Genomic DNA, 248,834 nt, shown 5'->3' with positions numbered 1-248,834 from the left:
GTTCAGTCTGAAATTCCCTAGTGGCTGAATGGCTTCGACTGGCAACACATGGATTTTGGAAAAAACACACCACAGGAGCCCGGAGGCCTAAAACAGCGTGCCATCAGTGCCCTGCTGTACTGCACTGGAGAAATGAAACAATTACACACTCACATGCAGGGTAAGAGACCGCCGTCCAACAGTCCTCAATATTCAGCTCATACTTATAATGTACCAGTACTTTTGAATAAAAAGTTAGGAGTTTATATTAGAATGACAGGCTATACAAAATATTGCTTTCTCTGAAAATAAAATGCATGATAAAATGCGCCCTTAAGAAAAGTACTGATTTCATGAATCATATATCATGCATAGCTATAAAAGCAATAGCTCAATCTGTCACATGCCTGTCCTGTCTTGTGTGCACATGTGGGTTTTGTCATGTCTCCGGTCTACTGTCAACCCCGCCCTTCTTGTTATCTGATTATTGGTTTATTTGTTATAAATAAATATATCATTTTCTGCACTTGAGTCCTCGCACCATTTTCACTTGTCTGTGACGTGACAGAAGGATCCAACCCTACAATGAAAACTCAGAACACTGAAGAAGTCCGGGTAAGACGGAGCAGTGAGAGAGGCTCTGTTGGCGACACGGGCAGGCTGTGAGCAGCTGTGACTCGGGAGATCGGTAGAGGTAATCCGGGAAGGGATCCAGCGTTTCATGGAAGGGGGAAACGACAACCAACACGGAGACACAAGGGGAAACATCCAACACAGACTGACAAACACAAGGAGATTATAAAGGGAACAAACAAGGCAGATAATGAGGGAGAACAGGTGGGGCAAATAAACCAATAATCAGATAACAAGAAGGGCGGGGTTGACAGTAGACCGGAGACATGACAAAACCCACATGTGCACACAAGACAGGACAGGCATGTGACACAATCAAAAAAAGAAAATTCATTCATTCATTAAAGGGATAGTTCAGCCAAAAATAAAAATTCTGTCATCATTTACTCATCCTCATGTTGTTCCAAACCTGCATGAGTTTATTTGTGCTGCTGAACACAAAAGAAGATATTTTGAAGAATGTTTGGGTAACACTTTACAATACGGGTGCACTAATATGCATGAATTCATGCTTAATTAATGCACAGATAATCATGAGTTAATGTATTACTAATGGTGAACATAATGATTACTGCATCAGCAACTAATTAAGATTCTACATGATTCATAGATTAAGTAATCATTACATTGTTATTAGTTAAATATGTCATGATGTAATAATTCCTTAATAACACATTATATTAACTAATAATGTAAATGAATGTGTTAATTACCACAAGGGGTCAAAGCCCGCATTTCAACTTCCCGTTGTCTGCTTTAATTAATCATTAGCTAATGATTTATAAAGGTATCATTATGTTATGACTTTACTTGTTGGGGCACATGACTATTAACTAATTGATTAAGTAATATGTAATTGTGGTTATGAGTTTTTAATTAATTTTGAATTAGTTAATAGTCATGTGCCCCAACAGGTAAAGTCATAACAATGATACCTTTATAAATCATTAGCTAATGATTAATTAAAGCAGACAACTGGAAGTTGAAATGCATGGCTTTGACCCGTTGTGGTAATTAACACATTCATTTACATTATTAGTTAATATAATATGTTATTAAGGAATTAATACATTATGATACCTGCACCTCCACCTGCTTGGTTGAACTTGGTTGATCTGTTTGGGTGAACTATCCCTGTACACACGCTTATATTTTTTGAAACCCGTACGATTTTTTTCTTCTCTGGGAACTAATCTAACCAATGAAAGTATGAAAGTGAATTTTCATGGCAAATTTTCAGAGAATAACAAAATCAGACAAAAATATTCACAAAATATAAACTTCTTTTTTTCTTTTTTTCTATAAAGTTATATAGGTTGGGGGGGGGGGGGCATTTTTATTTTTGGTTTAACTATCTCTCTAACTCTCCTTCCATATTTTCTTACATTACATCCCAGATAAATCCTTCCCGCTGCAGGTCTCTGAGTGGTGTTTACGTGGGATCTCACAGGTGATTTTGCTCAACAACCCCCTGAGTGGAGCTCTGATTCTGGCTGCTTTGCTGCTGGAGAGCCCCTGGCAGGCTCTGCTGGGGATGCTGGGCCTTTTAGCTTCCACCCTCACAGCTATAATCCTGGGACAGGACCGGTGAGGAATTACACACCCACACATGCACAAAAGCATACGCATAGACCAAAACATGCACAAATAAATACATGCTCGGGCAGCCAAGCATGAGCAAAGCACAAAAGTCATGCTTATAGCAAAAACAAATGAATAAAAAAAATGTATTTTACGCACAACAGAATGCACAAAAGCACAAGCAATTACAAGAATAAACAGATAGACACCTACAAAAACAAACCTCAGAGGAACAAACTACTTTTACAGCTGCAGATAATTCATGTTTTGACAACATTCTGTGGTGAACTCCCAGATAGCATTGTGACATTGTCAGATGCATCACTAGCAATTTTGGGCCCTATGAAAGAATATGAGCTTGGGCCCCCTATCCTACCAAACCTACAGACCAACCTATAGTGATCCAAAATCGGTGTCAGCCATTTAATTATACATAACTCAAACAAAAGTTTGAGAACGGTGTGATTTTTTAAATGTTTTTAAAGAAGTCTTCTGCTAACCAAGGCTGCATTTGTTATTAAAATACAAAAAAAGCTGTAATATTGTGACATATTATTCAAATGTAAAATAACTGTTCTCTATGTGAATATAAAGTAAAGTGTAATTTATTCCTGTGATCAAAGCTGAATCTATCATCATTACTCCAGTATTCAGTGTCACATGATCCTTCAGAAATGATGATTTGCTGCTCAAGAAACATTTATGATTATTATCAATGTTGAAAGTGTCACATCTGTTCAGTGTCTGGCACTCTGTGGGACTTTTATGTTGAAGGTATCTGTGCATTGTTCTGTGTCCTGTTTCCTGTGGAGTTTGTAGTTCTTGTAGTTTTTTATGTGGATTAGTTTTCCCAGGTGTTTCCCATTTACCACTCCCCTTGTTATCTTGTTAGCCTTGTTCCCTGGTGTGTATTTTTACCTCTGTGATTCAGTTGTTCTCTGTCGGTCATTGTTTGCTGTTATGCAGGTATTTCGCAGTTCTCTGTTCCCCGTGTTTTCTTTTCGTTTGCTCAGTGTTATTTTGTTCCTGATTTTTGATTGTTTTGGTTATTAAATTTCCCCTGCATTTGGATCCCGCTTCTCTGCCTGCCGTCTGTTTATTCCCCGTTCCGTGACAGAAAGCAGTTGTGTAAAACAATTTTTAGGATTATTTGATGAATAGAAAGTTCAAAAGAACAGCATTTTTTTTTCCAAATAGAAAGCTTTTGTAACATTTTACTACCGTTCAGAAGTTTTGGGTCAGAAATATTTTTTTTAAAATTATTTTTGAGAAAGAACTTAAATAAATGAATGCATTTATTCACAAAAAGGATGCATTAAATAGATCAAGTGACAGTATAGGCATTTATAATGTCGCAAAAGTTTTATATTTCAGATAAATGCTGTTCTTTTTAACTTTCTATTCATTAAATTATCCTGAGGGGAAAAAACAGTTTTCAACACTGATAATAATCTTACATGTTTGTTGATCATCAAATCCTCATATTAGAATGATTTCTGAAGGATTATGTGACTCTTGAGACTGGAGTAATGAGGATAAATTCAACTTTGATCACAGGATTAAAATATTTTTTAAATATATTCAAAGTTATTTAACATTATAAAAATATAACACAATCATACTCTTTTTGTTGTATTTTGGATTATGGTCCATTTTCTAAAAAAAGGTTTGTCCATTTCTTTCTAAAAAACACTCTAAAAAATGCTGGGTTAAAAACAACCCAAGTTGGGATGTTTTTAACCCCGCATTTTTTTAGAGTGTAGCTACGCCCCTGGTCAATGTTGAAATTCCATCTGAATCATCATTTTGGTTAAGGTTGAAATGTCAGTGCTAAGTAATATTGGATCAATGTTGAAAATTGGATACTAAAAAAATATTGGACCAATGTTAAAAATTAAATGCTAAATATTGGATCAATGTTGATTATTCCATGCTTTTTAGTGTTGAAAAGAAAATAATTGAATCAATGCTGATGTTTGGTCAGCTTAAAGGGTTATTTCACCCAAAAATGAAAATTCTGTCAATAATTATAATTACCCTCATGTCGTTCGACACCCGTAAGACCTCCATTCATCTTCAGAACACAAATGAAGATATTTTTGTTGAAATCCGATGGCTCAGAAACGCCTCCATTGACAACAATGTCATTTCCTCTCTCAAGACCCATAAAAGGCACTGAAGACATCGTTACAAAGCCCATCTCACTACAGTGGCTCTACAATAACTTTATGAAGCGACGAAAATAGTTTTTGTGCACAAAAAAAACCCTAAATAACGACTTATATAGTGATGGGCCGATTTCAAAACAAAGTGTCGAATCGTTATGAATCAGCGGTACGACACTTTATTTTGAAATCGGCCCATCACTATATAAGTCGTTATTACGTTTTTTTTGCAAAAACTCAAAAACTTGTTGCTTCATATGATTATTGTAGAGCCACTGTGAGATGGACTTTGTAACGACGTCTTTAGTGCCTTTTATGGGTCTTGAGAGAGGAAATGACATCAATTGAGAGTGTCAATGAAGGCCTGTCTGAGCCATCGGATTTCAACAAAAATATCTTCATTTGTGTTCTGAAGATGAACAAAGGTCTTACGGGTGTCGAACGACATGAGGGTAAGTAATTAATGACAGAATTACATTTTTGGGTGAACTAACCTTTTAGTTCTCCACTGATAAGGCTTACTGTCAATCTATCTGCCCCATCATTCAGTATGTTAAAGCAAATCCAGATAAATTAGGTAAATTTCTGTGAAATGTGAGCACATTCATTATCCTCAAAGGATGAATCTCCGACACTGCATGTTACTGATTCACTAAATAGAATGGCCCATAATAAGAGTCTTTCCTCCGGGAATCAGGTCACGGTACTGTTATTGATTCACTAAATAGAACCGGCTCATAAGAGTCATGCGGGTATCAGACTTCATTTTGTCATGTACACACACACACACACACACACACACACACACACACACACACACACACACACACACACACACACACACACACACACACACACACACACACACACACACACACACAAACACAAACACACACACACACACACACACACACACACACACACACACACACACACACACACACACACACACACACACACACACACACACACACACACACAAACACTCACACACACACACACACACACACACACACACACACACACACACACACACACACACACACACACACACACACACACACACACACACACACACACACACACACACACACACACACACACACACACACACACACACACACACACACACACACACACACACACACACACACACACACACACACACACAAACACACACACACACACAACAAAATTCTCCTAAACATTCACACACACACACAACAAAATTCTCCTAAACATTCACACTGCATCAACAAAATGCTCCTATAGTGTGTTAAAAAGCACATTTTATCCTTAGCTCACATGTGATCTTACCCTGTGTGTGTGTGTGTGTGTAGGGAGGAGGTTTCCAGTGGCCTTCATGGTTTTAATGGAATGCTGGTGGCTCTGCTGATGGGCGTTTTCAGCTCAGCTGGAGATTGGTACTGGTGGCTTCTGCTGCCTGTGTGTCTTGGTGGAGCTACAACGTAAGAGCAAATTAATTGATACCAAATAGACTATTCTTTCAGTCTTTTTCTGTCACATTCACATAAACAAATAATTACTGATTGTGCCAAATCCAAACAACCATTTTTCTCTTCCTTAGAACTTTTCTTTCCAGCAGTTTGGCTCAGGTTCTGGGCCGCTGGGATTTACCAGTTAGCGTCTTCCCCTTTAACACAGTCATTGTGTTGTATTTGGCCTGTACTGGCACTTCTAACCCCTATTTGCCAAACTATCCTGCCCTGCCACCAGGGGCGACAGAGAGCACTAACCACACCCAACTCCATGTTCCACAGGTGAGAGGATGAAACAGAATAATAGAAGCAAAAATTATATGATGATGACAGAGAAAAAAGCAGAGAGTGATGTGAAAAGGCAAAATCAAATGATTTGACATTCATGCTTTTAACATATCCTGATTAGGCTTTATATTCTGCCTCTCATTCCCTGTAGCACTGTGTTTTTTATTTGTCATCTTCCTGTTTTGCCTCTTTAACCTCCTTTATCTGCACACACACTCCAGATTCCTTCCTCCATCTATCTTCATCATCCTTCCATTTTGCATCTCTCCTGAGTGTGTGTGTGTGTGTGTGTGTTTAGATCTTTTATGTCATGATGATAATCGTATTTACTGCATTACTCTGGTTTGTTGCAATGGGCTGATCCGCTCTCTCTGACACACTATAGCCACTGACTATTATGGGCTGTTTATAGTTGATATATTGATGCAGTAATTGCATCTGGTGCTTTTATCACATCTCCATGGAGACCAGTGATCCAGTAATGACGCGTGCATAGGGCTGAAAGTCATTATGGGAAAAAACTTTTATATTCATTTTGTAGGCCTATCTGTTTTTATCTCTCAATGTCATGAATATTCAATGCAAAAAAGCAGCGTTAAAAGCCCATTAAAATTAGCTCCTATTATATCTAGCCAGAGTCAGAAAATGACTCTGAATATTATGAAAGGATTATAATGTGGGAGATACAGTATCAGTAAAAACAGAGATTTTTTTATGTATGCTTCCATAATTCCAAAAGGTTGACAAAACAACCTTTAGCAGGGATACACATTTAGGATTATTAAGATAATTACTATGAAGAATAGATGTCCTCCACAAACTGTTTAAGTAAGAAAATACAATAGAGCATGAAAGAAAAACATTTGATAGGGTCTTTAAGATAAAGAATTTAGTACCTTTCATGCAGTGTAATATAGCTGGTTATGTAAACGTTTACATATGTAACGTTTACAATATAAACGTTCTGTAAAGTTCTCTCAAAAGAAAGAATCAATCTGAACCATAAACGAGTAGTCAGTAGTTCGAATCCCACTGCGTGACTATGTCACTAGATAAGACATTTGCATAATGTCCGCCCGTTGTACGCATATACAGTAATAGACGTAGTGTTCGTCATCCGTAGGTTTCTGAAAAACATTTTTGAAGCCCAGAGTGAAGAAAGAGGTGGGACAACCCCCTACATGAAGTGCAAAATTAGCTATATAGAACAAAACCATATTTTTGTACCAGGCTGTAAACATATGAAGGGGGTCAATGGGATTAACTCCCTTTTGGAGCCTGTCTCTCTCTGTCTGTTTCATGTTGGATTTAAGAGAGCGATTGGAAGGTTGCCATATGGTTGTATGTTGTCAACCAACAACTTGACCAGCCCTCAAACGTCATTTTACTGATGTTTGAGTTCTCAAATTTTATAGTTCAACACAGGATTCGCAAAATGCTTGCTTTTAAAATATGGGTCAGTAAGTACCCAGTTTATTTGGACCAACTTAATGTAAGTATGATTCATTATTGCTGTACGGTGGCCCAGTAGTGCAGCCGTACTAAATTAAACCACAACACAACGAAATCACCACAACACAACGAAATCACCACAACACAACGAAATCACCACAACACAACGAAATCACCACAACACAACGAAATCACCACAACACAACTGAAACGAGCCACAACACAACGAAATCACCACAACACAACTGAAACGAGCCACAACACAACGAAATCACCACAACACAACGAAATCACCACAACACAACGAAATCACCACAACACAACGAAATCACCACAACACAACGAAATCACCACAACACAACGAAATCACCACAACACAACGAAATCTCTTCAACACAACGGAATCACCACAACACAACGAAATCACCACAACACAACTGAAACGAGCCACAACACAACGAAATCTCTTCAACACAACGGAATCACCACAACACAACGGAAATCTCTACAACACAACGAAATCACCACAACACAACGAAATCACCACAACACAACGGAAATCTCTACAACACAACGAAATCACCACAACACAACGAAATCACCACAACACAACTGAAACGAGCCACAACACAACGAAATCACCACAACACAACGAAATCACCACAACACAACGAAATCACCACAACACAACGAAGTCGCCACAACACAACAAAATCACCACAACACAACGAAATCACAACAACACAACGAAATCACCACAACACAACGAAATCACCACAACACAACGAAATCACCACAACACAACGAAATCACCACAACACAACTGAAACGAGCCACAACACAACGAAATCACCACAACACAACGAAATCACCACAACACAACGAAATCACCACAACACAACGAAATCGCCACAACACAACGAAGTCGCCACAACACAACGAAATCACCACAACACAACGAAATCACAACAACACAACGAAATCACCACAACACAACGAAATCACCACAACACAACGAAATCACCACAACACAACGAAATCACCACAACACAACAAAATCACCACAACACAACGAAATCACCACAACACAACGAAATCACCACAACACAACGAAATCACCACAACACAACAAAATCTCTTCAACACAACGAAATCACCACAACACAACTGAAACGAGCCACAACACAACGAAATCACCACAACACAACGAAATCGCCACAACACAACGAAATCTCTTCAACACAACGAAATCTCTTCAACACAACGGAATCACCACAACACAACGAAATCTCTTCAACACAACGGAATCACCACAACACAACGAAATCACCACAACACAACGAAATCACCACAACACAACGAAATCACCACAACACAACTGAAACGAGCCACAACAAAACGAAATCTCTTCAACACAACGGAATCACCACAACACAACGAAATCACCACAACACAACGAAATCACCACAACACAACGAAATCGCCACAACACAACGAAATCACCACAACACAATGAAATCACCACAACACAACGAAATCACCACAACACAACTGAAACGAGCCACAACACAACGAAATCGCCACAACACAACGAAATCGCCACAACACAACGAAATCACCACAACACAACGAAATCACCACAACACAACTGAAACGAGCCACAACACAACGAAATCGCCACAACACAATGAAATCGCCACAACACAACAGAAACGAGCCACAACACAACAAAATCACCACAACACAACGGAAACAAGCCACAACACAACAAAATCACCACAACACAACGGAAACAAGCCACAACACAACGGAAACAAGCCACAACACAACGAAATCGCCACAACACAACAAAATCGCCACAACACAACAAAATCGCCACAACACAACAGAAACGAGCCACAACACAACGAAATCTCTACAACACAACGAAATCACCACAACACAACGAAATCACCACAACACAACTGAAACGAGCCACAACACAACGAAATCTCTACAACACAACGAAATCACCACAACACAACGGAAACGAGCCACAACACAACGAAATCTCTACAACACAACGAAATCACCACAACACAACGGAAACGAGCCACAACACAACGAAATCTCTACAACACAACAAAAACACCACAACACAACAAAAACGCAACAACACAACGAAATCTCTACAACACAACAAAAACTCCACAACACAACGAAATCACCACAACAAAAACGCCACAACACAACGAAATCTCTACAACACAACGAAATCACCACAACACAACTGAAACGAACCACAACACAACGAAATCTCTACAACACAACAGAATCACCACAACACAACTGAAACGAGCCACAACTCAACGAAATCTCTACAACACAACGAAATCACCACAACACAAGTGAAACGAGCCACAACACAATGAAATCTCTTCAACACAACGGAATCACCACAACACAAGTGAAACGAGCCACAACACAACGAAATCTCTACAACACAACGGAATCACCACAACACAACTGAAACGAGCCACAACACAACGAAATCTCTACAACACAACGAAATCGCCACAACACAACGAAATCACCACAACACAATGAAATCGCCACAACACAACAAAATCGCCACAACACAACGAAATCGCCACAACACAATGAAATCGCCACAACACAACAAAATCGCCACAACACAACGAAATCTCTACAACACAACAGAAACGAGCCACAACACAACAAAATCTCTACAACACAACGAAATCACCACAACACAACTGAAACGAGCCACAACACAACGAAATCTCTACAACACAACGAAATCACCACAACACAACGGAAACGAGCCACAACACAACGAAATCTCTACAACACAACGGAATCACCACAACACAACTGAAACGAGCCACAACACAACGAAATCTCTACAACACAACGAAATCTCTACAACACAACGAAATCTCTACAACACAACGGAATCACCACAACACAACTGAAACGAGCCACAACACAACGAAATCTCTACAACACAACGAAATCGCCACAACACAACGAAATCACCACAACACAACGAAATCACCACAACACAACTGAAACGAGCCACAACACAACGAAATCGCCACAACACAACGAAATCGCCACAACACAACGAAATCACCACAACACAACGAAATCACCACAACACAACTGAAACGAGCCACAACACAACGAAATCACCACAACACAATGAAATCGCCACAACACAACGAAATCGCCACAACACAACAAAATCTCTACAACACAACAGAAACGAGCCACAACAAAACAAAATCACCACAACACAACGAAATCACCACAACACAACGGAAACAAGCCACAACACAACGAAATCACCACAACACAATGAAATCACCACAACACAACGAAATCGCCACAACACAACAAAATCTCTACAACACAACAGAAACGAGCCACAACACAACAAAATCGCCACAACACAACGAAATCTCTACAACACAACAGAAACGAGCCACAACACAACAAAATCTATACAACACAACGAAATCACCACAACACAACTGAAACGAGCCACAACACAACGAAATATCTACAACACAACGAAATCACCACAACACAACGAAATCACCACAACACAACTGAAACGAGCCACAACACAACGAAATCTCTACAACACAACGAAATCACCACAACACAACGGAAACGAGCCACAACACAACGAAATCTCTACAACACAACTAAATCACCACAACACTACTGAAACGAGCCACAACACAACGAAATCTCTACAACACAACGAAATCTCTACAACACAACGAAATCACCACAACACAACTGAAACAAGCCACAACACAACGAAATCTCTACAACACAACGAAATCGCCACAACACAACGAAATCACCACAACACAAAGAAATCACCACAACACAACTGAAACGAGCCACAACACAACGAAATCTCTTCAACACAACGGAATCACCACAACACAAGTGAAACGAGCCACAACACAATGAAATCTCTTCAACACAACGGAATCACCACAACACAAGTGAAACGAGCCACAACACAACGAAATCTCTACAACACAACGGAATCACCACAACACAACTGAAACGAGCCACAACACAACGAAATCTCTACAACACAACGAAATCGCCACAACACAACGAAATCACCACAACACAATGAAATCGCCACAACACAACAAAATCGCCACAACACAACGAAATCGCCACAACACAATGAAATCGCCACAACACAACAAAATCGCCACAACACAACGAAATCTCTACAACACAACAGAAACGAGCCACAACACAACAAAATCTCTACAACACAACGAAATCACCACAACACAACTGAAACGAGCCACAACACAACGAAATCTCTACAACACAACGAAATCACCACAACACAACGGAAACGAGCCACAACACAACGAAATCTCTACAACACAACGGAATCACCACAACACAACTGAAACGAGCCACAACACAACGAAATCTCTACAACACAACGAAATCTCTACAACACAACGAAATCTCTACAACACAACGGAATCACCACAACACAACTGAAACGAGCCACAACACAACGAAATCTCTACAACACAACGAAATCGCCACAACACAACGAAATCACCACAACACAACGAAATCACCACAACACAACTGAAACGAGCCACAACACAACGAAATCGCCACAACACAACGAAATCGCCACAACACAACGAAATCACCACAACACAACGAAATCACCACAACACAACTGAAACGAGCCACAACACAACGAAATCACCACAACACAATGAAATCGCCACAACACAACGAAATCGCCACAACACAACAAAATCTCTACAACACAACAGAAACGAGCCACAACAAAACAAAATCACCACAACACAACGAAATCACCACAACACAACGGAAACAAGCCACAACACAACGAAATCACCACAACACAATGAAATCACCACAACACAACGAAATCGCCACAACACAACAAAATCTCTACAACACAACAGAAACGAGCCACAACACAACAAAATCGCCACAACACAACGAAATCTCTACAACACAACAGAAACGAGCCACAACACAACAAAATCTATACAACACAACGAAATCACCACAACACAACTGAAACGAGCCACAACACAACGAAATATCTACAACACAACGAAATCACCACAACACAACGAAATCACCACAACACAACTGAAACGAGCCACAACACAACGAAATCTCTACAACACAACGAAATCACCACAACACAACGGAAACGAGCCACAACACAACGAAATCTCTACAACACAACTAAATCACCACAACACTACTGAAACGAGCCACAACACAACGAAATCTCTACAACACAACGAAATCTCTACAACACAACGAAATCACCACAACACAACTGAAACAAGCCACAACACAACGAAATCTCTACAACACAACGAAATCGCCACAACACAACGAAATCACCACAACACAAAGAAATCACCACAACACAACTGAAACGAGCCACAACACAACGAAATCTCTTCAACACAACGGAATCACCACAACACAACGAAATCTCTTCAACACAACGGAATCACCACAACACAACGAAATCACCACAACACAACTGAAACGAGCCACAACACAACGAAATCTCTTCAACACAACGGAATCACCACAACACAAGTGAAACGAGCCACAACACAACGAAATCTCTTCAACACAACGGAATCACCACAACACAAGTGAAACGAGCCACAACACAACGAAATCTCTACAACACAACGGAATCACCACAACTCAACTGAAACGAGCCACAACACAACAAAATCTCTACAACACAACGAAATCGCCACAACACAACGAAATCACCACAACACAACAGAATCACCACAAGACAACTGAAACGAGCCACAACACAACAAAATCTCTACAACACAACGAAATCGCCACAACACAACGAAATCACCACAACACAACGAAATCACCACAACACAACTGAAACGAGCCACAACACAACGAAATCTCTACAACACAACGGAATCACCACAACACCACTGAAACGAGCCACAACACAACGAAATCGCCACAACACAACGAAATCACCACAACACAACGAAATCACCACAACACAACTGAAACGAGCCACAACACAACGAAATCTCTACAACACAACGGAATCACCACAACACAACTGAAACGAGCCACAACACAACGAAATCGCCACAACACAACGAAATCGCCACAACACAACGAAATCACCACAACACAACGAAATCACCACAACACAACTGAAACGAGCCACAACACAACGAAATCTCTTCAACACAACGAAATCACCACAACACAACTGAAACGAGCCACAACACAACGAAATCTCTACAACACAACGGAATCACCACAACACAACTGAAACGAGCCACAACACAACGAAATCTCTTCAACACAACGGAATCACCACAATACAAGTGAAACGAGCCACAACACAACGAAATCTCTTCAACACAACGGAATCACCACAACACAAGTGAAACGAGCCACAACACAACGAAATCTCTACAACACAACGGAATCACCACAACACAACTGAAACGAGCCACAACACAACAAAATCTCTACAACACAACGAAATCGCCACAACACAACGAAATCACCACAACACAACGGAATCACCACAAGACAACTGAAACGAGCCACAACACAACAAAATCTCTACAACACAACGAAATCGCCACAACACATTGAAATCACCACAACACAACGAAATCACCACAACACAACTGAAACGAGCCACAACACAACGAAATCTCTACAACACAACGGAATCACCACAACACAACTGAAACGAGCCACAACACAACGAAATCGCCACAACACAACAAAATCACCACAACACAACGAAATCACCACAACACAACTGAAACGAGCCACAACACAACGAAATCTGTACAACACAACGGAATCACCACAACACAACGAAATCTCTTCAACACAACGGAATCACCACAACACAACGAAATCACCACAACACAACTGAAACGAGCCACAACACAACGAAATCTCTTCAACACAACGGAATCACCACAACACAAGTGAAACGAGCCACAACACAACGAAATCTCTTCAACACAACGGAATCACCACAACACAAGTGAAACGAGCCACAACACAACGAAATCTCTACAACACAACGGAATCACCACAACACAACTGAAACGAGTCACAACACAACAAAATCTCTACAACACAACGAAATCGCCACAACACAACGAAATCACCACAACACCACGGAATCACCACAAGACAACTGAAACGAGCCACAACACAACAAAATCTCTACAACACAACGAAATCGCCACAACACAACGAAATCACCACAACACAACGAAATCACCACAACACAACTGAAATGAGCCACAACACAACGAAATCTCTACAACACAACGGAATCACCACAACACAACTGAAACGAGCCACAACACAACGAAATCGCCACAACACAACGAAATCACCACAACACAACGAAATCACAACAACACAACTGAAACGAGCCACAACACAACGAAATCTCTACAACACAACGGAATCACCACAACACAACTGAAACGAGCCACAACACAACGAAATCGCCACAACACAACGAAATCGCCACAACACAACGAAATCACCACAACACAACTGAAACGAGCCACAACACAACGAAATCTCTTCAACACAACGAAATCACCACAACACAACTGAAACGAGCCACAACACAACGAAATCTCTACAACACAACGGAATCACCACAACACAACTGAAACGAGCCACAACACAACGAAATCTCTTCAACACAACGGAATCACCACAACACAAGTGAAACGAGCCACAACACAACGAAATCTCTTCAACACAACGGAATCACCACAACACAAGTGAAACGAGCCACAACACAACGAAATCTCTACAACACAACGGAATCACCACAACACAACTGAAACGAGCCACAACACAATGAAATCGCCACAACACAACGAAATCGCCACAACACAACGAAATCACCACAACACAACGGAATCACCACAAGACAACTGAAACGAGCCACAACACAACAAAATCTCTACAACACAACGAAATCACCACAACACAACAAAATCACCACAACACAACGAAATCACCACAACACAACTGAAACGAGCCACAACACAACGAAATCTCTACAACACAACGGAATCACCACAACACAACTGAAACGAGCCACAACACAACGAAATCGCCACAACACAACGAAATCACCACAACACAACGAAATCACCACAACACAACTGAAACGAGCCACAACACAACGAAATCTCTACAACACAACGGAATCACCACAACACAGCTGAAACGAGCCACAACACAACGAAATCGCCACAACACAATGAAATCACCACAACACAACGAAATCACCACAACACAACTGAAACGAGCCACAACACAACGAAATCTCTTCAACACAACGAAATCACCACAACACAACTGAAACGAGCCACAACACAATGAAATCGCCACAACACAACGAAATCACCACAACACAACGAAATCACCACAACACAACTGAAACGAGCCACAACACAACGAAATCTCTACAACACAACGGAATCACCACAACACAACTGAAACAAGCCACAACACAACGAAATCTCTACAACACAACGAAATCGCCACAACACAACGAAATCACCACAACACAACGAAATCACCACAACACAACTGAAACGAGCCACAACACAACGAAATCTCTACAACACAATGGAATCACCACAACACAACTGAAACGAGCCACAACACAACGAAATCTCTACAACACAACGAAATCGCCACAACACAACGAAATCACCACAACACAACTGAAACGAGCCACAACACAACGAAATCGCCACAACACAACGAAATCACCACAACACAACGAAATCACCACAAAACAACTGAAACGAGCCACAACACAACGAAATCACCACAACACAATGAAATCGCCACAACACAACGAAATCGCCACAACACAACGAAATCTCTACAACACAACAGAAACGAGCCACAACACAACAAAATCACCACAACACAACGAAATCACCACAACACAACGGAAACAAGCCACAACACAACGAAATCACCACAACACAACGAAATCACCACAACACAACGGAAACAAGCCACAACACAACGAAATCACCACAACACAATGAAATCGCCACAACACAACAAAATCGCCACAACACAACGAAATCTCTACAACACAACAGAAACGAGCCACAACACAACAAAATCTCTACAACACAACGAAATCACCACAACACAACTGAAACGAGCCACAACACAACGAAATCTCTACAACACAACGAAATCGCCACAACACAACGAAATCACCACAACACAACTGAAACGAGCCACAACACAACGAAATCGCCACAACACAACGAAATCACCACAACACAACGAAATCACCACAACACAACGAAATCACCACAACACAACTGAAACGAGCCACAACACAACGAAATCTCTACAACACAACGGAATCACCACAACACAACTGAAACGAGCCACAACACAACGAAATCTCTACAACACAACGAAATCGCCACAACACAACGAAATCTCTACAACACAACGGAATCACCACAACACAACTGAAACGAGCCACAACACAACGAAATCTCTACAACACAACGAAATCGCCACAACACAACTGAAATCACCACAACACAACGAAATCACCACAACACAACTGAAACGAGCCACAACACAACGAAATCGCCACAACACAACGAAATCGCCACAACACAACGAAATCACCACAACACAACGAAATCACCACAACACAACTGAAACGAGCCACAACACAACGAAATCACCACAACACAATGAAATCGCCACAACACAACGAAATCGCCACAACACAACAAAATCTCTACAACACAACAGAAACGAGCCACAACACAACAAAATCACCACAACACAACGAAATCACCACAACACAACGGAAACAAGCCACAACACAACGAAATCACCACAACACAACGAAATCACCACAACACAACGGAAACAAGCCACAACACAACGAAATCACCACAACACAATGAAATCGCCACAACACAACAAAATCGCCACAACACAACGAAATCGCCACAACACAATGAAATCGCCACAACACAACAAAATCGCCACAACACAACGAAATCTCTACAACACAACAGAAACGAGCCACAACACAACAAAATCTCTACAACACAACGAAATCACCACAACACAACTGAAACGAGCCACAACACAACGAAATCTCTACAACACAACGAAATCACCACAACACAACGGAAACGAGCCACAACACAACGAAATCTCTACAACACAACTAAATCACCACAACACTACTGAAACGAGCCACAACACAACGAAATCTCTACAACACAACGAAATCACCACAACACAACGAAATCTCTACAACACAACGAAATCACCACAACACAACTGAAACAAGCCACAACACAACGAAATCGCCACAACACAACGAAATCGCCACAACACAACGAAATCACCACAACACAACTGAAACGAGCCACAACACAACGAAATCGCCACAACACAACGAAATCACCACAACACAACGAAATCACCACAACACAACTGAAACGAGCCACAACACAACGAAATCTCTACAACACAACGGAATCACCACAACACAACTGAAACGAGCCACAACACAACGAAATCTCTACAACACAACGAAATCGCCACAACACAACGAAATCACCACAACACAACGAAATCACCACAACACAACTGAAACGAGCCACAACACAACGAAATCTCTACAACACAACGAAATCTCTACAACACAACGGAATCACCACAACACAACTGAAACGAGCCACAACACAACGAAATCTCTACAACACAACGAAATCGCCACAACACAACGAAATCACCACAACACAACGAAATCACCACAACACAACTGAAACGAGCCACAACACAACGAAATCGCCACAACACAACGAAATCGCCACAACACAACGAAATCACCACAACACAACGAAATCACCACAACACAACTGAAACGAGCCACAACACAACGAAATCACCACAACACAATGAAATCGCCACAACACAACGAAATCGCCACAACACAACAAAATCTCTACAACACAACAGAAACGAGCCACAACAAAACAAAATCACCACAACACAACGAAATCACCACAACACAACGGAAACAAGCCACAACACAACGAAATCACCACAACACAATGAAATCACCACAACACAACGAAATCGCCACAACACAACAAAATCTCTACAACACAACAGAAACGAGCCACAACACAACAAAATCGCCACAACACAACGAAATCTCTACAACACAACAGAAACGAGCCACAACACAACAAAATCTATACAACACAACGAAATCACCACAACACAACTGAAACGAGCCACAACACAACGAAATATCTACAACACAACGAAATCACCACAACACAACGAAATCACCACAACACAACTGAAACGAGCCACAACACAACGAAATCTCTACAACACAACGAAATCACCACAACACAACGGAAACGAGCCACAACACAACGAAATCTCTACAACACAACGAAATCTCTACAACACAACGAAATCACCACAACACAACTGAAACAAGCCACAACACAACGAAATCTCTACAACACAACGAAATCTCTACAACACAACGAAATCACCACAACACAACTGAAACAAGCCACAACACAACGAAATCTCTACAACACAACAGAAACGAGCCACAACACAACAAAATCTATACAACACAACGAAATCACCACAACACAACTGAAACGAGCCACAACACAACGAAATATCTACAACACAACGAAATCACCACAACACAACGAAATCACCACAACACAACTGAAACGAGCCACAACACAACGAAATCTCTACAACACAACGAAATCACCACAACACAACGGAAACGAGCCACAACACAACGAAATCTCTACAACACAACGAAATCTCTACAACACAACGAAATCACCACAACACAACTGAAACAAGCCACAACACAACGAAATCTCTACAACACAACGAAATCGCCACAACACAACGAAATCACCACAACACAAAGAAATCACCACAACACAACTGAAACGAGCCACAACACAACGAAATCTCTTCAACACAACGGAATCACCACAACACAAGTGAAACGAGCCACAACACAACGAAATCTCTACAACACAACGGAATCACCACAACTCAACTGAAACGAGCCACAACACAACAAAATCTCTACAACACAACGAAATCGCCACAACACAACGAAATCACCACAACACAACAGAATCACCACAAGACAACTGAAACGAGCCACAACACAACAAAATCTCTACAACACAACGAAATCACCACAACACAACGAAATCACCACAACACAACTGAAACGAGCCACAACACAACGAAATCTCTACAACACAACGAAATCACCACAACACAACGGAAACGAGCCACAACACAACGAAATCTCTACAACACAACGAAATCTCTACAACACAACGAAATCACCACAACACAACTGAAACAAGCCACAACACAACGAAATCTCTACAACACAACGAAATCGCCACAACACAACGAAATCACCACAACACAACTGAAACGAGCCACAACACAACGAAATCTCTTCAACACAACGGAATCACCACAACACAAGTGAAACGAGCCACAACACAACGAAATCTGTACAACACAACGGAATCACCACAACACAACGAAATCACCACAACACAACTGAAACGAGCCACAACACAACGAAATCTCTTCAACACAACGGAATCACCACAACACAAGTGAAACGAGCCACAACACAACGAAATCTCTTCAACACAACGGAATCACCACAACACAAGTGAAACGAGCCACAACACAACGAAATCTCTACAACACAACGGAATCACCACAACACAACTGAAACGAGTCACAACACAACAAAATCTCTACAACACAACGAAATCGCCACAACACAACGAAATCACCACAACACCACGGAATCACCACAAGACAACTGAAACGAGCCACAACACAACAAAATCTCTACAACACAACGAAATCGCCACAACACAACGAAATCACCACAACACAACGAAATCACCACAACACAACTGAAATGAGCCACAACACAACGAAATCTCTACAACACAACGGAATCACCACAACACAACTGAAACGAGCCACAACACAACGAAATCGCCACAACACAACGAAATCACCACAACACAACGAAATCACCACAACACAACTGAAACGAGCCACAACACAACGAAATCTCTACAACACAACGGAATCACCACAACACAACTGAAACCAGCCACAACACAACGAAATCGCCACAACACAACGAAATCGCCACAACACAACGAAATCACCACAACACAACTGAAACGAGCCACAACACAACGAAATCTCTTCAACACAACGAAATCACCACAACACAACTGAAACGAGCCACAACACAACGAAATCTCTACAACACAACGGAATCACCACAACACAACTGAAACGAGCCACAACACAACGAAATCTCTTCAACACAACGGAATCACCACAACACAAGTGAAACGAGCCACAACACAACGAAATCTCTTCAACACAACGGAATCACCACAACACAAGTGAAACGAGCCACAACACAACGAAATCTCTACAACACAACGGAATCACCACAACACAACTGAAACGAGCCACAACACAACAAAATCTCTACAACACAACGAAATCGCCACAACACAACGAAATCACCACAACACAACGGAATCACCACAAGACAACTGAAACGAGCCACAACACAACAAAATCTCTACAACACAACGAAATCACCACAACACAACGAAATCACCACAACACAACGAAATCACCACAACACAACTGAAACGAGCCACAACACAACGAAATCTCTACAACACAACGGAATCACCACAACACAACTGAAACGAGCCACAACACAACGAAATCGCCACAACACAACGAAATCACCACAACACAACGAAATCACCACAACACAACTGAAACGAGCCACAACACAACGAAATCTCTACAACACAACGGAATCACCACAACACAACTGAAACGAGCCACAACACAACGAAATCGCCACAACACAATGAAATCACCACAACACAACGAAATCACCACAACACAACTGAAACGAGCCACAACACAACGAAATCTCTTCAACACAACGAAATCACCACAACACAACTGAAATGAGCCACAACACAATGAAATCTCTACAACACAACGGAATCTCCACAACACAACTGAAACGAGCCACAACACAACGAAATCGCCACAACACAACGAAATCACCACAACACAAGTGAAACGAGCCACAACACGACAAAATCTCTACAACACAACGAAATCACCACAACACAACTGAAACGAGCCACAACACAACGAAATCGCCACAACACAACGAAATCGCCACAACACAACGAAAGCACCACAACACAACGAAATCACCACAACACAACTGAAACGAGCCACAACACAACGAAATCTCTACAACACAACGGAATCACCACAACACAACTGAAACGAGCCACAACACAACGAAATCGCCACAACACAACGAAATCACCACAACACAACGAAATCACCACAACACAACTGAAACGAGCCACAACACAACGAAATCTCTACAACACAACGGAATCACCACAACACAACTGAAACGAGCCACAACACAACGAAATCTCTACAACACAACAAAATCACCACAACACAACTGAAACGAGCCACAACACAACGAAATCTCTACAACACAATGGAAACGAGCCACAACACAACGAAATCTCTACAACACAACGAAAACACCACAACACAACGAAATCACCACAACACAACTGAATCACCACAACACAACGAAATCACCACAACACAACTGAAACGAGCCACAACACAACGAAATCACCACAACACAACAAAATCACCACAACACAACTGAAACGAGCCACAACACAACGAAATCTCTTCAACACAACGAAATTACCACAACACAACTGAAACGAGCCACAACACAACGAAATCTCTTCAACACAACGGAATCACCACAACACAACTGAAACGAGCCACAACACAACGAAATCTCTACAACACAACGGAATCACCACAACACAACTGAAACGAGCCACAACACAACGAAATCGCCACAACACAACGAAATCACCACAACACAACGAAATCACCACAACACAACTGAAACGAGCCACAACACAACGAAATCTCTACAACACAACGGAATCACCACAACACAACTGAAACGAGCCACAACACAACGAAATCTCTACAACACAACAAAATCACCACAACACAACTGAAACGAGCCACAACACAACGAAATCTCTACAACACAATGGAAACGAGCCACAACACAACGAAATCACCACAACACAACTGAAACGAGCCACAACACAACGAAATCTCTTCAACACAACGAAATCACCACAACACAACTGAAACGAGCCACAACACAACGAAATCTCTTCAACACAACGGAATCACCACAACACAACTGAAACGAGCCACAACACAACGAAATCTCTTCAACACAACGGAATCACCACAACACAACTGAAACTGAAACGCTTGATGCCTAAGGGAACGTCTGCCAATTCCATCATGCAGTTGAAACATATAATTTGTATGAATTAAAATTACTTTTAACATTTAAAAACAGACATGTTAAAATCCCACAACTTTGTGGTATTCTAAAAAATGGACTCAATGCATAACATTGGAATTTGAACATTTAAACAAAACAAAAGTAATTTTAATTAATAAAAGTATACGTTTCAACCACTTGGTGGAATTGGCAGACTTTCCCCTAGGCATCAAGCGCCGTGATTGTGAGTAAAAACGTTTTCGAGTATAAAAATGCAGCTATAATGCATGTAGGTGATTTTAAGTTGATATTTCATGTCGATATACAATGGTTACACACTTAAAACTAATCGTAGTGTTTATGTCTTTGTAAGACTGGCCAATCTTTAGATGGCAAGGAAAACTTGGCAAGGAAAACTAACTTTACTGCACTCCGAGAGCCCTCTCGTGGTCGGGAGCATTTACGTCATGTTGTGGCGATTTCGTTGTGTTGTGGTGATTTGTGCTTAATGGTAGGCAGTTAGCTTCCGATACACGCTGTTAGCGGTAGACCAATCGTAACAGATCTAGCCAATCAGAGCAGAGTAGCTCATGGAAAGGAGGGATTTAGAGACTGATTCATCCGACGAGTCATTTGTGAATCACTGAAAAATGTGATGTGCAGCAATGTATGTTATAAGAAAATGAAAGGGTTTTTGTCCTTTGATGCATGTAAATCTGTTGTAGGAGACCTGTACGTCTAATACAGTACCTTTTGTGCTCTCAGAGCAGACATCAGTAACCTAATGTGGAACAGGCTTCATCTGCAGGTGTGCTTTGCTGTTTCCCTCAGCTCCTGCAGGGGGTGGTGCTGGGCATAGGGCAGATCTTTGCGTGTGAGAGTCTGGGCCCATCTCTGCTTATCCTGGGTGCTGTTTTCCTCTTCTCACCCATTCTGGCCGTCCATGCCCTCCTGGGATCTGTCATTAGCACAGTGGCAGGTAAGTCAGGAAGAAATAATAAAACCCTGTTTTTGCAGGGTTATTATTTTGAAGGTCACAAATAATCTCTCAAGAGTTTCTGCTAGACAGCAATAAGACTGAATGAAGACCAAATCGAGATGTGATTTTTCAAGATAAGTCGGCAAGATCTAAATATTAAAACATTTTAATTAAAATTTACAAGACCATATTATCTGGAAAATGCTAAGAAATGATACTCAGACATAATTGAAAACACTTTTTAACTATGATAGAGGCACCTCCAAGCAATATAAATGCTCTGTCTGTACGTGTTTAAAAGGATTTGGAACAGAGATGCATGCAAGAACGGAACAAGATTTTGAACAAACATTTGTGGTTAAATCTCGTCTGGGGTTTTGTGCTGAATATTCTGGCTGTATAGCAGTGATTTACTCAGCCGAAGCAGGCTGCAAACAGATTTCCTCAAACGCCCACAATGCATAAGATGATCACTTGCGCCTGCTGCTTGATAATTAGCCAGTATTACTGCTGCGTTTGCCACCTCAAGACCATGAAGGTGTTTTTACTGTCACTCATTCTCTTTTTCATACACAGATACAGTCTCTCTTTCTCTTTTATATTTTATATACACAGCCGTACAGAGACATATGAGTCATAGCAGACACAAAGACACTATGGTGTGTGTGTTTGTGTGCGTGTGTGTGTGTGTGTGTGTGTGTGTGTGTGTGTGTGTGTGTGTGTGTGTGTGTGTGTGGAAGAGACTGATGTAAGATACCTCGTCTCCAGCATAGCACCCACTCACTGTTTCATTGCATCCCCTGTGTGATTCACACTCACAAACTTCAAAGCTCTCATGTAATATTCCATAAAGGAGCAGCAGAGAGTCATTGGTCTCTTTGGGGACTCTGCAGTGTATCCATGTGTAGCTGTTTTTCTCCAAAGTAGTGAGGAGGTTGATTTTAGAAAGGAAATGCCCCATTTCTGTCTCTTTCCTATTGTCTCTTACTCTGTCTGTGTGTCAGCAGAACATTGACATTTAGTTCGGAAATGGTTCAGAATGTGACGAAAGAACAAGAGAAAGCAATGCTGGATTGTTGGATTATAGATGGGGCCAGTGCCTCAATATGTCAGGGGCCTTTAAAGTCTCAGGATGCATTTCAAATAATGCATATAAATCAGCATACTATAATTATTTCTGAAGGGGGGAAGGGAGCAGTGGTGAATTGTATAGTGTAATGTATCTAATAGTGATGCATTTGAATTTTAGCCCAATAAATAATTAAATGGGTTAATGTGTATAAAATAAACATAGTAAAATAAACTAAAGCATAATCTTCAAACTCTTAAAGGGACAGTTCACCCAAAAATAAAAATTACCCCATGATCACCATCAAGCCATCCTAGGTGTATATGACATTCTTCTATCAGACAAATACAATCAGAGTCATATTTAAAACATGTCCTGGCTAATACAAGCATTATAATGGCAGTGAATGGCAGCCCAAAAATTGAAGACCAAAAACAAACGCATCGCTTCGCTTTAGAAGGCCTTTATTAACCCCCCCAGAGTCGTGTGGAGCACTTTTATAATGGATGGATGGATGCACTTTTTTAGGCTTCCATTAACTGCTGTCATAAAGCTTGGATTAGCCAGGACATTTTTTTATATAACTGATTGTATTGATCTGAAAGAAGAATCTCAGGTAAAGTAAACATTAGAGATGCTTTGCCACAAGCTGCAATTGTAGGAACTACACCAACTATGGTAATGTGGATCGTCTTCAGAGATGGTATTCCTTTGAGCATCCACCCTTCCGCATCATCAGCAGGGATCTCAGTGTCTCAGGTGTTTCGCCCCTTAACCTGAACACCTCGTCTGGACATGGTTAGTCTCTCTTCCCAGGGCACCCTGAGCTCAGCAATTATGATGGTTTTCGTGCTCTTAGATATCAGGACCATATCTGGATGGAGAGTGGTCATTACTACCTCCCGTGGGAAGACAAGGTTCCTCTTCAGGTCCACTCTCAACTCCCAGTCAGAAGCTCGTTGCAAAATAGAGGGTGGGTTCTTAGCCACCTTTCCGGACTTATGAGCCTTGTCTCCTTCTCTCACAAAAGTTATGGCTTCGGGCAGATGGGCCTGCTTGTTGTTATTTGCCTTGACTCACCGTGGTTCCACCTATTTTGCGATTTCCGTGAGGACCTTGTCGTGCCTCCATCTGTACCGCCCTTTTGCCAATGCCCTTGGACACCCGGTCAGGTTGTGGTTCAGTGTACAGGAGGCTGCTCCGCATTGGTTTCAAGATGGATCTTCCCCTCCGCCCCAGCTACTTATGTTTCTTGGAGTTGACAGCAGGTCAGTCACCAAGCGCAGGAGAAAGCTCAACTTCCCTTGGTTAGTCTGCCACAGTTCCTTTCATGACAGTGGTCGCTCCTGTGCCTGGTCCCACTACGTCCATCGACCTTGGATTGCAAGCTCGATCACTTTTACCTGGCACTCCTCTTCCGCTGCCTCCCGGATTCTTTGCATGACAAGACCTCTTCTGGCTCTGGCATCGGCCCTGCTCCACCTCTTCTCACTGTAGTGCCCCAGGCGTCCCTGACACAACACTCCCACAATTTCCTGATACTTCCAGTGGGATTGTGGGTGTCTCTGCTTTCGGGGGCCTCTGCACTGCATTCCTCCTGCCTTTAGAAACAAATTCATAGCTACTATAAAAAGGGCCACAGAAATTGTGCATCCTGCCATGATGCCATTCTCAAGCCTTTGCCATTTGGTAGTAACGCTTCCCACGGTGAACCTCATCTGCAGCGCATCTATGTGTGCCATTACTAGCTTAACTACCTCTGATGGAACACGGTAGTGATCCAATGCCTTTCGGATCAGCTGGTGTGGGACGCTTGGGTAGGCTTTAGGAAGGTCCTGCCAGACAAAAGAGAGTGTGTTGTTGTTACTCTTGGCTTCATTGATGAGCTGGCTAATCACTGCTGTGGACTCTAGGCAGCCAGAATATCCCGGTACTCCTACTTTTTGGACACTGGGATCGATTAACTCATTAGCGTGCAGGTATGTTGTTCGCATTTTGGTGATGATGGACCAGAAGATATTTCCCTCTACATCTAGCAGGGGAATCTCCCAAAACTGGTCTAGTCTCATGGAAATTAACTCTTTTGGCACAAAGCAGCCCTCAGCAAGAGTCCAGAGCACAGGTTCCAGCTTCTTCTTCCACAGTGTTTGTAGGAGAGCCTCTTCAGCAGCAGTGGGCAGCATTTGTAGATTTTATAGGTGGTGCCTGATTTTCCTGGTGCTGATCCCGCCTGCACTTTTGCTACCACTGCCCTCACTTCATCCATGATGAAATCTTCCATGTTAAAAGGAGTGTGTGGTGTAAGAATCGGTAGTTTGAAGGGACACTCACCCAGAGGAGCAGCCTACCTCTAGAAGAGTGTGAGTGTGCAGCCGCCATGCTGTTATCTCCTCCTTTGCACATGACAGAGTCCCACCCTTGGGCACTTCTCCTTCTGCTTCTCCTGTAAAGCTGGGTTAGCCTTTTCCGTGTCTCTGTGCTGATCTCATCGAGGGCTGCTCTTGCCTCGTTCCTTGCTTCCCGCCACCTTCTCTTAAGTGTTTTTAATTCTTCTTGCAGCTCTTTGATCTGCCGTTGTCTCCTGCTAGGTCCTGATTGTGGCCTGGGAGTCTTGACTTCTTTTGTACCAAAGGTGTTGTGGCACCCCTGGTACACAACTTCAACCATAATCCTTATCATCTTGGCTGCAACTCCTTTCAGAGTGTTTTCCAAGATGGTATTTAGATCGTCATCCAGTTGGGCCCATCTGCGGTCTGCTGCTGGTGGTAGGCTTAAGCGTGGCTTCCTCTCGAAGTCTTCCAGACTTTTAGGATCAACGACTCTTCCTGTGCTCTGAGTAGGTTGAGCTGGGAGGTCTGGGTCACTGTGGTTTGCCTCTGGTCCTGGTCCTGGACAAACACCCTTAACAAACTCAGAGAGGTTACTTTGCATAAACTCAGGTGCCCTGCATTGCTGACCCTGCTCTTTGCACTTGGATTTGCCTTGGTGGATTTTAACACCATGCTCATATACACACTCATATACACCTAGGGTGGCTTGAGGGTGATCATGGGGTAATTTTCATTTTTGGGTGAACTATGCCTTAAGAATTTAAAGATTATGCTTTAGTTTATTGTACTATGTTTATTTTATACACATTAACCTATTTAAGTATATGCTTATATGCACAAACAAATGTAGATTTAATTACATGTTATTTGTGCATATTTTCATATGCATATTATTGTTCCCTATCTAAGTTTGTAAATTGATTTTGTTCAATACATTTAAATAAATAAGGATATAAAAATAAGAAAACTATGGAAGCTTGTATCTGCCACAGGAAAAAAAAATACAAAAAGGTATTAGCAATTTTTTCTCTCACAATTCAGACTTTTTTCCCCTGCAGTTGCGAGATTACTTTTTTCTCCTCAGAATTGCGTGATATGAACTTGTTATCTTATAAAATGTTTTATTCCATGGTGGAAACATGCATCCATATTTTAAATTACAATTTAAATTTCACAATATTAATTTTGCAGATTTTTGCAGCTTTAGAATAATACAATTCTTTCACAAATATAAAAAATCGTAAATAGCCCAAACTTTTGAAAAGTGTACAGTGCAAGAATTATAATAGCCTATAAGACTACCAAAGACCAGTTATCTGGAGACTGTGTCTCACACACACTCTCTCTGAACACTCTCACCCTGTAATCAATATAACTCCCATCCCTCATCTACCATCCCATCTCCTCTTTTTTTATTGATTAATGGTTTACTCTTTTCTCCCTGGTGTAGAATTTCTCTCTTACTACAGTTTGAAATTACATCTGTATTTTACAAGACAAAAGCTACAGAGACAGACTCCCTTTACAATATTGAACTTTCAGAGTTCTTCACAATCAAGAACAAGAAAATGTGCTGCGTTTGCTGGTCTTATATCCTAAATAATGATGAACCTCTTGATCATCAACCTCATGAGCTGAAAATAAATATTATTCGAGCTGGGGTTTTTTAAATGGTTTATTTAAATTATGTTTATAATTGGTAACAGTGTTGCCAGAATTTGGGTCTAAATAAAGCTTAAATATACTTCTTTAATATTTTCTAGCAATAAACATAAAAAACTTTATATTAATTAAGTCACAATAAGATTAAAAGGAGGAACAGATCTTTTCCTCCATATTGTGATGTACATCATTTGGCTCTATCAAATTTGTGAGATGGGGCGTTGCAATTGAAAATGTATAGGCTTACAGTCGATTGAGGAGGAACCGGGTTTAAGCAGACAAAGGCAGACAAAATCATTTTCAACTAAAAACGGAAAACATTTTAATGCGTTTTGCTTTTGACTCACTATGGGCTTTTCCTTATTCTTCTCCCTTGACTTTATCGGGCTTTAAATGGACTGCATTTATATAGCGCTTTTATCCAAAGCGCTTTACATTTTTGCCTCACATTCACCCATTCATACACCGACGGCGATGTCAGCCATGTAAGGCGCCATCGGCTCGTCGGGAGCAGCTGGGGTTAGGTGTCTTGCTCATGGACACTTCGACACTTGGTCAGGTGGAACCGGGGATTGAACCACCAACCTTCTGGTTTGTAGACAACCTACATGAACCACTGAGCCACTGCTTTATGCATCTACATCCCCCCAACTGCCTCATATAGTAAAAGATTGCCTGCAAGCGTCTCCTCCTGTTTATACGGTCATTTCTCTACTGTGCAACAGAGTCGCATTGGTTATGATGCAATCATTAGCCTATTTTTACAAAAACAGCTTCTTCGGGGCGATAGTGTAAGATGCAAGGTAATGAAGCCTTTAATACATTGTTGTGTTTCTTTATAAATAAACAATGAACAAATGGAGAAATGACTTGGATGTAAAGTTATTCACTGTCAAAGTGACGCAAAAATGAATGGGAGTCAATGGGATGCTAATAGCAGGTGATGGCTTGGTTAGCAATATCCGTCCCTACGGGTGGAACGCTTTCTGAGTGCTAGATAATCCCCTTGGTATTCATTTCTACTGCTTTTGTTAAACCTTTGCGGGAACCACTCACAGACTGGCTTATCCACGTGACGCACTATTGGTGGGTTTAACACGATGGGTCGTTGCCTGTTGATCACGCCTCTAATGGTCTGATTGGTTGAAGGACTGTCCAACTGCATAGAGTCATTTGAATAATACTAGTTTATCACACTTCTTGTGCAGTAGAAAATACGGAGCAGACTTCCCAGACCAATGTTCAATCTTAAATTGAGCTTGGTCTGGTGACAGCCAGACAAGTTCACGACATCACCTGTCTATACAATACAGTGAGAATCGCATGGATCCGTGAAAAAGACCAAACACTGACTGCTGTCGGGCCAGTAGTTGCCGATGTCACACACCTATACTGACAAGTAAAACAGTTTTCACAAATTTGAGGAGATAATATATTTTTTTCTCCAAAATGTTGCACTTTGAAACCCGTTTGCATTTTGTGGCCCTTAAAACACTGCTGTTGTGTGAATTAATGGACAAAAATGCAACATTTTAAATTGAAAATGGTGCTGTGTAAAAAGCCCCTAAGAAGTTACTTTGGCTTTACAGAATAATATGAGCAGCAAAGCAAACCTTATTAGGAAATGATGTGGTGTGATTTATCATATGTGATTCACTTCCTTCCTACAATAAAGTCTAATCTATAGTTTACAGCAAATGAAGTTAATTGTCACAACCTTCTACACCAAAACATTTTTTTTTTATTGTAGTAGTGGTTTAGTTTCATTGCAGGAAGAGTCGTAAGAATGTATAATAGTACTAAAGGTAGTTTATATTTGTTTGTCTAAATCGAAGCATGGGGCCCCTAACCTTGTTACGCAGTATTCACTGAGATCTGGTGTTTAGCAGGCACAGGCAGGCTGTTCATGCTGTCCTCTACATGACTCATAGTATAAACCCACTAAAGTTAGCATGGGTTCACAACTGATGATCCCGCACACATTTATGCGCAAACAGGAGTTCGTAACCATGGTGATATGAAAAACAGGAATAAAATGAATCCATTCTGGGTCACAGATGTTGAATTTAGGTTATAGAATTGCTTATATATAGCACATATTAATGTATTGTAAGCATTATAACTGCATCAGATAGAGAGAGAGAGAGAGAGAGAGAGAGAGAGAGAGAGAGAGAGAGAGAGAGAGAGAGAGAGAGAGAGAGAGAGAGAGAGAGAGAGAGAGAGAGAGAGAGAGAGAGAGACAGAGACAGAGACAGAGACAGAGACAGAGAGAGTGTGTGTGTTATGGAAACACTAGGAAAAAAACATGCTTTGTGATTCATAGCATTCACTTTGGAAATGAATAACCCTGTGTGTGTGTGTGTGTGTGTGTGTGTGTGTGTGTGTGTGTGTGTGTGTGTGTGTGTGTGTGTGTGTGTGTGTGTGTGTGTGTGTGTGTGTGTGTGTGTGTGTGTGTGTGTGTGTGTGTGTGTGTGTGTGTGTGTGTGTGTGTGTGTGTGTGTGTGTGTGGGTGTGTGTGTGTGTGTGTGTGTGTGTGTGTGTCTTGCATCTATTCTTCAAATCTCAAACTATTTCAGTGACACAATAATCATGAAAAAATACAGAAAATAGAATTTTTGCACATAACATAGTATGTTTTACAATTAGTAAGTCATGTATGGATATTTACCAATTAGCAATGGCTTGAAATCTGGAAATCTGTCAACGGCCATGTGTGAGAATATATAACCATGCAAACTAATTTATACTACACATTATTTATGAAAGGAAACAAGTGTGTGTGTATGTCTGTGTGTGTGTGTGTGTGAGAGAGAGAGAGAGAGAGAGAGAGAGAGAGAGAGAGAGAGAGAGAGAGAGAGAGAGAGAGAGAGAGAGAGAGAGAGAGAGAGAGAGAGAGAGAGAGAGAGAGAGAGAGAGAGAGAGAGAGAGAGAGAGAGAGCAGACGGTATGACCCTCCTGGGTCACATTACTGTGCTGTTCAGACGGGAACGAGAAAGAGAGAATTCTGGGTGTGTCCTTCATGCTGCAGCTGATGCTAGGTTTTCCTCTCAGAGCTCTTTTATTGGCATCTTATACTGAGGAGTCCTTCACAAAACGAAACATAAAGAGTCCCAAAAGTGCAGTGAGAAAGATGAACTCACAGAGCTCATTTTCCTATCAGTGCCCCTAAACACATTAGTTGGTTATTTCTAATATTCTATTTTTTAAAATTATGATAAGGGAGTACTTAGCTTTATGAATGTTCCTCATTATCTGCCTCAGTGGTGTAGTGATGAGAAGAGTTGAGGATCTGTTAGAAAGCAGCCTTTATTCAAGACAAACTTTTTTAAACAGGAAGCCAGTGGCAATAATCCCAAAATGACGACATAGGGAAAAAAAGAGACCAAGAAACAGGTAACGGTGATTAGTTGTCATGCTGACTAACAAGGGTAGCTATAGAAACTAACTGAAGTTGAACCATAGGAACTGAACACAGGCATAGCAAGAATATCAAAAGAAAAGTCCAAAACTAAACACAGTGAATCATGACTTGAACCTCATGACTTGAACATTTTTTCCCCTGTTTATTTTATATACACTACAATTCAAATGTTTAGGGTCTGTAAGATTTTTAAAATGTTTTTAACTCTTTTGCTTGCACAGGTTGCTTGCATTTATTTGATCAATTGATGATTGTTGTTACAGTAAAAACAGTAATACTGTGAAATATTATATTTAAAATAACTCTAATGTAATTTATTCTTATGTATATTTTTTATATGACCCTTCAGAAATAATTTTGATTTACTGATTTGCTGCTCAAGAAACATTTCTTGTTATGATCAATGTGGAAAATAGTATGGAAAATATATATTTTTTTAAGAATAGAAAGTTTGATTGATGTTTGATCCTTGTTGGATAAAGGTATTAATTCTTTCTTTAATTTTTTTTTAAACATCTTACTGTCCCCACACTTTTGAAAGGTAATTTTGTAGCTAACTGCTGCGTAGATCTAAATTCAAAACCACGGTATTATTGCAATCATAAATCCAAGATAGTTGCTATAGTCAAACTGATTAAACATGAATAAACAGATAAACCATTCAAGATAGCCAAACAGACAGCCAGGCAGCCAGATAGGCCTACATATAGACATAGAGACAAACAGACAGACAGACAGACAGACAGACAGGCAGGAAATGTGCCAGTTCTGATATACAAACTAATTGTGATTTTGACATTTCTTTGTTTCCGAGAGAACAAGAGCTCCTGAGAGTCTACATTTTATGAAGGCAGCTGCACAAATAAAATGAAGGTAAACTGAGGAGAAGGTGAACACTGCTTTCGCTGAAGGTTAACTGTTGAATGACAGAGAACTTGTATTATTTTAATCTTCTAGGCTATGTATATTCCAAAGCCCTGTCTGTTTAAAAAGACAATAAATAAATAAATCAAATGTGATCATGTGACCATGCGAATAAAAATATTGTTAATACACTGTAAATAAGACCTAGACACGTTTTTGTATTTATCAAATAGATTCATGCTGTGGAAAAAAAACAGGAAAAGAGAAAACATTCGAGATGAGAAACAAAGAAAACAAAAAAAAGAAAGCTCTAGGGAATGGTGGGCGGTTAGTGAAGTCTAAGGTTTGGACAGCAACCATGGACTAAAAACTATATTCTTTAATGAATAAACACTGCCACCTTCAGATCACGAACAGAACTACAACCATGAACCCAATTCCACATATGCCTTAGTTTAGTCAAACAAGGGTTGCTTGACTACAGTGGTTCAGGCTGGCAGTTGTCAAAAGACTAAATAGGTAGCAAAAGACTAAATAGGTAGGACTTCAAAGTCAATACAGTATAGTGCATCATTTGTAATAGAAAGAATTTAATGACAAAATCTGGTTATGATTTCTTATAGTTACAAAATATATGCGTGAGATGATAAAAACTTTACAATTAAAGGGTTAGTTAACCCAAAAATGAAATTGATGTCATTAATGACTCACCCTAATGTTGTTCCACACCCGTAAGACCTCCGTTCATCTAAGGAACACAGTTAAGGATATTTTATATTTAGTCCGAGAGCATATGGAAGTGTACACTATACTGTCCATGTCCAGAAAGGGAATAAAAACTTAATCAAAGTAGTCCATATGTGACATCAGTTAGTCAAAGCTACACTGTGTAACTTTTTTAGTTTATTCTTAGCTAAAAACACTTAGTTCTTTCAAAAATATATGTGCTCATTAATGTATATTTACTTCTTTCAAGTAATAAAGTATTCTCGTAAGTTTATAATATGCCATTGAAAATACATACGGGTGAGGGGTTTGAATGCTGGTCGCCATGTTGCCCCTCCATCTTGAAAGTACATTAGCCAAAGAGGGACATACCCGTAAATTCAAGCTTCGCCTTTCGTGTTTTTACACTCGATGGCACCGTGTCGAATGTGAAGAGGGGGATTGCCATGCTAATCTTGGACTAAATCGGCGGGATAAACGGTTGTCTTTCAAACTCTCTCTGCACGCGATAGGATAGTGCTACAACCAACCAGAGCAACGAAGATGAAGCGGAGCTTGTTGATAGATTAAACATTCGCCGTATCCGGTCGGCAAAACTCCGAACACATCTTCCCTTTTTAAGTATGACTTCAGTGCCGTTATTTGTTCTTTTCTCAGAGAAAATCTTAACTCCAAGTCTTCCAGAGTCGCGGTCAGAGCTAATTAAGATTAATCAGATTAATTTTGCTGCCGCTAAGGTGCGTCTAGATTTCTAGGCTAGAAGAAAAATACATTTTTGTCCAAAAATAGCAAGAACTACAACTTTATTCAGCATTGTCTTCTCTTCTGTGTTGGTTTTCAATCCTCAAATAAGGATTTGAATGGTTATGAATCAGTGTATCGATTCATGATTCGGATCACCAATGTCACGTGATTTCAGCAGTTTGGCGGTTTGACACGCGATCCAAATTATGAAAACAGTGAAGCAATTGCCTTTGTTCAATTTCAAATATCAAAATTGAACGCATAGAATTGTGGGATATCAAAGGCAGTGAAGGATACATCTATGCTGCCTTCAAAACTCAATCAGATGATTGTCTCTCAGGAGACAGGAAGTGAAGCTAACATCATATTCGGACGTGCCTTGATGCTTTCCTATCTTGAAATGTTTTCATTGATATCTCGTGATTTTGGGGCAAGTAAGTCCATATGAAGTGCGCTTTTTGAGAAAGGGCCTTCTAAATTCATGGTCAATAACTGGACTGAAGTTCTCCCTCTTGTCCTCTGCAGGCATATCTATGTCAGTGCAGAACAGCTTTCTGTATTCAGGCCTCTCGGGGTTTAATGGCGCTCTGGGATGCATGGTCGTGGGGTCATTTTTCATATTTAGTTGGAGAACACATCTCTTATCCATTGCAAGTGGTGAGTAATGCACAGATACATCCTTTGTAGTGCTGTTTTAATTTTCTACAACTAAATGATTTATTCCCTCTGCAGCCTTTCTTTCAGCTTACACAGACATTGCCTTGAGCAACCTGCTAGGAATTGTGAGTACTCACACACACACACACACACACACATATGCACACTCCTCTGGGTTTCATATTCAGCCAGTGTTCATTTGTATCGCTGTCACCTGTGCAGGTGGGTCTCCCAGCAAGCAGTTGGGCTGCAACTTTGACAGGCACTCTCATGCTGTTGCTGACAGGGGAAAACTTAAAAGAATACAGAATCCCTACTGGAAAAGTAACCTCACCAGAACAGAACTTGCGCTCACATAAGCAATGGTCTGCGGCTAATACGAATGCAACTGATGTATAGTGTTTACATAAATTCATATATAATATAGAACTATAGGTGACACCATGTAATAAAAATCATTTTTTAAATTCCTTTTCCAGTTTTTTCCAATTGCTAAAACAACAAAAAATGATAGCACAGCACAATTATTTAAACTGCTTTACACACATTTTGCAATTCAAAATGGCACTTTTTAAATGCACTAAACACAGGTCTGTGCATAAGACACAACAATATGACATGGGTTTTTGTTTTTTTACTGTCATTTAAAATGACACTACATGAGCTAATTGGCCAACACACGTGCCGCCTGGCCAAACACCTCACTGGTTCATTGTTAACACTTCAATTAGGATGTAAGCACTATGAAAAGACCACATGAGCACTTTTTTTTTTACGACAATGGAAGACGTTGTAGAGAGGGGAAGAGGAAGTGGGAGGATGCAATTTTCTTTTTCAGTTTACAGTCTTTTGTGGGCATATTTTTGTTCAGTCCAATGTAACTATATCTGCTGTGCAAATGTTGCACTGACAAAAAAATGTTTCAACAGCATTTGTGCATGTGCAAAAATGTGTGTGCAATCTGAAAAATTTTCTACAATTTAAACTACATATTTTAGTACTATGGCAAAGCATACTAAAGATGAGTGCTTTTCATTATGCCTACAGTGTGTAGTTGGTTAGACAAAAATATGAATGATTGTGTAATTAATAATGTAGTTTTGATTGGTGTTTAATTTTGCAAGATATATGAGGTATTTCGCCGTTTGGGTGTGTGGTTTTGTGAATTGTGTTAAGTATTTTGATAAAAACCAGCCTAGTTTGCAAAACTGTTAGCCATTGAAAAAAACTGTATTCAGCAAGGCTGCGGTTTCTACAAATATTAAGCAGCTCAACTGTTTTCAACATTAAGGATGATATTAATAATAATCAATGTTTCTTTGGGAACAAATCAGCATATTATAATGATTTCTGAAGGATCATGTGCCACTGAAGTAATGACTAAATTCAGCTTTGCATCACAGGAATAAATTACATATTAATACATATTATAATATTGGTTCACAATGTTACTGTTTTATGCATTTGCATTTCAAGTGCATGTATCATTTTAACTTTTGAACCTGTGTGTGTGTGTGTGTGTGTGTGTGTGTGTGTGTGTGTATTATCATGTGCTGGGGCAGTACCCTAAGGTACAAAAGTGAAAAGGTACATCTTTGTACCTTACTCAACCCTAAATGGTACATATTAGTAGCTTAAAAGGTACATATAAGTACTTTAAGAGTCCTATATATATATATATATATATATATATATATATATATATATATATATATATATATATATGTATATATATATATATATATATGTATATATATATATATATATATATATATATATATGTATATATATATATATATATATATATATATATATGTATATATATATATATATATATATATATATATATATATATATACACTAAGGCAGTGAAATATCATGTAAATATAGAACATACACATAAACAAAAGATAGACATTCTGCCAGAAAGAAATGATTTTAATTATGCTGTAAACACTTTTTATTCCATTATTACAAAACCTGCAGTTGCACTGTACCACAATCCTTAAAAACATTAAATGCAAACAATTTAACATTAAATATTACTACCTAAACTTAGACCTTTCAGTGTAAATATCACAATTCCGACATTAAAACCTGCAGAAATAGTGAAGGTGCTCTAAAAATGAAAAACTGAATGCCTTAAAGTGTGCATGCACAATCAAGTGTCTTTTACCATAAATGTACAAAAAGACCAGAAACGATAGCAAAAAAATCTACAAGATTATATCAAACAATATCAAATAAATGGAGCAAAAACGTATTTAATTATTTTCTGATTGCCCATGGTGATTAAAGAAGGCTATTAAAGATCAGAAGGCATATTACTGAACTTGTGGAATGACGTGCATACAGTGAGTGAATAAGTGAGTGTGTGTATGCGTGAAAAAGGTCAAAGAGAGATGGCTAGTGCTAACAATAATTTTGCCTCTCAGGAGTGTGTGTGTGTGTGTGTGTGTGTGAGAGAGAGAGAGAGAGAGAGAGAGAGAGAGAGAGAGAGAGAGAGAGAGAGTGTTAAATACAAAAGAGAAATATTGTGCTTTTTTCTCCTACTACTGCCATCCACAGCTGCAACAGACACTTTCAATAAAAAATGGCAAGTTTTATTACCCTAAGAGTAGAGCCGAAGGTTTGTGCGAACCGATCAGAGATCTTCAGATGCATTGTGCAGTGAGAAAGCAAACAGAATGCTAATTAGTGAAGATTAAGCTGTAAACAAGTCATCACTATTCAATTCTCATTTTGTCCCTAATGTTTAATCACAGCCCCAGCCTTGGCCATGAAGCCTAAAGGCCTGTTCACACCAAGTCCAATGTGACAATATGTCAGAAAATAATCACATAAGTACCTACTGACAATTTCTGATAATTCCACAATTACTGTCAACTTCTTTTTAACTTCTTGTTAAACCACATACCTACATTTCACTGAATCCCTGTCATATTGTTCAGTCCATCTTTTCAGCGGTCTCTGTCTCCTTGTTTTGTTTGGTATGCACCAGGGTTCGAATGGCCGCATTCACATGTTCAAATGAACTGCACTAACAAAGCAATCGCACCAGGGGTCATTTTAATCCAACTAAACATGCCAAATGTGAACACACCCTTAGTCTCTGTCTTTGAAGCCTTTGGAAATTTCAGATCATCAAAGTATGGTATTTTTTTATCTGATTGTGGATTTGATTATGTCATGCAGAATGCATTGTTTCATTTTATTTCTCCCCACCAAAATTCAGACTTTCGAATAGACCTCAACACTTCACCAAAGCACTTTTTAAACCCAGATCTAAAAACATTTTTTTTCCTCTGGATCATGTGTGTTTTGGCTATTTGCTTATAACAGCCTCCCTAAAACGATGCCCTCTCTAGGCCGTGCTTCTCCACGGAGGATCTCCAGAAATCCCAACTTTGTCAGAAATTCCATCCGTAATCCATCTGTAGGCAGGACCTCGCAGAATACACCCTGTGAACCTGATGAAGAAATACTTGGTTATCAGGGCTAATATCTTGTATAAAAGGCTTCATATTACAATCAGTGTTAGCGCACCATTAGCTTTGAGGGCCGTTAGCAAGGCTGTTAGCAGACTACGACTGACACTACAGTCCACCAGTTCAGGAAGAGCCTCAAGCCTGAGCTGAGATGGGAAATGATATAGCAGGGAGTCTGGGTAGTCCTGTTCTTCATGGAAAAACAGCAGCGCCTCCTAAGATTCAAACCATTTCAGGATTAGATGGTTGCTACTGCCATTTTAAAGGTGCTACAGTATAATTGTGTCTAAAGTGTAGTTTTGTGTTAGGCTGTAACTGACCTTTGTTGCAGTATGCCCACTGGCTCCATGGGGGCGTGAAGGATATTTGTCCCTCATAGCAGGTAGCCAGGTGGCCTGACATCGTTTGGCAAAGGAGCGGACATCCAGAATGCCCACAGTGCATCCACATACACCTAGTTCATCCTCCAGAACTAAGCTATACTCTGGGCACAAGGCCAGAGACGCACCCAGGCACCTGAAACATAAACACAAAACAGACTGATATTTCTCCTATACCTCGACTGATTTTTTTTTAGGACTTAGAAAAAATAGATTAAGGTATTACATTTGGGTGCAAACTCCTTTTTCAGCTAGTTTATCGGTCTTCTCTAATATATATATATATATATATATATATATATATATATATATATATATATATATATATATATATAAAAGATTAGGATGATTTTTTTACTAAATGTTTTTTGAAAGAAGCCGTGTATGCTCACCAAGGCTGCATTTATTTGATCAAACATAGATGAAAACAGTTGATACTTATTTTTTTTACAGAGATACTAATTTTTCACCATAATTTGCAAATAAATTCTTTAAAAATCAGACAATGTGATTTTCTGGATTTTTTTCTCATTCTGTCTCTCATAGTTATAGTTGAAGTGTACCTATGATGAAAATTACAGGCCTCTCTCGTCTCATCTTTTTACAGTTTTTTCCAATTGCTAACACACTAAAATGACATGCACAGCACAATTATTTAAACTGACACACAGAGAGCAACACCTCAACTCAAGTCTAAAGCCTAAAGTCTAAACACATTTTCTGCTTTACACACATTTTACAATTTAAAATGGCTCTTTTCTAAATGCGCTGCACATGGTTTACTGAATAAGACACAACTATCTGACATAAAGTCACATGTTTGCCATTTCAAAACACTACCATTCATAATTACACTACATGAGCTAATTGGCCAGCACACGTGCCGCCTGGCCAAACACCAGGTGTGTGTGTGTATGTGTGTGTGTGTGTGTGTTTTCTTCAGTTTACATATTCTTCAGAGCATATTTTTGTTCAGTCCAATGTAAATATATCTGCTGTGCATATGTTACACTTACTTGTTTGGGGAAAATTTAAATAATAAATGTTTCAACAGCATGTGTATCTGCAAATATTTCTGTGCATGTGAACAATTTGAACAACATATTTTAGTATTATGGTAAAGCATACTAAAGATGAGAGTGCTTTTCATTATGCTCAACAGTGTGTATTTAGTTAGACAAAAATCTGGTAATATGAATGAAGTGTTAAAATTTCATGCAAAAGTTTGATTTTGATAATGCTATACGTAGGTTTGGTTGCAGCGTTTGATTTTGCAAGATATATGAGGTATTTTGCAGTTTGGGTGTGTGGTTTTGTGAATTGTGTTAAGTATTTTGATAAAACCAGCCTTGTTTAAAAATTGTGTGTTAGCAATTGGAAAAAACTGTAAGTAGGAGAACTTGCACAATTGGTGGCTGACTAGATACTTTTTTGCCCCACTGTATTTCATCACCACAAGTCATCTCTCTGCTCGCTCCAGAAAGGAGAAATTGTCCCAGGCCAGAGTCTCCCAAAATTTAACCCATGCCCAGAGTTAGAGGCAGCCAAAGAGTTTACCCCAAGAGCCAGAACAGGTCGCATCCAAAGTCCTGCCCACCCCATTCTCACCATCCTCTCTGCTGACTCTGTCTAATTTCTTAAGTACTAAGTAAGTTCTAAGTACTTACCTGCCCCACTGGTGTCTTATAGCTCCTTAGTTCCATTCTCGCTGCTGATTACCACCAACATTGCCTCGGGCTCCTTCACCACCAGCAGGGCTCTGTGAAGCGGATCCCCTGACTACACATCAGGCCTCTTGGGCCATTTCTCCACCTCAACCTATCAGCCCTTTCGGCTCCAACTGACTCCCAAACTTCACCCAGGAAGACGACCAGAGCTCCGCCCTGGCTCCTCTCTCCTCTGTCGTGGTATTCATGGGCTCATCCTGTCTTTTGCCCTTCTCCAGCTTCTCCTAGCCCTCATCCTAAACCCACTCCTTCTCTCCACCAATGACTTGGGCATATGGCACAAGGATGTGCCTTGTGGGAGGGGGGAGTACTGTCAGGATAATGTTTTGTTTAATTGTCTTTTCATTCCTACGTGGTTGTTTCTTGTGCTTCATTTCAGTTTAGCATTGATTGTTTCCAAGTTTGTCTCCTTGGTTACTTATTACATTCAGCTGTCGATCATTAGTTCCCTTGTTAAGTATGTGTATAATGTTTGGTTCAGTTCTTTGTCTGTGATTGTTAGTATTTAATGTGGTAAGCATTTGTATTTTAATCAATGTAGTGAGTCATAATTTTGATCATATATATATATATATATATATATACAGTCAGTGCTTTAAGCGGGCCGGTCTTGAGGGAAAAAAAACACCTTTTACGTTTTATAATTTTGAATAGAGGTTGATGGTATTTAATATCCCTTTAGTGTAGAAAATAAATATTCAGTAATTTGAGCATGGAGTCACATTATGCCTACTGGACTGAACCACATGGCCATTAAAATTAAGGGTACAAAAGAAAATTGTATTAAGAACGAGAATATAGAAGTATATTGAGATACAGTGGCATGAAAAAGTATCTGAGACCTTTGGAATTTCTCACATTTCTGCATAAAATCACCATCAGCTCTTCTCCACGTGGGAGAGCAAAAGGACAACGCCTCCTATTTTGCGTGTTCTTGTGGGCGGAGGGTTAGTCAACAAACGGTTCTAGTGACGTCATTACATCCCTGCATTTCCTGCTGTAGTCCAAACCAGCCGTTCGCTGTAGGCTTTGAAAGGGAACTTCTGTTAAATAAAATATCTCGCTTGGCATTGAACTTTGAGCTTTATAATTTTACAGGTATCATTTATGCTCCAACAGCAACATTTCAGTATGGGAAAAATATTGATGGCACTCAGACAGCAATGTTCAATTGTGTATCTAAAAGAAATGTATATAAAAAATAGATACATTTCTAGTTTATGTTTAGTTTAGTGCTTTTTCCCTTTTTTGAAATGTCACTGTTGGCTTATAATGCAACAAAGATTTCTAAAGTCAACAGATTTCACTAATAGACCTACTAATCTCTGTGTGAAAATAAAATAATGATGCCATCTTTCTAAAGTCATTTTTACACCCCTGTGAAAATTGTCATTCTGACCCCCACTACAAAATACTGAATTACTCAGTAAATATACATCCATCACATTAAAAAAATTTTTTTTCTTAATTTATTTAATTTATGACTTTCTTCAGAAACAAAATTAACAAAATCTGGGAATTTTTTGAAAATTTGGCAGATTTTGACACAGAATGACTCAAATGTGTTTGTCTGAGACCCGGCACACACTTAACTGCAGACAGTGAAATAACTACACTGCGTGGTACAGTACACATATTTTGAGTGTCCCTTATTATGTCCCTTATTTTCTTAAAGGGGGGGTGCAATGCTGTTTCATGCATACTGAGCTTTTTACACTGTTAAAGACTTGGATTCCCATCCTAAACATAGACAAAGTTTCAAAAACTAAGTTGGACGTTTGATGGAGTATTTCTGTGTCAAAAATACTCCTTCCGGTTTCTCACAAGTTTCAGAGAGTTTTTTTCGTTTATGGGTTGGCTTGACGTCGATAGAGCGGAAGGTCCTTGTATGGGCCGTACGGGCTCTTCTCCCTGAAGGGTGCGCGCGCGCGTGACTGAGGCGAAGGAGCAAATGCACACCCATAAACACTGCTCTCAGGTGCAGATCCACTCGTCCGTGCAACACTTCTGTCACACCGTGCTCCACTTTATTCCTATGGGTGACGTCAAACGACTTCAACGCTTCAGCACAGCATTCCGGGAAGGCAGCGCTGCATTTGAACTGATTTGAACGCAGAAATGACGGGAAGCTTCACAACATCGCTTCAGTCGTGTCGCAAAAGTGGATCTCCACGGTCACTGCTGTCACAGGACTTCACCAAACAGTTACCAAAGAAGTGTATTTTTGATGGAGCGGTGACGATAAAGGTTCACGGTCGTGCTTTGGAAACAGGCGGTGAGTAAAACTGCTTCAAATGTCTGTTGTTGGCTATCGTCGCGTAAGTAAACATCGGTAAACAACACGATCGTGTATAATGTTAGTTAATTTATCAATGGAGCATGCGATCTATGGTCTGTGTTTAAATACATTTGTTTAGCTGACCACTATAGGTGTTAGTTTGTTTATTGGAAAACCACCCAAACATAAACCTAACGTTCTCACAAAGCGTGCTTCGTCATTCAAATGCGCTAACGGTTACTCCATTGTTGTTCTATGTATAACGTTACACTAGTCTGATGTGAAAAAACGTTTTGCTTGCTACTGCTAAGGTTTAGTCACATACAATAGTCCATAAACCGAATCATGTCCTCATAAACTGTGAGTAAACACACACAAATGTTGACAGGCCACTAAATACAGTACATACCACAGAGACGGACGTCCTGCTGTTGTTGCTTCTCCTGTTCAATTTATTTCAGCCTCCGGATCTGATTGTGGATCATATATGTATTAGTTGAATCTGATTTAGGGTAGTGTTTTCTTCTCCACGCTTGAGGACATCACCGCTTTGGGTGTGCTCTTCATTCTTTAGCTCCGCCCCCACACGATACGCCTCCAGCTGCTCGTTTTTTTTCCGGAAAGACTCGGTACAGCCTATCTTTCTTTTATAAATATAATAATACTAAAGACTTTTCGGAGATATGAAGGATGCAATACTACTCTATAGATACTCAAGATTGGCATGAGATTGACTAAAACTGAGTGTTTCACCCCCCCTTTAAAGAAACACAATTGTCCCTTAAGTCTTTTCCAGAAGTTGGCAACCCTACGTATAAAACCCCTTCAATATAGTTGTTGTCAGGGGAGGAGAGGAGTCAGCAAAAATAATAATAATAATAATAATAATAGAGTACCAGCACATATTTTGGGCCACTTAAAGCCCTGTATATATATATATATATATATATATATATATATATATATATATATATATATATATATATATATATATATATATATATATATATATATATATATATATATATATATATACAGGACTTTGGTCTTTGGTCTAATTCAATTATTATATATTAAATGGCTTATTTGTGTATCATGATTTTTAATTAATTTCCAATTGGAAATTTGAAATGTTTTTTTTTTTTTATCTCAGGAATCCGTGACTGCAATTAATATATCTTCTTACTGAGATGGAGGTATCTATTGAACAATAAAGAAAACAGAACATTGAGATAGAGAGCAATTCTTGCCTGTCCCCAATGAAGTCTGGATGGGAGATGGCAGTGTCCTGGCTCCCTTTACCCCTCTGATGCAACTGATGCACCAATCTGTACAGTTCGACCTACATTTTTGTGAAGAAAACATCAACGATAAGAGTCATAAATGTATAATGAGGTGTGAGTCAGTAAGTTAATAATATGCTTGAGTCACCTTGTCTTTTTGCTGGAATGGCCGTATGTTGTAAAGCCGAGAGGTTGGGAACAGAGGGGGAGGGTGACTGAATAACTCACTGCTGGTCCCCACTGGCAGAAGCATCTGATTCACACCAACACCAGAGAAATAAATTAAAAAAACAAGAATGACACAGGAAAAGATCAAGTAGACTGTAAAAAAAACTACACCAAATTAATCTGGCAATTTATTTGTCTGGCTGTCACCAGACCAAGCTCAATTTAAGATTGAACATTGGTCTGGGGAGTCTGCTCTGTATTTTCTACTGCACAAGAGGCGTGATAAACGGGCATTATTTGAAAGACTCTGTATATAATTGGATAGTCCTTCAACCAATCAGACCGCAAAAGGCGTGATCAACGTACAACATACCCAAACCCTGCGTCCCAATTCGCATATTATCCATACTAAATAGTATTCGAAAATAAAATTAGTATGTCCCAAATCATAGTATGTTGAAAAGAGTACTCCAAAGATACCCGGATGGTTTACTATTTCCGTTCCGAATTCGAAGTGCAGATCGATGGGCACTCTAACGGCTGATATTGCCCACAACCCATTGTGAGTTGGACGAGGATTAGATTAGAACTACAAACGCGGATAAAAAGCGTTAAAAAATTACAAACATGATGGATGTGTAAGTCCGACGGTTAATTAGAGAAGTTTAGATAAAGGGGTTTGAGTGACCAACTATCAGTATTTAACCTGACAAAAATGTATTTATTCAGTGTTGTACACATTATATTTTACCTGCAGCAGCATTGTGAACTTTTGTAATGACACGTTTGGCCATTAACTTTTAAATGCATCATTATATATAAACTGTAACCACATGAGGAGAGTCTCTGCATTAAAGATGGCAGATCACCACAAATGGCAGATCAACGTGCGGCTACATTTCTCTCCCAAACGTTAGGAGATTAATCTGAATGTGGAGGATTTGAACTGTGACGAATCTGAGGATGACTTACAGTACAGGGCATATAAACGGTGCTGAAATGGTTAAAGATGGCAAAGTAGTATGTCCCGAAGCTTGCATACTCTTCTGCTACACACTCAAAAGTATATACTTTTTCTTCACAAAAAGAGTACATACTTTAAGAACGTAGTATAAGTAGGCGAATTGGAACGCAGCAATAGTTTCTCTATTTGTTATCTTGTTACACCTGCCAATAGCATACCAGGTGGATAAGCCAGTATGTGATTGGTTCCCACAAAAGTGTAACAGAAGCAGTAGATATGATTGTATAGGTTTCTAGTTGCTGGGAAAAATCATTTCACCGGCAAATCAGTCTGGGTTTACCCAGTCTAGCAATTTATCCTAATTTAATGAAATTCAGAATTGTTTTCATTATTGAATCATTAATTATATCATTCCCACCTGCACCTCTCCAGACAGCCCCCCTTTAAACACCCACGGCTCCGCCTCCACACCATGTAGCTCCGCCCCTGAGGAAGCTCCGCACCCTGTGAACAATCCCAGAGTGTTAATCTACTGCAAGAACACTTTTTTATGCATCTCATTTAAATACTACTGTTCATTAGTTTGAGGTTAGTCAAATTTTGTTAATGTTTTAAAATGAAGTCTCTTTGTGTTCCTTATAGAAAAGCTAGTATATTGCTTCAGAAAACTAAGCAGAAATGAATATGCTACAATATATAAAGTGCATGTTTGACACTCACAGTGGAAGCAGTTCTTCCAAGAGCCTAGTGGAGAACCTTCACTCAGTATACGACCCTCTGTGAAAGGAAATATGCTTGTGAAAAGATCGGAGATGAGGATGGGAAATTGGAGGAAAGGGCGATCTACAGGACACAATTTAATGGTAATTCACACTCAAAAGTCAAAGTTCATTTACGTTTTATTAATTCCATGGCAAAAAAATATCTACACAACAAGACAAGATCCTTTCTTATTAATCATCCATACAGTATCTCTCTCACCTAGCCAGCAGATGAAGGCCTTGGCCACCAGCATGGTGTTTCTCAGGTCCCAGATGTAAGGGTAAAGGTCATAAAGAACAGCCCTATTAATGCTGTTCACAACAGCACTGTGTAGTAATGCCACATCATCACACGCGGCCAGGAAACGGCCCGCACGGGCCCGCCAGTCCTCTACCTGAGAGAGCAAGAGAAACATTACAGTTTTTTCCGAATGCTAACACAATAAAATGACATGCACAGCACATTTATTTAAACTAAAACAAAATGAGCAAGACCTCTACTCAAATGTCTTTAAAAAAAAATTGGTGTGTGTGTGTGTGTTTGTGTACTTGTTTATATTACATTGTGTTACAGTGTTACAATGTCCCCACAATGTAATATAAACCTGAGATCACCTACATTGTGGGGACCAGCCAGCGGTAAATGGATTCATAAACATAGTAAGTTATGTTTTTTTGAAAATGTAAAACTGCAAAATGTTTCCTGTGATGGGCAGGTTTAGGGGGAGTGGCAGTGTAGGGGGATAGAATGTACAGTTTGTATGATATAAAATCCATTACGCCTATGGAAAGTCCCCACAATTCACAAAAAATGCAATGTGTGTGTGTGTGTGTTTTCTTCAGTCTACTGATTTTTGTGAGCATTTTTTTTTATCCAATGTAAATATATCTGCTGCACATATGTTGCAATGTATTGCACTGACTTGTTTGATGAACGTTTTAATAATAAATGTTTCAACAGCAGTGTGTGTATCTGCAAATAGTTCTGTGCATGTGAACAATCTGAAGAATTTTCTACAATTTGAACAACATATTTTAGTATCATGGCAAAGCATACTAAAGATGAGAGTGCTTTTCATTATGCTCAACAGTGTGTATATGGTTAGACAAAAATCTGGAAATATGAATGAATGAAGTGTTGAAATGTCATGCAAAAGTTTGATTTTGATAATGCTATATGTAGTTTTGGTTGCAGTGCGTCATTTTATAATATTAAAGATATTTGAGGAATTTTGCAGTTTGGGTTTGTGGTTTTGTGAAGTTGCCTAGTTTGCAAAATTGTGTGTTAGCAATTGGAAAAAAATGTAATGGGTTAGTTTACCCAAAAATTAAATTTATGTCATTAATGACTCTTAATGACCCTTATGTCATTCCACACCCGTAAGACCTCCGTTCATCTTCAGAACAGAGTTTAAGATATTTTATATTTAGTCCGAGAGCGTATGCAATTGTATGCACACCATATTGTCCATGTCCAGAAAGGGAATAAAAACATCATCAAAGTAGTCCAGTGGCCTGTTGCACAAAGCTGGTTTCAGTTGCTACCTAGGTAAGTTCAAGATTAGTTTGAACAAACTCTGTTTTTTCAGGCTCAAGAAGGTGGATTGGTTTTTATAAGTGTTCATCACCATGGTAACTTACACTACACGGCTAACCTGCTCTGGAGCAGGTTTTATTCTGAGTTAAAGATCGCAAACCTAAACTGGACCAATCAGCTGCCCGTAAAGATGCAATAAAGCCACACCCCCTGTATCTCTCGTTCCAAATTTGCAGTTTATAGTGAAAATACCTTTGGAGACAAAATTGCTCATTCTTTGGCGCTTATTATTTATTATATTTATATTGTATGAATTATAATTACTTTTAATTAATATAATATATTCATATAATTATTTTATTAATTGACAAGAAGACAAATATGAATATAAATATAAAACATGCATTCATAATTCTTTTAAACAATGTGTATTTATTTGAGCTCTTTATGAACCTATCATTATTAGGCATATTTCTTTGATTCACTTTATGCATTGATATACTAGTCAGAAAATCTTTCAGCTGCCTTCTCAAACTGTAGCTGCAGCAGCAGTGTTTATTCCTGTAAATGCATTTAATTTTATGATCATTTTCAAAACGTTTTGAAGAGAAGTGAATTGCTCTGTCTCTCTTCCATGAAGTTAATAACACAGACACTGTGATTGGCTGTTTGTTGCGCGTGTCACACTTTCAGGTGCACGCGCTTCAGAGTCAATCACTAACTCTGGATAAACCTGAGTTGACAGAGAATGTTTGTACTAAGCTTTGAGAAACAGTTGAACTTAATCTAAACCAGGTTGGATTTATCTGGATTTGTCAACTCTAAACCTTCTCTGAACCTCAGAGTTTGTTCAGCTAGCTTCATGCAACAGGCCTCATATGTGACATCAATTAGTTAATTAGAATTGATTCATGATTTGTATTGCCAATTTCACGTATTTTCAGCAGTTTGGCAGTTTGACATGTGATCCGAATCATGAATCAATCCACTGATTCATGACCGTTTGAATCTTTATAAGGATTGAAAACAAACACAGAAGAGAAGACAATGCTGAATAAAGTCGTAGTTTTTGTGATTTTTGGACCAAAATGTATTTCCGATGCTTCAAGAGATTCTAATTAACTAACTGATGTCACATATGGACTACTTTGATGATGTTTTTATTCCCTTTCTGGACATGGACAGTATAGTGCGCATACACTTGCATTCACTGTTGGACTAAATATAAAATATCTTAAACTGTGTTCTGAAGATGAACGGAGGTCTTACGGGTGTGGAACGACATTAGGGTGAGTCATAATGACATAAATTTCATTTTTGAGTGAACTAACCCATTAACAACAGAAAACAGAAAGTACAAAACGTACCATATTAAATACAAATATTTAAATAAATAATTGTGGTTGTCAAGCACATTAAACACATATTATGAGCTGTTGAATCACTTTTTATAATTTCAGTAGCATCCAAAAACAGACCGAAAGACATATGAATCAGTAGTAAATAGAAAATATTTAATAAAAAGTATGTTTCACCTTCTGTGGCGAGGCCTTCTTGCCATTGCCATTGGCACTGACGCAGTGACAATTGACTTTGAGCCACGTGAGATCCTGCAGCAGATTTTGAGCAGGAGGTCCGTGTTCATGTGGCAGGTAGTACAAGCCAACCAGCAGCCGGACCTGGGCTTCGCTGAGAGGAGCCCTCCCAGAACACAATCCCCTTCTAGAGTTCTTTTCATGGCTGGAGCTCCTAGAGACCTGGTTTTCCCCAGCTTTCAGATCCTGGCTCATAACCGGGTCTGCTGGGATTTCATCGCTAGCAAGAGCCCCTGTGCTCTGGGAAGTGGTTATGGGACATTTGGGCTGGGCTTCACGTTGATTGTCTGAGCTATCGGAGGACTTTGATTTAACAGAGAGCGTTGAGGGCTTGAGGTCTGTTGGCCTCACCTGGCGTCCTAAAAGGAATATTTCAGAAACTGGTGAGAAATAACTGGACTAAAAGACCAGGTTCATGTCAGAGATTCTTTGTGACCTGTGGAGGACTAGACATGCCACTTTAAAGCTACACTGTGTGATATTTTCCCCCATCTAGTGGTGAAAAGGTATATGACCATGCAGTGAATAATAGTTTCTGTTCCTCTCAATTCTGATTTCGTTTTAACTCCTACGGTGGCCGATTTAGTCCAAGATTAACATGGCAATCCCCCTCTTCACATTCGACACGGTGCCATTGAGTGTTAAAACGCGAAAGGCGAAGCTTAAATTTACGGGTATGTCCCTCTTTGGCTAATGTACTTTCAAGACGGAGGGGCAACATGGCGACCAGCATTCAAACCCCTCACCCGTATGTATCTCACACGTGTTTTCGAAGCTTTGATTATGTTTACAGTGTGCAATATAACTTGAGTTCATGTTTCGCATGTAAAAAAATGCAGTATTTTTCACACAATTTACTTATCTGTACAGCGCTGTTTTCTCTGTCCTAAAAACGGCCTGATGATTTCCTTGTTCTATGAAGTCCCTCCTTCAGAAATACGTAACGAGATCTGACTGGGCCAGTGCTTCCCGTGTTGTTATTGGACAGCAGCTTAGCGCACTTTGCCCGGAAAGGTCCCGCCTCTTACCATAACGGGGAGATGCAAGCGCTGAACGTTCCACCCATTGCTAACCAAGCCATCACCTGCTGTTAGCATCCCATTGACTCCCATTCATTTTTGAGTCACTTTGACAGTGAATAACTTTACATTTGAGGCGTTTAAAGACTCCATTTGTCCATTGTTTATTTATAAAGAAACACGACAATGCATTAAAGGCTCCATTACCTTGTATCTTACACTATCGCCCTGTAAAAGTTTTTTTTTGTCAAAATAGGCTAATGATTGCATCACAACCAACGCGACTCTGTCGCACAGTTTAGAAATTACCGTATAGACCTGAGGAGACGCTCAGAAACAATCTTTTACTGTATATGAGACAGTCAGGGGGGCGTGGAGACATAAAGTCTGATAAAGTCAAGGGAGAAGAATAGGGAGAAGCCGATAGTGCGCCAAAAGCAACGGGACAAAACATTTAAACAACGTGATTAAGATTTTACTTTCCACAACTACTAGAAGACCTACAACTGTCAGACAGGTGCTCACGTCACATCTCCGTCGTCAAGCTCAGTCTGAGCCTGCGCAGTACGCTCAGCCATCAGGAAGTGAGTGCTTCTAATTGGCCTCACTTTCCGCCGTTGAAGTCAATGGGATAGCTCTGTCCATTTCTTTTACTGTCTATGGCTCTTCTCCACGTGGGAGAGCAACAAGACCACGCCCCCTATTTTGCGTGTTCTTGTGGGCGGAGGGTTAGTCAACAAAAGGTGTGTTCAACATCGGCTGCGGCTGGATGCATGCGATCGACGAGAATAGCCTAGTGCAGGCAGGGAGGAGCTGCAAACAGAGACGTGAAGTCGGACACTTTCTGCTTCTAGTGGTGATGCTGGCACTGCGTTTGCAAACTTTATCACAGCTGAAGTTAAATAAATGCAATATTTCTCAAATACACAGATGCTTCAAATGATATTTTCATCCAATACTTTATGTGCTGTTTAATAAAGCGTCTATTTACACAAGATTAAAGTTCAACATATAAACATACACTATCAATAAAGTGTTCAACGGTTTTTATCAGTTTTAGTTTAATAAACATGACAATTTAACATCACGACTACATGAAAAGAGGTTTTACTGTTATAAATAAATGATTTATGAGCATTAGCGTAACGTAAGGTTTTAGAATAAACACGAAACGCACGTGATCGCTGTCATGCGGTAAATCGGCCAATCGTGGATCAGTGTGTCGTCATCAGAGCTCGAGCAGCCTGCTGCAGTCCCCCTTGAGAATCTGCACGGCTAGTCTTGAATCGCTCTCGCGGTACTTTGTTGACATACGTCACAGTCACATGCAGTCGGCGCTGTCTCAAGTCGGACAAAATTTCTAACCGGCATGCAGTGCTTCAAGTCAGCCGCTGATCGGTCGAACAAGCCTAAACTGTTCTAGTGACGTCATTCCTGCAGGAAGTGCAGGGGTGTAGTCCAAACCGGCCGTTCGCTGTAGGCTTTGAAAGGGAACTTCTGTTAAATAAAATATCTCGCTTGGCATTGAACTTTGAGCTTTATAATTTTACAGGTATTATTTATGCTCTAACAGCAACATTACACACTAACTAAAGTTTGAAAGATGGAATCGCAAAGAACGGGACCTTTAATAATCTTAACGGTAAAGTGTATTTTTTTCCAATGCCTAGACCAGTTGAATGTGCAGTGACATCTATCAACCATTTCTAGATTAATTTCCTCAAAGACTGTAAAAACTGTGTCAGGGTGGGATATTGTACCAGGCTGTAGAGGAAGGCTGAGTTCCTTCATCCAGTCTTGCAGGGCGGCTGACAGTGCTCTATCCACACTGTAGGCCTCTTCATCACCTGCAGAGGTCACACTGTGTCAGACTCAGCAAGGAGCAGAATATTCCTTTATACACTTTATTTTATATTTTTTACATTTATGCAGTTGACAGATGTTTTTATCCAAAACAACTTACATTGCATTTAAGATGTACATTTTAAAATGTATGCATTCCCTGGGAATCAATCTCAAAGCCTTGAGCTATACTCATACTATAATATCTGAGCTTCTCTCTGTTCTAACCCCCTATCCTCCTCTACTCTATATGTCCCATTCTGCTCTCACCTTTCCTCTCTTCCTTCACGTCTTTATACCAGCTTCCCAAGGTATGCAGAGGAATGAAGTTGGCTTCAAATTCGCAGTTTGGATTTAGCAGCAAACCCCTCAGGTGGGCCCTGAGTCCAGGGGGGCGGCCCTTGAAAGGCCCCAGGAAGACACGTCGGGAGTCATAATCATTAGCGTGGAGGTTGTCCCAAATGAGTGGTGGTCGTCGAAGCACCATCTGGACCTCTGCTAGTGATTCTGCACTCAGTTCCCTTGATATCACCTTATTTCCTACAGGAGAAAGAATGCCAAATAAGTAAATGTTATAAATGTGGTTACGTTTATTATGGCTACAGTTACATTAGCTATGTTTCCATCCACCTATTTTTATACAAATTTTGGGAAATTGCATTAAAAAAATAGATGAAAATGCAAAGATGTGCAACAGTTCAACAAAAAATATGCATTAAAACTCAATTAAGGTGAAATATAGTTTTATCCAATAAGAAGACATCCTCATGGGAACACATTCACTAAATAAATCCCTTAATGCGCAACATAAAACTTCCATGACTTTGCCTCAACAGAGGATGTTATTGGTTAACTGACTAACCAGTGGACCGATCTCATCGCACACTATCTCAAATGTTGGTTGGGTCATTCTGAAATGCCTTTCCACGGTGGCTTCCCTGATTATACTAGGTTCTATTTTCATTGCATATATTTTCTGACAATTTTGTTCTCTTAAACACATGGATGGAAACTTTATTATTTATGCTTTATTCACAAATTATTTACGCGATATTCCAGTTTTGTGCATAAGTTAATTTTGTAACTTTGGATGAAAACATGGCTACTGTGTGTGAATTCTTAAAGTACACTGCAAATGTCTCTCACCAGTCCAAATGACAGAAATGCCAGGGAGAAGATCCTCCCCAATCGTCAGCATGTAAGGAGACTTTGACACGCAAGGAGTGCACAGAGAACTACAGTACTCTAGAGAGAAACGAAAAAACAGCTCAGTACTGTTTTGGAGGAAAGAATGAGAGACAAATGTAACGAAAGACAGTGAATGTGGATGGGGTTTGGATCTTAAGAGCGGTATTTATTTTCTTTTAAGGTATCATTAAGTAAATGTTTTATTATGATAAATGTATTAAATTATATACATTTATGCATTAGCCTACCAGTGGGACAGAAAAGGAAGACAGCTGGGTCCCCCAGGAAACGGAAGATTTCATTGGCCACGGTGACCTGGGCGTGAGCGAATGAGGAAAAGGCCTCTGTATCTGACTGGCACATGGAGTGATCAATGTCATCAAATAGGAGGGCAAAAGCTTGACAGCCCAGGTCTGACACCTAGTGGTGAAATCAATGAAGAGAACAATGCATTCATGATCTTTAAAGGTGCCCTAGAAGGATTTGAAACAATATTTTAAATTGTTCTCTAATATCTACATAGAGGTTATTTGGCTTATTTAAGGGCAAAAATTGTCCAGATACAGTTTTACAGGTCCATTTACAACCTTAGAAATTGTCCCTAGGATGTAATGCTCTGTTTTTGCCTTATTTGGAAGTCATGAATATTAATGTTGAGCTCTGCTCCGATTGGCTTATTTCAGCAGCTCACAGCACAGAAGTTCAGCTGTTCATCTTGTTAGTCCTGACCGTCCTGACAGAACACAGACCGACCGAATGACACTTTAAGCAGAACATCTCAAATGGAGATTGCTAAAATGCAGCCTACTTGTTTATTTGGTGTTTTCAGATCATCTGTGCACGAGAAAGAGCTTGCGTGTTTGTGGTTGCCAGATTTCAGTAATTAAATCCCCTAAACAGAGCTTTTCTGTGAGAAAAAAAACTGTATACTATCCGGTGTTTTACCTAAACATGTCCAATCTGGCAACCATATGCACGCGAGCTCTCTCTCGTGCACGGATGATCTGAAAACACCAATAAACAAGTAAGCTGAATTTTAGCAATCTCCATTTGAGATGTTCTGCTTATAGTGTCATTCAGTCTACATTTTAGACTTGTCTTTTTTCGTCAACGATATTGCATGTTTATATAAAGTTAGTCACAATGTAGGCTAGCGTTACGCAGTGACTGTGATGTACCCTGAACAAGCATGCGAAAACATCATAGGCCTACTTCAGTCCTCAAAAATATAAATATATAACTTAATATTTTTACAAAATGAATAGCCAAACAGTCGTTTTAACTTATATGGTGAAAAAGGTGACGTTTGCTAGAAGGATCGAGTGAAGGATCTGTAAGCAACGTATCTAACGTTACGTTTGTATTTTGTAATACAAAATAATATTACCCTTTGTCATTAGACACACTATTTAGTTTTGTGTGGTACTTGGAGTTTCCTATTGTTACTGTACTAGCATCTTGCGTCATCTAGACAATGCTGTCTCTCTAAGAAACTTTCAATTTAATCAGAAATTGTTTAAACAGTGGATAAATCACTAGGCTACTTACTGCTTGCAGGAATACAGTTGCCCTTTTCTTCAGTTTAAGACGCTGAGCGAAGCTTGCTTGAAATGTGCCGAACAAACAAATGATTTTGAAATAAATTGTTGTGGTATCCGATTATAATAAACCTCAACCATGACTGTTGACATATGACAACAGTCCCCTGCACAACCTGAACATGACGTGTGAAGTCCCGATGATTCGGCTGCGTAATTTCCGCCTGACAATGAACAATTTCAATTAATCATAAAATGGCCCTGATATGTCACTAGACATTAAGAAATCATGTTAATTTTAAATACTTATATCACTGACAAAAGTAGTCCGGCCAGGATATTGTCATTTAAAAGTTGTTGTTGCAGCCCTCAACTGATGTTGATGTTGACATGTTGTGTTTTGGCCTGAAGCTCTGCCCTCCACCCATCTACCAATCACAATGTCAGTAGTTTTTGGGCATTTTGGGTTTTTTGCCAGCTCTGCTCTAGTTTACCACAGCTGCAGATACAAACATTCCTGCTGGATCCTGCAGCCAATCTGGCAACTTCGAGTCAGGGGGGAGGGGGACAGGGGATATATCTGCAGTATCAGTTTTGGCCACAATCTTACATACACTTCCTTTAAATTAGTCAAACAGCACAACAGCAGTGCAGATGCTAAAGTTGAAAAACATTTACATGAAATAAACTGGAAAAAATTGTCTTTGTACACAAGAAAGTGGGATGAAAATGAAAATATACAGAGGCAGAAACCAATTGTGTTTGTTTACCTGTCTGAGTTTGCGTTTGAGCAGTGTGAGGTCACAAGAGCTGGAGAAGACGATGTCCTGACCCGGAGAAAGAGCGTATACAAACGTCAGACCTCTTGACTCTGCCTCACATACCAGAGCTTTCAATTGAGCTGGAGACAGTGAGAGAAAGATGGAGAGAGAATGAGAAAGTGAAAGGTTTACAGGTGTGATATGGCCCTAAAAAACATTGACAGAAATGTACTGTCATGGTCATGGATAGCATGTCAAATACGACATCTTTATGATACTGGAGTCACACTATATTATTGCGATTATTCATTACAACAAACACCATCAAAAAATATATCAAGTTTTTTATCGTTTTTTTTTTTTAATAGATTTCATTATTATATAAATTTTATATTATATTATATATACTGTAAGCCCCCAAACTTCAACATACCCTCTTCCTCTGCTGAATAGACTTCCCTCCACAGTAACCTGTGCTTCAGATCATCTTTAGGACCATACAGATATGTGTTCAAACCCCACATCTGCATCCTGAAAGGGAGAAAATGCACAATAAGAAAAATAATTGTGTAAGGAAAGAGCAAGACACCGCTGGGAGAAAGAGAGAGAGAGAGAGAGAGAGAGAGAGAGAGAGAGAGAGAGAGAGAGAGAGAGAGAGAGAGAGAGAGAGAGAGAGAGAGAGGGGCAGACAGAAAATAGAGACATCCATTGATCTTGCATCATTAATAATATAAGGGGTCACATTTCCTGCAGAGAATGAGTTTAACAACAGCAAAGGGTCGATTCTTTTGCAGAGGGGGAAAAAAGTGAATGGTCTGTCCCTTTATGAATTTAAATCTTTATGTAAAGAAAAATAATTTATCTGCAGTGCGATATTTTATTGTTATTTTCAGTACAGTCATTTCAAGACCATGCCCATGACAAGATCATCTAAACAAATATTGTAGGAAGATCACGATTACTGCACATTCATCAATTTGAAGGTCACATTAAAACTGGGGAACTTCTTACCATGCCTTCGTTTATTTTTGTTATTTTTTATTTTATTATTTATACACAAATGTTAAAATGCAAAAATAATAAAATATTTAATTTGGAGAGAAAAAACTATGGCAATCTATAAAATGAATTGAACAATAAATAGTTTTCTGTTTTCCCTTTAAAAATAAATCCAAATGTTTGTTTGGTAACCAGCATGTCAGTGAAAAGCATACTTAAGATGAAAAATAAGATACTATATGTGAAGCAAATAAATATAATTTAAGGTTCATAATCTAAAATACTGAGGGGAAAAAAGCAGTTAAAATATCAATATTTTAATGATGTATCCTTTACAACCAAAATTATATATATATATATATATATATATATATATATATATATATATATATATATATATATATATATATATATATATATAATATCCACTTAGCGAACATAAAATGTCATTACATACATAAAATGCCATTACATAAAATTACAACAACAACAAAAATGCTAACTATAAATTAATCATTACATCTTCACTTCCATATTGAATGTGTCTGTTTGTTCTCTCATGAGAAAAGCAGACTCCCTAAATAGACGGAGGCTGAGTGATTTAGTGATTGTCTAAAATATTAAAGAACCTTCCCAAATGTTAACCTCAAGCAAACGTGTGTGCACAAATTCACACACGCACACACAAAGCTAATTTTGGGTCTCTCGCTCTCCAACCTATTTAAAATGCTAAAGCAGAGATAGAATCTATCATTCTCTCATTTCCCCCTCTTCCACCCCACTTCCTTTTCCCCCTCCTTCTATTCCTTCATCTACTGCATCAGCACAATCGCTCTGCTCTCACTCAAGCGTGTAAAAGTTCTCATCCCCCTTCTTTTGCCTGCACTATTAATCTTTTCATCCAGGGCTGAGTTTGGACCAATGCCTCTACTGTGTGTGTGTGTGTGTGTGTGTGTGTGTGTGTGTGTGTGTGTGTGTGTGTGTGTGTGTGTGTGTGTGTGTGTGTGTGTGTGTGTGTGTATACCCTCTTGCTTCTCTCCTTTCTTCCTGTTCAGATGGATTCCCATGCACTTTCCCATGAACTCTCAATTTCTGTCACTGATCAAGACACAGATACAAACAAACATATATGTACATGGGCCAGATTTGGGACATTTGATGGAACTGTCCCTTGCCCTAAATCAGTAATATTTTATGTAGTAAGCCATTGTTAAAAAAAGTGTTTCTATAAAGATGTCATGGAATTATATAGCTGTATTACCATAAAATATTCACATTCAGTTTAAGATATTAAAGGGATCCCATGGTGTTGAGACTTGTATGGCTTAATATAACATAAATGATGTCTCTTACTGAATTATGTGGTAGAAAACCCATGAAAGATCTACATTATTTAAAAAATCGATTTTATATTTGGACCATGGGCGGCGCCATTTTGTTTGCGTTCTAGGTTGATGACGTAGAGTGGTTGAACTCCTCAATCAGCTGGCGTTACCCGTAGCTATTTTTACCACAACGCAACTCGAAAATTGTTTCAGAGTTAAACAAAACCAATGAATTGCTTTGTAATTGTACTTAAAACACACTCAAACATACATGTGCACACAAACTCACCTACACAAGTCACAAACAGATCGGCGGGCGCGCACACACACACCTGACAGACTGCTCTGTCTCAATCGCATGCATCATCACCAAAACATCCTGCCTCTCTTCCTCACGTTACCTTATCCCAGCGTCCTACCTAGATATTTCCCTCTGCTAGTTACATTAGGCATTACAGTTAATCTACTATCAACCGTCTATCTAGGATATCAACACAGGGAATAGATTGAGGGTTATGTATGCGCGCACGCAGTGCGCGTGTGTGTGTGTGTGTGTGTGTGTGTGTTCGCGCCGATCTGTTGGGGTGTGTGTGAGTCTGTGTGAGAGAGTTTGTGTGCACATGTATGTTTGAGTGCGTGAAGTCGGACAGCTGTGTGTAAATCGGCTGTACACGTTATTGCGGTGCAACGTGAGACTGAATGACTGCACTCGAACATGTCCACTGGTGTCGGACACCACTACAAATGGCCGTCCCTTCAAATAATGCCCTATTTAAGGGTATAGGGTCGATTTCAGATTCAGCCCCTGTCGTGGAGACTGAGCAGCCCAACATCTCGATTGAAACAGAGCCTGTCGTGTGCCCGCCCGCCGATCTGTTTGTGACTTGTGTAGGTGAGTTTGTGTGCACATGTATGTTTGAGTGTGTTTTAAGTACAATTACAAAGGAATTCATTGGTTTTGTTTAACTCTGAAACAATTTTCGAGTTGCGTTGTGGTAAAAATAGCTACGGGTAATGCCAGCTGATTGAGGAGTTCAACCAATCTACGTCATCAACCTAGAACGCAAACAAAATGGCGCCGCCCATGGTCCAAATATAAAATCGATTTTTAAAATAACGTAGATCTTTCATGGGTTTTCTACTACATAATTCAGTAAGAGACATCATTTATGTTATATTAAGCCATACAAGTCTCAACACCAGGGGATCCCTTTAAGAAGCTCTGCTAAGCACAAAGGGAGGAGAACTTCAGTTCAGCTAATCAAACACAGATCTGCCAGTCCATACCAGCTCACTGGATAAAGTGTAAGTTTGTTCATTATGCTGCAGCATAGACAGAAAAACTGCTTTATGACTGAAGAGGTTCAGGGACACAGGTAAGCAACATACAGTATACCAGTTTTAGATGCTGGAGTGTTGGTGTCACCATCAGGCTTTTGAAGACCCAGGCTTCCTAGTTTTGCTGGCAAACATAATGGCCACCAGCTAGATTAGCACTAAACCAGATCCGAATAGGAAGGTCTTTACAGTAGGGATACCATTGAAAGGGCAATTCTGAAATCCACTGCCGCTTCAATATACCTGTGTAACATATATATCCTAATTCAATTCATAATCAAAACCTTAATCAATATTTATGTTCCTATATTATTATAATGATTCTTTCCAGTTATGATTTTGCTTTTAGTTTCTTGTTTTCTAAAGTGTATATTTGGTCTCTGAGGAGTGACTGAGGGTCTGGTAACAGCGTTTGCTCACTTAGCCCGGCATCCAGAGATGAAATATGGATTTGTCTTTCATTTAATATATTATATTTTATTCATTTTATATTTCCTTTTACTGAAACACTAAAGACTCAAGATGAATATTCCCTGTACTATTGTGTGTCCCTCTCACTGAAAGAAAGCACATGTTAATGTTATCAGTATGTTTTGGTTAGAACTGGTTAGAACTGGAGCTTAATCAGCTCCAACCTTGGAGAGACTGTGTATCTGTGTATGTGCGCAGTATTTTATGTTACAGATCAGTGTTGAGAATGGTGTACAATGGGCTCCCTAAGAGATGGGTGGACTTCTTCTTCTGGGCAAGCTGACGCCTGCTCCAGATCTGGAAGGTCACTACGGGCCTGATTCTGGGGTGAAAGCGTCAACAAGTGACACCTCTATAGAAACGTGCATCAGATTAACTGACATGTGTGGAAATTTACCATGACTGTGCATTGTCTCTGAGCCAGTCAGAACCGTCCACATTGCAGTAATGACTTGGATAAGACATTGAAAACAGTATAACTGTTGGGACAATTGTATGTATGATAGGGCGAGGCAACGAGACGGTGAGAGAGGGAGCGTGGCCTACAAACTCCTTGTGAGACTTAAAGCTGGGTTCTGCTTTTGAAACTATAAACTATTCTTAAGTAAATGTTTCTTTTCATTAATTGCAATCCTGACTCTTTGTCTTCATTTCTCCACTACTGGTCCTGGGTCATAAGCTGTTAACCCCTTACACCATCTCTCTGTTTACAATCTTTCATTTCTTTATCTTTCCTTCGACCACTGCATGACTATCCTATTACATGTTTACAATCTGTCATTTCTTTATCTTTCCTTCGACCACTGCATGACTATCCTATTACATCCAAGACTCACTGTATAACACAACAACAACAATAATTATGATACTAAATTATTATTAGCATCATCTTTATCATCATAAAATAATATATCAAATAACAAAGGAGAAAGTATGAATCAAGCACAAGCAATTATTAATATTTTTAAGTTTAAGAATATATCTAACAATAATATAATTTTCAAATAAATGTTATATTATTATTACCATTAGCATCTTATTTCTATTTTTTGCTCTTTTTCTACTTCACCCTTGCTCTGATTGAATGCTATAAGGGAAAATGTACTTGTTCCTTGCAATTGGTTTCATCGTGGAGCATAAAGATGTGTGAAACTGTGGCTTAGTGGAGTCATACTGGCACCAGCCAATGTCCAGCCATTAGTCATGAAAAGCCATTTGTCTCTCTGCCCACACGCCTTTACACCTCTGCAACACACCAGCTGCTCTGCGCGCCCCCCCGGGCAGCCTTACTGTACTGCTCTGATACCACCATGTTACCAACATGATCCAAATCAATATTGCGTATTACATTATATAACTCCAGTCCTGGCCTATAAAGTGTAACATTTTGTGTTCCTTTAGTAATACAAATGCACATGAAGAACAATCATCATCCCATTTAACTGTGTGTGTAGTCACTGACTCAATACTCACCATTGAAATAGTACCTTCCTTTGTTCCATTGACCAGGGTCTCCCATAGAAACCTAAGGAGTAGAGTATACAGATATATCACATAAAGACACACACTAGATTTTTCTCCATTAACACAAGGCAGCATTTCATCACCATAATAAAGCTTCAGTATTTCTGTTCTCTTCCACCTCCTCTTCACTGCAACCCACTCAGAACAGCCAGATTTTGGGCAGACTCTGAATTATGGGCTTGGCACATCCTTACCATACTGGGGCCATTATAAAACCAGCCAGTGTCATCGCCAAGAGGTGAAGCAGTGCAAAATTTTAAAAACAAACTAATTTTAGTTTGATCACAAGTTGTCTGATCACAAATATATACTCCAATACTTTTACAGTGTTTTCTGTACAACATGACACTTTTTGAATTTGTTGTGAACACTGTGCGGCTGGTAGTTTCACATGTTGATGAGGTGATCTCTGCACACCTCTCAATACCTTTACTGAGAGTAGCTGACTTTTGCACCTGACAGACAGGGTTTTGGACCACACATCATGTTGTTATAGCATTCTAGGATTAGATTTAGCTAGGAAAGACAGTAGCTGGTTATAATTTATTATTCATTTTGGCTGCCATGCTGATGGAAAAACATAACCAAAATATTTTCCTGCTTGATTTGCTTCAGAAACTACCGGTATGAATGTGACGTGACTGGCACTACTGCATTGTGAATAATACGGTATCTTAAAATCATGATGTTATTGTTTATAATATCTTACGCCTTGTAGTTGCATTTAACAGATTTGAGATGGGCGGTAATATTGTTAAAAAATTAAGAGGCTAGCTAGTGAGAGCTGTGCATGTAAAACCTCACTCCCCTGATCTCAAGAGGCACGCTGACTGAACAAAAAGGTTGAGTAAGAGTAGGACCGGTTACATTTGGTGCAGTTGACCCGGACGGCAGTGATGTTTAGACGAGGGATGAGCTAGTGAGAGCTGAACAGGTAAAACCTCACTTCCTAGTTCCCTGATCTCAAGAAGCATGCTGGAGGCTGCGGTCTTTAGCGTCCTTAATTGTTAGCATGCCCGCCTCCCATGCCGGAAACCCTGGTTCGAATAAAATAAACAATAACAAAGCCGAGATTTGCTATACAATAATATGCATCACTTTACGTAACTGTATGCAAGTTAAACTGGATTTACTTATAGTAGTTCATGTAAATTGTGACTCGCCTCTTCCCTGTTCCCTTAGAATATGTGTTCTAGCAACAGTTCTGATACTGGATATAAGTGGGTCAGTAAGAAAAAACTACAGGAATCCCACAGGGTGACATTTCCACTGGAGAGAATAGAGACAAATTTCCCACTGAGTCAATAATGTGATACTGAGCTACAAATAAGAGTATGGCCAATTAAAATATGTGCACAACATGCATGTGTGTGTGTGTGTGTGTGTGTGTGTGTGTGTGTGTGTGTGTGTGTGTGTGTGTGTGTGTGTGTGTGTGTGTGTGTGTGTGTGTGTGTGTGTGTGTGTGTGTGTGTGTGTTATGATTTCTGGCCAGCTGTTTCCTATCCTACGTATAAATATGGAAATAAATACCCAGGATGCACCACGGTGGCTTAATTAGAAGAATTGCATTGCACTACTAGCCCATTAATGAGAAATGGGTTATTTTAAAGGCTAATTATGTATGTCATTATAGTGTGGCGCTTTTTTCTTCCCGTAAACAATTGTAGTAAATAATTATTTTAAGAAAATCGCGCCAATTTACGTTAAACATACATTTTAAAGAATGCATCTTTATTTGGTAGTATTTGTGCCTCTCAGACAAGCATGTGTGGGTAAACTTACCCTCAACAACCCCGCATAAAAACTCGTGTCGTCCCTCCATCATCGCTATGATTGTCTATCAGGATGCTCAGGATGCGGATGCTTCATCCGGACTGAAGTCTTCAGCCGCGCATGATCCTCCCCTCCGACACACACAGGGCGCGTGAACTGAAACCACAAGCCATGTAAAGAGAAAATATTGCGTTTATGGCAGCAGTTGTGTTTTTTAATTAGTATTATTCAATACTCAAACACTGGTAAACTGTCAAATGTGGACGTTTCTTGAGTAAGCTATGCCAGATCGATTCTTCCTCCGTCTGTCCCTGCAGCACTCTACGCATTGTTGCCAGATCTTTCAAGATTAAAAAGCAACCTTTTTTAAATAGTGGTTTGATTAAGAAAGAAAGAAAGAAAGAAAGAAAGAAAGAAAGAAAGAAAGAAAGAAAGAAAGAAAGAAAGAAAGAAAGAAAGAGCTATTTACAATAATATTTTGGCCAAAATTAAAAATTCTGTCATAATTTATTACTCAAGTTTTTTCAAACCTGCATATATTTCTTTGTTCTGGCTGTGGGTGTTTTATTATTATTATTATTATTATTATTATTATTATTATTATTATTATTATTATTATTATTATTATTATTATTATTATTATTGTTCATCAGCTGAAATTGTTTTGAAGTGATTCCAACGACACTGTTCCATCGTCCTTGGTGCCAAATCACCTGTTTGGACTTTAGAGTAAGTCCAATAAACCTTAGGCTACAATAATTTTTTAGACTTCATGGGGGGAAAACAAGTCCAATGTTGGTTGCAATATGCGGACATGGCAACACTGATTATACCGGTAAAGCATTTTGCTCCACCAAGCGGTCAGTGTGTAATATCGACACACAGCAAATATCAAACACGGCTGCCTGTTCACAATATATCTCGGTCACAATCATATTTTCCAAAATAAAATTTATTTTCAATTAAACTATAACTGGGTATTGATATATAGGCCTACTGGATAGGTTAGTGGTAGAAATATGTCTCGAAATATGGGCTATTTGGATTTAAAGCGAATGTTATGTCTGGTTGTCTTGGTTACACAGGGCAACCAACAGTGGGAGTGAAAACGGCACATGAACTGGATTAAATACGTTAGAATTTCTTTTTTGTCGTTGCAAGTGTGCTGTATTCGAGTTAAAAACTTTTTTACCAAGTTAAAACCAAGTTTACTAAAAACTGTAAACTGTAGTTAACTTAGTTTAGAAACTACGTTAAAAACGTACTTTCAGGATGTCAACAAAGAAGAAAAGCGAGTCAAAACACCTACAGGACGCAAATATCTCGGATGAGAGAGCAGAATCAGAATCAGAGATGCTGTTGCAAAGGGAGTGAGTTGTCTGGACTTGATTAAAACAAAAAAAAAACAGTCAAAATCACTTTTGAGATAGACAGTTAATTAATCTAGTTAATATTGCTTTGCAACCCATAGATATGATAGTCTTACTGAGAACCTAAGCATACTGAAGAGGAGAGTTGAACAACTGTATCCTTTTGCACAAAGTAAACAAAAATTATTGCTGAATCGACCATACCTAACGTCTAAGATGTCTAAGATTTAAACAAATTTGCCTTGTCAATTGTTTGTTTTAGAGGAGTTTATAGTGCTTGTTTTCTGGTCGAACCAATTTGACAGGGCTGTGAGACCACTTCGACCAGTTAACTAATTGTAATATTGTAAATGCAAACACATATTTTTTTTTCTACCAACCATGTGTTTTCCATGTCGATTGACCAATAATATTAATGTAGCCAGTAGCTCAACCTGACAGATATTATGGGTCTGCATTTGTGTTAATGTTTGACATTTTAACAAACAATCAACTCCAGACGAAAAGAAAATGAGTTTCTTCAAAACGAGGTAGATCAGACCCGTAAAGAAAATGTAAGTTCTCACATAATTATAATTTATTATCTGAGACAAGTTGTAATAATAAATAATAATATCTGTTTTATATATAAAATAATCATCATTCTGTCCTTTTTTTTTAATCCTGTGCAGGTAGAGTACATATCATATCTTTCTAAGAAGGCAGAGAAGAGACAGAATGCTATAGTCACTCTGAGTGATCAGAGCCATCAGGAAGTTGAGGAGCTGCGGAGACAGAGACAGAACATGCAGGAGAAACATGAGGAGAAGACCAGTGGTAAGAAGACAAGTGTGTATGTGTCTGTACAAGAAATGAAGGCTAATCGTGTATAAGATTTTACTGTAAATGACTGAATATGTAGTTTGTAATGTCCATACATTATTACAAATGATTTTACCAACAATGGGTGTGATGAATTGCTCACTACAGTTAGATAGTCCTAAATAGTAGCTTGGTTAGATGATAACATCAAGTGTGTTGTATGTGTTTTCAGAGTTGCATAGAGAGATCCTGCAGACAGAAAATCAGCTGGCCAAGCTAAATATTGAAATCGCTGACCTAAAAGAGGTTAAGGTAGCAGGATCTCCTTTTTTATTATTCCTTTGTGTGAGTGTTTTACAGTGAAATTAACCAAATGAAATAAGAAATATTACTAAAAGTTTATTGTACTTAATAGAAAAAAGTTAGATGAACCCAATTACTGATTATATTAAAAGCAATGTAGGTGATTATTTCCAGAAACTAATCCAGGTCGAATATTCAATTAAAAAGGCACCCCTTCCATCACAAAAACTGTTGTCATGAACAACTCAATAGAACACGAGCATGACAGCCAACTAACGAACATACAACATTTATGACCAGATTAGAGTTATAGCGATCACAAAAACACAAACCATTCTTATGAACAACTCAATAGTACACAAGCACAATAGTGCAGCTAACAACATATTACAATTATGACCAGATTAGAGTTACAGCGATCACAAAAACACAAACCGTTCTCATGAACAACTTATAGAACACAAGCACGACAGTCCAGCTAACGACATATTACAATTATGACTGGATAAGGGTTATATAGATCATGAAAGAGTATAGTATCTTACTTGTCGGACACATTTTATAAACTGATGCTTGAAGCACACAGGGAGTAGATTTAGATGCTCCATATGGTGTGGAAATGAACGGGTCTTTATCATCGCTGTTGCGAGGCACAATATAATCGCAAATGGACAAACAAGCGAACATGACACACGAGCATAGTGAAGCAAAAGCCAGCATATATTAGGCTAGTTCTCGGCTAATGTCCGTCATGTGTGACTCGTGTGTTTTGAATAATGACGTGCATAGAGCGAGAGCGAGTGCTCTTCTCACCATAATAAGTAGACATGCCTCTTACCTGCTGATTGGCTACAAGTTTGTTATTCCACTCGGCCTGAGTCCTTTTTCTAAAACGGTTTTGAAATAACACTTACCCCACCTTTAAATGGGCTAAAATGTATTTATATGTATCATCTGTGGAAGGCGTAGGACCATTAAATGTTCGTCCAATTATTGCATATGGTCTCTCTCTGCCTGTCAACTAATTTATTTTCATACCTCCACGCACCCGGTTCGCATAGACATCTCACGTCATCAGCGCATTTCATGTTGTACATAGTTTTTACAGTTCCTCTTGAACCAAAACATACTTATATCCCATAACTACTGTCATTTGGAAGAGATGGAAACTTGTGACATTATACTCAGAGCAGTTTGTAACTCAGTCCATACAGGTCAGTGCTCTTTAAGTTGTGTTTGTTTGTTCTGTTACAGTAATTGTCAAAGTTAGCAATAATCAAAGAGTAAATATTTAGTTGGTAGTTTGTCTCTCCCTACCGGCTGTTCTAGGAATAATGCATTGTATGCTGTCATTATCATGTGACTGATCAGGACAAGAAACACTAACAAGGAAATTAGTGCCTTCCATGCGGCTAGTGGCCCTGTCCAAGATGACTCACTAAACCCTCACAGTCTTTCTCTGAGTCCGCATTGTCACAGCGTAATGCTACTTTGACTGCCGGGGAGAAGTCCTCTGTGTAGCTCGCAAACTTGCAGGCTCAGCTGAAGTGCACATCAAGGGCATATAGCAGCCGCAGTGCAACCTTCTTTAAGCTTAAATGACGAATGGGACATCCTACGGTCTTGTGAACTTCACGGACACGCACACGCATCGGCCACTGTAAGTTCGCAAGACCGTAAGTGCACATGAAGTGTGCCATTTGGGACAGGGCCATTCTATTCCTGAGTCAAGAAACAGCGAAGCAGTACCCATGTGTCCAATACCCTTTTTGGTAGCTTCGTCAATATTTTTTATTGTTATTGTTCATATTAAAATTGTATTTGATTATTTTGAAGTGCGTCTAAGATATAGATCATATGGGAGTTATTGATATGCTTAGTGTTTTCATTTGCCTGACAATTTTCATGTTTTTTCATCAAGTTAAATCTAGATTACAAAGATGTTTCTAAGAAGTATTTATTTACAGTCTTGTTCAAAATAATAGCAGTACAATGTGACTAACCAGAATAATCAAGGTTTTTAGTATATTTTTTATTGCTACGTGGCAAACAAGTTACCAGTAGGTTCAGTAGATTGTCAGAAAACAAATGAGACCCAGCATTCATGATATGCACGCTCTTAAGGCTGTGCAATTGGGCAATTAGTTGAAAGGGGTGTGTTTAAAAAAAATAGCAGTGTCTACGTTTGACTGTACAAACTCAAAACTATTTTGTACAAACATTTTTTTTTTCTGGGATTTAGCAATCCTGTGAATCACTAAACTAATATTTAGTTGTATGACCACAGTTTTTTAAAACTGCTTGACATCTGTGTGGCATGGAGTCAACCAACTTGTGGCACCTCTCAGCTGTTATTCCACTCCATGATTCTTTAACAACATTCCACAATTCATTCACATTTCTTGGTTTTGCTTCAGAAACAGCATTTTTGATATCACCCCACAAGTTCTCAATTGGCTTAAGGTCTGGAGATTGGGCTGGCCACTCCATAACATTAATTTTGTTGGTTTGGAACCAAGACTTTGCCCGTTTACTAGTGTGTTTTGGGTCATTGTCTTGTTGAAACAACCGTTTCAAGGGCATGTCCTCTTAGGGCAACATGACCTCTTCAAGTATTTTAACATATGCAAACTTATCCATGATCCCTGGTAAATAGGCCCAACACCATAGTAGGAGAAACATGCCCATATCATGATGCTTGCACCTCCATGCTTCACTGTCTTCACTGTTTACTGTGGCTTGAATTCAGAGTTTGGGGGTCGTCTCACAAACTGCCTGTGGCCCTTGAACCCAAAAAGAACAATTTTACTCTCATCAGTCCACAAAATGTTCCTCCATTTCTCTTTAGGCCAGTTGATGTGTTCTTTGGCAAATTGTAACCTCTTCTGCACATGCCTTTTTTTTAACAGAGGGACTTTGCGGGGGATTCTTGAAAATAGATTAGCTTCACACAGACGTCTTCTAACTGTCACAGTACTTACAGGTAACTCCAGACTGTCTTTGATCATCCTGGAGGTGATCATTGGCTGAGCCTTTGCCATTCTGGTTATTCTTCTATCCATTTTGATGGTTGTCTTCCGTTTTCTTCCACGTCTCTCTGGTTTTGCTCTCCATTTTAAGGCATTGGAGATCATTTTAGCTGAACAGCCTATCATTTTTTGCACCTCTTTATAGGTTTTCCCCTCTCTAATCAACTTTTTAATCAAAGTACGCTGTTCTTCTGAACAATGTCTTGAACGACCCATTTTCCTCAGCTTTCAAATGCATGTTCAACAAGTGTTGGCTTCATCCTTAAATAGGGACCACCTGATTCACACCTGTTTCTTCACAAAATTGATTACCTCAGTGATTGAATGCCACACTGCTATTTTTTTTAACACACCCCTTTCAACTAATTCAACTAATTGCCCAATTGCACAGCCTTAAGAGCGTGCATATCATGAATGCTGGGTCTCATTTGTTTTCTGAGAATCTACTGAACCTACTGGTAACTTGTTTGCCACGTAGCAATAAAAAATATACGAAAAACCTTGATTATTCTGGTTAGTCACATTGTACTGCTATTATTTTGAACAAGACTGTATATACACATGGTGGATGTAAATTCATATTGTTGTTTTCTTCTTATTTCATATTTTTACCCTACCCTTATTAAAATATGGAAAAGGACATTCTGTGTCTGTGAATTTGATGAGGGGGAGTTCAGCTTGCTGTTGAAGTATACAGAGGACTTATATGTAGAACAGTATAATGGTCATTATTATTGTAATTTTATGTGCTTTGAGACATGAGGTAGTTTAAAGCCTTTTTCGAGGCTCGTGAGTGGCACTTTTGTTTGCTCCCTGCTGTACACACGTTCATGTGTTTTGAAGGAAGCATGGCTTTGGAGCCGCTCTGAAGGGAGGTTGGGATCTTATGCTTTTAAAGCTAGCTCACTTTTGCTAGCTCCTCAAAAAACTGCCCACCCTACCTTTAAGCTGAATTTAAATGGAATGAGTATTAAAAAAAACAGTAGGCAAAAAGTCCCCGGATAACCTACTATCAAATCCACTGAAAGGGGGGGTGAAACACTCAGTTTCAGTCAATCTCATGTCAATCTTGAGTACCTATAGAGTAGTATTGCATCCTTCATATCTCCGAAAAGTCTTTAGTTTTATTATATTTATAAAAGAAATATAGGCTGTACCGAGTCTTTCAGGAAAAAACCGAGCGCCTGGAGGCGTATGGTGGGCGGAGCTAAAGAATGACGATCGCACACAAAGCGGTGACGTCCTCAAGCGTGGAGAAACCCATGGCTATCGATCAGATTCAGCTAATACAGATATAATCCAGAATCAGATCCGGAGGCTGAAATAAATTGACGTGCAGAACGGTTTTGCACGTCAGGCTAGTGCAACGTTATACATAGAACAACAATGGAGTAACCGTTAGCGCATTTGAATGACGAAGCATGCGATCGTGTCGTTTACTGATGTTTACTCACGCGACGATAGCCAACAGCACAGACATTTGAAGCAGTTTTACTCACCGGCTGCTTCCAAAGCAGGACCGAACCTTTATTGCTGGGACCGCTCCGTCAAAAACACACTTCTTTGGTATGATTTGATGAAGTCCTGACAGCAGTGAACGGTGGAGATCCGCGATGTTGTGAAGCTTCCCGTCATTTCAGCGTCCAAATCGGTTCAAATGCAGCGCTGCCTTCCCGGAATGCTGTGCTGAAGCGTTGAAGTCGCTTGATGTCACCCATAGGAATAAAGTGGAGCGTGGCGCGGACTATAACTACATAAGTGTTCATGGACAAGTGGATCTGCAGCTGAGAGTGTTTATGGGCGTGTGTTCCTCTCTCGCTCTAGTCACGCGCGCACATGCACCCTACCGGGAGAAATACAAGGAGAAGGTCCTTATAAAGGTAGGGTGCATGTGCGCTCTATCGACGTCAAGCCGACCCATACTCGAAAAAAACTCTCCGAAACTTGTGAGAAACCGGAAGGAGTATTTTTGACACAGAAATACTCCATCAAACGTCCAACATTAGTTTTTGAAACTTTGTCTATGTTTAGGATGGGAATCCAAGTCTTTAACAGTGTAAAAAGCTCAGTATGCATGAAACAGCATTTCACCCCCCCCCCCCCCCCCTAAGTAATTTTCAAAGCTCATTGGTTCTGAATCTGATATAACTAGTGTCAGCATTTTCACATTGCAGATGAGGATTACATAATTATCATAGTGCACTGAGATTAATGGCTTTTTATATACATATTTATGTACCTGTCTTTGTTTTTGACGTAGACTCTCCAACAGCAGCAGTTGTGTCATATTGCTGAGCTGGAGAGGGAGTTGACTGCTATGCAGTGTGATAAATCAAAGACTCTGGTTGCTCTCAAGGCTGATTTCATTAAAAAGAAGAATAACCAGGAGGGAAAGGCAAAAGACAAAATGCGATCTTTGACTATCTCAGCCAACAAGGTGAGTGAATACTGTTCAACTGCACATTAAAGGGGCTCCACTTCAGGTGAAAGTTTTTAGACAGCTTTCAAAATGGCTGCCAGACAGTGTGAATACATGAATACCCATATGGTATTAAATAATTATTATAAAATTGGTATATATATATATATATATATATATATATATATATATATATATAATAATCTGAGCTCAAAGATAGTGTGCTTAATGGGTACTTGAGGTTAATAAGTACGTTTACCCTAATTTTGTGGAACGCGAGGAGCTACAGTGGTTGTCAAAATTGTTGACAACCCTGGTAAATATGATCAAATATGGCTGTAAAAAATTAATTTGCATTGTTTATCCTTTTGATCTTTTATTTTTAAAAATCACAAAAATCCAACCTTTCATTGAAGTAAAATAATTGAAAATGGGGACTCGACTGGAAATTCAAAAGGGACTGTGCTGTGGTCAGATGAAACTATAAAAAGAGCTTTTTGGCAGCAAATCTACCAGAAGGGTTTGCTGCAAACAGAGTTAAAAAGTACCCCATGTCCACGGCTAAAAATACAGCTGGAACTTTAATGTTGAGGGCCTAGTTTTGAGGGCCTTTAATGTTGAGGGCCCTGGACATCTTGTGCAGACACATGAAATCATGGATTCTAGCAAATATCAGCAGATAAAAAATCAAAACCTGACAGCCTCTGCTAGAAATCTTATAATGGGCTGGGGTTGGATCTTCCATCAAGACAACAATCCAAAACAAACATCAAAATCAACAACGTGGCTGTCCCAGTTCCCTGACTTGAGCCTTATATAGAATGAGTGGCTGAACTGAAGAGAAGAAGCACCAACATGGATCTGTGAATCTGAAGGATCTGGAGAGATTCAGTATGGAGGAATGTTCTCTGATCTCTTGTCAGGTGTTTTCCAAACTCATCAGGCATTTTAGGAGAAGACTCAGAGCTGTTATCTTCGGAAAAGGATGTTGCAAAAAGTATTTAATAAAAGGGTGCCAACAATTGTAGCCAATGTGTTTCGGAGAAAAGCATTTATTTCATAATGTGATTTACCCCCCAAATTCAATTATTTTACTTCAATGAAAGGTTAGATGTTTGTGAATTTTTTTAATAAAAGATCAAAATTGCTTCCGAGATCAGACGAGATCGGGCATGCTCAGGGTGGTATGGCCATAAGTGAAAGCTGCTGCCAAATTTGGGCCATTTAAGGCATTCAAACCCTCTTCTTTTTTTTCTTTCTTTTTTTATTAAGCAAAAATGCTTACAGCACCTGGTATTCAGGCGCTCTCTCATCCAAGTACTAACCAGGCCCGACCCTGCTTAGCTTTCGAGATCAGACGAGATCGGGCGTGCTCAGGGTGGTATGGCCTTAAGCGAAAGTGTCTGCCAAATTTGGATAAACAATGCAGATTTATTTTTTTACAGCCATGTTTGATCGCATTTACCAGGGATGCGAACAATTTTGACCACCACTGTATTGTAATATTAGTAATGATTAGATGCAACAGTGTTTCTCAGTGAGTTTTGCATTGGAATAATGATAACTGCATTTACAACAACTTTGTGTTATTTGATTACTTTGTAATGAAAATAACATTGGAATAAAACTAATTAAACAATATTAAGAGGGTAATTTATTTCAAGAATTTGAGCATTATCTATATTTAGGAACAAAATGTATGCAGGGTTGAGGAGTGACTAGTTATGTGTAATAAAATTGTTATTAAATTAAAAAAATAATGTTATTACTGTAGTTACTAATCAAAATCAAAGGAAATTGCTTTGCATTGATGAAGTAATAATAATAATAATAGATTTAATTTATAATGCACTTTTCATTCCGAAGAATCTCAAAGTGCAACAAAGGGGGGAAAAAAACCCCAAAACAAAACAATGAATAATAAGTAAAAATGGATACTACACACAATCAACCAACAAAACAGAACAGAAACAGAGCTGATGGTGAACAGAAAACAGCTGATGGTGAACAGAAACAGAGCTGATGGTGGAAGTCTCTGTAAGCTCCGCAGCACACTGTGGTCCACTCCATGTTTTAAATTTCTCCCAGCGGCAGTGTCCCAATGATGTCGTCGAGGCATGACAGCTGAAGACCAGAGATGATGGGTCTTCATGACGATTCAAACGATGGGGATCGCCGCAGCACCATGCAGGAGGCAGAACATTTTTCCGGGCACTTCTGTGGACACACTGGGGTCGACGCAGAAGTCCAAGCCGCTCCACGGCCGCGATGCAAGAGTCGGAACAGCGGCGCAGCCGAGAAGCGGAGCATCCCAACATCATGCTGGACGCCGATGACGCTGGCCCGAATGACGCTAGCCCGGTGCAAACTTCAGACACCATGCAGCTCAAGCCTGAGGGAGACCACCAGTGAGCAGCCGCGGCGAGCAACATCAAATGTCCTTCAAACCAGAACCAACCGCAGCAATTCAAACAAAAACATCAGAGAAGCGGTGGAAAACGGCGAACGGTGAACAACGTCCTCTCAGTGGCTGCCAACAATCAGCATAAGTCCCAATTGTAGCTCTGACTGTTAGACTAGTCACAAACATAATAAAATAAAATCTAAATCTAATAGTACAGTAACATGATTTGTGGGTGGAGAAGCGGCGAACAGACAACGCCAGCGTCCTCTCCCCCACGTTGCCTAGCAACTCTCAAAAGTAATCCAAATAAAGTATTCCAAATCACATTTATTATGGGTAACAGTATAACAATAAGCTATTACATTTCATGAATGGATGGATGGATGGATGGATGGATGGGCATTTATATAGCGCTTTCATATGTACTACTGTACACCCAAAGCGCTTTACACTCATGACAGGGGTCTCTCCTGAACGACCACCTGTGTGCAGCATCCACTTGGATGATGCGACGGCAGCCACAGTACAACGGCACCAGTGCACTCACCACACACCAGGAGAGAGTGTGATAGAGCCATTTCAGTGGATGGGGTTTATTAGGAGGCCATGGATGGTAAGGGCCAATGGAGGGAATTTGGCCAGGACACCGGGGTTACACCCCTACTCTTTACGGGAAGTGCAATGGGATTTTTAATAACCACAGAAAGTTAGGACCTCGGTTTAACATCTCATCCGAATGTTAACCTTCCTAACGCTGAATGTATGTGAGATTCAACACATTCTTTCTGTTGTGTGATTGTGAGGAATTTCTTTGAATTCCACTTCCTGTCATTCAACTTCCTGTGGGGCAGGGTCAATTCAATTCAAATTCCAGTTCATGTTTTAATTGGAGGCCATTCTGAAATTCTGAATTTTGCACAAACCTGATCAAGCCTGATGGTTGTATGTCACATCACTATGAGAGCTACTGGTCAAGACGTTTTTTTCTCCCCTCTCCCTAGCAAGCATCTCACAATGTGATGTCCTATACAAATGAGGTGTTTCAGGAGCATCAAAACCTGAGTGAGGAGTTAAAAAACCTTCTCCAGAGAAATCAGGCTCTACTCAGTCAACAGGACGCTCTAGAGACTCATCGACGACAACTGCTGTTGGAGCGAGAGTATGTGCAGAAGCTTCGCGCCCAGCGTATTTCTTTATGCTCGAAATCCACAAAACCAGCAGGTGCGAACAACAAACAACATCCCCAGAGAAAGCACCAATAACTGGAGCCAATTCAATTACAACAAGGGTTAAAACATTGCACATCATTTTCCCCCAGTAGCTTTCAATAAACATGAATGCCATTGTAAGAAGGGATTTCTTGTATATACATTCCAAATAAGTTTGTGCACACAGTTTCTTCTTTTTCACTCATTAAGGTTTAAAATGCACTTTGCTGTGCTGCACTTATGTAAACAAAGATATATCAAATCTCCTGAAAAATCTCTCTTCTTTTGACCTTACAATGAAAGTCAGTGGGTTCCTATGTTTTTTTTATATGGACTAAAACAGTTGAAACATTATGTATTAACATTATGGTGAATAAATGATGATGGTTTTATTTGGGTGTATTATCCTTTTTAATGATTTAAATAAACCTGAACTTAAGATTAATACAAACACTCAGAAAATAAGTTTTGAGCAGCATGAAGATTTATCATAGCCTGACAAGCCAGACCCATATCAAGATGTTTGGTCTGGAAACTCACCATAGACAGGGCTCAATCTGAGGGGCGGGATAAACGGTTGTCTTTCAAACTCCCTCTGCACGCAATTGGATAGCGCTACAACCAACCAGAGCAAAGAAGGTGAAGGGGAGCTAGTTGACAGATTAAACTTTTAAAAGCTTAACTCCCAAGTCTTCCAGAGTCGCGGTCAAAACTGATACGAAAAGACCGCCGTTCGCCAGCTTCTGTGTTTACTAGTAGCACGCAAGCACAACTCGGCTGTCATTATGATAAGGCCTGCCAACTGACTCTATACATGATGTGATCGGCCTGACCAGAGTTTGGTTTTTACAGCTCAGACGTGTATTGAGAGTTGCTAGACGATACTCACGGCAGATTAGATTTGCTGCCGCTAGGGTGTGTCTAGATTTGTAAGCTAGAATTATCTATCATGCAGTAGCACATCAAACCAAAGCAATACTGATCTATTCACATTTACAAAGATCTAATCCCCAGTTAGTTAACAATAACAACACTGAAACCGACAAGTATAGGAATCAAGAGTGTTTGCTGAATGCCGTGTGTGTGCCTTTAAATCTGAGTGTTTGGATGTGTGATTTCTGGTTCTTCTGGTTTTTCTATAAAGGAAGTGATAGCAAGTTTTTCAAAGTTTGTGTTTACATAAGAGACAAATCAGGTGAGCATTTCGACTAAATCATTATTTGTACTTATTTAATGAATAGCAAGCATACTATTAAATAAATGCTGTTTATTTTCTCTTAACAATAGAGCAACTCTTGACAATAGAGCAACTTCAGGCATGAAGTTGGTTGGAGTGACTCTGATTTTTTGTGCACTTACAGATTTAACATCAGGTAATCATTCTTACCTTAAAGAAAAAACAGACAGCATTTCAAGATGCAGTGCTACCAGGTCTATTTAATGTGTTTAATAAAACCACAGTCGAGTTGTTCTGTGATCAGCGAGATCATCTCCATAAAAGAACTATGTCTTAACATGCTGAGCTGTACAGTCACTAATCCTTTACGACCAGTTCAGACATGGTTTTCTTTGTTTTAGAGCTGCATAATATTGTGGGACCTGCGGAACCTCTCTTTACTGTCGCTGGTGAAGATGTGATCCTGCCCTGTTATATCACATCCAACATCAGCGCTGTAGACATGAAAGTGGAATGGTTTAGACTTGACAGAGATGAAACAGTACATCTCTATGTAAATCATGAAAACAAAATCGCAGAGCAAAGTCCGTCCTACAGAGGGAGAACAGCACTGTTCCAAGATCAACTACAGAATGGAAATGCATCGCTCAAACTTTCAACAGTCCATGTCTCTGATGAGGGAGTTTACAAGTGTTTTATTGAGTCCAACTCCTGGTATGATGATATCACTGTTAAAGTTAATGTCGGAGGTGAGCAGACTACTGAAATTATAATTTTGATGATGTTTTATTTCCATTAAATTGATATTTTTGGTGCTTGGATGTTCTGCAACAAATTCACACAAAAAACAGAGGAAAATCTAGCTCAAATATTCTCTCAGACTAATAACGCTTTAAATTAACTCGAAAGGGCACACGATATATACAAATGAAGTTTCTTTGATCTCTGCAGCTGTAGGAACTTATCCACTGATCATTATAGATGGGTTTGACCATTCAGGAGGGCTTCGTCTGCTGTGTGCTTGTGAAGGCTGGAACCCTGAACCTGAGCTTCTGTGGCTGGACAGTAAAGGAGAAGTTGTGATTTCTGATGCTACAGAGACACGTAAAGATGCTAAGGGCTTCAGTGTGAAACACAGGATCACTGTGCATAACAGTGAGACCAAGTATCACTGCAGAGTCAAACTGAGACATCATATGCTTCAAACGGATATCAGCGTCTCAAGTAAGTATGATTTTGGTAATTTATCATGTAGAAAAAGTCTTCGCCTCTTTGCAAGAAATCTCTCAAGTCAAAAAGGTCCAGATGCCAAAGATTAGACTTTATTGGTCCAGTCAACAAATACGAAGCACTAGCTGATTATTTAACAAGCTCCCTCTGAACTTTCATTATTTTACTTTTTCTTCCAACCTGTTTAACCAATGAGCATATATTGGCTTCTCAATTTCACCTGCCAGTTTTAACAAACCTTCTAGCTTGTCTTTCATGCCGCCATGTTGTCTGTTTTTAAAAAGATCATCAATAGGCCATGTTATGACCATTTATCAAGAAAGTGTACATATCGGGTAAATCTCAGAGATCAACCTGTACCATTCAGTGACTGGTGGAGGCTTCCCCGCTCTGTAAAATGAAGTTGATGTGGTAAAACAGTATAATCACAGAGACTTGAGGCTTACCGAGCCTGGTTTTGTTAATACAGTATCCAGACTATTGTGCAAACATGTCTTATAAAAAATATACTACAATCATTTTCAGATTTTCAATGTATTTTGATGCAGTCATTAAAGGGGGGGTGAAACACTCAGTTTCAGTCAATCTCATGTCAATCTTGAGTACCTATAGAGTAGTATTGCATCCTTCATATCTCCGAAAAGTCTTTAGTTTTATCATATTTATAAAATAAATATGGGCTGTACCGAGTCTTTCCGGAAAAAACCGAGCGCCTGGAGGCGTATCGTGTGGGCGGAGCTAAAGAAGGACGAATGTGCACAAAGCGGTGATGTCCTCAAGCGTGGAGAAACCCATCGCTATCTCAGCTAATACAGATAATGATCCACAATCAAATCTGAGGCTGAAATAAATTGAACAGGAGAAACGGCAACATCAGGACGTCCGTCTCTGTGGTATGTACTGTATTTAGGGGCCTTTGTGTGCAGTTTATGAGGACATGATTCGGTTTATGGACTATTGTATGTGACTAGACCTTAGAGGTAGCAAGCAAAACGGTTTTGCACGTCAGAGTCAGAGTCAGACTAGTGTTATACAGAACAACAATGGAGTAACGTTAACCGTTAGCGCATTTGAATGACGAAGCACGCGATCGTATCGTTTACTGATGTTTACTCATGCGACGGTAGCCAACTCACCGGCTGCTTCCAAAGCAGGACCGAACCTTTATCGCTGGGACCGCTCCGTCAAAAACACACTTCTTTGGTATGATTTGATGAAGTCCTGTGACAGCAGTGACCGTGGAAATCCACTTTGCGACGCGACTGAAGCGATGCCTTGAAGCTTCCCGTCATTTCTGCGTTCAAATCGGTTCAAATGCAGCGCTGCCTTCCCGGAATGCTGTGCTGAAGCGTTGAAGTCGCTCGACGTCACCCATAGGAATAAAGTGGAGCGCGGCGCGTCATAAGTGTTCACGGAGGACTGGATCTGCACCTGAGAGACTGTTTACAGCGTGCATTTCCTCTCTCTCCCTCTAGTTACGCGTGCGCGCACCCTACCGGGAGAAGAGCCCGTACAGCCCATACAAGGACCTTCCGATCTATTTAACGTCAAGTAGACCCATACTCGAAAAAAACTCGCCGAAACTTGTGAAAAACCGGAAGGAGTATTTTTAACACAGAAATACTCCATCAAACGTCCAACATTAGTTTTTGAAACTTTGTCTATGTTTAGGATGGGAATCCAAGTCTTTAAAGGTGTAAAAAGCTCAGTATGCATGAAACAGCATTTCACCCCCCCTTTAACCACAGATTTGTAAATATATTATAAATGTTTAAGTAGAAAATCTACTGTTCATCCGGATGTTTGTCTATTTTTTACATAAAATGTCTACTCCTGTCTATGGTCTATTGCCATATGTCATGTTGTATGGTGTTTGTGTTACAGGTCAAATGTTTCACATTTGGAGAACATCAGTCATTTTTATTTCAATTACAGTTGTGTTTGGCATCATTACTACAGTTGCAATTGCTACTTTTGTTTACATAAGAAGAGGTGATGTATGCTATTCATTGATTCATTTTTTTTAAAGTCTTAATTTTGTAGTTGCATTTGAACGGAAAGCAATTGTTGTGCAATTATAATGATATAAGTGTGATTTAATAATTTCTCATATCAATATTTTTAAATTTCATCAGTTCGCTATTTGAGGAGGATTCAAAAAGGTGAGGTTATTTTTTAATGGGTCATCATTATTCCAAAAAAATCTATTAGGTCTTATATGTGTGGTGTATTCTTGGAATTTGTTAGGCTACATTAATTTTGGCAGAAATTCAGCTAAAATTACTAATTTCTTTATGAATGGAATGCAATGTAATCTTATGTGATTTGTGGAATTTCTGTGTTGGACTACATTCATTTGAAATACATTTAAAATATTTTCTATTTTTAGAGATTGCAAAGAAAAGAAAATATGCTGGTGCGTAGAAGCAAATCCATTTTACTTTTATTATTGTGGTGAAATGGCATTGGTGATGCATCAGTTTTCAATATGTACGTAATGTATGTGATGTTTACATATATTTTATAATTTTTATTAGTGGATGTGACGCTGGATCCAGATACAGCTCATGCATCGCTCATCTTGTCTGACGATGGGAAACAAGTGCGACATGGAGCAATACAGAATGTCCCAGACAATCCTAAGAGGTTTGATAAATGTGGTAATGTCCTGGGAAAGCAGGGATTCTCTTCTGGAAGGTTTTATTTTGACGTGCAGGTGAAGGGAAAAAAAGACTGGGATCTAGGAGTAGCCAAAGAATCCATTAACAGAAAGGGGAAGATCACACTGAGTCCTCAGAATGGATACTGGGCAGTGCGCTTGAGAAAGGGGAACCATTATAGTGCCTGTGCTGGAACCTCTGTCACGCTCTCACTAAAAGTGATTCCACAGAGGGTGGGTGTGTTTGTGGATTATGAGGAGGGTCTGGTCTCATTTTATGATGTGGAATCCAGATCTCATATCTACTCTTACACTGATCAATGGTTCACTGAGGAACTCTATCCATTCTTAAACCCATGCACAAATAGCAAAAGCAAATGCCCAGCCCCAATGATCATCTCACCTGTCAATGTCAGTGAATGAATGAACTCACTAATGAGTAAATATAAATTAAAAACAGCTGTATTAACATATTTTATCATTATTTGCCACCTTTTAATAAATATACATTTGGAAAACATTTTTGTCCATAGCAACATTGCATTCAACATGGGAATCAAACCCTTGATGTTACTATCATTACAAAGAATAGAAAAGTGTATGTAATAATATTGTATGATGTAGTGTGTAGTTATGGAACATTTGAAATAAATTTGTATTACTTTTTTTTTGGCAGCAATCGCTAATTGCCAACTCAGCATTGCCTCAAATAACATACAATTCACTGTTTTTGTCTCTATAAATGTGTCTCTAAAACTGAATATTTCTGTCCAGGTCAGAGTAAAATGTCACTATTGTGTTAATTTCAAACTAAACGTTATGTTTTTTATTTGTCAAAGGCACTGTGAGTTAGATCAAGATTAAGTTTCCGCATTTAACCTGCTAACATCATGGATTTTGAGAATGACTTTGCTTTAGTCTCATTTTTAGCTCCCCATATAACCAAGTCTTAAAAGCTTTCTAGTGTGAAACACTTTTTAAAAGCCTTGTCCACTTTAAAGAACCTTTTGTGCAGTGGTTTGTCTAAATTGACCTTAATATGTTAATGAATTCTGTAATGCTGTTCACTTTATTTAAGCAATTCATATTGATTTAACACCATTATATCAGGTTTCTGGTTCAAATGTGACTGTTTTATGTTAAACTGACTTAAAACCGTTATTCTTTGACATAACTTGATGTGTTTAATTTGAAATAACATGATTAAATCAAGTAAGCCGAACAAACAGGACTTTCACTTCCCATCATGCTTTGCAAATGGGCTGAATTTGGAGAGTAAATGTTTAATTAAAGTGCTATTTTATGCATTTCTAACGAGATGAGAAAATGGAGAGACTTTTTAGTGTTTAATGTTTTGTTGTTATTTAAAAGTTTGTGTTATATTCTTGTTTTTGGACGTTACCATTGTGGTGAAGTGTAGAGCATGTGCTGAGGGCTGTGGATCTGCTAATAAATATTAAAGTTGTTTTAATAATAAATAAACAACTACTTCGGCATGCCATGGATGTAACGAAACCATCTAGCCAATACAATCTTGTAATGTAAAAGGTTTTCTAAATGTTGTAAAAAAATAGCATTTCACTAAATAAAAATAATCAATTATACTGGATTACTTGTTTTGTTTTTTTATATTCATTTCAGAGTAATCAAATGTAATAGTTTTGGACAAAATTAAGAATGTTAACCTGATTTAACTTAACTTATCTGTTCATGTTAAATGAACACAGATATTTCAAGCTGGTTGAACATCATCCATTGTTGTTAAGATAATGTGGTGTAATCACGTGGAACCACTGTCCACGATTAAATCATGTTCAACCCATGTGCTATTTTTTTGAGTGCACCAGAGAATATACTCTGTTCATAATGCAATGCAAACTTTTAGAAGAAGCCAAACACATGCACTGATCAGGCATAACATTATATCCACTGACAGATGAAGTGAATAACACTGATTATCTCTTCACCATTAGAAGCAGGAAAAATTGACATTTTTCATAAGGATTTGAGCGAGTTTGACTAGGGACAAATTGTGATGGCTAGACATCATGTGCTGGCTCAGGGAATCTCCAAAACTGCAGCTCTTGTGGGGTTTTCCCAGTCTGCAGTGGTCAGTATCTATCAAAAGTGGTCCAAGGCTCATTCATGCATGTGGGGAGTGAAGGGTGGCTGGTGTGGTCCGTTCAAACAGATATGCTACTGTGTAGTTATATAATGCCAATAAAGAACCTTTATTGATGGTGAATTGGGTTCCTGAGGTACTGTAAACTGCCTTTAGAATTAATTATATTTCTGCCTTTCAACAAATAATTTATTTTAAACATAATAAATGATTTTAACATTGGTCATACCCCTTGTATACGTGGATATCTTCATATATGCAGAATGTGTTTTTTGTTTTAACAAATGTAATAAGATCTCTCTCTGTACTCTCTTTATATACACAGACCGAACTCTGATTTCTGTAAACAGTATTTTTATGATGCATGTTAATGTATTACTAATTAAATAATATTAGCTAAGATACATAGATGCTTATGACGGTTCATGTGTCATGTGCAACCTTTATTCTTTTACTGCTTCATGGACAACACATTTACTGATATAGCCACATTTTTTATTTCATCCTCCCATTTATTTAATCAATGACTTATTAGTGAGTCATGACTAATGTTTAACTTTATTAATATTTAAACAATTATATTTTATTTTCATTCCAATTGACTTTAACATTGACTATAACAGTCTTTATTACCAATTCAGTTCTTACTTCAAGTTCTCACTGATAATCATTATTGTTCTATTTTGATTTGCAACAAATACATCAAACGAAGAAAAGGTGTTTGACACAAAAAATATCACACACAATTGTTAAAATTTTCTTCAACTATATGCCTACACATCATCCTACAGTAGGCTAACACATTGTATAATGCAAGACAAAAATACCTCCCAGAATATTTCTGAATATATCATGTTAAAAAAAGAGATTCTTCATTCAGAAGGTGGATGATGATGAGTCCAGGATGGAAAAAAAATAAATAAGAGAGAACTAGGATTTAGTACGCATTCACATAAGAATATAATTAAATTTATACAAGTGCTGCCTTAGCTTTAAAAAAAACAAAAAAAACAAAAAAAAAAAAACATTACTGCATGAAAACATAACAAACATAAAATGAAGTATTAAAAACTCATAATAACATAACGATTAACAGAAATAGAAAATAAAAAACAATCAATTACAATGATGCTTTTGCCATTTTCATCTCATTGTTTGAGTACACAGAGTATTTCTGTATATGAATTGCCAGTTGCAAGGTATGGCTCATTTTGTCTCGTCTTTCTTCTGGTTTGTAGAGTAGAGGTTATGTTTTCTAAAGTAAAAAAGGGACAAAGTCTGTGGCTGTACATTTTTGTTTGGAGTTTGTACAGTAAAACACCTTTGGTTGGTTTGTTTCTGCTGTAAAAGTTTAGCTGCTGTAAAGTATAGTCCCAGGTCACTTCCATCTTCCACGGACTGTTGGCTTGGAATTCATGTGGCACTTTCTTTAAAGAAATGTGCTCTGGTTGCCAATGCGAGCTATGGCCGGAAGTTGCGTAATGACTTTTGGGAAACTTACCCCTTGATCTGCCTGCTGCTATAATGTAAATCAGATTGAATTCTCTTTTCTTCACATGAGTTTTCAAAAATAAAGAGACTATTATTCAGTTTCTTCAATCCGTATACCTCTGAATAATTCCTGTTGGTGGCTGAGGTATCACAAAGACCAATGGACCAGTCAAAATGTTCAGAGAGTTGGAGGAACCAACGCAAACTGCCTGTGTGAACATGTTGCAGGCAGCGAACAATATATTTCTCTGACAATTCTGTGGCAGAGGAGTTGAAGCACAGTGTTTTAAGATCTTTAGACAAAGTCATCCCGGGTCCTAGAGTACGAGGGTCAAAGGTCAGCTCTGAGACTGCGTTTACTTCAGTCTGTGCAAATGGGTGATATTCAGGGTCCGTAAAAGCAAGAAACTTTTGCTGGAGTTTATCCTCCTGCTCCTTAATAATTTGTCCATTCTTTTTTATATTTTTAATTAACTTAATGCGATCAGGTTCTGACTCCAATCCCTGTTTCAGATCCACAATGCAAGCGTCCATTATAGCTTTCTGTACACGTGCAAATTTCTGCAAGAAGCTGAAATGACTCTTTTCCTTTAGAGCTGAACTGATAGCTCGCTGGGCTGTCTGGAGAGTCCCCAGTCTGACTGATACTGAGAGGTCTGTAAACTTGTAAAGACCACATCCTTCAGGGCTAATTCAGTCTCCATCAGCTGACTAACACACTCCTCCAGAGTCTGCATTTGGTCTTTATGCCACCTTTGCAGCTCCTTTGCCTGGTTCTGCCTCTGAGCTCCAGATAAGCAGTCTGTAGCGTCTTCAGGTTATGCATCCGATGTCCTTCCTCAATGGCCCAAGACATGCACACCAATACGCGATCATCCAGGCAGTAGTATTCCACTAGCTTGCCATGAGCTGAGCATTTGACTAGAGGAACCTGATTCTACAGGGTTAGTCAGCGGATGGGTTTGCAGCAGCACTGGACTGGTCAGGTGGGTCTGTAGGTGCTGAGCACACATAGAGATTTCCCACTTCAAGCAGGTCTTCAGCGCCGGAGTTTTCACCTCCACACATAAACCACAGCTCACAAATAAGGGTTTCTCTGGAACTTTAAGCGTGGATGACATATTGCTGCTGATCTTCTTGTTTTCACTTCATAAATTCAGAACAGGATTTTGTTACAAATGTAGGCCTAAGATCTCTCTCTGTCTTCACTATGAGTCTGTAAGGTGAAACCCTCTAAGACTCTCTTTATATACACAGAAACTGACCTTGCGTTTCTGTTTACAGTATTTTTTTTTTATGGTGCATGTTAATATATTACAAATGATGGTTTATGTGACCTTTATTCTTTAACTTCTTGTGAACAACACATTTAGGCTACCAATTTAAAGCCTCTCACTGAGTAAGTTTACATGGACAACAATATTACAATATTAACCTGATTAAGACAATAGGCCTAATCTGATTAAGAAACTACCTTGTAAACAGCGATTTCTAAATACCTTAATCCAGCTAAAGTCATACTTAAAGTAAATGCAAATAGAATTAAGACGTGGAGTATTCCTAGTCCCATTATCGGAGTGCATTACAGACATGTATGCCCCTTAAACTAACTATTAATGTTGTGTGTTACAGGACACATACGCAAACGCAGTGGTCAACCATTTGACGGCAAACAAGAGAGCATGGTTTGACTTAAGCAACTCTTTCACACCAGTCCTTACTTTGAACTTTCATCCAGTAGCCTACCTCTCAGAGTTTGTTGCGGTGGTAGAGGAGGCCCGTTGCTGGAGAAATGGTATCTTCTGTCGTCTATATTTGCATGTGTAGTATAACAAATAAATGCACTTGAAGATTTTGTCAAATTTTAAAATTAAGCACCCAAAACTGTTTATGTTACCATAACGCAGATAAACTGTATGTTGATACGTGAAATTCTGGAGGGAACTTCAGACTGCATGGCATGGAGACGTAATGACGTGTGCCATTAATCGATCTTTAACATAAAATGGGAACATGAACGTAATATTCTAAAAGCAACTCATGTAAACACCTTTATCAGAATGTTGTCCTATTCATTCCTATTCAAAAGTAAGGGATTACTATTATTTTTTCTGTAATTTAATTAGTCACCTCTGATGTAATTGAACTAAATACTAAATATAATTATACATAATTCAATAGTGGACTTAACATCAACATTTAAAGTCTAACTTTAAAATGCATGTTTTTATGTATCCTTCTCACATTTTTAATACTTTGGTCAGTTAATAAGAGTAATTTATGTAGTTTTATAATGTGTATTTGAATGAATTTAAAGAGCAGTTTTTATGTCTAACCTTGAATCGCTTAACTCGAGGTTGATATAGGATTTAGAAAGTAATTCAAATGTAATTAGTAATAAGTAATTAAATACTTTTTGGCGGGAGTAATTTGTACAGTAATCTAATTACACTTTTGAAGATGTAATTAGTAACTAGTAATTAATTACTTTTTTTTTTTTTTAGAGTAACTTACCCAACACTGTTTGTAAATGAGGAAATCCCTGGAAGGTTTTGTCTTATAGGCTACTATGATTAGACATAACCTGTTCTTATTTTTATTATTTCGTTTTTAATTGTGTGTATGTGTGCAAATGTAGGCTACTGTTGATGTTTTTGGAATGTATGTTAAAGCTATTTTACCATCTCAATAAAGCTTTTTGAAACAAAAAAGAGAATACGTTAATGCACCGAAAGCTGGTCTGCCAACCGCCAATAAAGTAAGAAGAAGAAGAAGAAAAAGAAGAAGAAAACGCGGTTGTTAATGAACTTTTATTTTGAAGCCGTTCTGGCTTCACACTCGGAGGATGCGACAAACCAAACCTGTGACAGCTATCTGGACTACTGTGCGACCCAAAGGCGAGTGCGATTAGCTCGGAATGGCACTTTCAGTTGCCTTATTTTTTAAGTAACTACATCTAATGAAAGAAAGAAAACAATAAATAAACCAGTTTGCATCCGAGCTGGCTATTTTTACTTTTTGTATGCATCTGTGTGTGAAGCCAACACGACAAGCTCTTGTGTTAGCTCGCTGGCTAGCCAGCCTTTGTTCCATACTCAGACCAGTGTGGCCATAAATTCGGATTCAGCATTGAACTCTTGCATGTTGACCCCGTATACAGTTATATTATTCAAATGAAACCTGTTTCATCCTTTAGGTTACTGCGCACCGACTTTGTTGTAGGAGAAATTTAGCTGTCTGCTCGGTGTGTTCGCTTGTATGAATTGCGTCTTGGCTAGGTCGTGCATAGGTTGCCATGGAGCAGTGCGCAGCTCCGCAGCTCGAGAGCGCTAGCACGCGCTCTTCACCACCAGACCCAGCGGAAAAGTCTGGAGGAGATGCAGGGGAGTCAGTTAAGGATGCTTACGAGTGTCGGATTTGTGGTTATAAAGCTCAAGATGTTAAATGTCTCAGTCAGCACCTTCACGCCGCTCACCCTGTTACCAGCCTTTCGGACTCGTTAAGGAGCGAGAGGCGAGAGGAGCGGGTTGGTGATGTGGAGACACCCTGCTCTGATGGTGACCTGGGAAAGAGCTCTGTCAAGGATAAAGTAAGTCAAGTTTTGTGTCAGTATTTATTCGTGTGCTTAATTGTTTGCTAGTTATGTGGTCCATTAGAGATGCTGTTTAATAAAGTTTTTAAAATGTGTTTGAATTTAAATATTATATCATACGGCTTAATGTGCAGAGAACTCAAGCTATTCCTAGTGTAATAAAGTGTAAAAACTGGCAATGGTGCGCTTTTGGGGCGGGACTATCTCTTTAGTCAACCAATGGCAGATAGAGAGGGTTGGTATGATTGGGGAAGGGGACCAATACAAATTTTTAATAAAAAAAAGCATACTTGCTGCTGTGTCAACAAATTGCTATGATTTCTGGAGGTCTGCATACATCACTGAGGCTACATTGAGACTGAAGGGAAATATGGCCCTTTTTTTTTGATCACGTGACTTATAGCTGGTTTTCTCATGAAGATATGAAAATCACAAACCACATGGAACCTGATCTTTTAATTTTCTATTTATGCCACTTCTATATGTGGTCCTGAATCCAATACAGGTCAGAGGCCGTATTCACAAAAAAATCTTAAAGCTAAAAGTAGTGTGTGGCACTGTAATTCTGCCACAGAAATACACTAAAAACGGAGAAGAAGAGTTGTGGCTAGCAGGGGTATAGCAGTGGTCGGAGGTGAGCCAAAATCTCGCAAGTAAATAACAATAAATACATTTGCTACTTAACAGATGTGTTTTATTAATGCCTACACCTACCCCAACCCAAAACATACCCTTACATCAATGCAGATACGTTAATTAAACGGCGCAATATTGATGTGCGCATGCCCAGTGCCCGTAGTTGTATCCCTTAAACTCTTTCACCGTGCTGGACGTAGTGTGATGACATCACAGTTTCAGAAAATATACGGATTAGCTGTACACATGGAGACGGAAGATGTCCGTTTTCAGATTTATCCGCTTTGGGACCCGGTTTAGAAAAATATCGGATGCATGCTTCTAAAACGCTGGATCCGTGTGGACGAAACGCTGATACGGTACAAAATGTATACGTATACAGCTAAACGCGTCTCCGTGTGGACGGGGCCTTATACTGCTGCTGCTCCATTGGGCTGTGATTATGGGGGTGTTTCAACCGAACCAGGAAAGAAAATGCCTCTGCACTAAATTGGATAGACCTACAACCAATCAGAGCAACAGAGTAAGTAATCAGCGCTGGAAGAATTAGAAGATAATGATGAGTCTAAACGATCTTTGCCGGTGTTATAAAACGAATTTCAGGATACAAAAAATAAGGCTAAAAAAGAATAGGCCTGTCAGTCTTAATTTTAGGACTCCTAAATGTTTTGCTCTAAGAGTACTTCACGAAGCATTTTAGCACTAAAACTAGCTCCTAAATATGTAAAATGATTCTCAGGAGTAGTCAAGTGACTGAGTCACTAAGACCCAATCACTATCATCAGACTTTTCTTCCCTTTCTCTCTTCCACTTCACTTTGTGTCTACTCACTGTCCTATCACAACAAAAAGGCAAAAATGCCAAAAGTAATAAATATTTATTTAATAAATAAAAAGAAAATGTCTGATTACATGTGGCAGTTGTTTCAGGAGTTCACACTTACACCGATATATTGGATTGCCGATATTGAAGCATTTTCCCATAATCGGGTATCAGTTTTGTAATATCGGGTTTGCCTATAAATGTCGCCATATTGTGGATGTTTTGAGAATTGCATACACGCACGCCATAAACATGGAAATAATCGGTATCGTTATTTTAAAAAAAATTAATATCGGTCGCTCACTAGTATAAAGTAAAATAAGTCTGTTTGCCGTGTTGCCTGAGAAAATCGAGAGCTCAGAGCTGAGAATTTAGCCCAAACCCAGAATTCTTCCCCATATCTCCGGCTGGGCTGAGAGTGAGGAGTCGGAGTGGTGGAGGTGGAGGGATGCAGCAAAATGTCAAGGTAATTTGGGTAAATCGGCTATGCATACTGTATTTCTCCTCTCGTCTCGAGTTAATTAGATGGTGCTCCTCTCAAACTTTGTTTTATAAAACATAATTTGTCGCTTATTCTACAAATGAGATAGAGGCTGATAATTAGCTGGACATATATTTGTGTAATTATTGACACTTAGCCTACTTTTTAAAACCTTTATTTGAATATGGCAACATGACACGCTCTACAATATTTCTATCAGCCAAACAGCCAGTCACTGTGGACATGGTTAGTAAGCATGATGACATCATCCATAGCAACAAGGTCAACCCCGCCCTTACTCTTAGCTTAACACTAATCTCTATTCCTTAGTAAAATTTGGTCTCAGCAGCTTTGTGAATAGGTTTTAAGAGATTTTTTTTCTTTTAAAAGAATATTTCCTGCTATTTAGGATAACTCTTAGTGCTAAGATAAAATGTTTTGTGAATACGGCCCCAGATGTTTTGCAATGCGACCTTCAGTCTGAACAGTCATATTGGAATTTCATGTAACATAGAGCAACAATGCGTCACAATTCTGCGCTCATTGGATTCACTTCAAAGATTTTACATATCTGAAATTATCAAGACAGTTGCGAAAGGTAGTCAGTGGAAGGACAGTGATGTCAGCTTATTACAGTTGCAGATCTATATACTAGCAAAACACAAGGGCTCACATTATAAATCTTAGTTTTTGGTTTTAATATATCCTTTTTGAATAAGTTTGCTGGCTTCTGCAGCAGATCACACAATAAATAACCGTGCAATCACTTACTTTAATGTTCTACGTGTTTACATCCGAATGATAGCGTGCTGCATGATATCTTTTTATCATTTTTTGCGCTTGCAGGTCAGGTCAGGCCCGTATGGAAGCCCCTTTCCGTCACTAAAAAAAAAAAGTGATATTTTTGCTGAGATCGCCTGGTAAACATGTAAATGTACATGTTACGATTAAAAATGCGTGCCTTCTTAACTGCATGTTCTGTAATGAGTAGCCCATCACATCTTATGTTGTGTTGACGTAATAAAGTGAGATGATGCTTTTTAATGTGGCCTGACAGATCCCTCAATCAGCATTTTGACCTTGGAAAGAGCTTGTGTAAAACAGCTTAAGAAAAATCATGTTAAATTTACCTCAGAAAAGACATTCAATGCTCATAAACTTGTTAGTTATCTCTAGGAAAAATAACTATAGAAAAAGGCACCTTGCTAAATATAAACTCACCTAAAGGATTATTAGGAACACCTGTTCAATTTCTCATTAATGCAAATATCTAACCAACCAATCACATGGCAGTTGCTTCAATGCATTTAGGGGTGTGGTCCTGGTCAAGACAATCTCCTGAACTCCAAACTGAATGTCAGAATGGGAAAGAAAAGTGATTTAAGCAATTTTGAGCATGGCTTGGTTGTCGGTGCAAGACGGGCCGGTCTGAGTATTTCACAATCTGCTCAGTTACTGGGATTTTCATACACAACCATTTCTAGTGTTTACAAAGAATGGTGTGAAAAGGGAAAAACATTGGTATGCGGCAGTTTAGTGGGCGAAAATGCCGACTGATTCAAGCTGATAGAAGAGCAACTTTGACTAAAATAACCACTCGTTACAACCGAGGTATGCAGCAAAGCATTTGTAAAGCCACAACACGCACAACCTTGAGGCGGATGGGCTACAACAGCAGAAGACCCCAACGGGCACCACTCATCTCCACTACAAATAGGAAAAAAAGGCTACAATTTGCACAAGCTCACCAAAATTGGACAGGAAAAGACTGGAAAAAGCTTGCCTGGTCTGATGAGTCTCAATTTCTGTTGAGACATTCAGATGGTAGAGTCAGAATTTTGTGTAAACAGAATGAGAACATTTGCAGGCTGGTGTCGGTGGTGTAATGGTGTGGGGGATGTTTTCTTGGCACACTTTAGGCCCGTTAGTGCCAATTGGACATCGTTTAAATGCCATGGCCTACCTGAGCATTGTTTCTGACCATGTCCATCCCTTTATGACCACCATGCACCCATTGATGGCTACTTCCAGAATGATAATTCACTACGTCACAAAGCTCGAACCATTTCAAATTGGTTTCTTGAACATGACAATGAGATCACTTTATTAAAATGCCCCTCACAGTCAACAGATCGTAACCCAATAGAGCATCTTTGGGATGTAGTGCTTTGTGCCCTGGATGTGCATCCCACAAATCTCCATCAAATGCAAGATGATATCCTATCAATATGGGCCAACATCTTGTTGAATCAATGCCACATAGAATTAAGGCAGTTCTGAAGGACGAAAGGTGGTTAAACACTATTAGTATGTTGTTCCTAATAATCCTTTAGGTGAGTGTATGTGCTTGCATAATCCTTATACTTGTACTTAACTTGTCTACATAGAATGGAAGAAGCTAAAAATGAAATTCAACACTGCCTATATAATTGCATGTGAAGACTTGCATTTCACTAAATTTTTCCTCTCAGATATAACTAATGAATAAAAATGAATAGGTGTGTGCAAGACATACTGTTTATAGGATGCATTAGGAGGAAATAAAATGAAAATGAAAATGAGGGCAGATGTGACAACCCTTTAACTGGGTATTTGGTTTTGTAAAAAAAAAGCATGTAAAAGTCTTTTCAAGTAATGTTAGCCGCAGATCTGATTTTACTCACAGATTGTAACTACAATTTTAAAAATACTTAGGAAATTGCTTAAATGTTATGGTTCTCTTCTGGGTTTCAGGATTACATTTTAAACAGCTAATATTCGCATAGTATTCATGTAACATTAACTGATTTACAGTTAATTGATTACATTTTCTGGCCTAAGGATTTTAGCTATTTATCATTTTAAAACCTGGAACAGAATTAGTTTTTCGTGTCCTCTCTAATAATGCCATTCCAATAATGGCTGTAAACAGGGCCTAACAGACCTTATTTTTCTCAAATTTAAAAGCCCATTGGAAGTTCCTTATGGGAGCTGCAAATTAACTTTCTGGGCCTAGCAAATCTCTTAAGATATGTCAATCAATATTCATATTATAGCACACACTCGCACACTTTTATCTAATTTTAGTTTAAATTAAATGGAACCATGAAATGAATCATGAAATGGAAATTGAGATGACCTTTTATAACCTATTGTGATACATATGTGAGTGAAATGGCTTCTCATAACTAAAAAAAAATGTAGGCCATTCGATTTTGTCGATCAGGAATTGATTGGATTGTTGGATCATTGTTTTTTGCTTATTGATGTCATGTTAGTGAGTTTGAAGAAGGGGAAGTATTGTTATTACTCCAGCCCTTGCATTAGTTTGCATTTCATTGCAAAAGGGGACGATATCGTTGCAAGGGGGAAGAAAAGTTAATAATAAAGATTTCAAGGGCACATGAATTAAAAATAAATAATGATGTGCATGGAGAAATCATTTATAATAAACACTGCAGTATTCTATTAAAACAATAGTATTTCGTCCATTTTGACTCAATTGTAACTTTAACTGCAGTGGCATTTAACTTTGTCAATAAGAGATAATTTCTCATTTTGTATACATATTTCTTGATCTCCCTCTTTTCAGCCAGTCACAGCTGAGGGATCTGAATCTACTTCACTTCAAACTCCTGAAGACTCAAATGAGACCTCATCGTCCGTGGAAGCAAAAGAACAGGAAGAGAAGATGGACGTCTCGCCTGCTCCTGAAAAAACGCAGAGCTCATCCCCCGAATTACCTCAGGAGAAGTCACCCTGCTCTTCAGGGACTAAGGAGTCCTGCCAAAAGAAGCAAACAGCCTCCTCCGGCACGTCAACACACAACCAGGCTAACCTAGTCTGTCTTCCATTGGTATCCGAGGGGTTAAAGCTTATCTGGGTGCGCTCTGAGCAAGTCCACGAGCTGGATGCCGTGTCAGAACTCGTGGAAGCGTTTAATGAGTTCCCATACCCCACATCACAGGAGGCGAGCGCTCTTGCACGAAAGTGTGCATTACCCCCAGAGAGAGTTAAAGCATGGTTCATGATGCAACGGGTACGTTATGGAATTAGCTGGGCTGATGACGACATCCAAGAAACTCGACGCAAGCTGTGGCGAATTCAGAAAAGAGCGGTCGCCGAGGAGTGTGTGGAAATCAACGATGAGGAGGATAGTTTGGGACGTGATGAAACGCAACAGGATTTTATACCGCAACCTGTGGCAGATGCCCATGTAGACCAGAGAGACCACACGCCTAAACCCAGCCGTACTGTTCCACAACACATCATCACTGACCAAAACCGCTTGCATTTAAGTCAGAATAATGCTTCCCAGTCTGCTAACGGTGTACCGCAGATGCTCCGTTCTAATGCTGTGTACAGAAATGGTATTGGACCTGTATCCCAAGTTCCTCAAGTTAACCCCCACCTCCAAAGTGAAAGTAGAAACTTACCGCCTCACAATACTGGAGTCCAGCTGCTCGATCCCTATGGACGTTCATCATATGTGATTATGAATGAGCAACAAACAGCAATGCCATACCCCGAGCTTCCAGAGCTTTCCCAGTCTCTACACTGCTTGCCAGGGAAAAAATCGAAAGCGCAGCTGATGGCCCTGCGCCGCAGTTTTGTACAGAAGTCTTGGCCGTCTGACGGCGAGGTTCAGCGCCTTCAGAAAATGACTGGACTTAATCGGCGTGAAATCCGCAAATGGTTCGCTGACAGCCGTTACCAGCTTCGCAAAAACGGCCGAGCTTGGCTAGCTAAGCTTGCGGGGCGCAATCGGTCGTTGCAGCTGGCGCAACCGAACTCTCAGAACGAGGTGGAGAACGATGCTCTACCTAGTGCTGAATTTTATGATAACGACGAGGCTGACGACACAGAGGCAGGGTTTGAGGTTGATGTGGATGTGGCTGACGATGAGGAACCACTCAACCAATCAAACGAGACCAAGGAGGAAGTAAGTGATGACGGTGAGTTTGATGACAGCAACGTTTCCGTTCAACAATACTCTGCGGATATCTCCCCTTCTCCGTCTCCGTCATTCGTCCGCGGCCGGGTGGAACCAAATGTGCGACTTCGTAAGAAGACGAGGGAACAGTTGGAAATTTTGCGGCAAAGCTTCCTTCGCTGCCAGTGGCCCACAAGCGACGACTACTTGATTCTCCAGCAGAAGACAGGCCTGACTAGGACCGAGATCATCCAGTGGTACGGTGACACGCGTTACCATATCAAACACAACCAGATGCGCTGGATGACCTCACAGGAGAGGGAACGCATCATCGCCGTCATAATGCAACAACAGAAAAGGGGCGGGAAGTATTCACGGGGAAGAGTCTCGTTTGAGAACATGGGCTCTAGCTTGGGTGATTCTACGGTTGTTAACGGAGGTGGAGGGGGCGAAGCACCAACATGGAACAAACTTTTTAGGGGAGGTACCCCAGTTTTGCCTGAGGGTGCACTCTGACCTTGGCAGCGAAGTCAGTTTGCGATGGCATTTGTAGCTGTGCAGATAGGTGGAAACTGAATTCCGCATCACTGCCAAAGATGTTACACAAATACTTTTTTTTCCTTTTAACCTATCTGGATATTTCCATCCCAGTTTAATGCTATGACCAGGGCCTTGTAGAACCTCTCTCACAACATTGTTATGCAATATGTATCTCCAAACCTAAGCATCTTACTTGAATCAAACATATTTAGTATTAGAATATGTACTTAAAAGTAATCAACAAAATTGTGTATGGCAAGGCACTGAATTACAGTACAATGTATTTTGTTTTGTAGCTCGTTTTATCAGAGGTCTAATGATTGTGGTTCTCAGTGTGTTTCAAACAGAGCGAATGCATGCGTGTTGCCATTTTCCTGTTTAAGTTGCACTTCGAGCTTAGATATGTAGATGTTTGCTTTTACAAAGGTCAATTGTATTTAAGGTTATTAGCAGCATAACTGCAATCTTTAACTCCACACTGTGCTACACAGATATGTTTCTTTGACGGAAACATCATGCTGACATAATACTACATAATTTATGTGCTTGATTTTTTTTTTCTCTTCCCCCCAATCATAATGTTTGTGATCCTTTTTTTATTTTATTTGAAAACTAATTCAATTCTTGGGTAGTATCATTATAAAGTTGATTAGTCTATGCATCAAATGAGCTGATTAGAGAGACTGTCTTTTTTGTGCTGAAGCTTTTTGTACCAATTTGGTTTTACTTAATAAATCAATCTTAAAAACATGTTTATTTTTTTAACATTCATTATTACAACAATTTTGTATTTACATTACATTTACATTTTTACATTTATTTGTTTAGCTGATGCTTCTATCCAAATAGATGATCAAATGAGAAAGATACAAATTGATACAGTGGTCTATCATGTAAACATTGAATGGTAAAAGTAAAATGAACATTTATAAAGAGGGTCAAACATACAGAATAAGTAACACTGGGTAGTCCTAGACTTAAAAAAAGACTCTTAAAAGGCAGTTTTCATAGAAACCTAAGCATTTTCCTGGAGCAACTTTTTCTAAGAATTGTCCATGAAACTAGCAACATATAAATGGTAGCTTTACAATTGACAAAGTTCATTAACATTAGTTAATGCATTAGGTATCAACTTACAATGAAAACATTTTTTTACAGTGTTTATTAGGTGAATGTACTGTAAATACTATAGTGCTAATGTATAAGCATATTTTACTATTGAATTTAAAAATATTTTTTTCAAATAAATGCTGCTCTTTTGATCTTTAAAAAAATTAAGATTTCCATAAAAATATTAGCCAGTAATTAATCCGATTTCTGAAGTATCATGTGATTCTGAAGACTAGAGTAATGATGCTGAAGATTCAGCTGTCATCACAGGAGTAAATTACATTTTAATATATATTCAAATAGAAAAGTTATTTTAAATTGAAATAATATTTTATAAAATTACTGTTTTACTTTATAAATGCAGCCTTGGTGAGCATAAAAGACATCAAAAACCAAATCAAAAAATTCTAAAATTTACTTTTGAAGGTGTAGAAATAAACATTTCCTGATTAATACATGTTGTAAAGTTGTTCATTCGTGTTACCTAATGCATTAATGTTAAATTGAACCTTAATGTTTCCATATAAATCTATCTATGAAGCATCTGCAAGTCTCAGAAAAAAAGAAGAAAAAAAAACATCTCTCCCTCAGTTACATTCTTAGCAATATCAGATTCAAGTCTTATAAATTAGACATTCCTCTGGTTATTCCCTGTACTCGATAGGTTGGGTATGTTGGGCTTGAAGAAGATCCGCCCCTTGGATAATACGGCGAATTACAGCAGCAGATGAGATCAGCAAGTGTCCAGCAGCCTGGAGGAGAGTGGATATGACTCTGAGGGCCTCCCTGAGGGACAACAAATGGGTTGAATGCAATTCAGTGGCTAAAAGGAAATGTATGTAAGATTGTGGCCAAAACTGGTACTGGAATCACTTTTTACCCCTCCCCTCCCCCTGACTCGAGGTTGCCAGATTGGCTGCAGGATCCAGCAGGAACGTTTGCAGCTGCAAATGTGGTAAACTAGAGCAGATCTGGCAACCCGGATGCCCAAACACTACTGACTTTGTGATTGGTAGATAGGTGGAGGGCGGAGCTTTAGGCCAAAACACAACATGTCAACATCAACATCAGTTGAGGGCTGCTACAACAACTTTTAAATTGCAATATCCTGGCCGGACTACTGTTGTCTGTGATAGAAGTATTTGAAATGAACATGATTTCTTAATGTCTACTGACATATCAGGGCCATTTTATGATTAATTGAAATACATTTCTTACATACAGTTCCTTTAACTGATTTACTAGTTAAAATAACTAGTAAAACAAAGCCTTAAAATGCTTAGTCCATCTTTAATCTGTATTGCAGTATTGAGAGGGGAACTGCTTACCTCAGGACTTTTTTTGGCCCCAAGCATTGAAAATCTGCACTGACAGAGTAGAGCCCTTGGTATGTGGCTTTCACATTCAGTGAGCCGAAAACATCTTTGGGGTGCGTACGGTAAAGATCAAAGGTGATCTGAGCGATGTCTTTTCCTGTCCTTGGCTTATTATCACCTGGTTTGCTGCCACCCCTTTTAAGTAACTAGGAGGGAGGAAGTTAATGAAAAGATAAGATACTGAACAATACAAATGTTATACTAATAAGTGAATGAATCTTAAGAAAGTCATTAATAATTTAGTTCATACAAAATGACATTTTACTGGGATTTTTGCTTCTTGACGTGTGATGTGTGCATAATGTTGATTAAGTCAGTCAGATTAGTAGTGAAACACCTTATAGCAACTACTGATTAAATAAAAAAAGGTTTCTGTTTGACATAAACAGATATACATACAGGGTGAGGTTTCCAGATTTCTCCAGGTTTCAGGGCCATGAAAACAGTGTTGTCTGGCAGGGCTATAAGGAACTCATTGGAGTCGACCTCGGTCCCATCTTCTTCACATACCAAAGTCAGCACAGTAGATATCAAGAGTGCCTGAGCTGCCTGAGGTAAGAATCACAGTATAAAAATGCCCCACAGCATGATCAAATATGGCAAAACTTTTAGTTGAACAAAAACTAAAAGGTTTTCCTTTTTGTACCTTTTCTTGGAGCTCCTCTAGGGTTCCTGCAGTGATTCCTTTTTTGACCTCTCTGTTCCAGGAACACACTCTGAACGGACGCTGAGGGGGCGACCAAACCCGCCGAGACACTGACCTGACAGAAAGAGAGATTGGAAACGAGGAAGATGCAAAACGTCAAGACAGAATAGATTATGAGGTCAAGAAAGGTTACAAAAGTTGTTTTAGTCAAGAATCAGTTTAGAAAAAGAACTATTTGCCCAGCAACTTAAATTCCCATTATTTACATCTACAATGACTTTCTTTCTTCTGGAAGGATTTTGATATACTGTTGGTCTGCTTGTATCATATGATTTTGTTCATATGTTTGATCATGTGTTTCGTCTTCTGAAGCCATATGAGCTTTGTGTGATGAACAGTGTGAAATTTGATTGGATCATGTAAAACTGAAGACTGGAGTATATAACGGATACTGGAAAAAAAGAAATGCAACAAAACTGGCCTTTCTTAAGTTTGAAACCAACAGCCATTCTTTAGAACTAGACAAGAGTGACCAACATGAAGATGTGTAAAAAATTACAAAAAATACGGATTTTTTTCCTTTAATAGCCTAATCAATATCTTTTAAAAGTAGGACAAGTACAAGACAACACATGGTTGTAATCAGACTGTCTCTTATCTTAAGAGCTGTTAATGGAGTAAAACAAATGTACTGTAAAACCAACAGTTAAAGTCCAATGTTTCAAGACTTGATGTTAAACAATGATATAACTTTTTTAACTAAAAATATAAATATGGAATTTTTAATCTATTTCTCAACTTTGGTCAAATGTAAGTCTATATATGTAAATTTGGCTCATTTTAAAGCATACTTCTGAAGGTATAGCCTATTGTAAATAACAGTATTGATTTTCAACAAATGAATGTTACTAAACTTACCTTAACAGTGATGATGTTTTTTCCATTATGGTGTGCTCTGTGGTCGAGGTCCTCTGTCTGTTAACTCAATTTCAGTTGTTTACAGTCCTTTCTGTCTCACTGTTTGAAGTAAACTGGTTATACTGAGTCACTGCTGGGGAACAATATCTTGTTGAGGATAATGTAATTCTAGCCAAGTGGACTTTGACTTTGCATAATGATTTAGTCTGATAGCCTGTGTCATTGGGCAAGGTCTTTTTATTTGTACTGTGCGCTATAGGCTACGTCTGAAACTTTGAAATAATTTTCTCACATTTATCTTTAACCAGGTTATTTTGAACCCTATTATACATGTACTGTATAAATGAATGTCGTTGTTACAGTCTATCTCAAACATCAATAGAAAACAAAACATAAATTTACAGTTTTCACATGATTTTTCTAGGAATTTAATAAAATTAATCTCTGCTCTTTTGAAACCTGAGTTTTTACATGAGCAGAATAGCGATCTATTTATAGTAATTCTGTGGGCGTTAATGAATTTAATTAAAGGCAGTGAAAAAACCTTGTGCTCCCACAACATTGTGGTGGGCAACACCCATTTTAATGTGCGCTCAGTACTTGACTTTTATTTTGAAAACATAAACAACAGACGCAACTATACGTCATAATGACAAACCAAAGAAACATTAAACATGGGCATAAAAATGATATAAAGTATTGCATATAGTCAATAATTGTAATATAATTCAAATAAAACACGACGCCATATAAAACATTAGCTATTTTTTTGTTTAAAAGGCATACTTCACACCGGAAACAGTATTTCGTCATTTTGGCGCGTGAAGTGTATTTTTGCTGCGACGGCCGCGGCCAGCATTTTTTTTCCATATGAACCATCAATAGATTTTTTTTAAACGTAGTGTATTGTCTGTAAATATAGATCACCGTATGATCCAAATGTCGTTTACCCATTGATTACTGTTTGAACTATGTAACGTGTTTTTTTTTTATTTTTATAAATCAAGTTAACTATTTGCAAAACATCAGAGTTTGTCTTCAGGACGAAAAGGGCAATGAAAACAGCGAATAGCGGGATGGCTGAAGGTGGGTCTGTGCAATGCAGCTCGTAATAATTTACTAATAAAAGAAGAGTAATCTGATCAGTAATCAAGTTTTGGTTCCTTTACTGTCATAAGATGCAATATATTTCCTGTTTAGTTCCAGCTGATCAGTACATCTAATTGTATATAGATGGCCACGTCAGAGGCATATTAATTCTCATATCTAGAATTAATCATCAAAATGTCTATGTAGTTGACATTTAAAGCATTGACATGCTGTACTTTTTTAAGTATCTATCTATCTATCTATCTATCTATCTATCTATCTATCTATCTATCTATCTATCTATCTATCTATCTTATCTATCAGATAGATCATAATTCTAATCTTAATTTTAGTGATAAGTTCACTACATATATACATATGCATGCATTATATAGACAGGCCAAAAGTTTGGACACATTACTATTTGTAATGTTTTTGAAAGAAGTTTTTTTCTGCTCATCAAGCCTTCATTTATTTGATCAAAAATACAAATCAAAATATTGTGATTCATTATTACAATTTAAAATATTTGGTTTTCAATTTATTATACTTTAAATTATCATTTATTTCTGTGATGCAAAGCTGAATTTTCAGGATTGTTACTCCAGTCTTCAGTGTCACGTGATATCCAGTCTATCACATTATCCTTCAGAAATCATTCTAATATTCTGATTTATTATGAGTGTTGGAAACATTTCTGCTGCCTAATATATTTGATGAATAAAAGGTTCAAAAGAACTGCATTTATTCAAAATAAAAACTTATTTTCAAATAATGTGTGTGTGTGTGTGTGTTTATATATATATATATATATATATATAGAGAGAGAGAGAGAAGATTAAAATGGTTATATATAAAAATACTGAGATTCAGTACGGTTTACCTGTTATAATTGTTTCAGTGTTTTTTTCCCCCGACAGATCAACCTCTACCCCTGTCAGCTCTGCAGCTTTTAGCTCCACCACTGCGGCTACTGTCCGCAGCCATGTGGAAGGTGATGCTGAACAGGGATGTAATGTATTATGGTAAAATGGAGGAGATTGTAACATCACTCTGTGAGACTGTACCTGGGTTGCTCCATTACAGACATCAGGCCAGGCTGACAATGGGTTTGCGGGCACTGGTAAGATTACCATCACATTTGAAACAAAAACATTTTGAAATTCCCTAAGAACCAAACTGAAACCAACAGCTCATGTTTTTTGTTTTTGTTCTGTTTTTTCCTTTCATCTTTTATGTCATTCTAAGTCATGTACACATGCATTGTACATTGTCCATTACGTTTAAGCTAAATTTGGTTTATTGAAGTAGCCTTTGGTCCTATTTTTAAAGCTCTTTTTTTAGTTTGCAAATGGTAAAAACATTTATTTGCTTCTTACCATGTTAATCTGCAGATGATCTTAGAGGAGCTTCGTCAGTCCGAACCGCCTGATGCTCAGCATGTTCTCGAGGAGCTGTGCAAGCTACAAACTTCCTCCTTTCCCAAAGGAAGAGTGAGTTTTGCCCAGATGTTGGTGCTGTCCTTTTCCTTGCTTGTTTGTTACATCTAGCTTATTTACAAGTTGAAATGGTGGTTGTTCTTGCATGTTGTTTCACAAGAGTTTGATACATCAGCAAGTGCTGTACATTATTTTGTCCTCAGAGGAAGGATCAGAAGGTGGAGGAAGCTAAAGAAAACTTCAAAGCCCTGGTGCACTCTCTCCTGAACAATGCAGCAACCAGAAAACAGTTCTTCAAGGTAAAACAAAAACACTTGGACATCTTGGAGAATTGCTCCACACATCCTCATTCACCAGATATATTTTGATGAGGGTGCATTAAAGTGCTCTATTATGCTATTTTAAAGGCTCCTAATTTTGTTTTCGATCTCCTACAACAGGTTTACATGCATCAAGGGTCAAAAAACATTTACTCATAAGGAGCCCGTGTTTTTTGTTTTTTTGCAGCCATTAAAATAGTTCTGTTTTGTTTTTAATGTCAATGTAGTTATATTTAGTTTCTTTATTAAGTTAATTTAGAAAAATGTTTAGAGCAATTTTTTGTTTGTTAAATTAAAAGTTCTTATTTTTTTAAGTGACGACCAAGCAGCGATTGGCCGACAGTGAGTTTACCGCATGTTTAATCAATTTAGCCGTTCAAATCAACACTTGACTTGTCTTGCCTATAATAATATCTATAGATATAAAACATTTCAAGCATCACAATGTTAGTTAATTTAGCCTACTATAATATTACCACCACAGTGAAAAAGCATTTTTGACGAGCTGAGGGAGGCTGCTGCTCGCAATGGAGCTCACAAACGAAACGAGCAACACAATCTAAACAAATAAAAATAAAAAAAGAACATGCAGGTTGTCTTATACCTTACACCTCCGCAAACTTTGATACTTTCTTGTAAGTCAAAGAAAAGCTTTAATAGACATCAGGCCCAGCAAACGATCTTGTGCTTCATTCTTACATCATCGCGCTATGAAACACACACCTCTACAGCGCGTCTAATCCAGTAGCCCCGCTCACTGACTCATGGAGGTGATCTCGTGCTAGCTGGTCAACAACAATAAACATGCAGAGGAAGATATTGCGCTATTCCTGGTTGTGGAAGAACACAGTTGCTGCATAAGCTTCTTTCGGATCCTAATATTAGGAATGAGTGGTTGAACTTTATTTTTAATGAAGTTCCAGCTCACGTGGGGAAGACATGTTCACTTCAGTTCTCTGCGGAATCGTTTGTAAACAAATCGCTGGTCGATGCTGGATTTGGATCCGGCAGGAAGGGTGCAACACACGTATGTGAGTAAAACGTGTTTTTATATGTAATTGTATTCATGATCTTCCGTCCTCCATACACACGACAGAATCACTTTCCTCATTCAAAAGACAGGTAAAAACTCATCTCTTCCATGAGCATTTAATCTTATCATAAAAAATAAAAAAAATCTCTGAACTCTTCCTCCTCTATTTTTCTTTTTCTTCTTTCCTTTTCTGGTTTTTGCTACTCTGAGTAGTATACAAATCTTGCTATTTGGTATCTCACACGTGTGTGTCGACCGATCGTGCGGGCTATGTGTAATATAAAAATAATAGTCCAATCAATCGTGGGCCGAATGAGAAATAAATCATTGTGTTTGTTTGATAAAGACGTTTACGAGCCCTGTGATTGATTCCAGTTGCCGCTTTCAAAACATTCTCTCCTCTCCCTCATGTGAACTGACAGGGGAGCTGAAGCTCATTAAATATGCAAATCTTATCCAGTCCTAGCCGTGGGCGTTTACCTCCAAGTCTCCAGTGCGGCACACCCATCAAAACCCAGCGCTTTGGAGAGAGCCTCAAAACCAGTGTAGAAAATAGCCTATTACTTATTAGTTATGATGTTTTTTAATGTAAAAACCACACAAACATCATTAGTTGACCTCAGACAACAGTATAAAAAAAAAGTCAGTTCATGACACCTTTAATGCAACCTCTGATTTATGTACGCCAAAATTTTGTCTTTGACTCCAGGAGGAATTCCATCTTCACTATGGAGGAAACTATGTGGCCAGTCTAGAGAAGCTAATGTGGGAGTTTATAAACCGAGTGGATAAGCTGTTACCTGTTCCAGATCTTGCTCAGGTATAATTCATAATATAGTTCCAAGACAATAACCTTATTTTTCTTTTTGAGAAATTCAGAGGTTTTTATTTTTTTTCTTACAGTGCTGTAAAGAGATTGTTTTTGTATGTTAAACTACTCTGTTGTAGTTCATGCCATGAATATAACACTTAGTGCTGTTATCATGGCATATAATAAAGACAAATAAAATCAAATGTGAGTTTTGATTGTTTTTTTTTGTTTTTGTATATTCTAAGAATTAATGTTGTTTCAGAGAGGAATTATAAAATTGGGTCAAAAATATTTGGAAAAGAGGAAATAACTTGCACATTTTCTAAATAATACAATCCTATATATGAACCTTTTTTGTTACAATATGTTATGTATTTTCTTTATGTATCTCTTAATTCATGTTTAATAAAAAAGATATTCAAGTGCGAATTGTAAGCAGTGGTGTAGTTGGGGCCATACGTTCAAATACATACTTTTTGCCAAGGGCAGTTTGCGTATTACGACTTCGAAGGATCAATATTTGAGTATACCCGCTTGTTTTGTTGCCTAGAAAGTCATGTTAGCTTCCCCTTAAACTGCGTTAGGACTTCTAGCATTCTACCTTTTCCCGTCCATCATCAACTGACTGTGATTGTTCGCACTGCTCAGTGAGAAAATATCGCTCGGTGACGGTGCGCAATTTTCTCACTGCAGCGGACACAGACGCGGTGGTGAGTGCATGCATTCAGTGCTTTTATAAGTGCCAAGTTCCCGTATGGACTGAAAATACCAATTTATAATTGTGCACGAGTGGCGCGTGGCACAGTAGGCTACTCGGCACGCGATCACCAGCGCGTTCCAAAAGTGTGATGAGAAGATTTGATATGTTGTAGCTATTGTTTCTGTATGTGTAGGTTGGTATTTTTCATACTGTACAAAAAAGATAATGTATTATAAAAAGAAAAATGTTAAATACATTTTCTGTCTGTCTTTTGGTTTTTACCAGCGGATGCCAATAAGCTAATATTCAAACCAAAACTACACCCTTGATTCTAGAATAATTGGCTTTTATATTGCTACTAATGCTAGCTATTATCTGGAAATATTTATTCAATATTCAGGGTTGTTTTTTTACACCACCTTTGCATAATGAATCATTAATGTCAGATTTATCACGTTTAACAATGAATAAAATTCCAAAGCAACATGTTGAAATTATATAGACCTGGTTGTAAGTATGATCCTTTAAACAGTATTTACTTATAATAATTTGCCAAAGTAAAGAAGTGAATTGGCTGATTGAAGTTTGCACTTGCTGACTAGGTCCCTAACTTGGTCAAACGCTGACCGCAAGAGCTGATGGTGCCCATTAGGTCAGGCCCATAAAAAGACTGTAAAAAATAATATGGATGTAGTGTCCGTGACGTCTCCCATAGTATTCCGATAAGCCGCTCTGAAGCGTAAAGTAGAGACGAGCTGGCCGTTGCCATCTTGTCAGCGCATCATCGCGTGTCACTCCCGGATAACAGAAAATGGGCAAAGAGGCAGAACGTGGGTGGAGTCTAGGTGATGCAATGACTATAGACGGCGGATAAAGACCTGTCACTCAACGTAACCACAGCCTTAATTATGCAGAACTTTAAGGCTTTATATTATGTAGACAAATGAGTTATAAAAAAAAATTCACCCCCCTCAGAGTTAAATTTTAACATGGGGCTCAATGAAATTCTGCTCCCTTCTGGAGCCTGTCCTAGTGGCCAGTCGATTATTGCAGTTTACATTACTTCCATATTGGCTTCAACAGACAACGTGGGAGGTTGACGCTTGGGCAGGCCTAGTATTGTGTTTCTGCTCACTGTTCTGTATTGTGCTGTCGTTTTCAGACAGTCTCATGGCTCAGTGGTGCCCCTGCTGTTCTGGAGGAGTGTGCACGCTCTGCCTCGCAGCCCCAGCTCCTCAGGACTTTGCTGCAGCACGAAAGATGCCTCGGACACCTTAGCTCAAGTATGTCTGGGAGCTAAAATCATCAAGTAATTGCATATCAAGACGTACAAGATTGAATTTATGGCTCGTTTCCACCGATCTGTAAGGTTCATCCCCATACAGTTAAGTATGATTTGGGACGCTACACCCTGGCTTGCGTTTCCACTGCCAGTAGCACCCTTACTTGATAGTTGTGGTGCACATAATTCTCATGCGAAAAAGAAAGCGACACCGTAAACAACAGTGGACAACAGCAGATCTTGTTCTTGCTTCTCGGCATGTGGCTGTTTGTCATGAGAAGACATGCTTTGTTTGAGCCAAGGTTTCAGGCTGCAAGGACCAGCAAAGCTGAAAAATTATGTCCAAGTGACGATTCTTTGTCAACCAATCAACGTTCTGCAGTGAGTCTAGCTCCACTCTTTAAACTACTGTGCTAGGTACCCCAACGGAAGGGTGCCAAAAAGGGTACAGTTCAGAATTGGGGTACTATTCACAACTCAATGGAAACGGCAAAAATTGCATACTGTACTGAACTTTACTGAACCGTACCACTCAGTGGAAATGAGCCATAAGATGTACTTTGTCTTCCCCTTTTTAGTCCCCCAATATCTATACATATATTGCCATCCTTTTCTTTCTCTCTCTCTCTGTTTCAGCATCTCTCCTGTCGTCCACTGGTGACGTGATCCTGACTTCTCTTTCCCTCCCTCTTTCGGGTAGAGTACGGCAGACTATTCAGTCAGAATCCACTTCCACATCCAACAGAGTCTCAAACCCGGCCCTGTCAACATCCAGAGCCACACGCGGAACAGCAAATAAAGCCCAGTTACAGATCACACCTGTGATTGGGTCCATTTCCAATGACGATCTCCCAAAACACAATGAGAAAGTAGCATCCAGTTTAGGACAAGAAATCGAATCAACTTCAGAAATATCCAGAAATACCAGGAGCAAACTAAGATCATGTTCTAAAAAACAGATTTTAGAAAAGGATCCAGAAAAGGACTGTTTTGTTGGAAATATGTTGGTCACAGTGATCAGTCAGTCATCTGGCAGTGAAGTAGAAGAGGAGGAGGAAGAGGGCAGCAAAGAAGATATGGAGCTGACTAATGAGAGGACAAACAAACTACCCAAAAAAACTGAAGGCAAGAATGGGAATGAAGTAAGAGGTGATGTTACAAGGAAACATTCCACTAAGAGAAAATCTGAGGCCATTGAGTTACAGGAAAAAGCACTCCGCATTTCCTGCGTGAAACGTCAGCTGAGAGTTGTCCTTCCCAGATTAAATATCAGCAATGCCGATCTTCCCGTCCACCTGAATCAGCCGTCTGATGAGAAGGAAAATAAAAGGTCTCCAAGCCAGGTGACTTCAAAAGACAGAGTGGGAAAAAGTGTCTCTGAGCTGCGGAAAAGGAAATTTATTGATTCGAGTTCAACGCCTGAAAAACACCTGACTTTATCAGCCAATAAGTTGTAAGAACATTAATTTATTTAATATTAAAATTTAATTATTTATTGTAGTTAATTATTTAATGTTTTGTTGTGTTTTCTAATTAATTCTTGTCTAAATTGCTTGTTCTTTAAGATCTGCTGCATACTCTCCATGTATTCCAATTGTGCGCATTCCCATTGGTATACTAGGTAACTACAAATTGAGTTACTTTCATGTTTCATTTAGATTTTTCATAGGTTTTTATATGCCAGAGGTCTAACTTTTGATATTTACCTGTTGTAGAAACGCCATCTCCCTCGGTTAAGTCATCAGATGACATCATAGGTGATTCTGATGATGACACAGCAGGCAATGTGAAGAGAAAGGTTTGTAACTCCACCTACATGACTCAAACCACCGATTATATTTGATGTTGTGTAGACCAGAGTTCAGGTTTAGTCATTTAATTCAAAGTCCAGAGCTTTTCAAGAGTGTTGTATTTTCTGTGGCCACGTACACACTGCAGCTAAATACAGTTATCACTCTTCTGAGTGATTTATTTGTGTTCTGTAGTGTATAGTGTTGTACAAGACCAAACTGAATAAGTAGTTGTTAATGCTGTGAAGTCGCTCTCTTTTGGACTCTGAAAGCGAGTCTGCAATTTGTGTCTCTCTTCTCCAGGAGTGGTGTTAGCAAATCACAGAGGAGGTATGTGTCTCTCTTAAATCTGTCTCTAGTCTACCCCATAGTCGCTCCCACTAGCCCTGCGATACAATACAGAAAGATGTTTATAAGTTGCAACTAGGGCATGACCAATATTTGTTTGAGATTTTGGGGGGTTGATACTGATATTAGGGAGTAAAATAAGTTTGACATCGATATATCGGTCGACATTCTTTATGTGTATATTAGTACAATACCAGTAAAAAGTTTGGACTGGTACTTTTCCATTGGTGTGTCCAAATGTTTGACTGGTACAGTATATATAATACAGTATACACTATACTAGTATAGTGTACAATACTAGTGTACAATATACACTGTATATAAATACAACCAAACTAACAAACATAGAAATGAAACGGTACTTTTCAGGTTTTTCATAGGTCTAAACTAGATTTTCAGGTAGGCTTCAGAAATAGTAATCAAAAGTAAAATATCATTTCATAGTCATTACTGTATAAATATAGATTAACACGTATTAAAGTTATTCAGTCAAGAGCAGTGAGTGATTATTTTTGTTTTGTTGTTTGTCTTGTCTTTTGTGTGTTCACAGACACCACAAAATGTATGGTATTATTCATGCATGTTAAAGTGCTTTTTATCCTCAAACTTTGCAGTGTGTATGTGGCCCTATATAGTGTTCAAAATAATGTTTTTTTCTGTTTAAATGTCAGTCCATTTTGTATAAAAATATGAATTTGCAGTTTACATGGTCTATATACATGGGATTACATGGGATATTGCACTAATTCCCGAACAATATGCAAGTTACCTTCAACTAAACTAACTGTGGTTGTTTCATTCCGACTTTTTTGTGACTTGTTGCTTTTTTCTATACATTTCCTGTCAGGTATTTAATCAGCAGTATTGCAAAACAAAGAATGGTACATATGTACCCACTCTCCGGGAGTTCTGGAATCCTGTGTTTTGCCCCCCGTTTTCTCCTGAAACAAGACATTGACGCAGTTGCATGGGGACATCAGACTTTGATGCTGCAGTTTTTTGTTGTTATAGATGGTACAAATCTTATTTTATCAAGAGACAGAAGGGCCTTACCATGTTGTTTGTTACCAAGGAAACCCACCTGCATTTTTTTTATTTTGACAAGCACATTTATAATTATAATCACTGTATTTTATTTTTTATGTATGTGTATATTTTAGGTATCATGTAAGATGAAGTTATGTAATGAAATGTATTAAAATAAAGAATTTTGTCTAATGCTAGATCAGTTTTGTACTCTTTAAAAGAAATGTGGGATATAATTCACATATATCGCTATCACCAGACCAAGCTCAATTTAAGATTGAACATTGGTCAGGTGAGTCTGCTCTGTATTTTCTACTGCACAAGAGGCGTGATAAACGAGCATAATTCAAATGACTATGCAGTTGGATAATCCTTCAACCAATCAGACCACAAGAGGCGTGATCAATGGACAATGACCCATCGCTTCTCTGTAGGTCCTCGTGTTAAACCCTCCAATAGGTGGATAAGCCAGTCTGTTATTAGTTCCTGCAGAACTGTAACAGAAGCAGTAGAAATTAATGTACAGGTTTCCAGACTGAGTTGAAGGGTGAAATTAAATCGCCGGCAAATCAGGCTGGGCTTGAATCTAGACCTAGTCTAGCTCACTATCGAAGAAAACAGAAATATCAGAAAATTCCTACATTATGAAAGTTTCTATTTCTAGTTTCTCCCTATGCCAAGCTTAAACTGGTTATTATAGAAGCTCATTTCCGTCACAGAATAAAAAAACAAGGTAATTGCGACTTTTTATCTCACAATTCTGACTTTATAACATTAAATTCTGATATAAATTCACAACTGTGAGAAAAAGTCACAATTATCTTTTTAAATGTTTTATTCTGTGGTTGAAACATGCTTCCATATTAGTCTAATCTTTAAAAATCTAAAAACAAATTAATACTAGTGATGCCAAATGTAAAGTCAATGGTTGAAAGATGTAGGAATGCCAAGCTATACATTAAAAGACAACATGAACGCAAAAAATCTGTAAAAATCATTTTATGTAATCATTTCTACATCAACACATTGAATTAGAAGGTTTCCCTGGTATGTGCAAGTACATGATGACTGTTCACCGCCTCTATGCCAGTCCTCTTACAGTCTGCAGTTCATGCCTCCGGTTACAGTGATGGTCTCTCCGGTGATGTACGAGGCTTCGTCTGAGCACAGGAACGCAATCACGCCGCCTATATCCTCTGGCTGCCCGAGTCTAACAGATCAAGATGTGATATAAGAACCAGGATACCAGCACCAGAACGCAAGAGGCTTGCATAAGCTTATGAAAGGGAAGCACATTTTTTCTTGCATGTAATTTGATTTTTAAACATTAATCATACAATCATAGACTTCACTTTAGCTATAAAAGAGACGAGTGGTACATAATATTAAATGTAATTTCTGTGATGCATAATTCTAAAGTCACCATTCAGTGAATTGCCTTACTCATGCGGTAATGAAACCCTAAACATTAAAGTCTAAGTAAACCTAATTTACTCATAGATATGATTATTCAAGCTCCACTTCCTAGGTTGTCTTGACAGCAAATGCACTGACCTTTTTATGCTCGTCTGTTTAAAGAACTCTTCCAGCACACCCTCATTTTCCCATAGCTACAGAAGCAGAAACAAAGGGTTGTAAGTTGTAAATAAATATTATAACCTACCAATGCATCATTTGTCAAAATATATAGGAAATACTTACAGCAGCGCTGAAACGTGTCTTGATGATGCCAGGGGCGACACAGTTGACCCGGATGTTACTCTGGGCGAGATCAGGAGCAAGCGCTCGGGTTAAACCAAGCAGAGCGGTCTTGCTCACACTATAGGGGCCCAGACCCTAAGAATAAAAGAGTGACCATCTCAACTAGTGCTAAATAAGTAACAAACCATTGTTATAAGTGAATTGACAAGGCTGAAGTCTGTTGCATGATTAAGCTTTACTTTACAGTAAGTAAACTTAAAGGTCTTCATACATGCATTGGCTGGTATCCTGCAACTGAAGACACAATCACAACGGACCCACCTCTGAAAATGAAAGCATATGCTCAAATACAGAGTTTATTTTGAAATATTTCTGTTTCTTCCTCTCCCCACATTTTTACTCTTCTCACCCTCTTTTCTCCATGTGAGGCACAACTTGTTTGGTGAGAAGGAAAGAAGCCGTCACATTCACTCTAAGTATCTGAAGACAAAGCAAATGCCAGTAAAATTTGGATTCTATAATACATTATATATTATATTAATATAATATGAACACTACTGACATGATATATTTATGCATAACGTTTTATTAATAACTTAGTCATACTTTGTCCCAGACTTCTTCTGTGGATTCTAATATGCTTCCAAAAAATGGGTTCACTGCTGCATTAGACACCAGTATGTCCACACCACCACACTGCTCGATTGTCTGCAATAAACAAAGAAGGTAAATGGCAACATATAAAGAAAGTCGGCATAAAACGGAAGTTGCAATAATCTTATATATAGTTACTTATATGCAAGTAAAACTGTTTCATGAACAGGGATAAAAAGTAGGCTGGGACTTGATTTTGTGCATTGGGAAGTGATTAGATTGTTAGATCATTGCTGTGTTCTCATGCGAGTGACAGGTTGTCCCGCTCTCACGCCAAAAAAACATGTCAGAAGAGGTGTCACTGCAAGAAGGAGGGGAAGTTTATTTGATTAAAGATTAGGAGGGCACATTCCTTTTTTTATTTATGCATATATTGTTCCATTTAAAACAAAACAAAAACAAATGTCCATTTTGACTTCATGGTGACTTTAAAACAAACATTTGTTGGCAAAGTATCTTATACATACAAATGTCAGACTTGATAACATTTGCATACTCCTTTCAGTATAGTTACCACAACAAAAAATGGGCCAAAAAACCCCTCTTCACCATGTTAATCAGCTTCTCTCTGTCTTCGGCCTTCCCAACATTGCATGTGGTTCCTATTACTTGTATATTTTTGCTGCGCAGGAGTGAAACCGCCTTGTCAACGTTGGTCTGACGTCGACTGCTCACAACCACATGTGCGCCCCTCTGACCCAAGGCCTCTGCGGCTGCGAGCCCAATCCTGAGAAGATCGGTCAGTGCAAGGATCTGTCACTGTTATGTAAGTATTGAGAATACATTTTTACATTATTTACACAAGTTTTACTAGTTGTAGCAGTTATTACTGGAGGGACATTTTATTTTTTGCTTTTGGTGCAACAACTTTTTTATTTTAAGGGTCTAAAACTGAACTGAAGAACAGTGTACTAAGATTGGAAACCAAACATCATACCCATCTGTGGATGCAGTTACTATAGCAACTTTTCCTGACAAATTTGGTGATATGTGATGGGACAGCATTCTTCTTCCAGCAACAGAATTTGACCAAAGGCACCTGGTTACAGCCTTCAACATTGCCTTGAGACAGACAAAACAAAAGAAAGTCTGTATAATATTTGGTAATTATTACCTACTGTAGGGCAGTGGGTTAAAGGTCATCTAGGGTAAAAGTCCGAGTTACACGAAATAGTTTTCTGTTAACGTTAATAAAACAATTATGACCGTGCCAAGAATGTGTGGTAAAGGTGTTTCTGAGATTTATTTCAGAAAACCAGCAAGTTATCCTGCTAAAAGTTAACGTTACTTAAAAACAGAGGTAACTGCACAACAACACCGCATGGTTAAGTAAAGCCACGAGCGAATCAAAGTTAAATATTTAGACCTTTATAAATTGTGATAAATCAAAGTATACCTTAATAAAGCGAAATTAAGCGTTACCTACGGGCTGAGAAGGTCTGTTGTTCTGTGTTGACACTTGCAAGTAATAATGTTCAACGCCTACGTCTCCTACGTCATTGCCGTAGAAATATCAGAAACTGGAAGATTGCGCATTTTGAGTCCGACACGATCCGACAAAGGGCGTTGATAATCGTTCCGGAAGTTCTCTCTAATTGGTCTGGTAAGATGCTTCTGAATAATAATTATATATTTAGATATTAATAATCATTTTCCTGAGTATGTGCATTTCGACGGCTACTACCATTTATCTGGTGTCATTATTCAGGTGTAAACTGTCGATCTATCGCCAGCGTTTAAATTCGATTTGTGTGTGGTATCTGTAACTTTTTACAGCGCTGGGGAGGACGGACCAATCATATATCAGTGATTACTGGATAATTTACAAGATATTTTTATATACCATTTTATTAAGATTGACTGGCCAGATTTTCATTTGTATTGCCAGATAGTAGTAGTTGGAATTAACGGATTAAATGATTATACATTTAGTACGGGGAAATAGTAGGCTAGGGAAATAGAGGATTGGACTTTCTGAGCCCTCGAGCGCCCTCTGGAGGAAGATGCGATAGGAAACATTAGCCCAATGGCTGCATGTGAGCCTTCTGGTTGGGGATACAGTAAAGTAGTGCATTACATCAGGGGTTTTCAAAACATTTTGTAATTCTCCCATATTTGACACACCCACTTCAGATCTTGCACTCTAATAATGAGTCCATGAGTTGAATCAGGTGTGTTAGATGAGGGAGACATGCAAAATGTGCAGTGCTGGGGGTCTTGGTTTGAAAACCCAGCATTACATTATTAAAATGTGTGATCACCTATTAATTTATACATAATATTAGGCTACAATTAATATTCAAAAATTATTGATTTCTGCATGAGAACTGAACTGAATCACTGTTTCCTGCAGAACTGCTTTATAGAATAAATTAAATAATTTAATAATTGATGCACAGCCAACAAAGGTAAACTCAAACATGCATAATTGACATATAACAACAAAAGTGTGAATTAAACAGTGCAATGCAATATATACTCTTCACAGCGGCTTATTCATGGCTGGTATATATTTAGCTATAGGCTATGCATTTTATCATGTATTTCCTTTTACTATTTTTATTTTATATGAATGTAATGGAATAGGCCTACCAACTTATGCAAGCACTTTTTTGACAAGTGTCCTGAGAAATTTATAAGAGGGAATTCTTAAGATGTCTATAGTTAGTAAGACATACTTTAATATGAATTTGGTCACATAACACAATATTACATTTGAGGCACAGCTGCAACCTTCAGAAGCAAGCAACACTTTAAAATTCCATAAGTGGACAAAAATAACTAGATAGATAGATAGATAGATAGATAGATAGATAGATAGATAGATAGATAGATAGATAGATAGATAGATAGATAGATAGATAGATAGATAGATAGATAGATAGATAGATAGATAGATAGATAGATAGATAGATAGATAGATAGATAGATAGATAGATAGAATTCTTCCACTAGAGGGCGTGGCGCACTGTATCAAGCGTGCGCTGTCGGGCACAATGAGGGGGGAGCGACCATATGCGCTCAACTGTAATTCAAAACCAAGCAGGCCAGGGTAGGGCGAAGCCTGGCGGAGCGAGACGTGTATCCCTAAAGAAAGAAAAGGAAAACAACAGCCGTGCATTGCAGTCTTTTGAGAAGATATGATTTGCGAGGTTTGACTCTACTTGTGTATTTCCAGATGCTATTTCCAGACATGTGAACGGTAAGACGAGCATTGCTTATTTAGTTAACATTTACACTGGCTGATCGCCGCTTGTTTGCGTCTTTGTGACTCAAATTAAATGCATCCCGTATTTTAAAAATAACGTTATTCATACGTCTGATGCCTTTGGCACTGGTTTATCCGGAGAACTGGAGCTTTTCCTTGGTTTCTTTATTTTATTTATCCGTTATTTTAGTCCTCCGTTTGTCTCATTGGGTTCTACTGCATAAAAGAAACCTTGAGATGTCTTGGTTGCAAAACGAAACGTGGCTTAGTACTGTGATAGTTTTTTTTCCTTCTGATCCAGCCTAGTGCATTTTAAAAGACTTGAAATAGGCTTAGAATGATTTGATTATAATTATTTATTAATATACATTTTCTCCTATGGACTCAAAAGGGCCGGCGTCCTTGCCTTTAGGAGGCTGTTGTGCCACATCTGCTGAAGTGTTTTTATTTATTAATTTCATTCCTTTAAATTTAGAAATAGAAGTATTGTAATCCTAATACAAATATAGATATATGTAAAACAAATAGAGATCAATGTCTCATCCTATATTAACCCATAATTACTAAGTTATAATATCATATAGCCCTATAATCTTCAGGGGCAGGCAAATGTAAATACCAAATTACAGCTGTACTTAAAAATGTTACCAGCTAAATTCCCATGAAATAAGATCCTTTTTTTTCTGTCTGAACTCCTCTAGTAGAGCCCCACGACTGGTCTGACTAGTTTAACGTTGCAGCTGACTGTTTCTTGGGGTTTAACAAAGTAAATTCTGTATTATTGACACTACTATCTTATTAAGATTTAACAAAATAAAATGTTTTTTTTTTTTTTTTATCCTTCAGGTTCAATATGTAGCAACTGTCAGATGTGATGAAAGTCACAGACTGGAAAGGACAACAATCATGGTTTTGAGAAATTGATCTTTCTGGAAATAAAGGCCACCGTATTTACCACCACTGCACAGTTCAGGTTAATGGAAAACCAGATCTGCAAAACATCCAGATGAGTCACACAGTGCACATGTGAATGGGATAATCTTCTGTGGAGAACCCATGTGGTATTAACATCCAAAAACTGTGGAGAACCAGCTTCAATCATGTCCCTTTCGGTAAGTGTGCAAGTCACCACTGTAAACTCTGTGCTGTCCCATCTGTAATATTCACATCCATTGCTTGTATGGAGGAGGGGGGACTGGAGCTCAGCTTGCCTCAGAGCACCACATCCCCTGGGGGGAATGAGAGAATAAGAGGGAAATTTAGTGGTATAGAAGGGGGTGACAAAAGGACCTAAAACTGGGGGACAGATGTTGAGCCCCTCCCCCATGAGTCTTCCTCATTATCATCAACTCGGCGCCTCTTTCCCTTAATCACTAATTCTCTCTCTCCCATAATCACAGACCTCTGCCCTTACTTATGCATTCTCTCTATCAATATTGATTTCCCCATGAAGGCAGTAGTGTGGTGTTCTGAATACAAAAGACCTCAAGGCCAACCTATTACATTCATAACGTCACTCGAACTGTACAGCTCATATGCGCTGCCCTTATTCAGAGGTATTAAATAAAGCAGTTTTTATGTAGGTTTTATGTATGCCAAGAATTTAGGTCAGCAATTCCATTGCGATGTACTACTTAATCTAAGCTATATTTGTGTATTTGTGTCTTCTTTAAATGTTTGAATGAACTGTGAGACTCATTAGGGTTTTTTAGTGTGACACATGACGTTCATCACTCTTTTGGTGTTGTGATGTTGTGCTTGTTCTGTTTAAGTAAATAGGAAATTGATTGAGTTATACCCACTGGATTCCTGGTTGCATAGGTTGATGAACCTTGTTGAAGTGGCCAGGTCAGATCCTCTGTTGGTTCCTCTTTTTTTTACTTCCCTTACTAACACAATGGGGCTCAAATGCTACAGAAGTAGAGTCAGCTGAATGCTTAAAAACATTCCTTTTAACTGAGTACATTGAATTTAAACAACAATTGAATTACATTGTTGCTAGCAGTCTAGTGAAATTTAGTGTTTCTACTGCACTATTGCTGTTCTTCCCCATTCCCATCAGAGGACCATGTTAATGCCTTTTTTCTCTGTCTCTTTATTTATGGAGATTTTTATTATGTTTTGCTGCTTTTGTTGTATTTGCATTCACGCATTTAGCAGACACTTTTCTCCAAAGCAACTTATAATGTAGGAGCATAAGCAATTTGTCACAGAGCCAACAATATTTATGGGGTACAATGCCCGGTTTATTACAAAGCTAGACTAGGAAACAAGCCAGGGCAGAGGTGATTTATGTCTTGATGTTTTATTTAAAGCCTTTTCATTGGTTTCTCCTCCTTCTAAATTTGTCTTGTTTTTTATTCTTTTGTAGACGGTGCTTGCGAAGGCGCTCTTTGACAATGCCGCTGAAAGTCCAGAAGAGTTGGCGTTCCGCAAAGGTGATATCTTGATGGTTCTGGACCAGGAGCAGGATGGTGGACCAGGGTGGTGGCTTTGCTCTCTACATGGCCGCCAAGGCATTGCCCCCGCCAACCGATTACGCCTCCTCCAAACTGCTCCTACTCCAGCTTCGAGCATAGGTACAGATAACCGACGGGCTCCTAGTGTGGACTCTGTCCATTTATCGTCTAGCCAGCAGGGCAGGGTAAATGGATTGAACGCTGAAGATTCAGATGGGGTGTATCTCTCACCACCCAGCTTAGCTGAAGGGGTGTACCAGAGCCCTGGGGCTGCTCCTTCCCCCGTCAGGTCTGGAGAGCTACGTCACTCTGATGCAGGAAGACCACGATCGCATTCTAGTTCTGGAACCAGGCCTCGTCCGGACTGGGGGGATGTGGGTGTGGTGGGACGACCCCGCTCGCCCTCACTTAGAGGACGGTGTGGCGAGTCAGGAACCCTCTACCAGACACCCACCTCGCCCGCACAACATAGATCACAAGGTGCACTGGCATCAGACTCAGTGTACCTGACTCCAAGTGCTGTTCCCAGGCCTGCAGCAGAAACAGCAGGGGAGGCAAGATATTTAAGTCCACGAGAAGCAGGGGCTGGGCATTCTGATGGATGCTACTTGGTGCCTAGACCAGCTGTCACTGCACTGACCAGTGAGAATTTGTATCAGACTCCTATAAGTGGTACACCAGTGGCAGGACAGTCTGTACCAGGAATGTCTTCAAGACTTACGGATGGGATTGCACCCAAAAGTAGCTCAACTTCTTCCATTAGTCCTTCTCAGAGTAAGACTGGCCAGGATGCCCCAGGAATGTACCAAGTCCCAACCTCTCCTGGGGGAGCCATATCAAGGACCCCTCAATCTGAGCGCAAACACCCTGCTGGAACTGTGGGAGTATCCGGTGCCTCAACACCAGGCCAGAATCTCAAGCAGACACCTCCTTCTGCCAGAGGATCCCAGAAGGCTACTACTTCAACTCCCCCTGCTGGACGAGGAAAACTGGCCCAGGGTGCCCTAAGAGATTCCTCTCTACTCGCCAGGATGGGAAAGTCTGGAGTACCAGGGTCCCCAAACCTTGGCCGCAAACCCCCTCCACCAGCACCTCCTGTTAGAAGTGTAACCAGGAAGGATTTACCACAGTCTAACTCAATTCCACCCACTAAACCTGTTCTTCAGGTAAACCCTGCACCCCCACAGACAAACATATTGGAGGAAGAGAGACACGCACAAGCAGAAGAGATGAAGAAGAACAGGGAAATGGTTACCAAGAGGGAGAGCGCAAGTTCTCAGGATGAGGAGGTGAGAAAAATTTGTTTATTTGCAACTTGTTTGAAAAATAGGAAAGCGATTATTGTTCTGCAGAAATCGATTTTTAATGCTTATCCATTTGTTAATCCTTAACCTTTTTGTTTTTTCAGGTATATGATACACCACCCACTAATAGGTGGCAACATTCAGTTTCTGCTGTGCCTTCTGAGGAGGATGATGGGATCTATAACACCCCTCGTGCTCTACCCCTACACAATGACCAGGCCTCTGAGGTAAGAAATCAAACACAAAAGGAAATACTAGGAAGTTGATTCTGCTTTAGTCCATACAGTGAAAGAGTCAAGAAGCACCATAAAAGTAATCCATACAATGTTCTTTGAAGCCCATATGATGGCTTTGTGTGAGGAACAAACTGGAATTTAAACCTTTATTCACTGAAAATGTTGTTTCATTGCTCTAATATGTCTTTTAAACTGCGGCACATTCAGATTAGTTCACTGCGGTCTGTCATGAATCACACAAGCTAATGCAACACATCTTCACATAGCAAGGTTGAATGTACACCACTTTTATAAATGTTGTTGGTCCATTGGTAGGATTTTTTGAATGTTTTTGAAATCATTATTCAGAATGAATTGTTCATTTATTTGCATTTATTTGATAAAATACAGTCAAAACAATAATATTGTGACAATATATTTTAAATTGTAATTTATCAAAGAACTTCTAAATATCAGAGGTTTTGCACATTTATATACAAACTCTATATTTATGCGGCGCATTGCACTTCTTACACTTTAGTTTATTTGTGGCCTCTAAATGATAAATTGTTGTGAGCTTTTTGGCCTATATTTTGATATGCTGTCTTCATTTTTCATTACATTTACACACAATCTCACCTCTCACTGGTTTTCTTGTTCTGTGTTTCTCATTTCTCACTCCTCTCCTATTTCTTGGTTTTTAAACCACACCTTTATTTCTGCTATGAGCTAATCCCATCTAACACATTTTGTCTTGTTCACACAAGTCGCAGCTGTTTGTTGGCCTGGGCAGATCAGCCAGACCAATGTGGCTTTCTTCAGCCCTCCACCCACAATCTTTTTCTCCTCTTTCCTCTCTCATTTGTCCTATTAATCCCTACTAAATGCTCAGCAGTGAGTTTTTGTGCTTTACCCTGAAAATCAACTGTAAATACACTTAGCAACCATGTAATTATATCTTTTGGTAAGGGATTTCTGTTCTTAATCCATAGATGATATTGTTAGTCAGTGTCAACGCAAAACCTGTGACGTGGAAAAATTGTTTTACAGAAGCTCTGATTACATATTAATGGTAGCAAAAGAGAAGAGACACTCCAAGGTCATTAAACTGCACACTGTTTGATAACATATACTAAAGGGTGGAGTATGTACACAACACAAATTTGGCCCAGTTTTTTGTGCTGATTGCAGTATGGAGGAGTCGATGTTAGCTGCTGAAAGTTAGAGCCATTCTACAGATTTTGGGCAGTGTGTTGACATATTTCTCAGAAAATCATGTAGTGTATGAAGAGCACACACTCTGATTTAACTTCAGACTATAAATCCATCTAGTTAGAGGATATCAGACATGGTTGATATTTGAAGCTGACACATATTGTTCTCACTTGTCATGCATCTCCTACCAACGAGGCGTATGCTTCTGTGAGAGTTTGTTGTGTTCGGAATGACTTGACAGTTTTGACAGTGTCTGATCCTCAGTTGTTTAGTGTATGATGCCCATTTGTTCACTCTAATCATTTACAAAGTTGGCAAGTCTAAGTAGCCTAGTGTTTTAAAAAATCTATTCAAAAATCTGTGTAGTGTATTCCAGCCTTAAGTTGATCGGTAGCCAAGATGTTGTGTTCCCACCCAACAGTTAAAGAAGCAGCATGATTCCTGCATTACAACACAATTTGCAGAATGGCATTTATGATTTATGTAGTGTGTAAGTGAATGGAGTTTGGATCCAAAATTGGTTGTAACTATGTTGTTGTTTCTCATATCTTTCAGATTTATGATGTTCCCACTTTGGCCCTGAATTCCTCTTCTGACCATCAGCTGCAAACCTACAATATTACGGGATCAGCTGTTGTGGCTGGAGATGCAGAAGATGAGGATGTGTACAGTGTGCCCAGTCTTCCTGGGTTACCCATGGAGGCGAGCGAGATGTCGGGATTAACTGCAGAAACCACTGGAAATGGACGTAGCTATTCGATTTCCAGTCAAAGAAAGCAAGACTTAACCTCTGAGGATGTGTCAGAACCTGATGGAGGCATCTACGACATGCCTGCCCTCACTCTGGAAATCCCAACACGCCGTTTGTCTGTATCAAGCACCGGCTCCGGGGACATCCAGTGGAAAGCGTCTCTCTCTGCTCTCATTCAATCAGCTCTGACCTCCAGCTCTCTCACCACCACCCCCTCCCGAGACCTCGCCACAGCATTGGCTGAGATCCTGTCTGTCTGGAAGGCTGGCCATGTTGGTGATGTTCCTCCAGTTCTCCAGCAGACTTGGTCCCGTCTCTCCGACCTGCTTCCTGCCCTCTCTGTGTGCGGTACTGCGCCTCCAGCTGATGGTCTGCTCACGATGGTCCGCTGCTCTCTTGAAGACTCTGCTTCCCTTTTACAAAGTCAAGCCCGACCTCGTTTACCTTCCCAGGAGTCTCTTTCCCGGAGACCTCTACCTGCCTTGCCGGTGGCGGAGGTCAAACCGATCTCAGGGGATATGGGGTCACGGAAGGGCAGCTGGATCCAGGAACGACCACTGCCGCCTCCGCCAACCGCAGCTTTCCCATTGCCCCCGGCACCAGTTTCTTTAGCCCCTACTGTGGGAAGGATGGAGGATGATGAACAAGGGAATGAGTATGCAGGAATCGGCCTAACTCCTACCCCACTGCCTTCATATCCTGTAGGTGATAGTGTGGGATACGTCAAACTGCAGGTTAGACACCTGTTTTATAGAGAAATTGTGGAGTATGAATGGATATAATGCCAGAAACAAACAAAAAAGTGTAAATGTCCAAACACTGATGTCATAGCTTTAAATTTTATTGAGCACAAGTTGTCAAATACATTTTGGAACAATAACATCATTTGACAAATTTCATGGCAAATTATATTTACATTTTCTCTCAATTTATCAGTCTTGTTCATTCGGTCAGACATTTACTTGTCTTTCTCCTCTCTGTTCATGCTTTTGTGCCTGTAGTCTCCTTGAAACATTGTAGTCTCCATGAAACTCGTTGAAACATTTCTGTGGTCTGCAGTTCTCTTTTTGCGGACATTTAAATGTTTTGTTGTTTTTCTGAATTAGGGGAAGCCAGAGCCTCCACTAGACTCCCATACAGAGCACAATTCTTCACAGATTATCACCACAACTGATAATAAAGTAAGTCTTTGATTTTCTGTCATGCTTCCAAAACACACACACGCACTTAAGGGTCAGTCATATAGAAGGTGTTTTTTTTAATCCCTCTATTATTTAATTATCGGTGGATTATACGTTTTAGAGTGACATCTTTGTTGCATTGCCTCCATGAGGATTTCATTTTTAAGGGGAAAATATTAGACTCTACAATAATAGCTAAATTTATACCTTAAAACATATGTAAAATACATAAAATATAGGTTTAGACTATAAACAGCTGACTCACACTATGAAATGCATCTTAGCAACAATTTTGGGAGGAAAATATTTGCATGTTGAATGTCATTCACAAAATATGGTCACTGCCTACTGACACCATTGCTGACTGATTTGGATTAAACCACTCATAAATACCCATAAATGCACATCATTCAAAAGTTTGGGGTCAGGATGTTTAAAAAATTTTTTTTTTTTTTTTTTAATTTAGCAAACTATACAGAGAACCCTCTCATTTGGTACACAATAATATTGGTTGCAATTAACAACAAACATGTTATATTAAACTGCTATTCATTTTCAGATATAATAGGCTAATAACAAATGTTTGTGTACAACACAATTGCACATATAAGGTATTTTTCATAAGCACTTGTCTTCATGACCAATTTATGCAAGCATATGCAACATGTATAATTAACAGTAAGCTCCTATCTGCTTTTTTTTGACATCTTTCCGCAATTGAAACACTTGTTCCACGCTGCCGCTTCAACCGAGGCACTATGGCGATCTGCCACGTCATATTTAGGAGTGTCAAAACAGCATTTTTGAATGCTTGCATGTTTGAATTTCATATTTGAATTGACACTGACAGAATTTGAACTTTGTTTTTTTAAGAAGTAACAAAGCACAGTGCTGTTTGCCATTTTAGGATGAGACGAGCACTACAAATAATGTTTAGTGTTGGGAATAAGCTTGAAGTACGGGTGATTCATTGGGTCGAATAGAGCTTGCTTTTTTTGTAGCTATTTTTTAACTGTTAATGCGTTATATTGTCACGTTAACCTAATCTAAATTCATCAAAGACATTTTCTTCACACACAGTATGAGTTGCCGTTGGACATGTTTTATATGAATAATCATATTCTGTTTCTCTCCAGTTGAGTCCTTCACCCCCAGTCTCTCTGTCTCTGGAGGATTCAGAGCTGCTCTCCTTCTATTCCTCCCAAAGTCTCTCTCATCTTTCTTGCCTGGCTGATGCCATCGACTCCCTGTTCACAAGTGTCCAAGGGAACCAACCACCCAGAGTTTTCGTTTCCAGAGGAAAAAGTCTCATTGTGACTGCACACAAACTTGTCTTTATTGGAGATACACTTGCACGGCTTCTCAGCTCTTCAGACCTCAGAGCAAAGGTTAGGACATGGATACTCTGGTTAGAGTTTTAAGAGTGTTATAATGCTATTGTTTTGATAGAGTTTTTTTGAATGTATTATTGTACAAACATTTGATTACAAGTGAAATCACTTAATGATTCATGTCCCAACAAGTCAAATTGAGTCATGGTTGATAACCCAAGGGCAATAGTCAACGAGAACAGTCAGGGAAATGAACAAGCTGTTGGTAAACATGTTGACGGGTCAGTTTCCAGAAATGTGCTTATTATAAGCAGGTGACATTATTTAAACACATTCACACACAAACGCTGTTTGTCTCCTCAGGTCACCACCTCCAGTGGACGCCTCTGCCAAGCTCTAAAGGCTGTTGTCGTGGCAACCAAGGGTGCAGCCCAGAACTATCCTTCAGTCCCTGCTACGCAAGAAATGGTGGACAGAGTAACTGATCTATCCCAGCATGCAGCTGGGTTCTCTGGGCTTTTGCAGCGATTAGCTGAGATATCTTGATGTTATTTGTGTGGGGTATTTAACGTTTATTATTTTTCACAGTGGAATGCCTTATTATTTTTTTTATATATATATATTTCATAATTGATTGCGTTTGAGGCGGTATCAAAAAACGTGTCACTGCTTGTATGGGTTCGACAGAGGCAAAATGGTGATCGGACAGTTAGTGAGTTTGGAAGTGTATCTGCTTGCCTGTGTAGGTTTGACACTTTAGACTGGTGTTTCTTTATTTCATTGTTTTGTGGTGCCAAGCACACTTAAAACGTTTAATAACTTATTGATGGATGTTTTGTTTGAAGATGTTTGCAACCTCAGGCACATTTTAATAGCTTTATTTTGTCCCCTTAACCATATTGATATCAATGAGGTAAAAGTGATTTTCTCCATTTAAGGGTGCTCCTGTAAACTGGTCTAATTATTCAGTTTGTTTGTAAATGTGAAGTGGCCTTGGTGTTATAGAGATTGAAGTGACAAATTTGACAGCCCGGAAGGTTTCAGCTGTGCTGCAAATGTAACCAAAACAGATAAAGCTAACCTAGTTTTAGAAGTTAAAAAAAGGAATGCTTGATTATTTAAACAGACATGAAGAACAATACTTTTTGAATGAGAGATTCAATATTTTGTTTAATTTTTGGGAGAGATATCAGATAGTGTTTTCCCACAAAATGCTGATTCAGAGATAAACCTGTCTGTCAGGTCCACTCAACCTTTTTTTTCACACTCTTTGTTTTTCTTCCCTTAATTCTCACACTCCCACAATCAGTTTCTGCACATGCTCACAAAGGCAGCTTAAGGGTAAAGCAGTTTGAGCAACAGCTCTTGCACGACTAATATTATACAGGGTTTTTGTTTTTAAATATGCTATGCAGCATTTCTGAAAACAGCAATATATCTATTCGCTTCCAGAGTGGCAGTCGAAATGCTGGTGCTTACAATAACTCATATGTGAACAGGCTTTTTTCAACAAGATTGAGCTTTGTGTGTTTTACCCACCTAACCAGTGCTTACACAGGTTGTAACATGCACCTGTTTCCCTTCTGTTTAGAAAAATCAAGTCTGTGTCATAAATGTACACTCATGTTTACAAGAAGCCCTCATAGTCTGTATCTCAGAGCTCATTCCTCCATCTAATATCTCTCTGTGCTCCTTCCCCAGTATCTGTCTGTAAATACCCATGTCTCATCATTTTATATTCAGGATTTACATGTTGGCCACCGGTACAATGCTATCAGTGTTATCCTTACTGTTCAACTTTAGTTTGGTTTGACTGGTTCAACATGACTAGTGATCAACATGGTCATGGAATAAAACTTTAATGCAACTTTAAAGCAATTTAATGAATCATCCATAAAATCTCATAGGTTAAATCTCAAGTAGCCTTTTCTAATATTACTGCCTTTTTTTTAAATAAAAAAAGTGGCCTTTTTAGTTTTTACATATTTTGTCGGTCCTATCACAGTGGATGCAGTGGACTTATGGAAAAGTAATTGAGTGGATTAAGTTTTGAGGCAGTTTTATATGGTTTACCTTGGTGTGTTAGTTGACTCAATGTGCCATCTGGTGGGCTTTATCAGTATTACTATACAACCTACTTGGATAAGTAAAAAAGGAAAATACAACACACCTCAACAGGTACTTTAAAATATACTTTTTCTTTTTTCTTCTATTTTTTTCTTTCTTTTTTTACATTTTCTGATAGATGGACTACACTACAGATTTTTCTTTTGAATAAGATCTCCTGTCATTCTGTACAAAATATCAATGTGTATATTAACACTTAAACTATCCAACAAGCAAGCTTTCCTCTGAAAAGGCTCCCTTATCTGGTTTGTCTTAAGTTCTTAAATTAAGTGCTTACAGTATTGCTTAGATTTGATGGCCCTATATAGTTATATTTATTTGATTTTGTTGATCAAATTTCTGCATGGCTTTAAGTTGCTTATTAAAGAAATATATGCACATGTAACCAGGGATGTTTCATGCAACTTTGCATTAATAATTCAAAGTTCGCTGTAAGAATGTGATTTTCCTTTTTATTTGGTACCAGAATGTATTTTTGACATGCATATGTTGTGCTTCTTTACTCTTATGTTTGGACATTTTGTTTGTAAGACACACTCCACCACAGGTACTTTGCATAAAGGGAGTCTTTGTCAAATTGTGAGATTCTTCAAAAATACAATTTTGTTACTTAACACCTACGGTTAATTGTTGTTATTTCAATTGTTTTGATGGTTAAAAATGTTTGTTAATTATAATCATCCTTTGGTTTAGCAGCTGGTCACCCAGCGTTGTCAATTTGGGGTTTCTATCGACCTAACCAGCTGAAATCCCTCGAAAACCAGACCATCCTAACAGATAAGCAAAAAACTGAATTAAAGCTTCATGTAGCAACTTATGAAGGACACAGGGGTCACAACATTAAATGACTCCATCTTGCAATGTTAAACCGTTGTTGTATTGTAATATTCTTCTGGATGCATATTGCACATAACAGCTGAAAGCTTCGTTCATGCCCGGTCTTTGTGTATTATGCACATGTTTTTATATTTGCCTGGCTGTGTCTTCCGGAGATCAGCGAGCGGTGACGCGCAAGTGCGCTCGTGCACGGCCCCAGAAGTTCGAGCGCTCGGGTGAAGCAAAATGGCGGAATGCGAGGATGTTACGTTAGACGGCAAACCGCTTCAGTCGCTTCGTGTGGCGGATTTAAAGGCCGCCCTGGAGCAAAGGGGACTCGCCAAAAGTGGACAGAAAAATGCACTTATTAAAAGGCTGAAAGGGGTGAGTTTGGTCAAAGGGCGGGCTTTAAATACCGTGCGCTTGCTGTCAAGTTGAGCTGAAGACGAGACTCGACAGGCAGGCCAAGTATCGGTGCTTAGTGAGCGGGAATGTTTGTCGAGTGCATATGGAGTTTGGGTCGTTTACCGCTTTGCATGGCGTTTGTTTTAAATAATTTTGCAGTTATAGCGCGTAATTTAAATTATACAGTAATACGCATGTTTTCTACATAGTCTGGGTCATGACAAGCCGAGGTCTGAGTTGACATCGTGCCCGCGCGTCGTATGTTTGTAGTTGGGGCCGCGCGCTTGTCAGTCTCATGTGATGGATGCGTGTGGACACTTGCACAACATTTATAAACATGGTAGAAATAGCCATTTGTTTCTAGTTACTAGGTGAAAACAAACTTGTTAAACACGCTCATCAATTCAGTTCGGGTGATTTCCATGGCTAGTTCTATGTATGTAAATCACACTCATTTGGGTTTAAATTCTGCGGGATTTCAGATGTCGGAATATTTCGCACCTCTTTCACTGAAAATCGCATTAACGTGAGAGATGTTTTCTTTCTTTCAGCCGCGAATTTACATAGACAATTAGCGTTAACGACCGGTAAACTGTCAGATTAACGGAGTCATCTGCTAAGTATGTGCTAATGTAGTGAATAATTTGAAAGGCTTATGCCACCCCCACTTCTGATATAAACACTTCATTCGGCGACACTAGTAAACTCATTTGTGTCCAGTCGCAATCGATCATGTGCAGGTCGGGTAAGTGAGATATTTATGGGACCTTTCGGACTTTTTCTTTATATGAGCACTGCATTAAATAGGTTTGTATCTCATACAGCACGGGTGGTCAGATTTAAGAACCTAAACAGCGTTTGCAATATAAAAACAGTTCGTTTGTTTATTGGATGTGGTGTGCCTGGATTTTTTTTTATAACGTTAACTGTTTTCTAAATGTGCATATTCTGCTGTGTTTATTAAGGCTCTTATGTTGGAGAATCTCCAACGAACATCAACCCATCAAATTGGTCTTCAGCCCAACTCTCAGGTAAGATATTTTTACTTTTTTTGTTTTCATTTGTATTATTGGTCGGTTTAGGTCTAAATTATCAGCATGCACAAATATTTGTTAAAAGCAATATACTACATACCACTTCTCTGATAGTTCGTACTTTTTTAATTAGTTTTGTTTACATTTGTCTTTTTATAGTAAACTATTTAATGATTTTTATAAAGTAAATGTTAATACATTTTATACTGTTATGAGTACATGTTCAGAGGAGGGAGAGTGAATATATTGGTAAAAGGATGTTGAGGTTAGAGCTGCCAGGCAGGAGGAGGTTTATGGATGTAGTGAAGGAAGACATGAAGGTAGTCGGTCTAAGAGAAGAGGATACAGACGATAGGACTAGATGGAGGCAGATGATTTGCCGTGGCGACGCCTGAAGGGAACAGCCGAAAGAAAAAGAAGATACTATTATTAATATAATATAATTAAATAATATAATCGAGGAACATTTACAGGTTTAAATCAAGCAATATATATATATATATATATATATATATATATATATATATATATATATATATATATATATATATACATATTTCACTATATATATCATACTTTATGTAAAATAAAAGCCAGATGCATTAAAAAAACTGCCACTTTAAAATGTATGTTGAGTAATAAAAAAAATTATTTGTGTAATTAGTGAAACTGCCAACAGAGCATCAGATAAATGATTTTACCCACATTAATATGTCATGTATTAAATTTGTATTACATGCTTACTAGAACTAGAAGTTTGTTGTGCTTATTGGCTCCAGCAGTTGTAAATGAGATGAACTTGATTGAAATGAGCTTTCTCTGTATGCATTTCAGATTGGAGAGGAGATGAGTCAGAACAGCTTTATAAAGCAGTACCTGGCAAAACAGCAGGAGCTCCTCCGACAAAGACTGGAGAGAGAAGCCCGGGAGGCCACTGAGGCAGATGGTAAGCAGACCCACAAGTACATATACACACAGGTTATAACACTGACTTGACTGTACCATCTGTGTGGGCATTTTCAACATAGTGACATAATGTTTAAAGCCTCATACGCTCATTTAGTGCTTCCAGTGATGAGCCTGCCATGCTAATACTGATGCACCAGTGTTTGTCTGGGTGTACGTGAGTTAACTTGACTTCTCACACTTGCAGTGTGCTCTGAGGAAATACTAGGTGGTTTTCAGTGCCATTAAACAGTCATACTCTTTGTTTGCTTATATTACATTTCTTCACCTGTGCATTGTTGCTATGCACTTCATAGAGACTTTCATAGGGACTTTCACGAGAGCTTATACTCTCATTTTTATTTTCACACTCTGATTGTAACATACATATTTTCTCCTTTTAAATGCTAAATTCACAACCTTTGCAATATGCTGCTTTCAGAGAGACGGAGTCCTGCTGGCCCTGAGGACGATGACCACATGTTGTCGACCAAGGGTGGCACTTCATTTCTGCCAGAGAAGGTAAAGAACATATTTTTTTGAGCAAAACTGCCTTAAATGTTTGCACAAAGTAAACTTTTATGTGGTGTAGTAAATTTGAGCCTGCTATCAGATTTATTTGATCAGCAAAGACACAAAATATTTTTTTTGTCATAATTTACCAGGGCCAAATACTGGCTCAGATTTTTATATTTTTTGATTCGTAAGCTATTGATTCAATTCTGGTTATATCTGGAGTATTTTAGTTACAGTGTCAAAAGGCATGTTTGAATTAAATCATTATTTTACTGCTATAGTGCAATTCATGCTTTTTTTTTTACTAACTCATCTTTCATTATCACTTTATTCAATTTATACACAACCGTTTTGTGTATGCTTAAGAAGTGAATACTTTTTGTAGTTTTATTCAGCAAGTATGCATCAAATTGATAAAATGTTGAAATGTAGAAATTATTTCTATTGTAAATAAATGCTGGGCTCTTTAAACATCCTATTCAGCAAAGAATCCTGAAAAATATGCATCATGTTGTAAATGCATTTTGACCATCACAGTAATACATTTAATTTTAATATAAAAATAAAATGGAAAACTGTTATTTTAATTTGTACTAGTATTACTGTGAACACCAATATGTGGCATTGTATTTTTTTGTCAAATAAATGAGTATATTATAAATAATATACTCATGTTGTGATTCCAATGATGAGCCTGCCATGCTAATACTGATACACCAGAGTTTGACTCTGGGTGTAAGTGAGTTCAGCTGAACTTCTCACACTTGCAGTGTGCTCTGAGGAAATAGTAGGCAGATTTAATTTACTGCCAAGCGAACATTCTGTTTTTTAGATTACATTATTATTATTGCATAAATAATTCCAATTTGTGCTTTCATTTAAAATGTTTTCCAGCATCACATCGTACACTCTCATCTGTCTGTAAACCAGGGAGGCGGAGGAGGGTTGCCGCAGGACCCTGGGTTAATGGGATCACACAGGTTGGATACAGGTCCTGTTCCTATGTCTCAAGAATCACCTGACACTAAAGCTGGGAGGATCTGGCATCCTTCGTTCCTCCCCGGCCATGAGGAGGTTGCAACACCTTCCCCTCCACGAGCAGTTGCCTCCTTGTCTGTGCGCGTGGTTGGGCAACCAGAGCGTCAAGGCCTACCATTCATGATGCCCCGTTCCCAAGAGAGAGAGGGAACGGCGCCGGTTGAAGCGGGTCCTGCCCATTCAGTGTTGCAGCTCAGCCGTTCTGCAGCCGCTGCAGCTTGTTCACAAGTTGATAGCAATGATGACGACGAGGATGACGATGATGACAACAGTGATGACGATGATGAATGGGGACCTTCTTCACATGGGAAAAAGGATGTCCGGGCTCCTCCAGTACATGTTCCACCAACTGCAGTCCCCCAACGATCCCGTCGAAAGCTTCAGCCCCCACAACACATCCCTCCGCAGCCTCAACCAGTCCACCAGCCACCTCTGCAGCTCCGTCAACCTACTCCTCCCCCATCACCACCTCCAGAGCTCTCTTTCCCTCTGCCTGATACTCCCAAACAGAGCCCACATGACCAAGATGAGCCAGCCGGCATGGCAGAAGATGCTGCTCCCGGGGCAGGCATGGTTTCTCCTCCATCCCTCAAAAGACAGGAGTCCAGCTCCAGTTCTAGATCCAGCAGCCCAGAACCTCCATCCACACGGAGACCTGGTCCCCTTAGCCTGCTGGTCCAAAAAATGGAGTCAGAGGGTGTGTTTAATGCACAGAAGGCAGGGATGGAGGGAGAAGGAGAGATGGAAGTTGAAGAGCAGGATGATAGTGAACCTGCAGTGCAAAACTCAGCTCAGACGCTTCACGTGTCAGAGGTGTCCGTGTCAGTACCCACAATGGCCCCTGCTCAACAAGATTCTGAATTGGAGAAAGAGAGAGTTGAGGAGAAAGAAAATGAGAAAGTAGATGAGACCTCTGCACCGTTCCCATCCAGGAGAAAACAAATTTTCTCAGAGGTCCCACCACCCGAGTCACTAAATTCACCCTCCAAACCTAAGCAGGTGTCAGTCCTCACCTCAGGGCTGAAGTGCTCTGAAGATGTTGTTATGGAGACAGAGGCCTCTACAGCAAAGGCTGAATCAAAACACAAGGAGGACAAAGAAGTAAAGGTTCTGGAGAAAGAGGCACCTGAGCAGTCACCTAAACCAGCAGAAGAAAGTAAAAATGGCCTAAAATCGCCACATGCTACTAAAGAAAAAATAGATAAAACAAGAGAAAGTTCACTGAGAGAAAAATCTCCTGTACGGCGTTCATCAGCATCAAGTCAGTCATCATCATCATCTGACACAGATTCAGAATCATCCACGCGTTCTTCAAGCTCTCCTTCACAGGAAAAATCCAGCCCACCCAGCCAAAAGAAGGTGAGTACTTGGCCAATTCACACATCAGACCTATGGATGTTAATTCTGCCTTTGGTGTGTTCTGATGATGAACCTGCCATGCTAATACTGATGCACCAGTCTGACTGAGTCTCTCTGGGTGTACATGAGTTCAGCTCAACTTCTCACACTCGTAGTGTGATCTGAGGACAAACACAAGGGAGATTTGTTCAAACAAACAATAAATAAGTAAATGTTGGAATAAATTAACTGTAAATAATTATCTTTGACGAAATTGTCTTTCTTTACTCAAACTAGAAGGAGAAGGAGAACAGAAGAGCAGATGTTGAAGAAAAGAAGGCTCAGTCTTCCAGGTCAGCAAGGTATTTCATAGATACACTACATTGCATTATACAGGTAAAAAAACAATGCAAACATTTATATTTATTAAGGAGCTTTAAACTACAATAAAATAAACCATTACAATGCATTCTTACACAGTATAATTTATTTTTTAGTCTTTTTGTTCATGTTGTATCTCTTTGTTGAAGTACTTACAGAATGTAATTTTAAATGACTCCATGCTTCCCATGATCATGCAAAACCAGCTAAATGCTTTATAAAGAATGTTTTTATAGGTATGCTCTACATATTTAATCTCTATGTAATGTTTTTGTTATTTTATTGTATTGCTCACATAACTGGAATTTCAAGTTTTTCTTACTGCCTTTCACATATCATTGAATTTCAAAATCATTGTCTCCACTTTGCCATCTTTGGAATCAGATAAATTTGTCTCAATTGCATGACCACCCAGCATGTGTGAGCTCAGAAATGCATGAGCTCAAACTCTGCCGTCTGTTGTCATGCATAGTTTAGTGAGAATACCCATTTGCTCTCCTTCAGTTCTTTCCCAACAGGACATCAAACAGATGGGAGTCCATCTTGGGTCTTTTTTTTCTTCTTAATGACAGGTAGTGGAATTAAAGAGTTCATTCACCAAAAAATATTTCATCAATTACTCACCATCGTTCCAAATCCGTAAGACTTTTGGTTACTTTTGAAACACAAATAAAGATATTTTAAATTAAATCTGAGTGAATTCTGTTCCTCCATTGACAGTCTACACAACTACCACATTATCACTTCAAAATGTTTATAAAGAGATCATAAAACTATCATTAGAATTGAGCGGTCCAAATTTCCTGAGAGATTTGACCGCTTTATATAATGAACCAAATTAATTTAGGCTTTTATTCAAATATAAACATTAATCAGCAAATATGAACAGAAGTTCAACCGAACCTGCTTAACAGGTAAGAACAAATCTTATTGAATTTTAAAAATGCTGTGTAACATAAGAGAATAAACCTCATTGGTTTTTCACATCTCAGCCTCTGTTTATGATATCTGATGTGCATTGTTGAATATTTATATGTGAATAAAAGCCTAAATTAAATCTGTTCATCATAAAAAGTGATTGTCTCTTCAGAAATGTTTTAATAAACCACTCCATCATATGGATCAGTTTTACAAACTTTGTTGTGCAACGCAATGCAACTCTTTGTCAAAGTGGCATTGTGTGTCAATGGAGGGACAGAAATCATTCTGATTTCATTAAAAATATCTTCTTAAAGGTTTGGGATGGAATGAAGATAGATTTTTCATTTTTAGCTGAACAACCCTTTTAATGCTATGCTATATTGGGTAATGCGTTGGGTCATTTTAATGATGCAGTAAGGAGAGCTGAGATTTTAAGTAAATATTCACGTATGGTTATTGTTGTGCACACGTTTGTAAAAATGTCTAAAATCATAAATTCTGACAAATAATTAGAAATATAAATTAAATAAAGCCCACCACATCCTAATAAACTTCTCATTGTGTATATATACTAGAAACATTTTATGGTCCTGTGGGTTGTATTACAAGAGTTCTACAGTGACGAAAGAAAGTTTGATTTAAAGTACTATAAATACATTTTAAAAAACCCTGATAAAAAACAAATAGGTGCAAATCAACAGTGTATTGTGCTTTAAGCCAAATGATCTGAGAGTGAAAGAGTATGTGAAATTTTGCTGTCACTATCTGGTGTAACCTCCTTTTTAGCAGCAGAATGGCAACCACACGTTTCCAGTGTGGATCAGTCCTGCAGTTCCTCAGTGTGGAGGAAATTTGTCCAGTTCTTCCATTTAACACTGCTTAACTCTTTGATGTTGTTGGACAAATTTGCATTATTTACTTAAATATCTTCCTAATTTATCTCAGTTATAAAAGTTATAAATATTTGTACCCAATATGCTTGCCCCAACAACCTATAGAAGTAGTTTTGCATCTTTTTCTAGCCAAGCAGGCATCAACCTTTTTATATACTCTTGGATCATTTTGGTTAAAATAAAGCAGAAAGTGCTCAACTTCATGTATTATTAGTTTAACTGAATTCTCTTTATAGATGAAAAATCTGATAACAACTAATTTAAAATTTATGCAAACTTCATAAATCTTAAAATGGATAAAAATCTCTAATTTTTCTCCCACTCATGTGGTTAAAACCTGTATGATTTTCATTCTTCTGTGGAACATTAAAGAAGAAATAGCTATGTATTTTTGTCTTGTATGTATTGACAGTATGTATCCATTGTCTGATGGGCTGGTTGCCAGCATTCCTCGAAATGTCATCTTTTCAGCTCTGCAGAAGAAAGCAAGTCAGGTTTTGAACCACATGGTTGACAGATTTTTTTAGTGTGTATGTGTACAAACTATCCCTTTAAGGGTTCTCAACATATTTGTTTATGACGTTCATTGGTTATAAACGTACTATACAGTCTTATCCAAAGAAATGAATTTTAAAGCTCTTTCATGCAATAGGTAATTTGACACTTTCTATATGAAATGATAGAGTGATTGTATTTTTTAATCAGGCGTTCTATGTGACAGCCTATCAACCGGCGTGGCCTTGGAGGAGGGGTCCTGCTTGTACTTCTCACACTTCCCCCAGCGCTGCTCAATATGGCTGCTCTGTGAGCGCCGCCGTGACTATACCGACGCATTGCACAAGAGAGGGAAAAAAACGCAGCTTTGCAGCGCGTCCGCTTCTCGCATTTCTACCTACGCATCCGTGACCGGCAGAACCGGTATTGAATCGGTCGTCGCGGTTCCGATTACAGCCTGACATTATGCTGTCGGACGGCAACAAAAACGGGTAAGGGTTGAGACGAGAGAGGGAGAGGTGGTTTCTAGAAATACCCTACGGCGCTAGGTTGGCAAATCGTTGAGGTGATAGACATTTATATTATGTGTAATATAAATGATCGAGCGATTGAATTTGTGTGGTGGTATCGGTACTATCTATATTTAATTTTGAAACGAAACATCGTTTTTATCGTAGGTGCTGTCTCGAAATCGCAGAGGGCTTGGCTGTGTTTTAAAACCAAGTGAGCTGCCTACCTAGACAGCATTTTTGACGTCATAATGATCGAATTGAATTGGATGCTTCATATGATGCCCAGAATGCTTACGTTACATGGGTATCTCATTGGGGTTTTAAACGAAGGCGTTTTCCATAAGATGTTGGGGGAAGGGGTTCTTGTTCAGGCACTTGGATTCTTTAAGGATGTGAGCAATTCTCTGGCATTTTTAATCACGAGAGATGCATGTAGTGTTTAATTAATAATGAAGATACCCGTATCCACGATGTCCTGTATGAAAAGGATTGCAGCATCTCATGTTAAGAATAAAACAATGTTAGCTCAGCTTGCATTTCACTGAAGTCCAGTTAACAGCATATTTATTTATGTAATTAGGTATAGTTTAAGTGTTACTCGGTACTTGATAGTGTGGTAAGGAAACCCAAAGAATGATCCTGAGATAAAGTTAAGTGATCCAACTATCATCACATAGATCTGTGTATTGTTTTAACTGTTTAGTTTGAAGCAAATTAAACCCTAAGCATTGTGTTCATGTGCTAGGTATTGAAAGTCCTCAGAAGGTGAAGGGGATGCACCCTAGTGAGCAGTGACATCAGTGATGGAAAATCACATTATTTTGTTTCAAAATGTGTTTTGAGCTTTAGAAATCAAACTCCAAAATGTCAATTTGTATATGAATATTACATAAGTTAGTCTGAATAGATTATAACTTGTTAACTGTTACTAAGTTTCTTACTGCACAGAAAATGAACTCTGGGGCCACTGTAGCTCCGTTTGAGGCAGTCTTTCAGGTTTTCCTCTTGGTGCTTGCCAGCTTTGCATTCATGTGTAAATGCTAAGTATTCTAAGCGCTTAGCTTTTTTGTCTACGGGGGATCTAGCTACCCGTCCCCCTTCCCCTCAGCATGTGTTGACTGCTTTAATACAAAGGAAAAGGCTTGTGCTCAGAGAACCCAGAGGCAGGTTTCCCCTCCTCAGAGCAAATGGCATCAGGGCTGTCTCTGGAGACCACGGTGCCAAGGTTTGCTGCACAGGTGTGTGTTTATGTGTGAGAGAGGCGGCTTGGGTATCTATAGAACAATGACTGCGATTGAATCCCCTGTAGGTATGGGAATGTCAGGAGCCGGTTAATCTGTTCCCCTGGCAGTACTTTCTTTGCCATGGTTTAAATTTGTTATATCAAAGTGTTGCATACAAGATCTAGACAATTCTGAACACGGTTGTATTTTGTGTAAAGGGTTTAATTTTTTGTCAGAGCTGATGGCTGCTAATGAGTGACATTAAAAGTACACTACTGTTCAAAAGTTTGAGGCCGGTAAGATTTTAAAATGCTATTGAGACACCAAGGCTAATATGCACATATTCTTATTATTATTAATAGCCCTATTCGGAGGGGGTTCGTTTTACAAGGGTTAATGGAGTAATGTAATTTTACCACACGATGTCCGTAATATTATGTTTGCACAGGATAATAAATCTCAGTAGAACTAGCAGAAGTGGGAGGGGTAACCACTGGTGCCTCTGTGTTTGTGTGTATTAAAGTTGTTGTTGTTTTTTATATCAAGTGCACAAACAAACAATCTAAGGTCCGGTCGAACAATTTATTAATTGGATTCTGTTGGTAATTAGGCACTAACCTAAACAAAAAAACAAAAACAATGCCATGCCTCTTACAAGTGCTTTTGACTTTTTTTCTTTTTTTTATCTGAATGGTAAGCAGAAATCAATCACCTCTATATTTGGAAAAATCTGGGAAAACTACTGTACATGTTTGCAGCAGGTCTGTTTACATGGGATAAGCATTATCTGAGGTAAATTTTTCCGGACCATTTTACAGAAGATAAGTCAGCATAATCTTTACTGACATTGTCTGTAATAATTACTGAGCTGGCACATTCAGAAGGAACTAAAATTGCTTTTTTTATTTTTTATTGCTTTGCAATATAGACATAAGTTTGGTCTCATTTTAAGAGAGTCAGCAGAGTATTGCTCAAGTTAAATCATATTGTACTAGATATATATATATATATATATACAGTTTTTTTTAAAGTTACAAAATAATTTGTACTCTAAAATTACTATCAAATCAAAGACATGTGTCTAATCAATTTTGTGTTTCAAATTTGAAGTTGATAAAACAAAAATTGATGTTCCCATGAGATTTTGTTTAGGCATTGTACCACAAATAGACACCGGGTGTTGTTGAAATTCCATATATATTTTTTAAATGCAGTTTCCTGTGTCAAATGTATATATTTTTCTCCAGATATCACAAAACAGTTTGCAGATATAGAACTGTGAGACTCTTCCGACATTTTGTCAAGATTAGAAAAGGTTTTTTTTATAAAGTAGTTAAATAAATATGAAGCATGACGACGCCACTTGGGGAGGATCCCGCTAGACTAATTTAGAGCACCGTTTTCATGGTAAAGCAAGGTCCAATTTCAAAATGAATCTTGAGTTTGTAAGCTTTCGAATTATGTATAGTTTGTCAACATTAGATCGGAACAACTATAGGATGTAATTGTTATAAACATGCAATGGTAAATGGGCCCACTGGTGGGCCAGGGACAATTAACAGGTTAATATTTATGTGGAAACTGATGAACCGTAATGACTTTGATAAAGTCATGGGTAAATGCACACTTGTTTGGTGGAAAGTTCATCGGCCACAAAACAGCATATCTGTAACCTCAAGCAGCTTATTTTTATTAGAACTAAAAAAAAAGGGGAGTGGACTGTGTATGCTTAGCATTACTGTTTCAATGCATCAATTACATGGATATAAATGTACTGATGATATGACTGTTTTGTATTGCATACTAGTGGTATCATGAATCTTTTTCCCTCAGACTTACCGCTGCACTTGTTACATCAAGTATACTTACATTTATATTCCCTTTAATTTATCTATTTGCAGTTTCTTTCCTTTCTAGCTTTACAACAATTCGTTAGTGCAGAGAACTCATAATTGGTACCAATTTCATTTGTGTATTTTTGTATACTGGCCTTGGCAATATGGAAATGTTGTATTGTTTTTCCCTCGTAATTTTTGCAAGTTTTCTGACTGGTTGTAAGATATCTTGTTTATGTATGTGTGTGATGCTGGCAGTGAGAGTCAATCAGCTAGGCAGTTATTTATAGGTGGTGTGACCCAGATCAAGCAGCCTCAGCCACCTTACCCCTTACTCTCTTTCTGTCTCTCTTTTTCTCTTGTTCACTGACTGTTTCTCTAGGGAGGTAAAGCAGGAGGCTCTCTCTGAGCCTGCAGGCCAAGTTGCTATGGAGCTGGAGGGCCGCGTGCATTCAGAGAGTGCTATTCAACCATCTGACCACCAGGGGGCAGAATCAAGCGACTCCCATCCCGAGGAGGTAAGAAGGCCCACAGAACAAAGACCCAGAGGAAACTATAACCCTGAAATATGACGAAAGGGATAACAGAAGTTTGTGAGGCAGTTGTAGCTGAACCTTTTGGAGCCAATGTGATCTCAAATTGTCATCTTTCTTCAGATTCAGTTCAGGATTGACTACTGTTACCATTTGTACAGCAGCTGTAGCAATGTGTGGGGGATGTGGATGGCTAATAATGTGCGAAATTAGAAACAGTTGAGGTCATTGCGTGTTTAAGGGGATGAATCAGTGCTAAATTTAAATATGCAGCTTATTTTTTTATTAAATGTAAATCTTTTGCAGCTTAAAACATGTTGAGATGGGTTAGAGTGGTCAACTAGTTGTCAGTCGGCGTCGACCAGCTTGTTGATTTACAGTCAACTATTTTTTTTTTTACTTATCTTAACATCATAATTTTTTGCAGTGGTGCTTTAGAGAGGTTTAGATATGCTTTTTGCAAGCTCTGTCTGATAACCCTCTTTTGAAAGGTTGCATCACTAAATTAACTTAAACAATGCCTTTTTTATATGTTGTGGCATAAGTGTCTATATTAGTGCACAGTGTGTATTTGAGTTGTAGCGAGCAAATGATAGACCCTGGCGACATGTAGTTAGAGATGTAGGCTCTCTCTGTCTTCTCTCTTCCCTATTTTCCTGCTATTTCTTTCTCTGCCACTCTGTCTTTTGTTCTTTTTCCCTTTCTCTTTTTGTCTCTGGATCTGGTAGTATGACTGTTTTGTGGTTTAAAATCCCATTGATTGCTTTGTTGTGAAGGTGCCCTCCCCTCTTCCATTGCTCATACTGGTACCTGCATACTGCCACCACCTCTTCTCCTCTACCACCTCCATCACCTGCCCCGCTATGCCCAAGCGTCTCGGCTGTACCTGAGCTAGGCCCCCAGAGTCGCCACTGCACACTTAGCCTGATGGAACCTGCCGGATCAATGGCCACTGACTCAACATGCAAAGCTGATGTGGCCTCCTGATGGAACTGCTTAAGAAAAGCCATAATCGCTGGTGAGATGGGGAGGCGTCAGTCATATTTGTGGAAAAGAATGAAGGCTGCTCACCAACAAAGACATTTTTCAAAGTGTGTATGCTAACCAAACACAAACATCAGATGGACTTCTGTCAGCAAGATGGAAACTCTCTTGACGCCTCCTTCCGTTTTTGCCCACACTTCAGGGCTTGAATGAACTGATATCTGCATAGACTCATTGCACAGACTCATTACACAAACAGCTGCTGTTTCTCACATGCTTATGGACTGATCTCAGAGAGTCAAGCAGTCTGAGATAATGAAATGAAGTTTATGGGCTTACCACTGGATTTACTACCAACTCTTTTTCCTGTCGCTTTTGGGTCTCATCAGTTTGTCAACAGCCATGCAGCACTTAAAAAAAAAGGATTAACCAATGAAACTGGACTTGCTGGGATATTTCAGAGAACTTTATGCCAGTCTGATAAAAACATTCTTCCTAGAAAATCCTCATATGAACTTGTGGACAGCATGATACCCTTTGCAAAATGCTGAAAAAGGAAACCATATTTACCAATGTGTCACAGTTGTTTTTGAGACACACAAGTGTACAAAGGACTTTCAGTTTATGCCGATGATAAAATGCTGAGACAGATTGTTACCAGAATTTTGGCTTGTCAAACATCATGATTCTCATTGGTGTGTAATGAGGATGCTATCATCACAGCCAGTGAGGACGCCGGGAGTTTTTTGCCAGATTTCCGTTGCTTCCTGAACACTCAACAAAAAATTCAATGACTTTTAAAGACCATTTGAATCACAATTTCCACCACAAGAGCAAAAAACAGTCATTGAAATAAAAAGTGCAGTTCCTGTCAGCCGGCCAATCAGCACACTCAATTGTGATCGTATCTCGCCCTCACTCCTCAGCCTCCTCTGATTGGACCTTTGTTGCCTAGATACAGTGCACACTGCTGTGCGGTTGGGCCATAGTCAAGCCAGAGAGGAATCAGGTGTCAATGGTACCAGGAAAACCCTTTTTCCCAAGATGTATTTGTTTATAAATAACTTAAAATGGAAAGAAGGTTTATTGCTTTGTTAACGATGAGGTTATAGAGGGTGTTAGTAATCCTGTATTTTACAGCCCATATGGGAAAGAAGGGAAATTTAATCAAGCATGTGTTAGCTGAAGTTATGTTAAAGTAAAAACTAAAGCTATAGCAATTTAAGGGACTTTAAAATCCAGAAACAGTTTATTATAATGGTGGGATTCTCAAAGCAACTGTACATTATTGGTGTAACTGATAGCTGTGCATCTGTTCTTCCCCCTCTCCTTTCTTTCATTCCCCTCCTTTTCCCAATGTCTCTCTTGTCTGTTGTCTGTCTCTTCCTCCACACATCCACTGGGATCTTGTTTCTCCTCCTTTCTGTTTCATTTCAGAGCTCCACTGCAAAATCGTTTGCTGCCCGAAAGATCTCCCTAAGCAGTAAGTGTCTTAAAAAATAATCTCTTATCCCTTGGTTGCTGCAGCCCGTTCTGTGTTTTCTCCAAAGAAAAGTAACTGCACTGCCTGTGGAAACTTGCTGATCTTGAACCTTAACCAGTAACAGGGGTTGAGATACTGTCCTCAACAAGCACAGTTTTCAAAACAACTCCGGCTAGACGAGTGCACCAAAATGCATCTATCACATCATGTAGCTTCCACTGTTCTTTACAACATCGTGATTCGCATACTGTTGAAATAAACCCTGTTCCATTTGTTGTGCAGCAAAGTTCTTTTTATCTGAGATGCATTTCCATGTTCAAATAACTGAATTGATTGCCAAATTGCCATAATTACATTGGTAAATGTTCATTTAACTTCTGTTTATTAAATTTAAAACCTGCTATAACATGGTTAAAGAAACTAAAGTTTAGCTAATTTGTAAGTCAATTTGGATAAAAGCGCTTGCAAAATGAATAAATGTAAATAAGTACTATTCCAGTGAATAAATGATTACATAGTCAATTAGGAATTATATGCTTCGCTGTGCTTCTTAACCAGTCATTTATGGCTGGATCTTGTACAGTTTTGTGATTAATTTTCTTGGCACTAGGTAAAACAGAGATTGCATCATCTGAGTCAGAGCCTGTGGGCGGAGCCAGCAGGAAGAGAAGGTGGGGGTCTAGTACAGCAGTCACTGCCAAAAAGCCATCAATCAGTATCACTACTGAATCGCTCAAGGTAACTCATCCAAGACCACTCCCACATTACCTCAGCAGATACGTGATGAATCACTACCTGATTTTGACAGTCTTGCTGCTTAAATAAATTCAATGTTATAGGGTCAATGTTGAGTTATTTCAAGCTTAAATATATAGACGTATAGTTTGGACAGAATTTAATTGAATCGTTTTTTAATAGTACTGCATAAATGTATTTTATATTTTAAAATAATTTTTATGTGGAAATTGTCATTTTACAGACACTGATTCCAGACATCAAGCCTCTACAGGAGGCAGTGGTCGAACTACACCCAGATGAGGGGCGTCTCTCTGTGGATGAGGACTCATCCGGGCCTCGTGAGCGAGAGGAGCCAGAGGAAGATCAGGGCCTCAAGATCAGACGCACAGTGACACAGGTGAGTACAGGCTTGTGACAAGTAGCTGACAAAACTCGTATTAGTACTATTAGTGACAACTAATGTTGAAAAAGTTAAGTGACATTGATTTAGGAGTGGATCTTTTCATAGGAAAGCATTTTGTCATCGTCCCTGCCTTTCAGTGAATTTTTTTTTTTTTTTAAATTTGGTTTAGATTGTTCCATCTGATGGACATGCGAATGGGCAGAAAGAAATGGAGGATTATGATGAAGAGCCGAAATGGACCGGAGGAGAGAAGGAAATGCATAGGACACAGGAGAGCTCCCCTGATGCTAGCATAGAAACACACGAGGGTGATTCCAAGAAAGGTAATTCCTTGATTTACTAGTTTTATTCCCACTTGGCATACTTTAAGAAATTCCCTATTTTTAAACAAGCAAGATTATACAGGTCCTTCTCAAAAAATTAGCATGTGATAAAAGTTCAATATTTTCCATAATGTAATGATAAAAATTAAACTTTCTTTTATTTTAGATTCATTGCACACCAACTGAAATATTTCAGGTCTTTTATTACTGATGATTTTGGCATACAGCTTATGAAAACCCAAAATTCCCATCTCAAAAAATTTGCATATTTCATCCGACCAATAAAAGAAAAGTGTTTTTATTACAAAAAAAAGTCAACCTTCAAATAATTATGTTCAGTTATGCACTCAATACTTGGTCGGGAATCATTTTGCAAAAATGACTGCTTCAGTGCGGCGTGGCATGGAGGCGATCAGCCTGTGGCGCTGCTGAGGTGTTATGGAGGCCCAGGATGCTTCGATAGCGGCCTTAAGCTCATCCAGAGTGTTGGGTCTTGCGTCTCTCAACTTTCTCTTCACAATATCCCACAGATTCTCTATGGGGTTCAGGTCAGGAGTGTTGGCAGGCCAATTGAGCACAGTAAAACCATGGTCAGTAAACCATTTACCAGTGGTTTTGGCACTGCTGCCAGGTCGTGCTGAAAAATGAAATCTTCATCTCCATGAAGCTTTTCAGCAGATGGAAGCATGAAGTGCTCCAAAACCTCCTGATAGCTAGCTGCATTGACCCTGCCCTTGATAAAACACAGTGGACCAACACCAGCAGCTGACATGGCACCCCAGACCATCACTGACTGTGGGTACTTGACACTGGACTTCAGGCATTTTGGCATTTCCTTCTCCCAGTCTTCCTCCAGACTCTGGCACCTTGATTTCCGAATCACATGCAAAATTTGCTTTTATCTGAAAAAAGTACTTTGGACCACTGAGCAACAGTCCAGTGCTGCTTCTCTGTAGCCCAAAAGTGGCTTGACCTGGGGAATGCGGCACCTGTAGCCCATTTCCTGCACACGCCTGTGCACGGTGGCTCTGGATGTTTCTACTCCAGACTCAGTCCACTGCTTCCGCAGGTCCCCCAAGGTCTGGAATCGGTCCGTCTCCACAATCTTCCTCAGGGTCCGGTCACCTCTTCTCGTTGTGCAGCATTTGTTGCCACACTTTTTCCTTCCCACACACTTCCCACTGAGGTGCCTTGATACAGCACTCTGGGAACAGCCTATTCATTCAGAAATGTTTTTCTGTGTCTTACCCTCTCGCTTGAGGGTGTCAATGATGGCCTTCTGGACAGGGTCTGGTTGGCAGTCTGACCCATGATTGCGGTTTTGAGTAATGAACCAGACTGGGAGTTTTTAAAAGCCTCAGGAATCTTTTGCAGGTGTTTAGAGTTAATTAGTTGATTCAGATGATTAGGTTAATAGCTCGTTTAGAGAACCTTTCCATGATATGCTAATTTTTTGAGACAGGAATTTTGGGTTTTCGTGAGCTGTATGCCAAAATCATCAGTATTAAAACAATAAAATACCTGAAATATTTCAGTTGTGCAATGAATCTAAAATATATGAAAGTTTATTTTTTATCATTACATTATGGAAAATAATTAACTTTTATCACATGCTAATTTTTTTGAGAAAGACCTGTATATATTTTTTCTTCATTTTCCTCTCTCAGTCACTCCCAATGATTCTTTGGTGCGGCGCTCCATCAGTCAGCAGAAATCAGGCGTGTCCATAACTATTGATGACCCCATAAGGACGGGTCGCCAGCTGTCTCCTCCTCGTGGAAAAACCTCCAAAATCATACACGTATGCAACCTGGTAAGCACTAGATGATGTTGCTCAGTGTCTCGCTGTAATATAGGGATGTCTAAGTTGTTAAGAGTGTACAAATAGTGCTACTGAACTGTTAAAAGCTTTTACTCTTATGAGAAACATGCATGACTTGCAGGTCAGATTTGTTTTATGGAGACGCTAAAAGTTTTGCTGATCTTTTGACCCCCTTCTCGTAACGGTTTCTCTCTAGGTGCGACCTTTTACCTTAGGGCAGCTGAAGGAGTTGTTAAATCGGACCGGTACGGTGGTGGAGGAGGGTTTCTGGATCGATAAGATCAAATCTCACTGCTATGTCACAGTAAGATTATTATTAATATACAACTTTTAAACAGTAGTGTTATTTTTTATTATTCTGTATTGTTTTGTTTTTTTATCCTTAGTATGTATATATATATATATATATATATATATATATATATATATATATATATATATATATATATATATATATATATGTGTGTGTATGTGTATATATATATATATATATATATATATATATATATATATATATATATATATGTGTGTGTATGTGTATATATATATATGTGTGTGTATATATATGTGTGTATGTATATATATATATATATATATATATATATATATATATATATATATATATATGTATATATGTATGTATGTGTTTCTTTTAAACGTCCCTCTGTCATGTTCTCTCTCAGTACTCCACTATAGAGGAAGCAGTGGCCACCAGAGAAGCACTGCATGGTGTGAAATGGCCTGGGAGTAATCCCAAAGTACTACGGGTGGATTTTTGCGAGCAGGATGAGGTCTGAACAGTTTGTCAGAATTTGCTTTACCTGCTTTTTTTTGCTTTCATCATTTTCTTGTCATCGTTTTAGTAATTCTCATGTTATTTATCAAACTTTTTATGCTTCTTTTTGTGATTTCTTCTGTCTCCAGGTGGACTTCCATAAAGGTCTTGTTTCCAGTGACCGTGTAGGTCATGACCCTCAAGCCTCAGGAACCTCAGGCCGCCCTGCCGCACATCCTCCACTCCCACCTGCAAACCATGAAAAAGAGAAGGAACGAGAAAGAGAGCGAGACGGAGGGGCTTCATCTGTGAGAGACCAGTGGGCTGAGAGAGAGAGAGCAATGGAGAGGAGAGAGAGGACTCGTGCTGAGCGGGAGTGGGACCGGGATAAGGTGAAGGATTTCGGGAAGGATGACCGAAACGAAAGAACGAGAAGGTCACGATCGCGGGACCGAAGACGAAGAGAGAGGGGCAAGAGCAAAGAGAAGAAAGCAGAAAAGAAAGGTGAGAAACTAAATCTGCTAAAAAGTTTGCTGATCTAATTTCCCCCCCCATTTTGACTTGATTTGGCATGGTCTCCATTTTCCAGATAAACCAGAAGAGCCTCCTGTAAAACTTCTTGATGACCTGTTTCACAAAACTAAAGCAGCTCCCTGTATATACTGGTTACCTCTCACAGATGAACAGGTCAGCATGACATACTCTACTCACACACCCCCCCCTCCATCTTCTATTTCCCCCAAAAATGAAAATTCAAAAATATTTGTATTCTAAAGATAAATTAAGGTATTGTGGGTTTTTAACTACATGAAGGCAAAATGTCGATTTTCATTTTTGGGTGTATAACCCTTTGCCTTGTAGTAGTATCTCAAGTTAAATTCTGGGGGAGTTGTTCTGACGTAATTTTTTTTGTTGTTTTTCGTTTAACTTCCAAACACAAATGTTGTTCTTGAAGATTGAGAGATGTTGTTGAAGATTTCTGTCCCTCCATTTAAAGTCCATTATTCCTCTCAAATTGAAAGATTTTTAAAAAAGTTATAAAGGCATTGTAAAAAATAACTGAGTGTCTAATATGAATCCTAGTCTTCTGAAGAGACAAATGATGGTTTATGATGAACAGATTTACAACGACGCACATACTGTAGTAAACACGGACATTCAGATGATTGTGTCATGCGCAAAAAAAACACGAGTGAGTAAATGCAGAATTAAAATTCTTGGATGAGTTAACATTTACAGTTTGAGAGCGGTCATTTTGACAAGCTTTCTTGGGATTAGAGCTCGGATAGGTTGCATTGATCATCTGAAGCGCACGCAGTGACGGAATGGCGCTCCTCAAAGTCAAAGCAAAAACATAATTTAAAGCGGCACTCCTTAGTGAAAGCGCAAACATCGTTTAAATCACCAGATCACAATTAGCTTTAGTAGTATTATGATTGTTCGAAGCATTTTGGATGGTTTATTCTTATATGTATCATTTTTGTTAAGAGACAAGACAGAGACGTTTTGCATATAGTGCAACATAGCGGGAGAGACAAGACAGAGACATGAGCACTGGGAGAGATGCTGCCTGTATTGGAAGCGCGAGTAATGCGTGAGGGGAAAAAGGAAAGTTTACAGTTTGTGACATTACAGCCTATAGACTAAATATATAATGCATAATGATGCAATGGGGGAAAATGTATGGGTCCTAATAATATACAAATATTATTTTAATAATAAAATATAGCTGCAAGCAGCCATTATCGGGGCCAAGCGCAAAGAAGAAGACAAGACATGCCAGCATGGCTGGAAGTCTCAAGCCAACTGCAACAATGAGCCATTAAGGACCTATTAAGTTGATTTTAGGCAAAATAGCAGTCAAATTTTAAATACAGTCAATAATAATGGTTTAATGGTTTATCACTTTCGACCAATAGGTGTCACTGTTACGAAACTGATGTGGTTTAGTCAGATTGAGATGACAATGACACATGCAAAGTTTGGTGTCAATATGTCAAAGCATTGCAGAGATACAGCCTCAAGAGTAATTTTTGCATCATGGCTCAACTCTGTTGCAGTGGTATATGAAAACTGTTTTGTCTATCAATCCGAAATCCATAACTATTTGTCAGCATGGTCTGAAGACGATACGGATCAATTTTGGTGAAAATCGGACAAACGGTCTAGGATGAGTTTGAAAAAGTAGGTTTTTAACAAATAACAAGACGGAGGACAGATAGGTTTGCAAAATATGGCACAATTGGTATCTATGTTCTCGGCATGAGCCATTGACTGTATTATGACCAGTTTCATTACAATGGGTTAATTTAATCAAAAGTTATTCGCATTTCTGTACATTTTATTACAACTTTTGACCACAAGGTGGCGCTACCCCGAAACTTTTTGAGTATCTTCAGGACATGGAGCGGAAGACACATACCGAGTTTTGTAACGATACGCTAATGCATTCGTAAATTATAGCATTAGCATTTTAAACCATAATACTGCATTGAAGTCAATGGGAATTTCATGTTTTGTTTTATTATAGCGCCACCAAGAGGCACAATCCCACCAATTTTTTTATGTGTCCTCATAGTGAGCCCATACATATGTGTGTCAAGTTTGGTGAAAATATCTCATTTTGTTTTGGAGTTATAGACATTTATATGAAAAAACACGTAAAAAAGGACTGACACCTGACTTTGATTGGATTTTACTACCCCTTACTATCAATATTTTGAGATTTGGGCATTAGCGTATAGCTATCGACCTATGTTTCCGAACTTCTGAGGCTGGTTTCGTCTCGATCGGACTAGCGGTTTCGAAGATATCAGCAAATGTTTTTTAAGCACTAAATTACAACTCTGCGCAAACCATATGCCGAAACCTGGCAAGTCTGGTATCGTTGGAGTCGGCAAGGATTCAGGAGACCAAAAAACACACTCCCATCAAAATATGTCAACCACACCCAAAGTTATAAGCGTTTGAAAAAAAAAATTCTCCACTAGGTGGCGCTGTTTCGAAACTTCTCAGGCTACTTCAGGGCATCGTGGTGATGACCCATACCAAGTTTCATAACAATCTGTTCATGTGTTCATAAAATACAGCATTTTTGCACATAATTCAAAATGGCCGACATCCAAAATGGCCGACATGGTAAAATTGGATATCAGTCGACTCGGCATGACGCCCTGAATCTAATGAGACCAATTTTATGATTTTTGGATAAACGGTTCAGAAGTTATAAGCCAAAATAGGCATTTTTCGTATCTCCGGACAGGTAGGTGGCGCTGCGCCGAAACGCTGCATGTTGCTTCAAGTCATGCTTGTGATGACATGTACCAAGGTTGGTTTGAATACGATAAAGCGTTGCGGAGATATAGCCTTTAGTGTGTTTTTGCAACCTCCACGTAAAATTTGTTTGTGCGTTTATTGAAAACGATTGGACGAATCAACTTGAATTCCATAACTTTTTGTCAACATGCTCTGAAGATGATCTGTTTCAATTTTCGTGAAAATCGGAGCAACGGCCTAGGAGGAGTTCGAAAAAGTAGGTTTTTCAGAAAATTCAAAATGGCGGGAAAATTTGCATACCGGAAAATGACATCATAGGGTGAAATCGAATCGGCTTGAGCCAAGGAATCCGATGAAAAAAGAATTTTGTTTCTAGCCCTTAGGGGTCAAAAGTTATAAGTATAAATATGAGTGAAACTTTGGACAGGTGGTGGCGCTAGAGGGATTGAGTTAGAGGCACCAAATTTGCTATAGTGACAGCTCAGACTGGCCTCTATGAGTGTGCCAAATTTCACAACTTTTTACCATACGGTTCTATGGGCTGCCAGAGACTCCTATGGCGGAAGAAGAAGAAGAAGAAGCAGAATAATAATAATAGGAACACTAACGATTTCAATAGGTGCCTCCGCACCTTCGGTGCTTGGCCCCTAAATATAAAAAAACACTTTTGTTGGCTTAAAATATCGGGATACGTATCGTATCGTGAGTTCAGTATCATGAAATGTATTTAATCGTCACACCACTAAAATTTATAATATTTAATTTATAATTTAATTATTTGCTTTTGTGGGTGATCTCATTACGTATAACATTTTATTGGTAAAAGGCCACTTTAATGGAAATGGACCACAAATTTCACAAACATTTTTGTTTAATAACAAAACAGTACTAAAACAGAGCTTTGCTAATTTAATTCTTTACTTTTTTCCAGGCGACACAGCGAGCCATGGAGCGTGCTGAGCGCAAAAAGGAGCGAGAGAAGAGGATGAAGGAACTCCAGGAGGAAGAGGAAAAAAAGAGAGAAGATTGGAGGGGGAAAGCAAAAGGCCGTGACCGAGAGGGAGGGAACACAGTAGCTGGAGCAGGTGTTGTGAGACGTTCAACTGAGGGAGAGAGGGACAGAGGCAAGGAAAGAGAGAGAGAAAGAGGCAGAGAGGCAGAAAAGAGGAGAGATGGCCAAAGAGGCCGTGGTAGCGACTCCAAATCTGCAGGGGGCAGCAGACGCTCACAGAGCCGTAGCAGCACCTCCAGAGACAGACGCCACTGAGTGTAAAAGTGTTTGAGCGAGTGGAAGAGTGTGAGAAGGATTTGTAAGATCAGAATCGTCAGCATGATGACTGCTCTAAGGACGATAAATGCTGGTCTCATTAAAAAAGATAGTCCAGACAAAAATGAAAGTTTTGTCATGTACTCACATTCTTCCAAGACTACGACTTTCCTTTGCAGAAAAGATATTTTGAAAAATGTTTTTGTCTATTCAATGAAGTCAAAAACAACTTTGAACCAACCCCATGGACTTTCATTGTATGGACAAAAACTCTTCAAAATATTCCTTATTTCTTGTTCTGTTCCACTTATAGGTTTGGAACATGATGGTCAGTAAATGACAGACTTTTCATTTTTTGAGTGGACTGTCCCTTTAACACTTCAGTCACTCAACTGTTTTATGTGGAAAATTAATATTTTTTGGTTATCCCAAAAATCTCAAATGAATCAGGACTAATAATAATGAAGGGTCTGGTAAATATTGTTTATTTTTTAAAACTAATTAGGCTTGTGTATCTGTGTGTCTGTACCAGTGTGCTTTCTAAAGCTCACTAACACCAAAGTCAAGAGACTACATGAATCATATATTCTTTCTCTCCACCCTGGAATCCTGGCTTGTATTTTTATTTATAGTTTAACTAGTGCCACTTTAGGCTTGAAGGTTGTTAAATCTGTATAATTATGGGGTTTAAAATTCTGTATCCAGATTCAATTAATATATTTCCAAATGGATGGAATAAAAAGTCCCCCATCCAGATGTTTCAGCCACTATTGGGAGTTTAACAGAGCCAGTCCTGCTGTCGACTCTGATCTGGCACAAGATCTGAGTTTATTAAAGTAACTACTGATGTCCAATGTTATGAACCACACTGTAGACTCATTTGTTTGATTCTCATCTCCACCTTCATCTGTTCTCCTTTCCCTGGTCTTATGAAGTCGCGTACTGTTCATCTCTGTGAATCAGACACGGTATAAATTTAACCTTTGTAGAGAAGATAGCAAGAGGCCTTTTAATATTATTTTAATGTTTTAGTTTTGAAGATAAATTGCAAAAGATTCTCTTTTTGGATTATTTTCTTTATGAATGTGCAGAATGTACAAAGAATAATAAAAAAAAACAAGGAAATTGTTTGGTTTTTTGTTGTGTATTGATGTTTTTCTTTATTGCTAAGAATAATTGTGGCGAATGGCTAGGAGCAGTTGGCATAAATAAATTCCGCAGCGTGAGTTTATGGTCAGCGGTGACTTTTACAGGTCCAGGTGTGGAAAAGATATTTTCTAAAAACAATGTTCAGATATTTTCATTACAATTTATTCTAGTTTTGCTCTAAAATATTGTTCCTATATAACATTGTAAATATTGTTGCCTGTATATTGTTCTTTTTTTGAGTGTTTTCACAGGTTTGAAACAATACAAACCAATGGGAAATGTCAGTCTTTTGTCATCCCTACACTAAACATAACACTTTAATTATTCAGACCAATAGCATACAATAAGATTACTCAGAAAGCTCTAGAAAAGGGACAATGTCCATTAATGAGTTAATGGGCCTAGTTAATTTAATTTTATCCCTGTTATTAAAGCATTAGTGTTTGAATTATATTTGAATCGCACAAGAAAATAACACTCATTCATACACAGAGAGATTTATTAATTAAAACAGATACAGGAATGTTTTTAATCTTTTGCAATCACTTTATTTAAAAAAAATTCTCTTAATAGGTAAACATGTTTAAGTGCAAAATCTTTGCTAGTGATATTAAATATAGGAAAATGTTAAGCAAAAAAATCCCTTGTTCTTTCCCTACAGCAAACAGTAGATATGGGAGTAAAACTGTTTTGTGATATTTCAACTCCCTCTAGTAATGAAGTAAGCAGGCGACAATAATCTTAAACTCGGAGAACTTGTATAGAAATATTTTGTTCAGCAGGATTCAGTTGCTGCATTTCCCAGCCACTAGGGGGGGATATAGTTTGTACCAGTGCTGGGATTTGCATTTGAAATGTACTATGACCTCAAGTCTCAAGTGTTTTCTCCTCTCTCCCTATCTTCAAAAATAGAGCTGGCATAGAAGAGAGACACATTAGAAAGGAAACAATTTACAGTGGTCACTCGTGTGCATATGAGAGTACAAAGTAGTATGTTGGTCAGGCACATTAGTTCTCATTTCAGTGTGTGTCGTGAGGGGGAAGGTTATGTGTGACGCACACTCTTGTCATGTGGCAAGAGTGGCAGAGGAGGTGGGAATCCAGAGGGAAGCACTGAGATCCAGGCTCATCAGACAGCTGCTTCCCACACTCCTGAAGAAAAGGAAGAGAGGGATTACAAGAGATGACAAGCCTGTGCGATAATGTAGATATGTTCTTATCTGAAATTCAACAAAATGATGACAATCAGCGTATCCAAACTACTTTCCATAATACCTACCTCACAGTGATAACACTCAAAGTGGTAGTCTTTGTTCATTGACACCACCCTGAGGATCTCCTCACTGCCCTGAAACACACAAAATCAAGATATTGGTACATTCTCCTGAATTCATCAGAGCTGTTAAACGACGAGGGAATTATTTACCTCAGCAGGTAAGATGGGTTGTAAACAGGCAGCGCATTTGGGAGCAAATGTCCTGAGGAGCAGAAATAAAAATGTAACAGCTTGCAAATGCAAATGTTTTGGGGTGCCCGATGATGATGAAACATACCGACACGGCGACACTATAGGAAGTAATAGCGGACTAGTGAAACTTTTCACAAAATATTTGTTTATTAAGTATTAAGTTTATTCAAATCAACTGGCAAACTGCTATGCTATCATTTAATTTCAAAATTACTGGCAATTTATTTATGGTTTTCACTAAAAGCCTTAAAGGGATTTTTTTTTCAACCAAAAATGATCCCATGATTTAAATCACCATCAAATCATCCTAGGTGTATATGACATTTCTTCTTTCAGACAATATCAGTTATATTAAAATTGTCCTGTCCCTTCCAAGTTTTATAATGGCAGTGCAAAATCTGAAGACCGGTTGACCGCCTTCCATATTCAATTTACAAAGAAAACGTAACGCCTCTCGCAGTTCAAAACGATTACGTGACGTCTGACTTCATCGTTGCGCCAGTTACGCCTTTTTCTGTAAGTTGAACAACGAAGGCAGTATTTTACTTTATATGGTGTTAAATATGGATATTTTTATTACAAAAACGCATCGCTTCAGAAGGCCTTTTTTATCACCCTGGAGCCATGTGGATTACTTTTATAATGGATGGATGGAACTTTTTTGGGCTTCAAATTTTTAAATCATATTACAATTTAAAATAACAGCTTTCTATACTTTATTTCAGCTATATATACTTTACACATTTAATTTATTCCTGTGATGCAAAGCTGAATTTTCAGTATCACACTAGTCTTCAGTGTCACATGATCCTTCAGAAATCATTTTAATATGTTGATATCAAGTATTTCATATTAATCACAGGGAACGGTTGTGCTGCTTAAAATTGGTGTAGAAACTAATACATTTGTTAGGATTCTTTGACGACTAGAAAAGTAAAACATTTATTTGAAATATAATTTTTTGTAACAATTTAATTTTACAAATCTGTCACTATACAGATGTTGTGCCACAAAGCCTGTGACTGGTACAGGCAATTGAGAATTTGACAGTAAACAGAAAAATAAGGCATGGATTAAGCTTAATACAATTTTTTTACCATCGGCAAAACAAATGATGTTGTATGTAATTCTGCCACACGTTTAACATAACAATGAAATATTTTTAGGAATGTTCAGCTCACGACTAAACCTCAATGGCAACAAATCTGGTACAAAGGGGTTAAGAGCAGTTGTTGATGTCATGTCATTTGTAACACTGTTCAGCCTAACAGACCTGTTGTAGTCGGAGACGCAGTAGACGTTGTTGAGGTAGTCCACTGTGAATGGCACTCCGTCCAAAGCCTTTGAGCAGACCGTACAGCGGAAACATCCTGGGTGATAAGAGTTCCCTAGAGCCTGCAGAATCTGAGTTCCACATACAGAGACAGAGAGCTGTGAAACACACCCTATACAACCTTCACACACTGACACCGAGACCTCACGCAAAGACCACAGACCTGCTCCAAGATGAGGTGACCACAAACACTGCACTTCTCAGCTGCCTCCTGGAAGCCTGAGAACTAATGGAGACAAGGTAAAGTTAGGAAAATTACTGAATATTCTTTAGAATTCCATTATAACAGCTTTTTAAAAAAAAATACAAAATATAGTGTTCAATATTTTACATAGAATTGCATTTAAAATATATTCTAAGAATATTTTATATGAAATATTACCATTATCATTAGTTTTAATTTAGTAAATATTAAATACATACACGTGTAAATATAAATATTTTAATAAAATGTATTGGTAGATATTCCCTAGAAATCATACTTCCACATCTTATTAGGAAATACCCATTAATATATGTTTGTATCTTGTACCTTTTCCAGAATACCCCTTGTTTTTGCTTCTTTTTTTGACTGCCAGATGCGCTCTTGGATAATATATATTATCCAAGAGCACATCTGTAACAATTTTTTTTAACAATATATAATATGAGAGACCACATGAAGTCAAAATAAAACATGTTTTTAGCCAAAAGTCATCCTTACCATGTAATCTTCCTTACAGTAAACCGAGCCATTGACATTGTAAAAGTCCTTGTTTCGGAGAGTTCGCCCTACAAGTAAAAACAAGATAAGAGATTTTCAGGCCATCATGAGGGATACTAACCTAATGAAGAGGTACTGAAATACTGGCCTTGGTTATATGACTTAGTAAGTGTTACATTACGGATTCCTGGCGACTGATAACTCACCACAGGAAACGCATATGAAGCAGCGGGTGTGATACAGGCTGTCCAGAGCCTGGCAAGCATTATCTGCACCATATACACCTTTACCACATTTCACACATGTACCTGAAAGCAATACAACCATAAATACAGTTTGAGTACACTATAAACAGATTCATCACAACACACACAACTCATTTAGGACAATGAGGTCATTATCCAATCATACCAATTACATAAAACACAGCGGCAGAGCTGTCTGGACTCATGTCTGTACCGCTTGATTCCAGCATTCTTCCCCCCTAAATATCAGCCAGTGGGTTTGTTTCTTGTAGTAACAGTACACACACACTGATAAACCTGACCTGAGCTGAGCTCCACAACCCCTTCATTACTTGAAAAAAAGGCTAATATTCTGTTGGATACAGGAATTAGATATTGTAATGTGTCGGAATGAGGTAATGTCTTAAACTTTACACAGGTGCTTTTCAGACAACAGGGAGGTTTCCTTGTCGCAACAAAGTGCTACACACACAGAAGGCACAAACACACACCCTACCCTCACAATTAAATGTGTGAGAGAGCCTTCCCTCAGGACTCAAATACCTGAGCTAAACAAGCACACGCCAGCACACGCTAGTGCACGCTAACACACAAGAACACACCCTCGCTCAAACTGTGGCTGGCCGAAAGCAGAGTGCGCTTATACACACACACAGCCTCTGTCCTACTGTATTACTCACAGCTCTTTGGCATGACCAGCGTACCACAGAGCCTGTAATTTAGGGTCATGCATAATCACTATGCTCGCTCTAGGCAGATATTTTTGACTTTGGAGTCTGTTCTGAATTCTATGTAGCCTTGGGTGGAGGGGTTATACATTCGCTCTGTGACTTAAAGTTAGTTATTATGGTTAGTTAGAGAAACGGGCTGAATATGGAGGTCGACTATGTATTTTTGAAGTCTGCTGGATGAGTTTTATGTCTTGATTTTTGCTTCAGAAAATGTTTGCAGGTTTTAGCAGGTCTGAAGCAGTTTTCATCTCACCACATTACTCACATCTACATTCTATCGCGAGAGAGACACATTATTAGTCATTAACAAACTAGCCAAATTGGATGAGGGATTGATCTCACCGAAGTACTCCTGTCTGTCCGCAGATAGAGACGACTCCCTTCCAGCTGACGGTTCTTCCAGGGATTTCCCTGGAACTCCAGCTGTGGCTGGAGTAGATGTGGAGCTTGCTAGAATGGTGGTAGATACTGGTTGCTCCTTTAATGTCAGACCCCCAAGTAACGCTTCTCCTTCCAGGGCAGCATCTCTCAAAAGCAGGCGGGTGAGCTCCTGCTGGTAGCGGGTTCCTGGCAAGTCGGAGTGTCGTGCCCTCTCGCCCACATCATCGCCTCTTGATCCCCGTTGGTCAACGGGACCCCATTCTGGTTCTGCTCGGTGGAAGGTTGCAGTGTGCGTGCTCAGCGCAGGTGGATACGAATGGCGGCTGTCGTGCGCACTTCCTCCCGACACTGCTTCAAGACAGTCCCTCCAAACCTCCACAGGGGGCACTCCAGTTTTCCCTGATGCCAGTACGGAGTACACCTGACCCGAGGTGGCACCACCGAGTTGGGTCGAGGAGAGCTGCAGCTGCTGGCCGGGCCCAGGTGTATGGCGGGTGTCGTAGCCCAAACTGATGCCGCTCGTCCGGTTACTGCTGCATCGACTTCCCATGGGACTCCCTCCGCCACCACCTCCTCCACTTGCAGTACTGCTCGCAAAACTGGACCGAGGGCTCGCCAACACAGACTCCTGCAAGCTGAAAGAAGAGCAGGGGCTCAACGCTGGTGCAGGGGGGAAGAAGAACCCCCCTACGCCACTGTCATGGGTCCTCTGCGGTGGATGAGAGAGGGAAGCAGGACGTCCGCTGTCCCAGGGTTCACCACCCGAACTCAAACGCTTGTAGAACAGAGCTTCCTGCAGGGACAAGCGCTTATGACGCTCTAAGTCGTGGAGGAAGCTGGGCTCCATGGCAGACGAACGGGCAGCCGAACTGTGCGTCGGGTACGGAGGTGGTACAGACGACAGTGGAGGAGGCTGGGCGAGAAGCTGTTGGCGGCGAACAAGCTGCTGGAGCTCCAGAGAATAACGGCGCTGCTTCAAGGCCACACGAGAATTCGGACTGTAAGCCCCCAGCGGGTCACCTTCGCATCTGGGTGAGTCTCCCCGTCTCAACTGGTCACACATACTGCGGCCCTCCACTGTTTCAGGCAAGTAGCATGATACTCGCTGCTGGGGCGACCGGCGCCGAAGAGGGGCGAGAGTAGACGGGTGATGTTCAATCCCAGGCCCGCAATCCTCAGGTACTACAGCTGAGGTGGTATTTGAGGGTGCGATTCTCTGAGAAGTGCCCACTTTGCCAGGTCTTCCGGCTGACTGTCCACACACCTCCACGGAGGTGGAGCAGGAAAGGGGGAACTGAGATGTGCTCACGGGTGCGTTGATCTGTGTCGCCGTTCCATTATTGGCATTGCTGCTATTACTGTTGTTATTTGAATTAGCCAAGTCATTTTTCTTTTTGCTGAATTTGACACTTCCAGAGTCACTCAGTTTGAGCTTTTGTTTTAATTTGCTGCCAAGTCGATCCATTGTGTTCGAATATAAGGTCACTTAAAATATACAAATTGAACTTCTCTTAGATGCCACCTGAAAACAACTAGTTTAAATAGTGTACTACATAAATACAGTGAAATACAGTGTGGACACAAGCATCATTCAAGTGTTTCAACAGCAGATGAGATAACAGACCAAAAGATATGTGACAACAATAACAAAAGTCAATAACAAAACAACAATAAAAAAACAACGAAATGTTAAAAACTAATACTTTCTGATGAGCTACAAAAAATAAATATTTAGCTTTGAAGATAAATAAAAACACTATGACATTTTCTGCAGGCTACATGTCGTACTAGTTAAACTTGAAAACAAGCAGTTTGTTTCCAAACTGTTTGCTTGTGATGAATTTGCTGGACATGCGTGTGAACAGGAGCATATTGATCCATTTGTTTTCGGTCCTTTTTTGCAGCTACTTGTGGCCTTGTCTTCGGCAGTAAGCAAATGAACGAGTGGGAACTACCGTCAGGCTTCAAAGAGTCTTAAATTCTCGTCCCAGACTCGCGCAGTCAACTGATCCATTCAAACGACGAGTCACATCCGCGACACTGATCCACTGCCACTGTTGTCGGAACCACTTGCAAGTCTTGTAATTAGTCTACCACTTGTTTTGTTTTTTGTCTCTGTTGACTTATCGAAACGGCACTGCCGGTTGTTCAAAAAAGAAAAAAAAAAGAAGAACAGAGTTTAAATGCTGAATCAATTTCCAGCGTGGTTTCCTTTGATTGTATTGGAGTTAAACACACAGGTTATGGGATACACCACGGCCCCTTCCTGCCTCAACTAGCGGCTTTCAAAAAGGCAAGTTGAAAACGTTTCTCTGTGCGGATAAACGAGTCGTCCGTTTCCGCGAACTCAAAAGCGTTTATTCCTCGGCCAAAAAAGTCCAAGGCATATCAAAGCCTCTTGTTGTCCCGCAGAATTTGCCCAGTCCGGTTTGAAAGAAAATTACCATTATTCCCCAAAAGTGGAAGTCTTCAAAAGCGCGTAACAATACAAAAAAAGCTGCAGCGAGTCGAAGGGAGGAAGTTCGCGTATCGCTCAGCCAAACATATTCGCTTAGATAAACACGCACTGCGCAGCATACGCCGGAAAACTGTGCTAAAATGTTCAACGTAGAGTTTCTTTCTTTCCAAATTTTTTCCTTCCTCCCCCTTTCTTCTTCCTCTGTGGCTTTTTTCCCCGACCGGAACACCTTTCCCCCGGGCAGCGCGCATGAATAGCATCCCACTATTTCGTCACACAGCCCAACTTCTTTAAACAGACTGTGCCCATTGGTTCAGCCTCTACTGTTTGGACTTACACAAACAACCTTGACATAATAGCACACTTTTTTTTTAATCTTTTGAATGAAAAGACATACATTAAGTTGGGGTAGTTTAATTAATTGATACATTTAAGGGACTTATATGTAGGCTAAATTAGATAAACTCAAAAGAAAGTAAAACGCAGACATGTATATAAAAAGATTTTTAGAGCACCGTAAGATTTTTATTACACATAACGTACCTACACGTGACGATACATCGAACAGGCGACATTTATTCGTCTTGAAACAATGTTTAAATATACGCAAACCTAAAATCATGTAAATGGCTCGAAGACCTTACATATTTTCTGTGTCATTTTTCTAACCCTAAGGCCTAATTGGTCGTGCCGTGCCTTTCGTCTCTGGAATGTGCGGAGGGATATCTCGAAGTTCCCTGGGACGGCGTGAGTCGGCTGCGTGTGTGCTTTTCGCGAGCGCAACAATGTAACTGCTTTTCTTTTCTTCCCTCGCGGAAAATACCTCTCACTGCTCCATAGTTACCAAGTGGCATAAATTCCGGTGACAACTGACCTGCAGTCGTATGGTTACTGTATTCAACCCCACCGAGACCCTAAAAAGACCCAGTGCTGTTCTTTTGTTTAAAACCTCGTTTTTTCCCTACCCCGGAGCTCCCTCCTCCCATTCTGGTCTTGTCTGCAGCTTCTCCTGCGGTTTTGGGGGAGCGCGCACAAGCTCGCGCACTGTGGCGAGTGTGGACTTGTCTGGGAGCGCACGCGGGAATGTTTCAGCGCTTACTCAGCACTGCTCGGGCCATACGCAGGAGGAGGAATGAAGGGGATCGGCGGTGCTGAAAGACAATTTAATATTTAAGCGGAAGGTGTGTAAAGGCGCCTCTGTGTCGTGTTTTTACAAGTCTTTGTCATCTTAAGACTGTAACATGAATGAAAACACATCAGTCAGTCATTTAAATCAATTTGTGAATAAAGCACTTATAAACATTTCGATTCTGTAGAGTATTCAAAATCTATTCTAAACACCAAATAGAAAACATTTCTATACATACGATACGATACGACATCATTAAACTCAACAAAAATTCACAGATTACACGTTGTAACACGTTTGTTTAAGTTTAGCTTATGTTTTGTTGTGACTTAGATCAAGACATGATTAGAAAGGCTGGAAATAAACAGTTTATTCAACAGGTGAATCTGGCAGGTCTGTGTTGTGTTTAATGAGACCACAGCATCATCTACTGGTAGAAATAAGTCACGTTGCCGTTTAGAGTCTGTGTTTTGTCCCTTCTGCTCGCCGTAGTTGTTGTAATCCAAAATGGCAGCATCCTTGAGGACGGTTTGTACCGCAGGTGAGACAGTTAGTCAAGATATAGCAGAATATGTATAGTTTGTATTTTGAACATGTCATGCTACATTTTTGCATCTTGTGACTGGTCTCAGGAATTAAATCTACACATTATTCTTTTAAAATCAGCGTCTGATAAATGTCCTTGCTGTTAGCAGCCTACTGTCAGAAAGTAACATTAACAACTGACGAGTGAACACTGAACAGTAATATTTTTCATAATGAGTAATCTTTATTTTCGCATCATCTACAGTGTCGAGGCAGTCAATACGAGCATTTTCATCGACGTGTGTGACCCATGCAGGAAAAAAGTGGAGACTGGAGTGAGTTTCCTCTGCAGTTGACATTAACAAATTGTATTTAAAAAAAGGAACTTAGGTTTATGACAAATAGGGATATTGGAGATTATATGAAATTCTGAATAAACAAAGATTATCTACAAATAAAATGTGACTTAATACCTGCTGGAGAAAAAACAACAACAATGCAGTCACATTTTTTGCATACATTTGTTATGGTTAATCTTGATACCAATGTTTAGGTTTGTTCAAAATACATACTCCATTGTCCTGCTCCCTTTTTGTCTGCAGAAATGGTTTAGCACGTGGCGGATCAGAGTATGGACCTTTAACAGACCTACCTGACTGGTCATTTGCAGGTGAACTTTGTTTTACATTTTCTTAACCAAAACCAACTACTTGGTGTTTAACAGTGTGCTTGTCAACTCGATTGTATGCATCAGTGATGTGTTTGTCAAACAGCAAATCTAAGGCTGAATATATGAGCTCTTTTTGTATAATTTGTGATTTTTCAGATGGAAGGCCTTCACCTCCACTGAAAGGACAGATCCGCAGACAAAAGCAAAGAGAGGAGTTTGCTGTAAGACTCTTTAATATTATTATCTGTTGGTATTTATATTCAGGAACAAACTTTGATGTATACATTTCTGTTTCCATTTAGAGAAGAGCAGTGTATCTCAATGCAGAGGTGGATGAAGGGATGAAGAAATGGTGTGAGAGGAAGGAAGCGGAGAAACAGAAAGAAGAGCATATGAAATCCTTATTACTGAAACCTAAAGGAAATGTATTATTAAAGGGAAAAAAATAAAGATACTTGGGGACAAAAAAAGCTTGTGCAGGGTTTCTGTTTCTAATGCTAAACACACCAACACACTGAAAGAATGCATATTTTCTTTTATGGTGATGGGAAATAAAACAATCACTTTTGTATTATTAAGGTGGTCATGCATTATTTTGTTGGAGGACTGTAAGTTTTGTAAGCAGGAGTTAAGTAGATGTTTTTTTATTTCCTAGACACTTTTTTGTTGCGGAAATATGAGTTTTGCTTAAGAGTGCAATTATGATAGGTTAAAAGGTTATAAAACTACAAACATTTGGACTAGATTTAATCAGTTTTACTGAATTCCTGTTTTGCGTAAACGTTTGATCTGGCTTGTTTTGTTGATTAAAAAAATTAAATTACTTGTATAAACTATTACAAAATACAGGAAACTGTATTCAAACTTTTGCTAGATACTCTCCATACAAATACATTTACACCCATGCACAGTTGGAATGCAATTAATCCAGTTTATCAATTTTTGATTTCAGCTGAAAGTGTTTGAGATGGTTGTGAAATAAGGAAAGTTATCCTTAATATGTGTTGTGAAAGTCTATTCGCATATTATGTGAAGTTTAAAACTGGAAAAACATTACTACTGTAAAACAATACATAGACTGCATTGCTTATAATACAGTGATGCTTTTATGTACGCTACCGTTAAAAATTTTAGGGTTGTTAAAATTTTATTACATTTACATTACATTTAATCATTTAGCAGACGCTTTTATCCAAAGCGACTTACAAAAAAGGGGAGAGCAATAGAAGCAACGAAACAAACAAGGCCAACAACCGGTAAGAGCTGTAAGAAGTCTCAATTAATTAGCACAGTACACTTTTTTAATTTTTATTTTTTTATTTTATTTATAGCCATCTACAATAGCCACCTACAACAAAAACTCACGTACGCAAAATACAGAACACTGGATTTTGATAGCCATGATTTGAAGCCATGGTATTATTCTAGAAGTCACTTTACTCACCTCTTACTATTTAATATTAATACTTTTTATTTTAATATAGATTTAAAAAGCAATTTTTTGGTGATGGCAACCACAATCCTTCAGAAATCATTCAAAAACATTGCTTATCAGTATTGAAAACAGTTGTGAGCTTAATATTTGTTGGAAACATGATCCATTTTGGAAAGATTTTAACAGTTTTTTATTTATTTATTTATTTTTTAATATAAATGTCTAAGCTGTTGTTCCAGACCTGTTTACATTTCTTTTTTCTGCTGAACACAAAAGAAGGTATTTTGAAGAATTTTTGTAACAAAACAGATTTGTTGACTACCAAAGCAACCATTGACTACCATAGCAAGGAAAAAACTACTATGGTATGCAATGGTTGTTCTTTTTGCTTGGTTACAAACATTATTCAAAATAACTTATTTTGTGTTCAGCAGAACCAAGACATTTATACAGGTTTGGAACAACTTGAGGGTGAGTAAATTATTGACAGAATTTTCATTTTTCGGTGAACTATCCCTTTAAAAACAGACTTGGAAAGATTTAACGTAATGTCTCGCTCCACTAGGCTGCAGTGTTTCTCCATCCATTTCTGCGGATCTTCTGGCAGCCACATGTATGTGTTTCTAACCTTGTCTCTCCCAAGGTGGGATAAAAAAAACCGTTCCCTGCACATAATGCAGGCTGAATATTCTCTTTTTCTGCTTTCTGTTTTTTTCTTCTTTTTTTCATTATTATTATTATTGCTAATCTTTTGTGGTCATCTGTTTTTTCTCTTCTTTAACAAAAATGTGCTGTTTTAAGACAGATTCCAATATAGCTACCGGCTAACATCAAGATGAGACTATTGCCATACCATCTCCTGCCTGAGAAAGTAATTAAGGGTGTTGCTATAGTGACTCTATTTTATATTAGCCGCAAAATGCCATTTCACTTTTCAGAGAACATCTGAATCTTGAAAATCGATCAGTGCGGATGTGAAATATAGGGGAATTTTATGTTAATCATTCTCTGTACAGTAGCCTTTATCGTAAACATTAATTTCTGATCTCTCTCTCTCTCTCTCTCTCTCTCTCTCTCTCTCTCTCTCTCTCTCTCTCTCTCTCTCTCTCTCTCTCTCTCTCTCTCTCTCTCTTCCACACACACACACACACACACACACACACACACACACACACACACACACACACACACACACACACACACACACACACACACACACACACACACACACACACACACACACACACACAGGTCTTCCTGCTGATTTCAGCAGCCTTTCTCCATAATTATGGCTCCAGTTGCTGAACTGCAGATTTTTTCCTCTGGTGTTTTACTGGACCCTGGATCAGATTCAACCATTTTTTGTCAGCACTATGAAACCATTTTGTTTAAAATGTAAGCTTTAAAAAAAAAAAAAAGGTTTCTCTCACTCAGCTGAATACTTATAAACCACAGTTATGATTACATATATTTTATGTACATAGATTTAAGTTTTTACCAGTTTTACTAATATCCTCCTGATCTGTGTAACTCAGAAAATAATATTGTTTAAGGAATTGAGACAAATCAAGGTTTTATGTACTCATCTTTCACATATTGTTTGGTTTTCACCAACAGATTTTTTGCCTTTGTTAATTTCCCCGCCTTTCTCTGTCTCTCTCACTATGTCGCTCTCTCATGTTGTTTTGGTTTTCCACAGAATGAGATCCAGATGTTTTATGAAGTGGAGGAGGAGAGAGAGCAGAGGACAGGAAGGGTAGGGATTCTAGGGAAGGAACGAAAGATGAGGTGAATGTGCAGTCCTTAAGCATACATAGAGGAAAAGACAACAACAACAAAAAAAAGATGGTGAAAGTTGAAAGCAGACAAGAAACAAAGTATGGAGCAAAAGTGTGTGATGATGGCAGATTGACAGGATATGACACAGCTACAGTTACAGTATGTGTTTGACCTAGGGTTTTGGATAGAGCAATACACTTCCTTTACATGTAGAGATAGAAAGATTTACTTGATATAGATTTATTTTCTCCTATTTCATATGAAGCATAACCCAATACTAATTTCTTTTTAGTAAATAAGTTACTAACTTTTGAACTGAACAAAAAAATTATATATATATATATATATATATATATATATATATATATATATATATATATATATATATATATATATATATATATATATATATATATATATATATATATATATATATATATTCACTCTTTGTTTACATTCACTCTCAGTTTCATAATTTTATAATGAATTTTCCAATTCAAAGTTTGAGACTGGGACAAGAGTAAAACAATCAATAATATAGGCCTGCATAAAAGGCATGGCAAAGTAGCTGAAAAGTAACAAATACAGAGGGCTCCAAAAATATTGGCACCCTAAATATAACCAAAACTGAATCTCCCCAGACCCAATGTAAAACTTTAGTTTCCACCATACAAGTTTTAATATGAACTTTATGTAAAAATAAGAAAAATAGAAATAATTTTTAATAAAAATCAAGAGTTCAGATCTGAAGAAACACCAAAAGGGGAAAATCTACAACATTCTGCATTGTGGATTTTAATATGCATATAATGCAAGTACAGAGCTGAGAGCACTACCCTCTTATTAGTAGATTTATTATGAAATTACCCAACATATTTACTAAAAAAACATGTGAGAGGTAGGGTTTTTTGCAAACGAGCTTTCTGCGTAATTCTTGCTTTTCTTTTTTTGGCTGCTGATTCAGGCCAATTTATGACTTATGGTGTTATGGTTGCTTGCTTTTCCAGTATACGCAACTATAGCAGTGGGCTTCTCTAAGCCACCTGCTTTCCTGCTCCTCTCCTGCATGAACACATTTACAAAGTCTAAATTGCAAGCAACTGTCCAGGCCACGTCCTGTTCGCCAGCTCAGCGTGTATGTGGGCGTTTGTGTACTTTTTCCCTGGCTACCCCACAAGACGAGAACCAAGCTCACCGAACATGACTGCCAGAGCTCTTCCCCACCACCATGATGAAAGCCAGACTTCCTGTCCTGTCCTTAGCTCATCTGTCCATCCAATAAACAAATTCATTTCTATGACTGTTTTAATAAAATAAAATAAAAATAAGCATGTATTGCAAAGAACAATCTCTTGCTATGCATGTTTTAGAAATCTACCCGTGGAACATTAATAATAATATTAATAATGGCAGTCATAATTTCTAGAAAATCTAAACCGGAAAACATGTCATCTGTATCATGTTGAATTGGCATTTTTTTTTTTCATCTGACTAATACACTCTCACTGCTTTACCTATTTAAACATAATGCACAAAGTAACAGAGTGAAGATGGATTCAAAGACTAGGGGAGAAAGAGAAAGAGATTTGAAAGGGAGGGGACAGGAAAACAGCACAGAGATGTTTGTGGTGGGCCATTAAAAAACTCCTTATAAAAGAGAACAATTTTGCTGTGTGGAGAAATGGGGGGAGGGGGAGGGGGAGAGACGGGGGGGGGGGGGAGCGGAAATGGTAGAGTGCTGTTTTTCTGACTTTGTCAGCTGGAACAGTTTTAAAAGACTTCAAAGAAAAGCGTACGCTCCTCCTTCACTACAAAGTCATATGCCTCTCTGCCTGGTCCCTTGTTCTCTTAGATCTCAGATATGAGGACACGTACAAACACTCATCAGTTTTCTGTCCAAAACAGATAGATAGATTGCAGATATAATAGCTTCAGTTCTTCTGGGAAGGCTTTGCACAAGGTTTAGAAGTGTGTTTATGGAAATTTTTGACTATTCTCCTAAAAGCTCATTTGTGAGGTCAGGCACTGATGTTAGACGAGAAGGCCTGGCTCGGAGTCTCTGCTCTAATTAATCCCAAAGGTGTTCTAACAGGTTGAGGTCAGGAGGACTCTGAGCAGGTCAGTCAAGTTCCTGCACACCAAACTCGCCTTCATGTCTTTATGGACTTTGCTGTGTGCACTGGTGTGCATGTTGGTGGAAGGGGGTATTTCCAAACTGTTCCCACATAGTTGTGAGCATGAAATTGTTTAAAATGTTTGAAGCATTAAGAGTTCCTTTCACTGGAACTAAGGGGTCAAGTCCAACCCCTGAAAAACAACTACACCATAATCCCCCCTCCACCAAACTTTGCACGTGGCACAATGCAGTCAAGCAAGTACCATTCTCCTGACAACCGACAAACTGCCAGACAGAGAAGCATGATTGGTCACTCCAGAGAACACATCGCCATTGCTCTAGTGTCCAGTGGAAGCGTGCTTTACACCACTGCATTCGACGCTTTGCATTGCACTTAGTGATGTAAGGCTTGGATGCAGCTACTCAGCCAGGAAATCCGATTCCCTGAAGCTCTCTTAGGCACTGTTCTTGAGCTGATCTGAAGGCCACAAAAAGATTAGAGATCTGTAGCTATTGACTCTGCAGAAAGTTGGCAACTTCTGTGCACCGTGCGCATTAGCATGCGCTGACCCCGATCTGTGATTTTGCTGTTGTTTCCAATTGCTTCCACTTTGTTATAATACAACTAACAGTTGACCATAGAATATTTTGTATTAAGGAAATTTCATGAATGGACTTTTTGCACCACGCCTGAATTCACTGAGCTCATGTGAGCAACCCATTCTTTCTGTTTGTCTGCATGCCTAGCATCTGCCTGTTCGTCTGCATGCCTAGTGCTTGATTTTATACACCTGTTGCCGTGGAAGTGATTGGAACACTTGAATTCAATGATTTGGTCCATGGAACTTTTTACTTTTTTTCGTTTATGTAGATTTTGTACTCACTCATGAGATAATTAAAAAAATGTAACGTAGAGGAAAAAGAGAATAATGTTAAAAAAAGGAACTTTATTTCATTTTCATTTCCAAGTACAAAAAGTATGAAACAGGCAAAATTGTCATTCCTTTTCATTTACACTATATCATTATAATTATAAATATCATTATCATTATCATTGTTAAAACTACTTCAGAAATACCTAATACTGATGTGTTCGGTCTTGTTAAAGAAAACCCATAGCACCATTACTGTTCATAAATAATTCTGGAAGGTGGAGAGTGAGAAAATATCTAAACTCCAGCCTCTTCTATTCTAGAAATCTGATTTAAACCTGACATTAAAAGATTGGAAGCTAAATTGAAATAAGTCACATTCTGCCTGTGTCCAGCAGGACCTGAAATGACAATTTAAAATAGGTAAGAAAGAACAATAGGAGAACTAGGAGAACAATAATAACAATAACCATAGTTATAATAACAATGCCAATCATTAATGACATAATCAATCATAGTAAATACCAAACGCATTGCAATAACAATAGCATTTTGAGTTGAAACAGATGGACAGCTCTGCTCTATAGGTGTATTTAAAACTGGCCTACTCCAGAAGCTGCACGGCTTCTCTCTCCCTGAACGTTGACCTTTAACCTTTGACCTTTCACGTACAGCAGGTCTCTACAGTCGAGCCATACTTTGTGCAAATATCTTTGTGGTGAATAAAAGGTGCAAGGAAGGTCAATTATGATAGTCCTTCCATTCTATTAATTCAATGGCAAAGGCACTGCATGGGGTACAGGAGGTTTTCATCGGATCAGCAATGTAAAAAGCAAAATCTGAGTTAGTGAAATATGTCAAAGTGAGATCAATTAGTGTATAGAACATGTCAATCAAACAGCCGGCCGGCTGGAGTCAAGTTCGGATCTGGAGAGGGAGATTTTCAAAGAGGACAAAGGAGGGATTATATACTGAAAAGAAGACTGAAGGATCAAAAGTGCATTTCACCGAGTGATAAACCGTAGCCATGTAAGAGGTGGAGGAGGGCTTGCGTCTGTCTCTCTTATCTCCCACTCCATTTCAGATTTCTTATTAATGGCAGAGAAGTACATGTAAATAGAAAAACATACAATACACACCCTTCACTTTTCATCTCTCCCTGCCTGCAGACCTGTAAACCAATCTTTACTGTCTGACATTCATATTCACTCCATCCTAATACAATTTTTCCAAATGCCATCTACTTATTTCCCTCTTATTCTTTTCTTCTCATGCCTTTCATGTTTATCTCTAAACCTTATCGAGCAGAGAGCGGTGACAGTAGAGGAGGCGTCGAGGGGTACCATAATGGTGGAAGAAAAGAAGAGCCCCCAAAGTGACAAGCACACAGGCCAAAAGAAACAGTGGGATCACAATGGTTGCAGCTCTTCCCATGGCTCCACCCTCTGACTCATCCACCTCAATGATGAGCACTTCCTCATCTGTGCTGGCCCTCTTCTTGGGCTCCTCCCCTTCACAGCCCATCCAGTCAGTCAGGACAGATTTGGGGAAGCCTGGCTCCACCTTCAGCTGCTGATTGTTGAACTTCCAGTACTTATTGGCTTTGTAGAAGTAGGTGTGTGCTGAAAAATTGCGGGGAAAGCTGATTCAGTAAAGCTTTGCATCACAGGAATAAATTACATTTTAAAATGCATTAAAATAGAAAACAGTTATTTTAAATTGCATTAATATTTCACAATATTAGTGTTTTCTTATGGTGGTCAGTACTGAATTTAAAAAAATATAAATGTGACTATACCAGCAATTCTGCATTGTCAGTATTACCTTGTACCGGGTATTTTCGGTACCTGCTGATAGTCGACTGCTTTTAAATTCTCCAGTGTCTATCTGTGTAAGCGCTCCGTGAAGAGCGGCAGTTTTTTAATTTACAATGTGTTTTTGAAGCGTTAATAATTGTAGCCAATCACAGACATACAGTCATGGGAAAAAGTTAGGACACCTTATTGAAGTCCGTGGATTAAAAAATAAAAAAAACCTCATCTGGTCCTTGGCAGGTCTTAAAAATTCGAAAACGATGAACAACAACATATTACATTGACATATCACACCGTGTCATTATTTGTTTAGCAAAAATAAAGAAAAGAGTGAAAAGCCATGGGTGACAAAGTTAGGACACCCTTACTGTTAACATAGGAATTAAGAAGGTAAGTAACGGTCAGGCACTTCTAATCAAATGCCTTTGATTGATTGATCACCGGTAAGTGTGATCATCACTATAAAAGCAGAAGTTTTGGCAGTTTGCTGGTCTGGAGCATTCAGTTTTGTCTTAATACAATGCCAGGGAGGGAAAAACATCAACAATGGTCTTAGAGAATAACCCAGTTGATGTTCAGAACTCATCCAGACTGTAATGCTGTGACAAGAGCTATGCATAAACAAATGCCCACAAACCTCAATAAACTGAAGCAACGTTGTAAAGAAGAGCAGGCCAAAATCCCTCAAGAATGATGTGAGAGACTGATAAAGTCATGCAGAAAATTATTACTTCAAGTTATTGCTGCTAAAAGTGGATCTACAGGCAATTCAATGATAGGGTGTCCTAACTTTGGCACCCATGGCTTTTCCATCTTGTCTTTATTTATGCTAAATAAATAATGGCACAGTGTAATATATCATGTGTTGTTCTTCATCTGATGTTGTATTTTCCAAATTTTTAGACCTGCCAAGCGTTGGATGATGTTTTTATGATGTCTTGATCCTGATACAGAAAATCATGAAATTCATTAGGGTGTCCTAACATTTTCACATGACTATCTGTTGAGCATGTAAAGGCAATGGCCAATCAGAGGTAATAAAGTTAGCCAGGATCCACACAAAAAACACTGGAGTTTTTGCAGGAGTGTCATTACCAGAGAGCAGCTACTGAACAAAGTGATTGACAGCTTCAGTGATAATAAAGGGAGCGCTCTTTGCTTGCTTGCTGTTTATTACCCATATACAACTTGAATACAATTTTATTTTTCACCTTGCTCTGTACACAGCAAAGTTTTTGGATTTACAATTGCATAAAAATGTGTTTGAATCCGAAATTGCAATGACTGGCAATGTTAACCATGGCAACAGATGGCACAAAAATGTTATACTGTATGCAAAAATAGATGTGCATAAGTCTTAGAGTTCAAGTGCAAACATACCTGCCACTTCTATGTGTATGTGTCTCTTTGTTCTTCATTTTATGACTAATTTTAACTTGATATTTTTTTGAAAAAAAATGTTTACATTTGAAAGCTACATGCTGTTTAAATGTATTATTTAAATAAAAAAGTAAGATAGTTCCAACTGTTTTTTCCTACGATACCAAATTTGGTACTTTAAGAACCGTAAAAGTTTACTGGTATTGGTACCAACTACTGGAATATTGTTGCTGAGACAACACTACTTTTTAAATGTAATTTGTGAGCGTAGACTTTTGTTTTAAAAACTTTTTGACCCCAAATCTTTGAATGATAGGAAGTGTGTGTTTTATTAGATCAATATGTATGTTTTTTTGCAGACATGACAGTGAAGAACCCACAGAAAAAGAACAAATGCTTCTGTACCTAGATCCTCGCTCATGAAGGCCCCTTTGATATTATCTGGTACTCCTTGCCATACACTGATGGGTTTGGGGTAGTCTGAATCCACAGATCTGCTTTTCTCACTGAAGCGGTAATATCTAAGAAAAAAGAAAAAGCATGATAAAAGAAATGGAGAACTTCAAAAAAAGAAGAGGAAGCATTTGTCTCAATATGACACAAAATCACACGGATTTACAATTAGACAATGAGTAAGATATCATAAGAGACACTGGAAACTTACTTGGTTCCCCTGAAGAAGTAAGTGCTGCCGGTGGGTGTGTAGAAAACAGCTGCGTCCAGCTTGTCTCTTGGTAGGCCTGTGCCGAGTTCTTTGAAAGTTTTTGGATAACCTTCCTCCATTTTAGCCTCGTTGAAAACCCAGTATTTATCACCTAGTGAGAGGACAGACATACAAGTATCACTGCACAATTTGTGACACCTATTAGAACCACAAATGCAATGTTTACAACAAAAGGCAAAATAATATAGAAGACGGACGCACCTTTAAAGAAAACAAATTTTCCATCAGCACGTTCGTAGGCAGCATTGATAGAGGGAGGCAGTCCCTTCCAGAAGTGTCCAATAGGCATAGGATACCCCTGCTGAGGTTTACCATCACGCACTCTCCAGAACCACTTTTCCTGGGAAGTAGAGGGTTGTAAATATTTTAAATATTATGAACAATAGTACTCACAAATATATATTTATATTTTTTTGTATTCTGTTGTACCTTGAAGACAAACATCTCTCCTCTGAGGAAAGCAATGGTGTCAAAGTGTCCCTCACATACGTCAGGGCCAAAGGAAGGGGGGTTTGGCCTGCGAGTGGGGGGCCGGGGTGCCGGGGGTTGGGGCTCTTCACCAGAACGAGCACCTGCCGAAAGATGCATGTCACGTCTGGTTTTGGTTTCATTTTAACATTCATGCTTCTGTGTCTTTTATTTTGAAATTAGTTCTAAGTCGTGTTTCCACCGCAGTAACTTTTCCCAGGAACTAGAACTTTGGGGTGGTACTTGGTGTGTTTCGAGCGCAGGAACCGGGGTCTAAATTAAGTTCTGGGAAAAAAATCCCCTTAAAATGGCCCTGCTTTTGGTGGTGGGTCTTGGGCGCTGAACATGCTGACTGAGTTCACGCAGCATTTAATTTTAACCTAAAAGTCTGTTGCATGCAGTCGAATCAACAATGGAGTCCGACCGATGGACCGACGACGAGGTTCAGGCTTTATAAAGTTTATTTGCAGAAGACGAAATCCAGGGGGTTCCGGAAAGTTACGCTCAGTCCTACGTCACCAGACTAATCTTCACTTCGGTACTTTAGACTGTGATGGAAACATGGACAGCAGCAGGTTTGGGGGGGGGGGAAGTTCCTGGGACAAATTGGTCTGGATAATTTCGGTGGAAACGGGGCCTATAGTCATGTTTCCTGTAATGTCATGTGATTCCCTGCTCTCCTCATTTGATCTGGTTATGTGGTTCCTTTTTTCATGTATTATGTTTTTTAGGTGGGTTTTATTTTGTTATTTGTGATTAGCGGATTTGACATCACTAATGAACAAATAATCATATTACTAACTAATGTTAACAAAGAGAAATGAATACTGTAACAGATGTTTTGCTCATTTTAAGTTAAAGGGGTGGTTGCATGCGATTTCCCTTTTTTTAACTTTAGTTAGTGTGTAATGTTGCTGCTTGAGTATAAACAGTATCTGCAAAGTTACAGCGCTGAACGTTTAATGCAAACGGAGATATTGTCTTTTAAAGTTATGGCAGTTTATTGCCTACAAAAACGGCCGGTTTGGACTACAACAAGCTTCTTCCCGGGTTGATGACAACATAAACCCTTGCTAGTTACCGCAAATTTGACTTCTGCCTGTAATGGTAAGGGGCGTGACGTTCCCGGGCAACCTGTGCCACTTCAGCCAATAAAAATACATGAAACTACATTTGGCCATCTAACCAATCTAAGACCATTGCGTTTTTCGGAGGGATGGGCTTCATAGAAGCAGGAAGCAAACGAGCCGTTCAAAGGACAGTGGAGACAGCAGTGTGGAATAAAGGTAAGATATAAGAAAAATACGGCTTTTAAAAAAAAAAGAAGTATTAAGACAAGTTATACTGAGCCCCATAAACACAACCAAGCCTATAAAAAAACACGGAACCACCCCTTTAACGTTATTTAATTGGACCATATATATATATGCAATGCAGAGTGACTACCATATATTTGCTGGATCCCCCGTCTGTCATCATCGGGCAGCACAAAGTTCTCAGTGTCCATCCACTGGTAAAACGGGGCCATGATGGCAGAGGGATCGCCTGAGTGTTCCAAGCCAAGGGCATGACCTAATTCATGCACCGCCACCAGGAACACATCATTACCTGAAAGAGAGGCAGAACGATGATACTTTACACTTTACATGCACTCACTACACATTAAGTCTGTTCAGCTAACAGAAAAATGTTCACATTTGCTCACCTCCCTGGTCAACGTTGCCTGTCGTCCAAGGCTCTGCTGCGTCAAAATGGGTATCGCCTCCGATACCGTGACCAGGGAAGTACGCGTGGGCCAGGAAACCTCCCTCGCCGTCGAATGGGGTGCTGTCTCCGTGAAAACCTTCCGCGAAGAAAAGCATGATATCCGCAAACTTGTCCACCTTGCCATTGATTTGACTGTATGGGATTTCACGGAACTTGAGTGGCGTCACAGCTTCCCAGACCTTGAAGGCCTTCCTGATGGCCTCTTGTGTGGCGTGCTCGCCTACTTTAGGAGAGTAGTTCTGGATACTGAGCAAAGAAAATATTTGTGCTTAATGGCAAAATCTTGAGTTTTCAATTCAGGAAGGAAGTGTAGAAATGCATGTTAATGGCAGATTTATTTAGCTATTTTGCAAGCTTTCTGTAAATGTGCATGAGTTCAGATTCATTACCTGCTATAGGAAAATAACTAGAAGAATAACAAAGTACAGTATAGGGTAAAATGATTTGTGCAAAAACCACTGTGTTTATGATTATGATTAGAAATTAAAATAACAAATATCAGTTTGCAATATCAAGCAGCACAATGCTGGAAGGGGGTGACACCGGAAGCCTCGCACAATCAGGTTACAAACGGCTGTATCTGCTCTTAGATTAAAAAGAAAGTTGATAGAGTGCCATAGTTTTATATGCATTAAATCTTACTATAATTAATTATCTTAGGTTGTCAATTACAGTTCCATACCTGAAAGTGACCTCTCTTTTGTCCCATTTTAGGCCCTGGATGACATATCGCTTCTTTCGTAGGTTGCTCTTCAGCTCAGAGCCAAATTTATCTGGAACACCGCACCTTGGCCGCTTCATGGCCCTGACAACATCATGTTAATGCAATACATAAAATCACTCAATCATACATGACTGGCTGCAAATCAGATGATTATTTCTCTATCAGGTCATCCATTTGTGGACAAAGATTGGCAGACTTTAGCATAAATAATGTAACTATTGAGTTACATATTACACATTTTCTTTAAATGGTCATATTTAACTAGTGGTGGACATGAAGTTACATTTTTAAGTATCAAGTAAGAATAAATATTAAACGTGGTTCATTGATCAGTGCTTCTCACTTTAAATGCTTGAGTTAAGTTAATTAAAAATCAATTACTTTTGTACTTTTACTTAAGTAATATTGAAAATGAGTACTTTTACTGGAGTAATATTTTATTAGGGTATCTATACTTCTACTTAAAGGGTTAGTTCACCTAAAAATGAAATTGATGTCATTAATGACTCACCCTAATTTCGTTCCACACCCGTAAGACCTCCGTTCATCTTCAGATCACAGTTTAAGATATTTTATATTTTAGTCACAGAGAATATACAGTCTATGCAAACTATACTGCCCATGTCCAGAAATCTAATAAAAACATAATCAAAGTAGTCCATATGTGACATCAGTTAGTTAGTTAGAATCTCTTGAAGCATCGAAAATACATTTTGGTCCAAAAATCACAAAAACTACGACTTTATTCAGTATTGTATTGTCTTCTCTTCCGCGTTTGTCATCAAACCTCAAATAAAGATTCAAACGGCCATGAATCAGTGAATCGATCAATGTCACATGATTTCAGCAGTTTGGATCGCGTGCCAAACTGCTGAAATCACGTGACATTGGTGACTGATGCTGAATAAAATCTTAGTTTTTATTATTTTTGGACCAAAATGTATTTTCGATGCTTCAAGAGATTCTAATGAACTAACTGATGTCACATATGGACTGCTCTGATGATGTTACCTTTCTGGACATGGACAGTACAGTGTGCATAGACCACTCTGGGACTAAAATATAAAATATCTTAAACTGTGTTCTGAAGATGAACGGAGGTCTTACGGGTGTGGAACAACATTAGGGTGAGTCATTAATGACATCAATTTCATTTGGGTGAACTCATCCTTTAAGTACTTTGTCTACCACTGTAATTAAATTTGAGATGCACAAGACTGGGCAAGACTTACGATAGTGTAGCTGGATCCATAGATCCGGTCACAGTGAGGCCATAGAATTTCTGCATGGCGGATATAGCGGTGATGATGGATTTAGGAGAGCGGATTGCCTGAGCCCGAACATCACCAGGAGGAAGATAGCCATACTGCTGGAGCCATGCCTGACAGAGAATGAATTAACACACAGCACATATTAACATGCAACTGTCCCATAACCACTCTTCTTCAATATAATAAACCAAATTCAACAAGAATAAAAGACACACACACACACACACACACACGCACACACACACACACACGCACACACACACACACGCGCGCACACGCACACGCACACACACACACACACACACACACAAAGTTTCTCTGGAACACATCACAACTTCTGCCAGAACATGAAATAGCACAGGTGCCACTGCTGTCATGGCTTTTAAGGTGACCTCAGTGAATTAAAGGTTGGACTGAATGTTTTTGAAGTGTCCTCACTGTTCCAAATGTCTCAGTACAGCACCACATCCACATGACATGCTGTCTGAATGCATACAATCTAATTGTACATAAACCTGCCAAAGCCCACAAACATCAGTGATGAACCACAGTACAAACACAAAGATGATGGCAGATGTGTGTGTATGTGTGTACTTATGACCTGGTTAAACTTTTGTGAGTAAGTGTGTGCGTGTGGACGCTCAAGAATTGTCAAGAACTGTGTCTTGACTTTATGACCATAATTTAACATGTACATGAGGGATTCCAACCTATATCCCTTCCAAACCTATATCCAAAGGACTCACATATGTTTATATGGGTCCCACATTGCCCGACACACAAAATAAATCGAAATTAATAATTCATATATGTATATAATTGTATTATTATTGTTGTTTAAAATGCTAAATATTTTCTTTTATGGGGTAGGTTTAGGGCTAGCCACACTTGGGTAAAGACAGACCAGAATGACTTTGAATTTAAACAGTTCCTTTGTTTTCTGACTTACAGAAATAAACACTGAGAACATAAAAAAACAGAGAAAACTAACAAAGAACTAAACTAATAAAATCTAAATATATCTTATACTGTATAAAGCTAAACAAATGAAACGACAATGGTAATGTAATTATGTAGCTTCAAAGAACTTTTGAATGCGTTTCATGTGCTCATGACTTGCATGTTTGGTTTATATATTTTCACTGTAAAGAGGCAAAAAGCCACATGATATACTGGTGTTCTAAATACTGAAGGGACGTGTCCCCCACACGTCTTGGTAGTTACAGCCCTGATTATAGCTGTGCAGGTGGTTGTGGCCTAATGCGCTGATCTGGGCTGTTAACACAAAGGTCACAGGTTTAGGAATGACTGTTAGACTAAATGGGTAAATGTCTCGTTTTAAGGATCAGACAGCCAGTGTCTCCATTCCAACCACAAAGAGTGTCAGCATAAATTATAAGCAGTTTTCAGTAATCCTTGTGACCTCAGACTGCCTCCCTTTCTTCTTTTCTTTCTTTCTTTTCTCAGTATAAGCAGTGTCTGTATCTGCTGCAAAAACAAATGAGAAAAAGAACGACAAACGTGATGGCACAGAGACCGTTCAGATTTACCATTTTTGAAATGAAGGCATAATTATGTTCATAAAGCAACACAAAAAGAAATAGCAACTGCATATTTTCCAGTTTCCAGAGTCACATACCCTTAGAAAGAAATGTAAATTACTTGTAACTACATAATAACTCACGTCAGACCAACTGAATTCCCTCAAATGTTGTCAACTGTCAAGTGTTGAGGTCTACAATCTTCCAAAACTATATCCCAGATGTCTTGGCTTTTAGGGTTTAAGGCTTTAGGCTTTAGAAACAACAATAGCATAGTTCACTTCACATAGTATATTAAACTGAATTTGTTGAGCTTAAAATCTGTAGTCGTTTATAATATTACAAAGACAATAGCTGAGATGAAAGTCTGCATAGTGTTCAATTATATGGCACTTACTCCTATTATTTGAACATTATACTCTTTAAAAATGGACAAAGCACTACAACAAACCTACATGATAGCATACAGTACTACAGTGATTAAGAAACCACATCCAGAGATTAACTTCACTAAATCAGTGAGTGCTTTCACTGGTTCCTTCACATGATTGGTTTTCCAATGGGACTGGTCTACACTGATCATATTGGTCAAGGAAGTATAAATCTGGAAAGGGCACTATAGTGTTTTGTTAACAACCTGGTCACCCTTGCTACATTTTTCTTTCTCTCAGTCCGTCATTCAATTCCTCCTTCTTTATGAGTGCTTTCTGTGTGTGGTGCCTCCGCTGTGGTGACGCGCCCCATTTTGCAAAAACACTAACTCATGAGGATGAAAACGTTTCCCTCTCTCTTACTCCCTCTGAAGGCCACTCTACTCCCTCCCGAAAAGCCTCAGGTCTCCTCTTAATGCCGCCAGCAATCCCAGCATGCTCCACTGCCCTGGAACTCCCAGTGGTGGGTGTCAAAGGTTCTATTTAGAACCCCTCTGCCGTTCCCCTGACTGAGGAAGAGCGAGTCACTGTGTGGCCATGCGTCAGCTATTACCATGCAGACAGGTAGCCTTTATAGAGTTTACTGAGTCTCGGGCTGTCTGGGAAAGCTTTATGTAATAATCAAGGCAGACACTGCTATTATACACAGATCTGGGAACAGATTTCAACAGTAACCATTAACTCAAACATGATAGAGACTAGCAGGTACAGAAGACGTGAGGTTAAGTGTAATCAGATGTCTGCTGCACAGACTTGACTTAACACATGCTATCAGCCCTTGTTTAAAGAGGACCTATAATGCTTTTTTTACATGTTTTAACTTTCTTTAGTGTGTAATGTTCCTATTGTAACATGAAAAAGGTCTACAACGTTACAACACACAAAGTCCACTCCAAAGGGAGTTCTATATTTTGTACGCCTTGATTGTAGTACTGAGTTTTCTTCCAGGAACACACACATCACAATATTCCTTTAAACAACAGAGGGTATGCACGTGACGTCATTGCCGGCCATAGTGACTGTGGTTACGATAATGCAGCATTGGTTTACAGCGTTAATGCTGTGAAAAACACACAAAACCAGGGTTGGGGGTTCTTGGCAGAGGTGGACAGTAACTATTTACTTGAGTACTGTACTTAAGTACACTTTTTGAGTACCTGTACTTCACTTGAGTATTATTTGTTTCATGAAACTTTGACTTTAACTTCACTACATTTGAAAGACAAATATTGTACTTTTTACTCCACTACATTTCTATCAAGGTCCTCGAAGTTAAAAGTCGTTTCTGTAGCAGCTTTGAAAGTCAGTGGATGATTTTTTTCTTCTTTAAAAGTTGTTTTGTTGTTACAGACAGTCTATCACTCTTATACTCTTATAGGGTATAACACTCTTATAGGGTCATGTAAAGTTTCCCAACTTTTTTTGAACACTGATCAGTTCATAACAAAATGGAAGAAAATGTTTCCTCGGTACAGTGTGTGCATCCATAGCTATACTTTTAAAGTATGTTTTAGTTTTTTTTTTTTTTAAATCAAGATTAGTTTAGCATATGGTTATGGTTAGCATACATTTGCCATATACATATGCATGTCTTACAAAATGTTAATGTAAACATCTGGGAGAAAGAGAAAAGTAAAGTTGGGAGAATAACGGATGTGTATCAGTGTATTGGATCCGTGCATTCAGCGTTAAAGGGACAGCAGCTTTATAAAGAGCTTTGTATCTTTACTACAAGTATTGAAATGAGTCATATGCTAGCATGTCTTAAGGAGCATCACTGACTGGCTTAAACCATGATGGCATAGTGTGCATTTAAACAACAATGCAACAATAATAAAACATTGACATAAAAAAGGACATTTATTTTTGATACTTAAAGGAAGTGTATGTAAGATTGTGGCCAAAACTGGTACTGCAATCACTTTCAAGTGACTGTAGAGAGGTGTATCCCCTCTCCCCCTCCCCCTGCTCGAGGTTGCCAGATTGGCTGCAGGATCAGTAGGAACGTTTGTAGCTGCAGCTGTGGTAAACTAGAGCAGAGCTGGCAACCTGGATGATGAAACACTACTGACTTTGTGATTGGTAGAAATCCTTAGGCCAAAACACAACATCAACATTCAACATCAGTTGAGGGCTGCAACAACAACTTTTAAATGACAATATCCTGCCCGGACGGACTACTGTTGTTAGTGATATAAGTATTTAAAATTAACATGATTTCCTAATGTCTACTGACATCAGGGCCATTTTATGATTCATTGAAATACATTTCTTACATACAGTTCCTTTAAGTACTTGTTAAAACAAATACTTCTCTACCTTTACGTAAGTAAAAATCAGTTTTTAGACTTTTCACTAACGGAGTAATGTAACGACTAATAGTACTTTTTCTTTTTACTTTTACTCAAGTAATAGAGTTATGTACTTTGTCCACCTCTGGTTTTTGTCTGCCCATAACTGTTGGTCTAGGATCTGTTTTCTTTGTAATAATAGCATTTTATTAGAGAAAAAGAGTTTGCAAAAGATCCAGTGTGTATCTGTATTTGCACTCCTTAAATGATTCAATTTCCAATGTGCTTTCACTTTAGTGTGTAATGTAGCCAATCAATCACAGACATGTTTGCTGATTTCTTGAACGCAATGGCCAATCACAGGTGTTGAAGTTAGAACACTCACCGCTCAAGTTTTTTCCAGTGCTGAATATTCTGCATGTACTCAAATCCTCTCTTATGAAGTGTAGACATTATGTAAATAAGAGATGCGTTGTGTACTTAGCTTCACTTATTAATATAACGGACCTTTCTGAGATTGTGTTCATCGAATGAGTGAGAGCTTTTAGTTATTATAAAGTGGCGGTCTTTTGAAAAAAACGATTCCTAGCTGCATGTCAATTTCCATGGATCACTGGATGTTGGGCATGCTGTAAGGAACACTATATCCAGTCCAACCTTTAGTTTAAACTGATAACCGTTTGTTCTACTAGCGTTTTCCCCTATTAAATCCAGTTATGCAGCAGCTCTTTTGTCACTCAGTCCCACCTGAGAGGGCGTGTTCCAATGCAAAAGTGACGTTGATGACCTTCTATTCCCGCCCAAGGCATAAGAAAAAAAAGCAAGACCTGGTTGAGTTGCATTACTAATGTTTTGAAACTCTAGGTTAAGGGGCTTGACATTTCTGAAACACGCTCAAAGTGGTTGACCAATACACTACAGCCAACCAATCAGCACATTACGTTTTTCAGAAGGAGGGGCTTCATATAGAGACAGGAACTAAACAGTATTTTTTGAACATTCAAGCATGAGTAAACCCCAAAACAATATCAATACTTTGTAAAAGAGTATGGCTTCTTTAAAACTCTGAAATGGAGCCAGTATGAGGAGGTGCTTTCTAAGATGGCTCTTTCTGAAAAACTATTTCATCAGTTTTAGTGTTGCAACACGGAAAACACATTCCATGTTTAGAAGAAGAACATGTTGTTTTGCTGGTACACAGTATGTGCACAGTTTTAATCTCTGAATCTAATAGTTTCACTGGATATATACTGAATATACTGAATATTGCTGTCAGACTTTCCAGACTTTGAGGGGGAAGCGGCATTTATGATTTTAACAGCTGATCTGCTGCTCCTAAGGCATTAAAGAAGGAGAAAAACAAACTATTACTAAAGAGGGGCAAAAAAAGTGGAGGGGAAAAAATAAAACCTAAGTGAGATCCAAGAGATTTTAACAAAAAAATAGAAATATAAAAACAAAGGGCAGAAGAAAAAGAGAGAGGAGAAGAAAAAAAGGAGGGCAGAGGTGAGTCTGAATGCACGAAAGAACTGAGTCAGTCGTTCCTCCTTGTCTGTGCCAATGGAAAAAACAGAGAATTTTAGGCATTAGTGCCCGTGTCTCAGTCTGCATCTTCACGTCGAGGATCAGATCACTGACCCATTTACTGAGCAGCTGAACTAATTCTGACAACAATTTCTCACCTCCAGTATAAAACAACCCTCAAAATCACTGTTTTTATTAATTTGAGAACTATATATATATAATATTATATATATATATATATATATATATATATATATATATATATATATATATATATATATATATATATATATATATATATATATATATATATATAGTGCTACTACCATATTACTACCAATCAGCAAAAGTTCAAGTAGTTCCAAATGCAAGATATTATCATCCATATATCCACATCATTTATATACTGCAGAGCTACACTGTTAAAAAAATATATGGTCTAAAAAAAAAAAAAGAAATGGTAGTGGTTGAGGCTTATTGTATGTCTTACAGAAATTAAATTTCAATATATGATTTGTTTTCTTCTAATCTATACTTTTTCAAGACTCCTCAATTGATGAAGGTCTAAAAGATTCAGCTGAGTTTCAACAGATGCTTTGCATCTGTAATACTACTTAAACAAATACATCATCTCTCGTCTATGGTCTGGAGAGGGGGGGCAATGCCCAGCTGTTTTCCATAAGGAAAATGGCTAAATTTCTTTCTTTTTTCGCCTTTTTAGTACAGTATTCAAAACAAAAGCACCTGTAACAACAGAAAAAGTGCAGCGCAAAGTCATATTAAACCTAATGTAAAGCCTTTAGTTCATTAGAAGTTAAGTTCAGAATTACTAGAAGAAGAAAAAAACATAGATTGGGAGGAAAAGGGTTGTACAACTTAAGAAAGCCAAAAAAAACCTGCATTTATGGTTAAAGCATGTAAAACTCAAACAGAAGTCTAAAGAATGATCGCAGTTTCACAAGCAATGGGCATCTGCGATTTAACCTTTTGTATGACCTTACTCTCTGATCACGCGACTCTCACATGAGCAGACTGTTTTTGTCTTCGAAAGCTTTTGATGGAATCTGCAGAGCGGAATTTTTTTTGCACTAGCCCTGGGTACATCTCTCAACCATCTCAGAAATGTGAAGGAGTGTGAGAGAAAGGAATGAAGTGTGCAAACCGAGATAGTTGTTAAAATGTCTTAAAGGGTTAGTTCAACCAAAAATGACAATTCTGTCATTAATTACTCACCCTCATGTCGTTCTAAACCCGTAAGACTTTTGTTCATCTTCAGAATACAAATGAAGATATTTTTAATATTATCTGAGTGATTTCTGTCCCTCAATCTATCTGTCCTCATTGACAGTCTATGCAACTACCACTTTGAAGCTTCAAAAAGTCATAAAGAGATCGCAAAGCTAATCCATATGAATTGAGCGGTTAAGTCCAATTTTATTAAAGAGACATGATCACTTTAAACACTGAACAGATTTAGTCTTTTATTTAGATTTAGGGTCTTATTCACATATAAATATTCATCAACGCACAGATCAGTTATGGTAAATTAATGCTCAAGCATGTTCGCTTGATGTGCGAGAACAAATGGGTTTCATTCTCATTTGTTCAATGTTTATCAATGTTTGTGTGAATAAAAGTCTACATTTCTGGTCATCTGTCCATCATCAAGTGATCGAGTCTCTTCAGAAAATTGGGTCTAAACCGCTCAATGCATGTGGATTAATTTTACCAACTCTTAGAACTTTTTGAAATGTCAAAGTAGTAGTTTTGTAGTGGTTTAGTAAAAAATATCTTAATTTGTGTTCCAAAGATGAACAAAAGTCTTACAGGGTTGGAACGACATAAGGGTGAGTAAATGATGACAGAATTTTCATTTTTATGTGAACTAACTCTTTAAATCCGCTCTCTGATTTTGTTTTCTTTATTTTAGACCATTAAGATTTCCTGGCTTGCATCTATGACAGAGACGCCAAAACGTCCTGAAAAACAGTCACTCGTTCTATTCTCCCTCACAGTTAGGCTATGTGTCTACCAGACATGGGCCTATTTCTGAAACAAAAACTAGGATGGCTCTGGGGTGTATGGACAAATTTATATATTCAATCTAAATGTTAGCCTTCTTTTTTTCTCGTCAAATTAAATACAAAGGGAAAAAAATTAATCTAGGGGTGCAGTACAGAAACCACAGAATTGCGAAACTTTAATAACTAACCCTCTCTAGCTATGAATCCTGGAGTCTGTGACTCATTCCTGCTTTGTTTTACCTTGATATTTAGGCGTCTGAAAAGACAACCTCATCTGATTCTCATCTGTAATCTGTGAATTATGAGGTACATGAATAGCCACACTTCATGAAGGAAATCCTGACATGATCTGAGAGTGTGCCCAACATTGCAGGCTTGACAGACAGATAGTGGAAACACACACACACACACACACACACACACACACACACACACACACACACACACACACACACACACACACACTAGAACAACACTGTGGGTTTACCTCTGGTCTGACTTCTTTGTCACTGGTCCCGCTTTGCACCAGAAATACGCTTGCGAGGGCGAGCAGCAGTAGCCGCTGTAACGTCTGGAGTTTCGGTAACATTCCTCAATGCGCAAGAGAACTGAGTTCGGGACACAAAAATGCTCTAGGCTCCGTTCTTAAAGTTTTTTCCTCAAAGTTTTCCCCAGTAGATTTTTTTTCCCGAGTCACACCATTCCAATAGTGAAAACGTTTTCTTAAAACTCTGCCTGGCAGTTTTTCCTAAGTACAAAAATAATAAAAACTGACGTTTGCCTAACCTAGTCTAAATGTAATCATTGTTATTAAAAACTTTTCCAAAAGTAAAGCTGGACCCTACGAAGACTATCTTCAGATGTGAAATGTATTTATATTAGGTCTGCCTATTCTCATCTTGCGCTGGGGTTTTCTTTTGTCCTCTGATCTCTCCACAGGCGGCTTCACTGTCAGATTGGGGACGTGGTTACTTTTTACCCTGTGGTAATCTGTCTGCACTACAGAGCATCTAACTGGGAGGAGTTGGACGAGAATCGACACTGCAGATGTGCATTTTTCCCAGTGTGCTAATTATTCAATCACTTTCCAGCGGGAGTTGAATTTTTAAAGGAATTCTGTCCGAAATTCGAGCGTCGCCTCTACAAACCTCAAAGAGCCTGTTTTTTGTGTTTTTTTTATTATTAGGCTATTTTTTATTAGAAAACTTTTTGTGCTATTTGTGATCAATGTGTATAGTGTAAAGTATGAAGAGGACGAAAAGAAAGAAATGGAAAAAAAACCTTAAAACATTTTCAATAAGTCGCATAAATTAGCATAGCCTATTAAATTGTGAACATTATGAACAGATTACAAATATTTTTTGTTGACAAATAAACATTGTGCCTGCACTACACTGTACATTTTTTTTGTTGGTTTACCATAAAAAAGTAAGTAAGGTTGCCTTAAAATTTTGAGTTTATTGAAATTGAAAATTTGAGTTGATACAATAAAGGAAATTGGTTTAATAAATAGAAACTCGAAATATTATTGTATCTGACATGTTTTACTGTGTCATCACAAATAAAACAAACACACAATTACCCAATATGCTTACAATCTTTTTAAATAATATTTGAATAAAGGTTGTCGATTCTCAAAAATGTTCATTGTATTATAACCAGGTAACATATTTTTTTAAATAGCCTATTTATTTATTTTTACAGTGTGTGCATTTCTTTACAATTATTTTTGTTGACAAATAAACTTTGTGTCTGTTGTGCCCGGATTGTGCCCACGTTGTGCCTATGCATTTTACAAAATGAAAGTTTTAATTATTATTATTAGGCTATTATTATTATGCTATTATTATTATTATTATATTATATTATATTATATTATATTATATTATATTATATTATATTATATTATATTATATTATATTATATTATTAATGTTATTAAAGGGTAATTAGTTCACCCAGAAATGCTGTCATTAACTGCATTCCAAACCCATAAGACCTTCGTTATAATAATGCAGACAGATGCATTATATTATTATGTACTTCAAAAAAAAGAGCAACAATCCTTGCCATTGATCTCCTGAACACAAATTCAGACATTTCTTTATGAAATCCAAGAGCTCATTTACCCATCCATAGAACGCCATTTAATTAGCCTACCACTTTCAAGGTCCAGTAAGGCAGTAAAGACATTGTTACACACACACACACACACACACACACACACACACACACACACACACACACACACACACACACACACACACACACACACACACACACACACACACACACACACGTGTGTGTGATAAATAAAATGTATTTATCAATTTCTTCTTTTCTGTGTCAGTCTCCTTTGTTGTTTGTTGTAAACACAGCTCAGCGCTTCCATGTTCTTCATCAGAACGTCAGCATGATGAACTAAGGTCTTCGGGTTTGGTTGGAAAAAACGTGAGTAATAAATTAAATTATATTTATTTTGGGCTGAACTAACCTTTAAAGTGAAATTCAAATGATATTTGTAGGATACATTTATTTAATGAGTGTGTTGAATCAAATATTTAAAAAAGCTGATAAAAAAGCAAAAAGTAGGATAAAAAATTATCAATTAAAAAATTATTTAAAAAAAATTATGAAAAAATATAAAAACTTAAAATGCTCTCATTTTCACTCATAGATGCTCTCATTTTCCCTCACAAATCAAAATCTTCCAAATGTTAGCAAACGGAATGCCTTGTTTTTAAAACAATAACATTGTAAATAAAACTAATAATACTACTAATTAAATATAATGAATCATAAAAGTAGCCTAATAATAATAGTAATATATTATACATGGTTTATTAAAATTATCATTAGAGTGAACTTTAATATTATAAGACGAGAAAAACAGTATTAGTAGCCTAGATGATCAAACTTTCATCTGTTAGTGTGGCCTACTTAAAAAAACAGCATCAATGTGGCGAATACTTACAACAACCAATGCTGAAAATAAAGCGCTACATGAGGACATCTAGTGTTGAGAGGTGAACAGTACAAGCAGAAAGCAGCGTGCATTATAGCGTCACTGAAACGTAGTTGGGTGGTGCAAACCGTGCAATGTCTCCCACCTACAAAACAGAATTTACGGAAGTGACTGGGAACGAATGTCAACAAGAGAGGAAGAGAAAAGGTATGGTAAAGATAAAGTCACACAACAGTACTATACGAAAAAACGCATATAATCTCCTTTCGAATAGTTTATAGTGTGATATCAGGTCTTAATGGTGTCCTAATATAGAGTAAAGTTAGTAGCAGGAAGCCAGCTAGCGTTAGCATAAATCAGGCGAGTGAGAAAGAAGTCGGAAACGAAACTTTCGGAACAATCAATCAGTTTAGACGTTGGTCGTCTTACTTTCTTAAGGTTGAAACGCAAGGAAATGCCCTAAAATATGTGTTCTGTCTATATGTATGAAGTGTCACTGAATAGTTTGTTTTGTATATGAACATTGCACTGCTACTCTGCCTAACACTGAGTTGCGTCACTGCGGGGAAGAAGAGCGAGACAGGAAGTCATCCTTGCGAAAGACATTCTTTGCGAATTTATTGAATTGTTTCGAATTAATATGTTGAACTTTTGTCGAGGTTATGTCATCGAGGTTCTGATTGAAGCAGTTGTTTTCGAAAGCAAATGCTGGTCAGGCACTGAGCTTTAGTTGTTATTGTTGTCTTTGTCTGAAATAGTAGTTTATGGTGTTTATTTTTGTCTTTACAGCTAAACACTTCCAACAAGACGGTTTGGTGATGGCGACACCTCTAATTGTGTCGAACTGATGGATCTACCCACCTTATTTTTTTAATAAATTGTATTTTAATCTGAGTTTTATGAAACAACGATAGTCATTGGCTTGTTAGAATGTCTATTTCCCACAGCCTTTGCGTCTTAAGTCTTTTGTTTTTATCAGGTAAGTTATTATGATTTTATACTTGACTGTGTATCTCACAGATATGGTACAATCCGTCCATATAAGTCTAAAGTAGATTTTTCAAGAAAATTGAAATGCTGACCTTGACTTAACCAAAGGTTACCAATGGTGACTTTAGGGTCAAGAAAGGTAACATAAACATAAGATTGATTGCATTTACATCATGATAAAGGGGAATAAACCATATTTAGCATTCCTTGTCTTATATGTGATCAACCTTTGTATTTTTTCCCCCACAGTTCCTTGCACACTGGAGCTGGTCTTCAGTGCCGGTAAGAAAGAGCTTGACATCTTTTCGTTTGTCTCTCAGTCAGGGGTGCGTTCCCCAAAACTATTGTTAGCCAACTATGGTAGCAAGTTCCGTTGTTATCAACGTAGTTCAACCAGTCTGTGTTTCCCGAAACCAGAGTTCCAATGAACATTCGCAAACAGCATCGCAAACTTGTGTGGTTCCAATGACAGCTCTCGACCTGTGGTTAGAAGCATAGTTTCTTGTTTGCATGACATGTGGACTTAATAGATTATTATCTTGAATCAAAATAAGCAAGCTGGCATTTAGTACAATCTATGTTTTTTATTATGTCGAATACAAATGTAATTTATTTCTTTTAGTTTGTCAAGCGATTTAAAGCACCTTTTTTTGAAAAGTGGCCATGTGCGGATGTGCTCTAATAAGTAAGAATGAGCCTATTTGAATCTGGAAATAAAGCGAAAAAACTGAGAAAAATAAGAAATAGTCCTCAGGTGCCATGTCCATAATTTATAGCTATAATCTATAGTTGTGGCCATAATTACTGTTTCTCATTTAAATCTTGTAGGTGATATTGTAGGTGCTTTTTGCACAAGTGCAAAAGATTTTTCAAGCAGATTTTGCATCGGATTCAATTGGTTGTGTTGACTGCTTGGTTTGAAAGTGACTTTTATGTGAAGGGTGCTTTGCGCATAACTACACTATTGACAGTGGACAATGGACCTTTTTCAATGCCACTGTGCCTTTACTTCCTGCTTGACTGCTTAGGTTTTCTCTTTAGTATTGTCATTGGACATATGTAATATATTTAAATGCTCATTATTATTATTTAAGTTTTAAAGGCTATTCCACCTGCCTTAAATTATGTTCTCAAATAACTAGATTGTAAATCACAGATTGTTTATTGTGACATAGAAATTTAGGGCCAGGGCACAGTCAAATTTAAAGATATTTTGGCTTCAACTATCTGTTTCAGCTCATTGTGATCATTCACCCAAAATACTACAACAAAGACAAGGAGAGATTCATAACTCTGCACACCATTCCTGGTCTTCGCGTCCACTCAACTGCAGTTGGCTGATAACCTCACAAATTGGGGAGCGTGTTATCATCAGGTACCAGTAATATTTAATTGAAATTTGTTTTTGGATTGTTGAAAATATTTAAATGAAAGCTTCTATGCATATATGAACAATATAAATGTTAAAAGTCAGCCCAATGATGAGCATATCTGAGTTAACAAGGTGCGAGATTGCTTTGATCCTTACACAGTAAACACAGTCCATTTTTTAACTGCCTGCCATTTTATTTTTGTCCATCTCTTTTAAAGTTTTTCCGAGTTTAATATGAGATGTGGACGGGAATGGGTGTCCGTGGTTCCTCTCACTGGCAGCCCTTTCAAACTCTGTGGTTACCAGCTTCCAGCACCGTTTGAGATGACAGGGGGAAACATTACAGTGACACACCACTTCATCAGTCATTTCTACCCAGTAACAGGGTTCCGTCTTTCTTATATTAAAGGTAGAACACATTGAAGGAAAATTCTCACAGTTCCTAGCATCTTACTGACTTTATCCAGAATACTGTAAAAACTGTTTTCTTGAGCATGTGTTTTAACAGGGTTCATTTGTCTTTCTCCCACCTCTCCAGACTCAGGTCCCTGTTTTCCAGGCGAGTTTGAATGTTACAGTGAACGCTGTCTCCCGGCATCATGGCGCTGTAATGGACGAGTTGAATGCCTTGGTGTGGGTGATGAACTAGGCTCTGATGAGGACAGATGTGATGATGTTAGCCCTGAACCACCCATAGATGATGGATATCAGCTCCTTCCAGCTGAAACCACCACCTTGGTGATCCCATTATCGAGCACCGATGTACCACCTCCTAAAATTCCTGATTTCCCCTTGTTACCCCAAGGTGGACCATGTGGGGGATATTTGGGTGCATTTTATGGGTCGTTTACTCCCCCTTTGCAAACTGGACAACCGATGGTGTGTGTGTGGACAGTTGACCCCCAGGATTCACGACCACTCAAATTAGAGCTTCAACAACTGGAATTGGGTCCCCGAGACATGATCACAATCACAGATCAGCCTCATGGCACAGGCAACGTCATTAAAACAGTGAGTTTTACTCTTTTTATGATGTAGCTTGTACTTAATCAGTGCAGATTAATGTATTTCAATTTATTGTTTTTTTAAAACTGTCATACCACTTCAAACTTGGATCATATGGATAATACATCTTACATCCCATCTCCTTGACTATTACAGATCAACTCTGTGTCCAATAACAAAGCAGTAGAGGTCGAATCCCACACCGGCTTGCTTTCCCTGATCTACCATATGGAGCCTTCATCTGAAGGGCGGGGCTTTAATGCGACCTATCGCATTTCGGATTACTGCCTTCCATGGGAGGAGCTTTGTGGGGGATCACTGGGAGGATGTTATACCCCGAAGCAGCGATGTGATGGGCACTGGGACTGTCCTGAAACGGGCCTGGATGAGGAAGGATGCTGGGGCTGCCAAGCTGGGCACTTCCTCTGTGGAATGGGAGGAATTAAGAAAGCAGGACACCAGCAGGATAGACCAATCTGTTTCTCGATTCATGAGCGCTGCAACTACCAGCTTAACTGTGCAGATGGAACTGATGAAAGAGAATGTACCCTCTGCCAACCTGGAACCTTTCACTGCGACAGTGACAGGTTTGTATGCGTTCATAAATGAGTATACACCACTGCTCAAATGTTTGAGGTTGGTAAGATAAAAAAAAATGTTTTTAGTGAAGACTCTTACAACTAAGGCTGCCTTTATTTGATCAAAAATACAGTTAAAAAAACAGTAGTATTTTGAAACATCATTACAATAAAATAAAATAAACATATGTTTGAATATATTTTAAAATAAAAAAATTTCCTGTGATGTAAAAGCTGAATTTTAAGCAGCCATTCTTTAGTGTCTTATGACCCTTCAGAAATCATTGCAATATATGTGATGCGCAAGAATTGTTTCTCATTATTATAATTGTAAAAAACAATTTGAAATACTTTTTTTGTAACAAAGTAAAACTCTTTTCTTACGGACCCCAAACGTTTTAATGGTAGTGTATATACTTTGCCCACCATATGATTTACTTCTGTGTTTAAAATCTGCTGATGTTTAATTCATTGAGCAGGTGTGTGTTCGAGAGCTGGCGTTGTGATGGACAAGTGGATTGCAAGGATGGCACAGATGAACTTAATTGCACTGTGACCCTGCCCCGAAAGGTCATAACTGCAGCTACCGTTGGAAGCCTAGTTTGCGGACTTCTGCTAGTCATTGCAATGGGCTGCACCTGCAAGCTGTACTCACTACGCACTCGAGAGTACAGGTAAAACCATCTAGATAATAACCAGATGGGAAATCATTTTCCAAATATAATAATTGTACTAATTTTACATTACAATAATTGTGCGCAAATTAAAAACTATTTTTTTTGGTTGAGAAAGATCAGGGCATCATTGTAATATATTGGGCGGCGACTATTTGCACTAAGTGAAAAAAGCATATTTTCATAGCGATAATTTCTATTTACGCTAATTGCTATTAGTGATAGAGGCTATTAACACTGTTAATAGTTACTAGATTCTATTTACACTCAGTGAAAATAGCATATTTTCTTAATGATACTTGCTATTTACATTGTGCAAATAGTGATAGATTCTATTCACACCAAGTGAAAATAACATATTTTCTTAGCAATAGGTGATATTTACATGATAATAGCTGAAATGTCATAATATGGGAAAACAGTGATATATCCTATTTACACCATGTCTAAGTAGCAGTTTCTTTATAATAACATTTATAGTCATTACATGAAATTTATACTTTTTGACAGATACATACTATTTGCACCTCAGTATTTTTGAACATTAACAGGATGCAATAATAACAGTGTAAATGATTATTAAAATTATTAAGTGGATGCCGTCTTGATGGGACAATAAAAGCCCTCTCTATGCCTACCCCTAACCCTACCTAATACATGCTTTTATTATTATTAAACATTTTGTTAGGCACTTTATTTCACATTTATCTAAAGTAAATGCCTTTCTGATGTGATTTGTGATGAGATATGAGATAAGAGATATTGCATTTTAAGAGTTTTTTTTATTTTTTATGTTGTTTGGTCCAACCCATAGACCTTAAAAAAATATGGACTCTGCGACTTCATCCATTTACGCTGAATAGTTAAATAGAGTTGAAGCTTTCAGATGGCCCACATGGCGCAGACATCTTGGTACCAGAGTCTGCGCAGTAGTGATTTCGGGACCGGAGTCTGCGCAGTATTGAGCAGGAAGTGACATCAAAAGCCCGCTCATACTTTCACAGAACAATTCATTATGTTGGTGTGAAATTAACAGTTATGGAAATGTAGAAATTAAAGCTAAAGCTCCAATCTGCTCCCAAAAATCCTGAAAAAAGTCTGTTAGTGTCTCAGTGACAACTTCACTCAGAGAAGCCGTCGATCTCAGCTGTCAATCATGAGGTCACAACCCCTGTTTTTATAGCATCAAATAACTTACTCAAACTAAAATTATTTAAAAAACGAACTCTTGAAATGAAATCATTGTGATAACTGCCGACAATGACACTAACTTTGGGGGAAAAATATTTGAAGTGTAATTTGATTGTTTAGTTTGTCTCGCGTCCATTAGAAAACACGGAGGGGCGGCTATACTGGGACCGGCCACCTTGGGGTGTCAATCGAGGCACAGAGGCCTCAGTTATTTAGAGGAGTGTTGCAGGCCTGGTCTAATCAGGAATTGTTAGGCGGAGCTAGTGCGAATAGCACTTGCCAAAAAGACACGCTATTTGCACTTGGTCTGAATAGACACTCCGAATATATTATGTTGTAATAGTGACTTTTAATGACAATTTTTTTTTTTTTCTCTTGCCTCTAGCATGTTCGCACCGATATCTCGGCAGGAGGCTGAAATGATCCAGCAGCAGGCCCCGCCCTCTTATGGTCAGCTGATAGCTCAGGGAATCATTCCACCAGTGGAAGACTTCCCTACTGAGAACCCCAATGAGGTAAGAGTCTCATTACTGTTTTAATACATAAAGTTCATGAGAAATAAGTAGTGCATCACTTTTATTATTTTAATATTTATTATACATAATAATCAATAATCAAAGTAAATATGTTTAAAATGTTACAAAATATGTCAATTACATGCTGTTACTTTGAATTTTCTATTCATTAGTCCTAATTTCTGATCAAATAAATGCAGCCTAGGTGAGCATAAGAGACATAAAAACATTTGAAAAAAAATCTTACTTTTGAATGTTAATGTATTGTAGAAACAATTATTTAAATAAAACAAAACAAAAAATAACACTGCATCTTCTGTCCCTAACTGGCCGTACAATATTTATTTGTAATTTTATTTTCACAAAAATTTAGGAACTGATAGTGTTAATTTGTTTTTACGTCGATTTTTGTGTTGATCTGAGGTGGGTTCTTCTGTGTTGTAAGTTTTGATGAAGGGCTGTATAATTACCAAAACAATAACAACAATAACACCAGAAATTATTACCAGAAATGTCAGTATTTTTTTCCATTATTAACTGAAAATAACGCATTATAGGCTGCACGCCCTGCTTCAGTCTGTATAGCAGAAAAGCAGAGGCTGCAGTCACGAACGAAAACGGGCAGAAATATTTAAAATATATTACAAATATTATGCTATTAAAGTAATTACGAGGAGTTGTATTCATGAATATCTTGTAAATATTAATATGCAGCTCTGAATAGATTTTTTATTCATGCCAATTTGAAATTGGCTTTAAAAAACTTGCTCATTTAATAATGTGCATTTATGGCATGGACAGATCTAGAACATAATGTAGCTAAGTGTTTAAAATGCAAATGCATAGTTCAGTTGAAACCTTGCCCTCTTTGGCTTGCTGTTGATGCTGTAAACTGAATGTACGAGGCAAGCTGACTGTTTAAATAACAGTACTGAAATAAAAATGTGCTGTTTGTATTTAAATCAGTTTAGGGCCATTCACACAGGATGCGTTTTTGCGGTTAAAACACCATATGATATGCAGGTCTAAAGACACGTTGCAATGCACGGATATGTGTCGTCTTTCTTGACTGTATGAAAAGGTTTTGGATTTTTTATCATATGTTAATTTAAAACATCTTGTATAATATGACTTGCTGTTTTGTTTTTTATTGTATTTATATGATATTTGTATTGTTGTAGTTTAATTTTTGCCATGAAAATAGCTTTGAATGCTCACATGGCATTAAATAAAATAATCTGAATCTGAATCTTGACTGTATTAAGGCATATAACTTACAGACTTATGTCGTATAACGTAATCAGTGATCTTGTAAGGGTAAATAAAGAACTTTTTATTTTTAATACAGCATTTTCTTTACTCAAGAAATACTATGTCTATAAAGGTTAATATTGTATGTACCTCTTCACGTCAATCTGCTATGGCAATCTGTTTGTCGGATGTAGCAACAGTAACTAAGGGGGGGCGGGGCTTGCCGAAAGGCTAATTCTCTTTTTGTGTTTTTTTCAGACTGTCTCACTCTCTCTGAGAGGAATACTACAGCTCCTCAGGCAAGACAATGCTTCCTCTCTACGGCGAAGACGCAGGCCCCGGTTCATCCGCAGAGCTGTGCGACGCCTACGAAGATGGGGCTTGCTTCCCCGGCCTGCACCCAGGTCAACACAGACCACAGCCTCTTCCTCCCAACAGACAGACGGCGCTAATACTAGCACTGAGCCCAGTCAGTCAAGTCCTGGAGTCTCCTCAGTGGCTACAGAGGTTGCCAGTCATTCCTTGCCTCAAAAACTGTGTATATCCCAACAGACAGAAATACAGCAGCAAGCAGAGGCTCCTTCTTCTTCTCCCCCACCTCCATTTTCTGCCCATCCAGTTGAAGATCCTGAAACACAACAGACCCCACCCATCCTCACTATCCCCCCGAGCAGCCCTTCCCTAGCGTCTCTCTTCCACACACTGGGGCGAAGCATTTCCCGTTTCAGACCCTCCCCGTCTCCCATGTCTCTTCCTCTTTCCACATCCCCCTCTTTTTCCTCTTCTTCCTCAGAGGATGAAGTGCTGCTGATCCCTCTCTCTGATGACACAACCTCTGAAGATGATGTGCCCATGCTGACATAAGCGACTTATTCTTTCTTTTCCTTTCCTGTTTTGTCTCTCTGTTCATGATGTTCTCGCTCTCTCCCTGCCTTCCTCTTTTCAGCACGTGAGCGTCACCATGTTTGCTTCTTGTGCTGGCTTGGTGCCTTAACTTGTATTAGAGCATCTGTTTTTCAGACTTAAAAGAAAAAGTATTGTATTAACGTGTGTCAAATATTTGACAAGCGACTGCGTGTGTACATATGTTTGTTGGTTGTGCACTTATCTAAATTGTTGAGTATGATAGAAGAGCATTTGCACAAAGAATCAACCTTCCCACTTACAAAACGTTCCTCTTTGTGATCCTTTGCCGCAATGTTGGTTAAAAAGATATTTTAGTTAGAATTGCTTTTTTTTATCTGCAGACATGGTTGTGTGATGTACATACATGTGAGTTTACCTCATAATGCTACAGGCCACATTTTATTGTGTGTTCCTCAGAAGTGCCTTTGATTGAGCTTCCTGTACATCACTAGACAGTATGTGACTGCGTATGTGCTTGCACGTAGGGCCAAACACACTTGCACAAAAGTTTACATGTAGATGTAGAACTCACCCTCGCTATGTATATGGTAGTGCATGGCAACTGTGGCAATAACTTAATAATACAGACTTGTGTGTTGTGAGTGAGTGATTGTGTGCGTGTGTACTAGAGAGAGTGAACTAGCTGAAAGTGGTAAGCCACTCAGTGGAGACAATCCTTCTTGGAGGTTTCACATGCACCTCCATATGCACCACCAACCTGAATGAAATCACCATATCACAATAACTTGAATATGTCTTTCAAAGTTTAAAATTTAGATTTCATATTTTTCTGGCTCAGTGGACAATAAATGGACAACCAGTCGTAGTGCCATATCTATAGTCACTTGATTTCAGCTGCTGTTAAGATCTGTCAGTTCACTCCTTCTTTTACCCTGTCAATGTTGTTTTTACTCTATGTATTTTTAATGCAGAAATGTTGAACTCTCATCTGCTGAATGGTGATTTGAAAGGCATGGGTGGGAATTATCTGATTATAGTAAAATTAATTTCACTGTATATATTTGCTAAACCAGCTGGAAAATCCACAAAGAATAAAATGATTTGCACTTTTATTCTTCTTTGTGTGATTTCATGTGTCAATTCGAATGTTGCAGTTTAGTTTAGTTTCTTGCTGCTCATATATTTTAGAAATATGCTGACTATCATTCTGTCAGCATATATCTAAAAAGAATCTTAGAATGCAAGTGTTACAGGTGAAGAAAGTGATGTTCCCTTTTAAGGGAATATAAAGCACTATGAGAGGTCATTGTCTTATTAGCACTTCAAAGCCTGCATTGCCTCAGTTTCTTTACATCCTGAGAAGGAGTGTCATTCTGCTTAAAAGAGAAGGAAACAAACAGATACGCAAGTGTCCTAGTTCGCCATCTCCAAATAGAAGCCAAAGGACTGATACTATACTGGTAAGAAATCTATTGATTAAATATTTTTTTGTGTGAATGATTTTTTTTTTTTTTTTTTTTCTAATGGTAAAAATTGGGGAGTTTTTATTTTTATTTTCAATAAACAGTGTTCTATTCATTCAAGAGTAATGGTTCCACAAAAACATTAAGCATCACAACTTTTCAACAGGATCTTGTGACACAGAAGACTGAAGTAATGGCTGCTGATTTAGCTTTGCTATCACAGTAATAATTACATTTTAAAATGTATTAATAGAAAAGAAGTTATTTTAATTGTATTATTTCGCACTATTACTGGTTTACTGTTTTAAAAAAAAATCAAATATAAATGCACCTTGGTGAGCATAGAGACTTCATTCAGAAACAACACAAAATCTTACAGACAAAACTTTTGAACAGTAAATTACTTCCTAAATTTAGGGCATATCTTTTTTCAAGATAACGTGTTGAGAATTATTGATGTATTTATTGTTTTAAAAATACCCATGAAAACTTAAATTCTGATTAAATTTAAGAAAGCCTGTCCAACACAAACTTTTTGTTTTAGAGTTTATAAAACCTCACATTTTACTTATGTTAATACATTTAATATAGTTGTATTGCCCATAAAACATTTGTAATTCTTCCTTTTCCAAGCTTTTTCTTTTATGTTAAACAATGTCTTTTGCGCCTTGTTGTGTTTGTATTGGCATATTAATGTTGCCATGGTTTCCATGTACTTGGGGGAAGTGCATCTTTGAACAAGTTCAGAGATCAATTAAAATTGTTTCCCGGCCCCCTGTTCAATATCCCTTTGCTCATTGGCCCTTGAGTGAAACAGAAATCAACATACCTGTCACTACATCAGATGCGAATCTAGCAACGCACAGTTCTAAACCTCAGAGACCTAAAAGAGCAGAGCAACATGTAGAATCCATGGCGGTACCACAACCAATCAGGATCAAGATCTGGATCCCCTCAGAAAGCCCCGCCCTCTCAAACTGGGAGAGAGAGAGACTTATGACCGCAGTTGATGAGGCAGTGAGCAAAGTTTCCAGTTTACTGTCAGGTGTGTAGTTGTTGTGTGAAATGCAGTACAGACAAATCAGATAGTGAGAGATTTTCTTCCCAATCATTTCTTATTTAGCTTTTTTTTGTGAATGTTTGTTCATAGTGAGACGAGTTCCAGATAGTCTGTTGCTGAACAGAGACATAAACAAATACTGCAAATTCATCTGGAGAAACAGTAGCACTGTTAACCACATGAAGTACATTTTACACTTATTCTCTGATTCTCTTACTGAAATGCTCTGTCACCAGTTTGTTCTGTGCTAGTTAAACTTAATTGCTCATTGACTTGTATTTTTTTTAAACTTATTTTCAACATGTATTTTAATTAGTCAACCAGTGTCATTATCCTTAGATGTGGCAGAGCCAAAGAGAACTACAGATTCGAGAGCTGCCTCGGCGTGAATGTGAGTCTCGTTTCATTCATACTAGTACCTACTACTCAAAATATTGCACTTATTGTCAGTGTTGGGGAAAGTTACTTTTAAAAAGTAGGCTAATGCATTACAAAATTGTGTTACTACCTAAAAAAGTAACCAATTGCGGTACTTAGTTACTTGTTAATGAAAGTAATGCATTACATTCCCTTTGCGTTTATTTTTCTCACCTGGGTGGGTTTGCTTTTTTGTTTTGTTTTCTTTGTTTTAAACAACAAAGCATTTTTCTATTTTTGCCAAATGTAAAGAGGAAAAAAGGAAGGTAAAAAAAAAAGCCTCAGGCTGAAAGAAATGCAAATTCCCACCTTTGCAGAGGGCCCAGTAAAAAAAAGAAAGAAAAAAAGAAACACAAATGTGATGTTTATCTAAAGTGGTTTTTGCTTATTAGTATGGTTGAAGTGGACCATTGAAGATCATTAGCAAAGACATTGGTTATTACATTGAGATCAAATACATAAAGTATATTTGTGTAATTCAGTTAAATTGAATTATTGCATGTTTGTGTAAAATTCTCAAATTGCATTTCACTTTTTTTTTTCCATTTTGATTAATACTGAATCTGTGAGATGAGGAAATGCCTGCTCATATTTATTCTAAAACTACAATAACCATCATGGTAACACAGCAGTGACAGCACACAGTGTCTGTGCACTTACTCATGACTTTTTTCAATATGGAGACAGGAGAGCTGTCAGTCAATAAATGGAAAAACAAAGTAACTTGCCTTACTTATTTGAAAAGCAATATGCTACTTTACTAGTTACTTAAAGTTAAGTAATCTGATTACCTAACTCAAGTTGTAACTTGTAATTCATTACCCCAAGCACTGCTTTTTGTTCAGTCTTGCCTGCTTGCAGATCCCAGATGAACACCTAAATGGCTGTGCTGTTTATCCACATCCTGAGGATCCAGTCCCGACAGTGCTGAGGCCAGAGGGGACGGGAGTTTCTGACACGGACTTCCTGCTCTATGTGTTCACTCACAGCACCGAGAAATGTCGGGCAGAGGTAGAGACTATGACTCTACTGAGATTAATGCAGGTTGTCATATAATGTCTGTAACATTTTCATATGTCTGTCTCTCAGTCTAGTGTTCTGGCTTATGCTGCTCACTGTCAGGCAGATTCAGAGGGGCGTCCTCTGGCTGGGACTATGGTCATCTGTAGAGATTCACTCCGTATGGAAAGATACACACATGATCACTATGTGCAGGTGACAGCGAGGGTATTTGAGAAGAGAAAGTAAACTGCAGAAAAACAGAGGAACGTTGAAAGTACAACATTCAGTATTTGTCATCTTTGTTTTGGTACAGACAGTGATCCATGAGCTTTTTCATGTGTTGGGCTTCAGCAAAGATCTCCTCAGCCGATCAAAGGATTGTTCTTTCTCCTCTCAGGGTAAGTAACAGAACTTCATTTTTCTAAATGATCTTTATGTAATTTAATAAATATCTATTAGAGTTAAGGTTTTATTGTAGCCCTGTTGTGCATTTTCTGGTCATATTTCTCACTGTGGGTATTCTGAAGCTGGTGCAGACTGCTGGTCTCATGGTCAGGCGATCAGCACAGATGAGACAGGCCAGGTTAGACTTTATTCTCCAACTGTGATCAGAGCAATGCAGAAACATCTCAACTCTACCCACACTGACCTTGGAGCTCCATTGGAGAACAAGGTACCCCATCATGTGCAAACCACTATGGCAGTGATGCGATAACATGATGTTATCCCCTTGATTCATTCTTTGATGCTATAGCACTCAACAATTACCAAATAATTAATTTTGTTCAAAAGAAAAAAAAATCTAATTAAATTGATCTGTAATTGGCTGTAAGGACTTTTACATTGTTACAAAAAATTATAATATTTCAAATAAAAATAATAAATAATGTTCTTTTGAGCTTTCTGTTCATCACAGCATCTAAACTTTTGATAAAAAATGAACAGCATAAAAATAGAAATATTTCTCAAGCACCAAATTAGCATATGGAATAATTAGTGAAGATTCATGTGACACTGAAGACTAGAGTAATGGCTATGGAAGCTTTTTATGTCACTGAATAAAAAATAAAATAATTTTGACTTTTATATCCAAAAAAATCAGAATTGTGAGATGTAAATTCGCCATTGTGAGATAAAGTCTCATTACTCTAATCTGTGGTAGAAGCGAACTTCTGTAATGGCTGCTGAAAAATCAATTTAAAATATATTGATTTATTATTATTGTAAAAATATTTTACAATATTACTGTTCTTGCTCAGTTTTGATCAAATACATGTAAACATGGTGAACATCAAGAGACTTCTTTTAAAACATTAACAAATTATACAGACCCCAGACTTTTGAATAGTAGTATAAATCATAGCATATACATACTCCAAAGTATTTGAAAACATTGCCACTGCAGTGGCATTTTAGTAATGGTACAGTGCAATGGAAGTGATGTGTTTCCATTTTCAAATATCCATGGTTGTTATGTGGATAGTTGATACACAGTGATTTTGTTACATTTTTGTTTGTGACTTTGAACTTTAACCTAGGAACTTTGTTAAATTTGAGTGTACTGAAATAAAAGTACACTCAGACAAAATTATATACACAATGTAAAGACAGTGTCTATTTACACTTGACTTGAGTGCAATGGGTATTTTCACTGTCTACCATTGCTCTGATATTTTACCTTTAGTACAAAAATCCATAACTTCTTTTTACACTTTGAATAGCATTTATTACTGTTTGCATTTGAAAATAGCATCTACCTTTCTTAATATAAAAAGCTGCTGCTGCCTAATGTAAAACACAGATGATGCACTCAATCACTCCCTCTTTCTCTTCCTCTCAGGATGTTGGTTCAGACGGTCTCTCGTCACACTGGGAGGCCCGTGTGCTTCAGGGCTCCATCATGGCAGCTTTACTGGTGGAGCCGTATCTGATTCGCATTGATCCCATCACACTCGCTGCCCTCCAGGATACAGGCTGGTATTCAGTAAACTTTAGCCGTGCTCAGAGCCTGGTGTGGGGAGAGGGTAAGACATCCACTATTGAGCCAGAAAATCAGTTTGTTGGTGTACAAAGATACTTGAGTCTGGAGTCAAACCTCAGACTTGCCTGTTCACTGTTTTACCACTGTGTGTTTCTGTTTTAGGTAAAGGCAGTCAGTTCGGGTCCCTCTCTACCTGTCACAATTCTTCAACTTTCTTTTGCATAGACGGGTAAATCAAATAAATAACGCTTCTTTTAATAAACACATGTATTTTGAAACTATATGTTGCATGTTTGAATGGTGGGCTTGTTGAAAAGTAAAACAGTTTAAATGGGTTTTCTAAAGTTGGTAAAAATGATTATTTTAAAATTGTATTATTTTATTTTTGAAGTGTAGTAAATGTGATACATAAACTGTCCACCGTCTTCCTTCCAGTGCATTGGGTTGTCATTACCTTCACTTCCACAAGGGGGAGTGTCTCACTGATCCGTACCTGGATGGCTGCCGCATTTTCAAACCCCTGGCAAGTGCTGTGAGTCTCGTCTTTTGTTTTATTTCTTTTTTAGACTTCCCACATGATTATCTCTGTGTAATGCTTTAATTTTTCTTCATCAGAGTGAGTGCTGGAACAAGAAGAATGAGGAGAGTGGAACGAATGATGGAAGTGGAGAGATATATGGCTCAGACAGCCGGTGTTTTATATCCAACCTCACTAGACAGGTACTGTATGTTCTCACATTTATGTACATATTTATATGAAAGCTAGAGTTTTCAGGTATTTAGACCCACTAATTAAGGCTATTTTATTTGTCTTTTACTTTTTATTTTATTTAGAATAATTCACTCTCCCGTGTATCAGTGGCAGGTCATTGTTACAGACACAGATGCACTGGAAAAAACAAATATCAAATTCAAGTAAAGAATTCTGATTGGTTGGATTGTCCAGCAGGAAAAAGTGTTGAGGTTTGTTGAGAAACTCATTGGTTATTATTTCTGAAAACATTAAGTAAAGCTTATTTGAACCCTTCAGGTTATTTATTATAACTTCCTGTCTCTAAATGATATAGGTGTCTGGTTATCAGGGATTAATCTTCTGCCCAGACAACAGATTATGTAAATATTCTGATTTAGAGCCTCCTACATCAAGGCAAAAGGCAGATAACATTCTTAATGTTGGTACATCCATTGAGAGGTTAGTCGATGTTCTAATGTGTTTTACCTGCATCACAATCAGTTACAGAATTCAAAATACTGTCTATTTCTATGTCAGTTGAGTCTCTCTAATATATATTTTCTCTATTGTAGCGATCATGAGGAGAAAGATGCCACTCGTTCTCCCAACCTCATGCCTCTTTCCTTAGTCACAGTGTCAAAGCCAGAGATCCTTGTGTCAGCAGTGCTGAGCATCATGGGTGCTTTCTCTCTGCTGTCTGCTGCAGTTTTCATCTACAGGAAGTGTTCATCAGCCAGGCTCAGAGTTCATGCTGCCAATGAGTCTCCATACATCAACCAATGCATTTGAAGGAACTAATGGTTGAAACAATAAAATTCAGGAAGTTAACAGAGACTAAACCATTTTTAATGGCAGCATCAGGAGTTTTGAAACAAAAAAAATAAACATTTACATATGGTTACATCTTTGGATTTAAATAAAAGCAGCAGTCTAGTTTTTTCCGCTGTTCCCATCTCTGTTCAAAATCATAATCTTATCATATTACATTAAACCATGCAAATTATACTTTTTAAATTGTTAATGCTCACATCAGCATTGTGTGACTACTACATTTGATGTGTTTTAGGGCTACCTGCAGTTAAGTTTCCGTTTCTGTAGTCTAATTTCTAATTGTCTTATACCAACAAATTAATGTGGGGTAGAGGTGAATTGCTCCCTCTCATAGCTAGCACAAAATAATTGATATTTACCATAATGGATATAGAAAAAGAAGAAGTCACAACAAAGAACACTCTGTAACTGTATGAATTAAGCGAACAAGTGCTACTGTTACAATTGCACCATTGAAATGTCTTACCTATCTAGCAGGGGAAAAAAGCTGTTTCTGTGTCCGTTTTGAATCCCCTCAAAACACAGAGGTCACACCACCTTTGAAAAGCCCTTTTATCCTTGTTTTCGCATTGAAGTCTTTTTTTTTTTTTTTTTTGTAGTCACTCCGAAGTCTTTTGCGTTTTACAACAGATACATTTCCAGTTGTCACTAGTGATTGTCATTTGAGTCTTTCTGGATCCACCATCAAATTGATTTGAGTTTAATTGAGTTAATTGAAATCTCCACCTCCAACACCGGCACACACAATATAGCCTATTTGCCGGAACACCCTCTTTATGTGAACAGATGTGACATGACGCAAAGAGATGCTTGAATTTCCAGTGGAATTCCACCAGTACCACTGGAATTTAAAACATTATTACAAGTTTACCGTTGTAAATCAAGCTATAGTAAGCAGATAGTTTTGAATACTGGCTGGTTATGTACTCGCTCAAATTTATTTTGAATACTTTTTAACCCAAAAAAGTTTAAATAAAACATTTTGTGCAGGTAATTTACTTACATAAACTTCTAATGTAGTACATATAATACAATATTTTTATGATGAAGATTGTGATGTGATAAGTGGATTTTACAATGGTAAGTGGACTTTCTATTTGCCAATTCAGTCATTCATGTAAAAATCTGTCAGTCTTTATTCAAGATTACTTACAAAAGTCACTGAACAGAAACATGATTCTCTGAATTTTAGTCAACAAGATTACAATAGTTTTTATGTGGTTAAAATATTAAGTAAATAGTGAGCAAAAAAAGCTTAATTCTAACAATGATATAGAGGTGTAAATATCTGAGCAACAACAACAACAAAAGGTTTCTCAAACATTCTTTCTGTCTGCCTGCTTCAACCATTATTTGGAAACATTTATACCATAATATATTATTATATATTATTATATAATTATTCCACAAACAAACAGCAATGCTTGGAAGGTGTCACATAGCCAGTTCTGTCAGATAACTTACAGATGTTTAATAAAATATTTGATGCATATTAAGATGGAATTAAAGAAAATGATATAAAATGGTAACTTTTTTTTCATCTTTAGGATTATAATACTAGTTATAGCTACTTCTATGATATAATTTTTTTTTTTTTTTTTTTTTTTTTACTATATTGATATGATTATTGTTTGAAAAGAAAGATAAATGATTTTTGTTTGAAAAGAAAGATTAATGATTTTCTCTTCAAGCTTGAAAGACCTTGCAATACAGTGCTTTCATCCTTTTTGTAAAGTGTCCACCTTGTAGATCCTAGAGGACAAAAGCAGCAATAAAAATTCCATCCTGGTCTTCGCCCAGAGTTCAGGAAATGCCATCTGTGAAAGACGAGTAACAAACAGTAAATTCGTAAAAACAGTGATATCAGATAAATTTATTAAAATGTGTTTGACTTATTGAATGACTTATTGCTGCATGAAAATATGTACCTGACATCTCTCAGTTGAGTAATTGGGATCAGTGCAGAGCTCAATGTTGGCTTTTTCGTTCTCTTTGTTTTTCTAATTAAAAAGGTAATCAGATCAGCTCAAACACATCAATATAATACAATACAATGCACTGCACTGCCTGACCAAAAAAAAAACCAAAAAAAAAAAAACCTTTTTTTTCAAGCAGAGACACTGCTTGGATTTAAATAGACAACTGCTTAAAAACCTATGATTTTTCATTATTGCAATGATTATGTTTCTAGCATTTTATATGTTTGGCAAAAGTTCTTCTAACCCTAACTGATTGAGTGTTTAGCTTTAGTGTTTAGTTTAAACAGCCATGTAGGAACAAAGCCAAGATTCATCAGGCTCAAATTGTGAAAGAATGGTTAGGAGGGCATGAATAATCATTTTCACACATTCAGACCAGAAATTCACTGAGATGTGCTGGAGGAGACTTTACAGAGTGCTTGACTCTTGAATTCCAAAAATGTAATTGATGCACCGCTTGATGAAAATAAATGTTGTAATGTTATTTCCGTCAAGAGGTGCATCAATTTTTATTCATTGTCTTCCAAGTATTATAATATAATATTATATAATTAATATAATATTACATAATAGTTTTTACCCTACATAGAATAAGTGGTTTGGAAAATGGATGGATAACTAATAAAAAAAAAATTTGATATGTTGTAATACTCACTTTGTTTATTATCATTTTGAAGCATTTGATTTCTTTATTTTTCTTTATTGTGTCCTGGATATTCCGCTCAAGTTTGAGCATCATATTCTGGGCCTGTGAAGAGAGAGAAAATACAGATGCAATATGCTTTAAGATTTAGAATTAGCTTTTGCTGTTGATCTGAATAAATTATAATTTTCCATTATCACCTTCTTTTCACTCTCGTCTTCAGCAGGAACAATGTTGTGAGTCTTGTGGTCTTCCTCAGCAGAGGACATACACACAGATGTATGATTATCTCTACAGAGCAGCTCCAGAGATCTGTCATATTTTTGGATTATGTAAGGATTGATATTCTCCACAAGGTCAAGCATCATGACCGGCTTTATATTTAGGGCTCTCCCAGGAGGCTTTACTTCAGGCTCACGGTAAGAGCTCTGGTGCATCAGGATTTCCGACTGAGACCACAGCTGCTCATAATATCTAAGATCTGCTCTCTTGTTGAAACTTTCTTTACAGCATGGACATCTGTTATCATGACTGCTTTCCCAGCATTCCTTCAGGCAGGCCTTACAGAAGATGTGTCCACATGGTGTTTTCACAGGGTCAGTGGACGGCTCCAGACAAATGAAGCATTGAAGGTTTTCAGTCAGGACACTGTTAGAGAAAGCCATTTCTGAAAGAATAAAGAAAAAAAGAACAAAATACTTCACACACATTACAAAAACAACCTCAAATGATGTGAACCTTAATACATTTGAGCAACTTTATGTAAGGAAACATTTCTTAAATATATGAAAACAGTACAAATAAAAAGATGCTAATTTATCCGTAATTGCTCAAATAACAATATACATTATTTATGCTAAATATAAGCATCTTTGTATTACGTTTAACATATATCTTTATGAGGACAGAACAGAAGATCTCGCTATATTACTAACTCACTCAGAGGTTGGTACAGAGTCTCATCTTGGATATCTGTTTTTAAAGGTCGTGGATATTCTGTTATTGGATCCCTCTTATAACCTTTAAAAAATGGCAAAACATTTTAAGTCTTAATAAATACTTATTAACATTAAAATAGCACATATACTTTAATTACTCATCAAACAAAACATATTTAACAAAATTTCACATTATAAAAATGTATTGGAAAAAACAAATATACCTGTGTTTTTCTCAAACAGTTTCACAATCTCTCTAAGAGTTGTGTTGCATTTTAGAGCAGGACATGCGTTGAATGACTCTCTACAGTATGGGCAGGTGCAGACCTGACTGTTGTCCCAGCTCTTTTCAAGGCAGGTCTTACAGAAGTTGTGTCCACATGGTGTGGTGACTGGATCAGTGAATACATCCAGACAGATGGAACACTGGAGCTCCTCAGATAACAGACCACTGGTGCATAACTGGGCTGAAACCAGAAGAAATTGATTAATTCAGGGTTCGTACAAGGTGCTTAAAGTACTTGAATTTGACTTTTGAAATGTGAATCCTGGTAAACCAAGGCATTAAATAGTCATATTTATGAAGAGAAACTTGAAAAGTGCTTGACTTATTTAAATTCAATATATATATATATATATATTGAATTTAAATAAGTCTTAAATATATTTAAAATATATTTAAATTATATATATATATATATATATATATATATATATATATATATATATATATATATATATATATATATATTGAATTTAAATAAGTCAAGCGCTTTTCATTTATGATACATCAAATGATACATTTAGTTAAAAATATACATATACATTTTTAACTAAAACAATAGTTTTAAAAAAACCTCTAAAAACCGAGCCTTTTAACACTGCAGTCAAATAAACATTATATTCAATATATATTATTAAATACATTGTTATACAAGCTGTATTTTGGTTACCTTATATTATGTCCATATACTGTATTTGTAATTTGAGTTTAAAAAATCTTTAAATAATAAAGATTAGTGTGTTTCTTAATTTAGTCCTTGAAAACCAAAAAAGTAGTGCTTGAAAGTCCTAGAATTTCATTTTACAGTATCTGTATGAACACTGTTAATTTAAGAAAGTCTTTACTTTTAAATTGCACATCATCTCTTCTGATTTTAGTAAACATTGTGTACTATAAGTTGTGCAAATGCAATGTTGTGCACATCTATGAAACACACAAAACATAACATAAATACATACAAAACATAAAATATTTTAGCTCTAAAATATACCCCTACCTGTTGTGTTTTTCTCTAAGATTTGCAAAATTTCTCTAAGAACTGTGTTGCTCTTTAGATCAGGTCTTTTGTTGAGTGTTTCTTTACAATATGGGCATTTGTTATCCTGACTTTTGTCCCAGCATTTTTCCAGACAGGTCTTGCAAAAGTTGTGCCCACATGGAGTGGTGACTGGATCATTGAGCACATCCAGACAGACTGGACACTGGTGCTCCGCTGTCCCACTGCAGAGACCCAAAACTGGAAAAATAGAGAAATGACTTGATTGAAAAAATTATGTTTATAATCCTAACATTTATTAAAACAGTAATCAACAAAACTGTAACAAAGGCCTATTAGTAATTAATAGGATGTGCATTCAAATACTCATCATTTAATTACTTAATGATTGTAATACATGTTCACACCAGGTAGACTTACATGGAGGCAAATCAATACTTCTTCTTCTACCATATCTGCAATATCTGCACTTTGGTGCTGTTAGGTGTTCTGCCATTTCTTCAATCCCAGGTTTTGCAACAGGTAGTTAATGCAAAACATAGCCTACTTTACCACATAATGGATGTCATCACCAGGCCTTCTGGAATGAGTGAAGTTAAACCTCTTATAAGAATGACACGGCCAAATAACACAACAAGACATAAATCACTTCAAGACAAATAGATTTCAAATTAGATTTATATAGAAATAAACTAAAATAAATAAATAAACCGAATAGGCTACACTCTACAAACAGCGCTATAAATTAGCATTCACAATAAAAAACGAGTTACAGGTACCCAAAAGACAATTTCTTTCATTTTGATTTCGATAAAAACTGTTTGAATTTGCAAACATTGCCATACTGGATGTGCAACTATTCAGTAAGTTAGGCTACAGGTTTCCGAGTTTGTGAGCCTAACTCAGCCTAATAGAATGCCCAAATACTTTTCATTGTACCCAAATACTAAATACAGGTTCAGTGTGGCTACATTAAAAATTATCTGGAAGGAATTTGTACACAAAAAAAACAAAAGAAAGAAAAAAAAGAAATCAGCGCTAGGCCTTGGCGCATTGGTTTGATTTCGCACATACGCATCTGAGAAATCAAACGCAACCCTGTATTTATTGAGGTGAGTTTAATTACGCTACACACTGTTAAATCGTGACACTGTCAAGTAAAGAATCACTGCTTATATTCATCATAGGCCTACCTTCAAGTATCCGTATAAATACTTTAGCCCTCTGAATACAAACGAAAAAATGTCCTCTTGTTGGTATAATAGTTTCACTTTCTTCAAACGTTCCTTCCTGAAAAGTATTATTTCTACCCCTACTGGAGGGTCACCGCATTGACACACCTAAAAAATTTAATTAATGTTTCTTAAAAACAAAGTGTCAAACTCAAAACAACATTAAGTATAATCTGTTCTGTAGTGAGAGAAATATTCTTCTTTACTCAAATGTCCAAATAATCCAAGCATGAACTGGCACTCCTATTTCCATATAATTTGTATCCTTAGAAATTGTAATATATAGGCTAGGCCTATTTTTTATTACAGATGTAGGCCTACATTTTTTTTTTTTTTTTTGGGATGTAAATTAATTTATTAAGACTCGCGGTGTAAACGCAAGGAAACGAGAAGATCATTCATTGATAGCAGTCTTTATGGTTTCTCAGCCACACAAATGAGAATCCAGTCTCAGGAAATGGTGCAACGATTCCCACGAACACAGATGCTCACTAGCTCCACTTTGGAATAAATAAATAAAAATGATAAATTAATTAGGGGAAAAACTATTAACCAGACAGAAACCCTATCCCCACAAACTCAACCCAAAAGTGCTGTCCAGTGGTAAAAGCAGGTAATGGAGGCATAAAAAACATGAATCACGAGCTTGTAGAAAAAAATTAAAGGGGACCAAACGTTTTTTTCTTTTTGAAATAACAAAATCTTGTCTTTTAGGGTATACCTAATTATTTTTTAGGTATACCCTAAAATTTTATTACTGGATTTTTTATATACTGTTGTCTGAGGTCAACTAATGAATGATTCCGGAATGATTCTCTCGATCAGAGCGCACGTAAATGTCTTTATCAAACAAAAACAAATTACTTATTTCTCATTTACCTGCGATTTATTAGAATATTATTTTTGTAATACTTGGCCTGCCCAATCGGTGGATAAGTGCTAAACTCGCTTGCACAGACACACACACATGCATGCGTCCACAGATCAAGAAAGGAATATTATTTCACTATTTGAGATTCACCAGCCTGCAGACGTGCGTACGTTTTAGTAGCCCGTCTGGAAAACACATAGACCCGGGACTACTATTACTGTCAGATTTAATATACAAGGCACAGCATTGTGTTTTAATCTCAATATGTCTGCAAATCCAGCATCGACCTGAGACTTGTTTACAATTCCGCAGTGAAATGAAGCAAACACACATATGTCTTCACCACGTGAGCTGGAACTCCAATAAAAATAAATGGAGAATCTCACAACATTCCTAATACTAGGATCCGAAGGAGACTAATGCAGCGACTGTGTTCTTCCACAACCAGGAAAAGCACAATATCTTAATCTTCTTCGGCATGTTTTTTGCTGCTGGCTATGGGTGATCCGAAGTACGATCTGATCCTGGCTAGCTTCATGAGCCGGTGGGCGGGGCTACTGAATTAGACGGGTTTATTATTCTGTAGAGGTGGTGTTGAGCAAAACAATGCCATAAAGATGCACTCATGATCGTTTTCTGGGCCTGGTGTCTATAAAAGCTTTTCCTTGACTAACAATTACATTTTCAGCTGTGAAACTTACAGGATATTCTTACATTGTAGCTGTCGTATTCGTTTTCTTTTTCGCAATAAATCTTCTTTTACACACACTTCAAAACAACTTTTGCTTAAAATGACAGTGCTTCCATTTTGGATTATGGTGATGTGGTTTAGGTCTGCTTCAAAAACTCTTCTTCATAAACTGGATGTTATTTATCATGCTGCAATCTGCTTTGCGTTGGAGCTTCATTTAACACTCATCATTGTCATTTGTATATTTTTTATTGAATTGGTCTTCTCTTCATTCCTGTAGAGAAATTCATTGGTTTCTATTTATTTATAAAACTCTTATTGCGAAAACTCCATTATATTTTCAATCACTTCTTAATATTCGTAACACTAGTCATAATCTGCGCTCCAGCAATTTTATTAAGTTATGTATTCCTAAAGTCCGTACCGCTTTTGTCTAAAATCTAATATCTTACTTCTATTCCTGGAGAGCGACAATGAATCAGTTACATTTGAGCAGTAAAGTGCATTGCTTTAAACCTTGAATCTGGACATTTTAAACACATCTCTGAGGAAAAGTGATTAGCTGCAACAGAAATCTTTAATATAAACATGAGCTGACAGCGTTAAGAACCCCCATAAGATATTTACATTGAGTCCCAGCATTGACTGTGATCAAAACTGTCAAAAAGTGTCTTCAGAGTTTAAAAAGTAAGTGATAGTGTTTTGAGCAGGTATATGCTGCTCAAAAAGGATGTTCCCTAGTTATCTTAATACTTCTGACGTCATTGGACAGCATATCATGACAAACAATAGGGTCCTGAAATGATGCTATTATCTATTTAGTCTTGGTATTAGACAAAATATCAGATTTATAGAGATATTAATAATAATAATAATAATAATACATTTTATTTATAATGCACTTTATATTTAACAAAATCTCAAAGTGCTACATAATTAAAAACAATCAACAACAATAAATAAATAAGTAAATGAATAAAATAAAATAAATAAAACATTTACAATCTGTGGGGTCCGCAGGTGGTCAGGGAGAGCATTCCACAGACTGGGGGCTGCAGAGCAGAAGGCCCGATCTCTCATAGTACGGAGATTGGTTGTGGGAGTTTTAAGGCGATACAGCGAAACAGAGCGGAGGTTGTGAGTGGCTGTTTGTGTGGTGAGAAGTTCCTTGAGATAGGTGGGTGCCTCACCATGGATGCACTGGTGCGTAAGGAGAGAGATCTTGTACTCGATCCTGAACGACACAGGAAGCCAGTGGAGTGATTTTAGAACGGGGGGTGATATGGTCGTATTTGCGCACCCTCGTGAGGATCCTAGCAGTGCTGTTCTGAATACACTGCAGCCTCTGGAGATTTTTGCTAGTGATGCCGATAAGGAGCGCATTGCAGTAGTCCAGCCTGGAGGAGATAAAGGCGTGGACAAGCTTCTCCGCATCTGCCAGTGTTAGAATGGGACGAAGTTTGGCAATGTTTCTGAGGTGGAAGAAGGAGGTCTTACACAGGTGTTTGATGTGCGCTTCAAAAGTAAGCTGTGATTCCATTCGGACCCCCAGATTGGTGACTGAAGTGGAAAGGGGAATGACCTGATCAGAGAAAGCAATGCTGGTGATAACGGACTTCTGGACCTGAAGTGGAGTGCCGACTAGGATAGCTTCAGTTTTGGAGCTGTTTAGCTGCAGAAAGTTTTGCTTCATCCACGCCTTAATCTAATCCAGGCAAGTGATCAAAGTTGATGGTGTGAGGTCAGCAGAGGTGGATGAACTTGTCCTGAGGTAGAGTTGAGTGTCATCAGCATAGCAGTGAAAAGAAATCCCATGCCGGCTGATGAGACGGCCAAGGGGGAGCATGTAGAGTATGAACAGGGTGGGTCCGAGCACAGAGCCTTGAGGGACACCGCAGGTGACATTGTGTGACAGGGATGTAGCTTCTCCCAATGCAACATATTCAGTTCTCCCAGTGAGATAAGAAGAAAACCAGTTGTGGACCGAGTCAGAGAGACCGATGGTGGAATGTAAACGGTGAAGGAGGATATTATGATCAACTGTATCGAAAGCTGCAGTTAAGTCCAGGAGGATGAGAAGGGATAGGGAACCAGCATCTGCCGCCATCAATTGATTGTTTGTGACCCTGACCAAAGCTGTTTCTGTGCTGTGTCCGGAACGGAAACCAGACTGAAATTTCTCATATAGATTGTTATGCTCCAAATGGACCTGAAGCTGTGCAGCAACAACTTTTTCCAGCACCTTAGAGAGGTATGGGAGGTTGGAGATGGGCCTGTAGTTGTCAATAACATCTGGGTCTAAAGTGGGTTTTTTAAGAAGTGGTCTGATGATAGCAGTTTTTAGAGATGAAGGAACATGGCCAGCCTGGAGGGAATTATTAATAATCTCGGTTATAAATGGAGTTAAGACACAGAGGTTAGATTTTACCAAGGCTGTAGGAAAAGGATCCAGTGCACAGGTGGATGGTTTCATTTTTCTGATGATGTCCTCAACCTCGAGCTGTGTGATGATGGAGAAGCAGCAGAGATGTTGGAAGGAACCTGGCTGTGGATAAACAGACGGGACAGGCAGAGCGGAAGTGCTAGATAGAAGCAAGTGGATGTTGTCTACTTTGTTCCTAAAAAAGGTCATGAACTTATATTGCACCTCTCTTCTGTGGCTTCTGAAAAAGAGTGAGATTGCGGTTTGAGGATGTGATTAATAGTGGAGAAAAAGCTTCTTGGAGTTTCCAGGGTTATTGTTGATGATGCAAGAGTAGAACTGTGACTGAGCATTTCTCAAGGACCTTGCGTAGGCCTTCTGATGATCTCTATAGGCTTGCCTATGAACAGTGAGTCCTGAGAGCTTGAGACGCCTCTCAAGTACGAGCCCAACCGTGTTCATCTTCCACAGTTTGCTGGTGTACCAGGGTGCTGAGCGCGAGAAGGTGACCATTCTAGTTTTACAGGCGCGTGAAGATCTAGAAGGCTGCTCAGAGACTTGTTGTAGAAGTCAACTGATTCCGAGACTGAGGAGAGATCAGCAGAGGAGAATTGCTGAAGGTCTGTAGTTAAAGTGTCTTGGTTAATCTTTTTCAGGTTCCTGAAGCAAATTTGACGGGTATCTTTGGTAAGGGAAGAGGGGCATGGCAGCTCCATTGATGGTGTGATTTATTTGTGAATTACAGTCATGGGGTTCAATATAAACATTTAAAATCTATCTTTGTTTGAGGTGTTTATGTAATGTTAGTATTGTGATTGTGGAAGAAAAAAGCACAGCAAAAAATACTTCTTTTATTTTATTACAAATGACAATTGTTCTTTTTTTTTCTACAAATGGTTATCATTTATTAAAATCCACTTATTCTTGCTGACCGGTGAGATGATCAGTGGGGCTGCATTTTTATCTCCATTATTAAAGCCTGGGCTGAAGTAAGGATAGAGGTTCTCAGTAAAAGACTGATTAGTGAAAGAGTAGATATGAAACCTGGACTCCACATCATAAAAGGAGACGAGACCCTCCTCATAATTCACAAACACACCCACCTTCTGTGGCTTCACTTTCAGAGAGATAGAGACAGACAGACAGTCACAGGCCTTGTACTCACTTCCATTCCTCAACCATAGAGTCCAGAGTCCATTCCTTGGACTCAGAGTGATTATTCCCTTCCTGTTAACAGACTCCCTCGCCACACCTAAATCCCACTCAGTTTTCCCTTCTACTTGCACCTCAAAATAAAATTTCCCAGAGGAGAATCCCTCCTTTCCCAGGACACTAGGACATTGATCAAACCTCCATGGATTATCAGAGACAATCTGTCGTGTTTCTCCATATCCAGCTTGTTTGTCATCCTCAGACAAGAGGAGTTTTGGGTGTGCAGTTTCAGGATTCATAGTCACATTCACTGAAAGACAGATCAGAACAAATAGCAGACTTTTAACATACTTGTGTAGTACGGGATAAACAATACAACCATACGTGTATTGCATCAAATTTTTATTTTTGTTATATTTTTTCCCATTAAAACTTCCTGGAAATGTTTTACACTGTGTTCATCATTTATATTTGCAACTTTTCAAGTGCCCTTTATGTATAGATTGTATAGTTTTACACTTGTCTCATGCTTTCAATCTCAAAATATGAATATCCTTTATTATACATTTAAAACTATGATAATATAAATAAGAAGTATAATAATGAAGCATATTACTATTGCTGTGTGAAAATTATTTCTATTTTTTCATTTGAGAAGATCTTTAAATTATTGATAAAATAAAAGATACGACAAATATCACTTGTGAGCAGATGCCATGGGTGTAATTTCTAATCAATTTGTTAAACGATGTAAAAAGTGTGAAAGTATTATTTAACTGTATGTATTTATGAATCACAAAATGCTATGAAATTAGCCATGTGATGGAAAGACACTGTGGTATTTTTTTTTTTTTTTTTTAGAAAAATATATAATTCTTTTGTGATCTATGTACAGTATAATATTAAAAATAAATTATGTCTAAAGACAGTACCCAAAGTACCTAAAGTTAAAGAACCCTCCATACATCTACATAAATGTATGTTTAAATGTAGGGAAATGGCACATATGACTTTTGAATATACCTGTAAACTTCTCAATCCTCCTTAGCTCTGTGGAAACAATTTATACATTAATTATTATATTCCCTAAAGAATGTAAATCATTTGTAGAACAGTACCAGTCTTAGCTTTTAAGCATAATTTAAGCTAAATAAAAAAGCTGTTTTCTTACTAATCATAACAGCAAGAAGCTCACCAGTTCCTGTAATCTTCACCATCGCACCATTGAGAAACTCTTGATGTTTTGTTAGAGCTTTCCTCAGAGCGTCCTCCCTCAGATTAAGGTCAGTACTGATCTCAGTCCAGATCTTGGTGTCTAACGGGCTGCACAAGGATGGATAAATCTACAACAGGAGAGAAGGGAAATCAGTCAGCATGTTGAGTGTTGAGCTGTGATGTGAGCAGAGAGACAAACACTGACCTGGAGGAGGTGCAGGTGATCCTCGGTGTGTGAGAGCAGCTCCAGCTCAGCGTCTCTCCTCTTCAGCTCAGCGATCTCCTGCTCCAGCTCTTTAATGAGATCTTCAGCCTGCTTCTCTGCTGCTTTCTGCTTCTGCTCCATCACCTCCAGCAGCTCAGACTGACAGCTCTCAATGGAGCGGATCAGATCTGTGAACAGCTCAACACAGTCTGCCTTCTCTTTTTCTGAGCTAAGCTAAATAAAGCATAATGCACAGTCAGTCTTATGACATAGATACCATACCAAGCAAATAATTATATTAAATATATACCAAGCAAATAATTATGTGGAACTGACAATAAATACTGATTTTAATGTAATGGTATTGTTTTGCTTTCATAGTACATTTTTATAACATTATTACTAAAGAAGTTCTCACAGGTAATTTTTGTTGCAATTAATAAATGAGATGCAAGATGGTGTCAGTTTGTGTTAGTTTAAAACATGAGATCTAGTCCGCAGTGTGATACAAAACACATTAGCGCCGGTTGAAGCAGAGATGCTCTTAATATTCTGTGGCTTTACTATTGGGAAAAGCATATCTGTACAACAGACAGGCTACATCCGAAAGCTTAGGCAGCTGACTTCAGATTTCAGCCTTAAAAGAATAGTTCACCCCAAAAAGAAAATTTGCTGGTGGGAGAAGAAAAAAAAAAGAAACACTAAGCTAAACACTTAGGATACAAGATAACTCTGCTTGTCCCTACCTTTTAAACAAATGTAACCTTTTAAACTGAGTTTGATTCAGGATGTGAAAAGCAGCATATAGTTTAATTGAACATACAAAAAAGATTTGCATTGCAAACAAATTAAGTTTGAAAGTTTTATTTATTTATGGAATTTTTTCTTACACAAATGCTTCAGAAGACCTTTATTAACCCCCCGAGCCGTGTGGGTCACTTTTATAATGAATAGATGCACTTTTATGGACTTTAAAACAAAATGCCATTCAGTGCCATCATAAAGTTTGGAAGAGCCAAAACATTTTTTATGTATAATTCTGATTGTATTAATCTCTTTAAATCACTGCTTGTGAATAAATTAGAAGAGTGGCCAAGTAGGGTGTTTCGTACTCTGAATTTCACCCGTATAAGGGCACACACACACAGCAGTAAGTATTGAACTCACACACCATAAACACACACCCAGATCTCTGGGCAGGTTTTTTAATTATTTTTTTAAGGATATTGTGGGTAATGAGAGCGTAAGAGAGCACTGTTGAGTCACTTCCCCCACCTACATTTCCTGCTGATACTGAGACTGAAACATAGGGGGAAACGATTTTGACAGAAGATTTCAGTTACCTGGATGAGCTGAATGATATACAGAACTGCAATGGATGAGGGGGAAATATCTGACCACTTACTGATGCAACCGATCAGTCCGAATACAGATTCTGAGAACCATTGCGCATTAACACCAGCTCAAATAGTTAGCAACACCAAGGTCATGGGTTTGATTCCCAGAAAATGCATGAACTAATAAAATGTTTACCTTGAATGCAATGTAAAAGTAAATAATTAAATAGATTGATCAATGTTGCATGTAAAACTTTTTAAGATCACACAACAAGACTTACCTTGCTGATCTGTACAGAGTGTTTGATTTCTTCAATTTTCTTCATTCTGCTCTGAATCATCAAATGAACCTCAGCCTGCTTTCTCCCAAACTGAGACTGTGGACAGAAATGAAGCATTCTTTAAGGCGAAGTTACTGAAGTACAAAAAAATAGATTAAGCGTCTCTCACCTTCCGTTCTTCACTCTCCTTCTCTACAGGAACAGTGTTGTGGGTTCTGTGGTCTTTTATGGTACACGACAGGCACAGGCACATCTGATCATCTCTGCAGAACAGCTCCAGGGGTCTCTCATGCTTTGAGCATATATAATCCTCCAGACTCTCCACAGGGTTGATAAGTTTGTGCTTTTTCAGTTTTGCTAGAGTGTTATGAGGCTCTAGATGTGTTTTACAGAAAGATCCTTCACAATGCAGGCAAGACTTCAAAGCACCTCTCTTTATTTTTGTGCAGGCATCGCATGGTATTACTCCGGGTTGGACAGGACTTTCTACCCTTTTCAGTTGTTCAATGAGATCTCTGAACTCTCTATTGATGCCAAGATCTGGTCTCAAGTGAAAGTTCTTCTTGCAAAGGGGGCACTGAGTCCCCATACTGCTGTTCCAGTGTTGACTAATACATTCCATGCAGAAGTTGTGTCCACACGGAATGGTGGCTGGGTCAGTGAAGAAATCCTGACATATTGAACACAGGCACAGTTCTGCAGCCTGGGAACTGCTGGAAGAAGCCATCGCTGGTGGGAGAGAAAAAGAAAAGAAATACACACTTAGGATACAAGATAACTCTGCTTGTCCCTCCCTTTTAAACAAATGTAACCTGTCGAACCGGTTTTGATTCAGGATGTGAACTGCAGCATAGTTTAATTAAAAATACAATAAAGATTTGCATTACAAACAAATTAAGTGCGGATATGTTTTTTGAATTTTCACAATTATTCATTCATTAAAATAAATCAAAATACAAATGTAAAGGTGCATTGCATCAATGAAAAAGCACTAAGAATTCATTTCACTAACAAATCAGAAGATTTCCTCACCTCTAGTTCGGTGTGTCTTCAGTGCAGCTGTGGTTTACTGAAACCGGAAGGAGTGTACAATGCCACCTGCTCCTTCTTATACGTCACATTCTTTATTCTGTTGTATTGTGCAGTAACATACTAGCATTTTAAGACTGACTGATGATCTCAGTATGATGCACACTGTGAGAAGAAATCACAGGGAACTCTTTGAAATAATCTGCATCTAATATGTTCTGCATGAACCACTCCTTAAAGACTTTAAATGCAATATAAGAAGGGCGTCAGCATGTTTACTTTCAGCTTGACAAAAGAGATTAAGGGCTTTACAGACACTAACAATTATCTGCATTCAAAATGTTAACAAATATTTTCTTATGCTTAATATATCAAACATTATGTACCTACAAAGCAAAGAACACACGTCACAAGTCATGATTATTTAATTGATTTATTTTCACAGTACAATACAGGAATGTTAACCCCTGAACCTGTAATTATTTTAAGTGAAATATATGGGGGGAAATTAACGAAACCGTCAACTTATCAGCCATCTGACGCTAGTTAAATGGGGAAATGGGTTTAATTTATTTGACATTCATTCATATCTGCACAAGCAGCAACTTTAGTTACAATCAATGAGAAAACTAATTGTAATGGAATGTCAATAGTATAAACAGTATAATAACAAAAAGATAAAAATTAAATTATTAAGTTTAATAAATGTTAAAGGGTTAGTTCACCCCAAAATGAAATTGATGTCATTACGACTCACCCTAATGTCGTTCCACACCCGTAAGACCTCTGTTCATCTTCTGAACACAGTTTAAGATATTTTATATTTATTCTGACAGCGTATCTAAAGTGTAGGCAAAATACATTTTGTATTTTCGATGCTTCAAGAGATTCTAATTAACCAACTGATGTCACATATGGACTACTTTGATGATGTTTTTAATCCCTTTCTGGACATGGACAATATAGTGTGCATACACTTAGATACACCCTCGGACTAAATATAAAATATCTTATTAGGGTATATAAATATAAATATCAACATTAGGGTGAGTCATTAATGACATCAATTTCATTTTTGGTTGAACTAACCCTTTAAGTAGAACATGATTTGAGTATGCAGTATGTCTACTGATCCAACCAGGTTCAAATGCATAAAATAATGCCAATATTATGACAAGAAGTGATTAAGACTTCAAAAGTTTGTGTAATACTACTGCAACACAAACAAACACAGGAGAAACTTGTTAAAAGGGTAAAAAATACCCTGGCTTTGGTCTTGAAATATATGCTATATAATAGAATGGTAGTAAAAATGGATGTCTTTAGCATGTTGTATAACAGACCACTAATACTGTAATGATCTGCTAAAAGATTTGTGTTGGCCCATGGAGAATAGAATATCAAAACAGAAAATACCAGAAATATAACACAATATGCATAGACAGTTTAAAATTAAAAAGTTTGAATTATTCGGATGAAATATAAGACTCTAATAGAGTGTCTAGTCTAAGTGTGTTTAGAAATGTAATTAAAAATGAACACAAGATTTAAGGTTATGACCTAAAACATAAACTGCACAAAAAAATACACAAAAAAAAATGCTGGGTAGTTTCAATCCATCGAAAATATGGATTAGAGCAACACAGCATTTTTAGAGTGTACACTATCATTACAGTCCTCTTGAAAACTTGAAAAATTCTAAACTTCTAATTCCAAAATTAGAAATTTCCAAAGACTAATTAATCAATAAAAGAAAGGCCATGCAGTGGCCGATACAGCATCTGGTGGATTCAAAAGCTTACGTATGAACCCAAAAATACACATTATATTAACGCTAAATGATGAATGTGTGAACATGCATATGTGTGCATGACTGCGGAGAGAATAGAATGACCTCTGCATGGATTTGGCATACTTTGGCCCAATGTGGACCTAGTTAGACCTTAGAACTGGCTTAATTATCATTACCAAACACTGTGTTAAGTTGTTGGGTCACCCTAATGAAGGTGGTACGACGACTCAGCTCTTTTAGCTTAGCGGCACCCACGTATGTACAGGTGGAACGAACTCCCCCCAGCACATCTTTCACCGTCGCCTCCACAGGCCCTTTGTAAAGCACTTCAACCGTTTTACCCTCCGATGCCCTGAAAGCACAATAACGATCAATATTGATCAACTCATTTGTGTTGTGTCTAGATAATATAATCAACAAGCTCCAGCTTGTGCTTACCTATACTCTGCTACTCCTCCTGCATGCCTCTTCATGGCTGTGTCTGAACTCATGCCGTAGAACAGTTTGTACTTTGTACCATTTTTCTCTATGATTTCGCCCCCACTCTCAGAATGACCAGCAAGCATTCCTCCCAGCATCACAAAGTCAGCCCCCGCCCCTGTCACACAGTTTAGCCAATCAAACAGTGACACTAATATTGAACGTGACACTGATATTGACTGAAAGACAAATAGCTTCCTATGTGAGTTAAGTCAATACCATTGCTTATACACAATTAAATTAGTTAATTTTGCATGAGGTACAGTGGTTACATAATAGAAGAACTTTGCAACATTTATACTATTATATTTTTTTGTTTAATATTGTGAAGTTGCTTTGAAACATGTGATTATGATGTGATTATGCCGCTTATACCATGATTACTAGCCAGAATGGATAAGTTAAAGTCGTCATTAATGTCTGCAGTGCAAAATTGAATTTAACAGATTAAAAATAGCCTTTGTTAGTTTTATCTATGGGTTATTCATAGAATTCTGAAGTGAAATAAATTACATTAAAGTCGAGGTAGAGATTGTGTCTGTGAATTACTTGCATCTCTATATAGTGTGAGCTCTATCAATATGACTCTATAAAGCTGTGAGTTTAATGACAAAAATATATATAAAATATAATGTTACTTTTTATATATTTTTTTAAATATAAAATACAGTGTCGCATCCAGAAGCACAATTATTTTATCTATAAAATTCGAGTGCAGCAGCTCAAAACAAGTATCTGTGTTTCTGAATGTTTCATTGTGTACACAATTTGATGGATGAGGGGTGTTCCACTACTCTTGGCAATATAGTGTACATATTTAGACACAAGTCAAATGTCCAGATATCAGATATGTATCCCATTTAAAACCACATTTGTGGCTCAGAACAGATACACACAACAAAATCTGATACATTTTTGTCTCGTATGCAACAATATCCGCTCTATGTTGAAAGCGAGTAAAGACATCAGATCAGAACGCATCCCAAGACTCACCAAATGCCTTGGAGACGTCACCTGGGCAGGTACATCCCCCATCCTACAGAAAGATGAAAAACAGATGAGCCCCACAAATACATAATCAAAGATTATTTTTAACCAATGAATGCAAATAGCATGGTAGCACTGTAACTTCATTTCTATTGAAAAATGTTTGCTCTCAAAGAGTCTCACAGATATGATGTGTCCACCCAGGCCGTGTGCAGCGTCAGCGCACTCAATGACTGCACTCAGCTGAGGATAACCCACGCCGGTCTTCTTACGAGTGGTGCACACAGAACCTACACACATGACAATATGTGTGAAAATGGTGCAAATGTGAATTTGAAAACCATGGGAAACTTTGCAGATAAATGACTGATGATGTCACCTGGTCCAATGCCCACTTTGATGATGTCAGCACCTGCAAGAATCAGCTCTTCAACCATCTCTCCTGTGACCACATTGCCAGCCTAAAAACCACAAATAGATTTCAAAACATTAAGATGATTGCTAATGAGATAATGTAAACAAAATGTTTATCTGTTGACGTTGACAGGTAACCGACCATGATAGTGTGTGTAGGGAACATCTGCCTCACGTCTTTCACAAAGTTGACAAAGTGTTCAGAGTAGCCATTGGCTACATCCACACAAATGTACTGAATTTTAGGTACAGCAGCCATAATGGCCCCCAACTTCTCAAAATCCCCCTCACTTGTCCCCGTGCTGACGGCTACACTCTGGAGGAAGAAAGAAAGAGGAAGTGTGTCTGAGCCTGATCATCTAAATATCAACAATCTAGAGGACCATAGACTTATTTATGAAATCTAGCAAAGATGCTGCTCACTTGTATGCATTCTGGGTGCTTGGCTGCAAACTCCTTCCAGTCATCCACACAGTAATGCTTATGGATAGCTGTAAAGAGAGTAAACTACAAACACATACACACACACTATGAAAGAAGTCAAAGTACCAAGTCAGAACTAAATTCTAGCTATTAAAACTTTAAAAAGTATTTTTTATCCTTTTAGAAAATCAATTATACATTTGTTTTTCCTGCAATTTTTAATTAAAGAAATTATAGATATATGCTCATCTAAGCAAAACTGAGTGGAGGTGCAGGATACATGTTCACATTATTGCTCTATTTTGACCACTCGATTCCACATCAAGTAATGCTGACATAAAATATAGACCAATAATACTGAGTTTGTGAACATTTTTCTGTTCTTTAACTTTATGAAAGTATTTGTTTAGGCTGTTCAGCTGTATGATAACAGTTCAGTCATACTTGATGTAAAGCTAATGCCATTTCAAACGTCCCCACGGTGTCCATGTTGGCGGCGACGATGGGAATCCCACGGTAACTGCCCTTCGAGTTTCTGAAAGTAAAACTGCGCATGAGATCCACCTGAAACAGGGAAGAGTCAGAAGAGAATGTGAAAAAAGTAATGAGAGAGAACCCCAAATGTAGTTGAAATTTCACTGCAGGTGTGATTGCAATGAAACTAATCTATCACATATACAATGCAAATTAAATTGTCTCAATAATGCCTAACCTCACTACGAGATTTGAGAGTGCTTCTTTTAGGTCGAAGCAGCACATCCTTGAAGTCAAGCTTGATATCATTTTCAATACGTGGCATGGCTTCTGAAGAGGATGGCCTTGAGACTGTATCTTACTGTCTGTAAAACACAAGACAAGAGAAACATTCACAGTTCAGTTATGGAAGCTGAAGGGGTTGGGGGGGGGGGGCAGATACAGTGTGAGATTTTGTTTTAAATACAATTTTTTTTACTCTAAATCTTTGTGTAACCTCTTTCTAATAGCAAATAGTTATGACATTTCACACAGAAGAGTTATCTAGTGCATCATAAAATAATCTAATAAAATGACCCATCATCACATCTGGTTATGTGTTCTGCACATGTCTTAGCTGTCAGACAACCTCCTAGGCCATAAGAGCATAACATAAAATTTTCTGTCACGTTGACAATAAATGTTTTTGCTGTTCATTACAAACAAATGTAAATGCGCCCTAATTCATATACTTTATTTACCAAATAAAATTGTATTTTACCTATAACTGCAGACGCGCACCTCGTTAGGATGTATGAGAGAATGATACCGGTTTCCGGGGTTGGAGGCGGTAATTTTAGGAGGGCGGATGTTAACGGCTGTCAACGCGTGTAGTCTCTGTGCTGACGGCTCCCGCGTGAATTCAAGTCCAAGCGTTCCGCGAAAAACTACAAAGAACTTTGCTCCGCAGCTTACTGTCACAAAAAATTGTCGCAAATGTTTTCTTTCCGGGTACGCAGTTTGGATTAAGTGAAAAATTGTTATTTAGTGTTAGCTCAATAAGCTTTACGCTTTTAAATAATAAAATCTAAAACAACTTGTTCATTTTTATAAATTCTATATAGTTGTCTGGCACCGCCGTCATTATCCCCATAGAGCCGCGGAACCTTTGCTACATAGACTAGAATGGTAGGAATTATTTTTTAGTGACACAGGAACTACGGACAGAAGTACACTGTAGTACGGTGGAGAAATTGTGGGAATAACTGAAATCTGAACCTTATCCACCGTCAGTTAATTATATTTGCACCCAGTTTTTTCTGCATGTATTTATAGAACAGCAGAAGCCACAATGCTAATTAAAGTCAAGGTAAGAAACGAAAGAAGAATAACGAATTTCATTCAGCACACTCCGTGTCCAGTTCGCCAGTAAGGCATTGCGAATCAGACAAGATCTTATAAGAAATCTTATGTCTAAATAAATAACTTATCGTATGCATTGTTTTTAAAGACGCTCACTGGCAAAGAAATCGAGATTGACATCGAGCCCACAGACAAGGTAAAATATAAAATACTTAATGATTTACAGCAAATATTAAAAGATTAACGCTTAACTGTGTTTACCCACATTTATAATTTATACTGTTGACAATAAAGATCATTTGATTTGATGTCTGTCCTATTCAGGTGGAGAGAATAAAAGAGAGAGTAGAGGAGAAAGAGGGAATCCCACCCCAGCAACAGAGACTCATCTACAGTGGAAAACAGATGTAAGGCATTTTACTCACGCGCTCATCCTGCTCCGGTACATTTCTGTATCTTTACTCCTAACCCTCCGTCTTTTCCACCTCAGGAATGATGAGAAAACGGCAGCTGATTACAAGATCCAGGGTGGCTCGGTGCTGCATCTGGTTCTTGCACTAAGAGGTGGCCAGCATCCCAGCAGGCGCCTTCTAACTATGTAACCGCCAGTCCTGCCTTGACCACCTTAGATATCCAATGTACTCGCACATGTCCCTAGAAACCATTTGAACCATCTGTATTGACGAGTGGTAGCCACTATAATCTTTGTTTGTTGGAACATTCATCAGCTTCCTCCTGTTAATGCCACTCCCACTTAATTTGTTTAGAGCATGATTGTGCTCTTGTTAAGTTTACAAGAAGTGTTAGAAATCAAGGTAAAACTGATGTATCAGTTTGTCATTAAAAATTGATGCAACCATTTAAGCATTTTCTAAGAATGTTTATTTTTTTAATCATTCAAAGGTTTTAGTTATTCCTCAATCACTTTCGCTCAATTCTCGACTTAGATTTTTTTTTCATATCTTCAGATGTGAAACATTTCTTAATAATTTAAGCAAATTGCATAAGTGCAAAAAGTATGTACAATGTTGTACTATTTGCAAAATAACTGCACGTGGCTTTGTGATTCTCAGTGAAATTGTCACACTCCTCACAACTAATTAACAAGTTTCTTGTGAACCAGAAAATGAGGTACATTTATATTGCATACATATCTATGACATGGAATGTTTTCTACATGAACCAATTTGCTGCAAAAATTAATGTTCCTTTATGCATGCAAATGGGCATAGTATTTTTCTGTGTACTACAGTATTGTCTTTTCCTTGATGTTGAAATTTATGTAAAAATAAGTGCAGTCTGACGCACAATAACGGTCATCTAGACGACAGTGGCAGTCAGTGTAAACAAAAATTGTTTTTATTTAAGAAATGTTTCCATTGTTGACTGCCAAAAAACAACAACATTTAAACATTTTGACCAGTGTATGTAAAATTAATTTGGTGGGATTCCTTCACGTGCTATCAGTTATCATAAATACTAGTTTATATGAATGGACATGAACACCCTATCAAGTTAATATTTGAATGTTTTGAGGGTGTACGAAATTTCAATATTTCCCACTTCTGAAGTCATGAATACAAGCCTTTTACATTCAATTTTTCACTTAAAAGGATAGTTTACCCAAAAATGAAAATTATCCCATAATTGACTCACCCTCAACCTCCCTCAAAATAATACGACATTCTTATTTAAGACGAATACAATCAGTTATATTAAAAATGCCCTGGCTAATCCATGCTTTATAATGGCAAGTGAATGACAGCCCAACATTTGAAGCCCATCAGTTTGCCCAAGAAGGCCTTTATTAACCCCCCGGAGCTGTGTGGATTACTTTTTTATGATGGATGGATATACTTTTATGGGCTGCCTACCATTCACTGCCATAATAATGCTTGGAAGAGCCAGGACATCTTTTAATATTACCCCGATTGTATTTGTCTGTAAGAAGAATGTCAAATACACGTAAGTGGTGCCATGGGGTAATTTTCATTTTTAGATGAACTGTCCCTTTAAGAGGGAAACTGAGTAGAAACAAACACCTTTTAAATTGTCAAACAGATTTGACAGCGGTGAAACTGTATACAAGTTGACCGTAATCTGGCTTATTGCCTATAGGTGGCAGTGCTGCACAGTTTCTTTAGCCGAGAAAAGCACGTCTTCTTTTGGTTCAGCATATAGATTTATTTATCGTTTAATACACACTGTTCAAACAAATACAAAAACTATAGTAAACAAGACGACTCTGGTACAAACCGTTCACCCCCAGTTATGTGTAAGTTGCAATTTGAGCGTAATGATTTTTTTTATCATTTTATACTGTACATATCTTAATATCATCTATAAAAGTAATTCTCTTATTGATGTATATGTGACAAAGACATTCAAAATATTGACATCAATCATTTGTTAAAGATGGTGACAATCAAATACCTACGTGAAAATGAAGAGAATTCATTTTGCATGGCTTTTGGTATCGCATGTATGATTGTGTGTGTGTGTGTGTGTGTGTACGAAAGTTTAATATTGCGCACAATCAAAGTCGCATGTTCCATATAAAATATACATTGTGTTTGTGTTTACCACACAGTAGGCAGTGCTGGATACCGAGGCACAGCTCAGGAGCAGCATTACTATAACCAAAGACGCTCTGCACCTCTGATGATACATACAATGCTCAAAGTTTACCCAGTCAGTCTTTCATTGATTGATGATAACGACAAGTATCGCCACCGCTTGAGTAGGACAGGTGAACAAAAAGGCAGTGTTTATCGTGTAAGTGCGAAGGTTATAGATTTGATACAATAGTCTCTACGGAATGTGGGGGGTTAAGCTCATGCAAAATGGATGTGCTATGAATTACACTGTGATCTATATATTATATTGCTTTTTATACAGCATCTACACATTACAGATCTGCAAAAAACTAAATAATAATAAAAAATACAACAAAAACAACTGGCACTTTCCACAGTCTTCACAAATGGGCAAAGGTGTGACATCAACGCAGAGGTACAATGAACAGACCCTGTGGCCACTAAAAGCCTTAAGTTTGTATGGACAAGTGACATACATATATACCGAACACTATAGTCATGTATATTTTTGAACTAAGCATATATAATTTACTTACATATTAATGTTTTATTTTTAGAAAATTAATTATCTTTAGACTAGTTATTTAGTATATTAATGTAATCATCCAGATTATGTATAATTCATAGGTTTGTTAGCTTTTTCGATTCATTTTCTTCCTTGAATTGCACCTACATTATCATCTACACAATTATAATATATTGTGCATTATATGACTGATTTAACAAACTCTCCCGACATAACTGAGTTCAAGTTTTTGTATATTCACATAATATACAGGACCAAAACTATAGAACTATTACATTCACAGGCTTTCAGTTACACCACAAACACTAGCTATGCATCACTATTGTTTTTATTTTATTTTTTTCTCGTAAAAACTGACCACTTTGCAATTCTGAATCTGCATCTGTGTATAAACTTTTGAAATAATTAAACGATGTGAAAGAGAACTTGAGGGTTATAACTGTGGCTATAAAGCAGATGAGCCATATTCTGTCTAAAGTCCACACGGAATGAAGATACTGTTGCGACACTTAACTTAAGTTTTCATTGAACTATTTTTACCTTCAAAAATATTAGAAAGCAAAATACTCTTTAACAGCAATAACTTTATACAGTTAAGGTTAATGCAAATAAAAGAACTTGAATTGTATTAGTACCAGAGTAACCTGGTAGAAAACTACTCTGAACAACTACAATTGTGTTCTTAAATATATGCCTTAAAAATCTGATGATTAAAAAAAATATCCCAGAGCTTTCCTTCAGAAAAGAGAACAGTGAAAAAATGATCATTTTATAAGAATAAAGGAATATGATTAAAAAAAGACAATCAAAAATATCAAAATATAAAAAAAGAAATGCTTCTGAGTGTTTTGGTGTGATGAAATACACTTGAAATGAGAACTTGTTAAATTAAAACACAGCTTTGGCTTATTAAAAAAATAAGTCTGTAAAAGTTATGACAGAGAACTGAACTGAAAAAGGAGAAATAAAGAGGGGGTAAGAATTAGAACATTAGAATGTACTTAGTAATAAATAAATAAATAAAATGAACCCTGCCATTTTAGGAAAAGCCTTAATGTAGTTTGCCATTTTTATCAACTGTAGTTTACAGAATATTAGTAAATATACTAATACTGAACATTATTATTTTTTATGCAGATTTTTCCAAGCTTTAGGGCTTTATGTAATCTCTAATTTTAGTGTTATAATTCTTTTGCACAGCTGATGGAGTAGAAAGCAGTTGCTAAGAGACTAGCAATTAGAGAGAATGCAGAACATTTTTAAGAATACTACAGCAGAACCACATGACCTGTGGTGCAGCTAGTCCCTGTTCAATTCTCTCTCCTGAGCTTAGCCACTGCATTCCAGTGCAACCCCCTCTTTATGAAAAGGCAAAACATAGTGGTATGGGGAAAAAAATCTGACTTTGATTTCCAGTGTCTATCTGAATAAGTCTGGCACCCTGTATGTGAGTGAATGAGTGTGTCTCCACATGAGTGTGTGTTCAGCTGTCAGATGCTTTCGATGTCTCCCCTTCTTCTGCTGACAGTGGAACCGACTGTTCCTTCATTTCAATCTCATCTACAGACTCATTTTTCTTCTCGTCTTCCATTGGGTAGACCACTACACAAAACTTCTGACCCACGTATGTCATCTTGTCTGAGAACATAAAGAGAGTAATTCAGTTTATGAGGTCTGTAAGATATGATAATGTTTTTGAAACCAGAAGCATATGCTCATCGAGGCTGCATTTAAATAAAATCTAAAATACAGTAAAAAAAAAAAAAAAAAAAACATTAAAAAAAACATACTGTGAAATATTATTTTAAGAAGAACTAATTCTTGTTTATAACTAATCACTATTATTTTTAACTTCTTTTTTTAATATACTTTAAAAAGTAGTTTTTAAAAGCCTTCAGAAGTGATAATGTCATTGTCATGTTGCTTAAAATTTACTATACTGGTTCTCTGTTGAATAGTCTTACCCCTGAAAACATTGCTTCGTTGTCATTGAATGCATAATTCATAAAATGTCAAGCATATTTTCTATACATTTATATTAGACAATTTTGTAAATGTGTCCTGATTTGAAAAATGTCCTAGGTAAATCTTGAATTTGTAACTAATGAAGGGAAATGTAAAGCATTCGATCAACCAAATCATTTTAACAATGTCCATTGGACTCTACTACTGTATACTTACACTTTATACCGATGCATACTATATCACACAAAAACACATATGTAAATAAAGTCTTTAAGAGTTAAGAGACCAACAGTAAACTTGTAATTGTGAATCCTGTCCAGTCTCTAGCAATCAATATCCCATGTACAGTAATGTGTTGATTTGTACCATTAAAATGTATATATGCCATGCAGAAACATTATAAATAACACAATTTAACAATTTTGTTCAAACAGAAATTTGAACAGTTGAATACATCCTTTATGAATAAAAGTATTAATTTATTTACCAAACTTTTGATTGGTAGTGTAAATATATAATATATAACTTCCCAGCCATACAGTGTGAGATACATTGTCTTTAATCAGACCTAATATAGAGAAGTGATGTCATCATTAAGCCCCAAATATCTTTGAACTTTATTCCACTTACCAACAAATGTATTGAAACACTGAGGCTTGTTTTCCCAGTACACGCCCAAGAAGTAGACAGGGACACCAGTAAGCATGATGGCCAAGCCAATGCCACACACCACAGGCTCCGAGTACAGAGAGAAGATCAGCAGGAAAGCCCAGAACAGAAGGTAGATGACAGGCCACACCAGACTGATCTGTGGGTAGGAGAGGTATGGTTAGCGGCCAGAAGGAAAACATTATCTTAAGGTTTCAGGTTATATGGAAGGTATGTATAAAGTAACTAGCACATCATGATTTAATGGTTATTATAACAAAATATAAATAGGTTTGCAAAACTAAATACTTTTTTTTATAAAAGATGGCAAGGTAACAGTAAAAAGTCAACAACTACTGAAATCATTGAGCAGAAACTAATTTTTATCATATGGCAATGTTGTTTTAGTTTTTTAGTTTTTTTGTGCATTAACAATTCAATTCAAAATTAACATAAAATACTTATTTAACATATCATAACAATGGGTTTAAGTTTTTAGGACTTACTTTAATTGGCCGGTGCATATCTGGTTGTTTAATCCGCAGCACAATCTGCCCGGCAACAGTGACACCATAGAAGAGGTAGTTGATGAAACCCACATAGTTGATGAGTGTGTACATGTCACTGGTGCACAGCATCAGAAGTGTGGAGAGGCACTGCAAGAGAGTAAGACCGAGATTTAACAATCGAAATGACAAATTTTGCATATCTATCTATAAGAACGGTCTAATATCATATTATCGTGAAGACCATTCATACTGGTAATAACATACTTTATAAAAATAGTGTGTCAATAACAGGACAACTGAGAATTAAATTATGCAATTTAACAAATGTGAGAGTGAGTTAAAGACGTACTTATAGGGAGAGAAAGGAATATATACTGTATATGATACTCACAGTGAAGAGCAGGGCTGGAATTGGGGTGCAGCGCTTCACATGAATCATAGCCAGCAGACTAGGGAGATGGCCTTCACGTGCACCCGCGAAGAACAACCTGAACAACATCAGGACAATCCAGGAATAATGTTATTTATGATGCCAATGTATTCAGTAGAAGGGGATATGTGAAGACACAGACAGAATGATAGATAGAACGATAGATAGAACAATAGAATGATAGATAGAACAATAGAACGATAGATAGATCAATAGAACGATAGATAGAACAATAGAACAATAGATAGAAGGATAGATAGATAGAACAATAGATATATAGAACAATAGAACGATAGATAGAACAATAGAACGATAGAACGATAGATAGATAGATAGATAGATAGATAGATAGATAGATAGATAGATAGATAGATAGATAGATAGATAGATAGATAGATAGATAGATAGATAGATAGATAGATAGATCACAGGATGTTTCTTGTGTATAAATGATGGATGGATGGATGGATGGATGGATGGATGGATGGATGGATGGATGGATGGGATGGATGGATGGATGGATGGATGGATGGAGGGACTGACCGAGAGGAGGTGAAGAGGGAGCCGTTGACCCCCCCAAATGTGGATAAGGCCACAGAGATGGGCATGATCCATGACATCACTCCCAACAGCTTCTCACCAAACGTCTGGGAGAGAGCAACAGAGTGGTGAAGTAGAGAAAAGAGAGACAAGCAGAGGAAAAGAGGAGACGTTGCTCGAATACATGCATTATCATATCCATATATCTATGCTGTTATATAAAAAAGGTCATTCGAATTGAATGCAGGAGATTCTGGAGTCTGATATATCTATTTGAATGGTATACAGGCAGTCATCAAGAGCTCAATCCAAGTATCATTTAAAGAACTTTAAATATTGATACTTGGGTAGATATGTCAAAGAATCTCCTGCATAAAGCAAAGCAATCAGTCTGTTTGCAGTCTGAAAGTGTCTAAGGGCTATGAATGGACACAGGTCACTCACCACAGCTACAGCATTAGAAGCCAGCAGCTCCTGAGGGCTCATGGCAGTGACGTAGGCGATGTTAGCAAAAACGTACACAAAGGTCACGAGGGGAACTGAGATGAAGATAGCACGGGGGAGGTTCCTGTATCGAAAATATATAAAAACAAGAAAGAGGGAAAGAAAAGAACAGTGTTCAGTCAGAAAAGTACACTGCATTATTCTAGCCTACCAACTTAATTTTCTACCGTTCAGTCAGATTAAGGCAGATTCCAGTATTGTGTAAAATAATACAATTAATCGTTTGCCTTTTTCTACTTGTGCAGTTTGATATATTGCAGACCATTCTGACTATTGACCCGCTATGTGGTTTTCTGCTGGATATTACAAATGTATATCCAATTTACACTAAATAAATACTGAGAACACATTACTGAATTACTGTGAGCTCTTTAGATGAGAATTGGCTTACACGTAGGGGTCGACAAGTTCCTCTGTGACATAATTGAGAAAATTCCAGCCACCATAGGCGAAGGACCCCTGTAGAAATGCCAGAGCGATCAGACCAACATCATAGTCTTGAAACGGTTCGAAAGCATTGGCCGGTTCCAACCAGTAATATTCGCCTGGAGAAGGGATAAACGTACAATAGTTATCAAGCATCAAAGGGAATTTTGTCATAAAATGCCTCTGGATTATTAGCTAGTTGGTTAACCTTTAGCAAATGTTTTTACTCAAAGCAGCTTAGAGTAATCACTAACGCAGCTCCACTTAAACAACTGATGGTCAAGTTCCCTGGTCAAGGACCAAATTTGCCAAAATTGCATTGTGGGATCTTAATAAAATAAAGTTTATGAAGATCCAGCTGGATTGAGTAGGTAAAAACCTTGTGAAACTGGTAGGCCATCTTGGGCAGTTATAAAAAATACTGTGACCTTATTTTTCCTGCAAGGGGCATTTGATCAAAATGGCTACAATCTTTGGCAGATTCCCACCAACTAGTAATCCACCTGAGACCAGCTACCATGCTCCAAAATACAACTACCACCTTAAACTGGTTTTGACTGGTTTTCCATTTTGCTTCCTAAGCCATAGTATAATACCGCAATTCTAGTGTCAGGTCTTTGGGTCACATATACTCTCTGAACTCTCTTTGAGAGCATGCATGAACCCGAAGACCCCACATTAAAGAGCAGCCAATGCCAACTAAACCAAATCCAGGTTTTTTTAAAGCGTCTGCATGGAATCACATCTGTCACTCTCATATAATCAGGTCAGTGTCTGAGCTAACAGACCGTCAGCAGTGTGATCACTATTGAATCCTCTCTGACGCACCAGCTGTGAAAACTGCATTATCTGTGTTATTCTTTATTAGAGGGTTTGAACCCAGTGACTTTTGCTGAGACAACAAGGCAAAGAGGGGAAGTGCTGTGCTTTCATTTTTTCTGAAGATTTTACGGAGCTATGAAGCAAGTTGTCCAGGAGGACAGGGAGTCACGTATACAAACTTCTACAAATGCACGGACAAGAACAAGCACTGCACGTAGCCACACACACACACACACACACACACACACACACACACACACACACACACACACACACACACACACACACACACACACACACACACACACACACACACACACACACACACACACACACACACACACACACACACACACACAGCTTTATTTACCACAGACCTTCTTGAATAACCAGTAACATATAGCATGGACACACATACATAGACATATGGTACCTACCCTTGCAGATTTGTACGATGCCCATGATGATGATGAGAATAAGGGCCAGAAGTTTCCCTGCAGTGAAGACATCCTGTACCCGTGTTGCCCAGCGTACGCTAGCACAATTCACCCAAGTCAGCAGCACTGAAACACACAGACATTGAGGTTACAAGTCTGGTTACACACAATGCATACACTATAAGCCATTAGTGAGATTAATGGCACCCTGCTGTTTGAGCAGTCTAGTATGCCAAAGGATTATAAAATAATGCTTTCAGCTATGAGGAATTAATCAAACATACACATGACAAGCTTGGAATAGGCCTTCAGGTGAACCTATTTAAACAGTTGAATGCACTACAACATTAACACAGTCAGTGAAGACTAATCATGATAAGATATGACATTTTACCTCTATATTTATTGATTTGGCAGATGCTTTTATTCAAAGCAACTGAGTAAGTGTATTCATTTTTCAAATTCAATGTGGCTTTGCCAGCAAAATGCAACAGAAAAGCTTCAAGAAGTGACAGCCCATGTGATACTTTTTTTTTTTAATCTCACAAGATTTGAGAGATTACATGAAATATTTGTTCTTGTAAAAAATCATTTGACAGGCTGAAGAAATTATTTAAACCAACAACAAAAAGTTCTTGTTTGTAACCAGTTAAATCATGTAAAACATATTTATCTCATAGATTCATATACATTCTAACTTAGAAAACTGATGTTGAAAAAGTAAATTTGCTAAATATATGTACATGTCATAGTCACATGCACGCAGTCGTCTGATGGCATGTGAGAGACATATTTGGTCATAAAATCAGAGGGACATGCAAGTAAACTTTGAGTCTTGACTCTTGCACTTTTGAGAACTTGCAAGACATGCAAAAAGGCCACTTCGTGTTGTGCACTTTCAGCTTTGTCCTGTTTCGTTCAAATACTAATTGTGTACTTGTAGACAAGCAACAAAATAAATTACTCACCTCAAGAGGCGGTTAAACCAAATGATAATTTCATGTCAATTTGATTAACTTATTAACAGAGCAATAACGCACACAACTAGTGTGAACTGGGTGTGCATTGAGAATGTCGAAGCAGAGTAGCCCAAGCTCAGCGAGAGTACTTTGCACTCATTCAGTATGAAACTACATACACATGCAGCAGCATCTAGTCACACTCGCAACATTAAAATGCAAGTCAGGTGATAATAGGTGGTGTAAGGTATTTTGATGACAAAATCCATGATAATTACTATTCGAGGTTAAATCAACACAAATAGTCTGACGGGAACGCAGTAAAAACACAACAAGGCTTTGGGCAAGGAGGTGTAATCCTTATGCCTTATCTCTGTGTAAAAAGAGCACTGCCTCGCTTCCAGATTAGCCCCGTAGTGTCTTGAGAAAAGGGCAGTGCATTCTGGGAAATCAAGCGGAGACGACGTCTTTGAGGGTGGTGTTTATGAAACTCTTTTGGAATGGAAAAATAGGCAGGTAGTGAAATCAACATAGTAGACCATAGCAGAAAACAGTCCTGTGACAACAAGAATCTTACAATAAGCTGATTACAGTGGTGGTCAGTCACATCCACAGAGGTCAGGGTTACTCAATTAACTTTCCATGTTTTATCCTCTGAATATCTTAAGACTTTATGCAAGTAGAATCATGTGCTAAACTATTTTTTTTCTACCATTCAACAGCCTGTTAAACACAATATACTCATGGGATCTGTTCTAAAACCTGGTGGATTCTGTTTTGCTCTGTATTGCTTGCATATGTAACCCCTTCTGTTCGCACCGGGACTCGAAGCCGGGTCCGCCGGCATGAGAGTCGGACACTCTAACAAGGAGGCTAAAGGCTGCAACCTTTAGCGTCAGTCGCTAGAGCATCTCTTGAGGTCAGGGGATTGAGGTTTACTCACACAGCAACTACTACTAGCTGGCCTCTGTTACACATAAGCAGTATCCTAATTAAAATGGAATAAATAATTGAGTTGAAACACAAGAGTTAGCATGTTGCTAAGCTAACCATGTGATGCTCAAATAAGCTTGAAAACAAAATAGCACAAGCATTTTGGTAAAATTAGTAAAACATTTAAGTATATTTAACCTTTTCAGTAATTTTCGAAACTATGAATTATAGTAATATCAAGTTATGAATTATAATAATGTTAATTAATAATCAACATTTCTCTCATATATCACTTCTTTGGTAGACATGGGTTTTTTTCACACTCAACATTTAAAAAAAGAAAAAGTGTGCTTAAAATACCCAGATGATTACAGAAAAAAAATTAAGTATGCAATGTCAGACACTTCATACAATTCCTTATGTAGCCAAAGGGGAGAGGCTATCGGACTCTGATGCGCAGAATAAGTGCATAGTGTATAGTATGCAATATGGGACATCACTAATTCTTTATGGGATTGTCTTGAATGTACATGCAATACTACCAATATTTGGCCATGAGAAGGTATCTCTGACCACCATTTGGAATAGTGTTCGTGTCACTGTATTCCCTTAAAATGCTGCCTACTAAGGCAACAAATTAGGTTCTGAAACAGAGCCATGCACACACTTACAAACAAACTTTTTTTTAGAATTGCAGTTTAAGATGAAAAGACATAAAGGAAGTAAAGAGGCATAAAAGAGTTGAGTACAAGAACAGGGACATCCTGTAAAACTGTGCCATAGTGTCCACTTTTGCCCTTTCACTCACTTCCTGCCGTTCTCTAAACAAAACAAAAGCAGAGCTAAAGAAAAAGCAAAAAAGCTTTAGAGCTGCTTGAGAACATCTGGTTAGTAAAAAAACTACTTTCAACTTTAGCCCATCAGAAAATTTTAGTCTTGATACAGTGCCCTAGTTTACTAAAGGCACACAATGAACGCTGGCTCAGCTCTGTTCCCCTGTGAAACGGACAAAGCTGACAGAGCTTTCACTGGTTACAGTTGAATAGCTAATTCTGGGTAAGATTTTCCCCATAAAAAGACTAAATGAACTATCATTACTAAATCTAATTATTCAACTAAATAAGTATTAACGCTGTTTTTACATTGAAACTTCAATCAAAACATGTTGAGATATCACCTAATATCTTCTCTTGTTGACCTCTCTTTCTTCTTAGGGTCTGTTGTTTGCCTGTCTGCATACAGGTTGCAGTATTTGTAGCTCCAGCGTGAAGTTTGCAGAAAGCCCACGCTCAAGACTTCTTGACGCCATGAAAAACATCATTCCATTCATCTTCACATATCCCCTCTCTCTTTCACTCTCATCCTTTTCTATCATCTGCACATTTTCCCACAACCTTTCTGTTCTCTCTCCCAGGGTATGACCCCTCTGTCTTCTTCATTCACACACCAGTCCCAAAACACTGTCTCTCTAGCTCTGGCCTTCAAGTTTCTTTCACTTCAGCGTGATTTGCCCTCATCGTCAAACATAAGATGCTATTATAAAGTATCCATTCCCAGTCACAATTTGTGCATGCGCAGAGAAAAATGCCTACAATATACAAGTGTTCACAAGTGAATCACAAGCAGATGTGGAAATAGTGATTGTGTAAGTTGTTGTTGCATCTGTGTGGTAAACAACATAAAACAGTCCACAACGCATGTAAAACTGTCAAAAAAAGAGTACAAAATTGTACCTTTTACGGTACAAGTAGCCAGCACTGGGGTGGTACCTTTAAGGGGACATTTTTGTACCTCTAAGTCAGGGATAGGCAAGTAAGTTCAGTCCTAGAGATTTGATGTCCTCCAGAGTTTATCTCCAACCCTTCTAAGCCACCACAGTATAAAACCTGTGACTCCCAGCATGCATTGCAGCATTAAGTATGTCACCATTGTTGAGATTCATATGCTGATTCTTGATATCTATGTGCATCTATACATTTCCCCCTTTAGAATGTTTTTAAAAATCAATATTTAAAATGTCTGATCTGTGACAAGCAAGTATTGTTGGTGAATATTATTTATTATTATTTAGTGATGAGTTCAGTCCAACATTATTCTTCCTGATACAGTTTGTTTTGCTTCTTTTGTTTTGAGCAATTGTGTGTTTTGTTTACACTGTAACAAAAACCACAAACTTACTTAAAATTTCAAGTCAAACTGCCCAACTAAAGGAAACACTGATCACAATGGTGGCCAAACTTTTTCAATAAAACATCAAAATCTAAACATCTGTTAATTCTCAATAAGAGCTTCTATAGATGTCTTTCAGGGTTGGTGGAACCAAACTCTGCAGGACAGCGGCTCACTAGGACCGAACTGAGGAAAATGATGGGATAATTGTACCCTAAAGGCCAATTGTGTAACTTGACTTGTACCAAGGTACAGTTATATGTTTTGCTCCCCAAGGAACAAAATTGTACCTCCACTGTATATATATATATATATATATATATATATATATATATATATACACATATATATATATATATATATATATATATATATATATATATATATATATATATATATATATACATACATACATACATACACACACACACACACACTGTATACTATAGTGAAGGGGGAGTGGGCCGACACCCTTGCCTCTTCATCATATGCATCTTATCCTTTTGAATGATTTTGAATAACCTCATGAATTAAATAATCAGTTATTATCCTTTTAAAATAATGAATTATTGACAATCAATTTTATGTGATCATTAATACATTTAACTATTATTTAATATGATTTTGACTCTATGTCTGCTGTATGGTTTCTAAGTTGCTTTCCAGAGACGGTCTGACAAAGACAGTCTGACCCCTATCTATGTGCTCTGACATAGATAGCCTGACCTCTATCTCTGGGTCCTGACCAACAGGACCTTGGAGAGAAAGTTAGAACTTCCAAGAGGTGAATCCTGCCTGTTGTTAGTAACCCCAGGACAGGAAGGGGTGGGAGGATTTGAGTCTTCCAATTGTGTTTTCTTCCCATCTATATAGTGTGATTTTTCCCATAGAAGTACATTTTTGTCTATATATTTCTTTATATTTCTTTATAGAATGAGTAGATGATATTAGTCATACTTTTCTTTCTGGAGATTGTTTGTCATGTGGTGTTGATATCTTGTTCTGTTGATAAGCTCACTGCTACGCTAACCTTGGAGGAGAGATGTGCCCTAGAGTCTTGTGTGTGTGTGTGTGTTACATGTTCTGTGCAGGTCTATGGAATGGATCGGACCGCTTTTCTCACACCCTAGACTTCTTGGCGTCTTTCTAGGACTCCCCTGAAGTCAACACTACCCCAATCTTGGGGTTGTCTGATGTATACATCCTGATCAACAACAACAACATCTCCTATCTATTCTCGCGTGACACATTGTTTAGACTTTATGCCAATCAGTAATATTCCACGTGTTTGTAATGATGTAAATCATGCCCTTGAAATTGGTATAACTGGTGTGGTAATTTGGTGTAGAGTAGAGTCTGGCCTGACACCGCCCTGAGAGACTCTGAATGATATCTGTGTGTGTCCTTCTGGTACTCACACAAGCAGATGGCAGCGAGCAGACGCAGACCATTCTCTGGGGGGAAGCAGGTGGGGAACAGAGGCTGCAGGACATAGTTGGAGAAGGTTAGAGCGATAACCGCCTGGTTAGTGGGGTAGATAACCAACACAGCAATCCACAACCGCAGAAACCTGTAACATAAATGTATAAAAAAAGTTAGAATGCTTCCAACAAAAAAGTACTCATCAAATGGTAGTACAGTGGTATTTTGGTAAATATGTTTCTTAAAAAAAGAAAAATTGAAAGAGGTTAATTCTTTTAGACATAAAATGATATTTGATTGATTAGCATCATATTCTCTGGAAGGTTTAATAAAACCAATGTGTGACTGAAATTCTCACCCTGCCAGTCCTCCAAAGATGTCCTTGACATAAGAGTAATCGCCTCCAGATTTGGGGATAGTGACGCCCAGCTCAGCGTAGCAGAGTGCCCCAATCGCTGTTATAACACCTGTGATGATCCATACGATGAGAGCCAGACCCACTGAACTAGCATTTTCCAACACTCCCTTTGGACTGACAAAGATTCCAGAGCCGATGATGTTACCTGTAAAAAAGGAAACAGAGAGGTGGGGTAGAGTTGTGAAATAATCTAGGCCAGAAAAATGGATGTCTACTAAAGTGCTTAAAATCCATTTGAATGATCCTGAGTAAAGGATATAAAGAGATTTTAGATTTGTCAGAAACGCAAAAGTTAAGACAATACATTAAAATCTGATAAGAAATACAAGTTTGCAATATCAAGCAGCAGTTTTGTACAGCTAAAAATACTTGGAAGCAAATGATGCCTACACTTACATTAAAAAATAATGAAGAAAGATTTCCAAATTTGGCTGTTAAAAATCCCAAAATGGCCGATTCTATTAAATAAATAACAAAATATGGTGCTTCACTAAATGTTATGTACAGTATCCCTAACACGCATAAGAAAGGTGTGATGAGATATCAGTGTGACACTTTACCTAGACCAGAGAGACCTATAAAAGAGGCAAAGAGAAAAGGGGTGATACTGAAAAACCACTGAAGGATATTAAAATGTCAGTGTGGCAAAGAAAGAAGGAGAAGGGAGAGAAAACAGGTGGTGAGTGATTCACATTTGCTGGGTTAGTATTCAGCGTGACTAATGGAGTTAGTACACACAGCAAATATAAGGGTGAGTGTGTATTAGTCTAGCCATACAACAGTGTATGCACTTAGTGCAGTAGTGGAGCACCACTGTGATCCATGCGCGTTTGTGATACACATATAAGCCCCGAAGATATTTGGACATTTATGTTACACATTAAATGTCTCGGTTTCATTGCATTCAATACAAAAATATCAAACCAGGTGTGAACTTTCCTCAAATCTAATTTCACTTATCTGAGCCACTGTTGAAATTAGTTGTATGGTCGATCGATTTTTTTGTACATATTAGGCCACGTCTCCATTAACTGACACAATACCAACAAACTCATGCATAACTTGTAAACCACCATTTCCATTTAGACATACTAAACTATTCCTACGGAAAGCACATACAAAACTAGTCACACTTTATTATAAAAGGTGTTTTTCCATCAAATCTAACCAAGCTGGATCAAGGCTCCTCCATAAAAGACGACTCTCATGTGACAAACTGGACAAAGGGTTCAAGGCTTTCTGAAACAAAAATGCTGAACTAGCATGTGATCTTACTGTACAAGTGGGAGACAGAAACTGGTTTATTCTTTAATCTACCCTGATTGTGCTTCATGTTTGGGCTTTTGCCCTTGTTTAAGGTAACTAGTACAGGGTTTCCTGTGGGCTTGTCACTGTAATTATGTCCTGTGAATCACTTGGATACAGAAGTCTGTTAAACATAGCCACTGTAAACAAGTAATCAGACTTCTCTATAGCCACTGCTGCCGTGATGTACTCACAAAATAATCTGCTCTTAAAGAATATCCATAAACTTTCATGATTACAGCTGAGCATTCAGCTTTGTCTGTTCTCCTACTACATTTCTTTCCCTTAATCTCTGCTGTGTAAAAGCTTTGTTAAGATATGATTATCACAAACTTCAGCATGTCCCATGGCCTCAAAGTACAAATTACACAACTTTATACAATCAGAGGTATCTTTTACTCTTGCCAAAGCATGTAGCAATTGATCTGGATTCAGCCTGCTTGTGTATTAATTGACTAAGGAAACCAGCTAGGAATTATGGACATCAACAGGTTAATACTGATAGATTATTGTGCAGTCGTGGTCGTGGTATTGCTGACCACAGTGGAAAAAATGCAGATGGATTTCCTTTTCATAATGCATCCTCTTGCTTCCCTTTTGTGTGTTCACAGCTCAAACATCACAGCAGCAATCCCTGATTTAACATTCTAGTTTGTCAATCTGTTCACGTTGATCTAATCTGTGCTAAGCCTTGCCAAACACATAGATGGAAAGGCAACAGAAAAGTCCCACCTTTCAATTCAAAGTTCCAGTTAGCATTTAGATAAGGCATTTTCTGCATTGTGCATTAGCTGTACCAGCCAGAAAAAATGCTGTTTTGTAGTGTGTGATTTGAAATAAAAAGCAACATTTCGATAAGATTGTTATCAGAATTGAGTTAACACATGAAGATGCAGATACATTTACTGTAGTTTATTTACTGTGAATTTGTGCTGTACTTTCAATAGGAACACACAAAATCTGCACAATTTTGCATGAGGGTGAAATATCTCCCAGTAGATTACTTTAAGTTGGTCACACATTCGGTGCAACCAGAAAGCTGCTTGGTTTAAAAGTTATCTTTGTGTGCAGTGCTTTATTACAACACTATTGCCAATAGACAATATACTTTTTTTGCCTATTAAATGTAGCTAATGTGACTGCACCTTTATTTCAAGTAGATGGATAATACCTATTGACAACATAGAATATAGCTGCACAGGGCAATGCCAGTGGCCGCAGTGAACTGACTTACCTTAAAGTCAGCGTATTATTTGCTATCAGCTTATCATATATGCATGTCAATCATTGTGCAAAGACTTGGCTCATTTATTGCTCTGTGGTGTTAGATTTGCTTGTACTTCTATTTATTACTCTTGCTAACATGTTTGCTGAGGCGAATCCTTTTCAACTGTCCTATTGATTTTCTTTCATCCTCCATTGATCAAACTGTTTCTGTGGGTCTGGCAGCCTTGATAGCCAGATGTTTCCCTTTTACAAATTCACACATAAAAACAAGAGTTTGGGTTAATGAAGCAAGCTATTTACAATGTCTCCTTTTATCAAATTAAATGGATTCAACTGTTATGCAGCCAAGACTGTACAAAAGGTTGCTAGAATTAGGCTAAATGTTTAACGTGTTTCTTTTGTATGATCATCAAAATATATATATATATTAAAAACACTGGTTTAGCTTATAGTTAATGATTGTATATTAGTATGTACCTCTAGACATTGAGCTTGCAGTTTTGAGTTCTACATCAATACAAAGATCACACATTTTCAGTTGGATTTTAATCAGTTTACCGGAGGTTTAACCAATCACTAACTGGGGCAGTTGTGGTAAGAGAGTCTTGTAACCTGAAGGTTGTGGGTTTGAGTCTCAGTGTACTAGTAGGAAATGTAGGTGGGTGAAGTGAATGAACAGTGCTCTCTTCCTATCTCTTGAGCAAGGCACCTAACCCTCAATTGTGTTTAAAGGGGCTGCAAACTGCTTACATCCATTTAGGCTCACATTCAACTTTGAACATTTTTGTAGACAGCTTGATGATGAAAGAATGGGACAAAACAAAAGAAAGCAAGTCAAACCTGACAGAGAGTTCACTTTCAGGCCCATGCTTCATTTCCAGCTCACAAAGGGCTCCAGAACAGGGGTTGATAAGGATGAGAGTGGCAGAAGTTATAAAGTATTCTGATAAATCTAATAAAGTACACAGAGAACAAAGTCTTGAGAAGGGATCTGAGCGATCCAAAGTGACAATCATCTGATAATGATGTTCACGTGGGGCAACTGAAAGCATGTGAATGCATGACCTGACCTGATCAAGGTCGCTGAAGAGGATTATCATAGCTGCAGTTAAAATGTGGGCTGGGATTATCTTGGGTGTGTTTTACTTTTCCTTAACTCTCATTATTACATTAAATATATTTTATCGCTTAATGCTGCCTTAAGCAATACATGAAAACTGCCAAGTGCCATGACATACTCATAAATGACAATAGTTAAGTCACGTTTTCTTAACTTCTCTCCAAAACTTAACTTCTCTCTTAAGTTCCTCTTATATTTGCAGCGTCTCTGCTATCTACTCTATGTGTTTTTGACCTGATTTATTTATTTATTTTAAAGCAGAAGAGAAAAAGAACACCAGTTTAACATCAGCAAGGCGGGTGCATTTTTTGTATTCTTTTTTATTTAGGTAAAATAACTGTTCTTATATATATATCGTTGTGATGATAATGATCTGTAAAATAATCAGTATTGCTTAGGTCATGTGACCCTCATGCCTTGTAGTTAAATATTAAATATGATTTAGCCTAATTATAATGAATAAGTACACACTATCACTATGTGTATAATATATATATATATATATATATATATATATATATATATATATATATATATATATATATAAATATATATATATATATATATATATATTATACACATAGTGATAGTGTGTACTTATTCATTATAATTAAATCATATTTAATATTTAACTACAAGGCATGAGGGTCACATGACCTAAGCAATACTGATTATTTTACAGATCATTATCATCACAACGTGATCATTAGATCTACAACAATTAAAACATGATGTTCATGAATATCTTATAAAAAACAACCATGATTCATATTTCAAATAGGCCTATAGGCCAAAACGATTATTGGTTTATCTAAAATGAACATCATATTGACCATAAAGAAAGCTTTTCAGACAACTAATCAACAGAACAACATGCATTAGCATATATAATCAGGCTGTTTCCAAGAGAGACAATGCAGTATTATCCATATTGGATTTTTTCTTTATTATTTATTTTTTACAGAGAAAATAATCCATATTAGAAAATAAAACAAAATTACACAGTAAAGTAGTCTGCGTCTCTCTTGCCTCCCTTGTGCCCATTGAGTTAACAGTCACCAATGCAAATCGGTCTGAATGAACACACATATGACGTTTAATGGGAATTAAAAAGTAAAAAACTCCATTTATCACCACTTTTTGACGAGTCAAAATGGAACTTGAAATGGACTGAAAACATGAAGACTGTAGTGATTTTTTAGTGAGCTATCAGCTAGGTGAAATTAAAGTTAGCTATATCTTACATCTTTGCCTGCCATCAGTGTTTACTGAGCTTCATAAGTGATGAAAATAAGTTGACTTTAAAAAAAAAAAAAACAGATGAAAATCAGTTCACAAATGAAATATACTGTTTAAAATTATGCCAGTTATTATTTAGGAATAAATGTAAAAATGATTAAAAACTAACTATGAGATTTGGTTTTAATGACTATATAACATCAATTAATTTGGTTTCTTTATTTAATGTAGCCTAATGTTTATTTAATTAGGAAGATGAGACCACATTAAGTGTTAATGTGGTCACACATTAACAAGATGCCTCCTCATTTAAGAACGGCTACACCACTGCTTATATATCATATATAGGCTATGACCTCTCCATTTCATATTGGTATGAGTGAGAGAGACTCTCATTCGACATTATCCAATCAAGCTGTGTACGATCGACCATGCATCCGTTTGAAACCCATTCACCCACATGGAAATACATTTCAAAGTAACACTCACCGACAATAATTCCACAAGCACTGACGAGACCAATCTCCTTCTTTAATGCCACCGATGACTCTCCCGCTGCTTTACCGGCGTCTGCTGCTCCATCCTCACCGGTGCTCGGGGCTGCGCTGCCTCTTTGTCTCGGCCCATCCGTCATGCTGGTAATTGAGATGTTCAGTCCTCGATATTGAGAGGTGAGGCTAGAGCAGCGCGTGGCGTGTGTACCGCTGGTCAGATCTTAGAGAGCGACTTTAAAGTAGACATAAAAAAATATCTCGAGCAAATGATGCCACTGAGCACGTTTACTTATCTACGTGAGGCTGCTCGTGGAAAGCATGTGTCAGGATTTATTGCGGAGAGGCAAATTAGGCTAACAAGCAATATGTGCTCCTGTCGTGAAGATCTATAAAATAGGCTACAAATAATAAGGAGGCACTGTCGGTGTAATCGAATTGTTAGGTTTCCTTAAAGCGTCAAAATTAACACAAAGCACCAATTTTGGGCGTAACATAAACTACAGTAATACTCCAGTCGCAACTAGGCTATGTGTCCATTTGTTGCATCCGTGATGAAGATTATCCTGGGATTAATCTGCGGTTTAAACCAAAACACCGCGCCAGAGAGGCCGAAAAGCAACTCAATTTCTCCCTTTTATTTCCTGTACCTGTAAAACACCGGTGCTTCACGGCTTCCTCGTTCTTAAGACAAGGCGTGCATCATTTTGACATGGACCCTTGCCAAACGTCTTAAGGTAGATCAGTGTCGGCGCGCTGAGAACCGCTCGCGTCTCCAGCGATATCCAAAGCACCAGTGGTCCAAGCACCTCCACACCGTCTGTAGTATATAGGTCCATATGTCAACCCGCCCCCAAGTACAGTAGCGCCTCCCTCAGAGCTTACAAAGCCTGCTGTAGCTATAAGTAAATATCATATAACCTATATAAAACCCTACAGAGATTCCTTTAAAAAAAATCTATTTTTTTTTAAAATTGTAATATTTTTAAAAATTGTAATATTAATATTGTAATACAATTTTTTTTAAAATTGTAATATTATGTAAATGTAATATTAAAATTGTAAAAGTGTAATATTTATCTAATTTCGATTAAAATCTCTCTGTCAATTATTTTACATTAATATTATTGTTTTGTATTCTGAAAAGTATTCTTTTAATATTTAATTTCAATTATTCTTTTAATATTGGATTATTTTGAATGGGATGTCATGTTTCTATTGTTATATGTCAATTTTTTAGTGATTTGGTGTTTTGTTAAATAAGGCGCGTGGCCCCTTTAAGACTCTTGTTCCGGTTCCGCCCGCGGCTCTCCTTCAGTTCGCGGTAAATGCGACTGAAGAGAGGTGAGTTGTACTGAAGCTCCCTATAAAAAGTTTTATGAGCTTTGTTAACTAAAATAAAATATGCAGTTTAGTTCTTAAATGCACTTTAATTTTATTCAAATGTGTATGAAGTTTGTGTGAGTGATGTAAAGCAAGTACTGTTGGAGAGTATTCATTAAGCACAAGCAGGCTAATTCTGTGGCTAAAATAATGCCTTTCACTAACAGGCAAACTTATGAAAGAAGGCCACAGAACTCCAGCTTGATAAAATTTCATTTTATTCATGCAGGTATGTTTTCACTCATGTTATTGTTAAATTCATGTCAAATGTTTTATGAAATATGTGAGAACTATTGATTTCATTATATGAGAGAAGTTAAAGGTCCACTGAAATCAAAATTCAAGTTTTTTAGCTTTTAGTATGACTGTGTTAGCTTTAAAGTTATGAATAAGCTGGCACTTCAGTGGGCCTAAGTGTTAAATGTAGTTCAGTTCGCGGTAAATGCGACTGAAGAGAGGCAAACTTGTGAAAGAAGGCCACAGAAATTTCCAGCTTGATAAAATTTTATTTTATTCATGCAGGCGAAATAAAATATGCCATGAGTGGTTCCTGATGCCAAGTCTCATTCATTTACCACCCTACACAACGCAGAGCGAAGACCGGTTGCATAAGCAACATTTTCAGCTTTCAGGCACCGTTTACAGCGTTCATTAAAAAAAAACACAATTTTTGTCCTGTATTTTTCTTAGTTGGTCAAAGTGCATTTCTTTGAGAGAGATACAGTGTTACAGTGGTCATACATTTTCTTCGTTATCATGAAAGTAATCGAGAGATAATATTGGCAGAAAAAAATTAGCAGGAGAGTAGTTGAGGTAAATGGGACATTTTTGCCAAAGTGTCTCATTCATTATTGTGTGAATCAAAGTGGACAAGAAGACACTATGAATTGTGTTGGCACAGCTGTGCTATCATAGATAAATGAGCTATTGCTTGATATCTTAATGGCTCTTATACGCACGTACACGCACAGCTCAACACACATGTACACAGACCAACATGCGGCCCTCATGACGGTGTCTTTTCTCATTCATTTGCTCAGTGAACGAAAGCAGGGCATTGGGTGAAACTCAACCGTTAAATAGCACCTTACAAACACAGTCATGTAGTACAAGGCTTCAGCTCTAAAAGCATGCTTTCACCAGTCAATATGACATTTGTTTTGATAATGAGGTGAAATTCATTTGACATGGTCATTCTTTAAGTTTGACACATATCTCTTCATCTCTAATTCATGCCAGTCAAGCTCAATGAATGTGACAAGGAGAGTTGTTTTCATAATATATCAGTGGTTGTATTTTCACAACAGTACATCACAGTAGTTTCTAACTGAAAATGTGATGTTTCCTTCTTGTTTTAAGCTGGCACCTGTTTTAAAGATTTTTTTTTTTTTTAAACTATTTGCAAATAAGGTGACAAATCAAATATTGATAATTATAGTAACCTATTTATATTTTTGGAAATAATTTAAATGTTCTAAATGTCATGCAACACTTTTGTCCCATAAAAACATAAAAAAGGTAATCTGACTGTAGTTAATGGTGTTGTTTGGAAGCATTAAGAAATTAACTTAGTGTGAACTTGTCTGAATAAACTGTGTTGGAATGCACTAATCTCATCTGGGCTGTCCAAATCTTCTCCTTTTAATCAGCGAGACAGTGAACAGATAAACATGTCAAATCCACGAGTGAGTGACACTTTCAGTACAAGGCTTGCGGAAGAAGTAGCATACAGCCATTTTGATGGAGACTTTCCTGTCTTATCAGTTTCATAAATTATTAATGTGAATAGTACAAAATGAGGACATTGAAACTACAAGTTATAATATGTGGAGGGAGAAGAGGGCACAGACAGTGGGAATGACATTGCCAGTGCATCACTTCAAAGACTGTTACACATTTCAAAGTGTCTGGAGAGGAAGACAGAACATTGAGTTTAAACTCCAGTAGATTGTCAAGCAACATTCAGCCTTCAACACACTGATAAAGCAGCTGCTTATATTGATATGGCCACTATTACCATTTGTCACATTATCTCTGTAGTCAAATGCTGCACACAAATTCTTTCTCAGTGATAAGGATGCACTACTCATCTCACTGATTTGCAGTGAGATGAGGTTAATTAATACCCAGAGCTTTAAGTGTCATTTATTGCCCAAATTTCCTTAGGCCTAAGAAAGAGCTGAATTCAGAGAAAATTCAGAGCACCATGCAGGATATTGATTGATAGATATTGCCCAAGCAGCAACACTTGCAACTAATTTATGCCTCTTAGACTGACATCTTTAGATCAATGGGTATCATGAGTGACATCGGAATACAACCTTTCCCTTTATCTTGTCTGACTATTCTCCCAGTTCCTGAAAACCATCCCCACAGCATGATGCTGCCACCACCATGCTTAACTGAAGAGTTGATATTGGCCATTTGAAAAACAGTGCCTGGTTTACTCCAGATATGATGCATGCCATTCAGGTCAATCTTTGTTTAAATGTTTTTTCCTCATGGTCTGAGGGTCCTTCAGGTGCAGTGCCTTTTGGCAAACTCCAGACGGGTTGTCATGTGCTGTCTGACCACTCTACCATACAGGCCTGGTTGGTGGAGGGCTGCAGAGATAGTTGTTCTGGAAGGTTCTCCTCTCTACACAGAGAAACACTGGCACTCTGTCAAAGTGACCATTGGTCACCTCCCTGACTAAGGCCCTTCTCTCCCAATCACTCAAGGGTGTGTTTCCCATACAATGACAAAAATCACTGCCTAACTACCATAGTACGTTGAGAAATCAACTAGCTAGTCGCAACCGTTTCCTGAAACCATAGCCACACATCTGTAGTTCAAACACATAGGTTAGTAATGGTATGCAGGTGGAGTAATAACTGTTTTTAATGAATTATTTTGAGATTGAATTCATGCTAGATTTTTTGCTATAAATTATGGACATGGCACCTTAGGACTAAATCTTATTTTTCTGTTATTTCACTTTATTTCCAGATTCAAATTCTTACATACTAGAGCACATCACTCTTCAAAAAGGGTATTTAAATCTGTTGACAAACTAATTTTAATTTTAAATAAAAGACAAAGATTGTACTACATGTCAGCTTGCTTATTCTGCTTAAGATAAGGATTTAATAAGTCCACATGTCATGCAAACAAGAAACTATGCTTCTAACCACAGGTTGAAATCTGTCGTTGGAACCACACAAGTTTGCGATGCTGTTTGCGAATGTTTGTTGGAGCGATGGTTTTAGGAAACACAGACTGGCTAAACGATGTTGAAAATGATGGAACTTGTAACCATTTGGCTAACAATGGTTTTGGGAAACACCCGAGTTTGGCTGGACGGCCAGCTCTAGGAAGAGTACTGGTGGTTTCAAACTTCTTCCATTTACAGATGATGGAGCTCATTGGGACTTTCATTGCAGCACATCCTTGTACTCCATGGTTTAGTTTATGCTCCGACATGCACTGTTAACTGTGGGATCTATATAACATGTCCAATCAACTGAATTTACCACACGTGGACCCCAATCACGTTGTAGAAACATCTCAAGGATTATCAAACATATGCACCTAAGCTTCATTTTGAGTGTCATGGCAAAGGCTCGGTCTCCTCTCCACCATAAGCTGGTGTGTGGTGAGCGTTCTGGCGCAATATGGCTGCCGTCGCATCATCCAGGTGGATGCTGCACATTGGTGGTGGTTGAGATTCCCCCTTCTATGTAAAGTGCTTTGAGTGCCTAGAAAAGCGCTATATAAATTATAAAGGCTGTGTGAATACTTATGTACATTTGATTTTATTTTTATTTGCAAAGATTTTAAGCAGACTTATTTCATGTTGTCATTATGGGGTATTGTTGCAGAATTGAGGAAATCAATTAGACATTTATTCCATGTTCAGATAAGGCTACAACATAACAAAATGTAGAAAAAGTAAAGCGCTGTGAATACTTTCAATATGCACTGTACATGTTCAAAGTCACACATGCAGTTACTCATTAGACTGATGCCCTTGAAATATATTTCTGATTAATTGAATTTAATCATTAACTTTTTTTAAACCCTAAACGGTTATTTTCAGGTTTAAGTCAAATAAAACCCACATTTTCAAAATGGTCTCAGATATTTGGGTCCCACTGTATGAATGAAATAACAGCAATAATATTTCCTCTACTGTAGAAATTAAGCTAAATTATGATTGACAGCAAATACCAGTATTTCCTGTATATAGTTTCTGAAACCAAACAGATGGCACTTTCCTTTTTTAAGTTGTTGACCCGCAGGGCTGCAGGTCTGTGCTCTTGAGTCATGCTCTGCCACACATACCACATTTGGTAATGGGACCTGAGCAGTTTATTTACCACAACACAAGGAGTCTTTCACAATGTGGATGTTCCCGTTGTAGGTTGCATGAAGTGAAGGAATGGAGGAAATTAAAAACAGGCCAGACAGGGCTCCAGTTTAAACCAGCATGTCTGCACCTGGTACATGCGCACATGGCTATGTATGCCGGTTTACGTGTACATATGTCATGTGTTTGTGTGAATCTTGAGAATTATGAACTTAGTTATGGATTTACATTTGTTAACTGCAATTTTTGAAAATTTAAATCCAAAAGGAAAAGAACATTTTTATTATGAGTAACAGAAAAAGAAGAAGAAAAAAGAACGAGTGAGGCATAGTGAGGGGGAGTGAGTATTTCTAGGAAGCGTAATTTGATACGTCTGTTTACCAAACACAGAGAGCACATGTGACCAAGAATAATATGTCCAAAAACATGGATATTTATCCAATAACGGAACACATGTTCAGAGGAATAAAACTATTACAATGTGTTCGTGTCACTTTCCTTTCTACATTATACATGCTCATATTGTAAGTTATAAAGTTCTTTTTTGTG

General features: G+C 38.2%; 21 protein-coding genes, 1 long non-coding RNA gene, 3 other non-coding genes and 1 pseudogene across 34 annotated transcripts in view; 15 read left to right on the top strand and 11 right to left on the bottom strand.

Annotated features, from left to right (window-relative positions):
• Nucleotides 1-37,104, top strand: part of si:dkey-183c6.7 (urea transporter 2) — a 37,181-nt gene extending 77 nt beyond the window's left edge. Inside the window, exons 1-8 of the mRNA XM_067451779.1 lie at nucleotides 1-160; nucleotides 2,010-2,199; nucleotides 5,699-5,827; nucleotides 5,947-6,139; nucleotides 24,069-24,216; nucleotides 35,558-35,689; nucleotides 35,765-35,814; nucleotides 35,912-37,104. The exon at nucleotides 1-160 is cut by the window's left edge and continues 77 nt beyond it. Coding sequence (XP_067307880.1) covers nucleotides 49-160; nucleotides 2,010-2,199; nucleotides 5,699-5,827; nucleotides 5,947-6,139; nucleotides 24,069-24,216; nucleotides 35,558-35,689; nucleotides 35,765-35,814; nucleotides 35,912-36,088 — 1,131 coding nt within the window. The 5' untranslated portion in view covers nucleotides 1-48 and the 3' untranslated portion in view covers nucleotides 36,089-37,104. The remainder of the gene's footprint in view (nucleotides 161-2,009; nucleotides 2,200-5,698; nucleotides 5,828-5,946; nucleotides 6,140-24,068; nucleotides 24,217-35,557; nucleotides 35,690-35,764; nucleotides 35,815-35,911) is intronic.
• A 502-nt stretch (nucleotides 37,105-37,606) lies between these two features.
• On the bottom strand, nucleotides 37,607-63,956 carry si:dkey-183c6.8 (protein O-GlcNAcase). Its single transcript, XM_067444268.1, has 17 exons — nucleotides 63,658-63,956; nucleotides 61,825-61,876; nucleotides 56,652-56,749; nucleotides 56,228-56,358; nucleotides 54,168-54,339; nucleotides 53,878-53,976; nucleotides 53,002-53,271; nucleotides 52,650-52,736; nucleotides 49,811-50,229; nucleotides 46,959-47,133; nucleotides 46,698-46,754; nucleotides 46,396-46,481; nucleotides 44,994-45,098; nucleotides 44,813-44,904; nucleotides 39,498-39,693; nucleotides 39,236-39,392; nucleotides 37,607-39,159 (listed from the first exon to the last, which is right to left on the bottom strand). Exons 1-17 carry the CDS (start codon nucleotides 63,698-63,700, stop codon nucleotides 39,023-39,025), a joined length of 2,376 nt encoding a protein of 791 aa, XP_067300369.1. The 5' UTR covers nucleotides 63,701-63,956; the 3' UTR covers nucleotides 37,607-39,022.
• A 789-nt stretch (nucleotides 63,957-64,745) lies between these two features.
• Nucleotides 64,746-75,574, top strand: ccdc166 (coiled-coil domain containing 166). The gene is made up of 7 exons (XM_067451772.1): nucleotides 64,746-65,018; nucleotides 65,120-65,173; nucleotides 65,518-65,572; nucleotides 65,690-65,834; nucleotides 66,052-66,131; nucleotides 71,412-71,588; nucleotides 74,976-75,574. The coding sequence occupies exons 1-7, from the start codon at nucleotides 64,921-64,923 to the stop codon at nucleotides 75,234-75,236; spliced, it is 870 nt and encodes a 289-aa protein (XP_067307873.1). The 5' UTR covers nucleotides 64,746-64,920; the 3' UTR covers nucleotides 75,237-75,574.
• LOC137089141 (5S ribosomal RNA) lies at nucleotides 72,849-72,965 on the bottom strand (annotated as a pseudogene).
• Nucleotides 75,575-76,308: 734 nt separating the features above from the next.
• LOC137055697 (butyrophilin subfamily 1 member A1-like) lies at nucleotides 76,309-81,842 on the top strand. The gene is made up of 7 exons (XM_067429907.1): nucleotides 76,309-76,377; nucleotides 76,470-76,555; nucleotides 76,761-77,108; nucleotides 77,311-77,583; nucleotides 79,474-79,581; nucleotides 79,979-80,005; nucleotides 80,127-81,842. The coding sequence occupies exons 2-7, from the start codon at nucleotides 76,501-76,503 to the stop codon at nucleotides 80,669-80,671; spliced, it is 1,356 nt and encodes a 451-aa protein (XP_067286008.1). The 5' UTR covers nucleotides 76,309-76,377; nucleotides 76,470-76,500; the 3' UTR covers nucleotides 80,672-81,842.
• Nucleotides 81,843-83,867: 2,025 nt separating this feature from the next.
• si:dkey-183c6.9 (E3 ubiquitin/ISG15 ligase TRIM25) lies at nucleotides 83,868-84,982 on the bottom strand. Its single transcript, XM_067429050.1, is given in 4 exon segments — nucleotides 83,868-84,512; nucleotides 84,515-84,627; nucleotides 84,630-84,780; nucleotides 84,782-84,982. Coding segments are annotated over 4 exon segments (1,110 nt in total).
• A 1,521-nt stretch (nucleotides 84,983-86,503) lies between these two features.
• homezb (homeobox and leucine zipper encoding b) lies at nucleotides 86,504-95,596 on the top strand. Its single transcript, XM_067444242.1, has 3 exons — nucleotides 86,504-86,758; nucleotides 87,058-87,450; nucleotides 92,964-95,596. The coding sequence occupies exons 2-3, from the start codon at nucleotides 87,157-87,159 to the stop codon at nucleotides 94,818-94,820; spliced, it is 2,151 nt and encodes a 716-aa protein (XP_067300343.1). The 5' UTR covers nucleotides 86,504-86,758; nucleotides 87,058-87,156; the 3' UTR covers nucleotides 94,821-95,596.
• Nucleotides 95,580-99,051, bottom strand: cideb (cell death inducing DFFA like effector b). The gene is made up of 5 exons (XM_067444256.1): nucleotides 98,895-99,051; nucleotides 97,977-98,091; nucleotides 97,730-97,879; nucleotides 97,283-97,476; nucleotides 95,580-96,740 (listed from the first exon to the last, which is right to left on the bottom strand). The coding sequence occupies exons 1-5, from the start codon at nucleotides 98,918-98,920 to the stop codon at nucleotides 96,599-96,601; spliced, it is 627 nt and encodes a 208-aa protein (XP_067300357.1). The 5' UTR covers nucleotides 98,921-99,051; the 3' UTR covers nucleotides 95,580-96,598.
• Nucleotides 99,052-99,582: 531 nt separating this feature from the next.
• Nucleotides 99,583-108,929, top strand: tinf2 (TERF1 (TRF1)-interacting nuclear factor 2). Of its 3 annotated transcripts, none has more exons than XM_067444229.1 (11): nucleotides 99,583-99,980; nucleotides 100,904-101,106; nucleotides 101,378-101,476; nucleotides 101,626-101,721; nucleotides 103,485-103,595; nucleotides 105,449-105,569; nucleotides 106,205-107,021; nucleotides 107,134-107,189; nucleotides 107,284-107,366; nucleotides 107,662-107,688; nucleotides 108,257-108,414. In XM_067444229.1, the coding sequence occupies exons 1-10, from the start codon at nucleotides 99,950-99,952 to the stop codon at nucleotides 107,671-107,673; spliced, it is 1,629 nt and encodes a 542-aa protein (XP_067300330.1). In that variant the 5' UTR covers nucleotides 99,583-99,949; the 3' UTR covers nucleotides 107,674-107,688; nucleotides 108,257-108,414. The 3 variants fall into 3 exon arrangements, with proteins under 3 accessions (XP_067300330.1, XP_067300322.1, XP_067300311.1); XM_067444221.1 differs by lacking the exon at nucleotides 108,257-108,414 and adding an exon at nucleotides 108,554-108,929 and having other exon boundaries at nucleotides 99,584-99,980; XM_067444210.1 differs by lacking the exons at nucleotides 107,662-107,688; nucleotides 108,257-108,414 and adding an exon at nucleotides 108,554-108,929 and having other exon boundaries at nucleotides 99,586-99,980.
• Nucleotides 108,930-109,715: 786 nt separating this feature from the next.
• dhrs4 (dehydrogenase/reductase (SDR family) member 4) lies at nucleotides 109,716-112,656 on the bottom strand. 2 transcript variants are annotated; one of them, XM_067451753.1, is made up of 9 exons: nucleotides 112,510-112,656; nucleotides 112,025-112,149; nucleotides 111,637-111,814; nucleotides 111,040-111,141; nucleotides 110,843-110,913; nucleotides 110,705-110,756; nucleotides 110,434-110,568; nucleotides 110,287-110,342; nucleotides 109,716-109,942 (listed from the first exon to the last, which is right to left on the bottom strand). In XM_067451753.1, the coding sequence occupies exons 2-9, from the start codon at nucleotides 112,144-112,146 to the stop codon at nucleotides 109,828-109,830; spliced, it is 831 nt and encodes a 276-aa protein (XP_067307854.1). In that variant the 5' UTR covers nucleotides 112,147-112,149; nucleotides 112,510-112,656; the 3' UTR covers nucleotides 109,716-109,827. The 2 variants fall into 2 exon arrangements, with proteins under 2 accessions (XP_067307854.1, XP_067307863.1); XM_067451762.1 differs by lacking the exon at nucleotides 112,510-112,656 and having other exon boundaries at nucleotides 111,637-111,846.
• Nucleotides 112,657-114,087: 1,431 nt separating this feature from the next.
• Nucleotides 114,088-125,492, top strand: efs (embryonal Fyn-associated substrate). Of its 2 annotated transcripts, none has more exons than XM_067444188.1 (8): nucleotides 114,088-114,289; nucleotides 115,142-115,407; nucleotides 116,667-118,043; nucleotides 118,163-118,285; nucleotides 120,044-120,973; nucleotides 121,346-121,420; nucleotides 122,557-122,808; nucleotides 123,115-125,492. In XM_067444188.1, exons 2-8 carry the CDS (start codon nucleotides 115,396-115,398, stop codon nucleotides 123,295-123,297), a joined length of 2,952 nt encoding a protein of 983 aa, XP_067300289.1. In that variant the 5' UTR covers nucleotides 114,088-114,289; nucleotides 115,142-115,395; the 3' UTR covers nucleotides 123,298-125,492. The 2 variants fall into 2 exon arrangements, with proteins under 2 accessions (XP_067300289.1, XP_067300298.1); XM_067444197.1 differs by having other exon boundaries at nucleotides 114,090-114,239.
• A 413-nt stretch (nucleotides 125,493-125,905) lies between these two features.
• On the top strand, nucleotides 125,906-149,965 carry acin1b (apoptotic chromatin condensation inducer 1b). 3 transcript variants are annotated; one of them, XM_067444166.1, is made up of 17 exons: nucleotides 125,906-126,078; nucleotides 127,065-127,130; nucleotides 127,968-128,079; nucleotides 128,521-128,600; nucleotides 129,489-130,991; nucleotides 131,268-131,323; nucleotides 137,613-137,748; nucleotides 140,185-140,230; nucleotides 140,841-140,968; nucleotides 141,210-141,365; nucleotides 141,541-141,694; nucleotides 143,362-143,507; nucleotides 143,713-143,820; nucleotides 144,200-144,307; nucleotides 144,441-144,795; nucleotides 144,881-144,978; nucleotides 148,499-149,965. In XM_067444166.1, the coding sequence occupies exons 1-17, from the start codon at nucleotides 125,941-125,943 to the stop codon at nucleotides 148,832-148,834; spliced, it is 3,726 nt and encodes a 1,241-aa protein (XP_067300267.1). In that variant the 5' UTR covers nucleotides 125,906-125,940; the 3' UTR covers nucleotides 148,835-149,965. The 3 variants fall into 3 exon arrangements, with proteins under 3 accessions (XP_067300267.1, XP_067300276.1, XP_067300256.1); XM_067444175.1 differs by having other exon boundaries at nucleotides 125,907-126,078; nucleotides 129,525-130,991; nucleotides 131,268-131,332; XM_067444155.1 differs by having other exon boundaries at nucleotides 125,907-126,078; nucleotides 131,268-131,332.
• Nucleotides 128,200-128,301, top strand: LOC137089025 (small nucleolar RNA U6-53/MBII-28). The gene has a single exon (XR_010907630.1). It is a non-coding gene; the product is annotated as a small nucleolar RNA U6-53/MBII-28 (small nucleolar RNA).
• Nucleotides 129,275-129,379, top strand: LOC137089017 (small nucleolar RNA U6-53/MBII-28). Its single transcript, XR_010907628.1, has one exon. It is a non-coding gene; the product is annotated as a small nucleolar RNA U6-53/MBII-28 (small nucleolar RNA).
• On the top strand, nucleotides 131,051-131,161 carry LOC137089031 (small nucleolar RNA U6-53/MBII-28). The gene has a single exon (XR_010907631.1). It is a non-coding gene; the product is annotated as a small nucleolar RNA U6-53/MBII-28 (small nucleolar RNA).
• Nucleotides 149,966-150,825: 860 nt separating the features above from the next.
• ajuba (ajuba LIM protein) lies at nucleotides 150,826-158,485 on the bottom strand. Its single transcript, XM_067444141.1, has 8 exons — nucleotides 154,806-158,485; nucleotides 153,694-153,795; nucleotides 153,488-153,555; nucleotides 152,948-153,010; nucleotides 152,725-152,855; nucleotides 151,410-151,461; nucleotides 151,263-151,331; nucleotides 150,826-151,135 (listed from the first exon to the last, which is right to left on the bottom strand). The coding sequence occupies exons 1-8, from the start codon at nucleotides 156,307-156,309 to the stop codon at nucleotides 151,004-151,006; spliced, it is 2,121 nt and encodes a 706-aa protein (XP_067300242.1). The 5' UTR covers nucleotides 156,310-158,485; the 3' UTR covers nucleotides 150,826-151,003.
• A 404-nt stretch (nucleotides 158,486-158,889) lies between these two features.
• mrpl52 (mitochondrial ribosomal protein L52) lies at nucleotides 158,890-160,110 on the top strand. The gene is made up of 5 exons (XM_067451740.1): nucleotides 158,890-158,972; nucleotides 159,222-159,291; nucleotides 159,559-159,626; nucleotides 159,783-159,847; nucleotides 159,929-160,110. Exons 1-5 carry the CDS (start codon nucleotides 158,939-158,941, stop codon nucleotides 160,073-160,075), a joined length of 384 nt encoding a protein of 127 aa, XP_067307841.1. The 5' UTR covers nucleotides 158,890-158,938; the 3' UTR covers nucleotides 160,076-160,110.
• Nucleotides 160,111-165,883: 5,773 nt separating this feature from the next.
• On the bottom strand, nucleotides 165,884-182,736 carry mmp14a (matrix metallopeptidase 14a (membrane-inserted)). Its single transcript, XM_067444128.1, has 10 exons — nucleotides 182,275-182,736; nucleotides 173,938-174,086; nucleotides 172,664-172,786; nucleotides 171,920-172,227; nucleotides 171,661-171,822; nucleotides 170,176-170,318; nucleotides 169,948-170,086; nucleotides 169,687-169,837; nucleotides 169,428-169,543; nucleotides 165,884-167,450 (listed from the first exon to the last, which is right to left on the bottom strand). The coding sequence occupies exons 1-10, from the start codon at nucleotides 182,374-182,376 to the stop codon at nucleotides 167,119-167,121; spliced, it is 1,725 nt and encodes a 574-aa protein (XP_067300229.1). The 5' UTR covers nucleotides 182,377-182,736; the 3' UTR covers nucleotides 165,884-167,118.
• A 2,086-nt stretch (nucleotides 182,737-184,822) lies between these two features.
• lrp10 (low density lipoprotein receptor-related protein 10) lies at nucleotides 184,823-194,306 on the top strand. Of its 2 annotated transcripts, none has more exons than XM_067444104.1 (10): nucleotides 184,823-184,958; nucleotides 185,541-185,730; nucleotides 185,991-186,023; nucleotides 186,978-187,116; nucleotides 187,332-187,522; nucleotides 187,652-188,124; nucleotides 188,275-188,705; nucleotides 189,176-189,370; nucleotides 190,947-191,076; nucleotides 192,586-194,306. In XM_067444104.1, the coding sequence occupies exons 2-10, from the start codon at nucleotides 185,682-185,684 to the stop codon at nucleotides 193,189-193,191; spliced, it is 2,247 nt and encodes a 748-aa protein (XP_067300205.1). In that variant the 5' UTR covers nucleotides 184,823-184,958; nucleotides 185,541-185,681; the 3' UTR covers nucleotides 193,192-194,306. The 2 variants fall into 2 exon arrangements, with proteins under 2 accessions (XP_067300205.1, XP_067300214.1); XM_067444113.1 differs by lacking the exon at nucleotides 184,823-184,958 and adding an exon at nucleotides 185,314-185,462.
• A 1,101-nt stretch (nucleotides 194,307-195,407) lies between these two features.
• On the top strand, nucleotides 195,408-202,271 carry LOC137085158 (ciliated left-right organizer metallopeptidase). Its single transcript, XM_067451716.1, has 14 exons — nucleotides 195,408-195,702; nucleotides 195,808-195,901; nucleotides 196,057-196,108; nucleotides 196,996-197,145; nucleotides 197,224-197,349; nucleotides 197,450-197,534; nucleotides 197,664-197,809; nucleotides 198,977-199,160; nucleotides 199,280-199,346; nucleotides 199,553-199,649; nucleotides 199,733-199,837; nucleotides 199,952-200,080; nucleotides 200,185-200,309; nucleotides 200,423-202,271. The coding sequence occupies exons 1-14, from the start codon at nucleotides 195,570-195,572 to the stop codon at nucleotides 200,637-200,639; spliced, it is 1,710 nt and encodes a 569-aa protein (XP_067307817.1). The 5' UTR covers nucleotides 195,408-195,569; the 3' UTR covers nucleotides 200,640-202,271.
• Nucleotides 202,272-202,277: 6 nt separating this feature from the next.
• zgc:153151 (uncharacterized protein LOC751646 homolog) lies at nucleotides 202,278-206,819 on the bottom strand. 2 transcript variants are annotated; one of them, XM_067451727.1, is made up of 9 exons: nucleotides 206,715-206,819; nucleotides 205,942-206,101; nucleotides 205,522-205,761; nucleotides 204,466-204,708; nucleotides 204,243-204,323; nucleotides 203,504-203,970; nucleotides 203,316-203,408; nucleotides 202,610-202,681; nucleotides 202,278-202,498 (listed from the first exon to the last, which is right to left on the bottom strand). In XM_067451727.1, the coding sequence occupies exons 2-9, from the start codon at nucleotides 206,015-206,017 to the stop codon at nucleotides 202,400-202,402; spliced, it is 1,371 nt and encodes a 456-aa protein (XP_067307828.1). In that variant the 5' UTR covers nucleotides 206,018-206,101; nucleotides 206,715-206,819; the 3' UTR covers nucleotides 202,278-202,399. The 2 variants fall into 2 exon arrangements, with proteins under 2 accessions (XP_067307828.1, XP_067307834.1); XM_067451733.1 differs by lacking the exon at nucleotides 205,522-205,761.
• Nucleotides 206,820-211,591: 4,772 nt separating this feature from the next.
• si:ch211-216p19.6 (E3 ubiquitin-protein ligase TRIM39) lies at nucleotides 211,592-216,116 on the bottom strand. The gene is made up of 7 exons (XM_067451708.1): nucleotides 215,960-216,116; nucleotides 215,097-215,656; nucleotides 214,928-215,023; nucleotides 213,310-213,543; nucleotides 213,085-213,232; nucleotides 212,913-212,939; nucleotides 211,592-212,199 (listed from the first exon to the last, which is right to left on the bottom strand). Exons 2-7 carry the CDS (start codon nucleotides 215,652-215,654, stop codon nucleotides 211,625-211,627), a joined length of 1,638 nt encoding a protein of 545 aa, XP_067307809.1. The 5' UTR covers nucleotides 215,655-215,656; nucleotides 215,960-216,116; the 3' UTR covers nucleotides 211,592-211,624.
• A 257-nt stretch (nucleotides 216,117-216,373) lies between these two features.
• On the bottom strand, nucleotides 216,374-221,415 carry gmpr2 (guanosine monophosphate reductase 2). The gene is made up of 10 exons (XM_067444074.1): nucleotides 221,287-221,415; nucleotides 220,765-220,891; nucleotides 220,497-220,616; nucleotides 220,053-220,136; nucleotides 219,772-219,945; nucleotides 219,595-219,676; nucleotides 219,399-219,505; nucleotides 219,222-219,264; nucleotides 218,187-218,346; nucleotides 216,374-218,100 (listed from the first exon to the last, which is right to left on the bottom strand). Exons 2-10 carry the CDS (start codon nucleotides 220,849-220,851, stop codon nucleotides 217,911-217,913), a joined length of 1,047 nt encoding a protein of 348 aa, XP_067300175.1. The 5' UTR covers nucleotides 220,852-220,891; nucleotides 221,287-221,415; the 3' UTR covers nucleotides 216,374-217,910.
• Nucleotides 221,416-221,696: 281 nt separating this feature from the next.
• nedd8 (NEDD8 ubiquitin like modifier) lies at nucleotides 221,697-222,731 on the top strand. Its single transcript, XM_067444089.1, has 4 exons — nucleotides 221,697-221,874; nucleotides 222,016-222,063; nucleotides 222,192-222,274; nucleotides 222,358-222,731. Exons 1-4 carry the CDS (start codon nucleotides 221,857-221,859, stop codon nucleotides 222,467-222,469), a joined length of 261 nt encoding a protein of 86 aa, XP_067300190.1. The 5' UTR covers nucleotides 221,697-221,856; the 3' UTR covers nucleotides 222,470-222,731.
• Nucleotides 222,732-225,300: 2,569 nt separating this feature from the next.
• slc7a8a (solute carrier family 7 member 8a) lies at nucleotides 225,301-243,383 on the bottom strand. Its single transcript, XM_067444060.1, has 12 exons — nucleotides 243,205-243,383; nucleotides 242,553-242,789; nucleotides 237,113-237,317; nucleotides 236,751-236,902; nucleotides 231,272-231,397; nucleotides 229,978-230,131; nucleotides 229,527-229,650; nucleotides 229,086-229,189; nucleotides 228,504-228,600; nucleotides 228,110-228,259; nucleotides 227,586-227,763; nucleotides 225,301-226,628 (listed from the first exon to the last, which is right to left on the bottom strand). Exons 2-12 carry the CDS (start codon nucleotides 242,695-242,697, stop codon nucleotides 226,474-226,476), a joined length of 1,590 nt encoding a protein of 529 aa, XP_067300161.1. The 5' UTR covers nucleotides 242,698-242,789; nucleotides 243,205-243,383; the 3' UTR covers nucleotides 225,301-226,473.
• Nucleotides 243,384-243,928: 545 nt separating this feature from the next.
• On the top strand, nucleotides 243,929-247,972 carry LOC137085137 (uncharacterized). Of its 2 annotated transcripts, XR_010906916.1 has the most exons (4): nucleotides 243,929-244,166; nucleotides 246,449-246,658; nucleotides 246,926-246,968; nucleotides 247,113-247,972. It is a non-coding gene; the product is annotated as an uncharacterized lncRNA (long non-coding RNA). The 2 variants fall into 2 exon arrangements; XR_010906915.1 differs by having other exon boundaries at nucleotides 243,929-246,658.
• Nucleotides 247,973-248,834: the final 862 nt, after the last annotated feature.

Source organism: Pseudorasbora parva, chromosome 1 (assembly GCF_024679245.1).
Source record: "Pseudorasbora parva isolate DD20220531a chromosome 1, ASM2467924v1, whole genome shotgun sequence".
Classification (NCBI taxonomy): domain Eukaryota; kingdom Metazoa; phylum Chordata; class Actinopteri; order Cypriniformes; family Gobionidae; genus Pseudorasbora; species Pseudorasbora parva.
This window is presented reverse-complemented; position numbering and strand designations above follow the sequence as displayed.

What these genes read in the sequence shown, in the direction of transcription:
- LOC137085158 (XM_067451716.1), top strand. Translation starts at nt 195,570, where the DNA reads ATGGCGGTACCACAACCAATCAGGATCAAGATCTGGATCCCCTCAGAA. An exon ending in CACATGATCACTATGTGCAG is followed by an intron (nt 197,350 to 197,449) that starts GTGACAGCGAGG and finishes GTTTTGGTACAG; the next exon opens with ACAGTGATCCATGAGCTTTT. An exon ending in GTTGGTACATCCATTGAGAG is followed by an intron (nt 200,310 to 200,422) that starts GTTAGTCGATGT and finishes TCTCTATTGTAG; the next exon opens with CGATCATGAGGAGAAAGATG.
- nedd8 (XM_067444089.1), top strand. An exon ending in ACATCGAGCCCACAGACAAG is followed by an intron (nt 222,064 to 222,191) that starts GTAAAATATAAA and finishes TGTCCTATTCAG; the next exon opens with GTGGAGAGAATAAAAGAGAG. An exon ending in ATCTACAGTGGAAAACAGAT is followed by an intron (nt 222,275 to 222,357) that starts GTAAGGCATTTT and finishes TTTCCACCTCAG; the next exon opens with GAATGATGAGAAAACGGCAG.
- si:dkey-183c6.8 (XM_067444268.1), bottom strand. Translation starts at nt 63,700, where the DNA reads ATGATGGAGGGACGACACGAGTTTTTATGCGGGGTTGTTGAGG. An exon ending in CATTTCTGTCATTTGGACTG is followed by an intron (nt 53,272 to 53,877) that starts GTGAGAGACATT and finishes TTTCTCCTGTAG; the next exon opens with GAAATAAGGTGATATCAAGG. An exon ending in CCAGACTTCATTGGGGACAG is followed by an intron (nt 39,694 to 44,812) that starts GCAAGAATTGCT and finishes TTTATGTTTCAG; the next exon opens with GTGCCTGGGTGCGTCTCTGG.
- cideb (XM_067444256.1), bottom strand. Translation starts at nt 98,920, where the DNA reads ATGGAAAAAACATCATCACTGTTAAG. An exon ending in AAAACATCATCACTGTTAAG is followed by an intron (nt 98,092 to 98,894) that starts GTAAGTTTAGTA and finishes TCTTTCTGTCAG; the next exon opens with GTCAGTGTCTCGGCGGGTTT. An exon ending in AAATCTGGAAACCTCACCCT is followed by an intron (nt 97,477 to 97,729) that starts GTATGTATATCT and finishes CCTCCCTCCTAG; the next exon opens with TTACTTAAAAGGGGTGGCAG.
- dhrs4 (XM_067451753.1), bottom strand. Translation starts at nt 112,146, where the DNA reads ATGTTGAAGGCTGTAACCAGGTGCCTTTGGTCAAATTCTGTTGCTGGA. An exon ending in GTAACTGCATCCACAGATGG is followed by an intron (nt 111,815 to 112,024) that starts GTATGATGTTTG and finishes CGATCTTCTCAG; the next exon opens with GATTGGGCTCGCAGCCGCAG. An exon ending in AAACAGACGAGCATAAAAAG is followed by an intron (nt 109,943 to 110,286) that starts GTCAGTGCATTT and finishes TTGATCTGTTAG; the next exon opens with ACTCGGGCAGCCAGAGGATA.
- mrpl52 (XM_067451740.1), top strand. Translation starts at nt 158,939, where the DNA reads ATGGCAGCATCCTTGAGGACGGTTTGTACCGCAG. An exon ending in GAGGACGGTTTGTACCGCAG is followed by an intron (nt 158,973 to 159,221) that starts GTGAGACAGTTA and finishes CATCATCTACAG; the next exon opens with TGTCGAGGCAGTCAATACGA. An exon ending in ACCTGACTGGTCATTTGCAG is followed by an intron (nt 159,627 to 159,782) that starts GTGAACTTTGTT and finishes GTGATTTTTCAG; the next exon opens with ATGGAAGGCCTTCACCTCCA.
- si:ch211-216p19.6 (XM_067451708.1), bottom strand. Translation starts at nt 215,654, where the DNA reads ATGGCTTCTTCCAGCAGTTCCCAGGCTGCAGAACTGTGCCTGTGTTCA. An exon ending in ACTCTGTACAGATCAGCAAG is followed by an intron (nt 213,544 to 214,927) that starts GTAAGTCTTGTT and finishes TGCTTTATTTAG; the next exon opens with CTTAGCTCAGAAAAAGAGAA. An exon ending in ATCACCTGCACCTCCTCCAG is followed by an intron (nt 213,233 to 213,309) that starts GTCAGTGTTTGT and finishes CTCCTGTTGTAG; the next exon opens with ATTTATCCATCCTTGTGCAG.
- ajuba (XM_067444141.1), bottom strand. Translation starts at nt 156,309, where the DNA reads ATGGATCGACTTGGCAGCAAATTAAAACAAAAGCTCAAACTGAGTGAC. An exon ending in GTCACCTCATCTTGGAGCAG is followed by an intron (nt 152,856 to 152,947) that starts GTCTGTGGTCTT and finishes TGTGGAACTCAG; the next exon opens with ATTCTGCAGGCTCTAGGGAA. An exon ending in TGCGTCTCCGACTACAACAG is followed by an intron (nt 151,462 to 152,724) that starts GTCTGTTAGGCT and finishes TCTGCTCCTCAG; the next exon opens with GACATTTGCTCCCAAATGCG.
- slc7a8a (XM_067444060.1), bottom strand. Translation starts at nt 242,697, where the DNA reads ATGACGGATGGGCCGAGACAAAGAGGCAGCGCAGCCCCGAGCACCGGT. An exon ending in TTCCAGCCCTGCTCTTCACT is followed by an intron (nt 228,260 to 228,503) that starts GTGAGTATCATA and finishes ACTCTCTTGCAG; the next exon opens with TGCCTCTCCACACTTCTGAT. An exon ending in GTGTTTCAATACATTTGTTG is followed by an intron (nt 226,629 to 227,585) that starts GTAAGTGGAATA and finishes TTATGTTCTCAG; the next exon opens with ACAAGATGACATACGTGGGT.
- LOC137055697 (XM_067429907.1), top strand. Translation starts at nt 76,501, where the DNA reads ATGAAGTTGGTTGGAGTGACTCTGATTTTTTGTGCACTTACAGATTTA. An exon ending in TGTTAAAGTTAATGTCGGAG is followed by an intron (nt 77,109 to 77,310) that starts GTGAGCAGACTA and finishes TGATCTCTGCAG; the next exon opens with CTGTAGGAACTTATCCACTG. An exon ending in AACGGATATCAGCGTCTCAA is followed by an intron (nt 77,584 to 79,473) that starts GTAAGTATGATT and finishes TTTGTGTTACAG; the next exon opens with GTCAAATGTTTCACATTTGG.
- ccdc166 (XM_067451772.1), top strand. Translation starts at nt 64,921, where the DNA reads ATGTCAACAAAGAAGAAAAGCGAGTCAAAACACCTACAGGACGCAAAT. An exon ending in CTGACCTAAAAGAGGTTAAG is followed by an intron (nt 66,132 to 71,411) that starts GTAGCAGGATCT and finishes TTTTTGACGTAG; the next exon opens with ACTCTCCAACAGCAGCAGTT. An exon ending in TGACTATCTCAGCCAACAAG is followed by an intron (nt 71,589 to 74,975) that starts GTGAGTGAATAC and finishes CCCTCTCCCTAG; the next exon opens with CAAGCATCTCACAATGTGAT.
- tinf2 (XM_067444210.1), top strand. Translation starts at nt 99,950, where the DNA reads ATGAAAACAGCGAATAGCGGGATGGCTGAAG. An exon ending in CCAGAAAACAGTTCTTCAAG is followed by an intron (nt 101,722 to 103,484) that starts GTAAAACAAAAA and finishes CTTTGACTCCAG; the next exon opens with GAGGAATTCCATCTTCACTA. An exon ending in ACTTTATCAGCCAATAAGTT is followed by an intron (nt 107,022 to 107,133) that starts GTAAGAACATTA and finishes TTGTTCTTTAAG; the next exon opens with ATCTGCTGCATACTCTCCAT.
- homezb (XM_067444242.1), top strand. Translation starts at nt 87,157, where the DNA reads ATGGAGCAGTGCGCAGCTCCGCAGCTCGAGAGCGCTAGCACGCGCTCT. An exon ending in AGAGCTCTGTCAAGGATAAA is followed by an intron (nt 87,451 to 92,963) that starts GTAAGTCAAGTT and finishes CCCTCTTTTCAG; the next exon opens with CCAGTCACAGCTGAGGGATC.
- zgc:153151 (XM_067451727.1), bottom strand. Translation starts at nt 206,017, where the DNA reads ATGGCAGAACACCTAACAGCACCAAAGTGCAGATATTGCAGATATGGT. An exon ending in AAGTATTGATTTGCCTCCAT is followed by an intron (nt 205,762 to 205,941) that starts GTAAGTCTACCT and finishes CTATTTTTCCAG; the next exon opens with TTTTGGGTCTCTGCAGTGGG. An exon ending in TCAAAATGATAATAAACAAA is followed by an intron (nt 202,682 to 203,315) that starts GTGAGTATTACA and finishes CTTTTTAATTAG; the next exon opens with AAAAACAAAGAGAACGAAAA.
- lrp10 (XM_067444104.1), top strand. Translation starts at nt 185,682, where the DNA reads ATGTCTATTTCCCACAGCCTTTGCGTCTTAAGTCTTTTGTTTTTATCA. An exon ending in CTACGCACTCGAGAGTACAG is followed by an intron (nt 189,371 to 190,946) that starts GTAAAACCATCT and finishes TCTTGCCTCTAG; the next exon opens with CATGTTCGCACCGATATCTC. An exon ending in CTACTGAGAACCCCAATGAG is followed by an intron (nt 191,077 to 192,585) that starts GTAAGAGTCTCA and finishes TGTTTTTTTCAG; the next exon opens with ACTGTCTCACTCTCTCTGAG.
- efs (XM_067444188.1), top strand. An exon ending in CAAGTTCTCAGGATGAGGAG is followed by an intron (nt 118,044 to 118,162) that starts GTGAGAAAAATT and finishes TTGTTTTTTCAG; the next exon opens with GTATATGATACACCACCCAC. An exon ending in TGGGATACGTCAAACTGCAG is followed by an intron (nt 120,974 to 121,345) that starts GTTAGACACCTG and finishes TTTCTGAATTAG; the next exon opens with GGGAAGCCAGAGCCTCCACT.
- acin1b (XM_067444155.1), top strand. Translation starts at nt 125,941, where the DNA reads ATGGCGGAATGCGAGGATGTTACGTTAGACGGCAAACCGCTTCAGTCG. An exon ending in CTTCATTTCTGCCAGAGAAG is followed by an intron (nt 128,601 to 129,488) that starts GTAAAGAACATA and finishes AATGTTTTCCAG; the next exon opens with CATCACATCGTACACTCTCA. An exon ending in TCATACACGTATGCAACCTG is followed by an intron (nt 143,508 to 143,712) that starts GTAAGCACTAGA and finishes GTTTCTCTCTAG; the next exon opens with GTGCGACCTTTTACCTTAGG.
- gmpr2 (XM_067444074.1), bottom strand. Translation starts at nt 220,851, where the DNA reads ATGCCACGTATTGAAAATGATATCAAGCTTGACTTCAAGGATGTGCTG. An exon ending in TGGCATTAGCTTTACATCAA is followed by an intron (nt 220,137 to 220,496) that starts GTATGACTGAAC and finishes ATGTGTTTGTAG; the next exon opens with TTTACTCTCTTTACAGCTAT. An exon ending in TGGGTGGACACATCATATCT is followed by an intron (nt 219,265 to 219,398) that starts GTGAGACTCTTT and finishes ATCTTTCTGTAG; the next exon opens with GATGGGGGATGTACCTGCCC.
- mmp14a (XM_067444128.1), bottom strand. Translation starts at nt 182,376, where the DNA reads ATGTTACCGAAACTCCAGACGTTACAGCGGCTACTGCTGCTCGCCCTC. An exon ending in AAAATTTGTTTTCTTTAAAG is followed by an intron (nt 169,838 to 169,947) that starts GTGCGTCCGTCT and finishes TCCTCTCACTAG; the next exon opens with GTGATAAATACTGGGTTTTC. An exon ending in CTTCATGAGCGAGGATCTAG is followed by an intron (nt 167,451 to 169,427) that starts GTACAGAAGCAT and finishes GCAATTTTTCAG; the next exon opens with CACACACCTACTTCTACAAA.